The sequence below is a fragment of the Martes martes genome, assembly GCF_963455335.1.
Source record: "Martes martes genome assembly, chromosome: 14".
Taxonomy (NCBI): domain Eukaryota; kingdom Metazoa; phylum Chordata; class Mammalia; order Carnivora; family Mustelidae; genus Martes; species Martes martes.
In genome coordinates, this window is record NC_137902.1 from 62,869,783 (window position 1) to 63,158,140 (window position 288,358).

A 288,358-nucleotide genomic window follows, 5' to 3' on the forward strand; every position below is an offset into this window, starting at 1 on the left:
GGGGCCTAAAAAGTGCTGGTGTCTTTCTAATGCCTGATCCCGTAATACATGATGTCTGTTACCATATCGGGCCCAACTTACCATCTAGTGGAGGGAGGTACTGGTTTACAGCCCAAGAAGAGAATGAAACAGATAAAGAGAATAGAGATGGGAGGCAGAGAGAAAATATAAATTCCCAGGGTTTTCCCACAGACCTCCTGCCCTTGGTTCATTTGTGCCTGAGCACAGGCATGGGTTCTATAGAAAAGCCCATATCAGAGTAAATAAAGAATATCTTTTCCTGAAGCTAGCTTGAGTGGGTGGGTGTTTCTTAACTTGAAATCACATGAATCATTTATAGCTAATAAAGTAGGACATATGTGATCTGTTATCAAACTTTGTAAAGTTTATGATGTGCTCTACATTTTCGTACATGAGTAGACTAGAAATAAAAAGCCAAGGTTTCCCGGAAATGCAAAGATACTATTTCTATATTGAAGTTAAGAAGAGGAATTACCAAAGGCTACACATGGATTAATTACTATCTTCAAAGAATTAGAACTCTATCAAACATCTTACCACAAAATTATGCTGAACAAAATTTAATCTTTCTATGACTGTTCAGAAGAATTTAGAATCTTTTAATGCTCCAGGGATATTACCATTTTATAAATTGCACACAAAAAATTCTCATTATTTCAGCTTTCTGGTAGTTTGGATTCAGAATAAATGGGAATTTACTGTAATACTTTGAATTATTAAGTTCTGGGGAGCTCAAAGTACTTAAAATATACATGAATTATATCACTTATCTTTCTCAATGGTAGAATGAAATTTACAAATGGAAACAGCAATGGTTGGATTCAGGATACAAAGTCATGTTTCTCAATGTTCTAGTGAATAATCCTTCTATTTGGCTATTCTGAACTGATACTAGTTTCCTTTTTCATTTAAAAATATGGTTTTTTTTTTTTTTCAGCTAAAGATCAAATAGGAGTAAGGCCAGCAGCAAAGAATGTGGACTATAATTTTATTTTATTATTAAGTACATAGTGATTTGATTATAGGTTTCAGCTCATAAATTTTCAGATGAACCTGGGTCCTGTAGTTTCCTTTAACAAAAGAGAAAAACTCAAACATAGTGGGAAAAAAATCAAATACATTTACACATAATCCTGGCATTTGTCAGAACTAAAAATATGCTTTAAAATGTATGGGAAATAAATAAAATATTTAATTAAAAAATTTTTTTACTCTAGTATTTAGACTAGAGCTCAGTATCTTATCATTTGACTTTCTATTTATGGATTTTCTGTGACCAAATATATTTAAAATCAAAACTACCCTCTTGCCATTAAACTCCCTCTGAACATGTCTCTCCCTTAAAATGTAATTAGTTTCTTTCTGCTACTAAAAAATTTAATGCTCTCTGAAGCCAAAGCTTATTTCTGTATCACCTGCTGTTTTGGAGTATCTGTACCTTTCCTGCTGCCAGTTAGCATGGATAATCAAAAGTGAACTGTAAGGAGAAATCTTCCATTTAGGAAACACCACTTTGTACTAAGTCTAATCTAAAAGATTAATATAGAGCATGTGGTACATTCAATAGAAAGATGGCATTTAAATATTAATACTAGATAAATACACTCTTGCTGCTATCTTTGATAATTTATAAGTCATACACTTCTGGAAGGAAGTAAATCACTTTTTTCCTTTATGCTGTTGCTCAGTAACATTACACAGCAACATGTCAAACAAGGCGCCATTTTCCTAGTCAGATCTGACAAGGGGAAGTGAAATATTGGGGTCCAATTTCAACCTCATTTCCTTACAGCCTGGATTTGTGTCACATGCCTGATCCTCACTGGTGCTTTCCAAATTAAATGTATATTTCTCAAACCAATATCTTAAGTGGTAATGTTCCAACAGTCCAAATGTCGATTACCAAAACAAACATTTGTTTCTCTAGCAAGTGTTTTCACACAAAAGCATTTGATTCACGTACTGCAGCAAACAAACATTTGCTTTAGGCAGTTAAGGCAGCCAAAAGTTCTTGCAGAAATATTTCACAGGCTGGCTGGCATCCCTCCCTGGAGCAGGGCTCGCTGAGGTCCGAGAATTGCTTGTGAAGCCAGTTGCTGACCAAGAGAATCCTTGCAAGAGATCGAGGCCATGAGGAGGCGCAAGCATCTTCCAAACACATCTATTGAGAAAATGTGCTTCTAATTATGATGTTTCCATTAGAAAATGTCTTCATGTCTTCACAAAGCTTCATTTGTTAATATGAATTCAGCCTTTGATGTAATCACAAAACCAAATTTTTATGAAAGTTCACAAAGGCACTTTTCACATAAAAACATTCATATAGTTCAGGAATCATTATTTATGCAACAGCCCATGAGAGTTCATTGCATAAATAGTCCTATTACTACATTAAAGTCTATTTTCTCTCTGAACTAAGATGTGGATTATATGTGTAAATACGTTTTCTTAAGCACATGTCTACTTTGCTGTCAAGATGCAGCTTTCACATAAAAATCCTCTTGTTTTCTCTATTATTTAAATGCTTTTGGAATGAATCAATATTTCTGAGAAAGTCATTTACTTAAATATAAGTTCTTTAAAGCATGGGGAAATTGATTCTTAACTTCTGCTCCAAAGACAGTGTTTCCTAGCAACCAGGTCAAGATTGATTCTTGGCTAGCTCTAAACCGAGAATAGTTACTCGCTCGCTTACATGCGAACTCAGAGGAGTTCTTCTTAGATAATTGAATGAGTGAATGAATGAATGCACATACACACATGCACATGCACAAAGTGTCACTTAGAAAGTATTTGATAGAACACATGACAATTTGGACCTCTAGCTAAGCAACTTACAAGAAGAGTTTCCTGACTGTTTTCCATGGGTTTGATTCTATTGTGGCCTTGATGGGGTGGGGTAAATATGATGCAGATTATGGTAAGCCACCATAATCATTATAGTAACAATCAATTTAGCATGTATTATTGGCTGGTGCATACAGGTGGAATAACTTGAAACCTGGGCAGAAAATGGCAGATCAAGGTCAAACCCAGGTCTGTCTTATACTAAACCCCTGTAAACTATACTGCCTTTACATGGGAAGCCCAAAGTATTTCTGGTCTTCCAGAAAATTCCAACCTCGCTGTAAAGAAAATATACCCCAAAGAGTTAAGGTGTCACCTAAGAGAGTAGATGTTTAAGGATTTATAATATTAAAGTAACAAAAGCTTGCATTTATTGAGCCCTTAGTGGGTGTCAGAAGCTGTGTTAAGGACCTGATTTCATGAAGGAGATGGAACTCAGGCTTGGCCTTGAAAGGGGTGGGGACAGGTGGAAGCCAGAAGGGAGGGGCCTTCGAGATGGAGCCGCATAAGCAAAGGCATAGGGGAGGTGGTGTTATTTGGTATCTGTCAGGCTTGGGGGTGGCGGGTTGGTGTGTGGGAGTGGCACTGAGTCAGTAGATGGGCCCAGACCATGGAGGGCCTCGAAAACCAGGCTGAGATGCAGAAACTTGACCCAGGAGGGAAACGTGGATTCGTTCTATGCACTTGAACATTGGAGACCTGGTAATTATCCCCTGTAATTACTAGAACAAAGGGAATATGCACTTCTTGTTGAAATAGCTGTTGCCAATATTCTCTCTGATGCCAACAGGATCTTAGAGTTTTCCATCTGCCATATTTTCAAACATTTTAATATTTGCTAATATTTTTCTCTAAAAACGATATCCCTTTTAAAAATTTTTGTACATCTTGGGCTTTTGATATGATTGTGCATCTATTTATAGGTTTACTAGCTATTTGCATTTATTTTTCTGTGAATTCACATTTGAATTTTTTTCTTTCCCCATCCTTATGTGTAGTTTGGGTTCCTTTCCCTTGTTGGTTTATAAAAGCTCTTTATATATTATGGTTTCTGTCTCTTTGTTTATCATATATTTGCAATATTTTCTCAGAGTATAGTTTTTCTTTCCACTTAGATTATAGTGTGTTGTTTTCCATATAGAAGTTTTTACTGTATGTTTAGCTAAAAGTACAAATCTTTTTAAAAATAGATACTGTGCTTCATATGCCTAGAAGGAAATGCCAACATTATAAAAAATTCCAATATTTTCTCCTAGAACTTGCATTTTGTGATATATTTACATTTCTATGCATTTGATACATTTGATCCATCTGGAATATAATTTGATTTAGGTGTGAACTGGAAATTTATTTTTATTTTTGCTACTGATTCGAAATACCTAAGTATCATATGTTAATTTTCTATATGTGGGTCTGTTTCTGATCTTTATTCTATTTCCTTATTCTATGATGAAATGGGACCCTATTGGCTTCATTACTATTGTTTTATTCAAAAAAGTCCTGATATAGCATAGTACAGTGGTTAAGAGCATAAATCCAGTATAACAGACAAGAGCACAAACTCTAGAGCCAGTTGGACACTTTGTTGCTAACTAGTACTGAGACAAGTTGCTTAATCTCCATTCCTCAATTTCCCCATTTTAGAAATGAGAATAATAATAGGATGATTATGAGGATTTCATGGTTTGTTTTTTTTTTTTCTTTTTTTTAGAGAGCATGCACACATATTCGTGAGGTGGGTGGGGGATGGAGGGACTCAGGAAGGGGACGAGAGAGAATTTTAAGCAGGCTCCATGCTCAGTGCAGAGCCCTGGGGCTCGATCTCACAACTCTAAGATCACGACCTGAGCCAAGATCAAGAGGCACTTAACCGACTGAGCCGTCCAGGTGCCTTGGATTTCATGAATTCCTACATATAAAATATGTTGAGCAGTATCTTGCATATAGTTAGCATTTATATAGGTGTTGGCTATTCTTGCTTGTTATAACTTTTCCCCCCAAATTTTCTTGCTGTCCTGTGCATCCTCTGGATGTAATCAGTTCCTAAAAGTGTTGTTGAAGAGATTCTGAAAAGGCAGTTCCCTTCCTGCAGTGAATCCGATGTCAGCTATTAAGATCATTCATTTTTCCACCTGACACATAGTAACCACTCAATAAACGGCAGCTATTATTATAGTTGTGGTTCTTAGCAACAGTGCAAAGTGAATCCATTTTCCTCAGATGTCGTGTTCGCCTCTGCCTGGGATGGAATCTATGTAAAGAAGGGAAAGAAAGGAAGCTCGGGGTGAGGGTCTTGGGCGGAGAGCCCGGAAGGAGAAGCTCGTCTTACATTTCTTTGGGGGACTTTGTAAGTCAGCCTCTGTTGCCCATCAGAGATTTCTTCTCAGTAGCCCCCACCTTTAAAGAGTTTTTGCCAGAATTAGGAAAAGCTGCCCTTCCTCTGTATCTCAGCCTCTGCCTCCCTGGCAGATACGTCAGTTCATCAGAGCTCTGGACGGGGAGAGGGGCTGATGCTCCCAGAAACTGCCCTTGGGGATTAAGACAGGCTGTAACATGAGGTGTTCTGCTCTTTAGCGAAGGCAGGAGTCAGAGACCAAACTGCCTGCAGGTACCAGCAGGCAGAGCAAATCGGTGGTTGTCATGAACTTGGCCCCAGTTTTTGGAAAACCATGTACCCCTTATCGGACGGTTAGGTTAACACCTAATTTTTTTTAGCCATATGCTTAATGGACATTTCTTAAAAGATAATTAGTAGAGTACTGTAAAGGGTAACACTTTAAAATAATTTATATCACTTCAAGAGAGTTTAGATCCCATACCAATTTGATAAACACCAACAACCATAAAAAGAATACACAAACAAGTTCTTTTAAGACAAATTTTACTTCCTTTTCCTTCCTGAATTCTTATTTTAATTACTCTTCCCTCACAAAATTTTATTCAACTATAACATTTGATTTAAAGTGTTTTGTTCATCATGCTTCCGTACTTCTCTGCAACATAAATAAAAATACAAATTAAAAGTTAATTTCCTGTTACCTTAAGGCCCTAGGTGTTAAACTATTTTTCTTCTGGGAAAATTGATGAAGATAACCTAAATATACTTGTAAATTTTTATGAATCATTATTAAACATAAAATTAAAAATTTTATTTAAAATGCCTACCTGTATGAGATAGATGGGGTTTTATTTCTTCCAGTTAGTTCACGTATGCATGGGTGAATATTACCTAGGATAAGGTAGGGTTCCGCACCAAACCTGTTCCTGTGTTTGGAGTTGACAGATACAAATACCGAGAAAACTGGTTTACATAAACGAGAAATGGGACTAGAAACTTTCTTGTTATAGCAACATCAACATCGATATTTCAAACTGTCTGATGGTCATCCGGACAGCGGTAACACCTGAGGCAATGCACCGTAGTAAGACCCGAGAGGGGCCAAAGGGGTGCATTTCTTTTGCATCGCAGGTTGAGTTCCTTGGAAGCAGATGCTGAGACAGAACGTAGGGAGCGGGACCTTTTCTCAGGATCCATACACATGCAAAGAAGAAAGAGGAAACAAGCCTGGATGATAGGAGATTGGTGAAGGCTCCCCAGGAGGCAGCTCTGAAGAGAATTCTGCCCGTCAGAGCTGTCTAGGAGACAAGTACCCCACATGCTCTGTCGCCAGATGTGGGCCGGCCTGGGGAGGCTGTGGCTGCAGTCAGGCCCCCTGCAGCGGAGGTCAGCCCTGGAAGAGCTCCCCAGAGAGAGGAGTAGATTCCTTTTTCTAGGTCCGCCACAAGCAAACATAGCAAACTTGGTGGCTTCAAGTCAAAGAAATGTATTCTCTCATAGTTCTGAAGGCCAGAAGTCCGAAATCAAGCTGTCAGCACAGGTGGGTCCTTCTGGAAGCTCTGGGAAGAATTGTTCCACACCTGTCTTGCAGCTCCCGCTGGCTCCCGGCACCCCTCGGTGCCTTTTGGCTTGTAGACCCATCCCTCTGCTCTCTGCCTCTGTCTTGACATGGCCTCCCCCTCTGTATCTATGTGGCTATTTCCTGCTTTTCAGCTTCTCGTGAGGACGTCTGCCATTGGATGGACGATCTACTGTAATCCAGGAACTCATAATCTACCAAGACCTTTATTCCATATAAGGTAACATTCTGAGGTTTTATTAAACGTATGGACATACGTTTCAGGGGTCATCTTTCAACTCACCATGGGCAGCAAGTGCTTTGTGGAAAGTATAGCTGGACAGCATTATTTCCACGTCTAGTCAGTTTGTGAGGTGGGAGAAGGGTGGTTGTAAAGGGGACCTGAGAGGGAGAGGACAAACGTGAAGGCTCGGAAGGCAAGCAGGTTGCCAAGCGGATCAGCCTCAGAAATGATAACATATGGAAGTTGAGTGTCTGGAAATTGATATTCCTTGGAAAACTTTTGTGTATCCCCAGGGTGACAAGTAACCCAGTTTGAGGATTTAGTTCAAGCTGATTATTCCCTCGAAGGAATACAGGCCTCAGGTGGCCCAATCTCCAATTATTTAAGAGAAAGAAAAAGTCACACTTAAGTGATATCTCCTTCTGTTTAAATGTTGCCAACCAATTCAAAAGAAAGAAACTGTGCAGGCCCGAGAAAAACATTTGTAGGCTGAATATCATCACTGAGGTAGTCTGTGCTCTGTGTTTCTGTCCCTCCTCCTACCACAGCAAGTAAAAGAAATATTAGCACGTCTTCCTTTGATGGCCCCAAATTTATCTATCACCCAGAGAGCTGTATCAGTCAGGGTTCCCCAGAGAAACAAAACCAATGAGATAAATGTGTACTTACATGTGTGTATACGAAGAGATTTATTTTAAGAAATCAGCTTATACAATAGTGGGGGCTAGAAAGTCTGAAATCCATAGGGCAGTCTGGAAAGATTGAAACTCAGGCAGGAGTTCAAGCTGCAGTCTTGGGACAGAACTTTTTCTTCTCCAGGAAACCTCTGTTTTTGCTCTTAAGAACTTCCAGTAGGTTGGACAAGACCCGTCCACAGGACGGAGCATAATCTCCTTCACTTCAGGTCACCTGAGTGTGGGTGTCAACCACATCTACCAAACACTCTTCACACTAGGATTCGTGGTTAGTTAAATAACTGGGTACTAGAGGCTCCCCAAGTCCGCACATAGAAGTAACCATAGCAGGTGCCATTGATTACCATGTGAACTGAAGAGACTGAAAAAGGGAAGGGATCATTCAGGCTATGGCCCCATAGCTCCCCATGATATAGAGGAGTAAGGGGGGACCCAGGAGTGTGAAGTGACTTCTCCAAGAGCACACAGCTGGCTGGGGAAGCGACCACTCAAAGCAGTGTTCTGGCCTACCAGTGCAATACCATTTTTCCATTATCTTACCCTCACACAACTCAATGTCTCAAGACCAAAACTGTGGGATTTAAGAGCGTAGAAGGCCCCTTAAGGGTTCTATGGGCCAAACCTTTCATTTTATAATGAGATCCAGAGGTATGATGCCGTAAGAATTTTGATTCCTAGAGAAGGGCATTTTCCCCGATACTACACAGCCTTCAAACATGGCAAAGTTGACGGCACTCAAAGTAAACTCATCTCATTAATTTTTCTGTTTCAGAACATCGTTTCTAATAGGAGCTAGTTTTCCTACCACTGATTTCTCATGAGTGTGTAATGGTCAACAAAACAAAACAAAAATGGCACCTGTCCAATTCATTGAAAGTTGAATGCCAACCAATATTTTTCCTGAAATTTTTGTGAATATTCACTAGTTATAATTCTAGAACAGCCACACCGAGAATTCAACAGCTCACTTATGGACAAACCTTTCTGCTACATTACTCACTCTCCCAGAAAACTATAGGAATGTCTCCATTAATTAGCTCATAACAAAGAGAATTCCAACTCTGATCAATTTATGTCACATTATAACAATTGCTTTGGCTCAATCAGATATCATAAGTCACACTTCTGAATCAGCTTTGAGGGGAATCAGGATATCCCCCCCAGCGTGTGCCCCCAGTATGCCACTTTGGAATAAGGATTATTTTGAGCTGAAGGCACTTGAGACTTGACAAACACAAGGGGAGGTCTCTGTATTCCACGGCTCTGCCTAAGAACAGAGCATAAAGCTTCCTTCGTGATGACACAGAGATTGGTCTGCTTAAATAACCCTTGTCTGCCATTAGTGTCCCTCATCAATTTACCTTCCCCCCATTTACCTCCCCTAGAAACTGAAACCCCTCTTTCTTAAAACCACAAAATCTCTTCTGCCTAGCTGCCTCTTCCCCACTCCTAATTAAAAAAAAAAAAAGGAAGAAAGAAAAATGAATATAATTTTATATGAAGTTCACTGTCTAGGCAGCAAGGGGTAGAATGAAGTCTATGGGTCCGCACATTCTCTGAAACAACAGCGAAGGAAAAATAATGTACCAAATTCTATTTATTTTCACAGCCAATTCTCTTCCCACAGAATCAAGGTCTGGAATCCTGATATCAAATTTAACAATACCAAATTCTTTATTTTCCAGGATAAAGAGGTTTGGGAAATGGCCAGTGGAATTTTCCAGTTCAGTTAGCCACAGTGGGGTGCGTACTTTGTTACACAATTGCCCTGAAGTTTAGTAATGAGCATCACCATGGAAAATTAATAAAAGCTCAGTATAGCCCAGCCCACTCAAGTAATTGTCAATTAAAGCTACAATCAATACCGAGGTAATAGCTCATGAACAAGGATAGTTGGGTACTTACTTCATTAATGTTGCAAATCGATGTCGACCGTTTGGGAGTAAGTGCAAAGAAATGAGCTCATATACTGGAGGTAATCATATTTGGAGAATTTGCTGGCTAGAACTGGACTTGGGGATCAGAATCAGCAAACAGACAAATGTCAAGGAACGGCCCAATCTGATTAGTAAAGTGTTCTGGTTCCTAGATGGTTCCTCGATGCTGAAATCTTGTGACAGGACCTGAGTCGCTTTTCTGATACCTGGAGCGCTGATTGATTTCCTGTTCACCTTGAGTCCATGATAGGTTATCCGTGTCCTTCTTCTGTTACTAAAATTGACTATAAAAATATATCTTCCATACTCCTTTGTAGCACCAGGCAACCCTCCCTGAGCTAGGTCTGTTTATTCAACGGGTGGACCATTAAGAAGTTTATGTCTCTAGAATAATCTCTTTAGGGTCTGCATCTGTTGGCACAGTGTCTTTGCCCTACCAGCCCCTCCTTCCCTTGCATTACAATAGCACTTAAAACAAATACGTACATAATAGGAAGTTAGAATGTATTCCTAATCCCAAAACAATTATTTTTTTTATTATTTTTTTAAAGATTTTTATTTATTTATTTGACAGACAGAGATCACAAGTATCAGAGAGGCAGAGAGAGAGGAGGAAGCAGGCTCCCCGCTGAGCAGAGAGCCCGATGCGGGGCTCGATCCCAGGACCCTGGGATCATGACCTGAGCCGAAGGCAGAGGCTTTAACCCACTGAGCCCAAGCGCCCCCCAAAACAATTATTAAATTATATGCCTAATGGAAGAAGCCCGATCACATGCAGAGTATCCCAAACTATGTATGGTTGTTGACTTTCCAATCTAAGCTGAACACCGTACAAATCTAGCACAATAATCGTACTGATAAATTCCACAACCCCCTCATTGTCACCCAAAGAATTTATTTTCTTGACCTTATTGCCTGAGAATTTATGGGTGTCTTTCTTGCCTCCTATTCGTCACCAGAATGTGCAGCCCGTGGCGTCGATGGTTCAGATGTGAGCCTCTCACAAAACCCTTGTAACTCTGTGTGAAAAAGAGAGACACGGTGACAGGGTTGGGGCACAGGGGTGGGAGGGGATTTTCATGCCAACCTTGTAGACTGGAGGCTCAACAATGTACCACCTTCCGCAACCCTTGTTGGCTTCTGAGGCATTTCACGAAGCTCCTGTGTTTCAACCACTTCCACTTGGGACTCGTGGCAAAGCAGATACATGGGCCAAGTGGAAATCGTAGGTTAAGACTATGGGAAGCAGCTGCCCTCGGAGCCCTCAATGTAAGAGCATCTCTTTAGTAGAAAAATGGAGAAGAGGGCAAGAACAGGTGGGGAATGAATGCTTATTGGGCTCCTACTCCTAGTGTCAGACACAGAGCTGGGTCCCCCAGGAACACCATCTCATGGAAAGAGCTCGCAGTGAGGAGAGGGGAGACAAGACCTTGTGTGGCCTTGGAGAAGTCATTTAACCTTCACCAAGCCTCCATTTTCCCATCTGCAAGCGATATCAGGATCCAGCAAGATAATATACACTCACAAAGAGACAAAGCCCTTTCCCTCCTCGATAGCATCAGAGCCCAGCACTGGTTATGTCTGCACACACAGATCTGGGTAGGAAATCCAATGACTTTAAACTGTGTTTACAATCATCCCAAAATGACGCCATTTAAAAAAGAGATGTTAATTTCTGTTTTCATTTCACCATGATTTTTTCTTTCCCAAACCAGGCGTTCTCCCCCAGGAAGGAGCTATTGGGAGTCTTGACTTGACGCCACAGCCCGGGAGGCGTCTGCCCTTGCTAATTCCAGGGCAGCTGTAGACGGGGCCCCAAACACACAGCCAGAGCAAACCATTCCTTAACCCGGCACCTCGTATGTCCGCCGTCAGTCGGGGGCACGTTTTTATGGCCCAGGAAGTGGGGAGCCCCCGTGGAGTCGCCAGTAGGCCCTGGATGACTCCACTGCAAGCCGCACACATTCCTGGGAGAGTGTCTTTCAGGAGACGGTTTCTTCACAGAGTTGAAATATGAGGTGTTTACTCTCGCCCCTCATGACCAATCCCTCCTCTCTGGAGGCTTCCCTCCCCCTCGTTTTGGTCTGGGAGGGCAGAACTTGCTGCACAAAGGGTGTGAAGGGGACGGTGCGCCCTGCATTCTGAGCGTCTCGTCTCCAGAGCTGTGTAGGATGTAGGCACACGCCTGCCTGCGCCAAACAGACACTATGGGGGCCCGGCCAGCTTCATCTTCCATTGCTCCCCAACCTCCCCCACCCCCTCCACTGTCCTACACGGTCGTCGCCACCAACTGGCAAATCAGAACTCCTCCCTGGCCCGGGTTCCTTGATGGGATTTTGTTCAGGTGTGCCTCGGTCATGCTCCCTGGGGGTGTTTCAAGAAACAGCTCTCTGAAACTCACGCTGTGTTGTCTTAGGGGCATTGTTATGTACTATCTCACAGACAATCTCTTTATGAAGACTCACAAAAAACATTTCCTTGACTCAGTGCTAGAAAGAGCTGGGCCTGTCCTGAGCCCCCGGCTTCTTGTTAGTGTCCTTAAGTTTGTTTCTGTGAATCTGGCAGCTGAACTCTGCGCTCTCTTCACTGGCTGCTGGAAGTAGTTCTATTCAAAACCACTCGCGCGGGGGTTTAACCATTCCCTTGAACCCTAATTTTATCTCGCTTCCCTTACCTTTGCATTTTCTTCTTCTGATTGCCTCATTTTTTTTTTCATTTTTTGAAAGATGTTTTATTCATTTGTTTGAGAGAGAGAGAGAGAGAGCGTGAGGTGTGGGGAAGGGTTAGAGGGAGAAGCAGACTCCCCGCTGAGCAGGGGGCCTGATGTGGGACTTGATCCCAGGACCCTGGAATATTGACCTGAGCCGAAGGCAGACGCTTAACAACGGAGCCACCCAGGTGCCCCTTTTTTTATGTTTTACTAAAACATTTTACATGTAGTTCTATGCGAATTTCAGAAGCAGTTTTTGAGTTGGATGGAATAGAAATATCTAAAAAGCAGACCTTCAGTTCTGACATCTGTGGAGCACCTGCTGGAGCCAGGTACCGTGCTGGGTCCCGAGGTACGTAGGTAAAAATCCCGGGGAGTCCCAGGCCTGGGTTCGGTGCAGGTCCCCACGCACCCTGGGGCCCGGACGCTGCCACCAGGCAAACCACACTTCTGCGGTACCCTAGGGATGTGGGAGCCAGAACTGCACCAAGGAAGACTCCCTCCTCTGCTTCTGTGTTTACTGGTCCTTGTTTCCTGCCCATAGTTCCTCCAATGTGAGGCTGTTGGTTTTTTCTTTTCTTTCTTTCTTTTTTTTTTTTTTAAGATTTTATTTATTTATTTGACAGAAAGAGAGAAAATACAAGCACGGGCGTGGGAGAGGGCAAAGCTGGCTCACCGCTGAGCAGGAAGCCTGATGCGAGGCTCGATCCCAGGACCCTGGGACCGTGACCTGAGCGGAAGGCAGGTGCTTAAGGACTGAGCCACCCAGGTGCCTGGGAATTGGTTTTCTGGGTCCTGGCTATTTGTATCTGTCTTTTCTCTAGAACACTAAATCTCCAGCATGGTTGGTACCCAACAACGCCAGGCAAGGGAAGGATTCGAAGTCATGTCCATTGACCAGACAAATGGATGCAGGAAGGCAGGTTTCCTGCTTAAACCCGCCAGTTTCGTTTTTTTTTTTTTTTTAAAGATTATTTATTTATTTATTTGACAGACAGAGATCACAAGTAGGCACAGAGGCAAAGGCAGAGAGAAAGACAGAGAGAGGAGGAAGCAGGCTCCCTGCCGAGCAGAGAGCCCAACGTGGGGCTGGAACCCAGGACCCTGGGATCATGACCTGAGCCAAAAGCGGAGGCTTTAACCCACTGAGCCATCCAGGTGTCCCTAAACCCGCCAGTTTTTAAAGTCACCTTAGCATAAGGTCCCACTCACGGGACCTGTAATAAGCTTCCTCATCTGGCATCCTTCTACCCCCACCTGCTGACCTCCTTGGCTCCACTGTCAACCTTCCTCCTTTTTACTGTTCCCAGTGCTTAGAAGGTTTGCCTCCAGGATAGGGCAAGGCCAGGTCCATCTCCTCCTTCAAGTGTCAGCTCGAACGTTACCATTCGAGAGGCTCCCCTCCCCATGAGGGAACCACCACTGACGGCCCCTCCTCCACCCCTGTAGATCGAATGGCCCTGCTTTCTTTTCCTTCCTGCCACTCGTGTTGAGTCCCGGTTCCCACACAGACTACTGCAATAGCCGGCTGATTGCACCAAGCCAAATTTACTGCTTTCGTGCCCTAAGAGATGCTATCACTTTGATGGAATCATAGAAGCTTCTCAGAAGGAAGAGGTCAAGAGTGGAATATTGATAGGATTTGGAGGGTCTAGTGTAAGATGGGTCTTTCAATGGGGAGTCCCGACTGGAGCTGTGCAAAGCGTGTGACATAATAGTCAAGGACTATCCCAGAGAGCTGAGGGCTTTGGAGGGGACCTTGAAGAATATGCAGCCCAGTTGGGTTGTTCAGGGAAGGGGGCCACTACCCTGATCTGTCTTTCTGTTAAATGGGTTTTCAGCAAATTCCTAACATGAACAGTAACACGGTTTGTGGCTTTGTCTTTTGGGGGCTGAAATTTTCCAGAACATTACAGTCATGTGAATGCTGAGTGCCAAATAGTTTAATTGCGTTAGCATGAACAGTAAGTTGTGTGGCTACAAGTTTTCATTCTCATTCATCACTATACGAAATTATTATGTTTATCTATTTACTCTTTTGTTGTCTGTCTTCCCACCACCACTGTACACACAAATACAATTTCATATGAATGTAAGTCTCTATCCTGCTCATTTCTGCACCCGCAGAACCTGCAAGTGGCCACCAACTGTAAAATTTAAAGAAAAATCAGGGTTTAGCACCAGAGGCCACAAGGCTGAGCTCTGGCTTGTCTGTTGCTGGCTGAAGTCTAAACCCTCCCCTTCTGTGCAGCAGAAGTCTCTACATGGCACTGTGGGGGTTGCGTTTGGGCTGAGGGTGCTCCCATGGCCGAAAGGGCTTCATTCATTTATTTATTTGCTTGATCAATAAGCATTTCTGGAATCCCTCCTAGGGGGCTGGCACGGTTCAGGGTGTTGGCACATCAAGCTTTGGACGGCTAACTGCTGTCTGCAAAACGGAGGGGTCTGAGAAGCTCTGTTCCTCTCACCCCCCTGTATGCTGGGAATGACAGTGAGCACTTTTCAGCCAATGAAAGACCTGCTAATGGATGATATTTAAAGACAGGGAAATAGAGAGTAGTAAGCATATATAGAGAGAGTAATATTTAAAATAAAGTGTTTTATATGCACACACACACATACACATTATACATGTAATGTTATAGGAGAAAAGCATAATAAAAACCGAATATTCGGATGTTTGGTATAATCCGACTTTCTAAGTATATGACTGACAATAAATCACACATTCAGCTGTACATGTGGGATAGACCCAAATGTTAACATGTGAGCATGGGTTAACAAATCTGGGTGGTAAAATTATGACTGGTTTTGATTTTATTTGTCATGTTTCTCTGCATTTTTAACAGTGAATGTATGCTTTTTAAAAATGGTATTTGAAAATGTCACTTTGCTGTTTGAGGGCGGGAAGGGTGGGAGAGTTGCCAAACACATGATGCCCAGTTAGATCTGAATTTCAGACAAACGCATTTTTTCTAGTAGAAGGACGAACCCAGTATGACACAGGACAGAGGAGCGCTAAAAGGTGCTCATTGTGCTTGTCTGAGAGTCCCATTTCGCTGGGCGCCCTGTGTTTTCATTTGTTAAATCTGGCAACCCCGGGGGCAGGGGCAGTTCCTCAGTATCATCTTGGGAGCCCGCACCAACTTGGTTCTCTGCTCCTCCCCACTCCCCTTACCCCATGCCCCTCCCCCACACAGCCAGATTCAGATGTGCCTGCTTACCGGCCTGTCAGCATTCAGAATCTGAGGTCTTCTCCTGAGGTTGTCCCAGAGCTGGTGGAAGAAAGCGGTATGGCAGGGGGCACTGAGGTCTGACAGAGCCCACAGGGTGTTTCAGTCACCTCTGTTTGTTCCCTCGGGTAGAATTTACTGCATTCCACATGGTGGGGACACTTTTGGAAGCTGCTGGGCCCTCCCGACCCTGCTGACTGGGCTGTTTTCATAACTTTCCTGCTCACAAGGGCACTGTTGGGGCGACTCTTCGGGAAAGGGCAGACTGGCTGGCAATGACGTTCTGGGGGTCCTCTGAATCCCTGGATCCCCAACAGACCCTGGGGTAGGGACAGAAGAAGTTTGCCCCCTCCTGCCTCCAGAGCACAGCTGTCTTGGCAAAGCCACCCATGAAAGGCCAGGAAGCCGACTGTACTGTCCCATCCTCTGGGAGAGTCTCCCCTCCATGGCCGTGGAAGAAGGCCTTTCTGCCAGCAGACAAATGTGTCCAGAGAGAAGAGCCCTCTCTCTTGGGAATGAAGCATCTCTCTGCGTCCCCGGGCTAGTGGCCATGCCCCAGCCTGGTGCTTCTGGAGAGCTGTGAGGAATCCACCGCACTGCCCTTTTGGGAGACTATTGTCAAAGACCTAAAATAACCCCATGTGGCAATACCTCACAAAATCATACTAGAGATGCAAACAATTAAACATTAGCTGGGATTTGTAAACACAGACTTCAAAGGGGTGATAATTAATGAGGTACAGGGCAAAGAGCAACAGAGAAGAAACAGCAGCCATTTAAACAAGGCCCCCAAACCCCGCAGGCCTCAGTTTCATCCCTGCAAAATGGGTGGGTTGAATAAGGTGAAAGAAAAGTGCCTTCTAATTTTGATGTTCTGGAACATTAATTTGGAGAATTAATTAGGGGGTTAATTTCTGAACCAGGGAAGCAGAAAAATGACTCAAATACACCCAATGTCATTTACGGACCCTTGCATTACAGAGGGAGTGGAGGGATTGATACTCCTCTGATGTTTCCTTGGTGCCAGCCAAGGACCTCTGTTTTATAACAGTGAGGACCTCTGCTTTATAACAGCTCGTGGGAGTCAATATTATTTTCTTCACTTTATATCCAGGGAAATGGAGTCACAAGGAGGTTAAGTGACTTTCTTAAGGTCACACAGCTGGCAAGTGCAAAGCCAGGATTTGAACCAAGTCTCTTCTCCTGAACTCACTGCCTCTCTACCACATTGTGTAGCCTGTCCCTGGTTGTCATGGTACCTGGGCTGGAGCCAAAGTGACCTGTTTCTGAGCTCTTACCAGCACCAGGTGAGGTACAGAGATGGAGGCAGAGGGAGGTCCATCCAGAGGGAGCTACTCCTCTGGCTACTGTGATTAACCATAAAACTCTGTAAGTAAGGAATTACCTACAAGCAATGGACAGTCACCAGGGACAGACACCAGGAAGTGCTTTTAAGGGCCCCATTTTCCAAATGTCTTCTCATACTTACTGTCTGACCCCTGAAATATCTTTAGTAACATCCAAAGCTTTTTATTGCGCAAGGAAAGAATATATTTTAAACACTCTGAGTCTTCCCTCCCCATCCCCTTACTAAGAGAAAAGAAGTAGCCTGAGCATTTCAGCCACTAATCATTTCTCATGAATAGGTTTTGACTGAGCAAGTGGGGAGCTATGTGGGTGGCCCTTTTGTCTGAATGAAGTCCCTGGGAGAGAAAAAGAGAAGGAGGAAAAGGAGGAGTCAGAAATTCTTGATTTCAGAGTAAATATTCAAGCAAACTTGAATGTGATCAATCAGAGGAATTATTTGGCGACTATGGGTCCTGATCTTTGAAGACCGCTAAAGGCTAGTCACAAGAAAAATATTAAATAAAAAGATTAGAAACAACCAATGGCAAAGAATTTGGTTGGGTAGGCATAGAAAACTTCCTTTATTTGTACGAGCAGCTGCCAATTAAATGGTGTCACCCTCTTCACTTGGGGGAGGCAGATCATTTTGAAGTAGATCAAGGGAAGAACACTTTTGGCGGTGAAAATGTGAGACCAGAAGGCCTTCACCATCTTGAACACTTTGAATGGTGTCCTAAGTTGATCTCCCCAGGGACAGACTCTGCAATGAGAGCCATGAGGAAGTGGCTGATTAGGTAAGTGCTTCCAAAGGAAATGAGTGAGTATGGGGCAGGAAGCTAGACAAGGAAAAGAGGGAAACCAAGAAAGGATATGAAGTAGCTTCACCCTGATCCCTAGGAGGAAACTTGGAATATTAATTTCATTTCACCTCCAACCTGAGGCAAGGGGCCTGGTGAAGGGCATGGTAGGACCTTAGGGAAGGGCAGATAGGGGAAGATGCTAGATATAAATTCCCAGATGCTTCTAGGTCTAATCAAAGGCAAGCCACATAGTTACACCCTCAGGGCAGTCATCTGTAGGTCCTCAGGTGCCTTAACCATACCTCTCCCTCTGGACTAGTTTCTGGATTGTGAGTGCATGCCCCCAGTGGACTTAGACCTAAAAACTTCCCTTTTGAAGATCTGATAAACTGAGAGGGGGTCTCAGTTTATTGGATCTTAGTGAAGCTTCCTTACAGGAAAGGAAGTTTAAATGGGAGGAAATTCACCATGAAGACAAGGTAGTATAGGTTTGTAGATGCCACAATTAAATTATCTACCTTGGCACCATGGGTTCACTTTGAGACATTAGCTGAATGTGTGAGTGGGACAGTTATAACCTTGGGAGTCCAAAAGTAGCATACACATACACATGCATAATATTGAGATCCTAAGATCACCCTCAAACATCTCCTATAGTCTCAGCTGCAAGGTAACATTATGGGAGGAGGAGGCAACATTGGGTTGGGAGAGCCACATCTTTTCAAAGATGATAGTCTAACATCATCATTGCAGCGATATGGGATAAAAAGGCAAATTTGTTAGTGGGCTGGTCAGATTTTGCAGTTCGTCTCTGTGGAATATCTCAAAGCTCAACTAACTAAACACTGGTATCTTGGGCAATACAGCCAGGAGGTTCCAACAAAAAGACATACTACTTCCTGCTGCTATGGACACACGGTGCCTCAATATGTTAATTTAAGTTTTAAAAACAGACCTGGTGAAATTCTGGTTTTTAGTCCAACAGGTAAAGAGCTTGGATTCGTTACTTGTGCCTTTGTGACAAGAAAAAAAGCTGAACCCACCGAAAATCAACATCTCTTCTTAGATCCAGCAGAGAATTGGGGTCACAGGGGAAAATGCTCCTCCAAAAACTGGACAGACAGATGAGTGTGTGAAGAGAAGCGTAGCTTCCATGGAGCAGAAACCCTTCACTGCAGCCAGTATTGGTAGGAATATTCTAAACTATAACTAGCAAGTTGCTGAGGATTTGGTGTGGAGAAGCCTGAGAGTCTGAAACTCTGAGAGGGTCCAGTTTGAGGGAGGACTCCCTACTTTTGTGAGTTTTGTCTCCGTGAGTTCTCCCAAGTTCTGAAAGTGAAGATTGAAGAAAAATCCCCTCATGCTTCCGACAGGGGGAGGGGAAAATAACCATTCTGAAATACACCCAGAGCTCACTCTTCCCCTTAACAAGACCTGCCCTCAAGGGAAACTAACTTACAGTGTCTAATCTACTGTGGTTTTACTGAAGCCTAACCACCCTGGGGAAAGGGAAAATACCCAACTCAGGTTTACTAAAAACCTAAAATCTAATTATAGGATGATAGAAAAATTCCCCTCCCCCCACACTTATTACCACATCAATCCAGCTCCTGTACCATAACAGAGGATTATAGCTACTAGAACTGCAGGCCTCAGACCCTATTTAAAATGTCTAGGAAAACCCAAAACAACAAGGGAGACAAAAACAAGGACACTAGGAGGCATTTCAGTTTTTAAAACCACAGCTACAGCAAACAATAAACACTACCTAGCTCTTAGTCAGATAAACATGTAACTTCACACTGAAGGCCTATCTAATTGAGCTCTTTTTATGCAATACATCATGTCTGGTTTTCAGCAAAAAAATGACAAGGTGAGCTAAAAGGCAAAAAAAAAAAAAAAAAAAAAAAAAAGGAAAAACAAAAACAAAAACCTACCCCTCACAGTCAGAAGAAATAAAATAAGCATCAGAACCAGACACAGACATGGCAGAGAATTTAGAATTAAAATAACTATGATTAATATGTTAAGGGCTTTAGTGGAAAAGTGGGCAACATGAAAGGACAGATGGGTAATGTAAACAGAGATATTGAAACTCTAAGAAGCAAAAGGAAATGCTGGATATCAAAAGCTCTGTAAAGTAAAGGAAGAATGTCTTTGGTGGGCTTATCAGCAGATTGGACACAGCCAGGGAAAGAATCAGGGAATTTTAAGACACATCAATAAAAACCACAAAAACTGAAATGCAAAGAGAAAAAAAAAACTATGGAACCAAAGCTCCAAATGGAGCTTTTGCAAAATGTATAACATGCATATAATGGGAATATTAGGAGAAAAGAGGGAGAAAAGGACAGAGAGCTGTTTGAATGGTAATAATGGCTGAGAACTTTCCAAATTAATGGCAGACACCAAACCACAAATCCAGAAAGCTCAGAGAACACTAAGCAGGATAAATACCAGGAAACGCTACACCAAGTATATCACATTTAAACTGCAGAAAATCAAAGATCAAGAGAAAATCTTGAAAGAAGCCAGAAAAGAAAAAGCAACTTACCAACAGAGGAATAAGGATAAGAAGTACATCAGACTTCTCTTCAGAAACCATACAAGTAAGAAAAGATTAGAGTGAAATACTTTAATTGTTGAAAAACAAAAACAAAAACAAAACCACCAGCCCAGAAATTATCAGTGAAATTATTCTTCAAAGGTGAAGGACAAATAAAGACTTCCTCAGACAAAAATTGAGGAAATATGTTGCCTTGCAAGAAATGTTAAAATTCTTCAGATGGAAGGAAAATAATATATGTGAGAAAAATCAGACCTACCTGAAGAAAGCAGCATGAGAAAAGGAGTAAATAACTGTAAAATGAAATATTTCTTCTTCTCTCTTTTTTTAAGATTTTACTTATTTATTTTAGAGAGAGAGAGAGAGAGTGCACAAATGAGAGTGGGAGAGGGAGAAAGAATCTCAAGCAGACTCCCCTCTGAGTGCAGAGTCTGACTTGGGTCTCAATCTCATGACCCTGAGATCAGGACCCTGAAGTCATGACCTGAGCCAAAACCAAGAGCTGGATACTCAACTGACTCTGGCACCCAGCCACCCCTATTTTTTCTAATTCTTAATTGTTCTAACAGATAATAGTTTCTTCAAAATGATAGCAACAGTGTATTGGGCAATTATAGCTTATGGACAACTGAAATAAATGACCATATATTGAAGGGGCCAGGAGAACAGAATTGGGAATATACTGTTTCAAGGTACTTATGCTACCTGTGAAGCAGTATGGTGTTATTTGAAAGTGGACTTGTTTTCCCTGAAAATGTATATTGCTAACTGTAAGGCAACCACTGAAAAAAAAATCATTATAAAGAAGTATAATCAATTTGTCAAGACAGGAGAGAAAAATGGAATCATATAAAATGCTCAATTAAAACCAGAGAAAAGGGTGCCTGGGTGGCTCAGTTGGTTAAGCAACTGCCTTCAGCTCAGGTCATGATCCCAGGGTCCTGGGATCGAGCCCCACGTCGGGCTCCCTGCTCAGCGGGAAGCCTGCTTCTCCCTCTCCCATTCCCCCTGCCTGTGTTCCCTCTCTGACAAATAAATAAAATCTTAAAAAAAAACACAAAAACCCAGAGAAGACAGAAAAAGAGTGGAAGAGAAATAAAGAAAAGAAGGGCAATGAATAAAAAAGAGTTACAAATATGGTAGTTATTACTCTGACTATATCGATGATCAGTTTAAATGTTAGTGGTCTAGGGTGCCTGGGTGCTCAGTTGGGTAAGCAGCTGCCTTCAGCTCAGGTCATGATCCTGGAGTCCCAGGATTGAGTCCCACATCAGGCTCCCTGTTCAGCGGGGAGTCTGCTTCTTCCTCTGACCCTCTCCCCTCTCATGCTCTCTCTCTCATTCTCTCTCTCAAATAAATAAATAAAATCTTAAAAAAATAAATGTTAGTGGTCTAAATACAGCAACTAAAAGACAGATTCTCAGAGAGGATTTAATGACACCCAGAGAAAACAATGCCCAACTAAATGTCGTCAGCAGGTAACCCACAGGTACAGATTAAAAGTTAAGCACTAGAGAAAGATAAGGGTTTGCTAACATAAATCAAAAGAAACCTATGGTAGCTGTATTAATTTCAGATAAAGCCAATGTCAGAACAAGGAAACTTACCAAAGATAAGAGGGGAATTGCATAACGGTAAAGGGGCTAATTCTCTGAAAAGATACAGCAAACCTTAATGTGCCTGCAGTTGTGATGCTGACCACCCAGAGTTAGTGCCAACCTCACGAACACCTCAGTTCTCCAGAAAGCTCCCCTCACTTTAGACTCCTGCAAGGTACAGGTTCCCAGAGTATGCACTCTTCCAATCAAATGACAAATTCGAGGGTTCCCGCTTGCCCCCTAGGTTTGATAACTTGGCAGAATGACACAACACTGAACCGAGTGCTTTACTTTTTATGATGGTTTCATTCTAAAGGACACAAGTCAGGACAAGCCAAATGAAGAGGTGCATTGAGTGAGGTGGGGTCAGGGAGGGTCTCAGACATGAAGTTTCTTTGCCCTTTGGACACATCACCCACCCAATATATCAATGTAAGATTGCCAACTGGGGAAGCTCACCCAAGTGCCAGTGTCCAGAGTTTTTAATTCAGATTTGATTACGTAGGCATGAAAGATCTAATCATTGGTCACATGACTGAACTCAAATCTTTAATTCCCCTCACTTCCTGGAATATCTATACGCGTTGCAGTAATTAAGATAATGTGATAGTGGGACAAGTATTGACAAATGAACTGTTAGAACAGAATAGAGAGGCCATAAATAGACCTACTTCATTTGATTTGCATTTGATTTACACAAATGTCATTTGTGTAAATGTCATTTGATTTACACAAAACATCCTTTTTCAATTCAATGAAGAATAGTCAGCCTTTTTCCATAAATGATTTTGAAACCCTCCTCTGTTAAAAAAAAAAAAAAAGACCCTTAATCATTATTCATACCATGGGTAAAAGTTAATGCAAGGTGGATATAGACTTAAAGCTGAAATTTTCTAAAAGAAAAATATGAGGGCTGTGTGTTCAGGTAATGATCTTAGGATAAAGATTTTTAAAGTAGGACCAAAAAGCACTAATTATAAGAAAGTCAATAAGTTGAAATTGATTAAAATTAAGAACTTCTGTTTATGAAAGGACTTTGTCATAGGTAAGGATTTAAAGCCAGAATATATTAAAAGTTCCTGCAAATAATGTTTGAAAGACAAAAAAATTCACAATTTAAACTTAGCAAAATACTTCAACAGGTGATTCACGGAAGAGGATATCTAAATGACTAATAAGCATATGAAAAAGTACTGAGAGCACTATTCATCAGGAAAATGAAAACTAAAACCACAGTAAAATAGTAGAATGTACCCATTAGTATGACTAAAATTGTACAAACTGGAAATGCCCAGTATTGTTGAGGATGTGGAGCAACTGAAACTTGTATACATTGCTTAGGAGAATATAAATTAATTTAAACATTTTATAAAACAATTTAGTAGTAAGTACTAAATATACACCTGCTCTTTGATTCAGAAATTCCACTCTTAGATATACACCCGAAAGAACTGAGTAAATATGTCCACAAACAATCACATACAAGAATGTAACTCTTTTACTCGTTGTCATAGACCAAACCTAGGAACCACGATCTACTGTCCATCCACAGGGGAATGAATACATCCCGTGTGATATATTCACACATGAAATATCTCAGCAGTAAGAAAAGAACAACTATGGATATATGCAACAACATGGATGAACATAACAAAATATGTGAATGAAAGAAGTAAGACACAAATTAGTATATACCTTTTGATTTCTTGTCTGAAACTCGACAACAGGCAAAACGAATCAATGACAATATGTCAGAACAGTGATCACCTCTGGGAAGAGGGAGATGACTGGCAAAGGACTGCAAGGAAGATTTTAGGTGATAGAAATGTTCAATATCTTGATTTGCATTATGTTTCAAGTGCACAGACATGTAAAAATTCATCAGTCTGTACACTTATGATTTGTTAAGTGTGCTGTCAATTATACCTCAATTTTAACAAAGACGAAGAAAATTAGACCTGAGTATTATAGTTCTAACTAGAGCTTTTCATGACAGTTATAAAGTCAAAGACAGATAATGAATGAAGCATTTAGTAAACTAAGAAACACACCTGGGCTAAAAAACATTACATACTTTTTATCTTCAAAGATCTTCAAAGAATTTTTAATGACATGGAGAAGCACTCAGGATATTACATTGAAAGTCAAAAAGAGGGGTGCCTGGGTGGCATTCCCATTCCCACTGCCCTGTCTAAATTCCAAAGAGTTTGTGAGCATGATACAATGGCTGTTGATGACATTAATTAGGGGGCAGTTTGTTACTCAGCCACACATAACTGGAAAAGAGATGATAGTAATTGTCTTTTTGAACTAATTAATAAACAAAAATTAAAAAAAAACTAAAACCAAACAAAAAAAGTACAGAGTCTCAACTACTTCCCTCAGTATATCTTTCATTAGATCAAGAAGGAAGAAGAAATTGCTCGTCTTACCCCAAATGGTCTTTCATAAAAAACATATCTAATGCCCCTCACCTGAGAGGTATCTGAGAGATACCTAAAGATGAAGATTCTCAGGTAGAAAATGTTTGCTGTGGTGGGGACATGATTCCCTGCTCTTTCTTCCTGGGGCTAGCCAAGGATATGATGAATTTTCCGGTTGGAGGGCTGCTTTAGAAAGCCTATTGGTTGGGAGTTAATTTCACAACACACTGATTGCATTCTGCACTGCCCTGTATGGTCATAGCTCCCTCCAATACAACCACTGTTAATCAGAATATCTGAAAAAGTCAGTTACACTTAATGAAAACTTATTAATCCAGAGTTAAGCCAAAACTCCCTTGGTGGAAATCTTTCTATATATATTATGGGTTTAATTGTTAGGGTAATGGTAGCTGCTACAACAAATAAATCCAAAAATCTATAGTGGTTTGAATTTAATAGAAGCGTCAAGCATTCTTGCTTGTGGAACAGTAACGGAAATGTGTTTAGGTTGTTGGGATATCCAGAGACCCATTTGAACCGAGGCTGTGCCATCATTAATGAGTGGCTTCCAAAGTCACTTTGGCAATTTTCTCCATTTCTCCCAGAGGAAAGCAAGAACACAAAAATGGGGGCTTAGGGCAGACTTTATGGACCAAGACTAACAATGGAACCCATTTCATTTCACTGACTAGTACTCAGTCACACGGCCTCTCCCAAGTGCAAGGAGACTTGGAAGGAAGGAAGGAGCCCAGGAAGAAGAGGCAACAAATTTTCATCAACATTTGGCAGTCTCTGCCATAATAGTCTCTATGTTCAAATGCAGATGAACAAAACTGAGTCTTCTTTAAAGAAAATCCAGCAGATGCCCTGCCTGGGTTCATTCTGAACATTGATGGTCATTGTTCAGGAGCCGCGTGAATCAAGAGTCACATGACTCCATTCCAACTTTGCAAGTATTATCTATACTCAGTGTATTGTTGTCATCCACATATTTTTAAGTAAAAGAAAAATAAAGAGCCTATTTATGTGGCATATAGCAAGAAGCATTCATATACATCATTTTATTTCATCCTCACAGCAATCCTGTGAGATGTGTGTTTTTATTGTCTCTCTCCCACATTTTGCAGATGAGGAAACGAGCCTTGGAAAGTAGAGGGGCTCATCGCGAGTGGTAAAGCTGACCCTCTAATTCAAGTCCTTTTATTTCAGAACCCATGATCCATCAGCATTGGTAGTGAGTTCTGATTAATAGATACAAACTGTCGGGATCTATCTGAAACTCCTTGGGTTTTTCCATTTCCATACAAGACTGCCTAGCTTCCAATTACCAGCAACTGCTTCATTTTGCTTGAGGGCTTTCTCTTGTTGCTGAAGGAGCTTTTACCAAGCTTTTCTTTTACCAGACTTGCCTTAACCAAACGTGAGTTAGGCTCCTCAGGTGTCTCTTTCTGATGAGGTTTCATTCTTGGGCTCTGTCCTTGTCCCATTTAGTCCAGGTTTAGCAAAATCCTGCCGGATCAGTTTAGTAAACTTGCTGTCTGATCAAAAAAATACAAAAACACTAATTCAAAAATATATATGTGCCCCTGTATGTATTGCAGCATTATTTCAGATAGCCAAACTATAAAAGCAGCCTAGGTGTTCATCAATAGATGTATGGGTAAAGAGGTGATATCACACACACACACACACACACACACACACACACACACACACACACACACACACAGAGGAATATTACTCAGCCATGAAAAAGAATGGAATATTGCCATTTGCGACAACATGGATAGATCTAGAGAGTATAATGCTAATCAAGGTAAGTCAGTCAAGACAAATAGCACACGATCTCACTCAAATGTGGAATTTAAGAAACAAAACAGAGCATCTGGGTGGCTCGGTCAGTTAAGCATCCAACTCTTGATTTTGGCTCAGGTCACGGTCTCAGGCTGTGGGATCGAGCCCTGTGTGGGACTCTGTTCTAAGTGGGCAGTCTGCTGGAGATTCTCTCTCTTCCTCTCCTTTTTGCCCACCCCCCCCCGCTTGTGCACGTGCTCTCTCTCTTTCAAATAATAAGTCTTTTTAAAGAAAGAAACAAAACAAAGCAGCAAAGAGAGAGAGAGAAAGAGAGAGAGAGAGAGAGAGAGACAAAGCAAGACACAGACTCCTAACTATAGAGAACAAACTGGGAATTACTAGAGGGGAGGTGGGTGGGTGATGGGGGAAATAGAGGCTGGGGGCTGAAGAGTATATTCATCATGATAAAACCATAATAAAATGGAAAAGCAAGGCAAAACCAAACCAAACCAAAAAACACAAAATTTTCATCCCCTACTCTGGCCTGCTTTATCAAAAATCCTATAAAAGTTGGTTCAACCAGAATTCTCCTTACCCCACGTCCCTTTGTTTGTTTGTTTGTTTGTTTTTTAAATTTTATTTATTTATTTGACACACAGAGAGAGAGAGAGAGAGAACAGGCAGGCGGAGTAACAGGCAGAGGGAGAGGGAGAAGCAGTCTCCCTGCTGAGTAAGGAGCCTGACACGGGGCTCGATCCCAGGACCCGGGGATCATGACCTGAGCCTAAGGCAGTTGCTTAACCAGCTGAGCCACCCAGGCGCCCCCTCCCCATGTCCCTTCTTAGTAATTCTGCATCTGGTAACCCCCACTCTACTTGTTGGCTCTAAACCTCCTCTTGTCTTTGTTGTATTCAGAATTGAGCCTGATCTCCCCCCTCCTGCTAAGTCCCATTGTAGTAGCCCCCTTGAATAAAGTCTGCCTTATCATCTTTAACAAGCATCATGAATAATATTTTTCATAAACAGAGATTTAAACCCAGTTCTCCTTGACTTCATAGCTAATGTTATGGTCTCTAAACTTTTGACAGAAGATTTCTAAAAAACTCAAACTTGAATCTCCAGCAAAACTATAAATAAATATGCTTAGAAGCCAATACACAAATTTTGTACACATTTTATGCACAACGTAATGGTTAAGAGAACAGACTCTGGCACCAGGCTGCTCGGCTCCAAGTCCTGCTCTGCCCCTCCTGAGTGGGGAAAGTCCACTTAACTCACTGTGCCTTTGTTTCTTCATCTGTAAAATGGAGACGGTATCAGCATGTACCTCATGGAGTTGTGAAGATTAAATGAGTTAACATATGTGAGCACCTTGAGCAATGTCTAAGTACATAGCAAGCACTATTAAGTGTTTGCTATTATTATCACAATAATATACCATATTCATTAGGAGGAATACCCCTCCAATGAAAAAGATGAAAAAGATGAGAGAAAAAATAGATAAAATGAAGGGTGGAATTTCCTGCCTGTCTTCCTGAATTGGCTGACATAGCCATCAGCCTTCCCCTCCTCTCCTCTGAACAGCACTAGGTTTGCCTACACCCACCCTGATGGACGATGAACCATGAAGACCCACAGTCTGGCCCTGTTAGGATGCCCTCAGATACTGGGGGCAGCCATCTTGGAAACATGCTCACAGTGAGGACAAGTGTGCATTCCTGGTCACAGAGCCAGGGTGTAGCCACTTCCTTATGGGGGCTAAGCACAAACTCGTACCTCAGAGGGGCTTTCCTGGACCCAGCCTCCTCACCCCCAGGATGCTCTAGCCCATTCCTAGTGATATTTTTTTGCAGCTCCTATCCCTTTCTGAAGTTATCTGACTTCTTCATGTTGTATTCACCATGGTATTTCCAGTGTTTAACACGTGCCCTGTACAGGGGAATTGCTCAACAGATATTTATGGAATAAGTGAGTGATGGAATGAACCCTCTGATGCCCCAAGGACCACAAGAAACCACAAATAGGAGAATGAACCCAAGAACTTCTCTAAGCAACTCCTCCCCTCCCTTCTCCCCGCTGTCCCACGTTCCTGTTTTATAGTGAAGAAACTGAAGCTCAGAAAGGTTAGGAGAAGATCCAAGAATGCACACAGGTCAGAATAGAGGCGTCCTGACTCTTTGACACACAGTGACGATACCATGGTGCTTTGCCTCATTGGGAGGAAATGGAAGAAGGCAGAAATTTTCTTTGTGGGTTCAACAGGTTGAAAGGTTGAGAAACCAACCTCATCCTCTTCTCATTGTGCATTTGAATAAGTCATGTCTACTGCACGTGGTTTTGAAATAGTTTTGACCTTGAAGGAGAGAGAGGAAGGGAGGAAGCATTCTCCTGGGTCACATCAATTCCATTTGGCCTAAGATTTTGATGGGAGACTAGATTCTAGGTCCATTTCAAGGGGCAAGATGGTATGCCCATTGTACCCTTCTGCATGTTTGGGCCACTGAGGCATACGGGCCCCATAAGAAGGTAGAATGGGTGAGAGCCATCTTAGTCTGTCCAACTAAGCCAAGGAGAAGAGAAGGCATGAGTTGAACCTGATCTGTTTTTGTCATCTAGTTCAATTTTATCCATAGGGAGGAAATGCTTACACAAATAGGAGCGACATTCTTTTTAAGCCTGATTTCCTTCTACTTATTTTAACTCTGTTGATGTTGCAGCCAAGTTCCCTGAAGGTTATGTGTGAGGGGACCATCATTATTGGAGGCAAGTGGGGAAGTCTGGGGGATGGTAGACGTTCCCCTCTTCTGGAAACACCTCCTCGTGCAGCTCCAGCCATTGCTTGGGCCCCCACTGAAAGGCCAAGACTTCACCTGCTGTGTTTTTCTTTATCACATCCCCCACTACTCAAACTATGTCTTAAAATCACGGACATCCAAAGAAGAAAAAAATCCATTATCCCACTCCCTAGGTAATCCATGTTCGTATTTTAATAAATGTAAGTAATCTATAAACTTAAAACCTGCCAATAGTAGAGCAAAGTATAAAACAAAAGGTAAAAGCCTCCTCACTCAAGCCTGTGTCTCTGCCCAGAGATAAATTATTTTTTATTGTTTTCAGAAAATTTGTTTATGTCTGTACTGGTGTACAAGTCTGTCAATCTACCTATCATCATCTGTTTATATGTATCTTTTCCTGTAAAATTGTGACAGAAAAGGGATGATGCTGGACGCATGGTCCTATACGTGTTTTTGCCCTGTCTCTGTGAACGAAACTATTTTGTTCTTCACAGATGCAGGAGAACCTGTCGCATGAGGACCCTGTACTTTAGCTTTGGGATTTGCGCTTATGAACAATGCCACAATGAATATGCCTCTACATGGTTTTTGTTTTGTTTTTGTTTTTTGTTTTTTTTTTTGCTTTGTTCTACTTTCATAACCAGTCATGAGTCCCTCTCCCTGCAAGAGGTATTTAAGTAATATAGGAATATATTTCTTATACATATTGATGACCAACTTCTGTAGGTATATTTATACAGGTAAATTCCTAGCAGAGTAGTTGCTGAGTTAAATGATACATACCTATCTTAGTCCACTCAGGCTATTATAAGAGAATACCACGGACTGAGATGCTTATAAATCACAGAAATTTGTTTCTGACAGTCCTGGAAGCTGGGAAGTCCAAAAGTTAAGGTGCCAGCAGATTGTGCATCTGGTAGGAACCCCTTCCTGGCTCACAGAAGGCTGTCTTTGCTCTGTGCCCTCACGTCGCGGGAGCGCTGAGGGAACTCTCTGGGGTCACTTTTATAAGGGCACTGATCCCATTCATGGGGCTCCCGCCTCATGACCAGATCACACCAAAGTCCCCAGCTCTTAATACCATCACATTAAGGGGTTAGGATTGAACGGGAATGTGGGGAAGACACAAACATTCGGTCTATAGTAGTAACTTTAAAAAATCAGACAGAATTTGCCACGTTTCCTTCCACCAGCGGACCAGCAGCTCACCCTCCCCAGGGCTCAGAGACGACCTGAGCTCGCCTCTCCAGTCTTCTCAGGATGGGCCTCCTCACTTTATTCTCTCACAATCTGAGTTCAAAAAGGTCTCTTGTTGCCGTTTCATGTGCATAACTTTACTTATGAGTAATGTTGAGCCTGTTTTCCTATTGACTGACTACTTTTTATTTCAGTTTTTGGTAATTGACTGCTGATACCATTGTTTGTCTTTTCTCTATTTTATTTGCATGAGCTTTTTAAAAATGAAAGAAATGAGCCTTTTTCCTATCACATGAGTTAAATATTTTCCCAGCTTGTCATTTGTCTTTTCTCTGGTTTATGGTATATTTTTGCCCCCCAAATTATAGCGCGTATAGAATCAAACATATCAGTTTTTTCCTGTATGGCTCCTGGGTTTTGAGCCCAACTTAGCAAGGTCTTCCAGAATTCTTATAGTTTCTTTTTCACATTTGAATCTCTGACCCATGTGGAATTGATATTAGTGTAATAAATAAGGTAGAGACCCAGCTTTATTTTTCTTTCCAGTTAGCCCATTGCCCCAATACCATTTATTGACTAATCACCTTCTCCTCGATATTTTTGAAGTGTTACCATTTCAAACGTCACGTTTCCACACAAATTTGGTTTCATTTATGGACCCTTCATTCTTATTCATTGATCTATTTTTGCCTCCTAATGCACAATTTTCGTTATTGCAGCTTTGAAATGATTTTGGCTGATATCAGCCTGGGCTGGTTCTTGTCTTTTGTTTTTAAGAAGTTTCAGGATTAATCTTAAACATCTGTTTCCAACAAAAAAAATTAAAATATCATTTTGTTAAGTTAAAAATTGCTATTTTAATTGAGATTTCATTACATTTTTAAATTAATGTAGAAAGAATTGGTATCTTCCCATCAGAGACAATACTTTGTTTTTCAATGTCTTAAGCCATCTTTGGGTCTGTTGATAGATTATTAAAGTTTTTAATAAAAGCCCTGCAAATTACATGTTAAATTCATGCCTAGGACTCTTGATGGTTGTTGTTTTAAATGAGATCTTTTCTTTTCCCACAATTTCTAATAAGCATTGGTTTTATATATCTACTTTGCTACTCATATATAAATTCTCTTATTGTTTCATGTTGTTTTCCAGTGATTTTCTCAGGTTTTCTGGGCCTGGTATTCTCTTTTAGAATGTACACCATCCCTGAAGCGGTAATATTTGTCAGATCACTTATTTGACTAATATTTGTTGTTCCCGTTGTATGGCAAGTCGTACTACGGTTGTGACACACTAAGTTAGTGCATTTGTACTTCCTTATTCAAGTACTCACCTCAAAAGTCTTGCTTTCCCACCCCAATCACTGATCCCTTTGCTCTTTCTCAATTGCTGGAACACCCCATGTTCTCCTGTTTGTGAGATTTCATGTATCTTATTTCCTTATTCATCACTTCCCAGATCTCTGCTTGAAAGTCACTTCCTCCAAGAAGCCTTCCCTGAACACTCCTTGAAGTTATCATTCCCCTTGCTCTATGACTGTGGTCTTTGACGGTGGTCACTTGTAATACTCAACAAACTTAGAAGTACTGCTTCCATAGCTGTTTTCCTTGCTAGATTTCAAGCTCCAGAAGAAACAGACGAGCGCTGCCTTACCCAGTGCTATAATTGGGAGTTCATCACTATGCCTGGCACAGGGAGCCACCCAATGAGTTTCTGTCGGATTGCAGCCTAAAGCAGCCTGCTGCAAATTTGGTATTTTTGATGTCTTTGGTTCTACTCTTAAGACTCAGAAGAATTTTGCCTTTGATTACATAACATATCTGCCTTATTTGCAGTATAAAAATCACGTTGCTTTTTAATGATGGAATAAATGAGGACCCAGGAGATGGCTACGGTTTTGCCTTGCCTTTGTGAACTGTGAGCGATTTAAACTCTTCATCTTTAACTTAAAAGATTCGTAATGGCTTTGCTTCCCAGGAAAGTGATTTTATGGGTCTTAGTTCGAGCTGGGTGGAGGAACTTGATCATTTGCGCTTTCAGTGGGTTCCTCCTCCTCATCCACGTGAGGCTGGACATAGAAGGCCGGGTTCTGGTAGAAGGTTGTGATGTGTGGCTGGACCACGGCCCGCAGAGCAAATGGCTAAGTACAAACATGCCACAGACGGTGTGTGGCAATAGAGTAAGAACATACAATAAATAAATAAAAGAACCTCCCAAAGATGTACTTCCCAAAGTTTGGGTGGTAGACCCAGAGAAGCTGGAGAACAGCAGTCACCAAGAGGCCAGAGAGAGAGATAAAGATGTTGGATAGAATCCATGCTGGGTCAGCTCAGGGCGGAGGCTGGGCCCTAGGACACGAACCATTCATCCTGTGCTCACAATCAGTGCTCACTCTAGTTGGGCAACTATAGGCCAATTACTTTTTCTGAGCCCCAGTTTCCTCCTCTAGAAAAAGTTTCAGTGGAAAAATGGAATAATGCGCATGAAGAACTCAGTGCCTTGTTTGCACTGCAACAAAGGATCGACAGACATTCGTCTCACAAGGTCACTAAATCAGAGCACGCAAGAAGTCTGTTTTTCCTCCACCGACACTGATATCCCCAGATCTAAGCTGCTTTCTTAAGAAGATGTTAAACCTGGTGAAGACCATTGACCCTTGGTTCCCTTCTAAACTAAAATAACTTCCCAAATTAGTGGAAGCTGTACTTACTTCCTGAATATGCCTTGGTTTAAACACGTGGGTAGAGCGGCCAGGCTTCAGAAATCAGGTGTTATGTAAGAAGTGAGGGAACATGCCCAGAACCTCAGGAATAAAGGAAGTCAGTAGGACATTCTTCTGCTAGACAGCAAAGCATCCTCCCTCTTTGAAGCCTCTGTGAGATAGAAGAGATGATGGGGTGCCTGGGTGGCTCAGTGGGTTAAAGCCTCTGCCTTCAGCTCAGGTCATGGTCTCAGGATCCTGGGATCGAGTCCTGCATCGGGCTCTCTGCTCGGCAGGGAGCCTGCTTCCTCTTCTCTCTCTCTGCCTGCCTCTCTGCCTACTTGTGATCTCTCTTTGTCAAATAAAGAAATAAAAATAAAATCTTACAAAAAAAAAGAGATGATGGTCTAAGATGTGCTCTTAGAGCAGAAGGTCTGGTCTTGAATTACAGCCTTGCCATAATTGCTCTAGATGACCTTTGGCAAGTTGTGTAACCTCTTTGAGCTTTAGTTTCCCTCTTTGTAAAGAAGGTGTAATCACATACCCCGGGAGGATTGTTATGAGATTATATATGTGGGAGCATTTCAGCAGAGTACCTGGGTTACACACACACACACACACACACACACACACACACAGAGGAGGACGAATTGTAAATGAATCCTCCTGGCTCATGGAAACTAGCCCATTACTCGGCAGCCTCCGTTTCTCAGGAGAGAGTCTGGACACCCACACCTGCCCTATTCTCATCCTCCTCCTCTGGGCAGGCCTGTTTGCTATTCCACGGCCCAGCAGTGTCCCACCCACACAGGGATTAGAAGCCTAACTGGAAATCATGCCCATTCTGTTCTTGAAATCTGCAAAGTTTTGCCCCAAAAGAAAAGCAGAAGGGTGTTCTTGTTCAGTCCATGGGCACCAGTCTAGCAATGGCTGGCCAGCCCCAGCTGGGTCCCACGCGAAGGGCAGTGCCCTTGAGGCCTGGGGCTGAGGAGCCCTGAAGGGCCGAGCTAGCTATGGGAGATCTGAGCCCTCGTGAGGAGACGCCAGGCCCTTATCCTTCTATTAGGCGACCAGGAAAAAATTCCCACCTTGCCTTGAAGGTAGGCGGGGTGGGTAGGAAGAGGAGAAGTAGGCAGGAGTCTTGGTCTCGCGGGCGCGCGTGGGGGGGTATCTCTGCGTGAGCGCGGACAGGCCCGGGCTGAGAAGCAGCCGCCCCGGGATCAGGAGCCGAGGCCCCGGAACGGATGGGCCTGGATCAGACCTTGCGTCTTCTACTCACTTCCCCAGGAGCCCTGGGGCAGGCACTTAGCCTTCCTAGTCCCTCATCTACTTGTCTCTCCGGGTTGTTAGGAGGGCACGTGGGCTCGAGGCATCTGAGGCTGTCAGCCAGGGGCTGAGGCCCGGGAGGGACCGGGTCCTCTCCACGTGAACGGTGCCCCTTGGAGGGGGCGGGCCCGCGCTGCCTCACGCCGGCTGCTCTGGACTTCACGGCTCATGGAGGGTTCTCGCATCATGACCCCAACACTGACAGGAGGCCGGGCACGGGTTATTTACGCCCCATTTACAGACGGGCTAACTGAGGCTCCGGGGCCGCAGATCTAAGTATCTTTACTTCACATGCAGCGTTAGGTGCCAGTTTATTTTATGAAGTAGGAATTATTTCAAATATACAGCATATATCATAAGACATCACTAATTCCTTTCCACTCGAATTCAATAAATGTTAACCTTTTGCCATTTTTACTCCAGATTTCAAAAAGAAGTGAATTTTATAGGCTGCTAAAGGACTCCTCCCCTGACAGATTCTCCATCCTCCCTCCCAGAAATAATGTGACATTGACACATTGCTGTTTATGACTTCATATAGTCCTTAAATATATTCACGAGCCGTATTACCCTATTGGCTTATGTTTTTAATTCTTACCATACTGTGTGAACTTTTTTGCAATTTTTTCACTCAGCATCAAGTTTTTGATTCCTTACATTGCTACATAGATACTCAAAATATTCATGGTAACTACCGTATATTAATCCATGCACTTCCTTATCCATTCTCCATTAATGGATTTTTATGCGGTTTGGGGTCTCCGGGTTCCTCTGTGTGTGATGGAAACCCCTGTTGCAATGAGCACCCCCTACTTACTTCTTTTAGTCCAAGATAGATCTCTCCAGATCTATCCAGTAGCGTGCTGGCTGAGTTTACAGTAAACATATCTACAACTTGACTAGATTTTGCCACATTGCTTTCCAAGTTATTTTGTGAGATTTCTTCTTAGGTAACTTTTGGTTTTATTGCTAATCTAAAAGAATTTTTTTTTTTTAAGTATCCTTCCCATTGTTGCTGGTAGATCAAAATATGAACTTGGGTATTTTAGTCTTAAATCTGGCGAATGTGCTATGCTCCCCCATTCATTATAATAATTTATCTGTAAATATTCTTAGATTTTCTGGGTAAGCAATCATATTGTTATGAAGTTTTTCAATTCTATTTCTTCCTTTCTAAAGTTTATACCTGTTATTTCCTTTCCCTGTCAGACCACGGTGCAAAGGACCTACAGTAGTGTGTTAAATAAAAGTAGTGACATGATGGTAAATACTTTCATGTTCTCAATTTTTTTTAAAGATTTTTAAAATTTATTTATTTGTCAGAGTGAGACACAGAGAGAGAGGGAACACAAGCAGGGGGAGTAGGAGAGGGAGAAGCAGGCCTCCCGCTAAGCAGGGAGCCCAATGCAGGGCTCGATTCCAGGATCCTGGGATCATGGCCTGAGCTGAAGACAGACGCTTAAAGATTGAGTCACCCAGGCGCTTGGTATTCTCAATTTTTTTTTTTAAGATTTTATTTATTTATTTGACAGAGAGAGAGATCACAAGTAGGCAGAGAGGCAGGCAGAGAGGGGGGAAGCAGGCTCCCGGCCGAGCAGAGAGCCCAATGTGGGGCTCGATCTCAGGACCCTGAGATCATGACCTGAGACGAAGGCAGAAGCCTGACCCACTGAGCCACCCAGGTGCCCCGGTGTTCTCAATTTTTAAGAGTACTGAAAACAAGTAAAGCAAATCTGTTGATAGAAATCAGGATAGTGGTTGCCTACAGGGTCAGAGTAGGTCAACTGACTGGATAGTGTCATGAGAAAACATTCCGCCAAAATAGAGGTGAACTATATTTTGTTCCTTGCTCACGCGGCTGGACACATTTATCAAAGTTCACTAAACAAAGACACATTTATCAAAGTTCAGTAAACTGTACACTTAAGACCTGGACATTTTGTTGTCATTTGCCCATGTTCTTCAAGATTTTTATGAATTGCAGTATTTATTACCAACATAAAATATGCATTTTGAACTTGCTAGTTTTTTGCATATAGAAATTTAATTTTTACATAGATAGAGAATCATCTTTTACAGTTTCTGAATTTTGAGTCATGGTTAGAATGGCTTTTCCCACTCCTGGATTATAAAATGGTGCTCTCATGTTTTCTTCTTTGAAATCCATCTGTGTATTGTATATTGTTTGAGGTATGTGCCCCCCTGAACTTTCTTCCAGTTGGCTTTTGCCTGTTATTACATTAATAGAATTATTAATATTTCACCAACTTTATATTTCTAAGATAAACTCTGCTTGGTAATGCTATAATACTGTTTTTAATACATTTCAAATATTCATGACATTTTAGTGTATTATGCATGTACATATACATAGAATACATATTTACATATTCTATGTATATATGTGTGTGTGTATATATATATATAAACATAAACTTTTACAATTTTCTGAAATTTTACTTAGGATTGCTGCATCTGGTGTATAAGTAAGACTGATCTATTTTTTTTTTTTTTTTTTCCCTTTCACTGTCCTTTTGAGTTTGGGTAACAAGGTCAAAATAAACCCATAAAAAGGATTGAGTAATTTGTCTCCTTTTCAAGTCTCTGATGAAGTTCTCAAAGCCATCTGGACTTAGTGCTTTTTTGTGGACAACTATCTGACTCCTGATGAAATTTTTCGTTGTCATTGGGGTTCCCCCCTACCACCTTGGGAAATTTTTGTTAATTTCTATTTTGGTAGAAAATCGCTCTTTCTTCTAACTTTTCCAATGTTGAGTCTTAAAGTTAATGCTATTCTCTAATAATTTAAAATGTCTACTTCTTTCTCTTTCCTAATACTCTTTTTTGGTGCCTTGTCTCTTTTTTGCCTCATTAATTGACAAACAACTTTAGGGTGTTATGCAACATTTCTGGCTGACCACTCAAATTTCTGAGTCAGGGTGGCGGGAAAAAGAAGAAGAGATGGATATAGTAAGAAAAACTCGGAAAGAGTCCTCTGGTAACGCAGGGCCAAACATCATGCAAACATCAAACGCTCAGTTACGGCCTTGTTTCACTCAACTATAAAGTAGGAATAAATATAGTATCTACCTCATGAGATGCTTGAGGATCAAATGAATCAATACCAAAACACAAACAAACAGACGAGGAGAACAAAACACATAAAGCAGTGTCCGTCACATACATATGGAGTTGTCACTCTGTGTCCTTAGTTGTCACTGTGTGTAAAAGAGAAATAAAGTGACACACCCAGGTTTGAAGTACGACTGGGACACTGAACATGTTGTGTCGTGGAGTCCTCCACACTTGGTCCCAGGGGACGCCTCTCCTCACTTGAGACCCTCCCTCATGCTGCTGAAGACTCTCCCTGTCTCCAGAGGTGAAGATCGAGTTCCCGTGGAGTGAAGCAGTGTGGCCTCACCAACATGGCAGACTTTCTGGAAGTCGCGGTCCAGCCTTACACAATCAGATTGAAGAGAAAAAGCAGGACTTGATGACCAAATGTCATAACTGGAGACTTCTTTCTTGATGTGTTCTCGATGATTTATTTGCTCATTTACTTGAGTGTTTAAATGCCTGTGATGTGTTAATAGTGAAAAATAGTGTTAAATAGTGTTAAATTTATAGCCACTCTCAACTGATGAATGGAATTTAGCCAAGAGACTCAATGTTGACTGCTTTAGGGATTTTTTTTTTTTAGATTATTTATTTGTTTGTTTGAGAGAGAGAGAGAGAGAGACAGAAATAATGACAAAGAGAGCTAGAGGGAGCACAAGTGGGGAGGAAAAGAAGAAGCAATCTTCCTGCTGAGGGAGCCTGATATGGGGCTCGATCCCAGGACCCCAGGATCATGACCTGAGCCAAAGGCAGACGCTTCACCGACTATGCCACCCAGGCGCCCCTGCTTTAGTGTTTGTATTAAAGTCTGCATGCAGATATTGACCTGGCTATAGCAGGGTCTATAACCACACTTGTACTCTGACCCATTGAACCTTCTGGGGCAGTGCTGTTCAATATAGGAACTATTAGCCACAGGAGGCTATTTGAATTTAAATAAATAAAAATAAAATAGAACTACAGTCAGTTCCTCCATCCCATGAGGCACATTTCAAGGGCTCAGTAGCCACATTGACCAGTAGCTAGAGCATTGGAAAACTCTGAATTATAAAACATTTCCACCATCCAGGAAGTTCCCCGGGACAGCTCTGTTCTGGAGAGAGTTTCGACAATAATTAAAATAGTAGTGGCTGTTGTATGGATGCCTCAGGGAACAGATCACCTTGTCCTTACTCAGTTGGCCAAATGCCTAGGGTTAGGGTTAGCTTGATTAAAAATAGTTTGTTCTTTTAAGCAGGTTAAACAAATACTTTGGAATTTTTTTTTTTATCCCAGGACTTAGCCTGGAGATTCCAAAATTCAGGAATTCTGAATTAGCAAAGCCCAAAATAATGTGATTTATTCTACTCCCTAGGCCAATCTTGAAGGCTCTGCTTTCTTTCACATTAGTCCTGGCCAGAGGTCGCCCCTCACCCCACTCCCTACCTCCTGCCACTATATACTTGTTGATGTAAACGATCACCTACTTCCTGGTCACTATCAGACCTAAAACATTTGTCAACTTTGGCCACTTTCCTAGAATAAATCATTGGACGTTTTCATTGCTTTTGCACTACGAGTGACATCTTTAGCAAAAGCACCCTCCTTCCCAACAGTATTTGCCAGCTAGGCTTGGTAAAAATAGATAACTTATCATGATGTTTCCTGTTGTGTATGATTCAAGTATCAGATCTATAAACGCTGAATGTGTCATAGATGGGAGAACATTTGTTTGATGTTCTCATAGCAGTTCACGTGATACGGTGAAATCCACGTGAACCAGAGCCAAGGCAAGGGGACCTCAGGGCTGGGGTCCTACCTGGGTCTGGAGTGTTTGGATTTACAAAGGGGGTGACAGCCGGCAAGAAGAGGGCAAAGCCCAGGACATGTTGCTGCAATTCTTGCTGGTCCTTTCCCTGATAAGAAAAAGTGTCTAGTGTCTTCTGTCAGAATAGCTGTTTCCTGCCCGCCCCCCCCCCCCCCGCCGGCCCCAGAGTTGTGGTGACATGCCTGCTAGCAGCTTACTCTCTCCTGCCTATTTCTAGTCCATCCTGACCAGATGGTGTGGGTTGTAAAACAAGACCCCCCACCAAAGTCTGTCCAACCTCTCCCCAGGCCTGATCTCTGGGACCCACTAAGAAGGGAGCACACAGAGTACTACTTTGTGAATGCCTCGTTTCAACTCATAGTAAGCTGAGCCAAACCAGGGGGGAGCCTGGAGGCAGAGGATGAAGGGGATGGATGGTCAGGACTCTGTCCATCTTCATCAGGTGTCAGAACATTCTGCTCTCCCAGCTGCTTGGTGCTGGGAGAAGCGCTGGTCATTTCATTGCATTTCATTTGGGGTGGTGGAGTGGAGAGTGTATTAGACTGCTCTCTGTCTGCCTTCCCACGGAAAGCGACACTGAAAGAAATCTGAACAAGTTACCACCCTGCTTCAACCTCTTAGGAAAAAGACCAAAATGTTCAGCTGGTCTACGCATGTGGCCCCTGTAATACTCTCTCACCTTACTTCAACCTCATTCCCTGGACCTTGTAAATCATGCTTCTTTCACACAGGTCTTTCTTTCTTTTTCATTCTTCTCTCTTTCTTTCCTTCCTTTTCTTTTCTTTCTTTCTTTCTCTCTCTCTCTCCTTTTTTTTTTTTTTTGATCCCTGATAAGCCAAACTTGTTTCTGCCACAGGGCCTTTGCACACATGGTGCCTTGTGTTTGGACTCCTCTTCTCCCAATTTCCTCTCACCTGGTCAACTCATATTCATCCTTCACATGTCAGTTGAGTCACTACTTCCTCTTCATTTATCATGTTAGTTACCACCCTCCTCTCCCCTGGAACTAGGTCAAGGTGAAGTTTTGTATTTATATGGGTGACTACTAGATTAACTCTTTCTCATAAAATATATAAGCTCCAGAGACAATATTTATCTTTTCCTCACCATTGTATTGCCAGCTCCTAACAGTATGCCTGGCAGTTGAGGTATGAGCAACTCTTTGCGGACTAAGTAGACAGACAGTGGACTTTTGTTATCTTCCAGGAGAGAACTATGGTGTACAAAGGAAGTCATAGACTTAAGAGCTCTGGGTTCAATTCCTAACTCTGCTGGTTTGTTAGTCAGGTGATCTGGGTGAGTTGATTTGCCCCTCTAAGCTATAGTTTTCTCATCAGTAAAATGGGCACACCTGTGTTCCCGTGGGGTTGTGAACACTAAAGATACTGGATGCCAGCCGGGCACCCAGCAGGCTGTCAACAAACTACAGACACCATCCTCAACATCACCGCCATCATCATCATCACTGCTGTGATACAATTTGGAGACAAGGGGGTGGAACCCTTGTGAGGCCCCGGGACGTCTCAGGAAGAAGTAACAGATTGCTCACACCCAAAAGGAAACAGATAGTAACATTTTTTATTAAATATTACAGTGGATCAAAAAGTACAAAATATCTCTTGCCTGCTATGTGATTGGGAAACTATTGGCACGTAATACAGTATCAAAAGCAGTAATAAGTACAATTTGGAAAACATACAAAATTGAGTGTTTATAGTTTGGCTCAGCATTCTTCTGGTAGTGTTTAAACTAATGCAAAGGTTACTCAATAACCTTTCCATTGGGAAACTATGTAATATCACTGGGCCATGTTGCTATATACAAATAATCACCTTACAGAGCATAGAGGTTACGTAGCTGGAATCACCAAAAGTATACAATATTTACAACACAGGAAAGTTTAAAAAAGTATAAACAGCCAAGAGATTATGCTGCTATTTTTCAGACATATTTCAACCATGGGGAGACAAGCAGAATATCAAATACATCAACAGCCAACACTGGAATTAAGTGCTCAAGATAATCATTGCAATGGTGTGGGTCTCACCAGGGCAAACTTGTTCCCATTTCTCTTTAAAACTGGGACAAGAGTAAAACTGGACCAGATGGGACTTGGCTGACCACCACCAAATGTGACTTTGTGGGACAACAAGTGAAGAGAAAGAAATGGTTCTCTTTGAAGGCACACTACATAAAATATTTTTGTGGGATCACCTTGAAATTTCCATCAGACACACCAACACACTGAAATACAGTACTTGAGAATTCATGCACCAGGTCAGAAAGTTGTAAAGTCAACATTGAGTTTTAATAAACCCTTCTGTATATGCCCTGATAAACAAGTGAACTTAAGAGCTTCTAGCTAGTAAATAAATAAGTCAGTCCTGTGGCAAATATTACAAGTTCCAATCACTTACTAGAAGAATACTAAATTCTGAAACTCAGCTGGGCTGGGGTGTGTTTTGTTGTTGTTGTTGTTTTGTTTTGTTTCTTTTTTGTTTGTTTGTTTTTTAGAGTTGCCAAAAGTTAAACCAGAAGTTGCACGGAGAGGTTTTTTGTTTTTTTTTTTTTTAATATTATTTAGAATCTCCAAATCTCCAGTAAATCACGGACTTAGTGCTATTTTGAATTGCAACATTTCTTGGAAGCCACGCTCAGTAAATAGATTTATGACTCCATTGCCAATTAGATTCCACAGTTTCCTTTACTAAACTACCAATAACAATGGTTTGATTGCACAAAGAAAGGCTTGTGCAATTCCATTCAATAATAAGGCCCCTTGAACTCAAACAATGCAAACAAAGCCCTATTTAAGACTTTTTAAAATGTAGTTCTCAGCCAATGAAGAATTCAATGGTCTTTTTGAAAGATTTCCAAGATCTCTGTTCGGAGTTTTAAAACAAATAACACACTGCTTCTGTTGGGAATGTATACCCCCATTTCTCTTTATTCGTCCTGATGTTTTGCCGAGGGTATGAGCTTCCTCAGACAGAAACAGTGAGTCTCCTCTCGGAAGAGATGAGAAAAACAAAAGCTGGACTATGTTAACATTGTTTGAAAAATGGTGTGATCGAATTCCAACATGATGAAACCAGACTGAAATCACCGTAGCGGGGAAAACAAATGCCCATATTCCAAATGGATAGGTGAGCTCCACCAGGGACAGACGGCCCCATTTCTTGGAGAAACAAACTCCTAGAGACCGTGCACGATCTAGCCCATGTCTGCTGCGGAAACCCTGGAGATTCCGTGTTCTTCCATGTCCTCTGAATCTGCGACCATTCAGTCTAGTGCAACTTTCTTCTAGGTGTCCTGGCTAGCGTTCTGCCAGCTGGAATTGAGATCTCTTTCCCCCTCTATCTTGTGCAATAGCAGGATAATCTGCACTCACACATTTATAATCTATATTCTACTAGTCTATCTATTGTTCTATTAAATATATATATATATGTAAATATATATATATATATATGTGAAATTCCACAGGAAGGTAAATAATTAATTGAAGCAAATGGAACTCTTAACACTAGATCTCTACATTCTTTTGTTTCCACCTTTGGATATTAAGTATGTTACATTGAATATTTGGCTTCATATCATGGAGACATTTCAATACAAATGCACGGCATGCATGGCTTTGTTTAAGAGCCGCAGTGTCCTTGTTTACCAGTTGTGATTATTTTGCAGTCGAGTTACCTACTTAGAAGTTGAAAATTGTCATCAATTTTCATAGAATTAAATATCTCAGAGGTAAAAGACTGGTTAACTATGGTTCTACTGTCTACTGGGAGTTTTGGGGGAGGGGAGGGTTGGCTGGGGAGTTCATCAAAGCAGTCTTATCAGCAGGGATGGGACTCGGAAAGAAAATCCACTCTGTATCGATGGACTTTTAACACGCTTAGAAAAACGCATCCACCTTGATGTTACAGCTCAGCAGCGAATGGAACAATGGGGCGAGAATGACAGTACACGCTCTGCACATCTGACTGCGTGAACAACTTGACCATTTCTTCCAGCGACAAAAGAAATCGTAAGGTGGACCGTATTGCCAGGTGGTTAAAGACATGACACACGCTACCAAGTGGGCACGTATACCCCCGAACCTAACGCCCCATAAACCCCAAGAAGATGACTTGCTTTTGAAATGGGTCATCCAGGATGCCAATTCTCCCCAAAGATGGGGCCTGGGAGGTTCTTCTTGGGAACAACAAGAAACCAATTCGATGAAGGCAACGTGACTACCTACTACTCAAAAGACCACGGCCCAGGGAAGGTATCTGGCGCCCAGGCCTCCAGCCGCTCGTTCTCTTCCGGATCGTCGAGCTCCATCTTCTTCCCAACCCCCTTTCCCACACTGTTTAAAGGGATCAGTGCCAACACCAATGTAAATCATTTTGGCTTCTGTTCTAATTTCTGAAATTCCTAAAATATCTGTGCAGCCCACAAATATGTCCTCTAGACTCTTGTAATTCAGCGACTTGCTGCCAGTGAGGTTTTTGTTTTTATGATTCCTCTGGTATGTAGGACAGTTTCACAGCCTAGATAAGGTAAGTACAATGCTCGATATTTTCACATAACCCAATACTTCAAAGCAAAGCATTTGGCCGGTGAGCAGTGTATAAGCTCTTTCAACTATGCCATTTATGAGGAACAAAATCCTTAAGTTGCGGATCTGCAAAGGAACATTCTTTGCACTATTGTGTGCTCAACTGTTTCTTTTTCGTTTGTTCCACTAGAATCAGTTGCTTCAATTTGTAAACAATAACTTTACCACCCAAAGCTGCTCAAAATGATAAGATGTGGAAAAATTACAAACACACATCAACAACTAGGACAGTCAGTCAGCCTTGAAAACAAAACAAAACAAAACAAAACAAAAACAAAAGACCTGCAAACAAAAGCGATACTGTTTAATTAAAAAAAGAAAAGGAAAAAAAAAAAGGGACAAGAAGTAACTGGGAGAAAATGGAACTACCTGTATATAAATTAGGTGAGCAAACAGTGATACGGGTAGTTTTAAGAAGCAAATATATACAGTCATTTGAACAGTGTTTACTTCTCTGGATTGTTTAATAGTGTCAAAATGAAAGATCTATTGAAGTTCCACTATACATTGCATTGATTGAACCTTGGAGAGTTTTAGGAAAGGAGGGGCGTCCCTTGGCAAACTCTTGCCAGTCTTCCTTGCCCCTTCCTGTGAAATGCCTGCCCCCCCCCAACTTTTTTTTTTTGCCCAGATTGTTCCTGACCATCGGAACTCAAGACGGGGTCTTCTAAATTCTTCCCGGGCACACATACGTCCCTTCACGAGACCCTCGTGCAAAGCGAACCATGTAGGTCCAAGGGCATCTGTGTTGGAAGGGGCTCGAGACTGACCAGCCAAGGCTGGAGTCATCCCAGAAAAATCAGGTATGTTCACCTCCCCTTGGCGGCTCCTTTGGCTGGGACTGATCTCACGCCCGGATTAGAAGAAATCCTGACTTCTAATTCTACAAGCCGTCACCCCCCAGGGTTGGGAGGGAAGCTCTGTGAGCCACACCGCCGCTCAGGGGACCGGGCAGAGCTGGGCTTACAGTTTTGTGCTGGGGTGTACGGACGACAGCTGGGAGGATGGGAAGGCAGCTTGAGGATTTATAGCAGCTAAAGGGTAAATGCTGTTGTGCAAAAGGTCCCCATACGAACTTCCTACGGGTGTGGCCGCGGCCAAGTGTCTGTAAAGCTGCTGAGAATTTGTCGGCGATGTAAAAATCCCCCTTTGCATCACAAGCGAGTGGAAAGCCAGGGGCTGCATGAGCGGAGAAAGCACGGTCTGGTTTTTCAAGTACTGCAGAGAATGGGAGTAGCCGGCCGGGAGCCGGGAGTTGAGGCCCGAGCCGCACAGGCTCCCGGAATACAGACCTGGGAAGATGGGGGAGGAGAGCGGGAGCTTGTGGCCTTCGGACGCGGCCCCCGCGTGGCCGCCGTGCGCCGCCTTGCCGCCCTCGCTCTCCGGCTCCGAGGAGGCCTTCTCCTTCCCGCAGGCCTCCTTGGCCGGGTCCAGGGGAGACACGGCCCGGGCCTTCTTCCCCGCGATCACCAGGTCCAAATCCTCCAGGCTGCGCTTGATGGGCCGCGCGGCCCCAATGTTCTGAGGGCTGGCCTTCCGCTGCAGGACGGGGTGCACCATGCCGTCGATCTTCCTGAAGTTCTCTAGTCTCACGTGGTGAGCTTTTCCCGAGCGGGAAAGCGACTCCGGGTACCTTTTCGGGGCCGACGTGGTCATGGGCGAAACCCGGCAGGCTTTGGGGTGACAGTCCCGACTCTGGCTGTTCATGACCTGGAACTGGGAGACGACTTTGTTCTCCTGGGGCCCCGGGGCCGCGTGCGCCAGGCCCAGGACCTTGCCCGTGGGTTTGTGCAGATTCTTGGGAAGGCTCAGATCCGTGGGCTGATCCTCCGTGGGGGCTTCCGCCGCCGCCGCCGCCTTCTTGTCCGGCAGGTGCAGCGACGCGAGATAATTCCCGTGGAGCTTCTCTTGGTGTTTGTGGGAAGGGAAAGAGCTGTTGTCCGATTCCCTGTACATGTCCCTGCAGGGGTACTTGGATGTCTGCTCGTTGTGAAGATGGTGTTCAGTGTGTCGGTAGAGGCTGTGCAGGTGAGGAGAGGAGTAGAAGTCGGCCAGGAAGCTGGGCATGTGGGAGTGGGGGAGCGCCCTTTTCTCCAAGAGCTTCTCCTTGCCCTCCTGAATGTCTTGCTTCAGGACGTAGGAGTCAGCAAGGGGGCTAAGGTGGTGCTTGGAGAAACTGCAGCGGTGGGGATCCGATCGACCCAGCTTGTCGTGCTTAAAAATGTCACTGATGCTCTTTCTCTCCTCTGATGGCTTGCTTCTGAAACTCTGGACGTGCTGAATCACCGAGGGCCGGCTGACCGCCATGTGGTCGGGACCCTGGCCGTGGTGGGCCTGGGACAGACCCGAACACAGGTCGTCCCTGGCCATCAGTTTCTTTTTGCTGATCAAAGGGGGTGGGGAGCCATAGGGGTAGCTGCTGGAGAGGCTGGCCCCACTCACTTGGGACAGAAGTTTCTTCTTGGCCAGCGGGGACATGATGCCGGGGTTGCCCCTTGAGTAGAGCAGAGGCGTGTAATTAAGTCCGTGGTTCTCATTCATGGGCCCGGTCAGGTCTTTGTCTTTGAACATGTCAAATGACTGGACCACGAGGACCTTCGGGGTCTGCTTGAGGGCGTTGTGGATGTCATCGCTGCCCAGCTGGTCCACCTTCACGGTGCAGTTGGCGATGTAGTCCGCCATCGCCGGCAGCTTGTCATCCTCCAGCTCGCTCTGGTTTGCCAGGGGGGGCTGTGTCGTGGGGAAGCCAGGGAAGGGGACTTCTTGGAGTTCACTGTCGGGGTTCTCTGTAAAACAGCAGGGCTGGGGGTCTTGTTTTGAGTCCACAAGAGCACTGGGGGAGGTGAGGGACTGTTTGCCAGCCCCGGAGCCCAGCACCGGAGCCCTCTCAGGGGCCGCGGGGGCACTCGGGAGTGGAGGAGCGGGCCCCTTCTCTCCCACCTCCTCTGCGGCCTTCTCACTGTTGGCACCTTGATCTGTGTCGCTGTCCTTTTCCGGGTCTGCTCTAGACCCCAGGGGCCTCGCTGCAAAATCCTGGTAGCCTTCCGTTTTCTTCTTCACGTCGGCTGCTGGGAGAGGCTCAGTGACGGTCTTCTGATTTAAAGTCTCTTGTTCCTTCTCTGGCTCTGATGAAACCTGATAAAATATTTCAGAAGGCAGTCAGAAGGAAGCCAAATGCACTGACACTTTTGCTATGAAACAAAATATTACACGCAGCAGTTTTTCTTGAAAACAGGCTTGTCAATCAGCTCAGGGAGTTTCTGTAAAGCTTTATTAACCCCCAATCACAGCTCTAAACAAAGAAATCTAAATTACCTAAACATTAGGGCAGAAATGCATATTTCACTCAAGTCCTTTGTGAGACACCTATCAAAAGAGCGAAGTGTTCTGTACCCATGGCATACCATCTTATCACTCCTTGATTCTAATATATAGTTTAATTCTGAGGTTGTTTTCTTGTCAAATCAGTCAATTATCCAAATGGGTTTTAAATTACATGTTGTGCTTTATGACACTTTGGAGAAAGATTTTTTTTTCTTTTAAGCATCTCTCTTTCAAAAACCAACTAACCCCATGTCAACAACAAGCAACAAACTTACTAGAACCCCTTGCCTTTCTCTGAGAGAGCAAATCCCAACCCAGGGCGTTCAGTACGATGCATAAAATTAGCAACGCATAAGTGTTAATTTCTACTCAGCACCATATGACATGTAGAAAATGCTAAAATACTGGAAAATTATGCAGATGCAACACCAGCCTGTCTACCTGAGGGACAGAAGGACTCCAAGTCCTTCTAGGCTGCAGCAAACTACATTTCTATTAAAGCTAAAAATGAAGTCATCAAAATTCAGGCAGTGAGCACCGCCCCAAATACAGCTTTTCTGCTCACTGGAATACACCGTAGTCAATGAGATGGATGCTCTTTATGTGTCCGTATTGACCGAGGTTGTGGGCACAATTTGACCCATTCGTTGCATTATGTAGCTGTGCAAAGTTTGACCTTAGAAGGTCATTTTAACTTTCCATCTGTGACCCAGCTGGCTGACAGGCCCTTTCAAAACTGTCACTCTGTCCTGACATGTCTTAGGGAACAGTCACAAAATAGTTGAATTGAGCTGGTCTTCTCTCCCAAGCCCCCCACCTCCCCCTCCAATGCATCTTATCCCTTAAATGTTGTTCTTTGTTAAAGAAAAGAAGTGTTGAACACATTAACATCTTTGGGTAAGATTGAGGATTCTGGTGTAGGGGTGCATAGAAATGAACATTTTAAGGAATCATACCCTTTCAGAGATGTTTCTCCTTAAATCCACTCGAAGATGTCCCTGTCTTTTAGGCATGTGTTAGACCCAAGAGCTTTTGCTCATCGTATTTCTTTTCTTCCCTCCCTCCCTCCCTTCCTTCCTCTCACTCTCTCTTTTGTACTAATAGCTGCCTTTTCCACGACAAATATCATTTCTTGTTCCACATTAACAATCATCACTGGTCTCTTGAGCTTATGCATTACATGAAAATACAGAAAAATGAGTACGTCAAGGGATAAAAGGCAAATTGCTTTTAAATGTTAGTTTCTGATGGGGCTGTGGTTTGAAGTGAAGCTACAGAGGATACTCAGTCTCACCGAAGTTTCTGTGACCCAGGCCTATGGTTACAGAGTTTTGTGGCTGTCATTGGAAAACAGGTTAGGGAATCTCTGAAAGCTAGGCAGAAAAAAGCAAAGGACCCCTTTTAGGCATTTTAGGATCTGCCTTGACATGCTACATGGTGCCTTCCCACCAGGCAACTTGCAATCCAATGACCTGAAGACAGTGGGTTTGGCTGGAAGGGCTTTATAAGCCCTCCTATCTCCATTGTGTTCACTGCTGCGTATTGAAAACATCAAAAATTAAAGACAATAAAAACACTAATGGCAATAACAAAATCCAAACCCCCAACACACAGTCAACAAGAAGAAATATACCTGGTCAAACACATGGGTCTATGTTGGAAGCGGGGACCTTACCATAAGGTCAACTTGGAGAGGGTGTAAGATTCCAGGTCGATCAGATGACCTGATCATGATACCCTTTGACCTGCCAGACACTTACAATGCCCCAAGGCACTGGGGCCTATAAGAAACAGGGAGCCTGATGGTTTTCAGGGTTTCTGTGAGCCAGAGGGAGCCGGGCCCTCCTCTTGCTGACAGGCATCTCCCAGGCTGATGGGCTTCAGGGCAATGGGCTGAGGACCCCTCCCCCACCTGACAAAAACAACCATTTCAAACTCCAACCCCACAGTGGAGCCACTCAAAGGTCAGCTGGCCTCTGGCCTCAGTTTGTCCTCTGGTGCTTTGGCAATGCTGTACATATGGTATCTAATAGAACTCACTGATCCAAAACCCTGTAATAAATCAGCAGGCCAACAGGATAAAGGAAGAATGGAATGTGAGCCTTAACTTGGAATTTCCTTGCTTTTGGCCATTTATGTTGCAAGCTTGCAGATGTTTAGAAATCTCTCTGCATCATCTTTTTCCCCCATTTTTTTAATAGCTAAAGCTTAGAATAATTATGAAACAAAAATGAAGGCAACACAAAAGTCTTTTCTTGGTATTCATAATATCTTCTTACTCAGGAGTCAGTTGGGTAGATTAATTTCTAGTTAGGAGGCTGGTGTGTGTGTGTGTGTGTGTGTGTGTGTGTGTTTTGAGCCAGTGTTTAATTAGAGAGTCTCTTATGTGTTCATTATAAACCTGATTTTTAGGGGGTGTTTAATATCAGCACCAAAATTCCCTCTGGGGTTGGATCCTAGAACATGCTGTCTCCAAATGTGGCTGCTAAGTTTTTTTTTTTTTGTTTTTTTTTTTTTTATGGGCAGCAGGATTTTTTATTATTCATGTTGAAACAGAGCCCAGATCAGCCTCCATGCCTGGCTATACACTGACGAGTAATGGCTTCTACCAAAGAGCTGTGGGGGCTGTGGGTAATGGGGCTGGTTTAAAAAGGTTCAGAAACTACCTGTTAACATGAGAGATAATAATGGTTTCAGAGGAACAATTTCAAAATTCTCCTATAAATAATATGTACTTAAGATATTTCTAAGTTGGTCTCAACCCAAGGCTGTTGCACAGAGGTCAGTTATAGGAGGTAAAGGAATCTCTGAAGGCTCCAGGACAGTCCTGCAGAGACACGGCCCCTCGTTTCAACACCCCTCCTTGCTAGAAGCCACAAAACGTGTTTCCGAGTCCCACCAGCTCCTCAGAGAGACTGGCTGTGAAATGGCAAAGAAGCCACATCGTTCACACCAGAGTCCCGTGGCTTCACAGAGATGAAGCTCTGGTTCCTTCTCTCTCAAAGCGGTGTTTGCTTTCAGTTTTCCACAGGATGTTCCCATCTTTCTAGATCCTATTCTTGGCCTATCCCATGTAATATCATGCACTGCCTTCCAGTGCCCCAGTGGACCTACAGATCCACTCTCTGAGGAACTGGGAAGCTAGGGGAGAGGGGGTGCTCTCAGTCTGGGGCCGCAGGGGCGCAGGGACCTGGCTGCGGACTCTGGAAGACCTGGGACAGGACGGGTCTCACAGAGGTATTTCTACGGAGGACGACGACTCACCTCTGACGATTCCTGGGGCTTTGGGGCATTCTCTTTTTCTTTCTTGCTCTTAGGGATTTCATGTTTGATGCGTTTGGTTCCTGATACTTTTGTTTTATTCTCATGTTCCTGGGAACTGTTCTCCTGTTTCCGAGGTTTGATTGGAGGCAGGGGCTTATCTTCCTCTCCTTTAATAAACCTCTCATACGGTAGGATTAATCTGGAAGGATAGCAGAAGAGATGATCAATCATGGGAGGCAATTCCAGGAGCATCGAAGCCGCTGGGTTTTAGTTTCTTTTCGCAATGCAAGCGGATTATTGAATGACTCCATCTCCAGTAACACCAGTGTATTTCTAGAAACTTACTCCACAGCTCTGGGCTCTACTTCCTCGGTCAAAAACCGGTACCTCACAACTTACAAACACTCCTTTGCAAGACATCTTTCTGGTTTTGTGACTCTATATCCCAAAGATACCAACGGAAGCATCCAAAGTTAACATCGTTATCACAGCTCATGGAACCTGGCTAAGGGCCAACAACAACAACACAGCAGTAATAGCCACATTCGCGATGGCTGCCATTCGTTTGTTGTTCTGCCAGCAGTGATTTATGGAGCACCTACTGTGTGCGCCACGTTCACGGCACTGAGGTACAGCAGTGAACAAAATATCCAAAGCCCGTGACTTCATGATGATGATATCCTGGGAGGTACTGGTATGCCCCAGGTTAATGTCCTCGATACACTATGTGGATCACTCCATATAATCTTCACATCTTTGTGGAGCATTATTGTAATTGTTATTACTACTACTATGACCATGACTACCATTATCAACTCCCTTTTTAGAAAAAGATTTTATTTATTTATTTGACAGAGATCACAAGTAGGCAGAGAGAGAGAGAGGGAAGCACGTTCCCCACTGAGCAGAGAGCCCGATGCGGGGCTCGATCCCAGGACCCTGAGACCATGACCTGAGCCAAAGGCAGAGGCTTAACCCACTGAGCCACCCAGGTGCCCATATCACTCCCTTTTGAACAGATGAGGCCCCAGAAAGGCTGAATAATTTGCCCAAGTATCACACCTTTTGTTAGAGATGGAATAGGAACCTTGTTCTGCCTGCCTCTGAAGTTTATATTTTCATCCACGTCAAAGTATAGACCAGACACTGAAGATAAAGAGGCTTATGGGAGGCAAGCACAGTGGGGCTGAGAGAGCTAGCCATCTTCTCCAGAGCTCTGAGGCGGGTAAGGGAGTCCAGTATGAGCTCCTTTTTTGGGGTGCCAAACAAAAGAGGTCCCCGGGGAGGAGAAGGGCGGACAGACCACTCAAGCCACAAAAATCAGAGGGCTGAAAAATTCAAGCACTTCAATTATATAACTTTTAAAACAAAGTACATAAAATTGTTCTAAAAAGAGAAACATCAAACAGCTCTAGTTTTAATCTGTTTTCCCTTTGCGACATAGCTCTTGATCTGAAAGGGAAAAATAGCTGATGTAATTAAAAGGGATGGATTGCATTACAATCTCAGTTTCAACTTCAGTGATTAAAGTTTTTATAATGCATTTGGTATGATTAATGACTCACTGTGGGATTAATACAAGACTCAGCCTTAAAAATATGAACTTTAATACAGCAAACATAATTTGTTTTAAATAAGACAAGTTGACTCAATGAAGAAAATGTACTTGGCTTATAAACAACATAAATCTGTTCAAATATTGGGAACCCTAATTATTTTTAAACTAAGACTTCCAGGCAGAAACTTCTTTGGTTTGGCTATCTGTTAGCGATCCACTGAAAGTGGTTTCTAACCATGAGATCCGCACCTCCGCTCCTTCAACACACATAACTGTCCAGGTTCCCGAGTACAGATGTGGGGGCCTTTGTGATAATATTTCACCGTTTAATAAAATACCAAGTAAATTATGGGAAAACGAAATCCCAATTTACAACGTATTAGAAACAAAATTCATTTACTGAGCATGCTCGGACAAGGTATGTGCAAGGAGGCGTGAATAATAGTTTCGAGCCCTCCATCTGGCAGGGGGCCAGCCATGAAGATCAACACAGCCCATGGGGAATAGTTATCTTCAGATCCCATTACAAACTGAGTTTAAACATGTTACAGCTGCTAAAACTGGGAACTGTTCTCTCTGTGTAGACTTACTAAAATAATATATGGCTTCCCACTGTAATATTACAGTTAATGTTTATATAATAAAAAGCATAACTAAGCAGAAGAAGAGAGAAAAAAGCAATCTTGTTCATACTTGAATTTATCCCGTCTCGTCTGTAAAGTCCCCAACGTTACCCCAGTCCCTTTTATCTGCACAGTTCTGCCGGGGACTTGATGCCCTTTCAACATCGGCAGGTTGGAGATTTCTGTCTGGGAGTGAAAGGCATCGAGTATTTTACATTGGAAAAAAAAATATTTTAAATAGACTTTAATGAAAACATTTTTTTTTTTATTGTTGGGACAGATAGGTTTGTTTTACTTGTGTTTGGTTGCCATGGGAACCTGAGCAGCACGGAAGTCTGGGTATTCCGACGGTGGCTATTTGTCGGGACCACCCTTGCCCTCGACTTCATTCCCTCATTGACACGGCGACACCTTGAGGAGACCTCCTCGCAGGGAAGCACGGCCCCGTTACCTCCGAGTGTGGGGAGAGGGTTCGAGGAGGCAGAGAACTGGGTGGGAGACACCCAGCATGAGCCCCAGAGGACCCCTCCCTCACCTCCAGCTCTGACGGCTGGGGTCCGGCCCAGCAGGCCCTCCAGAGGGGTGGGTGCTAAGGGGATTTGAATTTCCTCACACAGCTTTGCAGATTCAAGAAGCAGGGCAACATTTCCATTTCATCCCCCACCCCACCCCCCAACACTTTTTCTTGCCTTTTCTTTTTCTTTCTTTTTTTTCTTCTTTACTCAACTCAGCAGCTGGCTGGCCGACAGCAGTTAAAAAATACATTTCACTTTGCTGGTCAAAGGCCTAAAGCCAGAAGCAGGAAATGTGGAATTAAATGTTTCTTGTATCTGGAAAGAGGCATGACTAAGGTAAAACTGAATCCAAACACAAGCCTTGCTTGTTCAAGGTTTCCAGAGGGAGAGTCTATGTGAGCAAGTGAGTGAGTGTGTGTGTGTGTGTGTGTGTGTGTAAAGGTCAATTGAGTGGCTCCCCCCTCCCTTCTAAATCACTGAAAGATAATTATAGTGGCCCGGGAAAAAAGGTTCCCAAAATAAAACAAGAAAGGCAGCAGCTAAAAGGAAACAAGTAGAAATATGACCAGCTAAGCCCTGAAGAACAGGGCACGGTCTCGCCCAGCACACAAACAATCACCGTTCATATAGTGATTTCCGTTCGGTGCGATTTTCACTGAATGTTTTTTCAGTTATCCTGTCACGGTACAACACAATTACCCCACAGGATATGATCTTATCATTTGATTATTGGAAGTTTTCACAGCGCAAGAGGACGAAAGCTATTATGGGTTTCTGAACATTTAAACGTTTAACGTACATGTGATACCATTACAAACAGGTTAGCCAATATTAAGGTCAACATTGCCCAATGCAGGAAGCTGAGGCGGTCCGTATTGTATCAAGAATCTAGTATAATGCAACATGCCTGTGCCTTGCGGATGATTATTCCTCAAATATTTGTAGTACAACAAAGATTTAATCAGGTTCCAAACTATACAGATAAAAGCAAAAATGCACCCCAGCCCCCAAGAACTCATTACACAGGAGAAATATTTTCAATGGGCTGCAACTCTAAGAATGTGGGTTGGGTTTTAGGTGGGCGGAAGTAATGGAGAAGAGAAGCAATATATTCATTAGAAAATCCAGAGAGATTTTTACCCCTGATCTACATCTACTCTGGGAATTGAAAGCTAGGCAGATAAATGGGCCTTTATTATTATCCAGATTTCACATTTCAGATTAGCAAAATGCTTATTTACGATGCCATTAATGGCCCTGAAATAGGTAAGCCATCATGTATTAAAAAATAACATCTTTCCATAGGCATAAGATTTGTAGCAGCATGAGATTTTATTTTTCCCTAGGAATAATACAAGAATAACATTTTCCACCCCAAAGCAGAAACAGTAGGGGAGCCTTTTGCTATCACCAAGATTCTTATTAAATTCAGTCACTGTGAAAGCAAGATTTTTTTTCTCCTTCTTTTTTCTTTTTTTCCCCCGTTTTAAAATAGAGACGACTCAAAATCAACCCAAGTTAAAATTAACAAATCAATAGCATTATAACCTTGATTTATTAGCATCTGAGCCACTAAATTATCATCATACAAGAAATTGCTGGTTTGAAAAGATTTCGGCTTTGTTAAATCTCAAGTTAAATAATGGTGCGCCGTCTACTCGGTTTTTAGATCTGCCTCATCTGATATTATGAAAAATTCAATACATTTCTCTACAGCAGAAGTCAGGGGTCAGCAAATCTATTACTGTAATGTAAGTAATCTGGCAACCTGCCAACTCTTTCTCCCTTTTATTATTTTTTTTTTAAACACCAAGGCAGATAATTTTATATTTACAAATTCTAAAATCCTCCGGGGTCTTGCCTCTCTTTCTCAACAAAAACGAGCAGCCTCACGCTCCAGAACTGTATATGGCACATGTCCTCATCATTTGCATTTCATACAAAAGAAGAAAAGACTCTTCATCTTTATTAGGCGGCCTTCTCCCTTCTCTCCCCATAGGCAGAGGGAAAATAATGTCAAATCGCATCTGAACGAGTAACCACTAATAATCTTCTGTATTGATTCATGCTTGCATGGAATGACGGAAGTTTGGAACCCAAACACTGAGCCAACAGCGCTCAGGAAGAGAAATGAGAATCCGTCTGTTGATAGAGCTCTGCAAAACGATATTATGATACTGTCTAAAACTGATTCAATTTGGAGAGTTGGGGAAAGAAGGCAGAAAATTTTTAGGGTAGTAGTTGATCCTCAAACTCACCCGAGTTACTCTGTAGATGCTTTAAAGGCATCAGACCTGTGAAAAAGTCTAGGCCCAAAGACCTGGTGCCCTCGGAATAGAATATCTTAGGGGCAGAGGGAGAAAAAGCTGGTATTCGTGTCAGGGCAAAAAATGCTACTGCTATTCTTACATGTATTGGGTTTTTTTCACAGTCGTAGAAAAGAAATAACATATTGGTTCCACTGGGGCTTCGGACCTGATCTGATCCCAAATGAAGTCATTATACCTCCAAGTTGATTCCAGGGTTGATAAATTCTAAGGCTTGGCCAGACATTTCCCTTCTCAGCCAGAAACTGAAAATATAACTTCACTGTGAAGTGTGGGAAGCAATCTTTCACCAAATATGGAGCCAATAGAAGGTATATTTTTCTTTTTTGAAGGTGATGTATGCACACTGGTTAAGGATCCAAGAAGAAGAGAAAGTTTCTACTCCCACATATGGTTCACCTCTCAGGGTTCCAGACCATGACCAAAATGGTGGAAGATCCTTTGGGTGACAGGCACCAAAACCAAGGTCAAGTACACAAATGTACTATGGCAGTGTACACAGAAGTGGGATGTTTCCTCAGTGGTCACAACACTCATTGAGTACAAAAGAAACTTTGTTCCTGTTCTTTTTAAAAGCCAACCTCCATCTGAGAAAGATGTGGGTTCTGGGTAACGATCTCCTTGGTTTTATGGTGTGAGTTTCTCTAAAGCAGAAAAAATAGTGTGCAGAGTATGAGAAGCAAAATATCAGTAACCAAGAGAGCTGAGAAATAGGTGTCCAGTACCCTCCTTGAACAGCTGAAGAGGTGAACTGAAGGCTTTGAGCATCAAACCACGGAGACAGAGTCCATGCTGACATACAGGCCACAGAGAATGAGCCTACGGCAGGACTCATGTAAGCCAAGAACGTGGTGGGAGAATGCAGCACAGATTCTGTATAAAAGACTTAGCTTAGCCCATGAGCTCACCAAGGGTAAACTGTACCGAGCTCTTTAATAAGGAAGTGGGCATAAATCGCATCATTTATATTCTGTGTGAGATATCCAAAAGGTATGTGGCCCATTATTATCAATAATATATGGACACTTGTGTTCAGAAGAGCTCTTTCTTGGGAAAATTACCTGCCTACCACTACCTATTTGAGAGGCAGTAGAAGATGAATGAGAAACTTTTTTGAAGGCACTAATTCTGAATCTTTGCCCCTGGAAGTGGTGGGAGTGTTGTTTCTTGGGCGTAATGACTGACAGCTTCCTTGATGGTCCTGGAGTGCCTGTAACCCTAAGCAAAGAAAGGAGGGGCGAGAAAAAGGGTACCTGGAGCTTGGCTCCAGCAAGATGGCGGCTTGACTCCTATAAAGGATTGTCAATGTGAGAGAGGTCGCTTGAGGATGGTGGGCCCCTTGAACTGGAGTTACACTGATCTATGGGGATCTTGGTGAAAAGGTGAGGAGGGAGGGTGGGGTGGGCAAATTCTGGTGGTTCTTCTGTATTGATTAGACATTATGACATTAATAGCAGCTGCCACATATGAAGTACCTATTAATACAAGGCATTTTGTATGTCTTACATTCAACCATTACAAAAAAAGTATATACAGGTACGTTATTTTATCCTCATCTCATGGATGAGGAAATTGAGGTTCAGAGTTAAATAGTTCAATAACTAGTAAAAGGCATGCAGCTATTAGGTGCCAGCATTTGAGTTCAAACACAGATCTGCCGGCCTCTTGGAGCTGCCTGCCTTCGTTATCAGCAGGGCAGCGGTGCATTTTCATACCTTGTCTAAATAGCACCACCAACAAGGAGATATTGAACCGATGACCCCTGGCTTCAAGGAACCCTAAGTTCTTAAAGCACTAAAAAAATCAGGGTGAGCATTCTCCTTTTCTCGGAAGCCATTCTGCAAAGAGTCAATCCAGTACAAGGGAAGCAGCCCTATGGCTCAGGCACTGGGCACAGTGTTCCTCTTACAAAACGCCAGGATCACTAGGCCAAGATTCTCTAAAAGGGGCAGCTCTGGTCGGATCAGGTCCAACTTGCTGGTGGATGGTAAGAGAAGCTCAAGCATCTATCCTCCATGAATTCCAGCCTGTAGCACTTAATCTACACACACAGCTGAGGTTCTCATGGCCTCCCCAGCTAGAACAAAACTCCTCAGGGGTTTTGCTTCTATGATGTCTCCTTGCCACTTCTAAGAGGGTCTAGACTGATGTTAGCCCCATTGTCTTTCAACTGAAGACCACAATGAAGAAAGTTGGGATGAATTTAAGGAAGGCTGACTTTGTGCCCCAGGGATTAAAATACATGCACAAAACAGAGAACGCAGACCATCAACAGCACCCAGCCCCCCACGATGCCAGCAGCAACTCTTCTTCTCAATGAGAAAACAATGACTAGCTCCAAATGAAGTTGCATGGATCCATTTCAAGGGCAGATGAACATTATTATTTCAAGAATAATGGACAAATGTAACTACAGTGTTTTCAACTTAATGAGCACCCCACAAATGAAGGCGGGCAGTGCCCATTATGTAAAAACAGGCAAATAACTATTGCATTTAACTCCCATGGAGGTGAGATCCCACAGGTTACAGAGCTTCTGAAATGTTCAACAATTCCCCCAAACATTTATTACTTTGATCAAACTTTGTAATAACTTGTATAAAACCAAAATGTTCCAAGAGGTTTTCAGTGGAAGAGTTAAGGATATATTTTAATGGTAAACAATTACATTCTTCTATCATCTGATCCTTTTTTTCTTTCTTTTTTGGAGAGAGGCTCTCTGAATTTTCAATAGTGCCTTTGTGAAGGCATCTGCTACTCACGTAATTGAAAAGATGTTTGTGCAGTGGCATGCTTGCGAGTACAGTTATTTAATCTTAATGATAAAGCCCCGAGGACAGAAAATCATAAGTAGAAACCTCTTGTTATTTATCAAAAAGAAAAGGGGCTAAGACACCTAATCTATTCTCAAATTTAAATTCATGCTTGATGAAAACTATCAATAAAACATCGGACCTGCAAAGGTTCTTAAATACTATAGCCAGGTTCAAAGGCATGAGTAGAGGGGAGGTAGGGAGAAAACAAAAATGAGACAATAAAGGAGCCTGACAAAGAAAAACTGTTTGGCAAGCCTTTTTTTTTTTTTTTTTTTTTTTTTGGGTCAAACAAAGAACTTGCTGTAGTTTACAGCATGACACACACACTTGATCAGTTTGTGCCCGAGGGTGTTTTTACACTCTAGAGTGTAAACTCTAACTTCTATTAATTACAACTTGCATTCAGAGGCAAATTTAAGAATTTTAAAATAGAGACTTTTTCAAAGGCTGTTGTTTATTTATTTATTTTTTTTAAACAGAAACCAGTTTTTCTACTCCAGGGCCTGGCGAGGGCTTTGTTTTCCTTTTTAAAAGTTTCTAGAACTCTCCAGGCTTTGGAAAGTATCTGAGCATTTTAAGCATGCTGAGTGATAGAGAGGGAGGCTTTTGCTTATGAAGTTATCGGACTGTGCTTTTGGGAGAGATTCTGGACGTCTTTCTCAGCCCGCCTGAGTCTCGGCACCTTGCTCGATTTCCCCAGGGTGCTGGCTGTGGATAAGAGCCAGGAGGCCTTCTGTGGGCTTGGGCAAAAGGTTGATGAGAGGGCGTGCGTGACAGTGGTGGTGAAGTGTTACTTGCTGTCCCCATTGGCCAGAGCCCCTCTCACCAAGCCAGTGGTCAGAAAGGAGCTGAGTCCATAGATGGGCAACCCCACGTGCTCATGGGTGAAGATGGGGCATGGTCCACCCGCTGGACTTTGGGGCAAGACAGCTGATAGAGCCTGAGAATATAAACTGTAATACCTGCCTTGGGTGTATCCAGTTTGGAAATTCGGCCTTCGTATTCACCAGACAGCTTCTTCCACCACCTCATTCCCTACCTCTTGACACACATTTTCTAGAGGAAACTGTCCTTTTTGTTTGGATTTAATGTAATTCATTCAACCCCTAATTTCTGAGTCCCCGATATGTTCATGATGCTGTCCTGGGTGCACTGGGAAGACTTTGGGAAAGCAAGAGTCCACGAGCCTTGCCCTCAAAATTAGTATCTTTATGGTCTTGATTTCTACAGCGGAACAATTTAGGCAATGTACAATGACCTCTGAAGTTAAAACTGAACTCTTTAAGATCCAGTTCAAATTCTAGATCCTCCTGGAAGACTTTGCTTATCCTAGCTGAAAAGTCTTTCTTTGTTTTTGATCGCTGTTGAACTTATTTGTATCAATTACTTACTTCCCTGAGATTTTTTATAGCCTGAAGTATCTAACCCTCCTTCACGTATGTATGGACTATGAATCAGATCATGTGATAAGTTAGGTAAGCCAAGGATCACAGCACCTTCTGATTCTAATGAACAGTAATGGCCCGGGGTGTCATACTAAGAGGAGTTCTGAAGCTGAGCTTGGGCTCACGGAGATCAGTATGGGGTTCCCTTCACAACCTCTGCCGTGAATGTAGTAGCATGGGCCCCTCCTCACTGTCTGCCAGCCCGATTCCAGACCCTGTGGTTTATAGGTTTTCATCATCTCAGAGGGTGCTGTGCACATGGTAGACGTTCAAAAAACACCCAGTGGCTCTCGAGGGCAGCAGCAAAGGAAAAAGGCAGTCACTCAAATGGCAAAACTATCCTACCCCAGAAAAAGAAACCAGCCACTGGGAGAGGGCTTCTTACCAATTTCAAACGTAATCTTGGGCTATGTCGATAGACTGATACCGCCACCTCCCAAGACATATGATATGCCACATCTGGAATTGCTTTGGGTATTCTGAGTGACACAAATTGGAGGCATCTACGTGATGGCAGGCCAAGCTGGTGAAAATCCATAAATCGTGCTCTGAGGCTTGGCTGAATGGAATAGGAGGACTTGAAGTGAGAGAGGAGCCAGGCTCACAGAGGCTCATCACCAAGGAAATGGCATGCGCAGAAACAGTCAACCTCAGAAGGCAAGGTTGGGTCAACGGGAAGCCACAGAAGGTGTCTTGCTCAGCATGTGGCAAAGTGTTTAGATGAAAAGCACGGTCAATGGTGGCTCTTTTTTCTTGCCCCCCAACCACAGGGCATTTGCACGGAGACTGGAATAGCCCAGTGCCAAAGATGGTTCAGTCCTCACAGAACTTGGCAGCCTATAGGCTACCTCCACCCTGAGGTATGTTTATTTTAACTTGTATAAAATATTTTCAGAAATATTGGATCTAGTGTTTGTAAGTCAGGTAACTTCACATAAAAGTTATCAAGAAATCATGGAAGGTATGACAGTACTGAGACTCCATCTGCCTAAGGCAGTGGTGTTGGCTGATCCCACCGGGCCTCTCTGGCCTGGCAGTGTGTGCCAGCTTCCTACCCTCCTACCTGGCCACCTCCCCCATAAACATCTGAGGTTGTGATCCGTGGAGCCACCTTCAGCGATCTGCCGGGAAGGACTACATTTCTAAATTTCCTGTCCGTTGTCGACTGACACTTTCATAAAATTCCTAATTCATGAAAATGAATTAGTAGAAAAAAGAAATTTAAAGCAAGGTACATAAAATATAAGCCCCAATGTTTTATTAGTTTCAATGGACATAAAATTATTCTGGCAAATCACCATGTAAGTATAACAACGCTCATCTGTAACTGTTCTGTTCGCAAGAGCCCAGACAGGTCAGAAAGCCTCACTTGGGGAGCTCTCGTCTAGAGACTGACTAACAGACTTCTCAGATCTCAAATGCTGATAACTTGCCCATGTCTTTCTCAACTGGGTATTGATTAACTTCAAGAGTAACAAAATGAGCAAGAAGACATCATGTCGTGTCCTAGACATAAAGAGCTGTATGTAACTCACCTTACTTGCCCTCTTGACTTTTTCCTCACAACATGATTAGCTGAGTTCCTTAGAACTTGGTATCTTTTTGGTATTTACCTTAATGCACATATTTAACTTACTCAAAATGTGACCCTCCCACGCTCTGCCTTCTACCTTCAGAAAAGAAAGGCAAGGGGTTCAGCTGACCGTCATTTGGGTTCTGCCCAGATGTATCCGGTCTGGGTCTGGCTCACCCCAGGTCACAGCAAAAGAAAGCACCCCAACCCTGTGGCAGGACAGTCTTGCCTGGGGAATGCTCGTGGGAAAAGCGAAAGGTGAAAATTTGAAACTGGGCATTACGTATGTAAGAAGATGAAGCGTCATTGGTCATTTCCCGCATAAACAAATAGTTTGTTTATGACCTTGATTTTCTAAATACTCAGTAAAGCACATCATGAAGGCCTTTTGCCTTCATGCTCCCTTTTCTGTCCTTAATAAAACTTCATGTGCTCCTCAGATGTACACCATGCAATTTGTTTAGGAAAATTCAAACCAATAATCTGGTATTCTGTGTGAAGATTTTTTTTTTGCCTCTTGCACATGCTTGAAAAATATTTTTCTAAAAAAGAAAACAAATCTGCACGTGACAACGAAGTCTTTAAAGTGAATCGCTATTCCAGAAAATCAAGCCAAGAGAATTCCATAGAGATAACCCTTTTCGTTTTTTTATTCCTTTCCTCAGAAAGGTGACTTGGGACACCTTAAATGGAGAGTCAGACCAGAAAGAAAATGTCCTACTTAGAAGGGTCCTGCCCAGCTGGAGGTGGGTATTTTTTCTTTGCGTTATGACCTATAGTAACTTTACTATCAATCCTGAGGAAGAAGTTTCCAGAATAACCACACTTCATGAGCCCTGCTGAATTTGAGGTATCCACGTAGCAACAGTCTCACGATGGGGAAACATTAATGCTTTTTATATTGGTGATCAGCTGTAACATGAGCAATTAAGTACAGTACTAATGGACTATGGCCAGGAGCCTGGTACTAATATTAAAAACTGACAGAGATGAATAGGTTTGGAAGCAAAACCAGGCTGACAAAGACATTTTTATGAAGTGCTTGGGCCTATTTGATTTAAACCAATCAGAGGCACGTTTGGACGAGTCAGGCCTTCCACGACAATGATGCATTCACAGGCATTGTACCGTTTCTGCTATGCCTTAAATAAAAACACCCATTGATTCTTTTCAACAACCCACACTTTCATTATTACACTCATTAATAAACCAAAAGCGCCCAACTAATCTACAAGTAATATTTACTGAGGAACCGGCTACTTTTTTCTTGTTGGAAAATGAAAACATTTACTGGAAACACGAACCGCACCCCATGAAAAATAAATCAGTGGATAATGTACAGTCGATCGCTCATTTCTTCTTCATCTTCTACAGAAGCAAAGCTGGTAGGAGGGAAAAAAGAAAAGGATCACGTCGGCGTATCGGGGTGAAAAGAAGGAGACGAGAAGGCTGCGCGCACAGGACGAACGCAGTCACTCTGATGGGATGGGAAAGGTTGGAAACACGTCCACGGGCATCTCCAGACTAGATGTTTGCCCACAACATCCTGATCTTTTTCAGCTTCTTGAACCTTCTTGAAAACAGTGGCCCTTCCCCAGTCTAGTCCTGTCTGTTTTGTGTTAGCGTAGCCTATAACTAGCGAGAAGGAAAGAAATCTGCCAAGTCCCTTGGCATGGTTTTAGCCAAGAGCTTCAGCCTCTTCTTTGACCAAAGCAGAACTGTTTCTCGTCCCTGGGATGGATCTGAGGTCCTCTGTCCTTCTCTGGTAGAACCATTAAAGAGAAGTAAGACTTAAGACAGCTAGAGCAGCTGCCCCCAGACTCTTCTCCAGACCACAACACACAGGAACATGGCTGATTCCTTTCAGATCCTGATCAGCTCAAAATGAGTGAGACTGGTATAATTGTAAGTGGTTCTCATTTTTAAAAAAGATTTTACTTATTTACTTGGAGAGAGAGAGAGTGAGCGAGAGTGCGCATGAGCTGGGGAGGGGGAAGGTGAGGGAGACTGGGGGCTCCATCCCAGGGTCCTGGGATCATGACCTGAGCTGAAAGCAGAAGTCTCACTAACTGAGCCACGCAGGCGCCCCCTGGAGTCTCATTTTTTTAAAAAGTCAATTATCTGCAAATTTTAGTACTTCACTATTATTAACTACTCACCCCTCGAGACACCCCTTGCATCTGATCACAGCAATGTGGACGAGCGAAAGGATATCCAAGGAAGGTGAAGACCCTTGCTGATCGCCCTGGGACAGCTGTGTTCTAACCTGGGTTTCTGGCTCTGTGCAGGGATTTCCATATTGGGGTCCCACTTGGCGGTTGACTGTTGTCTCAGCCCCAGATTACTCTTCTGTGCCCTGCTTGGTGTTGCTGGGACCGAGATTCTGCAGGTTACATGTCTCTTTTGTCAGCTGTCTTCCTTTTTGGGGTCCTGCAAATGGGGCTCTAGCAGGCCAGGGGAAGGGAGGAAGGGCTCCTTCTTTCTGTTTTGCCTGCTGTGAATTTCAGGGCCAACCCAACAGTAACTTAGCAGCAGCAGTTGGTTCCAGCCTGTAGCTTCTGTCAACAGTCCCAGAAGAGTTTTATGGCATTTGCCCTGAGGTCCAGCATTAGCCAGGGAGCACTGCCTCCTCAAGTCTGAGCCTAGCTTCACAGTGCTCCACCTCTGAGCTTAATAACGACCGGCACTGGATGGGATCCTCTCCCCAGGAGGGATCTGAACCCCAGCTCTGTGACGCATACTCTAAACTTCCGGGTGGCAACACTATAACTCCCTTTCTCCTATTCTCTTAACCCTAGGGAGCCTGTGGTTGTTACCTCCATATTAACATTGTGCTTTACAATGTTTGTTTCAGTAATTCCCTACAGTAGATTCTCTTTGTTGAATACCTGGTGTGGTTTTTCTTTCCCCTACTGGAGCCTGACTGATACACACTGGCCCAACAAATTCTAGATTTAGCAAGAGTGGGTGACATAGCTTTTCAAAAAAATTTAATCCAGTGGGAGACAAAACCTTTTTGAAATACTCCTTTACTCCCAAGAATGAGGAGAGAAGAGACATTTTTAAAGAATCTTAAATGATGTTTCCTAGTAGCTAAATTTGAGCTATCTCGACTAGAATTTTCCAATTTGACGGACTGAAGGCATTTGGGATTCTACTACTCCAGATGAGGTAAATCATGAAACTAAGTACACAGACTTCAAAAGAATATATCCTGGTATTTCATTTAAGATCGAGGCTATTTTTATCCACATAACTGCTTGACTTAATTACACATACATTCACTCTACTATTAGATCCTATCCTTTTCCCATCCCAAACCTAATCTGTTTTTTTGACCATGCGATACTCCGTAATATGTTTGATTAATTTTCATTCTTTAACTGGGTGAGTGAGCTAACAGTTGACATACATACTTTTTTTTGCAAATTTTAACTCTCTGGTCCTTGAAGTTTGATGGTTCAGATGTTGGGAACATTTGCAGATGGAGGTATGGTGGGGAAGGGGGGTTCACTATCAGAATAGAAGTCCTTTGAAAATACAGATGGAGTTTATAATGAAAATGCTCCGATTAAAGCCTTGACTCATAAGTCAACACCAAACTGAATGTGTTCCCTTAAGTGCTGTTTACTTAACACTCACCTGAGATACCAATGCTATTTTGTACTAGGATTTCAGTGGTGCCCCTGTTATGCCCATAGGTTTTTGTATTAAATACTGAGAGAAGTAACTCTCACATTTGAAAAACTGATGTAGTACACTGACAGAAAGGCTAAGCCCTATCACCAATTTTTAAAAATCCTTGTGGGTCGTCACTCAACAAGTAAGGCAATCTCTTGCTACTACTCTGTGGGGATTTTTCATGGGGTACAAAACCCAACCTAGTTTCCTATGACTATACCTACAAAAACTTTCTAAGTTTCACTGAATGGCTATACGAACAGAGGCTCTACGCTAAATGCAACACAGATAAAAATACAACTGAGGTCAACAAAATATGACTAAGAGGAAATCCGCTAGGTAACATTATGTGGAGGATCCAGAGGTGGGTGATCTGGGTCGAAGTCGGCAGGCTAATGGACTTGTAAAGAACAGCCATCACACTTAGCGGTTCTGCTCTACCTTTCAAACTGGCAAGCTAACTGGCCTGTTTGTTCAGCTGGGTCTTGACTTCATTCCACCCATGACCGTTATTAAAACATACAGAGACACAGACACACACACACACACACACACACCCCCTTCTGCGTGGATCTTACAAGCTCTGAATTTGAAACCAGGTTGCTGAGTCAGTCACCATGTCAGCGGGGAAATGAAATGCCAGGGATGAAGAAGATGGCGCAACCCTAACAAATTAAGAATGGACTGGAAGCTGAGAGCAAGGATAATGCGTCAGTTTACTAACAGACCCGCACTGCTGTGGGCAACGATGGTCCTAATGCAAAGAGGGAACATTCCTGTGGAGACGACCTTCATAGCGCATTACCTCTTATTTGCATGATCATCACCTTCTGAGAGAAGCTGCCAAGTGTTAGAAAACTGAACCATGCAAAGCTTGGCAAGAAAGGATTTTCTTGGTCAAAAGCATAGCCGTAGAAGAAAGAAATACCAAGATGGGGAGAGAAACCAATGGATCTTATCTGGGGCCAATTTTCTTATTAAAGCAGTGCTTACTTTTCAATATTAGTACATTCAACATTAAACCATTTCAATGTCAATACGGTTTCATGGCAACCCCATGGTAACAGTGCAGAATTAGGATTTCCAGAAGCGGAAGGTTCTCACAGCAAATGAACCTACGGAGAATGTATTGAGTAATCTAGGCTTGTGGGGAAAAAAATAAAAAGGCATTGTCAAATAGGTGGCCACAGGATAAAATCAAACCAGAAGAACATCTAATTTTAGCCCCAGTAACCCGAGAAAGCCATGTCCCCTAAAAAATCACAAGGCGGTATGCAAGCTAAAATGCCAGAGGATATTTTCTATTTCCAGAAAGGTCCTTCAGACTTCCCCTTATCTTATCCTTCACCAGAAGCTTCTTCCATTGAACGCACTTTTAATTAGGCAAGGACTTTCCAGGAGAGGGGTTCTTACCTTTCGTAATGCCTGCGGGTGCACGTGGCAGCGCTGGTGCTCCCAGGATTACCGCCTAATTCATCATAAATATGTTTCCATTGTCGGCGGGCTGTTATCTGAAAAGATGGCAATGGGAAATTCAATCTTGCATCATAAGAGATTCACAGTGCCAGGATTCAGTACATATGCAACAGGCCGAAGAGGACAGTCTGTTCTGGAAACCCAGACACAGAGAAGTCCAAACGAGCATGTGGGGAGACTCGGGGTTTCACAGGGGGATCTCACTCGTGGTACTTTTCTTTTCAATAAACGTGTAATTCTGCTTTGGGTTCTGTATTATGTCACTCTTAGAGCATTTCCTCCAAGGCATCTCCCTGGCTAGTTTACGTAGTTATCCCCCAACCCCCACCCCAGGGAACAAACTCTTACTCTGATCCTTTAGGTCGTGTTGATAAAGCATCCAAATAAAATAAGATTTCAGTTTAAATGAATCAGAATGAACACTGGTTGCTTAACGGGAATGGATGGCCAAGGGTATACGAAAAGAGAGAGGCTTTTCACCAAACCTGCTTTTGTATCTTCTGATTTTTGACCTGTGTGCTGTGTTGACCACTTCAAACACTAAATAAAATTACTACATAGACTAATTCAATTGATCCAATTGCTTATGGAATTTGCAGTCATCTCCGGCTATATTTTTATGCCAGCCAGCTCCTCTAACCACCAAAACAAAACCCAAATCTGAAACTGTATATGTTGCAACCTGTTTATTTTTATTCCCTTAGGTCAGGAAAACGGGCGATCCATTCAGTACCAGGAAAATGAACAAATTCCAAAGTGAAAATGCAAGCTACGTCTACTGGGGAGCTGGGTGACTAGAACCCGGGCAGCTTACAGTCTACAGAACAGCATACTACGGCCCTGTTTAATCACTTTCTGTAATTTTATTTTTATACATAAATTAAGATTTTACAAAATAACAGATGCATGATCTGGCAAATGATTAATCTGGGGAAACCACGTCATTTACTACATCCGAGTAAGTCTAGTATTTCCTTGCAAGGAGGAGATAGAGCCCATTCTGAGGTCCTTGTGAATGCTTCTAAACAGAGTTACAGGAAAACTCTGTTATTGGAATGTGCGGGGGGGGGGGGCGGGGGGGACAGGGTGTGGCAGAAGTGCCCATGGCAGTGGCAGTGGCAGTGGCTACAATCGCCCCGGGGCTTCTTTTGAAATATACCGGCAGAGCTGCAAGAGGCAGCAAGCCCCGGGGAGGTGGGGAGGGATCTCAACCCGCAAACAGGGGCTCTGTCCCTGTAATCTAAGGAGGAGGGGAGGGGTGGTTAAACACTACAGGGTAAATGGTACCTTTTCCATTTTATATAAAAACCCCTTTATTTCTATAAACCCTTCTCGACCCCGAGACAATGGGAGGTTTGCATTGTTCAATTTCCCAGGAAGCATTCTTGAACCAATGAGTTTCAATAGTTCTCTCTCGACAGAACCACCTCTTGCATCTCCTGGCAGATATGACTAAAAATAGATACCCTCGGGGCACCTGGGTGGCTCAGTGGGCTAAAGCCTCTGCCTTCAGCTCAGGTCATGATCCCAGAGTCCTGGGATCGAGTCCCGCATCGGGCTCTCTGCTCAGTGGAAAGCCTGCTTCCCTTCCTCTCTCTCTGCCTGCCTCTCTGCCTACTTGTGATCTCTGTCTGTCAAATAAATAAATAAAAATCTTTAAAAAAAAAAAAAATAAAAAAAAATAAAAATAAAAATAGATACCCTCCTTCATTTATAGCTTGGTTTAGATGGTAATAAATGGTTTCAAGCCCCTTTCAAAAACACTCAAAATATACATTTCAGTAATTATTTTATATTTAATTACGATCTCCCTCTAATCTTTGAAATAATACACTTTCAGGCGATCTAGTCAGGATCTACGTAAAGGAAGGAGTGAACCTGGATCCCCTCCCACGTGTTTCTGTTATTCCTCAAAGCCCTTAGCACACCAAGGCCCCTTGAAACACACCTCCATAGTTCTCTCCCTCAGATGAGGTGTGTGGGCCCTGGGGAGTCCAGCAGGGCCAGAAAGCAGCCTAGGTCTGTCCCTGCATGCACTTCAGAGGAAACCATCCCTTTTGTCATCCTTCTATCTCTTCTGTGCACTGTTTCATATTTTATGAAGTACTATCACAAGCGTGATACCATTTCATTCTCCCTTCAGCCTGTGAGGTAGATTAGAGGAATCTCATCACAGATGAAGAAGAAAGACACAGAGAGGTTGCCCAACTTGCCCAAGGACACACAGCAGTGGAATGGTCACACTAGGTCTCATACAAATGTCTTATGATCCCAAGAGCAGGCTTCCTTTTCACTACATCGAAACAGCCTCCCCATCAGAATGAGCTGGTGAACAGCCCATGGGTGTAGCAGGGTGTTAATGCAGAATCTAGGGACCTTATGCTTCCCGTGAGTAGAGGGCTGTGGAAATCACAGCTTCTGCTACAAGGTCTCGACTTCGAGCTGTGGGTCTCTTACTAGTGGAGAAATAGCACAGCCACAAGGTCAGCAAAAATCCAAGGGGATGGGTTAGGCATAGTGCTCTGAGATTTTACTTCCACCCAGTAAAACTATGCTCCTTTTACCCTGACCACGTGTGTATCTAGTTAGAACAGAGGTTCGCTATTATGTTCACCACTGAATCACAGATAAGTCTCAGTTATACTGGAATCCATCCATTCACTCAGCCATTCATTCACCAAATATTTCTTGAACATCTCCCACTTGTTGGGTGCTGTGCTAGCATTTGGGATGCAACAATGAAAACTAGATCCAACACCCAACATGACCACATCCTAATGTGTGTGTGTGTTTGTGTGTGTGTGTGTGTGTGTGTGTATGTGTGTGTTGGGGGGGATTACCAAACATAAACAAGGGACTACACAGATAAACAAAATAATACAGGTTGTGAAAAATGTAATGAACAAAAGATCACTGATGATGGGATATTTAATGTATAGAAACAGACCATGCCCCCCTCCTACACCTATCATCTAGACTTGGGGGTAGTACCCTGTTCAACACTTGCCTATCACAGAAATGACAAACTTCTTTAAGAATAAATAATGAATTACCAAAAGGAGGAAAACAATCTTCTTCATGCTAGGACTGAAACTGTGGCAGCAGGGGCCAGCCTCCAGAGCCACTTGGCATTAGTAAGCCATGCACAGCTGGTTAGTGGTCTGTGTTAGCCCCTGCTAGCAAGTTCTGGGTTTAAATACAGTTTTTACCAGTAAGAGTTGATCTGGAGCAAAGACAAGGGCTGGGCCTTCCAGGAAGTGGTCCCTGTTTACCGAGCTTCCACTGGCCGGCCTGGATGAATCAGGCCATTTTGAGATATTTTCTTTCCACAGGAAAGTCATAAAATGTGCTCTTTCCAACTGCTCAATGCTTTTATGTTTTTAAGTACACAGTCCTCCTGGGTATGCATCCCCATTTTTTGTGTCCAGATGTGCTCTTAATTCAAATGCTGTCCACGGGCTTTAAAGTGAGAAATATCTAATCCCCCCGTTGTCCAAACCCACTGTGGGTCCCAGAGCCCTATAAGGAGAAAGGAAAGAATGCGAGAACTCCTCCTGACCAAGCTACCGGGCATTGTGCTCCCACCTGTGTAAATGTGCCTCCTGCACTAATATGCTTTCCCCATGCCAAAGTATGCATTTGCTTCGGGTTTTATTCTGTTGCCCCGAATGTGTGTTATCTCTAAAACCCACTGGGGCAAAACTAGTGTCTGCCTCATAGTGTCTAGCCCCCAGTTCCACTCAGCTGATCCAGCCATGGGGTGACTCTGACTAGCTCTTGGGTTAAGCTGGAGCCTCTCGGTCATGGTCCCATTTCTACCTGACCTTCTATTATTTTAGGTTTTTAAGGATACAAAGAATTTCTGGCTCTTTGTTTCCTGAAGAAAATGGCCAAATTCCTACAAGCAATGATTTTTCTTGAATTGTGCTTCCCTTGTCATCTCCTGCAAGACCCTCACCTAAATGATAGGGATTCCTGACCTCAATCCATCTTCTACTGGCTACCACTGAGGGCACTGGGCCAGGTACAGAGGTGTGGAGGGGGAAGGTAGAGAGGATGGAGGGTTGGGGGTGGAGAGATATCATGAAAAGAAAGAGAAGTTACTACCTTCAAGGGTTCGTAACTTAGCAAGAAGCATAACCTCATATGATCAACCATAAAGCAAGATGAAAACCTGAGCAGATGGCACCCAAGAGAAGCAAACCAGCGTAGGTGTGTGGAGACTTCATCTCACTTTGAAGACACTTGACAGTTACTCCCTTCCCTGGTGTGGGCAAGACCCAAGAAACTGTGAAGAGCATTGCACACCTATTATGTTCAGGAATGTTCATTTCTTCCAAATGTAGTGTTTTCCAAACTGCTCTTTAGGACCCAAGGTGGCCTGAAACTAACCCTCCACACCTCTGCCAAGAAAATGGGTCCAGGGGGTGGGAAAGGAATCTGTCCCATCTATAGCTTATTTGATGAAAATATCCTGCTATTTAAAAAAAAAAAAAAAAAAGGGTAACAATTTTAACCTAAGACATGGCCTTGGAGCCTTGGTTTCTTTACCTTCGAGGTTGCAGGGATGAAATAATGTTGGAATTTTTGTGGCCTGGTTAGGAAACAGCAATCAGAAATCTTGCAGGACAGTGTGTCCATGGCTTAAGAATGTAGCAGATGTGAAGTCAAAAGGAACATTTGCCTGCATGCAACGTTGCCCAGGCTGCTCAGAGAAACAGCCTCTTTCTCGGGACACCTTGAGGGCGGACTGAATTCAAGGAAGATGACTTTTTTTTCCTGGTAGTACTCCAGGAACTGGAGCCTTTCAAAACTACATGACATCATCTTTGGCCTCAAGAGTTCTGAATTAAGCAAGAGGCCTTGTCCATCCAGAGTACTAGGGTTAGATTCAGAGGATGTCTTGAAATGATGTCAAAGCCAGAATCTGGTATCAAAAGCCTAATCCTTCCAGCAAGAAGAATGTGACTTCTTCCCCCAAATGAGAAATAATGGTCCTGTCTCAGCCACGGGGACAGACGGAGCTGCTAAAATGGCATTCTTGGAAGGTACTGCTTGCATGGTCCTCTGTCCCTAGAATATGATTTTCTCAAGACCCATTTCCCTACTCTACCTTCTCTCCAAATACTGCCTCTGGCTCACCATCACATGGTTAGCCAAATGGAAATCACTTTAGCAAACCACCCTCCACACACTGCATCCTGGTAATACCCCAAGCTACTCTTCATGCTTTAATTGCTTCACCAGACACTGAAGTGAAGACCTCTTTCGCTCATCAGCGCAACCATATCCAGCTCTGCTTCCTCAACTGTAGGTGACCCCGCTCTAAAATGTTTGGGAGGAGAAGCTGGATATACGATTGTAAAGGAAGGAGCCTCACTGCCAACCAGTCAAAAGCAGGGATATTGTTTTTTAGGGAATCAAATCCACTCAATACATTTACGATCTCTAAACCTAAGGATGCAGAGACACAAAATTCATTTCCAGCAAAGGCAGAGGAGGCCAAGGGAACTGAATATAGCCATTAGTCAAATGCTTCTAAAAGCTTAAAATAAAACTTCTGCTCCTCTTTTTTTTTTTTTAATTCAATTTGAGGGTTGTGAAGGACTGCAATGAAATAATCCATAATCCGCAATTCAAACCAGAAGGTTTGGAATAGTTTATAACCACAAACAAAAACAAGCCAATTAAGATGGCCTCTTTTTAAAACCAGAAGGAATTCCAGAGAGATGTCTCTATCCAGTCACAAGTTAACAGCAGAAGAGATATATCTACAAATTTTAAACTTGCAACTTTTTATTATTACTGAATGTTTACATCACACAGACCTCTTGACCCATCTCCTAACTCCATGCATTTTTCTCAAGAATCAGATAAAAATCTCAGCTGGGGGGCGCCTGGGTGGCTCAGTGGGTTAAAGCCTCTGCCTTCGGCTCAGGTCATGATCCCAGGGTCCTGGGATCGAGCCCCGCATCGGGCTCTCTGCTCAGCAGGGAGCCTGCTTCCTCCCCTCTCTCTCTCTGCCTGCCTCTCTGCCTACTTGTGATCTATGTCTGTCAAATAAAGAAATAAAATCTTTATTGAAAAAAAAAAAAAAAAAATCTCAGCTGGTAGTTCGTGTGTCAGGTAAGGCTCAGGCCAGGTACAAAGACCCGACTGAAAGATGCTACTAAGGATGGTAGGCTGTTAGGGGCTTTTCCCAAAATATCACTCAAACTAGGGAGAAAGCATTGTAGGCACAAAGAATGGTCATTTATGCACCCCTTCCCTTCCAGTGATGCGATGGAGGCTGTGACAGCTGCACGGAAAGCTCTCAGCAAGTCAGAATCTGAAGAAGTTGGCGATGTCCCCTCGAACTCATTTTGCCTCACTGTGCCTCAGTTTCCTCACTTGTAAAATGAGGGTCTGGATCGAAGCAGGACAAGTATCTTTCTCTGCACCAAGGCCAATTTGCAAAACATAAAAAAGGTTCGGACACTATGCTTTCCCTCATTCAAAATGAAAATGGCTTATCACGGATGGAAAAACCTTCACTGGAAACTTTGTGTTGCTTTGGGGCCAAAGGGATGGTAATATTCTGGCAGGCTTCTTTAGTAATAGTGTGAAGACAACTTTCTAACCTTGGGTGCTTGACTTAGAAGGGGCCACACTGTGCAGCAAGGAGCCATAAGAGCCAGTAGGAGAAGTGGGAACAGTCACCATTACCATTAGCTTTGAATTAGCATCACCCGGAGTGCTTGTAAAAAAAGGATTCTCGGGTTCTTAGGCCGAGGGCCCACTGCAGTTAATGTCTCAGTGTGGAGGTCTAGACAGATCCATATACTTGAAAGGTCCCCCTTTGAAAATCTGAGCCCTAGTTCTCGAGTGGCCTCTGGGAACCACAGGTCTAGAAGATTCCGAGATCTCTTTTGAGCTCTAATGACAAGTCTACATGTGCTTCTGCTATCAGATAATCTCACAGATAAATGTCTTTCAATAATACAATGATGACAACTTAAGTCCTCAGATGGGATCTTATGCATACATCTGCTGGAGCGGCTTCAAAACTGAATCCTCGCTGAACATCTCATTTCATTTATTGGTCAACATATACCAATCGAAAAATGTATTCTGTACCTGGGGGATTCAAAAGCTGCGACATAATGTGGAGCAGCCAACCGCAGTGCCTACAGGGACAGCAAGGTAGTATGAAGCATTAAAAAAAAATAATAATAAAAAGAAAAGGAAGGAGAGAAGAAAGAGAGGGAGCAAGAAGGAAGGGAAAATCCTACCAACCGGCTTCATCTAGTTTATGACCCCGGATGTAGATTTTATAGCTAACAAGGCTAAGTAGATTCACTGTCTCAGAGGAGATGAAAAAATTGGGGGTGAAGAACGGCAGGGACCCAATGAACAACGAGGGAGTTGATGGGTAAATAGAGAAGGAGGGAAGGAGCAGTTCCAGAGGTTGCCAGTCCTCTTTGTGGCTTGGCTGAAGAGGCTTGCTACTCGTATAACCAGATGGGAAGCAGATGCCGATCTGGTGTCCCAGATGCCCCCCCCATCCCAGCCTCTCTCTACTTGACTCCACCTACCCTACAGTGACGGCAGAATGAGAGGCAAAACATAACACTTCGCTTCTTATCGATCTTCTCTGCGTCACTGACCCCACCCCCACCCTGCCCCCAGCCAGCCTACAGAATTCCAGGGGCTACCACCCAAAAGCCTTTCTCACAGGGCTCCGTCCTCTCTGGACTGGCCTTTGAGGTCGCGCATCCCAGCCAACTGGTCACCTGACTTTACGTTACTCCAACTCTCTACGCCCAACATCATTCTACCTCCACATTTTTATTTCTCTGTCTGGCTTTCTCTTCCTGGAAGGCTGTGATCATTCACATCTAAATTCCGAATATTCTCTAAAATCCTGCTCAGAAGGTAGGAGAGCCACAAGTCTTCTTCCCTTGTTTCTAAATGAAATCGTCCTTAACCTGAATGGCGAATGGATCTTTTTCCACCTTGTCTCTTCATTATAATCACCGTCTCTCCTGGACGGCAAGCAACTAGAACCACTAGCCTAGATATCTGTGCATGCTCCAGAGTGTCCCACACAATGCCATGAACACATAAGACTTATTAAATACGTGTTCCAGTGATTTGCTGATTGCGCGGTCATTTGTTATTTTGCTCATTCAGCAAGAGAAAAAATACTATGTGTTCAGAATACTGCGAGTGCCCTGAAATTTATCAGAAGTTTCTTTTGTGTATTCCACACCCACTTGCTGCTGCGTGGAGAAAAACAGATCTTTGGGAGGATACAGAAGATACAAAAGCAGGAAAAACGGATTCTGTGGAATTTGTTGGCACTCTCCCTATCAGTAAACAACAATACATTTCTGGGTTTAAAAAGAGATTTCATAATATTGTGCAGTATCACGTAACTTATCTGCAGTTCATATAAATGTGTATTCCTGTTCTTAACATCCAGCATTAGACTCAAAAATCTAGGCTATGGGGTAGGCTCCTAAATCCACGAGACTAGCTCCGAATAAGTTATCTTTTTCACATGGACAAAAGCTATAATTAACTTAAGATTTTGCAAAACTACGAGCCACCTTGGCAAGAAGTCAATCTCTTTGTCCTATCCACAAAACCAACCAAGTGAAAAATCGTAATATTTATTTTTACAGAGGGTGCTTGGTCAAACAAATATTTAAGTAAATTTGTGTCTACGAAACACACATTTTATAATACTTCATATGAGCATTGTATTGCTTTATAAATGGATATGTAGATCCCAGATCTTAAATAAACATTTTACACACACATTTACTCCCATCTTAGAGTTCTGAGTCAGAATTCATAGCAGGTATCTCTGCAGTAAATACCAGATTATCCGAATCACATCATGCTTGCCATCTTTCCCCATTCCAAATCCCTGACATCAAACCATTATATTCGTTTGTGAAAGAATACGCTATACCTGGCAAGAAACACTGGTGATTATGGTGGGACTAAAAATGAATTTCATTTTCTTGACTCTGTGTCTCTTACTGTCGTTTTACTATGATACAGAGATATTCCAGGTTACTTCATAAAGAAAGAAAAAAATAATTTCTTATTCAATTGCAGAATAAACTGCACAACTTAATCTGATCATTGTGTGGAGGAGAAAATATTTCCAATGACGCCATCTTCCTCTGTCAATTGATTTTATTACAGATTTCATCTCTGCGTGCTATATTAATACAGCTCTTTCTTCCTCTTTCAAGATTTTAATCTTAGTTTGTTGCTCTAACGTTTTATTGGTTCAAAATACATGTTGTAAAATCCGTGGCCATCAAATTTTCCTGTGGGCTAAAAATAACCCGTTCCTGTCAGTTAGAATTAGCTGATAAAGAGTGTCAGAGCCTGTTCTGAATAAGTTTGATAACTTCCTGTTTATGCGGCACTGACCCTTGTCTAATAAAGCTCCTTTGCCCTAGAATAAGAGAAGATTCTGCTGCATTCTATTCCTTAATGGCCAATACTGATTACTCTTGAAAGCCTTTAATACATTTCCCATATTAGACATGAACAGATGTCAGGTATGTTGCCAAGGGAAATTTCTTTTATGCAATCTTGGCTTGTTGTACAATAATAGCCCTTTCTCAACATGGGAAAAAATTACAGACCCAACTAATTTCCCTGACAGGGGAGAGTTACATATGTTTTCCACTTGTAGTTTTTACGACAAGTTTACAATTTTGCCAAACCTGGAACTAATTGGGATCATTTCCAAAAGCGGCCCAATAAACCCCCAAAAAGTGTGGAGCCATTTGAGGAGGCAGTCAGGGACGGTTAGCTTTTTATTTTCTCCGTTTTGGTTAGAGAAGGGGTGGGGGAGTTAGATTGCAAAATTATTTCATTTAAGTTGCTTAAACACTTACTGTTTCATATCCTCCCAGTTTTTGAGCAGCTTGAAACATAGTCCAAAGGTTAACTGTTAGAGGGACAATAAGTATTTAGATAAGCATTGCATTAACATACTTCCGAGAAATGTCAATCAAAACATTTTGTTTTGTTTTGTTTTCAATGAGAAAGAGAAAAAAAAAAAAAACAAACCAAAAAAACAAACCCAAAACACTAGTACCCCAGAGAGCTAAGTTCTTAGGAAACAATTTGCCAAAGGGCAATCAACAACAGGATATATTATTACCACTTAAAATATTTCTTAAGAAACAGTCACAAATAGGAAATGGTTCTACTCTGGGGATAAAGGACAACACAGTTTTAATCCTATTGCCATCAGCACACCCAGGGAAGCTAAGTTAACAGCATCCTTGGGGACAAGTGTGAGATTTCAAAATTAGGGTTGGTCTTGTTCAACCCTTAGAAAGAAGCTACTGATTAAAGGGTACTACATCTCGCTTCCTTCAGATAAGAACTTATCATAATCAAGAAATACCAGCCACTTTTATACACGATTACCTTTTTAACAGAATGTCTGAAGGCAGCACTATATTAAGAACTCATACCATATTTCACTAACACGTGGTGCCTTGTAATGAGTAAGACACACCATTTTACCCTTGAAGTTGCAGTGACATAACAGATCAAAGGGAAGGAAGAACTCATTCACAGAAGACTCAAGTCCTGAGTCCACTTAGTCCCCTAACTTGCCTGTGTGATGTTTTGAATATATACTCTTCTAGGACACATCTCCCTTTGCAGGGTTTGCGTACGTTGATGCTCTTAAACAATTATGCCAAATTGCTGGCAACCTTCTTCATTTGTCCCAAACATCACGGAATGGGACTGCTATGGATTTGACTCTTTTACAAGAGGGGAAAATTGAATTTCAAGTAATGCCTTGGTAAGGGAAATGAAGAATAAAATTAAAAAAAAAAAAAAAAAAAAAAGCTCTTTGACACAACATATTGGAAAAGCCTCGTTGAACCTTGCACTATTTCAAAGCTATCAGGAGCCCGGCCTCGGCCTTGATTTAATCTGAACCAATGCATAATGCAACAAAGCTGTTCACAGTACATTAATTTTACTTCTATTTCAAGCAACCAGTTTTCAGACAAACATTGTAATCATTCGTAGTTATATAAGTTTATAATGGCTGCGAGTGTTCTCTTGCAATCAGTGCCAATTGCTATTAGGTATGTAAATTGTTATGTAAAACATACAGGTTTGACATTCTTCATCAAAATGACACATGGTTTTAATCTAGGAAGATACATTTGGAGAAAATACTATTTCAAGCCAGGGGCTCATTGCTTTGTGTGCTACAAATCCAGAGAGAGGCAAAATATATATTCGGTTGTGAAATCAGGACCGGATCTGGGTTTCTTCTCTCTTTTTTTTCTATGGAATTCTGCTCAGCTGCGAGTTTCCTTTTCTACTTAAAAATGTATTATGATGCTTAAGTGTAATCCAAAATTGGGCTTTCGGTTCAAATCTGGGTATTTTGTGTTTCCTCTGAAGTGAGGTTTTTGTTCTCTCTTAACAAATTTGGGGCTTAGGAAATACATTTTCTCTTTCTGGTTGTTTTGTCCACCTTTCAATGTCCTCCTCTTTAAAGCTGCCTTTTTGCAGGCAACATCTGGGCCTGATAAAGTGACGTCATATTATTATCTCAGAAGAAAGGCGTTACAGACTCTCAAGATTGACAAAACAGAAAATGAGAAACTTTCAACATGTCTATTTCCAGTCATAATCAGTGGATTCAAGCCTATAAATATCTCACTGCAACTGCCCCAGAAGGGAACAGTGTAGCGGAAAGGGGCAGGGAGAAAAATTCCTGGGCTGGATGATTTGTAGATTTAGTATAAACAGAGAGAAAGCATCATCCCCAGATTAGGATTGCGACATAACCTTGAGTCAAAATTTTTTTCCCAATTTAAAGAACAGGGGCAGTTTTGATCTTTCAGAAATGAAAACAAGCATACTTACTCTGTTTAAAACCTAAATAGGGGATCCGTTCTATCGGAGTCTTCCTTTCTTTCATGTATTTATAAAGTGCCACCAAGAAAGCCTGCTCATCTGCTCTGCACTCTTCACCGATGGTAACCTTTGGTTTCTCTTCATTGGAGACTTTTTTACAGTTATTATGGTTATTCTTCGGCTTGGACAAGGCTGACCTGGCCTCACATTTCACCTGGAAAAGGGGAAAAAAATACGCCACGTCAAGTCAAGTACCACCTTGGAGCACTCACAGAGGCACAGCCAGTGACAGCTTTCACTGTGTGGGAGGGGGGAGCCAGTAAATTAACTTTGCCCTGAAGTAGCTTTGTAGAGGCAACACTGAGTATGAATTGTCTCAGATCACCAGGTGGAAACTTTCTGTAAAGGGCCGGGTGGTAAATATTGCAGGCTGCGGGGCCAGATCGTCTCTGTTGCAACTACTCAACTAGCGCAGAAGCAGTCACAGACGTAGAAGTGAATGGGTATGGCTGTGTTCCAATAAAACTTTATTTATAGAAACAGGTGGTGAGGGGCCGTAGTTGGCCAAACTACGCCAGCCTTCGAGTCCTTGCAAGTATGTTGATAGGAAACCAGAAACAGTGTCCCCGTCTGGTGGAACCATTCTTTTGCCTCTTTACACACTTTTATTTTCCCAAGGGGCACCATCTGTTAATGTCATTGAACAAAATCGTGTCTTCTTAATAAATAGTCCCATATTGCGCACTTTGAATCAACATGGAAGAAAGTTTATTTCTTCACAGTAAACGTTTCTTGCCGCTACTATTTCCCGCCACCTGAAAAAAACATGTCAATGCCAGCAGATGTTGGCATCAGGAACACCAGCAAGGTGGGTTCTGTCACTTGAGGGGGATGCCCAGATACATCCTCAGTAGGAAACAAAAGATTCCACTCTTTAATGGCTTTTTGGTCAGCTCTGAGAATGTAATAGGAGATATTAACTTGCCACAAGGGAAAGAGTAGAGGTCAGCTAAAAACCGAAGACGAGTAATGGAAAGCGCCATAATTAAAAAATTAATGGCGGCCAACGTGCCAGATGTGGTTCCTTCCACACTCTAGGCGAATATGGATCTCGGCGAACTGAGTGGCTAACCTAACGTTCCCTGTTCACTGCCATGTTCTACAAGAGGCCTTTGATGGTTGTTAAATATAACGCTAAGTTGCTGAGCTATTTTAATTGTAAAAGGGGGAAGTACAAAGGGTCAGACTTGGAGTTCAAGTGCGCCCATGGGGAATGTGTACATTCCGATATTCTTTATATCTCCGTATCTAACATCGGAGAGAATAGGGCAAGTGCTGGGGAAACGTTATGAATAAAAATGTCCCACATATTCAACATTGTTTTCCATTTCAGATTTTTGACCCCTCTTTCTCTTTCCCTTCAGCATCTCCTTTCCAGGCCTTAAGAATATAAAAGGCTGTGCTTATTTATACAAGGGAACTGTATCCTCCTGCCAGGGTTTTCTTTAACTTATTCTCTCAAGCGAACGTGCGAGGTTAATATCTTTAGGCTGGTTCTGGAAAAAAATAAAACTTCCTGTACAACTCATTCAACTGGGCCTCCAGATAAGATTTTAATTTTTAAGGGGCTGTGCAAATGGGACTAAAACACTTTTCCATGTAGAATTTTAACTTACAATATTTTCAAACTTGAGTACTTTGTCACATTACATTAAGGTGAACATCCTGTGAAACTTTATGTTGTCATCATTTCTCACTGCCAAATTTTAGACTGAGTCTCAAGTTCTGATGAAATCTCTAATTTAATGGCTTTTGAAATCAGAAAATCATTCCAGTTTTAATCTGCATTGCCCTGGCCTTTTGTGAGTGCTTACGATGTAGCCAGGCTCTGTTCTAAGCACTTTTTAAGGTATTATCTCATTTTATGTCCGCGACCCTAGCAAGGCACGTGATTATTCTTGCGTGAGAGATGAGGAAACTGAGGCACAGAGGGGATGAATGACAGCCACAGGGTCATGTCCAAGTTAGTATGCGGTGAGCTTGGGATCTGAATCCAGGTGGTCTCATTCTAGGGCTTGCGGTAATCAACACCATAATTTACTGACACTCATAAAAAAATGGAATCCAGAGTCAAAATACACTTCCAATTAAAAGCATATCTTATCCCTAGGCATTACAAAACCTTAGAAACATGATCTATCAAATGAGGAATACAAGATAAAACTAGGTGGTTTCCAAAGCATAGAAAGCCTCCATGCCTTCTATTGTATATTGAGCAAAGGGAAGGAAACCAGTATCAATTGAGGCCCAGCAATGAGCTGGATACAGTGCTGTGGACTTCCTATAGTCCACCAAATGTTCACAACAATCATCAGGGGGAGGCCTCTAGCTCCATTTTATAGTTGAGGAAAATGAAGCTCGGCGAGGTTATGTATTTTGTAGTTGGCTCATGGGGTCAGAACTCTGCCTTTGGACTCAGGTGGGCCTCACTCCAAATCCTGGTTTTGCACAAACAGGAGCAGATATAAGATTTGCATATAAAACAGCCCGAGTCTTAAACTTGCAGTGATCATGGCCATTATTTATATTATGAGGTCAGAAGCACCACCGTTAAGGAAGTATGAGGCTTCCCTTAAGGTCTAGAAGGCTGCCTAACCTTCTGCTTCAAACTGTGCAGAAGCATCCAGAAATAGAAGGAAAGCATAGACCAGGTGCACAAACCAGGTCCAAAGTCATTCAGACTCCTTGCTTTGTAGAGAAGGCTCCTGGGAAAGCCAGGCTACCACCTACTGAACTCCATCTTGAACCCTGGTGGGTGAGCCAGCAGGTTTCTCCTCTTCGGGGCTGGGGGGGTGGGGACAAGCAGATGCCTTGTAAGAAGTGAGCAGTGGTTTCCTTTCTCCGGCTAGCTCCATACATTTCTTGATTTAACATAAAAGAGCCCTTTAGGCTATTACTGTATTTCTGGATAGGACCTGGCCAACTTCCTTTCTACATATTTTCACATTTACCCCAAATATTCTCTTTTTCCGTTAACATTTTAATCTCCTGCAATTTTAAAAACAGGAGGTGGTCTTCATGTTGATCTTGAGAATGCCCAACCTTTTGATGGTGACAGTTAATTCCTAGATCTGTTTTTCCCAACCTGAACCCCTTCTACTTGTTGAATTCACTAAGAGCTTTGGGGTTTCTAAAGTGATTGAGGAAGTGCTAATTAAAGAATCCACGTTTAATGTTTTCAGTGAACCACCACCTATTTGATATTAACCACATCCCTTCACTGGACTGAGTTATAACTAATCCAGCCTCAATGGGGGCAGCAAGATGTGATGAACCAGCAAGAAAGAAGAAGCTACAGTCTAATTCTGATGTGGTCATTAACTCGCTAGGAGACCCTCATCTTCCCCCCGGTGAAGCAGGAAGGATAATTCCTGGGAGTGGCTCTGAGGACCAAACTGGAGGAAACATAGTGAAAATAAGGAAAGTATCGCATTTGTGAAATATCAAAGGGATATTTGTGATTTAAGGGAAAGAACGTACGGCACACCGTGGTTTCCCTCTTTTTGTTCCTTTTTGAGTATAAAGCGCCTGTAATACACTTCTGGCCTTTCAAAAGTGCCTACAGAATGTGAAAAGTCATTTGCCCTCTATCTGTGGGGCCTTCCCATTAGAGGACTGGACTGAGAAGATTTTTCTTGTACAGATCACCATATGAATGGGCTTGGGTCCACATCAGCTGCCATAAGATGGTCCCAGGGAAACAGCAGGATTTGATTGGACACTTTCAAGACACCTTCAGAGAACTGGTAGCCTCTTTCCCGTGTGACTTTGGAAAGCCACGAAATCCTCCGTCCCTTGAAAAACAGAGTCTGGCAAAGCTGGCTTTTACATTTTCATTGAGAGAGTGCAACCTTTTGATGGCAACAGGCAAATTACTTGAAATGCTCTCCAGCCATGCAGACCACAAACCCAGGAGGTTCTCACTCTAGAGAGCTTTGCTGTGTGGAGCTGGTATGTATCCATGGTTAGAAATAGTCTGTTTGAGACACTTTTGCAAAACACAGTCACACAGGTGTTGGTCATAAAGCCCAACTGTCCCTTGAAATATTGCTTCCAGTTCAGCAAGTGATCAGATGGTCACAGGCTTGTAATCTCTATGACAGTGTTTCACGAGAAAAGACCTCTTTAAGACATAAATGCCTTTCTAGTGGTTGTCCTGGTCCCAGAGATGGCCTGTTCACTTTGTAGAGATTTCCCATCTGTGTGCTGGTGTCCACACATAAGCCCGCCATACTCCATGCCTACTAGTCTCTTTCTTTTAGTTGAAGTGGTCTTGCCAGACCCCTTGGAAGCGACCAAGGCAGAACTGTAATCCAAGACTTTGAGAAGAGCTGGTGCCCAGGGGCTGACTGAGGCTGGTGCCTCATCCGCTCACCACTGAAACCAATGATGGAAGGATGATGAACCTCTTTGTGAAGATTCTGAACGGCAGCGTTGATGGGGGTAGGGGAAGAAGGTCTCCTAGAAAACCCAGGTTTTTACGATCCTGCCTAAGAATCCAGTGAACATGAAATACAGAACAGGCTCCTGTTCTCTTCAGTTTTGTGGGTCCTACTGTGAGTGTTGAGCAGCCTTCCATGGTGAGAAATATTAGAGGTGCTGTCTTTCAGATCAATTTGTATGAGTTTTGTAAAATTCCCAGAGGCATACTTCATTAGTAACTCCAGATGACATGGGAAGGAGCTTCATTCATCCCGTTGGGCTCAGGTACAAACATACTGGGGTAAACACATGATGTCACCTTGGAGGTATGGGGCAGGGGGCCAACCTAAGATATCAGCAGGGCAAGCTCGGTTGAAGGCTAAGATCCTAAAACTTTCTCACTCCATCCTACAGTATCTTGCAAATCACAGCACAGGGAATAAACTGTTCCTGCTGACATCCTTCGAGGCCATGCAAGCTGATAGGTAGTTCCAGGGCTGAGATGTCCAAATTACTAGAAAATGTCATTCTTGGTACCCATGTGCACTCATTTGCAGAAGGTCAAAAGGGCAGGACAAAAATAACTTTAAGGAAAGACAGATCGGTGTGTAGCCAGAAAATACACATTTCTACTGGTTGATCTCTTCTTAACCCTTTGCATTCTTGGAAGCACGAAGCAATCCTATCCAAAAAGTCCTCAGCACTTCCTGATAAAACAATCATCCGCTAAAAATAAGATTTATAAACTGTGGCTGTCTAGGGCTGGCTTCATTACACTGGGAAGAGGAGTGACATATAAGGGAGAGTAACAGTAGATTGCCAACACAGAACCAAATTCTTATTTTCCTACATCAGAATCTTCCAAATTCACCACTAGTGAAAATGTTCCCATTTTTGTTAAGTTTAGTCCTTGGATCTGGAAACATAGGATCAGTTGAAATCTGGTCTTTAATTTGGGTCCTAAAGGGGTTATTGCTACCTTTGGCACAGATTCAACACCTAAGCGCAAACACCCGGTAAACAGAACCATGCAAATCTGACCAACCCCACAAAAGTCAAAAAGATAAGTCTAAAAACATGAAGTGACCCTTCACCCTTCATGGCGCTAAATACCTCAGGGGTGCACTTTCAGGACTCCGAGGAATGCCTGGGCAAAATGGGCCTGGGCTCTGAGAAATAGTTTAGAATTTGGATTTTCATTCTGTGTTAATAGAGATCCTTCAGGAGATACAATTGCATATATGGGTACCTGTATCCATGTAACTGTTTTTCCATACAGGTAAACATCTTCAGTTTTAGTCTACGATAAATTAGAGGTGACTTTGGAAAAACAGAACTAAAAAACGCAATTCTAGCCATTTCTAATTTCATCCTCTGTTAATCTCTGCAACATATTTAGATGAACACGTTCAGAAAGAGGATGGTTCAGCTTGGTCTATTTTTGATACAAGCAGAGTAAACTATGTCATTGTGTCACCATCTATGAAATCTCAGCTTCAGTGACGTGGGCGCTTAATCATCTGTCCTTTACCCAACAGGCCAGACTGGGAGGTGGGAAGTCTTTCTGTTGACTAATCAAAATGCCTACGCTCTCCCCTCCCCCAGCCACCCAGGGGAGGGGAGGTGGCGGGAACAGACCCAGAGAGCTGTGAATACCAAAGCCAGATTCTGAATTGAAAACTGCCACCAAGACACCAGAGCAGAGAGATAAAGAGAAAAAGTGGGGGGGGGGGGGGGGGAGATGCAGCCAAACCGAGAGCAGGAAGCGAACGATCATACCTTGGCCACAGCCTTGCCATCGGAGTTGTTGTTGGAATCTTTAACACCACTGAAGGAATCTCTTCTCTGTGGGCATGGCTTCTTTTTGCGTGGTCTGCCTTTAAGATTTGGCGCTGAAAACAAACGAAGAACAACTCATGTACATTTTCACTGGCATGGGTTCCCTTATGAAGAGAGACCAAGTGTGTTTAATAGAGAGGTGCCCTCTAACCTGTTCGGAGGGCACGCAGGTGTGCAAGCCCACCCTCACGTTATGCTCCCTTCTCTGAAGGCTTGCGTCTTAGTAGACTCTACGGTTCTGTACACACTTCCCAAAGCTAATCTAGCACACTCTAACCTGGCTGATTAGCATACATAAAACGAAGCTCTCGGCTCCCAAGGACAATAATAAGGAAAATGCACTTCCCTATTGTTAGAAAAGAAACATGTTGAGCTGAAGGACAACCCTAAGCCAGGCTCCCAGATGTTTCTTTTTTGTTTTGTATCTTGTTTTCAGAAACCTAGGTGACTTGCCAGCCCATTACGGTCTCCTAGTAATGCAGCGTTCGAAAACTTCTGTCCTCAAAAGTGGAGACATGAGCGTTTTCTGAAACTGTGGTCCATACAAGTGGATAGGATACAAATAAGTAGGGAGAGAGCACAGAAAGCGCATTCATGATAACAATCGGAAAGCTAGTCTTACACGTATTTACAATAATATTGCGACCAGTGTGTCTCAGATCTTAGCAAATCTGGCATCTACATTCAAATCAGCATGCTCTCTTTTCTCTTCCAGTGGAGTTTTTATGACAATCTCGAGGGTTATTTAAAATAACTTGCAAAGATCACACTGGGGTTGGCCTGATTCCATGAAGGGTATACTTTTTTAAAGCCACAGACAAGATGCAAAATCAAAGTTCTAGTTCATCCTTGATGCTGAGCTCGAACCCCTTTAAGATCCACACAGAAAGCAGCAAAAAGAGAGTCGCTGTTTATCTAGTGCTCCGAGTGTCCGGCATCAGCTTTCACACCGAGCTCCATCAGTCACCCAAGCTGAGCAAAATTAAAACAAAGCACTAACCTAGAAGCCCTTGAACAGTTCCAAACAAATGAATTACACCCCAAGCAGTGTTCTTCCAGCCTTTTCGAGACACCCACACTTTTTAATTGCTTTAAGGTAGGATGACGACAGTGCCAATTCCGAACAACTCGGGACGCTTTTAATTGCTGTTCATCTTCCTGACATCACACAGTGAACCAGGCGTTTTGGGACATCTGATACTGTACTCCTCTCACTCACAGAACAAGTCCCGCTCCTTCGATTTTTCTACTGTGGATAACAGCTCTGCTGCTAGGAAAGCTCGGGAAAGCGGAGCTGCATTTCCAGTCGGACAAAAGTTTAAAAAGTGGCTTGTGGGGATCAGGCTCCCCCTCCCAAACCCCCTGTCCTCTCCTCCCCCCAACCCACCCCCCCCACCGGCGGACGAGTGTCCAGAAGTCCATCCCCCAAAGCCAGCCTGGAATTATCACGAGGAAACAAACTCCCAGACAAAAATCAAAGCAAAGAGAAAGTCGCGATTACCCATTCCAGTCGACAAACATCTGTCTGAGGATGTCTGTGCTCCCGAAAGCTACAGCATGTGACCGCTTCCCGGCCACGTCCCTGGAAGTCTCGACTTGACTTGGTGTGGCTGTCAGCTTCCCTCCCAAGGCGAACGCGATTGCGAATGCGAGCTGCCAGGCTCCGCGCTCTGCTTACAACTCCCCTCCCCCCGCAGCTCCATTACTCATGTAAACACACAGCAGTGACTAGCACGGAGTGTGTGGGATGAGCTCTGAGGACTTTGCCGGAGTTGCCAGACGGGCAGGCAGGGAGGGCTCTGCTCTCTCCCCCGCCCTGCGCGGGGCTGGTGATTTCATCGGGCCTGTTTTGTGGATCCTGACCTCCTGCTCCCCTGTCCCAGCCTCCTGCCACCACCTTCCATGAACCGGCCCCAGCCTCAGCCCCGAGCCAGGGCGTGGACTATTTTGGTTTGAGACTCCGTGTGGCACAGAAGTGTTTCCACAACGGACCCAAGTGCTAAGACTTTAATGAGCGTGAGGGAAGGATGTCCTTTCGTGTCCCTTATCAAAATAATAGCTGAGCGGAAAGAGCTGACAGAAAGGGAGCAGAACGTGGGGTAGGTCTGAGACATTTCACGAAAAGAAACAAAACAGGATTGCCTCTGTTCTCAGACTTGTTAACTACGATCTCTCCTTCCTCACATTTTGGCAAAAAACCCACTTAAAAAGCATTTCTTTCCAGAAAGCTTTCAAATCCCAAAGGCCTTTTAGATAGAACTTGTACTGAACAGGCTGTTTTAAATACAGGCAGAGGTTCCGGGAACTGACAATAGGTCATCCTCAAATTGGGTCTATTTTCTCCATTCTTTGAGCTGTTTTCAGAACCCAGAGAAGCACATGCCCTTCTCCAGCAAATTCTGAGAATCATAAATTTAGAACAGGCTAGCACCTAATATTCTGCTCACACACACTTAACTCTAAACGGGATCTGATCAAGAGAAAAAGCCTTTTGTTCCTAATGAGGCAAGTCGCTGACACTGCAGGTAGGCTAGGCAGATCCCACCGATGGCTCAAGCCTCAAACTCACAGACCTCGCTTCTCCTTTCCCTTCTCCCCTCCTGGTCTGGCTTTCTCTTCTGGAAGGTACCACTGTATTCGTGGTATTTTAGCTGTGGTTTAGGGGTTATTTTAGCCTTGGTTGGAGAGTCCTGAAGGGCAGGACCATGTGGATTCATCTGTCACCTGCCCAGCACACACCCAGGAGATGGCATTACATAGTATCAATTTGGTGAATGAAAAAGTGACGGATGGAACTAAAGATGCCCACAGGTACCTCCTTCAAGTCTTCACGAGCCAAACCCACCATCCTGGCCATGTGTGTACCTGTCGTACTAGGCACCTGTAAAACTGTATTCCCTTCACTATTTACACTTGAGCTCTGGGAACATCACCCAGAGACTTGCAAGCTTGCTCCGTGAACTGAGACAGAAAACCCAAGGCCCTTGGTTCCTGATGACCATTAAGCCCCTGTGTCTGGCATCTTGGAAGGACTGTGATCTTGTCCCCCAATGCCCCAGTGCCCCAAAGAGCAGATGTTCAAAGTCCCAGGGAGAATGGAGCATGCAGGACTGTGGGGGGCAGAGGGGGGGGGACCATAATATATTCTGAAACCTCTGGGATCTATAAGACCCCAGGGGAAGCTTTGGAATTGAGGGGCTGGCTATGTGGGGGGAGTAAAAGTTCTGGTTACTCCAGGCTACTTTTTTTTTTTTCTCACAGAGTCAAGAGAACAAATCATTTGCTAGGCGGGCGAGTGAAAACAAATGCTTTATGGTGTGGTGGTGGTCAGGAGTGTGGGGAGCCAGCAGTAAAGCTGTTGAGAGCACAACTGGCTCTAGTCAGTCCCACTACAAAATAAATAAGTAAGTAACTAAGTAAGCAAGTAAATAAATAAATAAATAATAGTGAGAAGCCATAAATGCATGGCGACTTTCACATGTGTATATAATCCACAGCCCAGCTCTGGCCGGGCTTATTCACAGCATTCAGTCAATGCTCTTCACATGAATGTTTTCAATACTACACACAAACAGTAAGAATAGCTGCTCTTTACTGAGCACTTTCTCTGTGCCCGTCAGCCCTTTGCCTATAATAACTTATGTAAAACTTGCAGCAAACCAGCAGGAAGAGGAGATTATTATCCCCATTTTCCAGACCAGGAAACTGAGACACAGAAGAAATTACTTGTCTTAGGTCTTGCAACTGGTTACAGGTAGCAGAAGGAGTCCAACCCAGGCCACTGGATTTTATCCAGAGTCCCTGATTTAAGGAACTTCTAACAGACAGAGGCATTCATTCTGTCTCAGAATGAGATAGCTATATGGTTAACGTAGGCTGGTAGTCACCAGGGAGCTTTCCCCGAACAAAAACACCCAAATGCCACAAAGCACATGGGTGCTAGGGCCCATCTCAGGCAGCCAACAGCTGCCTACAGGCTTGACATGGAGCGAGGTCCCCGCCGACCTGACTCAGCAGTAGGTGAAAGGCTTCCCCGAAGGCCGCACAGGTCTGTAACACCGAGAGAGCCATCCACATTCCCCCTTTGCAGGAGGCCACCGACGCTTCTGCCTAAACAGTGAAAGATCTCTGTGGTTTTTAAAAAATCTTTCCTCTCTGACTGCCCATCTGTTCCTCTTACTCAGCGTCATGAAATTAACAAGTATGCGCCTTTGTGAAGTCACTACTATTTCCACTGGTGTTGATCCCAGGAGCATCGGTGACCACGGGTGCTCCGGGCGGCTTCGACATCTGACCCGCATGTTTTGTTTTTTCCTCTTCTTAACTCCGTCAAATATTAATAAAATAGAACCTTTTTTTTTTTTTAAAGACAACATAGCAAAACAAGGTTTTTGGGTTTGTTTGTTTTCTTAACGCGTCTCGAAGCTCAGAATTTCCAGGCATTCTTTTATATGTTCACTTCACTATGGGTTCTGACAAGTTACGTGTCAGGGCAGCGCCAGGTGTGGGAAACTTTCAGCTCAACCCCAACTCTTGAAATAATAATAATAAAACAAAGGAAATGTAACCAGTTACTGGCAAAGTAAATTGCTTTTGGCTTAAACGTTCCTGTTTTTTTCTACTGTGTTCTTCCTGTCATGACCGTCTCTCTTTTTTTATAACATTTATGCTCTTGGAAATACCACGAAGATAAACTGCTATAAAAGCGGGATTGACTCATCAGTTAACAACTCTTTCTTCTCATTTTGCAGAGAGCATTTTGTTGCCAAAGCAGCTCCATATTCTCTCGAGAAATTCTTTGTGAGCTCCCTCTTAGAGATAGGACTTGCTTGTTGGTGGGGACTGCAATTAGGGGGATGGAAAACCAGGCATCATTTTCCTAAGAGTTTGACCCCCAGGGTCAATATCTAGAGGAAGTTGGCAGAGCGTTAGCTCACTTGATTTGCAAGTTTTGCGTGTGTGCGCATGTGCCTGTGTGTGTGTGTGTGTGTGTGTGTGTGTTTTAAACACTAAACACAAGCCAGAAAACTAAACTCCTCTGACTGATGTATTAGGGACTGACAAACATCGTTCCATGTATAGTATGCATTACTGATAATACTTTGCATTTCTGTAATGCCTTTCCTCTGAGCATCTCAATTCTCTGGTATATTTGCTTTATAGACAATAATCTTAAAATACTCTGGCAAGTTTCAGCATGGAGCATTGCTCTTGCTGGAAAAAAAATTACCCTAATTTAGTTATCATTTACTGTGTTCTATTTTCAATGTTTCCCTTTTGACTATTTAGAAACTTCCTCTTTCACTACAACAAAAATAGGATGAGTGTTTTTAAAGTTATTAATGTATGAGTAAAAGATTTAGAAACCATGCATGGCAGAAGGCTTGATCAAAGCCACTCCTGAAATTTATGGGTGTAATAAAAGAAAGGCATTTCACAGATAATCTCTTACAGAATTTCAGTTTTCAAATACTTGGGAAAAAAGAAAAGAAAAACAGAAGCTCTCAGCCCTCATTTTGGCTTTAACTTAAAGCCAACATTTTTAGTTTAAAAATTCATAAATGATTCCCTGAAACGTTCATTTCAAATCCGCAGCTAGATTCCCTATACTCACTGCTCCACACCTAAGAGAATGATGCCAGGAAGCGGCGGCGGCTGCTGGTGCTACTCAAAGTCTGTTAACTGGTTGAATCTTTCCCTGAATGCGCAGAGCATTCATGACACACAGATTTAACAATTTTCAAGTTTACTTTTATTCTGTTTTCCCATAAACAACCTTCTACACCCAACAGGAATGTCTGGGAAGCAACCATGTTGTCTGAGACACGAGCCCCTGGGGCCGTTGACGTGCCTGACTCCATCTTGTGGGACGTTCCCACCGAACGGATGACGTGACTGCAAGAGGCGAGAGGTAAGACAAACAGCAAACAAAACCCACCGGAAGACTGTTATCATTTTCCACAACTGTTCTGACTGTTCCCTTTTCCAGGGTAATTTTTTTTCTTAAACCAAGGCATGAGAGAGAATAGTTCAGAGGTGTGAACCAAGGCAGGAGCCGCCCTCACCATGCCCTCACTCTCTACTGCCCTGAGCGATGACCGCTGCGTGTGCCCCTGAGGGCCCATCACACTGCCACCCTGGATGTCGTGGCCGCTGCAAGTGTCCACGTCTGCCTTGGCTCCAGCCCTCCCCGGGCGCTGTCTGGACCACTGGGCCCATAACCACGATTTAGCATTTCCACTGAACGACCCTCTCTCAGAACCCAGGGCCGTTTCCACCTCCTGTGAGGGGTGAGCAGTTGTGTTGTTAGAAGGAGGGCAGGGGGCAAAAAAGAAAGGAAGCAGGCTTCCCACGAGGTCCTGCCACTTTGGCTGCTTGTCAGCCTCGCTGAGATCCCCACAAGTCACTAATGAGAGTGGAATGTCTTAGTACGTTTGTCATACCTGGACGGCCTGGGCAGCTGAAGTCCAAAACAGCCTCGGACTTCATTGACTGCTCAACAAACCACGTAAGTCAACACTCTTGTAATCCCTTCCAAAACATGCCCAGTCTTACTCACTCTTTGTTTCATACTTGTGAATGCTGGAGCACTTGTTAATGCCCCTGATCAAAGTTTTAGTAATTTCATAGGCATGTGATTTGCATAGCTATTTCCTGATCCGCCTTCTCTCTGCCCCGGAGGTCTTCATTTCTCAGAAACACTTAAAAACACAGATTATTTGACTTCTCCCCTTCCCCCACCCTATAAATGGAACTCGATTTGCTAGCTCATCTGTATTGCTAATTGGTTTGAAAGCATGTGACTCCACGCGATCTTGCCATTAAAACACAAGCAAACCTCTTTTTCAGTCAGGTTTTACCAGCAGTGACAGGCAGATTTCTATCTTGATTTCCCCTCTGTGTCTCGAGGAGGGAGAGAAATTTAAATGACCAAATGTTATCTATATATTCTTCTGAAACAATGTAGTGAATTCCAAAGGAATGCAGAAATGTTCTAGAAGTGTATAACAGGCTTGTCTACAAGGGCGCTGGCAAAGACGAAGGGGATTAGAGACACTTTCCACTACCACTTAGGGAATAAGGGGAAAATCTGGGAGCTAAATCTGGGTGTAGAGTGAGGCGGGACTCTGGGTTTTCAGGAGACTGACTCTGGAAATAGGGATTGAAATCCATGCCCGACCTGTCAAACCCTCAGCTTCCCTTTGGTTTGCTCTGGCCCTCACAGTATCCGCCAGGGGCCCCATTCTCAGGTAAAGGTCCCCTTCAGGACCCGTGAGAGGCCCCGAGGTGGCGGCCCGCAGCTCTTTCACAAGTGCTCATTTGTCTTTGAGGTGATGAGGTGTCTGCACTACGGCATCAGGAGCCGATGGAAGTTCAAATTTTACAATTCTGTGAAGAAACATCAGGGCCGAGTGTACACCTGAGGACACAGCTCGGTGCACAGAGTACATTCTGATGGCAGTTTGGTCCTGGTGTTACCGCTCTACACAAAGGGTCAGATTTCCCTCGACAGCCGCAAGGTCCTGTCATGAAGCTGCAAACCCGGCAAAACCAAAAATGGTCTCTAAAAATGCCACTGGGTGGCTCAGTGGGTTAAAGCCTCTGCCTTCAGCTCAGGTCATGATCTCAGGGTCCCGGGATCGAGCTCCGCGTCGGGCTCTCTGCTCAGCGGGGAACCTGCTTCTCCCTCTCTCTGTCTCTGCCCGCCTCTCTGCCCACTTGTGATCTCTATCAAATAAATAAATAAAATCTTTAAAAAAATTAAAAACAAAATGCCAAAGGGGCTCAACCTTCTCCCCGGCAGCTCATCTCTCCTGCCATTCTTCTCCCTGGATGCCTGGTACCCAGGGTCCATTTCCAGACCCTGGGGCTCGGGCTCCACTCTTAATGGAGAAGATCATGCTGGACATGGAGGGAAAAGAAAAAAAAAACCCTGCGTGAAAGCTATTAACAATTAGATTAAGTGAATTGTTTCCATGTTTACTGGGTATTTCTTAAGGTTCTGAAATAACTTATGTTTCCATTTTTTGAAAACTATTCAATAAACACAGATTTAGTCTCTCTTAGTATGACTGTCTGGAATAAGAATAGAATATTAATTTAAGATACTTGTTTTTGTGGTTTTTTTAAAATTTAGGTTATTTTAAGGATCCAGTCTGAAAATGTTTTTTAAAGATATTTTGATGTCTCTAATTTATGAAGTTTATAAAGATAGGACCTCTTAAACAGAGAGGGTTTTTGTCTCTCTTTTTCTTTTTTGTTACAATCAAAAATGCTGCTCATTCTAGTCCATGATTGATATGTTCTGTGGTGTTACAATTGAACATGACAGCACAGAAGTGAAAGTTACATTTTTGGGGGCTGACTAGCCTTGCAAGGAGCAGCAAATATCAGAACAGTTTTTAGACTCATATAAACAGAACATTCTTGTTCAGCCATTTCTCCAGGTTTGGAAATGAGATATTCCATTTTCAACATGAGGATAATTGATTTGCTACATCTCTAAAGAAAACATTCCCTACTTGGAAATAAGTAAAAGAGACATTTGTGTGTGTGTGTGTGTGTGTGTGTGTGCGTGAGTGTGTGTGTATTAACATGGAGATATTTAACTTCTCACAGACTTGGACTAATATGAGAGACATTTCAGTTTTTCAAACACATAAGAAAAAGTAAAAGGTCATCCAATAAGTAATAAGTAATAAGCTTCCAATCTCTTTTTTAAGAGATCCCAAAAGGAATTTGTACTTAAAAGGGATTTTTCACACTCTATGCTTTTCTACCTTTCAGAAAGAGTAACTGAAGAAGTTGGATAAGTCCCTTACTTATAAGTAAATAGATGACTATTCTCGTTTGTTTGAGGCTCCCAGACATTTTTCTCTGCTCAGGTAAAGCCCTCCCAGCCCTTTTCCCTTCCGTGAACCACAGCATCAGCTCTGAACTTCACTTGTTTGTGGCTACCTACGAGCCACAATACTGGAAAATGTGTTGAAGCGGAGTGGAGCGAGGGTCCAGAATGAAAAGAGCAAGAGTCTGGGGTTGTGAGGAAGAGGCAGGGCCAGCCAGAGTGCTCAGGTAGGGGGAGGGAGTGTGTGCACATTGTGGAGAAACGTGGACAGATAACCATCAGATGAACAAAAAGAATACACAGAAGAGGTTAGAACTTCCTCCCATTTTTTTTTTCGGTGTAAGATAAAACGTTTCTATGACTGTTAAGAGCTGCTCTGTCTCACGTGGTCACCACTAGCCACGTGGGGCTAATGGGCACTTGAAATATGTCGGGTCCAAAACGGAGATGTACCATAAGCATAAAACACATACAGGATTTCCAGGACAAGATATAAAATGTAAAATATCTCATTAATAACATTTTATATTGATTCCATATTGAAATGATATTTTGAATATACTGGATTAATTAAAATTAATTCTGCCTTTTCTTTTTACCTTTTAAAATGCGGTTGCTAGAAAATGGGAGGTTACATGTGGCTTGCATTATCTTTCTCTTGGGGGATGCTGGTTTAGTCAACAATCCAATGTTATGATTACAGATAGGTCTTTGAAAATGTGTAGACAGAACAAGATTAACATCTGAAGCTAGAATCATCAGCAAAAGTGATGATTCAAAGTTTCACTGAAATTTAGGATTTTATTTACTGTTACATGGAAGGGTAGTCATGCATCGATGTTAGCATCTGAGAATTTTGCCGAAGCTAAGGTGTTTCCTTTGCAAAATTCAGGTCTGGTAATCATTGACTCCAGGTTATTCAATGGCTCCAGTGAAGATATTATTTTATTAACTTCCTTAACTAAGATGTCAAAGTAAATGTTAAGCCTTGACCGGGCACTTGGGGGGAAAGAGTAGAAGAGACAGTGAAAAAGAGGCTAATTATTAATTTTACTAACTATTCTCTCCAGTTACCAACGTGGGTTGGGTATAATGTTAGCCATTTGCAAACTGAGTAAGAGAAAATAGACCTTGAGTGATTTGGGCCGGTTGGAAGATAGAAGCTTCTTCACTGTAAATTGTTGAATAAATTCATGGTCTGGCTGTGTTTTCCTTGCTGGAGATTTCATTTGCAAGTAAGCAGAGAGATCAGATAGAGTCAGTCCTAAAAGCACCCAAGGGCATGGCCTTCTTGGCTTTATCAAGGTGCTTCAAGTCCCCCAGTTCTATAAAAGGAAAAGGGAGATTATTTATTGAAGACAAAGCACTCGGATAAGCCCCGAAGAGTCAATAGAACAAAAAGGGTTGAACTCTAGGGGGCAGAGGAGGAGACACATTCTTTCCCCATTCATTCTTAGCACCAAAAGCCATTTGGGGTGTCAGTCTAAGAAGACAGCAGCTGCTCGGTGGCCACCTGGCCCAATGTCCCAGCCACCCAAATAACTGGTCACAGTAGCTGAAATCCAAGCCTATTCCCTCCACTGCCTCACCTTTTGATTCCGGCGGCAGCAACAACGGGGAAACAGAACCAGACGTTAACAGGCCTCCAAATACAACAGGCCAATCAAACGGCCACACATCCACCTGGATTCTCTTATGGAAACCCTCCCCCACCCCTCCGGTTAGGGCTCCCATTGTAAAAATAAAAGAACAGCAATGGTAGCAATGGAAATAAGCTTAGGAAATATTTTCTTTTCTTAGAAGGCAGGAGTTGCTATAGCACTGAAGGCAGGAACACGCAGAGAGATTAAGAGCAAATCCCTACAACACCAATGAATTGTGCAGTGAATATTACACATTCTACTGTGTAGTACTTATAACATTTTTTAAATGAAATTACTTGGCAGGTTCCACCTACAACCAGGGACACAGTCTGCACACCTCTCGTATGTTTCTGATATCTCCTTTACCAGTATTTGTCTTTGTCCTCCAAACTTTTTTATAGCAACATGGTATGCATATTTCAGCATCCAACATTATTAACTCATGACCAACTGTCAGTTGATGGTTATCTAACACATGGGGTCTCCAAAAAGGGATCCTTATTTGGGCAAAAGCTCTTGTCTGCACCAGTCTGTCTAGATTTCCCCTCAGAAGAACTTTATTTGGATTATTATTCGCTGTTCGTTGGAACTCGGAGGCTGCATGTGTGGCAATCAGAAGGCGGGGAAATAAATCCTTAGCAAGTGAAAACACTTAGCTGATATTAAAACCCTTTCTAGCTTTGTTAGCTTGAAAGTCAACTCTTGGTTGCCCTCTCGTGGTGAATCTATGTGATGTGGTGGGAAGACCATAAAAACCCAGAAACTAACAAGAGTTTAATCAAATACAGGTAAGCACATTCATCCTTGACAGACACAGTCACAAATCACAACCTTATGTTGTTGTATGTGTTTCAGAATTTACATTTAGTGGCCCTCCCATGCGGAGTGGGATTGGAGGGGGAGGAAATGGCAGGGGCAGGGGTGGGAGTGGGGGGGGGGAGGGCTGTAATATGGAAGTTAGAACTTTGTCTTTCTGGACTATGATAACTTCACTATGTTTACTCCCATAACTGTGATATATGTAGCAAACTGATTTTTATGAGATTCAGAAACTTCGAAAAAATCATGCCCACATTTTAAAAGTTCCTTCATAACCAAAAATAGACTGATGTTCCAACTGGTTTGGAATTATAGGAACCAAGGAAAGAAATCTCTGAATAATTCCCTAATATGGAAGAAAATCACTTAAAAAAAATAGGGAACAGCTTATTTGTTTTTGACAATAGGCAACATATGGAAACTTGGAGTTTATAGAGCTAAGTGTAGGTACACAATTCATTCATGGCCTCTAAAAACACAATTTTATAAAAATCTGAACTCCAAATTTAATAATTGGTTACTCCATTTGGTATTTAATTTTAATTTTAAAACACCATTTAAAATTTCTGCTGTACGCCTTTCTACAATTTCCTGCCTGACAGGCCCATCCCCAAAAAGCAAACAAACCTGGTATTAAAACAGACTGAGCAGCTTAAGAAAAAGCTGGGGGCAAAGTACATGAGAACGTAAACTATTTTTCATCATATTACCAGCAAATGCACCATTTCCTTCTTTATGTGCCTTCTCTTTAGATAAAAGCCGCTCCTCTAACCTACATTCACAAACACGCTCTGTATTTTTAATTTGAGTTTAATACGAGTTTAGGGGCAGATTCATCTTAACTTGGCTTTTCCACTCACACGTGGAAGTTCAGTTTTGCAACAATAGTTGTTTGGTTTTGTCTCTGAATTAGCAAAGTTCTTAAAGTAATTTTACTATAAAATTAAACAGCTGTGAGTTCTTTAGCAAACATGATGATTCTTGTTCTTCTTTGTACTATTGTGCAAGCTGAAATACCCTTTCTTTCATGTCTTTTTATTCCAAAATGAATTCCCTAGTTAGCCTTGTTTAGCTTTAAAAAAAAAATAATAAAGAAGGGGGTGGGGATTTGCTGACCTCTGAGATTCATCAGAATTTAAGCATGGGGCGTTTACACAAGGTGCACACTCAAAAGGGCTTTTGTTTCGTTCCTATTATGGAATGGAAAATTATATTCTGCCCTGATATAAAGCTAATCCAGGGGTACAACGGAGTTGTTTGCAAACACTTCCGTGGACCAAGGCATCTTATGCCTATTTTGCAGATGAGGAAACTGAAACATCGATAAATGGTAAGGAGGCAAGAACCCGAGACGTTCATAGAGGCTGGAATTAAATTTAGAATTTGACTCCTAGCCCAGGCCTCTAGCCACGTGAGGGCTCTGACTTTGGAATCAACAGAAGAGCAATTTTAAAACATTCTTTTGACATTATTAACCACAGCCTCAGGCCTCAGGGGAAGTGGGGGTGGGGGGCGGGGCCTGGAAACAATACGGAGCTGCTAGGTGACAGCGTCTTGCAGCAGGACTCATAAAACGGGTTACTGGATCCATACTGCCATATATTCTAGGAATGTTCAGAGGCTTAATGATTCCCTTTGTATCTTAAAAAATGAAAATCGAGACTGGAGGGCTCTTGAAGACGACCCCCTCTTCAAATACAGAGCCAGAGAATGGCTACAAGGCATGCAGCGGGAAAAGCTGTTCTTGGTTTTTCCGAGGAATTTGGAACCAAAGATCACGGCTAGGTGCCGGTGAATCCCGCGATTATGACCGTAGGATTCTTCATCTGAGTAACTTAGAAAAGGCTGGAATGCCAGAGTTGAAGAAGAACCTTAGATCCCACTAGTCCAAACTCTTATTTGACGCATCAGAGAAGGGGGGCCCAGAGAGTTCGCAATTCTGCCTGCGGTCACACAGCTCCGCGGTGGAGCTGCCGGAGACACGGGGGTGTGTGTGGACTGCAATCGGCGGCAGATGGCTTTTCCATGGGCCCTGAACACCTCCTCTTGGGTCTCTGCAGGGCGGGCTCTGTCATCCTAAGACCACATTACTAAAACACACTTTCCAAGGAACTGCAATTAATAAAGTCAAATGGGAGCTGACAAGGACATTCCCACTGTGTTCAAATGCCAAAACATACAACTGCGAAAGCTTGCTTGGAGCGCACGGCCTGTGGGTCCTCCTGGCGAAACTTCTGTGTACCACGGAGCAGCTGCGCAGACCCGAATGGGCGGGGCCGGGAGGCGAGCACGTGGGACGCCGTGGGGCGACCTTCCAGCGCTGGCGTCAGCGCCGGCCACCTGCTTGACGTCGTAGGGCCGTGCTGAAAAACGAAGGGGCCCTCCTTGGATGAGGGGAGGCCTTGGGAATTCAGGACCTCTGGGGGCCAGGAGAACAGGCCACAGCGGACCTTGCTGGGGAGTGGCCTCGCCATCCTCCAACGATAACTGACGCCTTAGAGGTCGCAAGCACCACTCCCGGCTTCACCCCCGTGTCCCCATGCCCACAGACTTCCCTCTGACAATACCCTTCCTTTTTCACCTTTGTCCCTCCTGTTCAGCTCTTACGTTTTTGCCCTGGAGTGGCGCTGGGCATCACACCCCCTCCAAAGCTTCCTTATTCCCGTCACCTCCACCTGGAGGAGGGACACTTTGTCCTCTCCATCACGCATGTTTCTATCCTAGCTCCTATCATCCCATACTGAAATTGTAGGTCTCTCTCCCTCACCAGACTCTGTCTTGGTTAGAGTGAGTGCTCAATAAACATTTACTGAACAAGTGACTCTCTCCATACCATATTTTGAAAGCACTGCCTGGCCATTAGTGAGATTCTAATAAATGTTTATTAAACTGCAGAAACTTCTGATCCCACTGGAGTCCGTAAATACCTCGGCAGAGGGCAAGGGGGCTGGGCTGTCCTTGGCAGCTCACCTTCCTGTAGCTGTCTGTAGCACCTCCCATTGGTCACAATGACAATCAATAAAGAGAAAGAGTATATCCTCATTTTAGTTCCCACTCTGTAACTCTGAGGCCCGGCTCCTGTCAATTACTTAAATGCTTTACGGAAATCTGCCCCGTCTGTGCATCTATAGGTCTGACCTGGTTTGCCAAGACCTTCCCACTCACAGAGATGCTGTCTCTCCTGGAGAACCATCAACAGGGATAAAGTCAGTGACACCGGAGAGAAACTAAGTTCCCTGGGGAAGATAAGATGGCAGACTGCCGGAGAATTACTTTTTAAGGAACCCCATCCCTGCAAAGCTGCCTTAAAAAAAGTGCCTGTAGACAAAAGTCTGGGCAAGTCTATAACATAGAGATTAAATTTAAATTCCAATAAAGATTTTTAACAAAGGGATCAATAAAATAGGAGATTGATCTTCAGTTAAAGGTTCCCAGTAATGGGATAGTCTACAAATTTCATAAATAATGCTTTTATCTTGATTGCAAAATAATCCCCTGCCACAAAAACAAGGCGAATCAAGGTAGGAAATTGTTCAGCGCGAATTAAAATGTCACACTTTACACAGAATAAAGCATTGCAATCACCAGGAAAACACACATTGCAAATGTGTTAACACAAAATTACATACATCACTTAATTATATAAGCGCACAGCTCCGAGTAACCCATTAGCTAAACATGTCGGGCTGTGGTTGAATATATACATGCAATATTTTTAGCACAGAGGGGATGTAACTATGTCAGGCCTGGCACCATAAAGCCTGAGATGGCAAGTGCTATTAAACTGAGATGCAATCATGTTGAAAAGGAAACATGAACAAACAGCAGACAATTGAGAAGAAAATACAGTGAGCTTGTGTTCTACTACATGTGCTTCCAAAACCTTATATAACTACTCATTGTCTATTTCATCTGGCTTGCATCCCGGGTTTGTTCTATGCTATACTAATTTTATAATAATAAACTGCTACACCAGTTTTATGAAATCACGCATGCGGAGAGGTTGCAGATGACATTACATCTGATTATCTTCGCCAGCAAAGGACACTGTTCTGAAATTAAACACAGTCTCATGCAAAATCCGTCCACTGTGTTTAAAATGTCCCCTAGAGCTGGCTTCTGAAAAAGCCATCCAAGCATCTTTGCTTTCGTCTCCAAAACACTGGTGAAGGTGGTAAAATTGTTTTGGATCCCCAAGTTTCACAAGGACGTAAAGAGGGTGTAGACTTTGAAAAACAGGTAGCTGTTCATTGACTTCAGGACCACGCAACCAATATGACCCCAGACAAGTCATCATCTCTCTCTGGGGTTGAGTTTGCCCATTTATCAAAATGGGATTATATCTCTCTCTTGAAAGACTATAAATGGTGGAGAAAGACTACGAATGAGATAAAATGAGACAATATGCCTGGCACATTATTTGGTACCCAGAAGACACTGATAAATGGTGGATGCCGTTATTATTACTATTATGGGCACAGACACAAGGGAAGAGTATATCACTTTAAGCATTTCAAGAGGCCAGTGGTCCTCTGGTGGGAGAATTATGGTCACCCAGGAAACCCCTGAACGTTCAGCACAGAGATAAGTACCTATAGAACCCAGCAAGAATAAGTACAATGAAAGCTAGAGGATCATTTGACAATAACACCTGGTATACCTCCTTGGAGGCTGACTGTTGTCTATTCTGGCAGTGCCTTTCAACAGAGAGGCAATAAGTAGGTTGTTAAAAGGGGAGAACAGGGTGCCTGCTCTCAGGTGGCTCAGTGGTTTAAGCCTCTGCCTTCTGCTCAGGTCATGATCTCAGGGTCCTGGGATTGAGTCCTGTATCTGGCTCTCTGCTCTGCAGGGAGACTCTCCCCGCCGTCTGCCTCTCTGTCTACTTGTGATCTCTCTCTGTCAAAAAAATAAATAAAATATTTTAAAAAAAAGGGGGGGAGAACATGTCTTGGTAATAATTGATTCTATGTTTTAGACCACTTTAAATCTCAACACAAAAAGTGAAGAAACAAAATTGCCACACAGTAAAGTGTTGCCAAAACAGGATCAAAAAACATTAAAATGAAAATAAAAAAGAGACTATGCTAAGTGTCTTCATTCTCTAAATGAATTGTTGAACATTTCTGAGGTCCCCAGGCTCATTGGAATCCCCTCTACCTTAAAGTCACCATACAGAGGACTTTGCACACAGTAGGAGCTCAATAAATAGACAATCAATGGAATGGAATTGCATATAGTAGGCCAAGAAGAAAAGCAACCTTATGTTCATTGCTGACCCAGTACAGAGAGATCTATGGGAAGGTTGAAACCCAGACAGGGCACATAAAGCTTTCCCTCTGGGTTTTTATAAGAACATTTCTACAAATAAAATCACTATAAACAAGGCCATGATGTGGCAAAAGAGAAGAGCAAATTCTATCCATATGAAAGTCAGGGAAGGTCGCTTAGGAGGCAAAAAGAAGAAGAAGCATTTAAGGTCCTGATTTCTTACTGGCCAAACCAAGTCCTGGTTTTGTTTCTCACAACTACTATTTGTTTACTCAATAAATATTTGTTGCGGGGCGCCTGGGTGGCTCAGTGGGCTAAAGCCTCTGCCTTCGGCTCGGGTCATGATCTCAGGGTCCTGGGATCGAGTCCCACATCGGGCTCTCTGCTCAGCAGGGATCCTGCTTCCTCCTCTCTCTCTCTGCCTGCCTCTCTGCCTACTTGTGATCTCTATCTGTCAAATAAATAAATAAAATCTTTAAAAATAAATAAATAAATAAATAAATAAATAAATAAATATTTGTTGCATTTGCCATCGCAAGCCTGATCCTGTGCTAGTGCAGCTGGGGATAAAACAGAGAAGGTAACACAGATCCTGACTTTAACGAGTTCACATGTTCACGGAATCGAATAATAGCAGGCCTGTTTCCTCATTTCTAACATTAGGGGTTTATTAGACAAGACTAGTACATGGACCAAATCTGCCCGGAGCCAGAGTTTATTTAGCTTGTACAGTATTTGTCAATCATTGTCATCAATCTAAAATCATGAGATTATCACATAAAAATCAATATGTCTGGCTTTTCTTAACGAGTTGAGAGATCTGACAAGACTGGGCTCATACTCCCACAGCACAGCAAAAGACTGGAGCCGAACAGCAGCCGCTCCTTTACACAGAGCCTGGGTACCCACTGGTTCCTGATTTCTTACAGGCTTCACCGGCCCCGCTCCCCCTGAGCTCCCTGCTGACGCCAGAGTACCTGAGTTCGTGACCTCTGATCTGGAAGCTCATTTAGATTTTCATTTCAAATAAGGTCTGATGGGAGACAGAGCCAATGGTATAAATCAGTAACCTGCTGGGAACAGGTAGTTCCTCGATTAATCTGTATCCTTTACCCAGGGGTCTCAGTCCAAAGGTTACAAGTTCCTAACGTGGGTTACCAGAAGAGGTGCTGTCGTCCTTCTTCTTAAGGCTTCCCACAACTTCATTATCTCCACATGCATTTGGGGTTGGGTAGAAAACAGTCCTTCCTGAAGGCAGAAAAGCATATCAAGCCTCACTTAGAGGTCTCTCTTGTTTTTTACATATTCCCCCTTTCCGTGTGTCCAAGATGAATAGGACATTTCAGTGGGCCTCCAAGGATGCCAGACCAGATCTCATTACTCTTAAAGATGCATGGCCTGATTCCTGGGGGATCTACTTTGAAATACAGTCATCTCAGCTGCAACTCGAACTGTATTCGCTCTTCATTCATTTTTAGACCCTTTGCGCTCCAAAAATGCTTCTTGATGGTTGCTAGGCAACTATTGTTGAATACATGCAAGAGGCATTAATTGTGTGAACACTTTCAAAAACAGGGGGAAAATTGTTTAAAACCGAGGACACTGCCATACCTAAAATAAAACATTTCCTCCTCAGGCAGCTGTCCTGGCTTCTGTATGTCAGGGGGTAAGATGATTCGCCATAAATTACTCCCCTACTCTCTGTCTCTCCCATCAGCCCTCTTCAGCCCCCCACTCAAAGATGTAAATCGCCTCCTCTTCAAGTCTCATTCCCAGGATAACCGGGACTTGTCTTATTAAATATTCTCTGCTTTCCTGTTGTGTGGTTCCTCACTGACCACATTTTTCCTGACATGTGTATTTCATCCTTGCGTATCCTCAGGGCAGGACAACTTGTGGCTTGTCACTTATTACATCTAGATTTGGAACCCACTAAACTTATCATATAGCGATCGTCTCTTTCTCTGACCCAAATGGAAACAGCAAGAACTCTTCTATTTTCCACATCAAAGACTATGCTTTCCGCTGATGCCAAATGCTCTGTGCTTCTTACCAGTAAATGTAGACTTCATTTTATAGTGTATTTTCCTGCACTTTTTTTTTGACATTCCAATGTCATGATCAAGCTACAAAGACACAGACTTCCATAAATTGAGTCAAACGTCTAAACTAAACAAAGGTAGAACTCATGGCAATGGGAATCTCCTTCTTTTGTTGGATATTAAGGGAAGAAAAATAATTTTCCATCAGAATCCTAGGGGCAAACTCAGCTAATAACATACTCTTTCCACTATATGGTTCACATGGGTAGCTTAGTTTCATCATCTGTAAAATGGAGAAAATGATTCAGGGTTTAGAATGATGGCTGGCACATGGTGAATGGCATATAAGCAGCATCCATAGCAGTATTACTACTACTACTACTACTACTACTACTACTACTATTATTATTATTTCTGGGTCTTAGATTCATCTTCCCACCATTTCTTGCCCATATATTCTCACCTTGGTTAATTCCATCCAAGGATTATGTCTTTCCTATGAAATCAATTTTTTTAAAAGATTTATTTATTTTTGGGGGGGGGCGGGCAGAAAGAGAGCGAGCGAGCATGGGCACATGCACTTGAGCAAGTGGATCAAGGAGAAAAGGGGAGGGAGAGGGAGAGCCTGGAGCCTGAGGAGGGGCTTGATCAGGACCCTGAGAGCATGACCTGAGCTGAAAGCAAATGCTGGGACACTTAACTGACTGAGTCACCCAGGTTCCCCCTGCTATGAAGCCAATTTTGAAAAAAAAATTAGGAATAATAGACTTAAACACAGAAAAAAAAGAGACTCTGATCAGTGATAAAATCACATGAAATAAAAAATATGATACAAAACTTTCGAGTTAACTTCTGGAATCCACCGAGAGAAGAGAGGGCATGGTGTGTCTGGAACCAGCGCTTCTGCACAGTGTGCGTGAGCGTTAGGGGGCCGGAAGTGGAGGAAGAGAATGAAAGCAGACACAAGAACGTCATGGCTCTGGAATATTCTGGACAGATCAGTCCTAGGCGTCTGTGTCCCTACTGCCACCTCAAACCGTCGCACAAGCATATCTCGAGAGCAGATAGAGCTAGCAGATCTCCGTGGACTCGGGTGAGTTGTGGTACACACTGTCGACTCCAACAAGCGTCCCAGGTTCTGCACTGTGCTAAGAGCCTGATGTGCACTACTTCATGGAATCCTGATATGGACTTCCCCTTGAGGTGAGTAATATCACTAACGCCAGTTTATTTTAAAGATTTTATTTATTTGAGTGAGTGAGCAAGAGAGAGAGAGAGAGGGAGAGAGAGCGAGAGGGAAGGAGGGGGGTAGGGGCAGAGGGAGACAGAGAAGCATGTTCCCTGCTGAGCAGGGAGCCCGACCTAGGGCTCGATCCTAGGACTCTGGGATCATGACCTGAGGCGAAGGCAGACGCTTATCCCACTGAGCCACCCAGGCGCCCCTCACTAATGCCCATTTAAGGGTGGGAAAACTAAAGGTTAGAGAGGTAAAGGAATTGCCCTGGAGCACAAGGCTGGTATGTAGGAGTGAGTGCGGACTGAGACCCGGACCCCTGTGCGGTCAGAGCTCCCCTCACTGGCGCCCCGCTCCCCGCCCCGGCCCCCCGGCGTGCGCCCCAGGCCCCGACTGGGGGGCAGGCGGTTCCCTCAGACGGGAGCTCCGGGGGAGACGCTGCTCCGCAGTCGCACGGACAACCAGCGTGCCCTCGACACGCGCTTGCTCGCCCCCTCCTGTAAGCCGGCGCGTCCGTGCTTATGTAACTCCTTCAAACCAAGAAAAAAGCAAGCCCGAGCTCGTTCCTCTCTGTCCGGTCCCACACGCTCTGCTCGGAAAGGAAACTGCTCTCCTTCCCAGCCGAGGTACGGCTACCACCACCAGGAAGAACTTTCCGAGGTGAAGATTTCTGGAGCACCCGTTAGCCTCACGAGGGTCACCGGACAAACACGAGACCCGTTCCTTGCTTCCTAGGGAAGCAGAACCGAGCCTGTTTGTTGGGAGTTCTGGCATATTCCTTCAACAGCCACTGGTCACCTAGGATTATGTGGGCTACGTACCGGGGACACAGGGGTCTCCAAGACTTCCCTTGGCCTTACTCTCACAAAGCTGAAGTTCCAGGAAAGTGGAGGGGTGGGCGCTGCCAGCGAGTGAGAGGAGCAGTGCTGGGAGCATCGCAGGGGGGCTCACGTTCTGGAAGCCCGCGAAGACCTCTTTGAGGAAGTGATGGGAAAGCTGAGGTCGGCAGGACCCAAGACATTTGCCAGTTTGAGGTGACAGTGAGATTTCTCTTCCAGATTTTCTCTTCCAGAAAAGACATATACCAAGACAGAGACATAGTCCAAGGAAAGCAAGTCGGAGGAACTGAGAAAGTCCTAGGTTGCTGCCTGCCCAGAGCACCGGGGGTGAGGGAGGGGAAATAGGGGGGCAGGTTTGCTGTCCTCTGACCAGACCCCATGGGACCCATGCATCCCTGTGCTGAAGATTCTTTATGCGGCAGGTTTTTGAGAGACACGCAAAGAGATTTGAGGAGGTGGGCCTAGGACTCCTGGCTGGATGGCCTGACGGCTGGGCAGGATCAGGAGAGGTGGAGGGAGGAAGAGAGGAAGCACACACTCCATTTTGTGCCTTGCCCCTTCCTTCTGTATCAGGAACACAGGGGGACGCTAACCGGGCGGCCTGCCCTTCCCAGAGCCTTCTGTCCCCACACCCCCATCTCCGTGACAGGGCACCACATTTCTATGTGTCATGCTCGGTGATAAAGGGCCCACAATTACTCCATTCACCCCCCACCAGCCTGCGTTGGGCTCCTTCTGTGGGCTGAGGAGGGCTGTTTTAATATCTGATTCTTAATTTATTCATTTTCAGCTAGCAAACAATTTTTAATTAGCCTGCTCTTCATTAAGGACATGGAGCACGTTATTAACTAGGTGCATCTTTGGGTCTTTAAAAAAGTGAAAAAGGCGTAATCAATCTGTGTGTGATGTTCAGGGGTTTAATTGGTATTAGTCAACATCTTTAGAGCAAATCTCATCAAGTTCCATTTTTAAGCCCTGACTCAACTGACAATCCCACAATGCAGCAGGGAAGAGTGGGATTAATATATTAGTCACTTGTAAAACTTGCCAGTCCCTCAATTACATTAGTTCCAGTAAAATATTCTAGGGAATAATCAAAATTTTAAAAAAGAATAAGTATCTTCCTCTCTGCCTACTGAATCTGAGAAGAAGGATTCACTTCACTCTGTCACAGCACTTAAATGCTATTTAAATCCTTAAAGACAGTACTTAGACACTAAGTGTCTGTTTAATTCCAGGGTGCCCCCACTAGCACAGGAGCACGAACGCCTCAGAGGTTAGCTCTGTGTTGGGCTCTTGATTGTACTAGGCCTGTGTCCTCACCCAGGGCAGCACACAGTTACATAGCTGATTATCAGAGCAAGTTGGTTGGACACACGAATAAATGAACAAACTGTTCACAGCCCAAGTGTCTGCTAACAAGTAATGAGGGAAAGTGGGGATCCAAACAACCATGTGCGCTCCCAGGCAGGTGGAGGAGAAAGCCTCTGGATCACCCCATTGGGCTGTCCCGCCCTGGCCAGTTGTTCTGTATGGTTCCATTTCCTGCAGCAAGGATTGGGTATAATTACGCAGCATGAGAGACTGACGTCGCTTATGGAAAAGCCATTCCGCGTCTGAAAGTGGGGAGGAGGAGGGAAAGGAGTGGCATCACCACCTTATTAGAAACCCAGACCTTAAACAGTTTCTCAGTTATGTCCTCGTTGCCTGTTCTGAGGCACATGTTAGAATTTGCACGACTAGGGTCTCTGGTGTAGCCTCAGGGGACACAGACACCTCTCGAGCATCCACTTAACGAACGCCATTATAGGCTACATCCAAATTTTTTAGAAGTCCTTCCAAGTTGCCAAAGTTAAAAATGCAAATATGCTTTTCCTCAGCTGCTATCCCACTGGCCCTGGGTTAGCCTGCTTGGAATGATCTGCTTGATTATACATAGAAAACTTAAGGGACTTCTGCTAATACAGACACCACAACGTGGTCACAAGTTACACTTAGCTTCTCGACGCGCAGTGACTCGATCAGGAAGATTTGTATTCAGTGTCTTGTTCTAATTACACCTCTGTGGTCATATCTAGCAGCTATTGCAGACATAAACAAACAAACATAGGTCATCTAGTTAATTTCAAGGCCACAGACAGACTGTGGATACGGCGGCAAGACAGCAAGTGCAAATGCCCACACCTGCTATAGGGAAATGTGTATATAACACGTAAAGGCAGAGAGACAAATTCACATCAGCCTTCCCAAAAGCCATTAGTGATGACCCAAAATCATGCCCCCCCCAAACTCTCTGTAAAGATACCTATGTACGTCTGCTCAAAATAATGTCACTACATTCTACAGCCAAGATAAAGACGTTCCTTCCCTGTGAGCTTCGTGGCAGCAAGAAAGAAGGCACAAATGAATCACAAAGATGTATGATAAGAACTGTGTGGAAAACACTGTGATAGATGACACATCTCATTAAATATAATTTTATGTGATCGGTTACTGTATTGCCCTGTTTAATTGATTTATATACACTTTAGGAAGCTTTTTACTGTTCAGAATGTAATTATATACTTTATAATTGAGTACATAGTTGATTAATTACAATGTTTATGGTCATTTCAATTAAAAGCTGGTTATCAGGCCCACGGTCAGAAATCTACCCTCCCCACCTTTAAAACGTTGCTTCTACAAATAATGTTCTATGTAAGTGAATTATATTTAACCTATAAGACTTGCTTACAGCTCTGTTTCTAGTAGGGCATTTATATATAGTCATCAAGGGGATATCTTTTCTTGGGATAATTGTCTACTCCTAAATATCTGTGGTGTAGGGTCATTCTCAGTATGTTGAAAGTTCTTTCCAAACCATTTCAGAACAAGAAAAGAACATTGGTACAGGTGATCATTTGTATTCAGTGGGAACTCAGTCAGTATCTATCCATGAAAACTTTTCTAGATTTTCTTCAATTCAGTGGTTTGGTAGCTTTTGTACTTTTTTAGAGGAACAATGAGAAGTTAATCTCTCTTCTTAAAGAAAAAAAAATCAGAAAACATAATTTTGTCAAATCTCCTTCAAAGGAATTTCTTTTCTAGCTTCTTATCTGTTCAAAGCTGCTTAAGATATGGTAGTCAATATCAATCAGGAAACATTTGACCCAAAGAGATAAAGTCCGGAGGTATGATCGTTTGATGAATGGTCTACCCTTATCAGCCCATAATTGCTATTATAAACTCAACAGAAAGGTTCCCTTCCACTCTTTTTTCTTAAATAAGCCTCAAAGAAAAAGCAGTGGTGGTGTCACCATTAAACCTCACATGCTGAGCATGTGCAGTAGCCACTGGCTGCTATAAAGACAGCAGGTGTTACGTTAGTCAAAATTAAGAGTCTCTGAATCACAGGCTACATTTTATAGCCTGTGATGCATTTTCACACACAGTATTTCATTTAACCCAGACAGCAATCTTTTTGGGTTTGTTGATTATCATGGCCTGTAATTCTCTCTCTGTGTGATTATATATAAAATATAATATATATAATATATAAAATATAAAATATAATATATATTACCTTTATATATTATACATAGTATCATATGTAATAATATATATAGTTATATATATATATATATATACACACACACACACACACACACACACATATATATATATATTCCTTGCTTGCTACTCACATCCCTAGACTCTAGCCTTCATGAGGACCAGGGACTTACATCTGTTTAATTCACTAAGGTTGACTCAGGGTCTAATGCAATGTCTGATATATGATAAGTTATCCCTAAACTTATTTATTGAATTGATGAATGGTGGCCTCAACAGAAAGAAAAAGAGATGGAAGAATGAATCAGGAACCCTGTGTTGAGGGGATCATCTTGTTTATTTTATTTTATTTTAAAAATTTTACTTATTTATTTAAGAGAGAGAGAGAGAGAAAGAGAGAGAGAATGTATGAGCCAGGGGGAGGGGCAGAGGGAGAGAGAGAAGCAGGCTCTCCACTGAGCAGGGAGCCCGATGGGCGCTCGATCCCATGATCCTGAGATCATGACCTGAGCCGAAAGTCTTAACTGACAGGCATCCCTGTCTTGCTCATTTTAAAGCTAAGAAAACTGAGGGTTGAATGGGAAGCTGTTTATGCAGAGGGGACAGGCACATAAATCAACATCTGCCATGTCTTTGTGTGCATATTGCTGAGGAGCTGGCTCTTATCTTTATCTGGGACACAAAATGGGTGAAGCAGCAGAGGGCACACCACCAGCTCAATCTCTGTGTGACCTTGATCATGACTACTATTGCTATTATTTTAAGACTACAAAAGCAGGAGCACAGTGCAAAACATTTCCCATATATTGTCTTGGCCAATCCTCATGAGAACCATGGGAAACAGATATTGTCGTTCTTATATTCGAGATGAGAAAGTTCAGTCAAGTTAACTAAATAAACAGCAACAACAGAACAAACAAGAAAGCAGACCAAGCATTATGCATAATGGGAGTAAATTTCCTCAATACCTATTATCTATTATACAGAGGTGAGCAGACAGCAGTGATGGTGGAATGGTGGCTTCGTTTCTCAGGCCACAGGTAGCTTCTAGCTCAACATCCCATCACTGAAACAGAGAGCAGCGACAGGAGGTGAACCAAGTTTATTCCAGACTCTTCCACTAACACATTTATGCTCCGAGTCCCAATAACACTATTTCCACATCTGTAATAATGGGCTTGTGTTATTTCCCTCCAGCCACTCAAAGGACTCTTGGAGGAACAAGAAGAATCACACTTACCAGCAAAATGCTACTGTGCAATTGGGGAAGGATGTGGGGCACTGGTGTGAAAGATGACCCATAAAACCTTCATAATCTCCAACCAAAGGCTGCATCTCCATGGATTAGTGGCTTTGTGTTCTGTAGGCTATTTTACCAGCAAATCCATCAAATCCAGTAGGCTGTAGAATGAGCTGCTCTGAATGCTAGCCTTCAACGTCTCATCGAGTTCAAACAACACCAGTGTGGCAAACAGTGTGGACATGCTTAAGCCTTCTCTACCCTCCTCCAAGTTAAAGACCATCCAGGAAGCTGTCCTGAGCACCCTGGACATAATTACTAACTTTTTTCAGCTGCATATTGTCTTCATAACACAGCTAGCTCCATATTCTTCTAGTCATAATTTGTTTCATGAATTGGTTCATGTATATTTACTAACTCTCCCAAAGAGGCTGGGTTCCTCAGTGTGCCTAGGGCATAGTTCAAGGCAGAACAGCTATCACTTAAAATAAATATTTGTGGCTTGACTGGCAGATCAGAAATAGACCTCTTGACTTTGTACAAAAGTACCATGCTTCTTAATTTTGTGAGTGAGGCTTCCCTTCCCTTGATTACTGTGACATCTCACTATCTGTCTCTATTTTTAGAGTCACAACTATCTTATCCTTCTTTCTCTGTCCCCTTTTCCTGAACAAGAGTTCACTGTTTCTGACGTGATGCTCTAGCCTCTCCCCACCTCGTAAGCAACTGACCAATCCCGTTGGCACTTCAGTATTTCATTCTTCTGGTATTAGAATACGTCTCGAAATGTGGCAATGGCCTGCCCACATGGGTATAAATATGCCATTTGCTCAAGCTGGGTGTGAGTAGACTGAAGAGGACTCCATGTTACGTATACATGGAACCCTAAAGGCAGCATCCTTATGCCAGGGCTGTCAATTGTATACTGTGAATTGTATACTGTGATGGCTGAAGGAGGCACTGTGGGAGAAGGTCCCTCACTGAAATTTAAGGAGCAAACCTGTGGACAGTCTGAACTGATGAATAGTCTAATAAGTATCTCGTTACTTGCAAACATTCGACTATCTAGTAGCAAAGCATGTCCAAAGGGCAGTGTTACTTTAATGAACAGATAAATGTTACCCATAGCAACAGGCTGAAATTCTCAAAACAAGTCTTCTCTGACTCATCCACCACCATGTTTCTGCTACCATGTATTGGGGAAGGGGTGGGAGATTGCCCCAATGTATCAGAAGTCCAGGCAGAAGAAAGAGATAAACACAGAGGCATGTCTCTGGCTTATTCCCAGTATTTCCTTGATCTAGAGACCTCACCTAAACTCTTAAGAGAATAGATGGTTTTCAATGCTGGCTCAGTGGGTTCTGCTGCTGATTTGGTCAATGAACAAATTTAACCTTGTACTCCAGTGACAGGAGAGTTGTGTGGATTGTTCACATTGAGGGGTTTTTGCCTGTTTGTTTTTAGTTTAAATTTTAAGTCAACTTCCTTGCCAGAAAGTATGCTCCCTATTCCTTTCCATCATTTTAGTCCTTTATAAGACCCAGGGAATTGTTGTCCTAGGAAAATACATTGATTTTAATGTTCCTTTGATGATGGCCCTCAAATCATAGCAAGTCTAGAGCCAAAACCACAGATGAGGGATCATGGTGGCTGAGGCGACACAGGGAAAGCAGGAAGGTTTTCGAAGGCCCTCGGACCCTAGCGGGTTAAAATAAAGCTGGAGTGCCCCTTAGCTGGAGAGTCATATGCTGTCTAGAGCATCTCATCCACAGAATGGGTTTGAGAAACCCCAGAAAGCGGTGTTCGGAGGAGGCTGGAGCTCATCTAGTGCAGTCTGCTGGACTATACCAACCAACTTCATTATATAAGCTCTGCTCATATCACAAAGAACAAATTCCATTTCAGGGGGAAAAAAAAGAGGATTAAAGAGCCTGGGGCAGAGGGAATTTGCTCTGGGGTTTCAGAGCTACCAGAATCGTTAGAGAATGTGAAATTTACAAGAACTGAAAAGAGCTATGTGATATTGGGTTTTATTTCTACTTTTCCCAAAAGGAGAAAATTACAAATCATTAATAACTTCCCTTCCTGACTCCTCTCTCTATGTTGTGTCATCTTCCCAATTACTGTGATTGTGCTGATGGCGCCAGTTCCTTGAAGGCCCAGCTATAAAATATATGGACTAATTGTCGAACAAAACCCGGGAGCTATTAACACCCCAGCGGTGCAGCCCTTCTGGTCGGACTCTATTATATCTACACCACTGGGTTTGTACAGCTCCATCGCGGGCCTTGAAATGCTGAAATAAATTAACTCCTTTATTTAGACATAAACATCACATCACACCCCAGAAGGAGCCAGAATGGACATTTCTGGTTCGCACATTCAGTCCAGGGCAAAGAGAGACACTTCCCTGTAAATATCGCTAACCACAATCTGAATTTTCTAATTTCAGAAACCCCTTCCTCCAACAGAGTAATATTTATAGAAAATGAAATTTGGGTTTTCAGTTATGCCAACTTTCTCTTTCATATTCAAATGCTACATATATTCCAGAACATGTTTACAGAATTTTCCCATATTTCTAAATAAATACACAAAAGAAGTTCTGAAATATACACATTTTAAAGATGACTTTGCACACAGCAGCTTACTCCCAGATGTTTTACATTTTGAATTTCTCAATAAATGAATAACATGCTAGGAAAGCAAACACGGGCTGACAGTATTTAGTCTAAGTTTTTTAAACGGTGTAACATATGTAGCTAAAAACAATTGTCAATAACTATATTTCACTCTGAGCAGTTATTAAAGAATTTGAAATGAGCATTTGCTGGGTTCAGCACTGAGTTCTTACAAATGCAGTTTTTAGGCTGATTTTCATTGTTTTGAGTTTCTCGCAGCCACACGGCAGCAACAGTTCTTGTCTTCTATCTTCTGAGTTATATATATGTGTGTATCTATATTCATGTGACAAGCCCATGATCCCAGTTCACTGCCACAAGTGCTCATTAACAAGCCTCACAGCCCACAGTCAGTGCTGCAAGCTTTGAACCAGTTCCAGAACGAGGGCTACAGCAAATGGCAGCCTGGCCTTTTCACTTCTTCCCGTTTATATATATATATATATATATATATATATATATATATATATATAATGTACACACACATATAAAAAAATGCAGAAAACTCCCAATAACTGCTCCTTTCACACCTTTATATCTCCTTTATAAATTCGTAATATTCACTCATTAAATCTCAAACTTTGCTACATTCTTATGTAATGCTTAATTCTCTTCTCTGGGGTTGGCTTGTGAAATGTCTTTAATTAAAAAAGCTAAAAGCACTCTAAATCTGGATGGCAGACTCATTTCCAGGGCATTCAGGCATGTTGTCTAATTTTAAAACTCTGACAGGATACATGTAAATTTATGCAAGTTTCATAAAAGTCACAATTTCCTCCTTGAATTCAAGCTAAAGAAAATGCCCCCGAGCTCTTTGCAAAGCTGTTTGTTTTACTGGAAAGCTCATTTTGCCCATTGTGTTGGAGGTGATTATTGTAAAGAATATCCAGTGTCAGAATCCCATCAATCCACCAAGAATTAAGGAGTTAAGTTTCCCTCCTATTGATCAAACAGGCTCTTTGATCACTATTTTATGGCTCTTTAAACACAGATGGGGGTGGGGAGGGGGGAAAATATTATCATGCAAATTATTTTGGTTGACAGTAATTAAGAAATTATATGTTAAGAAAATCAGTAATTGTTCACATGAGTCACTAATGTGTTTTCATTCTTTGTCAAACTTTCTGGCACGCCCTTCCTTTCTTGCTTTAAATAAGCAAGGACTGGAAAATATGCACAGTATTTGGAACCCAGGGGAGTGACATATTAATTCAAAGTTTGCTTGGACGTGGAGCTTTGTGGAAACTCAGACGAGTTCCCATCCTTCTTGTTTCTACCACCCTTCACCCAAGACTTATCTCCAGAATGTTGGGGTAGCCCCTGCGGCTGTGGGAGGCGGGGTCTCCTACAGGCTGGGACTCTCCTCCCTTCTTCAGAAGGCCATAACTGGAAGACCCAGGGGTTATGAAATCTATAAGAATAACCACAAAATGGGGGAATGAAAACCAGCTCAGCCATGGGCAATTAACTAGTCCTTGCTAATTCTGTGGCTCCCCAGAAGCAAATCTTCACTCTGAATTAAACCTTTGCCAAAGTTTGTTTTGGAAAGGCCTTAAATCCACGGAAAAGGGACTAACCCGGTGTGATGGAAGGCTCCCTCCCGAACAGGGCTGGGACACCTTCACATGAACTCAGGTTAGCTTACAAATCACCCATCCCTAAAAGAGCACACACTAAAATTACATTTGTTTTTATTGAAAGACAGCCTCAAGTGCTGACATGTAGTGTATGACATGTGATACATAGTAATACTCTTAAACCAGTTCTGACATAATATCTCCGGCGGCCTAATAACCACAAATGATTGCTTTAGTTAAGAACTAGCCAGAAGCAAAATAGATCCGTGTAAAAGTAGCTTGAACCATAAATACCTCAACAATATTTTATGTCACTTTGTAAAAGTTAAAGGAGTCCTATAATAATTAACAACAAAAACGCCATGTTCTTTACTATTGTGTGTTGGTTGTGAAAGGTTATTTCACAGTCCCGAGGCTGCCAGTGCCGTAAATTATGCAGGCACCAAGAAGCATTAAGGAGAAATAATAGCAATTTAAACGAAGGCTGACGTAATTCATGATAAACAGTCATTGGAAAATATTACAATGTTGTCTTTTTTGAGTGGGTTTAATCAGAAGAATGTGACCATATTCTAACATAAACCACTTCTCTTTTCCATTGTGCTAGCACTTGGAATGTTGGCACTCACCCTGGCTGCAAGGTTCTTATTCACAATAATTGCTGAATCCAGGGCTCTAACACCTCCAGGGAACCTAACAATGTAAATTTGGTATTCTGATTGATGGAAGGAGCTTCCAAGACAAAGCTCAAAAGCTCTGGGCTGCATGGTGGTCCAAAAGGGGGACTGAAATTGGAGATGCATGTAGCCAGGATAACTTAAAGAATATATATCAAAAAGATGGCTAAGTAATGGGAACGCTGAAGAATCTCTTTATGGTCACGTCCAATAGAACCTGGAGAGGTGGTCTAAAGCCGGCAGCTGTTATGATAAAAGCAAACCTTTGTCACAAATTGTTCTGGCTGAACTGTAAATACAGCAGAACATTAAGAAGCAAATATGATGAGAAAGACCAAACCTGCCAACTTTCATTAATGCAAAGTATCGCCAGGTCAGTATCACAGACGTGATCACGGGGTATGGCGGCCAAGCAGATGTTTAGATCTGAACACACACAAATAATTGTTAAATTTAATATGGGGTAGGGGGGAGGGGAATTCTGTGCAATAAAAAAACTGACTGGGAGGAGGTTATTTGTTTATTTTTTTAACCAAAAAAAAAATAAATAAATAAATAAAATAAAAGGCAGCAATCTCAGAAACACGCCAACGTGGAGACTGGGCAATATTTACCTCTCTGGAATTCACCCAGCCTTTGGGAGCGTAAAGGGAATAATATTGCTATTACAACTGCAAAGCCTTCCAATGTACAGTTCATTTAAAAGTCTTTAAGCCAACTATTGATTATTCGTGTCAACGGAGGAAGGTAAGGATAAAAGAAAACACTGAAAATCCAATAGCTTATTTTTCCCAGTAGTTTCTATTTCATTCATGATCCATTCTTTCCAAAGGCCATTAAGAGCAGCAGAAGTGATTTCATTTTTTCTTCCTCCCCTTTCCTCTGCCAACCTTCGGGTGGAGGTGCTAATGAGCGGGAATAGACTCAAATGAAGGCAGAGGAGGTCTGCCTGGGAAGTCAGGGACTTGGATGATCGGCGTGGTGGGGCCCCCTGTCCCTTATAATCAGAAATTAATTGCCACCTTCCAAAGATCATTTAAAATATCCATTCTATATCAAAAAAGACTATTTTTGACTCTGGATCGCTTTTTCCAACTGAATCTATTTAAATAGTCCCCGAGGTCAAATATCTAGCCACTCCTTTAAAAATATTCTTTCAAAATATGATAAATGGCTTTCTTTGGCATTTATACTAATCAAAACGTATTTTATCTCCTCTTACCACACAAACCTTACTTTCTCTAAATAGCCCATTGCGAACATTATCAGTGAATTTTGCTCAGTGTACAAATATTTTATGTATTACAATGAGTAGCAGAACGCAAAACTTGCAAATATTTATTTTTAGACATATGGGAAAAAAAGCAATTAGAGCTAAAAATGTGAAGAATGAAGAACTCACTTAGAAGCAATTACATTGGACATGCAAACTGTTCTGCCATCAAACTTTTATTCAGATGCCGTAGAGCATATTAAGAAATATCACTTGCGCGCACACACACACACACACACACACACACACAAGAAAATATTACTTCACAACTGAAAATATCCAATCACTATAAACAACATCTGGGGGTCATTAATAACTTACTCTGCAGCTGAATTAGCCAAATAATAAGTGGCCTGACTCAGAATTCCTAAATTTCTATTTTTGAAGGAAAAACAAAACATCATACCATGACTTATATTTGTTCCCTGGATCTACACACACGAGTCCGCATGGCGATCAATTTGCATACCCAAGCAGGGCACACGTCGTTGATGCCATTTAATCGCTATCTCGCCCGAAGTGGTGTCCTGTTTTTGTTTGGAGGAAGTTTAAAATCGTAATATTGAGTTCACTCTTTGCTCAGAGCCTTGTGTGTAATTAGCATATTTTTCAGACTGGTAAGAATCTGACCATAAGCAGCATCAGAGAAGCTTCCCATTCCAAACTACTACAAAGCCTTTCGTACGCAGCCTCATAACCCATTTCAGGAACAAGAGTACTGTTCAAATATTCCAGCCCTAAGATAAAAGAACTAACAATTTTATTGCCACACAAGCCGCTGTACTGAGACACCCTAAATATTTATACTAATGGGAGTTGAAAATAGTATCGGAGAACAAAGCCAAAATATTTCTTCCACTCATTAATAGCAAGTCTTTGGCAAGACAGATGCCAAAAAGCCAGCACTTTTCTGATTCACTGGGTCCCATCACATGGTCTGTTATTATAGGTTTCACGGGGAGTCAACAGCTTGGTCGATTTATGGGCAAGGGAAAACAGTCTTCCTGACAATTCCTATTTACATTTTTTAAAAATGTCTCTAAAACATCTCTCTGGAAAGGATCAAATTTCCATCATAATGTATGCAATCCTTATCACGTTTCTATGTCTCCAAGATCGGCGGTCTCCCCACTGACGGGATCTGACAATGATAATGTTTTTTATTGTTTAGTGGTACATATGAAAACAATGTGTGTTATGCATGATGTTGTCTTGGATTTGGGGAAATCTAGTACCTTGTCGTTTGGTCTGCATGAGGGTCAGCTAACGTTTCTGTGAAGGGTCAGAGTGGAAATACTTTCAGCCTTGAGGGGCATACTCAACTTTGCACAACAGTGGTTGTGGATGAGATGGAAGAGTGTGAGTGTGGCCTGGCTGTGTTCCAATAAAAACTCTAGAGGACGGTGATGGGCCAGATGTGACCCATGGGCCATACTATGTCCTATTCAGCATACAGTGAGAGAGGACCCAATGCACACCTGAGGAGACACTGCGCTTGACGAGGTGCCCCCGATAGGCACCAACTCACTCTCGGTCTTCCTCACGGTCGCACCTCACCTACAGCAGGGGCTCAGTCTACCTCAGGGAAGGCTGAGGTGACTGACCATGTTTAAACTCACAGGACTCGGGGCTCCGGGGTGGCTCAGTAGGTTAAGAGTCTGCCTTTGGCTCAGGTCATGATCCTGGAGTTCCAGGATCGAGCCCCGCGTCGGGTTCCCTGCTTAGTGAAGAGCCTGTTTGCCTTCTGCCCCTCACCCCACTTGTGCTCTCTCTTGCTTGCTTTCTCTCTCTCTCAAATAAATAAAATAAAATCTTAAAAAAAAAAACAAAAAAAAACCTCACAGGAATCATCACATGGCGACTGCCCAGGGGTGGGAAAACACAGACCATGCAGGTGAGCGTGAAGAATGTACTCAGCTACTATTTCTGTGGGATTTTTTTTTTTTTTTTTTTTTTTTTGTCCCTTGTGTCAAAAATTTTGAGCACAGGCTGGATTCTTGTAATCATTATGTAAGTGAATCAGAGGAGTTAACAGTTTACCAAAAAGAGAAGCACAGCACACCCTATCAGAGCACTAGCTGTAAAGTATAGAGCTGGGTTTGAATCCCAGCTCTGCCCTTGAATACTGTTGGATGACTTCCTCTTCAAGAGCTCTGAACCTCAATTTTTTTAATCCGCATAACAGGGACACCACCCACTTTAAAGTACTGTGAGAATTTAAGGAGTTGATGTATGTATAAAGTGCTTGATACATGTGAAAGTTGGCCCCACTAAACTTTCCACAGAAGTGATTAATCATCTAAAATATACACAATTCATTACATAGATAGCATTTAGGGACACAGACGATATTTAGGCACCTAACACAATGCCTGACACACAGTACGCTTTCAATAAAAGGTGTGAGTTACGGTTATTTTATTTTTTAATTAACCAGAATTCTCAGGAAATGAGCTGTCCTGCTTAGTGAATCAGGGAATAGTTACAAATTGCTATTTGTTTCCCAGACAGAACGCCAAGTATGTGAGAACAGAAAGGATCTGAAAGATCACCTGGTCTAGGGGTTCATAACCTAAGGTTGCAAAAAGTGGACAAATTCCGAAAAATACATGCAGATTTCCTATATTTGTTTGATATGTTAATTTTTGCTAACATAGTTCAAAGTCATGATGATAATGATGATAGTGATGATGTAGTCATGCACATTTGTGTTAGAAGAAAATTCATGGCTTTCTTCACATTCTCGAATGGGGCCAAGATTCTAAAAACATCTAGTCCAACCTTCCATTTCGCATATAGGACTGGAAGCCTGGAATTAACTGAGCCGCTAAAGCTTCCTATTTGGTGAGAGGATCAGATCCTGAACCCTGTTCTCTAGACTGCCAGTCAAGTGCCCTTTCAAGTACATTGTGCTTTTTCTTAATTGCTAGGTAATTAATAGCACTGGAGTGTATGCCTCCAAAATCACAGCTTTGCACCTTTTTTTTTTTTTTTTTTTGTAAGTAGGTTCTGCACTCAGCGGGGACCCCAATGTGGGGCTTGAACTCACAACCCTGGGCTGAGATCAAGAGTTGGACGCTTAACTGACTGAGCCACCCAGGCAACCCAATGGCTCTGCACTTTTACTTAAGGGAAGACTTTTTACCTGAGCTGGTGACTGCCCAGGGAACATACCCCACCTTCTGCTGCGACTTGTCACCACCCTCTAGCACATCAGCACAATCCTGGCTCAGGCATCCCGCCATCACACCTGGATGGAAGCAATTAAGGAAGGAGGAGCTGGCTGGCAGTAATCATTACACTATTGACTTCCATACCTCATTACCCCTGCCACCGACTACAGCTACAGGCATTCCTACAGCACTGAGTCCCAAACTTCAGTGTGCATCAAGTACGATTAAAATATTGGTGATAGGATGTTACAGTCCATCCAAATTCAGGAGGCTGGAGACTAAAAATCAAAATTTTAGTAAGTTCTGCAGGAGACTGAAAATCTTTGCCTGAGCTCATTCTTGCCCAAGCCCCCCAGTGTTCACTGAAGAAATTTTTTCCTGTTTGCTTTAGAGCCACACAGAAACTCTGGATCTTCATTCTGGACCCTGGGTTCTCAGCATCCTCAGACTTAGCTCTAGAAGGTCCAGCTGGAAGGCCTGATTGTGGGTAAGCACAGAGCTGGCTCTAATTAGCCCACAGCTCTGCTATTGCTTAGAAGGGAAATAATTCTGGCAATAAGAGATTCTTGGAATTTATCCGAAAGAAACCATCAAAATGCTGATTTTTTATATATGAAGATGTTCATTACAAAAAAAAAAGATGTTCATTACAGTGTTAATTATACATCTTACATTTAAGCAACAAAACTAAAAACCCTGGAAGAAATGAAAACAAACTTCTACTAGAAAGGGATTATGTAAACTCTGATAAAGTCATTTGATGCAGTAGTATGCAACTGTTAAAATGCTGCTTGTAAAACTGTTTGTAATAATATAGGGAAATGTTCATTTTACAATGACTAAAATTTTATGATATAGCAATCGCATATATAAAATATTCTCAAGTAAATAAAAATGCTTTGGAAAAAGTCTGAAAGGAATTGATAAACCCTGATGAGATTACGGGTGGTATTTAGGCAGGCAATATCAAAGAGTGGATAAGCATACCAGCTTTGAAGCTAGACAGACCTGATCTGGAATCAAGCCTGACCACTTACTGGCTGTGTGACTTTGGGCTGATGTGACCTTTCTTAGCTTCTGCTTCTTGCCCTGCGAAGTGACGGTTAATATGAGATTTCGTACAGGGGCGCTCTAAGGAGTAAGTGAGATCACGTATGGACAGGACTTAGCATAAGGTCTGACATATGGTACACGTTCACAGAAGAGTGGCAATTATTATTATTATTATACTTGTCCTTTCCATAATGGAAATAATTGCATAATGAGAAAAATATTTTGAAAAACATATGGGCTGTTTTTTACTAATTTTTCCCCTCCTTGAAACACAGTAAAAGGGGATGAAGGACTGGGAGCATCTGGTTGGCTGAAAATCACTGTTGACTAGGGTTTGTTGCACAGGATCTCATGGCTGTGAGGCCATGCCCTTCAGGACCGGGCCCCATTTTGGGGGGATGGCCTCAAGAGCACAGATCTGGAAGCTGATGTCCATGTCCCATCATGGTCTTACCACTCCTGCACTCAGGAGGAGTGCTGACTTTCCCCATCAGTTCTTCAACTTCCCAAGGGGGTCATGGACACCAGTCCTTGAGGTTCTACACGGTTGTTTAGGAGAAAGACACTGAAGATGGGCTGATGGCCATTTGAAAAGTAGGAGAACACCTGTCCATGGAAAGGACATTCCTCTCGTGAGTTGTAAATGGCGGGGCTGAGGGTGGGCTGAGCGGTTGCTGGGTTGGGACCAGTGAGGCCACACTCTCTCTGCTCTCTGAAGCTACCTCCTGATCTCAGCTCCAGCAGATGACACTGGTACCAATGGTCAGCAAGAAATGTAATGGGGGCTCCCAATAGCCCTTTTGTTCTGGTCCTGACATACTTCAACTTCCTTTCGTTCGACAACTATGGGATAGAATGCATTCTCAATAGCATGGGACCTGTGATCTGCTCTGTGATAAAGACAGACCTCAAAAGAACCCACTTCCACCAACATCCTTTCTCTTTTGGAAGGTATCTGTGCTGGGGGATGGGACAGTATAGTTTCTGGCACTCTGTGTGATATTTTTCTTAAAATATCTCCTATTTCAAAGACCTAATGTTCATGTCTGGAACTGTGAGGAAGAAAGTGTGACATGTTCAACCCTGTATGTTGTGAACGGGCTTCATCCAAAGATGGAGCTCTCCTCCACGGAGCTCTCCTGGAAGCCAGAAGGCCTCATCCTCATCGACATATGCCATGGAGCAGGCCAGTGATCCACAAATGATCCTCTGGGTGTAAGTGCCACCCACCCAGTAATCTTCCTAATGATGAACATGAAACTGGTTAAGCCTTTTCTTTCCCAACATTTTCTGGTATGATTTCAACCTGAACCATGATCTACATTATGTTCCAGGTCCATATAGCCCACATGTCACTGGAACTTGTCAATGTCCTATATGCTAATGACTCTGCCACTGTTTCTTGGTTTTCACATTGAATTCTGAGATCTGTAGGTTAGAGACTGGAAAGATCAGTGTGGTGACTTCTGGATACCACTTGCCTTAATTTACAGATACTGCTTGTCTTCCTCAGGGAACACCCTTCTAGGTTGTGTAGACCCCAAGCTCTATTAAACATCATAACAAATGAACAATCTTCAACCAAAGACCTTGGCCAGTTGATGAGTAACATTCCTCTGGTTCGAAGGGGTGAGTAGATGTTGAGAAGAAAACCATGTCCTTTGAGCTAGATACTCTTCCTTGAGAATTAAATCAATTGGCAATGAGCTAAACCTTAAAGATTGAGGTCAAGAAACACTTGACACTAAGAAAGGAGAGAAAACGATGATTTGAAACCTTCTGGATTTTAGCAGGATTTTTATATCAGGGTTTCTATATCATTTCCACAAACATACGTTGATACAGAGGTGAGTAAGGCATGATTCTTACCCCCTCTAGGAGCTTAGAGTCTAGGGAAGAGAAATGCAATAGAATCCATTAACTTTAATACCAAGCAGAAGAAAAAAGCAACTTTAGAAATGTACTGAGAAACTCCAGATGACACGGAGTGAAGATGATTCTTTAGAAGCTACAATTTCAACCTAGAAGCAGCCCCTTAAACACCCAGGAAACCAACCAGGCACCTCACTCCTTTACCCCCTGCTGCAAAGTTGATGCATCCCTCCTTTTCCTTCTTATAGGCCCAAGGGGAAATTTCCAATTTAATAAGAGACAAGTCGATTTTTTCGCCCAAGAGGCTTCCCCCGGGTCCTAACCACAATGGGGCCTCTGGGAGAAGGACTCAGGAGCACCTGGTCCCTCAGGGGAAGGTGACATCTTCTAGGAAGAAAAAAATTTTGCTTGTGGAGGCTGTTTTGTTTTGGGGTGTGTGTGTGTGTGTGTGTGTGTGTGTGTGTGTGTTAAATGTCTATGCTGATAGCTAAAAAAGGCAAAGGAAACAACCTCTTTCCTTGAGCTTCAAAGTCTGGAGTATTTTCCACCTCCTCACCTGAAATAACTTCCTTCTTTTTGAATCCCTCAAGGTCCGGTTGAAGATCTACTTCCTCCCAGAGGCCTCCCCTGACATCCCAGCTCTCTTTTACATCTTTTAACTCCAGGGGCACCTACAGTTGGACCTCCTCTAGTCATTCCCTAGTGGACTGCCTTGCAGGGGCCAGTATGTGGCAAAGCTTTCCCACTTAGGAAGCCCGGCAGATATCGTCTCCTCGGAACATCAAAATTTCAGAGTAAGTCCAGAACCTTAGCCCCGTGCTCCTCTCACTTTGGGGTGGAAAAGTATGTCCCTGGGGTCAGGGGACTGGGGTGGGGGGTGCTAACTCCCACTTTGGCAACATACTGGACCTGTGACTCTGCAGAAACTATGTTATCCGGTCACTCATGGCAAGATTCAGAATTGTTAAGAAGATCACAATAATATTTGTAGTGGCCCATTACTCTACGTCTTATCTCAGCCAACTTGAATTTTTGAGTGTCTTGACAGCAGAGACCGATATTGCAACAATGCCTGGAGTTCTGCCTTCAACCGAGTCGGTTTTCAGTGAATGAATGGAAGCACCCACCAGCATTAGAACATATCAGTCTTTTTCTGCCCAAATCCCATCTGTTCTCCAGTCCTTCATGATGGCAACTGGAGAGCCAAAAAGGCCGTTCAGAAAAGAGATTCTAAGGGAGAGAATTTCTAGGCAACTTCCAAAGGGAGCATAAAGCCCAGATGATGGAATCAAGGCCCACGCCAGCCAGCGATGAGAAGATTTCCTGAGCAGGCAGCACAGTCCACTCCTGTGCCAAGAGCCTGGCTGCTTTGCCTCCTTCGAAAAGCTCATTACCCATTACCAAACCATGGCAAGCGAAATTTAATTTTAAAAAGGGAAATGATTAATGTGCTACAGGCATAAAGAAGTGACAGAAGCAGGAAAGCTTGCATACATTTCATTTTTTGAAATTAGACCTATAATTTTTTCATTAAGGGAGGATGCCAAGTTGGGAAAGCCAATGCGTTCTAAGCAGAAAATTAGAGAGAGGTGTACAGTCAGAGTCCTGTGAGCGTCGCAACCCCACACCTTAGGAAAAGCCCATACGAACGTGGGGCAGTTTACCATCTGCTCCTTTCAACCTGTGGCTCGTACAGGACTCTAGACTGATATCTGCTTCTGTGATGAGATGGGAAGCATCACTCTGGGTGTGTGTGGAAGACCACAGGGCAGCAAACGCTCCATCAGGGAGGCTGGTATAATCGGACAAGCGAGGACCATGGTTCGCCTGAAAGTCTCCTGATCCCATCCCAGTTTTCAGACTTTGAATCTTCTCCACCATTCCTTTCCTAACCCCTCCCCCACACACCGATCTCTCTAAATCCTACAGAACCCCTTGCACCTTCAATATCTAGAGAGCTGGTGATCAGTTATCTGTTCCTAGGACACTGGATCTCAGGAAGCCGGAAAGACCTTCCTGAGCCAGGTCGAAGCTGAGAGGCAATCTCGTGTGACTGTTAAGAGCATGGATACTGAGCCAGACTGTCTAGGTTCAAAAACTGGTTTTGCCACTTGATAGCGAGGTCACTTGGCTGGGCTGAATTGTCCTTATCTGGAAAATGGGGGAGAGCAAGGATACTGACACACGGCATGCACATATCCATTCCCTCGTGTAACCGGTATTTATTACACACCTTCCGTGTGGCCAGTCTTGGTCTGGTCCCTGGGTACATGGCTGTGGACATGCTCTGAAAGAGCCTGCATTGTAGCCCAGGTGGGGACAGACCATAAATGTGTAAAGAAACGAATACGAGAGTTAATTTCAGATAGTGATAAGTTCCAGGAAGATAATTATAGGTTGGGTGATGGAGTGGAACAAGACTCGTGCAAAGGAGAAAGTCAGAGAAGACTTCTCTGGGGAGCAGACATTTGAGCTGAGACTGGAATGATGAGAGGGAGCCAGACCCAAGATATCTGGGGAAACACATTCCATGCAGAAGGACAAACAAACAAGTATTTCTGGAATGAGCGGATGTTGAATGATTTTTTAGTAGCAAATGATACCTCATGTCCCTAGGAGTCTGTGTAGGTATGAAATAATTCTGTAAATGTGTTTTGAGGAGCCACTATGGACTTGATGCGTGGTTAAGGTTGTGTTGGGTCGTACAAGAGGTACAAGGAGATTTAGTTAACGAGGAGTACTTAACAGTACTTGCCATCTACCGTCTAAGTGTTTGATCCCCACAGCTCTGTGAGGTATGGTCTATACCCACGACATATGGTCCATGGCCATCCCATATTTTCTCCCCACACACGATATTGTAAGATCATTAGGAGTGTAAATTTTTCTGTCTTGTTCACAACTGTGTGCACAGGGACCAGAACAGCACTTGGCACACAGCAGGTATGTGATAGATGTTGGTGGACCCCAGATAGCCTCTCCTATAGTCCAGGGAACTTTAATCAATTCAATTCCCTTGACACGACAGAATGAAGGGGCTTAGAGGGTATCTTTGGCAACAAGAGGATTTTAAAAATCAAGCGAATACAGGCTTATTCTGAACTTCATTCTACCATTCCTATCCCTAACTAGCATTTTTGCCTGTGATTTTTCAATTCTTTCCTGTAGTATGTGTGTGTGTGTACGTGTGAATTGATAAAAATATCTGTTTCACCCTAGAGAGGAATATGTTGATCTTGCTAATGTAATGGGATCTAACTTTCTTGCTTTTCTAAATGAAATGCTAGGTGAGATATTAGCCAATATAGACACAAATCCTTTCTTCTGGAGTGAACAAGGGTTTATTGTACCCATGAGTCCAAACAGTTTTTAATAGCCCATTGAGTCCCCTCCCCTCAGCTACAGAAAGAGTCCAGAGTTATAGAAAAGAAAAGAAATAGAAGTAGAAAAGAAATTATTTTGGAATTATTTGGAAAAGAAATTTCCAAAAATAGAAAAGAAATTCATGAATCCTAGCCATTCCATATATCCTGACTGAAAATTAGTTTAGAGTAACAACATAAAAATTCTGTTTGTTAACACTCAAGAGAGATAGTACCCTAGCTTCCAACGCCTCTGTCCAAGGAGGTCTGCCCCCCAGCCCTCTTTGGGTCTCCGTGTCCTGGAAGCCAAGGCCATATGTTAATCATCAGGTCCTATCAAGCACATCCCATATACCACTACCAGCAGATTTATCTGGGTTCAGTTGACTGCACTGCATGATGAACTTAAGCATTCCTCTGTCCCTCCTTGGGCAGCACATGCAACAAAGAGAAGGTACCAAGCATGGTTTTGGTTAGACCATTCTCTAGCGATAAACAGAATCCCTAGAAAATGTCCAAGACAAAGCAGTCCTCTAAGAGAGACCTCTGGAGGTTAAGGACTTCTGCATAAACAGCAATATACAGGAAGCCCGACTCCTTTCCCACTCAGCTTCAATTAAAGAGAAACATCTGCCTTGTTATCATCTGGGAGATCGGTGGGCACCGCAGGCAGGCAGGCAGAGAAAGTCTGAATGTGGACAGGGGCCAGGAACAAGGCCATTTGATCATCGAAATCCACTGTGACCATGAAACCTACTTAGGCAAGGAAAAAAAAATGTTTACTCACTTACAAATTCCCATGATCCTTAACAAAACAACTGCCTTTCCTTTCATTTCCAGCAAAACATGTGATGTTTAGAGGGGAAGAGGCAGAGTCCAGCTTGTCCTCTAGGCTTCAAAATAATTTTACACATCCTGAATCTTCCTTCATAAATAGTCAAGGTTTCATCTCCTCTTCTGTTTCCTTCTCTCCCTTGGCTTTTTTCTTCTTTTGTCTATAACATCATTATTTCACTCAACAGGAAAACAGAAAGGGAAAGTTCAGTGCAGAGTCAGAAAAGCTTCTTAAAAACGTAATGTAAAAGTAGAAAACTTTTCTTTTCCATTAAGGTTCTAGGAAGAGTCCCAGAGCCTTAGAGAAATGGTTCCTTTATTATTTACAGAGTGAGATCGGTTTGGATGATTGTAAGCTGTCCAAGGCCTAAGATTGTAATAGAAACGAGTAGAGAATCTTCATTGATCATGAGGACTGTTTTTTTCATCAAGCGAATACAGACTTAGTCTAAGCTTGGTGATGAGCCATTTCTACCCAGTTTGAAAGACGGGATAAGTGAGGGGCCTTATGTCACTTGCCCGGAGGAACATCAAATCAGACACGTGAGCCTTGATTCATATCAGGCGATTTGCAAGCCCAGCACTTGCGCTCCCAGCCCCCACCCCCCGCCCAGACTGTGCTATCCTACCTGGGCTTCAGCAAGACACATGTTTCAGTACTGATGTAGCCACTGTCTCCCTAAGGGTCATCAGAGCTCTTGGTTTCTTGCACGTGGACCAAATGCCAAGACGGCAGCCCATCTCATCTCCGCTCTTTTCAGGTGAATTACCACATCCTTCCTTGAACCCCATACCATTCCTTTGTCAAGGAACATCCCCACCACCACACACACACACCCTGACTCCAAAGAACTCAGAAGCATGACTTTTGTCTCTTCGCAACTCAAAACTCAGACTAAAATAAGCCATATCTTTTATTACTTCTTTAATCAACCATGTCTTCATTCACTTAGTTCAACTCACATTTAAGGACTGATTTTGTCTCATTTATATGTATTGGGTCGATCTTATATCTCTCTGGTAAAAGCTAGTACCTTAAAGTTGTCCATTCATCTACGGTACTGCACACGCCTGTTTGGATTCAGCTGTCAACGCTTCGCACATGTGAAATCAGCCCGTGTGTTATTAAGGTAAACATTGTGCATTACAAACTGGTGGACATTTTATTGTTCTAACAGGGAAAACAGACAAAATGTTTGCATGTGTGTCTGTTTTCTCTGCAGAGCACAGACAATAACACAATATACATGACGGTATCTGTTTTATAAAAGAGGAATCAAATTATAAGAAGCGGTAAAAGCGAGGTGGGGGGTGGTGGAAGAATGCCTCATGTTTGAAGATTCTAACAGGACAGTGGGGGCAGGAATTACGTGTAGGGTAAAGATTCCTACGAGAAAAACTGTCATTCCTGATGTCACTTTCCCCTCATTATTATTATAATCTCATTTCCTAATTGCATGCGCTACACAGCCAGTCTTCACAATGCTTTCATGGGGGAGTCTGTTGCTTTAGGTTTAAGAACAGTCAATTCTCTTGCGCTGAGAAAAGAGCACACGGCCTTTAAGAGCATTGTAACTGACAAGACGGAAGGATTCAGGCAGGATGTCGAGGCTGAGGCTTTTCAATCACCTGTCATTAATATGATTCAATTTATGCTTATGTCATAGGTTTAGACATTGCACAGTGCTGTAAAGCAGGGAAGGGACTTGAATAAAATACAGGGAAGAAAGCAGATGGTACGCTATCAAAACCCTTCAAGCCTAAAATAACCTTTCCCAAGTAAGGAGGATAGTTAATTAAAACCAGGATATATTTACTCTATTCTGAATATCTCAATGTAAATAAAAATCAAAATGACACCACTGTAATGTGGGACTAAATGATGAAATTTCATCTATTCTATTTTTCTTTAATAGTTTCTAATCAAACTTTTCATTAAACAGCTTCATAAAATTCCACAGAGAATTTATTTATAGGGATTCGCTGTAGATTTAAAAGCCTTACTTTTATTATTCAATTAAACTTGTTATTCAGTGGACAACATTGAAACAATGGGGGGGAGCGGGAAGGGGGGAGGTGTCTGAGCCGTTGGGAAAGGTGGTCACACGGAGAAAATGTGGCTCATCCTTGCCCAGGAAAGCCCAGTTCCAGTTCCAGAGGCACTGCCTGGGATTGTCCCAGCCTTGGTCCACAGACTGAAACTCATGTTCCCCAGGTAGAGAGGGCACCAGACCATTTATTAAGGGTAAACAAACCTAGGGGAGGCCAACAGTTGACCCACGGTGAAGGCAGCCGTTCCCAACATGGAGAGTCAGGACATGAATTATAAGTGATCCAAAACTTTTCTATTAGCCTTTCTCCCTGACTTTTTTAAAAACCAGACCCAGTCCTGCCTTTTTCATGAAGCTCTCCCTGACCCCTCCCATGATCACCCCCCCCACCCCGCGCCCCCACCCCCACCAGCCCCACTGCTAAATTCCTCCTGTGCTTGCTTTCTACAACACTCACCGAATACTTAATCATTGACTTTCTTGCAACATTAGTTAACCTTTCAGGTGCGTTAATCCTGTCTTCCCCAATTAGATTTTTAAATCCTCCAAACAAGCAAGAACTGTGTTTTATTTATCTTTTGAACACCCTCTCCCGCCCCCCTTCCATAATCCCATTTAATAGAAGAAAGCAAAAAATATATTAGTTAATAAAATAAACATTATTTAATCATAGGAAAGCAGACACTGTCCTTTTGCGAAGGGCCTTGCAGGTACTTTATGGCAATTTATGAATTTCATGTGTCAAAAGTGTAGCTGCTAAATGCTATAAACTCTTTGCCATCAGGTCCACCATTCATCCACCTGGTGATATGGTTAATAAAATTTGATTTTTACAGCCTAGGCATACTGTTACCTAAATTACATTTGACCAATTACTGAGTCGCCAAAAGTGTGGTACAGAATATATACTGTGTAGAAAATTCATCTGTGGGCCCCCTGGCACCCGCGGTAATCTGACAGAAGTGTTTTGGTCATCTGGCAGTGTTTCATATTAGGAACATTTGTTTAATGCTAGTCACTAATTAAATTTATGTTCTTCTACCAAATGTTAGTTGGTTGGAGAAATCCAACCCCACGTTTTAACAAACCCTTTCACCCATGTTGATTTCAAATACAACCAGTTGGAGGTTTAAAAGGGTGTTCTCCGGAAATTTAGTTGGAGGACCAAGAGTGGAAGGTGGGGGAGGAATGTTGGCGAAGGTGTTCAAATCAGGTCAAAAATAAGATTTGGGGGGGGGGGGGTTCAGTTACTAAAACGAAATACTACATGAAGTGCAAACTATCTGAAGTACAGACTCCACGAAAAGAAAAACTAATATTCTAATTATTAAACTAACCATCTAAAAGCTCTTTAAAGGTACCTTTATTCCAAAAGAAAGTTTCCACTTTAAGAGGCTGGAGAAGAAAAACAGCATTAAAATTAGCTTTACCAGAAGAAAAGTTCAGGAAAACATTCAAAAGTCAGATGCCCATGTTTGTGGAGAACATTTAAAACTAATTTAGTAACTCTTAACAACCATTGTGATCATTGTTAAATTGGAACTTCTTTCTATTACCAATTCCAGACGCAACAGCTTTGAAGCTCAATGACTAATAACTCTTAAATTAGCCAAAAAGGTTAAAACATTTTTCATTATGTTACATTATGATACCCTAACTCTGACTACTCTTAAATGAGGGAAAGCATTCTTTCAGTTTTATTTTGTGTCAGGAATTTACAGACCTCTTGAGTGGCAAGCAGGACAGAGGGTTTGGGAGTAGGGGATATGAGAGAAAAACAAAACAAAACACAAAAATACCCTGAAAACAGAAATTAAACACCCTGAAATTAAAAAGGGATGATTTGTAAATGCAGATCCAGAAAGAGAGGGCATTTTTTGAAAAGGTGTATTGGATACATTCACCTACATGACTACAATAGTTGAGTATTAAAAATATGACACTAAATTCTTCTTGGAAGTAGGAATAAATAACTTGTATAAAGGCTACTGTTCTCTTCTAGACTGACAGTCATCTGGTAAGGCAGAGTTGGGAAAGGCATCCGAAAAAAAGTTTATAAGGAAAAAGATGCCATGTCTGATGAACCGAGGTCCCCTTCCTCTTTCCCCCTCTTCCTTCTTGGATCATCTCTTCATGACACTCTTACTTACAAGCCCTCTGCAGCCCGTAAGGGGCTGCTGGGTCACAAATAATCAGAGTACGGAGGCCACGGTGGATTTCCTAAACCGTGCTGAGGCCTGTGACAATTGAGCAGAAAAATCTGAACCTGAATAATCCACAAACTGGGGAGGCTTGGGAAAACCTTAACCGACAGAATCAAGGACTGTTCCGATATTCTGACTCAAAGTGACCCCATCAATGCTCTCTCTGGGCCATGGGTCTCAGCCTCTTGTCCTCCCAGATCCCCAAGAAAGATTTCAGCATGGGTCAGCCATCACAGTGGTCACACCAGGGTGGCCAATCCCAAAGCAGGGGGTAGGGTGAGGTGGGGGGGGGGGTCTCATGCCTCTGTAAGTACAGGAATTTCCAAGGAATATGTCTAGCTGGGTAAAGCACCCCCAGGGTATTCTGATATCCCTGCCCAGCCTGTTGAGAACCACTGATATGATCCAATCTCTTCAACAAACAGATGAGAAACTGAAGATGTGAGAGATGTGAGCCTGGCTTGCCTCCAGCCATTCACTGCGTCATGCAAAGTCTCCCAAACCTATGATATATCTTCGCCTGTGCGTCTATCTATAGAGACACATGACCGATCAGCTAGGAGAGATGCAGACAAAATTATGTGTGCATATATCCATCTCTGGGAGTATAAAGATATATATATAGATAGATATCTGAATATAGATAGATATATAAATATCTATACATATTTTTATACACTGTGCCCACCAAAGATGGATATATATGTGTATCCATACATGTACATGAAAAAATCAAGGGGCGTAGGGATCTATCATCAATCTTTTTGTTCACCTTATAGTACTGAAGTGGCTACAATGGGTGCATTTTTATAGTTCCTTATCACACTGAAAAGAGAAAGATCAGTTTAAAAAAAAAAAAACAAAACAAAAAAAAACAAGCCAGTATCTGAATAGTTGAAGCCTTTTAAGAAAGAACGAACATGAAAGCTTCCTGTCCTAAAGTCCAATTTCAAGGTCGACCAAGCAACTTCAGACCCTATACTGAACAACAAATTCTAAATAATCTCCCTTGACCCTAGCAAACAGAGGCCGCCCAGGAGGCAATGGTGCTTTATGCCATGACAATTTGGGGGAGGGGAAGGAGCGGGTGAAAATAAGCCTTGCTCCCCATCGCGGCTCTGCACAAGAACCCAAAACAAGGAAACACACACACACACACACAAGTTTCATGTAGGAAAACAAACAAAAGACTCACCAAACTCATCGCATATACTCTCATTTTCAATGAGAGTTGGGTGGTCGAAGGTGTCCCGACAGTACAGGATCTGAGGGTTCTTGCTGACCACGGCGATGCCCCCCAGGGCTAGCGCGAACTGGTCCGTTAGAATGGAAGATGGTTTATCCTGGATGCGCTTTAGCATCGATCGGTACCGGCAGTACTGAGGGTAGCTGAGCACGATCACGTTTGTTTCTTCCTCATCCTCCCCTAGACAAGAGAAAACACTTCCGTTACCCTCTTGCCTCCCACAGAGCCGTCATGACCGTGGCCTAATTGCGGTGGTCACTCTGTTTTGTCATGAAAACGTGTCTTCCGTGAGACCCTGACACCGGTTAGTCTTTCTCCCAGTCTGGGGACACCAGCATTCTCCCAGCCCCATCTCACCACCCCGGTTCCACTAAAGGGACCTCTGGTTACCGGCAGGGAAGAGGAAAGGTGGAGAGAAGAAAGAGTCGGGGCGACCCCCAGAGACAGACGAAGCAAGGTTTGGGTCATCAGCAAGCAGCAGAACCAAAAAACTGTTTTTCCAAGGGTCTGATATATATATTTCAAGCATTAAAGTCATCATCACAGGAAAAATTGGAATTTTGTTGAGCTGCTTTCTACATATTTCCAGTCTGCTCTTTCTTTAGACTGTCTAATCTTTCAGTGCTAGAAGGCCCTGGAAGGGTCATCTGGCCCCAGAGAGGCGACCATAAGTTCAGATAGCAGCATCAACTAATCTGGTGGTGGTTAGGGCTGTCGACAAATATTTCTGGTTCTTTACGGTCTTGTGGAAAGACCATGCATGCCTCCTGTCCCATGGCAGTCAAGTGGCCCTGTGACTTGTTGGGGCCAATAAAATAGGACAGAAGTGAGTGGTGACTTTAGGGGCCAGTGTCTGACTGACAACATTCTCTCTTTCTCTTTGTCCTGCACACCTGTAATGACTCAGAGAGCGGCTGAGCTGCCACTCGGGGTCTTGGAGCAAGAATCACACGGAGCAGAGCCCCTTGTTGGTCGGAAATGGACACAGAACACAAGCACAAAAGAAACCTTCATTGTTTTAAGTGAGGCTGTGATCTGGGGGTTATTCGTTTTTGCAGCATGATCTAACCCTGCTTGATTGATCCATCCACTCCCCTGCCCTCCCCCCTTCCCATGCTCCCTATCTTCTAATGTGCCTCAAACCCATCTGGTAACTTGGCACAACTCCGAGAACCATGCTGAGAGGACTCCCCAAGCGTCCTGTGACAGCTCCATCAGAACCAGCTTAGCTCAGAACGTTTCAGCAACTTTCACGTAGCTCCCTTTTACAATGATCTTACCGCTTATCTACACCTCTCGATATTAAGCACTTATTTATAAAAACCAGATTCGGCCTAGAGGACCCCTTCCTTCATCTTGAGCTTGAGGAATGGCAAAAGCTCCCCTCTGATAGCCTGCCACCTGGATCACGTCAAGCCGAATCTCGGCTCCATGACCTAGTCTGCCATCACTCCCTATAACCACACCATCGGGGCGTTTGTGAGCAATTCCCAGATATGTCACTGGCTTATCCAAAGGGAAAACGCTCAATATTTTGAGTCCTTACCATGCTGCAGGGAATTGCACAAGACAGTTGTTAAGGATACCAACATTATCGTGGCCATCTGGTAACCAGTGGGAGACAAATGAGTAAGGACAGAATAAATGATGGAATATAACCAGGACCCGCGGAAGGTGTGCATGTGACCTTCTCAGATAGGAGGCCAATACCCAGATGTATCTCTAATTATGTTCACTTAGTTCCTCCGGCTGGAGGCTTCTCCAAGAATGGAGATGTTTCGCTGCTTTCAAGAGGACATCTTTTAACAGTTTACGTTTCTTAGACGCCTGCCTGGTCTACGGGCAGCCACTTTGTCAGCTGGCGTATTTAATTACAAGGAAATATATTTATATTGAATGCAAGTCCCCAGATGAAGTTCAGTTTTTAAATGCTGATATATGTCCCAAGACATTTCGGGTTGAGATTTTTACTGCAGACCAAGACACAAGTTGACACTTCGGGTTCAAATCTGTGCTTTCTGGAGAGTTAAAGCACAAAAGGTTTGACTGGAAATATTCACCAAACCTCATCATTAGAGTATCTCAGTCCTATTCGAAGAAGCAGCCCCCGAATGTGTCAATGGTATTATTATCCTCTACTTGTCCAAGACATCGTGGATGAGGGGGAGGGGCGTAACCACGAACCCCCAGGACCCGTACTGGCGGCTCAGCACCTGAGACCATCTCCTGCAAAGAGTAAATACTGGGCACATCTGCACACAGCTCCCAGAAGTCTATCTTGCTTGTGCTATCGGCTTTCTGTACTGGGGGGAGCGCTGCGCTAGTGTCTCCAAGTTCTTGAAATGAGATGGGGGAAGTTCTGCTTTTCAGGTTGAATGACAGCAAAAGAATGGAGGCTTCAGAGTTCATTTTCTGGCAGAAGGTGTCACCTGGATTCTTGGGAGCTTTTCACTTTCTTCTCGTCCCCTCATTCTCCTCCCGTTTTCCTCCGACCATTTTTCATGATGACACCATATCTAACCTCTTCTTAGTTCTCTGTTCTGGATGCAGTCAGCTCCCTGGCTCTTTGGTGCTTAGAAATGACGTGGGATTTTTGTTTGTTGTTGGGCGGGTTTTGGTTTTTGTTTTCTCTTCAACTCCCCCCAGCTCGAAGCGCTTGTGCTTATCCTTCTTTCTTCATGCAGTTCCCAAAACACAGGCCAAGCCAGGAATCCACTTTTATTTGGAAGAAAAACCAGCAAGTTCTCTCTGATCCACGTCTTGGAAATGTGTCCTATGATCGCTCAGAGCGATCCCGGGCCTACCCGCCCTGGGATCACATAGGGTAACTGGGAGAAGGGAGACTCCAGGGGCCCATCCACAACCACTAACTCAGAACCTCTAAAGTTGGGGCCCAGGAATTTACATTTTTAATAAGCTTCTAGGTAACTCACCCACACTAACCTTTGAAACCATTACCTCTGAGTCAGAGTTTAACTTCTTGCACAGACTTAATTTATTGAGTTTGGGTTTTGCTATCTCTCTCTCTCTCTGTATGTATGTGTGTACACACACACACAGATCTTCCTCCACTTTTGATGGTCTTAGGTCCTGACCACCCCTTGACAGTTGAAAATATCCTCAGTTGCAAATGCATTGAATACATCTGACCTACCAAACACTGTAGCTTAGCCTAGCCCACCTTAAATGCACTCAGAACACTTCCGTTGGGCAAAATCATCTAACACAAAGCTTATTTTATAATAAAGTATTGAATATCTCATGTGATTTATTGACTTCTATCCTGAAAGTGAAAAGCAGGATGGTTGCATGGGCTCAAGACGGTTGTGTGTTGGACGTTCATCCTCGTGAGTGCACAGTCGCCTGGGAGCTGCGGCTGGTCGCGGATGCCCAGCACCACAATGTGATCGAGCCACACAAATCGCCAGCTTGGGAAAAGATCCAAATTCACAACTCAACGTACACTTCCTACTGAACGCATGTCACTTTTAGACCATTGTAAAGTCAAAAATTGTTACGTTGAAACATCACAAGTTGAGGTTCCTGAGTATATATATACTTATAATGTGTTTTCAGGTATATGCTTCTAGCTCCCTGCCCCCCTGTATGCAGAACAGAATCTAGGACCAAATTCTCTTCTCCTCGCCACCCTCCCAGGATTGCTGCAGGTAGCACAGAACACAGCAAATGAAAAAAGACTTCATAACCAAAAATAAGAGGGACAGACGGACTGTTGGTTTAGAAATACTACCATAATTTCCGGTACTGATAGGAAAGCAAAAAATTTACACAGGTCTTTCACAAAATACAGCTCTTTTGCTCTTCACAACAACCCTATTCGTAGGATTCCTGCTCCTGAATATCCCCCAGTTCAGAGGTGAGATAACAGGTTCATACACCCAAGTGACTAGTCCGGGCTCTCAAGAAAGCAGAAAGTGACAGATGTGAGACTGTCACCCAGTCTTTTAATTGCAAGTTTGATGGGCTTTTCCTTAGGACAAAAATGTCACAAATACGAATAACAACATTATTATGATCATTAAGGTAATACTTTGATTTCTCTTCCTACGTGGGTGTGGTTGAAAGAAAATCTTTGTTTATTTGACATCTCATTATTATTAGAGACTTAATTAAGGTACAGTACTGGGGATGAGGATGACGGCCTTTGGTCACGGAAAAATATGAAACTTCTGTGTCATCACAAACTGCACAATTCAGCAAGTTATAGGTCAGAATTCCACTCCAGTTAAGTTAGCTTGTTGTGATTTTGGAAAACTGCAATTCACACTGCCATGATTTAACAGTAGGGACACATCTTTTATGCACAGTGGTCCCCCCCTTACCAGAGGTTTTGCTTTCTGCGGTCTGTAGTCAGCAGTGACCTGAAAGCAGACAGCTCTCCTCCCGACACATCACCAGAAAGTCAGTAGTAGCCTAACGTTATATCACAGCACCTAGGTCATTCGTCACACTTCCTCTCACCGCTCAGGCATTTTATCATCTCACGTCACAGGAAGAAAGGTGAGTATAGTACAATAAGGTATTTTGAGAGAGAGAGAGACTACTTTAGTGTTCAGTTTTACTATTAGTTATTGTTATTAATCTCTTACTGTGTCTAATTGATAAATTAGACTTTTTCTTAGGTTGTATGATTAGGAAAAAACAGGGTAGATAGGGTTTGATGTGATCTGTAGTATCAGGCAACCGCTGGGAGTCTCAGCATGTACCTCCCATGGATGGAGGGTACTACGTATATCTCCTTCCTACTTTCTACCCACATAATAGGAAATGAAGCCAACTTTAGGTTGTGCAAGCCCAGAAGCCCTGTGCCTCCTGAACCTCTCCCATACTAAGAGGCTAGAAGCCCAGTTGGGACCTGGTTTAATGTGGCGATGTTTAATAATACCAAAACAAAAATTATGATAATTGTGTTCCTTATGAAAGGAACCCTCCATTTGGACCAGAATTTTGGCATTGTTTAGACAGAGGCAAATTTCCAACCTTACAATTAGACATGCCCAGAGGAATTGCCTTTAATATTTACAGGAGAAAAAAAAAAAAAAAGAAACTCCCCAAAAAGCAGACAAAGCCCATGAGACTCTCAGGACTGCTAAGAAAATTAACAAAGCATTCTGGGTGAGAGTAAAGAGAAGATCCAGAGTAAAGGTGACATCTGGAAGAACCAACAATTCATCTAGGGTAAAGTTTCTCTGAGGTGTCTTCAGAGAAACTTTACCCTAGATGCAGTTAACTAGTGCTTAGTTAACTGGAGAAATATTTTTTTCCTCAAGACAAAGCGTGGTCACCTTCACATGAAAAGTGTGTATAACAGAGAATAAAATTATGAGTTTGGAAGAGCTTTCCAGATCTAAAATTCTATGATCCTATAAACTTTCCCCTAAGCCTTTGCATTAAATTAACTTCTTCCTCATACAGCTACAAAACTATTAAATTGTTCAACAGCTGTCATATTTTATTTTGCCCTAGTACACTAAGAAACAAATAAAGCCAAACAACCCTTTCAAGAATTCTTATTTACATTCCTTAGCTACTTCTTTCCTCCTTATGCATTTCATGTACATATAAACAAACACGCGTATGCAGCTACCCATGAAACAGAAGCTGCCAATAAATGCTGCATAGGACATTTCCCCCTTTCCAGTTCATAATAGGTCTAGCAGATAAATCTAAGAATGAATAAAGAATGAATAAATTGCACATTTGTTTAGCAAAAGACAAACAAAGTGTTCCTGGAACAAAGATTTTCTTTTAACCACACCCACATAGGAAAAAAATCAAAGAATTACCCCAAGGACTCTTACTCTAACACACTTGAGTCAGTGGTAGTTGGTTGGGTTATGTAGGCACTACTCGATTTCTGTCCACAAAAAATGATCAGCAATAAATTGTTGGTCCTAAAGACTGAAATTTTCAACCATATTGTGATATTCTATTAAAATGTCATCCCATTCCTCAATTCCCCCCTCCACCAATTAAAAAAAAAAAGTGAATATGCCTATTTTTAAATGAAATATTCAAAGGGAATAAGAGACCCAAAATTACTAAACCTCATTTCAACTTCAATGAGAAGAATTTTGCCCATTAAAAGTTAATACCTAAAGTACACTGCTTGTAATGCTCAACCAAAATTACTCTAATCCTGTGCTTATATCATAATTACACGTTTTGTTAACCTCTCTCAATGTCAATTTTTCACTTATTTATATATTTTCAAAGTCCAAAACAGAATTCCACAGAGAAACTGTAATTATAACATGAGACTCCACCCAAGCTTTTCAAACAGTAACTGTATACCATTGCTTTAATCCTCAGAGTTGGGCTGGGAATGGGGAAGGGGTGGGGGGGAGAGGGTAAGAGCAGGCATTCATTCTGAATAGCACGTTGCTCAAGTTGTCTTTATACAAAGAGAGATGCATGAAATAGCAAACACAATGAATTAATGGAGCATTGACTTTCAAATATCCATAATGCTATTTTTTTTTTAAATAGATAATGGTGGCCAAATGCACAGGAGACGGAAAACATAAATTCCGGAGGAGGAATCTGCTTTTATCTTTTACACAACATTTAGAAATGTAACTTTCTTTTTCATTCTGGGGTGGTGGGGAGAAGGGAAGGCTTGTTTCGGAAACATCACACTATTATGCTTACTGAAAACCACTATAATCTACTTCTAAAATCAGTAAGCTTAAAAAAAAATCTTAAAAAAAAAAATCTTTGCACCAGGATTTTATAGAGCCTGGTGGAAAAAGTATGCATGTTCCTTCCTGCACCTAATTACCTCAACTGAAAAATCTGCCAAGTATTTTGCCCTTTAGTTCTCTTAATCGTATTAGGGCAAATGCATTTGGATGCCAGTAGAAACAAACATTTAAAGATTTTCACTTAAAAGATTCCAAATATGTATGAAGGCTACGCTTGAGACACAAAGTCCCCAGTCCTTCAAAGACAACATAGCATGTTCTTTTTTTTCCCCAAGCAAATATGAATTTGCTCATGTTATAAAACTTGATGTCTAGTTTTGAGACAATTTAAGTAAAATAATGTCAATATGAGAGGCTCTTACAATGATTTATGCTTCTTTCTGTTACTTTATTACATTAGGCATTCCTTTCTCAAAGCTTTATACTTTTCAACTTGCTCCTAGCAACCAACCAACGGCGAAGCATCAACTTTATGTACCTGGCACCAGTCCAATTCTTACTGCTATTGACAATTATACTGAAGTTTCCATTTAATTGCTGCTCTGTTGTGACACTGAATATTTGTCATAATTAGGCATTTCCTATTTTCTGTCCATTCATTTTTGATTATTACCAAAAAGGAACATTTTTTTTTAAATTCCAGAAAACCTAGGCATGAAAATTCTACAGATAAGAGCAGCTACAGCTGTTACTATCATTACTAACATTGTAACATGCAGCAAGAAAAAAAAAAAAAGAAAAAAGAAAAGAAAAAAATAGAGAGAGAGAATATAATTTCTCGGAAGGTAATTTTCCTTTCAGTCTAAGTGCTCTTATTCATCTTACAGTTACTCAATGATTTCCTGTTCTAATTACAGGACATTATACAGAAAGACATTTGTAAAAGCAAAATGCAGCAGTGCGTATGACTACATAGCTTGGATTGGTTGAAAGTGTTTAAAATTCCAAAGTTGTACATCAACTTTATCAATTCCTGAATGCAAGTCCGAGTCCGTGTGTAACGCGTCCCGCCGTATTTCTACATCTCTCCTAAGGCAGTAAGCTTAGTACCCGAAGTAAGTACACATCAAAGGGGAAAATACATTTGCAGTTAAACTGATGTTGAAGAGTTGGGGTGGGGGAAGATGGGTTGTTGGTGGTTGTTCCCCCCCCCCCATCAAAGCTGTTCAACTGGAGGCATGCCAAGACAAGGAGTGGAAAGTATTAATAATAAAAATAAATTAAATGCCTGATTAAAAGGGAGAGAGCACAAGATTCCATCCGGAATAGAAATGAAAATGCCACAAACTATTTCATAAAAACAGACTGTGACGTAAATTACACATCAGGATTGCACTGTTGTGGTTATTTTGAGAAATGGTTTGTACTGTCAGTCAGCTGCTGCTGCCCTACCCTTGCTGATTTTGTAATTCTCTACCCAGTAAGCAAGTGGGGCAGCCCTGAGATTGCTAAGACAGAAAACAGACCTAGCCATAGAGAGCTGGCAATAAAAAGATAATGTACTTTTAACATAACAGAACAAGAAGATTGGCTTTATTAACTAAAAAAAACGACTTTAAATGGTCCCCAGCTTGCCATTTGTTCTGATAAATGGAAAGACAGATCTTCCCAGGATAGGCCACGAAAACATCACTGGAGAACTTATAAAAAAGAAAATGTGGGAAAATATCTCCATGCATGGTTGTAAACAAAGAATATTTCAAATGCAAAACCCGGGGCTTTTAACTCGCTGTTTCCCAAAGCCAGCCACTTTAAATACATGGACGCACACACACAAAAATACATATTAGAACGTTCATATTGGCTTTTACCCTGACTGTTGCTTCCTCACTCCGAAAAGAAAACAATACCAGGCTGAACTAAAACCAAACACTGCCATCGCTATGAGTAACAAACGAACCCACTGGGAAGCCAGCCAGCTGCACCTCCAAGGTTCTCCCAAGTGGTCACTGAATTCTAAGCCACACTCAGGAGCCACTCTGGATTTCCTTCTGAGAATTCTGCATCTTATTTCCATACGGCTCACGTCAGCTGAAGGCGAGTGTCACACGTGACGGTGGTTATGCAGTAAGTGTCTCTACTCTTGAAACCACGTGGCCAGATTCTCAAGTAGGGAAAGTGATGACCACATTTGGAGTGGGATTCTAAGGGGTCCGACCTACCTAACTCGCCTCCCCTTCACACGCTGTTAGGCTACAGTTAGTCATTCTCTTTCAGCATAAATGAATTTCAGTATCTGAAGAAGAAAATATAAAGGACCCACGAGAACCCCAGGGAACCAGGGCTTAGACAAAACTTTCCCTACTCTAAAAATTGTGCCAAACGTTTTCTCAGTGATGAACGTACACATTTATTTATTCACTAGTGGTCCAGTAAGACTTATACTGGATTTGAACTTCGTTAAACTCAACCTTTTCCGGGGTGATGAGGAACTACAACCGAGATCCAGTCAGCCCTGTGGCGACCATGACAAAGTTGTTGGAAGAGAAGGAAACCTGACCTCATTAGTCCAACTGGTTTTAAAAACTGTAATAACTTCTGCCATCTTTCCCCTTGTAAATCTATACGGATTTTCATTTTCAAGTTGTATCTTACACTTGCCGCCACTGCAAGAACCATAATCCCACGATGCAGCAGCTGTATAAACCCTTTACGTTTGAGAGACCCTCCTGAGCTCCCACAACTCATGAATAACCCTCATTAACGTGTGATACAGGATAGATCAATAGCAACATAATTAACTTCCACACATCACTCTCTCAGCGTGTAAGACCCAAATGCGTGCCTTAGCAAAATGACCAATCGCTATTTGCTATGACTTTCATGGACAAGTAGTCAACACCGATCGGGCTAAACCTCGTAAATTCCAACATGGTTGATAGGGAAACAACAACAACAAAAAATACACAAGTGTGTGGAGAACTAAACACCAAATAGTGTAGGACAGACTAATATTGATTACTTAATGCCTAGCATTTTGAAGACATTTTATACATATGTCATATGTGTATTTTATACACATTTTATATGTACACATGTGTGTGTGTGTGTATAAAAAGGATGGTTCGTCTACTTTCATTAAAACTCCGTGGCCCTTAAAAATAGCAAAATCAAATAACTTTCAGGGCATGCAAAGATTCTGTTACATTGAGTGAGAAAAAAGTAAGGTATGAAACAGTACATTCAAACCTATGTCTTTTGTTTAATAGCGTTACTGAGATATAAGTCACACACCAGACAATTTATTTGTTTGAAGTGTATGAGCTTTTAGTATATTCACAGAGTTGTACATCCACCACTACAACCAAATTTAGAACACCTTCATCCTCCCAAAAAGAACATTCTGAACCCTCTTGCTCCCTCATCTCCCTGCCCCTCACCAGTCGTAGGAACTGCTTAATCTACTTTATGTCTCTATTGATTTGCTTATTCTGAACATTAAATATAAACAGTATCATACAGTATGTGGTTCTTTGTCACTGGCTTCTTTCGCTTGGCATGCTGTTTTCGAGGTTCATCTATATTGTCAAGTGTTATCAGTATTTCATTTATTTTTATTGCTGAATAATATTCCATTGTATTGATATGCCCCATTTTATTTACCTGTTCCATCAGGTGATGAGATATTATTGTTGTTCATACTTTTTGGCTACTATGAATAATATTGCTATGAACATTCATTTAAAGGTTTTCGTGTAGACGTAGGTTTTTATTTCTCTTGTGTATATACTCAGAAAAGAAATTGCCGGGTCATATGATAATTCTATATTTACCTGCTGAGGAATTGCCGGATTGGTTTTCCAAGGGGCTGTGCCATTTTACGTTCTCTCCAGCAGTGTGTGAGGGTTCTGGCATCTCTATATCCTCTCCATCATTTGCTATTATTTGTCTTTTGATAGCCATGCTAGAGGATGTGAAGTGGTATCTCACGTTGTTTTGTTTAATGTTGCAAAAGCATTCTTAGTAGATGAATGCCTCTAGGTTTGAGATTATATGTGATTTTTTTCTCCTTTGTTTGCCTGCATTTTAACCGTGTGATTTTTAAAAGATGGGAACATCTGGCAAAGGGATATAAATTTCAAGGGATCTCAAATAGTCAAAACAATATTGGAAAAGAACAAAGCTGGAGGACTCATACGTCCCTATTTAAAAACATATTACAGGGGCACCTGGGTGGCTCAGTGGGTTAAGCCTCTGCCTTCGGCTCAGGTTATGATCCTGGGGTCCTGGGATCGAGCCCCGCATCGGGCTCTCTGCTCGGCGGGGAGCCTGTTTCTCCCTTTCTATCTGCCTGCCTCTCTGCCTACTTGTGATTTCTCTCTGTCAAATAAAAAAATAAATAATCTTTAAAAACAAACAAACAAACAAACAAACAAAAAACATATTACAAAGCTATAGTAACCAAAACAGTGTGGCACCAGCATAAGGATAAAATGTGATTGAACAGGAAAAAGAATCCAGAAGTAAACTTTCAAACGTATGGTCAACTTATTTTTGACAAGGGAGCCAAGACCATTCAATGGGGAGGGGATAGTCTTTCCAACAAATGATGTGAGGGAAAACTAGATATTCACAGGAAAAGAATGAACTGGACCTTTAGAGCACACTACGTACAAACATGAACTCAAAATGGATCAAAGACTCAGATTTAAGAGCCAAAGCTATAAAGATAGCAGGAAACTGTTATGACTTTGGATTTCACAAAAACACAGGCAAGAAGAATTAAAAAATAGATAAACTGGATATCATCAAAATAAAAAAACTTTGTGCATCAAAGGACGCTGTCAAAAAAGTAAAGAGACAACCCAAAGAATGGGGGAAAGTATTTCCAAATCACATATCCAGAATATATAAAGAGCCCCTACAACAGTAAAAAGACAAACAATCCAATTTAAAATTGGGCAAAGGTCTTGAATAGATATTTCTCCAAGGAAGTTATACAAAGGATACATGAAAAAGTGCTCCACATTATTAATCATCAGGGAAATGCAAATCATAACTACAATGCGATAACCACTTCACACACACCAGGGTGGCTATTATTTAAAAAACAAATACAAAAGCAAAAAACTCCAAGTGTTGGTGAGGATGTGGAGAAGTTAAAACCCTCATTCTTTGCTAATGAGAATGTAAAATGGTGTAGCTGTGGGGCAAAGCAGTCTGGAAGTTCCTTAAAAGTTACATAGAAAATTACTATATGACCCAATCATTCCACTTTTAGGTATATACCCCAAAGAATTGAAAACAAGAACTCAAACTGATACTTGCACATCAATGTTGATAGCAGTATTATTCATAAGAGTCAAAAAGGGGAAACAACCCAACCGTCCACCAATAGATGAATAGCTTAACAAAAGGTGGATACACAAACGAAGGACTCTCGTTCAGCCATAAAGAGGCACGAAGTTCTGACACATGCTACATAATGAAAACATTATGAGAGGTGAAATAAGCCAGACACCAAGGGACCAATATTGTATGATTCTACTCATATGCGGCTTCTAGAATAGGCCAGTTCTTACAGACGGAGTAGACTAGAGGTTGCCAGGAGCTGCTTGTGGGAGGAGGGGACAGGGAATGGGGAGTTGTTGCTTAATGGGTACAGAGCTTCTGTTTGGGGGATGGGAAAGTTCGGGAAACAGTGGTGACGTTTACGCAATATCACAGGAATATTTAATACTACCATACATTAAAAAATAATTAAATGTTCAATGCGATGCATATTTTAAACAATATAAAAGCAAATGTCTCACAGGGGTTGTTGTCTGTTTGAAGGCGCTCTTAGTAGTCCTTGGGAGGAGGACAGGTGTCCGTCCAACCAACAACTAGAATACGAACTCCTGGAGGGCACAGAAGTGGTGCCCTCATTTCTTATGGCCGGCCCAGACCCCCGCATGTGTGCTCGCAAGTGTAGCTGCCTGCAGTCAAGCACCTGACCTTCCGTCCAGGAGCGACAGCAGCTGTGTCCTGGGCTCTCCCAAGGCTCTGGACCAGGAGTACTTCCTAAAGGCTGAAGGAAACTGGAGAAAGTTGTCCAGCAAACAGCACTGCTGTCAGGGACTGCTAGGCCTTTTCAGATGAAGGGTCATGAATGAAGGCAGACGTTTCATTTTGGGAACTTTTTTTTTGAATAATCTCACCACTTGAGGAGTGTGTGGACCACCCTCAGAGTGCTGGACCCACCTCCACATGACCGCACTGACTTCCGGGAGCTCACCTCCTGAGGTGACGAGAGTGGTAGAGACTGCATTGTTTTCTTTCTTATTATCGCAGGGCTTTGGATGCAGCTTAATGAGGAAAAGAGGGCAAAGACCTTTTTGGTAACCGTGGCTCATCTTAAATCAGTGGTCTTCAAAGTGGTAAACCCCAGCCAGAGGGTAGACGAGAACTTTCCTAGGAAAGTAGGAGCCTAGGTAGGTAGGAGCCTACCTATACAGAAGTGGGACAGATCCTCAACATCTCTATCATTCCCTCTCTGTCCATGTGCCCAGGGATGAGACCGCATTCAATATGGCCAGTCTCCTTCTTTAACATCACCCATTCCTGGTCTTAGGACCACTAAAGAGACAATCAAAATACTAGTTCTGAAGAAGCCTCCTTTATTGCTATCTCTAGACACTTTAAACCAGACGCTTCTATTGTTTCCCTTCTTCCACATATTTCCGTTAATGAAGCTTGGCGGTAGCAATGGAGTACTTTGGCCTGTGTTAGGGCGCTCTGAATTCAGAAAAGCCAGAGCAATAAAGGTTAATGATGCTGATCCCTTTAAATCTAGGTGGAATGCTCTGCAGGTCTACCAGATTTTTTTGAAGTAAATTAGATAAAACCTAAGGATAAACATTTCATATGATTTATTCAGAACTGTTATACTTTAATAAATACAGATTTTAAAACTTAAGGTTTTTATCAAATCATATATGTTCATTTTAATTACAGCCAGTTACCATTGATATCATGTTTAACATTTTCTACCTCCTATTAACAAAAAACTCATTCAAACTGATGATGAGAAAATTCAGATGTCCACTGAAAACCAGGTAAAGGTCTACATACAGTGTTTGGGAAATCTAAAGCCAAATATGTAGATAAAATCTAAAAAGTAAAAAGAAAATGTGAAATAACTTTAATAATCTATCCTTTTTTGGCTTTAATTTTTTACTATTAAAAGAAAATTGAATGAATATTTTGCCCCTCCTAGTTTTATTGAACTATTACTGACATATACCATTGTATTAATTTAAGGGACACAACACAATGATGTATGTGTTTACCAAGAGAAGATTTTGTCTTATTTCATAGGACAAGTGTATGTGTTTCTCTAGGGTATATTCTTTTTTTTTTTTTTTAAGATTTTATTTATTTATTTGACAGAGATCACAAGGAGGCAGAGAGGCAGGCAGAGAGAGAGGAGGAAGCAGGCTCCCTGCTGAGCAGAGAGCGCGATGCGGGGCTCGATCTCAGGACCCTGGGATCATGACCTGAGCCGAAGGCAGAGACTTTAACCCACTGAGCCACCCAAGCACCCAAAAAAAAAACCCCCCCGAAACCCAAAACTATTTTATCTAAGCCAGTATACTCACAATATTATTTCAACACATAGGCAATATAAAGAATTACTAGAGTGATAGTTCACATTATTTTTTTTCCATATTAAGTTCCTGAACTCTGGTACATGTTTAACATGCATGGTCTCTCTTTATTTGGACAGGCCACGTTTCAAAGGCTTCAAAACCACTTGTGGCTGGTGGTTATCATACTGGATGGCACAGCGGTAGAGAATCCACCAGAAAAGCAACTGAAAGAGGCCTGTGATGGATAGCCCGGGCCTGAAGAGGCAGCCGGGACGGTTGGGGCTGTTCTAAGTATTTGCCACAGTCCCCATGATGCCTTTCAGTCCTGAACTCTCAGACCCATGATCCCAAGAGGTTCAGAAACACAACTGAAAGAAGAGAACAACCCTGGATGGGAGGCCTCTGGTGGCTGTTACTTCATTGTTCTGATAACCAAACTCCCAAGCAAGGCCAAAAGGTAGTAAGCGGCCCTGCGTCATTATCTCAGCAGAGATCCTTGCTTGCCACTTCTGGTTTTCTGGTGAATGATTAAAAAAAAAAAAAAAAAAAGGTAAAATTAAAAAAAAGAAAGTTTCAACTATAAAACCTGGTAAGAGCCCTCTCCCTGAGTTATATCTATTTTGCTGCTCTAACTATAAGTTCACCTGGTGCCATTTCCACAAACCATCTGCTCTATTTTTTTTATCACAATGCCAGGAGAACATCAGTTGTTCAGAATGGGTATTTTTTTTTCTTTTCCTTTTTTCTAGTGTGTGCAATATGAAAATTAGTTTAACATCTGAAGGAAAGAGATACTTATAAAACGTACTGGAAACTGAAACCACTATTCAATCTCACGCCACTGCAGTCATATAAAAACTCTGGCACCTTCTAATGTGCTCTCACAGTGCACGGTGGAAAACTGTCATTGAAAGCTGATGATATGGATAGGCTCTGTCTTAACTTCCTTTTGTACAGTCTTAGTAGTGAGTAAGCTGATGTAAGACAGGAGGAGGAGGAATCTGGTTTATGTACATTTCCCATAATATCTATCATCTGCTGAAAATCATTTCCACTGTAAAATTCCGGCTTTCCTCAATCTCTAATATCCACACCTACTTCCCTTTTCTCATAAAAGACACAATAAACAAATCGCAGGTGACTAATGTATTAATTCCAGTTTTAACTCTGTGGTTTCATATCACGAGTTAACCAGTGCTACAGATCCCCATTTTAGGTATTTTTTTTTTCAAAAAGAGATTTTATTTATTTATTTATTTATTTGAGAGAGAGAGAGAGAGAGAGAGAAAGAGTATAAGCAAGAGGAGTGAGAGGGACACAGACTCTGTGCTGAGCCCAGGGCCCGACGGAGGGAGGGCTTATTTTCACGACCCTGAGTTTAGGACCTAAGTTGAAATCAAGAATCCGACATTTAACCGACTGAGCCACCCAGGTGCCCCTATTCTAGATATTTCTGTGAGATGGTTTATGTTAAGCAAGGGTTGGGCAAGTACGGGCCAGACCTGGCCCGAAGCCTGTTTTTATAAAGTTTTATTGCAACACAGCCATGCTCCTTCATTGACAATGTGTGTGGCTGCTTTCCCGAGACAGCAGCTGAGTTGCAAAGTTATGGAGCTGTGTTGTGACAGAGACTTCATGGACAGTAAATCTGATCTATTTAGTCCCTGTCTCTGCTGATCCCTATTCTGGAGAACAGATTATTGCTTCCAGAAATCTGTTATTTTGGATCATTAAAATCAGTTTAACTCCAGGGTGCAGTTACTCTGTCATACTTTATGGGTGTATTTGTTCATGCTAGGACCCCCTTTCTAGGCTGTGGGTTCTCTAAAGGGCAGGAGCAGGGTCTCTAGCACATCGGAATACCTAACAAGTGAAGCACATGGAGCACATGGTCGGTTTTCAACAGATGTTAACTTCAATTAATGTTCAATTAATATTTCAAATTAATGTTTTCTGATTATTCACTATCTGGTGTCCTCTACTCCTTGTCTAGCCTCTCGACCTTGTTGTATGACCCCTAAGGGTTGCATTCCTGGGGTTCCTTACACTCTGGCTTTTTCTTAATTCAGCACATGGAAGACACCCACAGGAAAGCAGATGGTGGAAAGAGAGAAGTTGGGGTATTTCTTCCTTGCTTTCTGCCTGTAGCCTTCACTAGGTAGCAGTATTTCCTCCCTTGCTTCTTGCTGTTACCTGACCCTGGGTGCCTCAACCCCCCTTCTTGTTTCTTTATCCTAATCACATCTCTGCGAGGCTTCCCTTTGTTCCTATGTCTCCAGTTGAGCCCTTGGTGTGGAAATCTGGTTCTGCCTCAACCTGGGCCGATACTCCTCCAGGCTTCTTGTTTGGCAAGTCGTAAGTCAGTAGGATGTCCCCACACTCCGAGTTTCAATGAAAACCAAGAGAGGACATTTGTTCTGTGGGCCAGCCATATCAGAACTGCTGAGGGGCTCGTTTAAATAAAGATCCCGGGACACCCTGCCAACATGCGAAATGAAAATATCTGGGCTCGGGTCTCTGGATGGCTGCTTTGTAACAAGTATCCCAGGTGTTCAAGCACCTATTGAAACAGGTGGTGAGATGCGGGTTTGGGGGCAGGATGAAAATAAGAACCAGAAACCCAGTCTGAAGCACTACAGATTGAAAAATCCTCAAGTCAGATGTACAGATAAGGGGGGTACGGGAGGGGTGGATTAAGCAGAAAAAAGGGTCAGGGCTTTCTACCAGAAGACCACAGGGGGCGCTGCGGCTAAAAACGGGAATTAACTCTTTTCTCTTGGTAACACAATTTAGCTCTTTAAAGTAGGCTACACATGTAAAAATCACATATTCCGTAATATTGGTGTCCGTAGTCTATCCACCGTCAGTACCAGTACAGTGGCGAACATGAAGATCAATTGCTTTGAGAGTCTGGGAAGCAGGAGCCCTATAGTTCAATCATCTGTAGGACTCAACAAGGTAGCGTGTATGAAAGACAGAGCAGCAGGGCATGAAGTTTGCCAGCTACTAACCGTGGGATCCGGGGAGTGACAACTTCACAGCGTCAGGATCCTAATCTCTAAAATGGACATAAAAAACAGTGCCTTCCCGGGAGCACACATGAGTTAAACGATGAAAAGTACTGAGGCTAGTGTAGGGCACAGTAAACACTCGATAGATGTTCACGATTAAGACGGCTTTGCAAGTGGTTTCCCAAAGTATTTCACACAACACTAGTTCCCGGGAGAGAAGGGAGCATACAACCAAGTGTTATGTGGGAAAGGGTACCGTAGTATGGAAAACACTTGAGTTTAACAAAAGTGGCACAGACAGGCTTCTTGAAGCCTTTGACACACAAAGGGGCACTTCAATCTGCAAGAGGCAATATGCCGCCTTTCCTAAATTTATTTTACCACAGAATCCTCTCTCGTTTCTCTCCCTTATCTATCTATCTATCCCCCATCTTTTTTTTTTTTTTTTTGGTCATTCATGGCTCACCTGAAAATGTTCGTGCTTTCTGATTGCAGTTTGGGGACTACTCCCCCAAATGTTGATTACAGGAATCCCCAGCTCCCTGCAACTCCCCTTCTGGCATACACCCCCTGCTTAACACTGTAAACTCACAAGTAGGTCATTATGCATAGTATAATCACTCATCTGGATAACATTTCAGAATTTATAAAGCTCCTTCACGCATTTGGATTCACTCGATGTTCCCAGAACCCCCTTTGAAATCTATTATGAATATCCCTATTTTATACAAAAGGATGTAGAAAGCTCAATAAGGTGAATGACCGACTCAGGGTTACCCAGCTAATGATAGGGACAGGTTCTCTGGCACGAAATATCGTGCTATCCCCACTATACCCCAGCTACCTTTGCTGTGGCCCCAAACCTCTGAGAGGGGCTCTGGCAGATTTATGAGAATCTGAAAGACTCCCTAGGCCTCTCCAGCGGGCAGGTGGCCTTGAAAATCCTCGTGATTTTATGAACTAAAGAGAAGCAAACTTCTCGTTTCAGGTTGTGCTATTAAAGTATCCCTTCCAGTCTCATGTTCAAAACAATCCCTAAAGTGAAACTTGATTTTGCCTTATTTGGAAGATAATCTCAGAAAGAGACTGCCATTGTATAAAACATCCTTCATCAGCATACTTCTCCACTGTTAACCCCTCAGGAAGCAAATTTTAGGCTCAGTGAAGCCAGTAGTGTTATTTCTCTGTAGTTCCTTCCTCCTTTGGGTCCCAGGACAAAGACTCGCAAACCAGCCCAGCTTTATCACACATACAGCTCACAGAACTATGCCCTCTGCATCATGAGAAAGGTGACACTTGATGTCAGAATTACCACCCATCCACTGACTGGTCAAACACCGAGTCCTGAGGATTAGGAAGTGGCAGGAGAACCAAAATCAAAGAGCTAGTGCCCCTCCTCTCCGGATGAGAATCCTGGGAGGGGTGGTGGGCACTGGAACAAATTGATAAGTGATTGCACAAGAATCACAGCACAGGTGAGTCCTCAGCAGCCACATAGTGTCAAGAAAGTCTTCAGGAAGGCAAAGCTGGAGCTGAGTTTTGAAGGGTACACAGACACCCCCAAGGCAGATAAAAACACCATCCCTCCCTCAGCCCCTTCTGTGTGTCGGTCATGAACACATCTCTTTCCTTCTCTATGGGAAGTTATTATTATTATTCCCATTTTCCAGATGAGGAGACTGGCACATAAGAAAGAAGGGCTGACTTGCCACAGTCACACTGCTACGGAGGTCTGTGGAATGGAGCTGAGCCCAGAGCCCAGGGCTGTCTGCTGCTGGCGTCTCAAAAGGAAAGAGGCACATCTTTAGTTCCTGGGGCTCTAACAGCTACGGACCGATGGAGATGATGGGATTAAAGGGCCATGGCTGGAGTGCAGGCTCGGCCCTCTAACAGGTGGCACAGAACCTAGGGAGCCCCGTTACAGGGTTCAGGTTAAATCCCGACGGCACCAGGAATACCATTCCAGCATCGCACTCCATTTCCATTCGAGCAAGAGCGGAAGATATGTTCGAGGAGAGCCAGCTCTGAACCCTGGCTTTCATTTTCCGCCTTTCATCACAGGTGACTGAGTGAAACCTTCCATCTGCCCCCGCAGCCTAAGCAAGGTCCACTGTCTCTGGCTCATGGGAGACAATATTCCATGTCCCCATCAAGTCTCTTTAAGGGAGAAAGAGGCCACAGTGGCCAGCATTCAAAGCCAAGATCCCAGGAAGGGTATCATATGTTTGACCAAGCAGATATTCAAGAATAATGCCTTCTGCTTTAGCTGTTAATTCAAAAAGTCGTTATTTAGTTTCTACTCGGAGCCAGACACTGCTCATCAGTGCGTCTTCACTGGTGACCGTGACAGGGCTCACGCCCCAGGAGCTCCCAGTCTTGTGCTCCAGTGCAGAAGCCAGGAGATAAGACCCCAGGTGAAGCAGGGATGGTGGCTCCAAACCGAACTACAGAGCCCAAGGGACAAAGAATTAAAATGCAAAGAACCCCACAAACTCCACACTTTGGAGGTGTTTATGCCCCAGCCGCGGAAGTGATGGTTTTTACTTCATCATGTTCAAGCCTGAAATTTCTAAAGCGATGGTTGGTGAAATAATTTGAACAGAAAGGGGTTTAAAAAATACAATTTGGATTATGACCAGGTTCATGCACAAGAAAAGCGAATACATCACCTATGTCGCCTACAATTTAAAGGCTCCCTTTCTCATATTTATTTTTGGTACCCGGCTTACAAATAACCCACCCCTTCAATGGGGCAAGCTCCGTGCATGGAAGCAGTCAAGATTTCTTTAAATAATGAAGGGTATTATTAATATAGTTTGTCTCAACTGAAATTCAAACCCAATTTGATTTTTTCCTCAGGTGGGATGTGGATGGAGAACATCTAGATAATAGGTGTTATCATTTACAAGGCCAAGACAGAACCAATACTTTGCAGCTAAATGTAATTCAAGAAGCACAATTTAATAGCTCCTTTTAGTGACTCTTTACAAGCAAGATGATTTCAAGTCTCTGAACACCAGCCAAGATGCCAAAGTCTACTTAAATACTAGCAAATATTACATGTTATAAAAATTCCATGTTTGTCTCCTTCTCTGACTTGAGAAAGTCACCTCTCTGTCATCCTACCTTAAGACAAAGCCTGTGTGGCCCCTCAATTCTTAATGGAAGGAGGGAGGGAAGGGCTTGCATGAGGAAACAGTCTGCTCTTGCCTAAAACTAGCACTCATCTTCCACCAATGCTCTTTTTATTGGCTGTTAATCTTCCAGGTCCTTCAAGTCAAGTGGGACATCCTAAAGACCCTTTCCTTGCTCCAGTAACAAATCTCAAAGCTTAGAGGACTTCTAACACCAGTTATTCTAAGGATTTAGTCCGAGGCCCACATGAACGGCATCTTAAAGAGCCTCCATCCGTGGTCTCATGCAGCCAAGAAAGATGCCCTATGATCCATCAGATCCCTCTACCTTCCCCTAGCCTTCAAATCAAGCAGATGATTGAAAGTCATCTCTGTTCTTTTTGTTTAGGGTGCCTATTTCTAGAAAAAGCCACATAATTTGCCAGCTGGGGGCGTGCTTCTTATTATAAGTTTGCTCGTGCTTTGAAATCTAGAACTAGACTCTCATCCTCACCTCCTTATTAGGAGAACCAAAACAGGGGGCTTCCAATGCCGCCATTTTCTTGCTGGCTGAATCTCCTCTCACCTCTCTCTAACAGAGCTGGGCTTCAGAGCTAGGACAATGTTCTTGTGCCCAGGATAGTGGAAGAGATTCTTTCAATATAATTTCCAGCCATGATATCTTGGGTTAAAATGCTCTTCATAAGTGTCAGTGAGTTACTCCTTCACAGGTAACCATGAGGAGACCAGATTTCTTCAGCCAGAAGAAATGAGAGAATTCTTTTCTTTGCTCATGCATTCGTAAATTTTTTTTTTTAAATTTCGGAACTAATACATAAATATAGTCTTGTGGCAAAAGACAAAGTGCAGACTCCCTTGACCTCACGATCCCTGGAACTTAAACGAAAACTTACACCTCCACTTCAATAGAACCTTCTTGAAAACCAGAGAACTGCTCTTCTCGGGACATGAAGGGGGCCTGGAAGAAAAAGGGAGAGGCCTGGCCCAGCAATTCTACTTAAGTCTGAAGTTTCCCACTCTTTCAAAAATCATAATGAAATAATAGCCCTCTTAATTCTTCCAGAGTATAATTCACTTAGCACAGACACACAAAAAGTTCTGCTTATAGGATACACTGTGATGAGTCGGAGCACACAGCAAGAACACTAGCCTGTGTGAACACAAGCAGCTCAGCCCAACTCTGTAGCTGTGATACTGCTTCTTCCAAGCCTGGAGAAGTGAGAAGGATTACATTTTGTTCAAAGTGTCTCATTACATTGACTTAAATAAGATTTCTAGACCTGCAAAAATTAAAAAAAATAAAAATAAAAATGCATTTGTGTCAAAGAAGACTCTATAAAGACAGTTAGTGAAACCCTTCTGACACTCAGGTTGGGGGGACTGAAATCGTCTCTTCTGCTGTGTGCGTTTGACAGTAGGTAATAGAGTTCAGTTACACCCAAGTCAGGTGTTTCTTTCCTGCCGAACCCATCTTCCCATGGCCAACATAAGGCTACGGACAGGTGTTGAAAGATCTGCATTGAGGAGTGTACATCACAGGCTTTGAAGAGACCTTAAACCCGACGAACCAGCTGCATCTCCAGCAAAACTCAAGCACGACTGACGTGGAACCATTTTCTGAGAACATCTCACACACCTGGACAGGTAAGATATAGCTCAGTTTGCAAAATGCCAGGCACAGTTTCTGATGTTTATTCATATTACAGTCATCACAGAGCTTGATGCCAAACAAAAGAAAAAGACAAATACGGATCTTTGGGCTACCTGTCAGAGTGTTAGTTATCCTACACTGTCCCGCTCGAGTCCAGCTGCCTTTTATTGAACACCCACTATTGACAGGCAAGCGCTAAGCCCTTAATGTGTGTTTAATCACTGCAGCAATCCTGAGGGATATGTTTACTGCTTCCATTTTATAGAAGAGGAAATTGAGGCTTAGAGAGATTAAGCAGCTTGGTCAAGGTCACTGTGGCACCCAGGTCTGCTTGATTCCACAGCCCTGGGTCAGAACCACTGCTTGGGGCTTCTGAGAGACACCTATGCCCTGATAAACCTATGACATGGCAGGAGCGGCCACCAGGGCAGCTCCTTGAACAGAGCTGTGAGCTGTGCACAGGGCCAGGGAGATGCCCAGAGGAGGGGACTATCAGCCAGGGATGACATTTGAGATCCAGGCATCGTATAATACATAGGACAGGAGACAGTCCTGGGAGGAAGCTGTGATCCTCCCCTTTCCTGTGAGGGGCCAGCATGGAACCCGCACCCGACACTTTGGAGAAGGCAAGAGGGGACCATTCTGGTTTTGCAGTTATAATCCCCTCCCTGCCTACTACGTGGTCGCAGGTATTTACTGAGTGTGCGACACTTTATGTATTTTAAGAGAGGCCTTTGGAACCAGGAAGCTCGATAAATTTATGAGATCAGTGGCTATTTTTCTAAGAAGGTTATAATACAATCCATTTCATTTGCAACTGCTTTCAGGTGAAACGTTGTTTAAGGGAGACAAATAAACAACAATTCACATTTGCTGGGCTTCTCTCCTCCCCCACCCTCCCAGTTGTTCCACCGGAAATTTTTTTTATTGATTAAAGTACAATTACATTACGGCTTAGAAAAGCCAGCCCCAGAAGAAATCGTTTTAAGAAGAAATCTCCTTGATGTCCTATGAAGAAGGAGTTTCAGAAGGGAGAGATGTACCAGGCACCAGCTTTGTAATCTTGGGCAAACTCCCGCCCTTCTCTGGGCTTCAGGTGCCTTCTCTGTAAAACGATGGGGCTGCTGCCTTCTCAGGAAGGTGGGACAGTGAAAGCAGCACTGCATTAGGACTTCCAAAGGCCCCAGAAAACATTTTCCTCCCTGGCCCCTTCCTCCCTAGGAAAATATTAACATTACATGGTAGGACTGCATTGGTATAAAGACGAATATATAAATATTATATATTAAGACATTATCTTCTACCCCAAAATTGTATTCCCCTCTGGAAACATTTTGGGGGGCAACGAGAAAGGTCCTGTGAGCCCCGGGCGCTGTGCGGCGGGGACTCGGGGATGAAGGTCAAGCCCCTCTGTTGGCTGAGGACCTGGCGCTGGGAAAGCAAGTTTGGAGCAGCCGGGCCTGAGCAGAGTTGCTCGGCAAAACAGGCTCATGTGCAGGAGAAGGATGGAGAGGAGACCTCCTCCTGGTGGCCCCCCGCTGGGGCAGGGCCAGCGCAGAAGCGGCAGGTGGGAAATGACGTCAGAGCTGCGTCGGGGGGCGGGGCGTAAGGCCAGCCCTCTGCCGTCCGCCCTGTACTCTGCCAGATCCTTGCTGAGGTCTCCACGACTCAGCCGGGAGCGCTGGATTCCAAAAGTAAAAACAAAGTAAGGAGATCGGATTTCATGATGTCTAAAGTCTCTCTGTTCCCATTCTAATATTAGACTTTTCACCACAAGTATTTAAATACGGCTCCACAATGCCAAAAGCTGCTTCCTCTCCCAGAGGAAAACTCACTCATGTAGGAACTAAGCAAGGACCTTGAGGAACCCAGGTTACTTGCAAAGATGCATCGCTGCCCCATGCTACCCACGGATGCAGCACCTCCGCCCCACACCACTGAGCAGCCCCTGCACGCTCTGGCCGCTCCGGGGTGCTCCCCCAATGATTTGCGCGGTTCCGTCTTGGGTGGCTGCGTCTCACACCCAGTAACTTGGGATGTTTCTGTCCCGTGGATATGAAGGAATTTTGATAACTCAAAATGAAAATGTGAGGTTGCCACATTTTCCCTGTGGGGAAAGGAGTTCTTTACTCTGTAGTTTGATGTTCATAAATCCGACACTTAGAGAACTGTTGGGCACCGATGCCCCCAAATAGCCTTCGCTCATCAGGGCAGCCAAACACCCCTAGCTGGCTCGGCTGGGGTTTCCTCCCGGCCAGCATCCTGTGTCAGCACCACCACCGTTTGCCTGCTCAGAGTTTAGGCCCTGTTGGAGTATTTTGTGCATTTTCCCTACGGATACACACCAATTCTCTGTTTTGACAACACACACACTAAAAAGCAATTCATCCATTTTGTCCAATGGCATTATCCAAATGCCAATGTTTTGAGCTTTGGCATTGTGTCTCATTAAGGAGAAAAGAAACATGGGTAATTTAGTCTCCATGTGCTTCCAAAATATTTAGGTTTACTTCCCAACCTGGCAATTAAACTAGCAAATCTTTATTCTGTAACAGGGCTGTCCAATACAATAGCTGCCAGCCACAGGTGGCTAAAGTTGAATGAATTAAAATCAAATAAAATTAAAAATGCTTCAGGTCAGTTTTTCGGTCACACTGATCATATTTCAGGCCGTCACCAGCCCCATGTGACTGGGGGTCCCTTATTGGAAGGCACAGATACAGAACAAAGGTCCATCACCACAGAAAGTTCTATTTGGAAAGTGCTGCCGGAAGCTCGACTGGTTGCAAAGGCAAAGAGAACCCTCCTTTCACCTCTGTGTCCCTGATGTCTACTGCAGGCTCTTCCTGACATGCAGTAAAAGCTCTAACAATTGCTTTAGGAACCGAGATTCTTCATCTCTAAACACAGGAAAGAAATGTGGTCACTAAGAAATGTTAAGTTCAATGAAAAAGTAAAAAATACAAGGAAAGGGCTATATTGGGAAAATTGTTTCCATAAACAAAAACTGAAATTCTAGCATTAGGGGCGCCTGGGTGGCTCAGTCGGTTAAGCATCTGCCTTAAGCACCGGCTCAGGTCATGATCCCAGGATCCTGGGATCGAACCCCGTATTGAGCTCCCTGCTCGGTGGGGGGTCTGCTTCTCCCTCTCCCACTACCCCTGCTTGTGTTCCCTCTCTTGCTGTCTCTCTCTCTCTGACAAATAAATAAATAAAAATCTTTAAAAAAAAATTCTAGCGTTAGCACAAAACAACTATTCCTAGACCTTTCCCTCATGGAAGCAAAGAGTGAATGGGACTGTTGCTCAACACTTGTATCCGTGAGCCCCTCATGATATTAACAGAGAGGCAAAATTAACAAAGCCGGTGTAATAATAACACGACAGCAGTAAAAATAACAATGATCTTGGTGATGACGATAAGGAATACAAGGCAGTCCACTTTTATAAAATCCTTCTCCAGCTTATCTCATGTGAATCTTACAACGATTTTGTGAGGTTGAAATTCTTAGACCCATTTTATTGGTGGGGAAAAAAGAGGAATGGAGCCTCACCTCTTGCCTCCTGACTTGGTTGGTAAATCAGGGTGAGAGATACCTGGGCTCAGGCGTTCTGATTCCAGGGTTTTCTGTCTACATAGCTTCTCTCTTTTGCCCAGAAACTACCCACTGGGTATACCCACTGGTAACCCACTGGGTTATTCCTGCTTTCTATCTATGCTGTTCAATGAACTGAGATCCCTTCACAAAAGCAGACCTATACTACCAGCGCCCTAGAACTAGACCAACAAATCGACTGTCCTCCTTAATAATAATTTTTGGCTTCTGCAGTATCGAAGGACTAATCTTCGGTAACCATAGGCTCCAGAAAACATTATTAATTTATCACCCAAGAAACCATTTGTTCTGTGAATTATCAATCTCAAACAGTGGTTCTGAAGCACAGGCATGATATACTGTGCTCTGGGTCGCACAGCTGCTTTGCATTTTGAATTCTTTATTTATAGAACAAGTCAAATTAATAACTCAAAAATGTTGTTTCAGGCAAAGTAATGGACACACAATAAAACTATTCATTTCCTAAAAGGTCACTCCAGGAGATGCATACATTGTTTAAAAGCCGACCAACAATGCCATTATTCCTTGGAAAACTGAAAATGTATAATAAGCAGTTAGAGCACATATCTGCCCCCAAGACCCTAGGCTAATTTAAAGTACAATCACAAGGCAATCAATCATACTCCAAAATTACTTCATTTTCCAAACTGTTTACACTTTTTAAGTTACAAATCCACTTTCTGCTATTTCAACTCACGATTTACAACTACAGATTTAGACCGTTTGGCAAGCAGCCAAGCGCTAGTCATGAGGGAACTAATGATATGAACAGATCAGTGTTTTATAAAGGAGAAAAGCGCATGTAAATTTCCAGTGTGTCTGCAAGTAATCAAGGCACTGCTGACTATAAATGAGACCGTCTCAAATTTATTTTAGGAGAAATATCTTAAAGCTGCACTTTTTATCCAGGCCAAAAAAAGCCTTTAGGAGGAACTCTGAGATTACTCAAATTATTGTAAATAAATGGTTCTATGAACAATATGGAAAGACTAGTGCAATAAGCGACTTCTTTCAACATTCCTGTTCCGTATGCCCTTATCATGATTTCTGGAATGGCAGAGTTAAAGGAGAGAGAGAGGAAAAGACGTGCCTCTCTCCCTTTTCTCTCTCTTTCCCTCGCCCAGTCACTCTCTCTCTCCCTCCCTCCCTCTCGCCTCTAAAATTGCTGTTGTTAACCATAGCAGCAAATCATGTTTGTTTTAGTAGCCAAAAATGCTCTGAATAAAAAAAGAAGACCCCGGGGGATACTGTTTTAAATTAAATATGATCTTTATTGTTTCATTACAATGGCACAGCCAAATAATCACTTTGTGTTATTTGTACGAATAACGTAGGATGCTCATTTTCTTGCGGAAATAATTACTCTAGTCTATCATATTCTGCTCGTCGTCAAAACCTCCCCCTTTGCTGTCACCAAGCATGTGCATTAGACTCGGGAGGCTAAATGTAGCCAAAGTTTCATGTGTTCTTACATGTTAAAGAGTAAAGCCAAGTAAGCATATTCAGATGTGAGGGCGCCTTGAAGAGAGAAGCTTAAAATAGCCTCGCAGTATATACATTGGAAAAGTCCATGCACTGTGATTGGTATTTTAGTTAGAGAATCATTACATGACTAAACTCAATTTTATAATTGGATAAAGCCAGATACAATAAACTGGCACTGCATTGTTAAAGCGTCCTACATCTTAAAACTATCTGTAATCATAAATCAACCTAATTATTTGAAATACTGTCATGAAGTGGAAAAGAAAAGAAATTAAAAGAAACTAGCTGCCTGAATATCTCATTTTATCTTCTAAGGACCAAAGCTTTTTATTGGCCTGAAAGCCCGACCCCACAATAGCTGGTAAACTATACTCTTTAGATAAAACTGTACACACAGAAAATCAATAACAAAGATTAAAAGCTTCTCCCTCCCCCTTTTCACACTAGCATCTGGTGTGTGTGTATGTGTGTGTGTGTGTGTGTGTGTGCCTGTGTATTAATTTAACTGTACTCAGAATAATGATCTTCATGTACCTGGAACACACATAGCCCTGGTTTATTAAAACTTCAATTTATCCTGGTTTTGTCACACTCAAAAAAGCTACTAAGAGTGGAATGAATGTTTCCAGTTCTGAGTAATTTCATAATCAATTCCCTGGAGCCTCTGATATCACCATTGTGACATCATCATCAGGATAAACGCTCATTGGCTGCAACAGTCTTTCAGCTTAACCCTTTCAAAGATGTCCCAGCCTGTCACTGGCTAGTTCTTAAACGTGAATCCCCTATAGTCACCTGTGATTAGGAGAGCACAGGGAGAGTGGAGATGAAGGCTTCCTCCCCATACACACAAACAGATCACACACACCCCACACATACACATACCACATACATGCCACACACACACCCCCACACACAGACAGGACATGGAGCTAGAACATTCTAAAAGGCAGGGAGGTGTGTCTCCTTCACTAGAAAGCTCAGTGCAAATATAAGCCCTCAAAGGGACATTGTGGGACATTCTGGCAGGTAGGGAAGGGAATGGTTAGGGACACTCTTAGAGTTGGGATATCTTTCCCAATCACAATGCAAAAACTAGAGATAGAATTCTGGCTACAGAAACATGTTCTACACACAAGTACAAATCTGCCCAAGATGGGCTATATCTAAATTTGCCCAACTTCTCTTGAAACTTGATAACATGTTTTTCATTTTACATTGGCTTCATTGAGGGCTTTTCAGTGTACATGATATCCTGATTCTACTAAAGATGTTTTTTACAATTGAACCAACACCTAGCAAAAGCCTCTGAATTCTACTTCAACCTTTGACCTCACAAGCTCCACTTCTAGGAGTTTATCCTGAGGAAATAATCAAGGATACAAAGAATGATATAACGTCAAGGATGTTCACGAAAGCACTGTTTATAATAGTCAAAAGCTAGGGAAAAAAAAACCCAAAGTCCAACAATAGGAGAAGAGACAGACAAATTATGGTACTTCCGTATAATGGAATACAGTGGAATCCATTACTAAAAATGATACTGTTGATGAATATCTTTTGTGTATAAAAGACCACATTAAATAAGAGATATGAAACTGAAGATACAGTATAAATTTAAAAAAATGAAAGCTCACATATAGGCAGAGAAAAAAAAGACTAGAATTAGCAACAGTAAATACAACCAGTAGTTATTTCAGAAGGTGGTATTATGGGTGATTAGTTTTTTTTTTCTATTTCTTTATATTACCTTAATATGATAAGCATCTATTACTTTCTTTCTTTTTTTTTTTAAGCAAGCCCCATGCCCTGCATGGAGCTTAACACAGGGCTTGAACTCATGACCCTGAGATGAAGACCAGAGCAGAGATCAAGAGTCAGACATTTAACTGACTGAGCCACCCAGGCACCCCTAGCACACAATACTTTTATTGTAAGAAAAGAAGCACAATTAAAAGAGATGAATAAGGGGCGCCTGGGTGGCTCAGAGGGTTAAAGCCTCTGCCTTCGGCTCAGGTCATGATCCTAGGGTCCTGGGATCGAGCCCCGCATCAGGCTCTCTGCTCCCCAGGCAGCCTGCTTCCTCCTCTCTCTCTGCCTGCCTCTCTGCCTGCTTGTGATCTCTGTCTGTCAAAAAAAAATAAAAATAAAAAAAAAATAAAAAAAAAAGAGATGAATAAAATAAATATGGACACACAGAGAGAAAATGACCCCATACGAATTTTCCAATGTTGGATGGAACTAACCTTTTTGAAATAGTATACCTGACTTAAGTTTTTGTAACATTGATAATATCCACTCAACATATTTACTAAGGGAATTATAATCCAATAAATACATTTGGTTAATAATAGTGATAAAACACAATACTAATATAAGGGGAAAAACCTGGATTTTGATTTGCATACTACTTATATACCCTTTCTTCTTTTTTGCTGCTAGTATTTTCCTGCCGAATATATTTTTAAAACATCTTGCATTAGTGTGGTACATTTGTTAAAACTGATGAACCAATATATTGATACATTATTATTAATCACATCCATAGTTTACATTAGGGTTCGTTCCGTGTATTGTATGAGAGTTTTGCTAAATGCATAATGTCGTGAATCCACCATGACAGTATTATACAGAATATGTTCCCTGATTATCTTTTTTTAACTGAGATTGAAAATTTCCTTCTAATAACACATACTGATTTCATATTATTAGAATAGACACGACATGTCAACAACCCCCAGCACAGCCCAAGCTACAAAGACAGTTACACAGTCTCGGTGAAATTAATCATTTTTGGTGCCAGTTCTAAGGGTGGCTGTGAAAAGAGATAAAACTTTGGGATCAGCTAGTCCTTTTCTCTGAAATGTAAGGAGGAAGAGGGGGAGAGAGGGGGGAGGAGAGGAAGGGGGGAATACAGGAGGAGGAGGGAAAGGAGGGAGAGGGGGAGGAGGGCCCACTTGAATTTTCTTCTTCTCCAGCTCTAAATTCAGAATTACTCTTCAATTACAAGACAGAATGTCAAGATATAATAAACTGAACTGAAAAAGGGAAAAGAAAACATGCTCTTTTTTTTTCTACAAATGAGGTTCAGAGCTTTTGCCCATTAAAGTAAACCAAATATGTTTCTCTCAAAAATTCCAGCCAAAAGGCAGGATGCCAAACACACTTAACAGATAAATCACTGTTCCAGGGTCTCTCTTTTACTCTTTCCCCCCTTTCTTCTTTTGTTTTGTTTTTCTTCTCTTTCTTTTGTTACACACACACACACACATTTAAAAGCAAACCAAAGACTCCTCCCCCCCTTCTCAGCTCAATCTATTTACAGAAAAATAAACCAAAGGAAACAATTACTTTTGTTGAAGAATGCATTGTTTAGGGGAAAGTCACATTAAAATTAGTTCTACCTTCTTCATCAGAGATTAGCATTTCATATCTTGGGATCAAGCCATTGTCCTGCACACTATGTATAACTTATTGTAGCTAATTTATCACTTAGGTCATTGTAAACTAGGAGGGGAGTTTGTAAACAAAAATGAATCACAGGTTTCATTCTTGTATCCTTTTCAAACTGGAAGACCTAACAGTTTCCTGTTCCAACACACAAAATAGTATTGCTTCTATCAACCTCCTGAGCAACTCTTGCCAGCGGTTTCCATTTAATTAAACTGACAGCAAAACAGGGCCTTACGCTAATGGGATCCAGACCATTTTCCCTTCAATGTAAATTCTCAGGCATGAAATTACATCTGAAACAGACACAATAATCCTTCTATATCTTCGACATACATTTAATCTATAATAACAATTCCTTTGTCCATATTACAGTGTGTTTTAGATTCCAGTTAACTTGTTTTAACTGGAATTCTCAACCGTTATCCAATTTGAATTCACCTTCTCATGCTTCCAATGCCCTGGCTATATCTAGCCATAGATTATGGTTAAAGACCAGATGCCAAAGGCTAATGTCCGCAGCAGAAAGGAACAATTATAAAACGAATGAATTATGTTTCTGTTTGTATCCTTGTTCTCCAAGCCAATTTATTTAAGTAAGAGCTTTTTCATCAACTGTTGACTCTAAGTAAATAAAAGCTATCACCATTTATAAGTATGACTGAATTTCATATTCTAAGTCAGGGTTTCAAGTATTTCAATATGGCTAATCGAGGCAGAAGATATTAAGTACAGCTTGTAGACCTGATTATATATATTAAGGTAATTAGTGGGCTGGCTAACTATTTTTCTCTGCTTGGATGTTAGTCATTCTTCTGGTAATGGCATTACAGTATATGCTTTAAACTTGGCTTTTTCCAGTTCTTTAAGTGTAATTATGAAAAACTCTCCTTATTAACTTTATCAGTTAGGTAATTTAGCATGGAAATCAAGAACTTTAGGGCCAAAAAAAAAAAAAAAATCCAAAAGAATAGTCTTATGGGCTATTTCTAAACAAAATTAAAGCACTTAGTAAATTGAAAATGTCAATTTATTCTGATTGTGAGACAACAGAACATGATGATTCTGGAGAGAAAATTGGTTGAGTCAAGTGCCATTAAAGAACTGAGCCTCCAAAAAACCCCCAAAACAAACAAAAAAACCCCACTGAGCCTCTTTCACACTCAGGGCAGGTCTAGAGGTCAGCAAGGGCATATGAGAATATAAATAATTTCAAAATGCTAAACCCTAAGGTCAGGAAGGCTGATTGATAAGCTCATCTCAGTCCTCTTCAATACCCTGATAAAATGGCAGTCCCTCGATACGGTTTGTCTAGTTATCAAGAAAAGGCCTGTTTATTTCAACAAAGGAAGGGAGTTTTGTTGTGGATACTTATTGTTCAGACCACCAACCCCCATACTTAAAAAAAAAGAGATAGTGGTCTGCACACATATGATATTTTAGGTTCAATTCTTGCTCCGTGTCCAAAGGACTATGGTCCCGTTTGATGACCCCACAAAACTGGCAACTCTTGGTAATTAATGAATCCAAAAAAAAAAAAAAAAAAAAAAGAATCTAAGGAGCAATGTCATGAAACAACAACAAAAAACTGGTAGAAAATGAGCATTTTAGGACCCGCTAAAAATCATATCTTCCAACATATGAAATAATGCCATTGTTCTCTTAAAAAATCCAAAGCAAAGCACTTTATTTGGTGGTGGTGGGGGGGGTGCTGTTGCAGAGTAGGGAAGCAACTGTCTTCAGAATACCCTGACAGTCTCTTTGAAAATGAAACATTTCATTTATACAGCAGAAGACAGTTGTGGCAAGATTAGAAATCATTTCAAATCTCCCAGGCAATCAAAATACAGTCTTTTCATGAGGATGGAAGGTCTCTTGTTTTACAGAAAATGCTAAATAAACAATTCTATGGGCAGAAATGTGAAAGCAATTTATTATTGTTCTATTCACTTTGGTTAAAACTTTAGAAACCACATGAAGCCTATAAATAGAAGCTTTTCTTTGTCTTTGGGATGTTGAAAGCAGTTTCTCTTAGGTCCAAGGCGAAGAAGCAGGAAATTATTGCTTTTTCTCCACCAAGGAGTCACACACTGATTCAGACAATGCCTAAAAGATGGATCCTCTAGACATACTATATATGGAAGAACAGCAAACTGACCCACATGGTTTGAAAAATCAAGGGCACTTTGTCACAGCAGACAATGATGTAGGGTTTTCTTTTTACTTCAGACATGGGCAGCTTAATTACTTATGACAATATTGCATATTAGATCATCAGTAAGAACAGAGAACTATACTGGTAATGGTGCCTTCGAAGTAGGATACCTTAGAAGAGTTCCTTTCTAGACTTTGGAAAAGAAACACGAGTTCTGCAGGGATTGTTAAAGGGACGGGAGAACCTAGGTAACAGCTGACCAAATTCAGATCCATAAGCAGTTCAGTTTGGAAATAGTTCTTAACCAGAAAGAAGACATTGTGCAAAATGATTACTTCTGGGTCATTGTCATTTAAACGGAGGCTTGCAGCCTATTAGTAGGATTACAAAACTTAGTAGGTGAGTTGCAACCATCATTTAAAAAAAAATGAAATAGAATGTAACAGAAAAGAAAATGCTAGAGCACATCATTCATAATAGTGTTAAGTAAGGTATGGTGAAACGATAGGTTCCAATACATATATATCTTTATATATACACACATATACATTTACATAATATAAATATTTGTGTGTGTATACTGGCTTACTGTTTTAAATTTATAATGGTGATTAATATTATTGAACATTATTAGATTATGTATATTTATATACTCACAAATGCTAACCTAAATTAAATATCTTTTATGCAATACAATCAAACAATTAATATTTTCAAGAATCTTCCCGGAAAGCTAAACTCTAACAGAGCCTGAGCACAAAAGACCCTTAAGTGTTTAATGACTAAACCGATGAATGAGTAAGTCAGTATAAGAATGTACAAACAGATGGTTATCTGCATGAACACAACAAACATATCCCAACCAGAGGGTTACAGGAACTGCTTCATGGGCGTGGGCTGCTCCTTTTATTATAGTGAGCTATCCTTCCAACAGTTTGTCAAACTAAAGTGCCAGTATCGCTCTTCTGTTGTAAACGACACATATATTAACAAAGATATTAACATTCACCGGCCAGAAAAGTATCTGTGGAAGCTGGGTCTACAGTCTAGCAAAAATAAAATGTGGTGGGACATACTATTTTGTCCTATATAAAAACAAAGCACTTTCTAAAATTCAGAGCACATTAAAAAAAAAAATCCGTGATTGTTTAAGGTAAATAAAATCAGCATCACTGGAAGGTCGAGAGTTAAATGTTTGGGCAGTTTGTTTATACAATACATCATCCAGCTGAAAGAAGAGCCTTGATCCACTGACCAGCTCTGTTTGTCATTCTATAAGAAAACATATGGATGAAAAAAAAGGGACTCTTTCGTGTTCGGACACATGACACCGTGTGAACTATCTCTACCAAGGGCCATTGTGTGGTTTCATACCATTTAATTTTCCCTTTGTTCATGGACAAAGAACTGTGGTGTTGGCTGAAGGTAAGGTGAGGTAGATGTATAACTCACTAATGGCCAAGAGATCTATCAAAAGTTGACTCCGAACTAGGAGCTCTCGAAGATCCAAATATTGACTAGTAAGACAAGCTTTTTCCTGTAAGATACTTGGAGTCAAAGTAGGAAGTTATACCTCAGACAGAAATTCAAGTAGGAATGTGGTCATATCCGAACAAGAAGAATGGCTTGTGTTTATTTGCTGGTTGCTTGTTTTAGTCAACGACTTGAGTAACGATACAGAAGAATTCTCAGACTTGCAGATGCAATTCTCAAACTTGCAGTGGGAAGGTATGATCCAAATACATGAGATCCTAAGATATGATCCAGATATATATTCGGCTCTTAAAGGGCTAAAAATTGGCTGACATCAAATAATGCTAAGTGTAATAAGGGAGAATGCAGTCTTACACCTAGTTTCAAAAAAGGAAAAATATATCGTGTAAGAACAGGACGGTGATGGCCCTTCTTAACATTTCAGATGAAAAAGACCCACTTTTCTTAGCTAAACATCATTTCCATAGGAGTCAAAAGAAAATAGCGCTAGTTAGAAACAATAAAACATTGGTCAGAATTCATGGAAATATAGGTCCAGAATAAATAACCTAATGGTCTTGTTTTACACCACATTGGTTGGACAACATAGTCTGCAGATGCTATTTTTAAATCAGCACTGATTAACCGAAGCACATCAACAGGAGTATAAGGAATTATTCTAGGTTGAAAGCACCAGGGATGTTTAACCTAGAAATCAGAAGATATCAGAGGAACCAGTAAAGTTTAGGAGCTCTTGAAAGCAATATGACAATTGCCCTTAAAATATCTAAAGGACTTTTTGATGGGAAAAGAATGTATACTCTCTTTTGTGGGTTTCTTAAGGAAACCAGTCCCAATGGAAAAATGTGGTGGGACATACTATTTTGTCCAATATAAAAACAAAACACTTTCTAAAATTCAGAGCACATAAAAAAAAAAAATCCATGATTGTATAAGGTAAGTAAAGTCAGCATTCCTGGAAGATCAACGGAAGGATTACTGTGAGATTAGATGGAATTGTTGAGGTTCTTTACAATCCTTAAGGTTTCAGACTAGGGCAGGTTCCCAGCTGGGAACCTGGGGGTGATACAGCTTCTTGGGAAAGTGGTAGTACCCTCTGGGTCCTGGAACTATGAATGATTTTTATTTTTTCTTTTTGCATACCTTTACTTTTTGCAGTAAAAAACATATTACATTTGTAAAAGGAAAAAAAAAATTTAAAGGATAATTTAGAATTAGATTGGATTTTTATCTAGAAAAGTTCCGCTGGTGAGAATTGAAAGTGGTACCTAAATTATGACATTTCAGTGTTTCTCAGAAAAGAATATACCTAGTTTTCATTCAGCCGGAGCATTTACTTTCCTAGACCGCGAAGAACAACCCATGGCCTCAAATCTAATTTCAACAGCAATGACTGAAAAGTTGCTTTTATGTTCCTACTCTCCAAATACCCACATGTTAACATTTTAGTGGGCAATATTCTACCGACATTCTTTTATTTACTAAAGTAGTTAATCTAAGTTGTAAAACTAGAACCCCCAGGGACTCAAAAACAGCCATTTTTTTTTTCAATAAGGAAAAAAAAAATGCAACCTGTTAACATTTTTATTTCTCTGAGTAGGCCTACGTACACAAAAGCTCTTCACTTGGGACAGGGCTCTATCTGGACACTGTGGCAATCGTGTACAAATCCGTCTACCTAACAGAGCAATCCTACTGCCCTTACTTAATTTTCAGAACGGGGGAAGACTTATTATTATATCCCACTCTGTGGCTTCGCGAACTGAATTTTTAAAAATAACTGCCTGTTCCTTTTCCTTCACATAATGTTAAGACCAGTATTCATTTAAAATCCTCCTCCCCCTACAACAACATACAAATGAAGGCAGAGAGTATGTGCTATGATCTTTAAGGAGATGTTCAAAAGAGGTAGAAGTTTGAAATATGTAACTCTGAATATACAATGTTCTTTCAATAAAGGCTGGGCAAGGGTCATAAAACTATAAAAAAAAATACCCTGCCCCTTTGGACTATAACAGCTAATCATTAGCCATCCATTCGTAATGTTTACTTTTAGTGTGTTATTTTCACATTTTTCTTCATGGGGACTAACCATTAGTATCCCCCTAAGACTAACAAAAGTACATTCATTGCCTGCTGGCAAATGATTTCCGGCCCCAGAGCATTTGCTGGTAGAAAAAGTTAAAGTATATCTAGGCTTATATTTCTATTATTGTTGGGCATTAGCAGCAGCATAAATTTTTCTTCCTAAGACCTTCATGCTAGCTGGCTTCACATATGACAGTAAAACAGGCACCCCAAATTCACACATAGTATTTACATGTTTGCCAATCTAATTAGGAAAATACAAAAATTTTAACACAGTAGAGGTCTCAGACATTTTTTACTAAATGGACAAATTTTTAAATTCCTTCTTCAGTCAGCCCCTCTTCCCCTCCACCCCCCGCAAATGATTACCCCAAAGCACCATCACTCCCAAATTAATATTCTTCAGCATTTTAAAAAGGGAGCTTGTTTGCATTTAAACAGGACTATGTAAACAAGGTGTTTGACTGGGATAGATTTTCTTCTCAGAGTATTCAAGAGCCGGAGTGGAGCTATTTAAAGAATGGAGTCTTCAATTCCTTAGGCCAGATGCTAGTATAAATACGAAACTATGTTCACACTGCAGATGAAACTATTTTTAGTTGGTGCATTTTGAAGAGCACTATTCAGTTAAGCATTGTAGGGTGGGCTTTCAGTAAGCTACAAACAGAATCCAGGCAGGTTCTTGCCCCCACGTTAACACACTGAACCAGTGCCCTAGGGAGGGCCTCCCAGACTGGCTGGTGGGCACCATGATGGCCTCGCCAGTTTACAAGGCCGGAGGACTTCCTTGCTGGTATGTAGAGAGCCGATGCCCCCTGCCCCTCTCTTCCATGCTCCCTGCCTCCTCCCCTGCATCCCTGGATCCTCCTACGGGATACCCCCTCCGTGCAGGCACTGTGGGTTAACCCCGGCCACCCTGGAGGGGAGGGCCCTCATTGCTGACAGGGGGCCTGCCATGTGCCTCGGAGCTCTTCACGTGCTGATCTTCACCCCTGACTCTGACTCTCTGGTAAGCGGGACTCTGGATTTGATTCCAGGCTTCAAAATCAAGAAAGGCGCAAATCTATAAGGGATCGGAGGACCACAGACATGTGCAAAAATAAAATTACTCTGTGGCAGATCCCAGCACTGTTTCACACCAGGCACGTCTGTCCCTGTCTGTGAGCTCCGTTGAGCAACTGTCGCCAGTGACATTGGAGTAGGTGTGTTGGCCGCACAGGACATTTCTTCCTCAGTGCCTTGCAGGTGCTAGATACAGTTGTAGGGAGTGCACACAGCAATGCCTAGTCCAGGATGCCCGAAATCTCCTGAAATGGGCTACAGAAATGAAGAGTGTAGCCATCATCGATCAAGCGACTCTCCACACTCCTCAACACCACTCGGCCTGCATTTCCATGGAACTTTCTGTGGGACTAACAGGCTTCACAAAGAACGCTCTTGCTTCTTGCTCAAATACACGATGCTCTGCGGGGCTGGTCCTGTGGGGCAGTGACATTGGCCTGTACCCCTGCTCTTGGGCTGGATCCTTCACTGAGATGCCACACTGATGTCACCAGACTGCATCTCTGGATGTGGCCTAGCTCTGGCCCTCCCACCGACGGGCCGCCATCCTGCACTGTGAGTGAAGCCAGGACGCAGGTGTGGGTCAGCAGGGCTGTCATGTCTCCAGACCGACCGGCAGGGAAAAAGAGAGGGAAACAAAGTCCAGAGCTGGAATGATGAATGCTTTACTCCTACAGTCTGAAACAGGGGATAAACCAGCCAAACTGGGGACGAGGAATTGAGAGGCCCAGGAACTTTCCATTGTTGTCTTTTTTCATTTATACAAAACTCATTCAAAGGAAAGGGATCTGAAGTGAGGGGGAGAGGAACAGGGGGGAATAATTTTATTTTTCTTTAAGTATATATTGTTCATTAAAAGATTCAAGTGGTGTACAAGGACCTAACCTCCTCTTGACAGTCTATATTCCCACTGCCTCTGACAGAAAAGAGTTGCATATTTTTTTATAAAACCCCGCCTCCCAATTAAAAAAAAAAAAAACTGTAGCGCTGAGAACATGAATCTAAATATTTCTCAAGGTTCTACTAACATTAGAAACCACTCTAGCTTCTCTCGTGGTTTATTATGATATCACCAAATCCCTGCTATGTATTTATAGCTTGTAAGTCCTAATTACCAGTCATTTACTCTAAGACTATAAATGTTTTTTGGCGACTTAAATGGACAACTAATATTTTGGTTGACGAATTAAGGTACTGCTCACGGATGGTAAAATTTATTCTAGCCCAAACTTCAGGAGTTCATTTGTCAGGCATTTTATGCTACTCTTCCTTTAATGATTCATTTACTGTTGGTAATATTTGTATTCAGAACTGTGGTGTTTCTAGCCAACGGCACAACGCTCGGCTGAACTACCTTTTTCTTTCACAGCCTAACAGGGTAGAGAGCCGTCAAATTGAGGATGGTCTTGAAGACATGGTTGGAATCAAACTGTCTGGGAAGCACATCCAGACCCATCTCTCGAACCATATGCGATGTTCTGACTTCCGACGTGCCCACACAGTCATTAACAAGGCTCCTGAAACGTGCTGCCCCTGTCTGAAGGACGAGGAGGGTAGTAAGGACAAGGAGCCGCTCCCCAATGGCACTTTCTCAGCCTTTATCAATTATGCAACACAACACAGATGTGAGCCCTCACCTTTGTTCTTCGTGTGTCTGTTCCGAAGGTGTGCTTTCGTGCCCCTGTTCCGAAACTGCCCAGAGTTGAGATTCTTAAGTCTGCAAGCCCAATCCTGGGCTGAGTATTCAACCATGCACAAGAGTCCGGGCATCTCAAAAGTCCGGGCATCTCATCCTTTTTGTTTTTTTTTTTTTAAAGATTTTGTTTATTTATTTGACAGAGAGATCACAAGTAGGCAGAGAGGCAGGCAGAGAGAGGGAAGCAGGCTCCCCACTGAGTGGATGCTGGGGCTCAATCCCAGGACCCTGGGATCACGACCTGAGCCGAAGGCAGAGGCTTAACCCACTGAGCCACCCAGGCGCCCCTGGGCATCTCATCTTTATCCTAACTGTTCCTACAGCATCTCACCTATTGGTGCTCAATTAACACTTTAACAGACACACAGCAAGGGTAGGTGCGTGGAGGGTTATTTTCAGACCTCACATCTGTGTGGCAGTTACACTTCTGAGCCTATAGATTAATTCAGTGTAACTGGTTCCAAGCCTTGCTAGCCTGCTGTTGACATGAGGCTTGCCACAGCCCGAGCAGGTCTCTTTGCTATCAATAAGCTAGGCTGGGCTTTTGCCCAAGAGAAAAGCCTCAAAGGAAATGACTTAAGTGTGGTATACACTAGTGGTACCCAAGTCAATCTTAGGTGGTACACAGATAAACAGGTTTTTTTTTAATTTTAAGAATTATGTATTTATCTCCACTGTTACTTCTAGCAAGTGATACAGGTTTTCCAATTATAGTAGTGAAATAAAATTTTCTATTAAATTGAGTTACATAAAAAAAAAAAAGGCAGTTAACTTAAAGAAAAATATTAAGCAAATCATAAAATAGGGAGTTAGTTGTTCTGACAAAAATTGTGATGTTGGTTTATAAATAACCGAAGTCCAGGATATCTTAATTTAAAGGCTGAGACTTTAATAATGCTACCATTTATCAAATACTTTTTGTGCCAGACATTGTCTTAAGACCCTGAAATACTGAATTTCAGTAATTCAGTAATTCAGTATTTCAGGGTCTTAAGACAATGTAATTCAGTAATAATATGAATGTAATATGTAAATGATGTAAATTCAGTAATAATACTGAAAGTAATAAAACGTAATAAAGTAAATGATGTAAAGTCAGTAATAATACTGAATTTATTAAATCCTACAATATCCTTGAGAGGTAGGAATAATTGTAGGTTTTTTTACTTGAGGATCCAGGGTTCAAGTTCAGGTCTGCAAGACTTCTACCGTTGTATCATGCTGCCTCCAGATATAAGAATTAAAGCCTAGTCATCCATCCATTTACCCAGTGTAGGTTTTGAGCATCTACTGCATGCCACATAGTCTCTTAGATTAAAAGTTGTGCTGGGGGAGAGACGCTCTCCCTCCCGTGGAAGTAGTGTAGTCTTTACTAGACTGTAAAGTCGTGTAAATGGCAGGTAGGATCTTGATCAGAATAAAAAAGAAAAGGTTTCTCATTTTGGGCTTCAACTCATACTCCCAGGAAAGAGACCAACTTTAGAGCCATAAGCAAACAGGCAGAGCTCCCTAAGTAAAAGACAAAAAGTCATTATTTTATAAATATTAAGAATACTGAGCATGAGATTGATTCACGTAATAAACAAATTGCTGTTAGAAGTGGCCACTGGGTCGATTTGACAAAAAGGCTTTCAAAGGAATCCTTAGGCCTAATTTTATGAAAATCTGATATCTAAAAATTAAGCCATAGGAAATACATAGGAAATGTATTTACATTACAAAAGGGCACTCTATTTCATCAAAAGGAGTTCACAGAGGGTTTCCCACCATTGCAAGCCTTTTTACAGCACCCTATAGAGGAAGTAACTAATAAAGATAGAATGTCTACACAGCCGATTCAAATTACCCAGACAGTAGAAAATAAGAATGGCCTCTGGCCTAACCCAGCTGTCAAAATTTATAATTTGAAAATATAGAAGAAAAATATACAAGATGAGAGAGCCACACATGTTTGAGAACCAGAAATCCCCATATCGGAAAGTGGAATCCCACCAATGTTGTGGCTGGACCCACGTCACCCTCATTGTTCTTCCTAGTATGACAATTTTGTGCTCTTTAAAGGGACTCAACCATCAGTGTTGACCCAAGAGTTCAAAAAGCAATTTCAGGACAGCATCCACGAATGTCCTCCGATGTCTTTCCAATTTGGTGGATGTAAATGTTTTCTGGTCAGGGAACCCACAGTGTTTTTCAGATTCTCAAAGTCATCTATGGCACCCCCGCAAGGCTTAAGCACCATCAGGCCAATAGAACTCGACTACCTTTCCTCCATCTCACATGTGTATGGGCTAACAGGAAAGTGTAGCACATCAAATTTGGCAGAAGTGGCTGAGGGGTGTTTTTTGGGGAGAGGGGTAAATGATAATCAGGTATGAAAAAAGCACTTCATATCCTTTTTATCATCACAGGCTCCTTTCAGAATCAGATTAATGCTCTGAATCGTCCCCCAAAGAAAATGTGTATTTACGTACAGAATTCTGGATGAAGATTTGGCGTTGGTGGTGGGGGCGGGTAGGCATCCTCACTAACATGTACCCATTGGTCCTGAATGAAGTACCCGTGACTCGTAAGCCCTCAGCCAAACATTCAGGCACTTGACTTACAGCCTAAGTTATAGGATCTTGGGGGCTGGGAGAAGGCGGAGGAGTATCAGTCCACTGTCTGCCAATCCTTGAACCCGCTATCTGTAGTCTGGATTTATACCATCCGTATCTTTACTTCCAGAACAGATTCAACAGAAGTTTTATTCAGCGAGAAAGCTCTGCCCAGGGTAAATTCTCTGATTCTGTGACATCTACCACTCCCATTGCCTTCAGGAGAAATTGTTTCATATGAATTGATTTGATTAACCACACTAGCCCCATTTGCAGCTATGAATGATGTAACCAGGCAGAAAGTTGACATTTTCACTGAAAAGTTCTATCATTTGCAATCTAAAATTGCCAACTTTTTTCTTCGCTTGTGGGTAATATAAGCAAGGAATATCACACGAAAATATTGCTTTGATGAATCAAGGACAACCAATAAGAGGATAAAGCCTTAATATTTTGAGTTTCAACTGATATCCTTTTATCACCAGAGAATGCATGGTAAGCATAAAAAGTCTTCCTAGTTTTGAAATGAATGGAACTCTATAAATCCAAATAAATCAAGAAAGAGCCTTCAGCTTAATTATCTTCCCTTCAACATCTCAGAATACTTTCTGAGTAGAAGTGCTAAAGCTTTGACAAAATATTAGGAATTTCAACGAGGAATATATAATACACATATTTCTTCTGTTAACAAGACAAGCTTGATAGGAACCCAATGTTTTTTATCAGAGACAATGAAAGGTCAGCATTTAACATCAAACACAGGAATTCTATCTGGAAAGCCAAATTTGAACAAAATCCAAGTTCCTAGTGAGATGAGTAGGCCATTCAGAAAGAAGATCTAAGCCAGAGTTGACCACGAGATTCTTTATTTCTAGTAATATCCTCGTAGAACAGAGAAATCACATGGGATGGGAATCGCCTCACTTATTCAACAATCATAATCCCTGCCCTCTAAGCATTTGCAAGTTTGCTCACATTGCAAGACACGTACCCATGGAAACTTCTGTAACTTCCAGGGCACATCACTTATACCTTCATCTGTGCGCTGACTAACCCCCATGTCACAACCTAGCTATGTCTGTCCGCCCGACCACACTATGAGTTCCTGAGCCTGGGTTTCTTCCACCTTTATCTTCCTTCCACAGCAAATACAATGCCCTAGACTTCTGAAGCACTCAGTGCATACAACAGCGATTGTACTCCAAAATAAAAAGTTTGGCTAACCATCACAGCTATTCAAATCTCTCTAGATCAGCACTGTCCAATATAAACAGAATGTGAGCCACATAATTTAAAATTTTCTAGCAGTCATAAAAAAATGTAAAGGAAAATGTAAAATCAATTGCAATAACATTTTATTTAACCCACCATATCAAAAACATTATTTCAACGTGTAACCAATATAAAAATTATTAATGAAATATATATTCTTTTTTATGGTGAGTTTTGGAAATCTGGTGTGTATTTTACACTTACAGTACATGTAATTTGCATGCTAAACATTCAGCAAGATGATATGTAGCCCGACCAAAGCAATAAAGCTATGTTTCACAAAAAAATCTTAATTGCTTCAGTTTTTAATTTTAAACTGGAATTAATCAAAATTAAAAACTCAGTTTCCCTTTGGCAGTAGCCGTAGTTCAAGTGCGCCATAGCTGTTGGTGGTTAGTGGTTACCATATTCTGCAACACAGTTCTAGCTACTTAAGTAGCCGATAAAAGCAAGTTGCAAAATAGGGTACACAGTAAGATCTTATTTTTAAAGCAAAACAATTTACACACGCACACACATAGATAACTGGAGGAATAACCACTGTTTGTTAGTAATGTGTAAATTCTAAGAGAAGGAGTGGAATTGGAAAGAGGCGAAGAAGGACTTTTACTTGAATGGTTTAAATTTTTACATTATAAAAAAATTAAGGGGTTGTAGTCCCATCTTTTCTTTAAGTAGAGACAAATATAGTTACACTGTGAGAGTGGCAGGGACAGCTGAGATTCCTTTAGATGAGGACTACCAGCAAGGGGGAGGAATGAGAAGCCATGCTACATACGGAATGTGGGATTGAGGCCGTTGGTGTCTGAGCTGGGGAATGAAAAAGTGGGGGTGGGGACAGCTCTTTCAAATATTAGAAACACTGTCAAGGAAAAGGAAAATTTGATTTGCTCTCTGTTGTTCTAAGAATAGAATTAGTAACAATAGTACACCATGAATACAGTAGTTTGTACTATAAACTGTACACATTTCAAACTGAGTTATCCACAGTAATCATTTCTAACACAGAGATGGATCAAAGACGGACCAGAACTGCCTCGTAAGGTAATGAGTTCCCAATTATTGAAAAGAGTAAAAGGTCAGGTTGTCTGGGGGGCTCAGTCATTAAGTGTCTGCCTTCGGCTTATGTCATGGTCCCAGGGTCCTAGTTTTGAGCCCTGCATTGGGCTCCTTGATTGGCGGGAAGCCTGCTTCTCTCTCTCCCACTCCCCCTACTTGTGTTCCTTCTCTCGCCGTCTCTCTGTCAAATAAATAAAATCTTAAAAGAAAGAAAGAAAGAAAGAAAGAAAGAAAATAGTAAAAGGTCAACTAATCAAGATTTCAGCAGAAGACATTTAAGAAGCAGTAAGTACAGGAAAGATGTCATAACTAGAATCTTGTAACTAAATTATCAACTCTGAGATTTTATTATTCTATGAAATTGATCAATATCCCACGGGCATGTATGAGCTATTACAAATGTGTACCCAACATCCAATTTCCTTTTCCTTCAGAGAATGCTGTAGGATTATATACCCTAACCTCCTTGAAGTAAGTCATGACCATGGAATTAATCTGAATGAGTAGTGAAGTGTGAGTAGAAGTGATGTGTGTTCCTTCATGTTACTATCAAGTGTAAACATTTAAACTCTAGTACTCAGCTCTCCACGTCTGTTTCCCTTCCTATAAGCAGCAAGCACCAATGTAGACCCAGCACAGAGGGAAAATTTGTTTTTTAGGGGTCCTGTACACCACAACGAACTGTGCAAAGATAAAAAAAAAAATGAGTCTTTGTTGTGCTGAGCCACTGAGATTCTGGAGATATTTCTTCCTGTAGCATAATGCAGGCTGTCCTGATGTACATTGAAAATTCTTGCCCATGACCTCCTAGAGAAAACACAGAAACCCATGCCCTCATACTATGGTTTGGTTTCTTGCGGAATAATTAGGCACCTCCAGGACAAACAGATTTCCAGGTTGGACCATTCCACAAACACACAAACACCAGACACCTCCCTAATACACACTTAATATACCACAAGAACAGCGAGGTCACAGCCAGAGAAGCATCAGATGAGGTCAGTAATCCCCATGTTTCACATGTGGTAGCTCAACAGACATTTGAATTTCTGGCATCAAATTTTCTAACCGACTAAGAATCGGCTGTTAATTATGATCTAAGGAAGTCAAAGCAGGTGGTTTACATGGTTTACAGGACAATACACAGGTACATTCTGACAAAAAGAATTACATTTTAAAACATCACACCGAAAGCACTTCAAAATAACCCTCGAGGTTTTCTGGACCCCTAGAAAACTGAGGTCATGAGTTATTTAACCTTGAATCAACTTCTATGCCTTATAATACATAACTCAAATGTTTATGAATGAACCTCAGTGAAGTAGGTACTACTCTATCTATATCTTGGTATTCTTTTATGTGGCAATTGTCTACTTTACTTTCTGGGGGAGAAAACAGTACTTTGTAGGATTCACTTTTCTAAAGGAAGGAAGAAAGGAAACAAACAAACAAACGATTCTTGCCTAAATTCTCCCACTGTGTGCTTGGTGATTCCTCATACCTGCTCGAATCTAATCTTCCCCAGTCCCGTGAGACAGGTATTGTATTGTTAACTCTGCTTCACAAATAAGCGGTCAAAGCAGAATTACGATTTTTAAGGTCATACAGCTGATGGAGGAAAAATTTGAGTCCAGGCCTGTCTTATTTTAAAGTCCACACTACAAAGGTTTAGTACAATGGTCAAAAAGAAGGCACCTTAAAATGGTAGCTTCTGTTTGGTCATTCTAAATCTTTGGTTGAAAACATTAAGAAAAGACAGTGTCATCTAAATAAGTGTTCTCAATTAAGAAAAAAAAAAGAGAGAGAGAGAGAGAGAAAAGAAAAAAGAAACCTGTACAGAAGCCTATATTTACACACAAGCATCACGTGATGGGTAATTAGCCAGGTAACTACAGGTTTTTCTCTGCTAGAAAAGTATACGTTTCATCATGCTTTGAAATCTGCCTTATTATCAGCACTGCCGTGAAAACAATGTTTTATTTCTTATTGAGTGAATAGGCCAGGCATGAAGCATTGTTTTTGTAGGGCCTAACAGAATACTTTCTTTGTGAACCGAAGAAGCAGAATGGGTAGTTAGAAGGTGGAGAATATCCTCCATCATGATTAGTAAGTAACCATTTTAAGGGAGGCGAGGATTAAAACAGTGCAATTGCCTAGAATACGAAATACTAGATGTCATGCTAAAACCATCTCTTTAATAACCTGTCACCTTAAAAAAAGACAGATTACAAACAAGCCAATAATAAAAAAGATAAGGCAGAGCAAGTCCAGTCTGGATTTGTTTATTTCCCCGCACATTTCTGTGACTGCTATAATCCTGAAACATGTAAAAGATTCCCTCGAGGAAGACGTGAATTAATAAGTGCCAGTATTAATACGTAAAGTGTCTACACACAACCAACCCCTAAGACAACACCAAAAATCCTCAGGCTAACAGGCTGGCTTCGAGTACGTTCAAAATCTCCCCTAATGAGTTTTCCGGAATAAGTCTATAGAGGACTGGCTACAGATTAAGCCAAACTAGTTAAAAAGGACATACTCCACCCCACCCCCATCTTCCCAGGAATGTTCTCCTACCAGGTACCGATGAGACAGCCCCTCCGCTAGAGGGTGTCATCCTAGGAAGAGCTGGGAAGGAAGTCAAGGCAACCACTGAAGGCATGAGGGGTCCCAGTTCAACTCAGAGCAGAGAACTCCAGAGATTTCCGAGGCTGATCATAAAAGTGGCACGTTTACCCAACGCAGCAGGTATGGCTTTGAAGTCAGAGCGCCTACATGATAGACCGAAGACCGTTGAGGGGAAGATAAGACAAACACATAAGAAAAAGATACTGCATTATATTGCTCCTTACAGAGTAAGGCGCTCGGTGGGTGTAGAGACACTAAGGACGATAAGAGCTCTGTAAGCAGGGAAAATCCTACCGGCTGCCAAGGGCTCCAGGGCGTAACCTGTGTCTTAAAGAAAAGAGAGCATTTTCTGCAGGTAGAGAGAGTCCTGGAAGGTGCAACTCCAGAATGAATGAAGGCATGAGCCCCGCAAAAGGCACTGCAGAATCGAGGGACAGGAGGGTAGGTCGGCGTTGTTCAAGAGAAAGGAGACCAAGCAGTCAGACTAGTTAGACTAAAGCAGGTTTACGTAAAGAATAGGAGATAAGGCAGAGAGATAGGCGGTGGTAACATTCCGTGTGCACTTTGAGCCTGCAGTGCCACCTTGACAGATACATAAGGAAATAGTCACAGTTCTGTGCAGAACACCAAGAATTTCAGCGAGTTTTTGGGACACAGAAGCCACCGAAACATCCAACAATAGAAACGCCTCTGTAATGAAACATGATGAGGGCAGAAAGAAAACCGTGTAGAGAGCATTTGAGGACACTGTCACAAAACATGTGTGCAGAGGTACACCGGGGAGGTAAACATGAGATTTTGCTAGGGAGAAAGTACATGCATGTGCGTTCCGGTCTTTGCACGTATTATATATACATCAGCGCGTGCATCTATCAAAGCACGAACAGCAGTTACTTCTGCATGGGAGGAAAAGAAGCCACATACATTTTCCTGCTTTTTGTCGGCAAGGCCCACATTCTGTAATATGATCGTGGAGCACCTTGGTAAAAAAAAAAACAACACCAGTGAAAGTTATTTCATAAAAAAGAAAAGCCCTGGAGCCTGGGGTCATCACTGGATGCTGGCCTACAACATTTGTACTTTATCCGATAGGCATGAAGTTACAGAAGGCACGAGGAGGGGACAGGGCTATAGGCTGAAAGCCAGTATTTTAAAAGGGTCCAAAGTATAAAAATGTTAGAAATTATTAAAAATTTAGAAAGCAGGTGGGGAGGTCCTAAGGGAGAAAGGCGGAGGTAAGGCTCGGTTCTGGGATTTCAGGGGACTACGAAGAGACCCCACTTTACCCCAGCACGCTCACCACAAATGGCCAACACACACGGGGCAGGGCAATCAGGAAACCCCGAAATGGCAGGACTATTTGCTCAGCCCCTACTGTGCATGAAGCACTTCAGAAAAGCTTTGAAAACCCGCCATTATTCCCATCTGTCCTAAATAAATATATTTATTAAAACGGGGTAAAAGTCCAAACCTCAGCTTTTCTCTGTGGTGACCTGCGCAAGCTATAGACTTAAACCCATAATGCTGGAAGAGAGAAGGGGAGTGAATCTTTGACATTTAGGAAAATTAATGTTTTGCAATAAAACCTCACATCTGAAGTACTCTAAAAGATAAACGAGCTGTTTGGGAGAATCAGCGTCAACACTAAAGAGAATTAAGCCTAAATGCCCAAATCAAATATCTGCTCACAAAACCCTCTGGAAAAGTCACATCAATTCACATGTAGGATGTATGTGCTTTGTGTTCCAAGGTGATGCCATCGTGATAACAGCTATAATAATGGCCTACAGTCAGTAACATGCAGCGGCTCAAGAGAGGAGAGGTGGAGAGCAAACACAAACATTTCAGAGTTCCAATCGTAGGAGGAAAGCATTATGCATCTCCAGCAGGGAGGGGAGCTGTTGAATCAAACCACATTTTTCAAGCACATCTGAGGCACGGAGTCAGTGTTGCATTCCTTCCACCGCAGGTAAATAGAATTATTGCTCCAAGTCCGTCCGTCTATCTATGATACCAGAAAGTCATGAGCGTGCAAGAAGCTAAGGCTGCCCAAAGACGTCTTCCAGTGGAGCCCAGGTATGTCACCAGCAACAAAAGGTGACATACATATATAGAGCAAAGGACTCAGACCGCAGCTGAATTTCTTCCATCTTTGGTTACTTTCCCATCAGCTGGTGACACCACAGGTAGTTCATTGTGAAATTAACATTTCTCATTAATGAAGCTGAAACAAAATTACGGGTTGATGGCTTTCTCCATCATGGCCTTTATTTTTTTTTTACCATAGAAATGACCACAGAGTACCTGACTAAAGACAAAATACCAGAAAAACAGAAAACGAAAACAAACAAAAAAGCCAGAACAGCTAGAGTCCAGGAGGAGGACGATGCATTCAACCAACACACGTGATAACTTAGGGAATACCTGTTGGTCTTTATCTTACTTGATCGGAGCAGGTTAAACAAGCTGGACACCACGCTGGTATTCAACTGTGGACCTTTAATGAGGCAAAAACCAGCCGAGGCAAGTACTCCCTTAAATGCTATAATACACAACTACGGGAAACACAGAGGCTGGAAAAGCTCGGCACTGGTATTGAGGCCCAGAGACTCCCGTCCTATTCACCGACAACGATTTTCACTAGAGAATAGTCTACATTTAATACTACCGTTTAAAGACCAAACAAAACAAAACACCCAGCTAACTGAAATTAGGGAGTAGCGGCTAAATAACATATTTCCTCCTTCTGAGAATTAGAAGTCCAGGTCATATAGCTGGAGAGAAGAAGGGAGTCATACTTTAGTCAGTGTCATGATCTACCTGGAGGCTGCCAAGCCGGAGGGATGGGTATCGTCGTCCCTTTTCCACTGGAAGCCGTTCCTCATTTGGGTCTAGGTTTCTCAGCACAGATGAGCTCATAAAATATAAATGGGTAAGCAGGTGTAAAAAGAACACCCAAAATGGATCCTAAGATGAGTAACTAGGATGGTGAGGGATTTTTAAAACCACATCCTGGGGAAGAATCGAAAAAACTGGGATTGTTTAGGCAAATAAAGAGAGGTTTGAGGACTATTTCAAGCATCAGCTCTACCAACGTCCAGCCTGACAACTCTCTGAAGACCTTGAAAAAAGCATGAGTTTCTTACCTTGCTCATGCATTGTAGTCAAGAGGTGAATACTGGTAACCTGAATACTAAAAATAACACTAAAATTCCAATTTCACGTTCTCCCCCTTACTTCTGCCCTGACATCTCCAATTCTAAAAGAATAAACTCTTCAATTCTACAAAATTCTCTTCTGTTGACTATCCATCTTCAGTCCACTCTCAAGAGAAAACAGCATACGGAATTCTAAAAAGCATTCATTACTCTAGAAAACACTAGAAGATCCACAAGTCAACAGAAATTCCAAATGAGAGGGTCTTAACTTGGAATGAGCCATCATGAGTGATGGCAAGACGAGTATCCAGACAGCAATATCCATGAGCAGCTGCCGACTGGCTCACACATGCGTGGATTTTGCAGACTTACTTTCCAGCAGGAACAGCCGAGATGGCTGAGTGCAGACAAAATACAGGATTGTCATTTTTTCAAGACACTTCTTACACATGCATTCTACCATTATTTCAGGACAATGTTCAACTGTTTGATTACATGGGCAAGCTGAATTTTAACTTTAAAATGAAAATAAATAACCTGCTGATCTGTTCCCAGATCCTTATAAAAGTTGTCCTAAAGCCTTGAATGTCTTGGAGACAGACTCTTGGAAATGTGAACATACAAACTCCTTTGGACTGTCAGTTTACGATGGCATGAAGCAACCTCGTGAAGGAACAGCCATGCTGGCCCTCCGACAGCATACTTCTCCAGTGTTAACTGAGTCACAATGAGCTTCTTTAAAGAATACATGGTTCACACAAAAATACCGTCAGAGGGCCTTGTGAGAAAATTCTTTGGAAAATATATTTACAAATTTTTGATAAGCTCCATAGGTAATTGATTTCTATTTTGAACTCAAGGATTCTATAAAGGCCAGATCCGTTTCAGCGAAGAGACCCTTTTGTAGGGATTCCTCACGGTGTTCACGAATAGAATAATTCAACAACATATCATCTAAGAAACTTCAGAAATTTCTACCTTGAGGGAAGTAGTATAGCTAACGGGGCAAGGGAAGTTTAAATATAAACACCAAATAAGCTCAGAAGACTGTTTGATGTACATACAAAGTTTACACCTAGGAAGGAAGAGAAAGGTAAGAAGGAAGGAAGGAAGGGAGGGAAGGAGGGAGGAAAGGATTGTCCTAATAAGCATGTCTTCAAGCTTAGTGAGTTCATGAGATGTATCAGGTGAAAAATCTTCATTATGATAAACTGTCAGCACCTTAGCATGCTTCTTACTGGAAACATTTAAACTGTTTTCTTCAACGCAGAGTGAGAATCCTACCCACATCCACACCCCAGGAAACAGTTTGACATATCAAATGCAAAAGTGATCTGAAATAACCATTTGAAATACAAGGCCTCCAGAATTTCCAACCAAAGACTATATAGTCAATTTCTAACCAAAAGTACTTGAGAAGTCACTAACACGACTGGCCACTCGTGGCCCAGCATGTTTTGACAAAATTTTCAAGAGGAAAAAAGTTATACAACATAAAATTATACATATCTATATGTAAAGAAACATATAAAACATACATATGATATATTTTATATTTAATGTGTAATATATGTAGAAAATATCATTTTATAGTATGTATATATGTGTGTGTGTCTATACACACTCACACACACACACATATGTATGTATGTATGAAAAGTTCAGAAGGATTTTAATAATAGTCTTCTACTGAGGCAGATAATAATGAGAGTAAACCCTGCCCTCAACACTAGACCATGTGATTAGGGAAGTTCAAAAGGGACAAATAAACTAAAAGATTGCATAGCTCCCTATCCTATAAAATCTCCCTCTGATAATAACACACTCATCATACTAGGACTTCAGTATCATAAATGCTTCCATTGACACTAATTATTCCTCGGTTGATCTTCTCAAACACCAACTGAGATAAAGCAGGGTACACGCTATTACACCTCTTTTACACCCAAGAAACCTAAAGCCGTAAACAGACAGTGACTGTTCCAGGAAGTGACAGATCGCCAGGACAGGTGGAGCCAAGATTCTCCTGACCTCCCACCCACTGCGCTTTCAACACCATCGGGCTGCCTTATTCCCCAAAGTACAATAAAATCCGAGCAGCAGAAGGAACAGGGGGAAGCCACACTTTCTCAATTTGATGGGCCTTTAGAAACAGAAATTGAACCAAGGGAACCCCCACCATTAAATTCAGCTGTACCCACACCCACATCCTCTGGTCTCTTTGCTCAATTTCAGCTCAGACGCTTCTATCTTTTCTTTCTTTTTCTAGAGACACATTTGGAGATGAAACCATTCATAACTGCCCATCCACAGACAGTTTGTGGCAGCATAATTGACAATGAGTCTGCTGCAAAAAAATGAAAATGCTGTTTTAATAACCTTGGCCTAAAATACATTCTATTGTATGCCTCAAAGGGTTTCAATAAAAAGTCAACCTGTAGAGACATATTTTCTTGGCTTAAACAACAATCCAAAGCATATAAATGTAGTCCAACTATAATGACATATTTATAGGCCAATAAAGCTTACACTGCAGCTTTCATACTTCACTTAAAGGAACTCTGTAAGAAGCAGTGTTATATAAAATAATTTGATTTTTTTTCCAAACTATAGCCCAAGGAATAAAAAATGCAAGTTTGCTATGTTTAACTGATAGTGTTTATATTCCTTAGTTGCTAAAAATTTTGTAAAATGAAATAATTCTTCATTTGACGATTTCCAACTGCCATACCAAATATGGGTATCAAGTCCACTTTATTACAAAAGCTAAGTAATTCTAAAGACAAAAATAAATAACTAGAAGCTTGTGTAGTGAATGATTTAATCAACCCGATTCTTCTGGAAAAACAGGTTCCTGTGTTCGTTATGCTTATGAATAATACATTCCTTAACCCTCCTATTTTAACATAGCTCTTTTCTCTCTCTCTCTCTCTCTCTCTCTCTCTCTCTCTTTTTTTCTTTTTCTATAAACTTCAGTATGAAACTGTCTGAGAGAAGGTAAAACATCTCACCGAGTAAAGTCACAATTTGAATTGGTTTCATATTGAACTTTCTTTCTTTGAAAAGGACAAAGAGGAGGGAAGGGGACAGAGTCCCTCTAACACATCTCAGGAGTGTTTTTGAAGATTATTGGTTTTCCCACTATCTAGATGTGTCATTTTAGTCACCAGTCATTTTGAATCTTAAACGAAAACTGCAGAGATTTGTAAAAAGCAAACATGATATCCATAAATATTGTCCTTGAAGGGGAAGGAGATAAAAAAAAAAATAAGAGCTGTGTTTCGAATCAGAGCAGTTATTGGAAGCTGCCATTCGGGGCAGAGTTTCTCTTTGCGGAGTATTAATTTGTTGGCAGACACACATTTGTGAGAACATTCTTGTTTTTTTACTCTTCAGAGAGAGACAGGAAGTGACACAAACTGGGATTAAAGGGAACTTATTCTACCTAAACATTGAGCAAGAGTTCTTTAATTAGCTTTTAGATGGCAAAATCCCTTCTTTAAGAGTCAACCTAATTATTTTGTCGTTATTGATGTTTTAACGTGATGAAATACTTTGGTTAAAAACATAACGTACTGGAGTTTTATTTTAGCCACAAGAAAGGTGAGATCTTTCCATTCTTTGCTTACTTCCACCAGAAAAAAAAGAGGGGGGTCTTAAATAATCTCAGAGTTCATCTTCTTTCTTTGGTAAGAACAATGAGGAGTTGGAAGTGTTCTACAGAAGGAAAAACCTAATAAGTGTGTGAACTTCCATTAACAATGTGGTATTGGAAGTGGTTTCAGTGTGGCCAAGAGAAAGAGAGATAAGAAAACCACTGTGTAGAAAGAAAAGTACAGACAACAAATATTTTGATGTTGCAGACAGAGAAAGGAAGAGGTTGAAGAGAAAGTTGCTGGGACAGGAATGTGTACAGCAAATGACACCCCCTATCTCCCCAATATAAATCCTAACAATGTAGACTTGTAAACCTTAGATCAGGCAGATAATGGAAACTCATTACATTAAGGAAAGTTTTTGTTTCTCTTTCCACATTATTACAACACAGTGTGCATTCCAATTACAAAAGCTATTTGTCTCAAATTCCCCACAGTTCATACCAACTGAGTAGAATTTCAAGGCCCCAAATACTATCCTTAAAGGGGTATTTTACATTAAAAAAACAAAGAAAGAGAAAGCACATGGTATTTCTTGTTCACCAGAGGAGAGCCTCCCCATCATATCTGTTAATTATTTTCCCTTCCTCAGCACTAATTGTAGTGCTGTTTCCCTTATGAGGTCCCCTTACCCCCCAAAAAAAATTAGAATCACCTAGAAAGTCTTTTATCAGTCCACATTCCTTAGCCTTGCCTCAATTCCACTGAATGAAGAATCTGGGGAAGCTGGACTTAGCAATCAGTATTATTTTTAAAAATCCCCCAGTGAGTCTAAAAAACAACTAGATTTAAAAACCACTAAGAACTTTGAATATTCACTATAAATCAATTTCTTCTGATATCAATTATTAAAAAGTATATCATGGACATTTTTTAGAATTCAGTAAGATCAAACCCTCTAAATCTTTTGACAGAATTAAGAGATTGAGTTTCCCTTCAGATTCATTAATAAACTATCAATTTTAAACAGAAAACAACTCTGCTATAAATACTCTTGTTTATATGTGTGACATCAAGCTTAACCATCTACACATCCTTTTGTTCCCCCAGGGGTTTCCTGTTTAGTTTTTTATTAGTAACAGTATATTCCATAACTAAAAAAAAAAAAAAATCAAACAAACAAAAGAAACGTTTTAATGTTAGGGAAAACACAAGACAATAGCAATACAACTTAGGGTATACATTAGGAAAGTAATACAACAGATATATTATTTACCATTATCACACATCAGAAGACTAGTCACTGTGTGTTCATGAAATTAGGGAGTGTAACGGCGTATATAGGAAATTAAGTAAAAAAAAAACAATTTGGGGGCTTTAAAATAAAACCACCCGATTGATAGTTTTCCCTAAGTGTACACATGACCGTCAGGCTGCCACGTCCAGAATATTACCGCCTGACATCTACCAAAAGATGACAGGAAACTGTTAGTCGTTGACTCAAAATGCAAGAAAATATTAATATGATTCCCAACACACAGTGCAGCTCATCACAAATCAGAATCACACGGAAGACAGTTACTGCTGTTATGCAGTTTCTTTATGCCAATTAAGTAGTCTAAGTTTGTTGTAATAGTTAAATCCTAGGCTAAAAAAAAACAGGAAGTTGTCACATTAAGGCATAAAATAGGGCTATGAACATCAGCATTGTGCTAGAATGAAAGAAAAAGATGCCTTGATATGTTAAAAGTGAAGTTCCTCTTTGCCTAAAGAGGAAATAGCTAGTCTAACTCAGAGGTCAACAACTTTGGTCTTGAGCAATGCTAGGAGAATAAGTCAGTGAACGCCACAGGGAGATAGGAACAGAACGGGGAGGGAAAAAAAAAAAAAAAGAAAAGGTCACAAAAAGTCTCTGGAGATGAAAATGTTAAGTTAAAGCAACAGAATTAATTCGGGAGCCCCTCCTAGGCACCAATCATCCCTGTGCTAAACCCTTTATATCTTAAATCTCAGTGACACAGCAAAGTGCCCATCTTTTTCAGGTGAGGAACCTGAGGCCGAGAGGTTAAACAATTTTACATTTGCTCTCCTAAGCCCCATTAAGTAACTCCTCTCCCTTTCTCACTCTGTTTTCCACCCAACGTAAACAAACACATGAAATTCTGACATGGTGTTAATAGATGCCATACTAACTTCTTTGAGCAAATATTTAAACTCTTCATTAATTCAATCTCAGGCGCCCTAATGAAGTCTTGTGCCTTCACACTAACAGGAAGGCCACGTGTTGTATCACGAAGTTCCGGGCACGGGGCTCCACACGGAGAAGGCCCTGCGATCTACGGCTAGCATCCACCCCCTCACACACCCAGGCAATCTGTCCATACATATTCCCAGGACCCTTTGAGGTCAAAGAAATTTTATGTATATATAAAATTATCTATATGACAGGGTTTCCAGAAAAATCTCTGACAAAAAAACAGACAAACAAACAAACAAAAAACTAGGTTACTGTGTACACCCACACATGCGATCTAGAAGTACAAATTATATTTACCAAGGTCAGCCTTCTCCTTGAGAACGTCTTTGAAGTTGAGTCCACTGTTGAGGGTTGACTGCCTGTACTTCAGCAGAGCTTCCTTCTGTCCATTCCTCCCCAAGGCCGTGGTCTTCACGGCGCCAGCACGGAGGCCGCATCTCCACTTGGAGCAATCAGAGTGTACCCACTTGACCAGGTCTTCAAGTTTCACGATTACCTTTTCGGAAACAGCAATGACTTCATCCTACAAGAGGTGGTCAGGGAAGAACAAAACGTTATTAGTGGCTGGGAGGCCAATGGTAAGTTTTCAACAAAGCCCCCTCTGAAATATGCTTTGAGTGGCTTAACTTTAGGCAAGCAGACAATGTGCTTTTTGGTGACAGAGAATCTTCAATAACTGACTTCAAGGGCTTTTCACTGCTAGCTGTCTAGTTGAAAAATAATGTAGAAGATCTATTTGTTATACGATAAGAGAGTGTCCAAAAATTGGGCAGTCATTCTGAGAGCCATTTTTTATGCTAGTTGCCAAAGCCCACTCTGCCCATCTGACCAATCGCTCGGGTGAAAGCTAATTTTTAGGTGCAGTTAATTGCAAAAGTAAAAAGTGAGAACTAGGTGACTAATGGTTAGCCTGTCTCTATATAAATGGTCTAAGTAAATCTGGGATTCTTGGAACTCTGACTCACCCCCAAATTCCTATGTTTATGGTACATTTTCCCTTGGCTTATACACAAATATTGAATTTAACTTTTGTCCTAAAAATTAAATAAAACTGTGATGTAATCCCAAAAGAAATACTTCATAAATGTTATGTGCTTCCCACTGAAAGAAACTTACACATTCTCATGTTTCTTAAAAACTTTGTAAGTTGAGAAATGAACTGATTTTTTCTTTTAATACATATGGGGTAAGAGGAGAGAGGGTGAATGAGGAGAAAGCCTTTGAATCTAAGAAAAGTAGTTGAAACTTAAGTTTCTCGTATGGATCATAAATTTGAATTTTAAGCATCTCTAATTGCTTCCAGGAAACAACCAACTTTTCTGACTCAGAATTAATCCAGCAAGATATTTAATAGATATCCATCCATGGAGTGAAAGAGGGCCTCTCTTACCCGAAGATTCTTTGGAAAAGGCTTAAGAAGATCATTTCACTGGGTTTTAAGTTAAATTATTTGAAGCATTTGACATTTCAACTTGAACCGACTTCTTTCATTTCTTTTACTTCATATTTCTGAAGAAAGCTTAGCTGTGAAAACCCCTAAGCTTACAAAATCTTAGAAATATTTTTGACAAACAACAACAGGAAGATGTCTCTAAGCTATTAAACAAAAGGAATTCACAAGTGATTTTGGCTAATTTTGCTGTTAAACATGACTCTTTCCTCCTCCTCCCCCACCTACACACACACACACACACACACACACCACTGCACACGCTACTCCAAAGCAAACAAAAAAGGGTTTATTAAGATAAGCTTCACACAATGAGAAATCCTGGATTTAGTTTTTAAAAATGTTTTAAGGTAGGATCTAAAATTTCACTTTTCCTCATCCAGTTCCAGGCTGCTTCTGAGAACCAAGTTTGTTAGGCAGCAGCAAAATAAATGCTCTATCAAAAATGAAAAGTAAAACTTTCGTAATGGAGTCCTTTCTCTTATCAGGATTGAATATGAACTTCCACTGAATGGGACCCAAAGTGGAAACTGTTTTTATCCTCTGCTCAAGAAAAAAAAAAAAATCTAGTACTTTATAAACAATGGAGCATATTACAAAGTACCATTTCAACGGATGATTTCACTCAGATTCACTACACCATCCTCTTGAAATAAAAGATCTGTCGTTGTCACGCATTTTATAGCTATTACATGGTGATTATTAAATGTCAGAATGAAAATTCAGGCTGGGTATTGTTTCAAAGCATATGGGAACAGCTTCTGGACAGGGCACACGAGAAATCAAGTTTAGAATATTCCAGAAAATAATTAAGTCTCATGGTATATAAGTCTCAACATTAGCAAAGATGGAATTTGGCAAAATGTTACCAAATATGGTTCCTTAGACTAGACCGGTTTGGAGATGAGTGTTATTTTCAAATAGCTCTAACTATGATCAAATGATTATCATTTCAATTACTAGTTGCTTCAGATCTTTTCCAAGAAATGGCATGACTAGCTCTGGCTGGCTTACAGCACCCGCCAAACAAATAGTTTATTAACCAAGAGAAAATACAATCCTTATGATGTCATTGATGAATAAACCCATCTTTCAAGATTCAGTCTATAGATTTTGTCCTCCCTCTTTTTCTCTCTCTCAGAAGCAGACTTTATGAATATACCCACATACATAAAAACAAATGCAGGAATTCACATAAACACGCATAAGCTATAAACCCAAGTTTGGATGAATTGTGCAACCACCAGTATGTTTTACTGTGGATTCACAGAGAAACTGGCCTTGCAACATTGTCAAATGCCAGGATTTAGAAGGAAATCTGATAAGCGGAGGAGGGGGGAGAGCAAGAAACCAACCCAAAAAACAAAACAGCGAACATATATATAGAAAATGTCTCAGGAAACATTGCTTTGTACACACAATGGCATAAATCACATGTTCGTATTTACTATTCTGAGCGAGCACTGACTACAGTTCCTAATACTCGCCGTTCTTGGGCAAGCCTCTGTCCAAGAAAGAATTTCAATAAGCTCATCTCATGATTACAGTAGCTCTCTGCAAACCGAGCATTAGCGCTGGATAAATATTGCTGATTTACTCTAATACAACACAAAAGGAGCACAAAGAAATACACTTTGTTAGTCTCATAATGTACCTTGGCTTTTCAATTAACCCAGCTCCCAATCAATATTTATGGAGGTTGTGTTGAGACACTACCGAAATCCAGATCCCCTGTCACCACTGTTTTAAATGGCTTGTTTCTGTCATTTGGATTTTGTGTCCACCACTGTATAAAAGCAGCTCAGGCCATCCTGGAATCCTCTCTGTCAGAGGAAAGTATCTAGTCATGAAGTCACAAATTAGCCTCTGTATTGCTGGTCTCCACACGCGTTCTAAAAATTGGGAAACTTCACACAAGGTCTCTAGACTTCCATCTTTACATAAAACTAAATAGTAAAATAAAATAAATAAAATAAGATAAGATAAAATAAAATAAAATGAGAGATATCTGCCAAAAAAAAAAAAAAGTTGAAAGTGGTTGTTTTCTTTAGATAAGATGTGAGATCTGTGATTTCCAGGTACTGTCTTACAGTCAGTCGACATTTCCCTCATCTGCCTGGCCCCAGGGCAGCCAGCCAGCAGTTAAACTTGCACATCCTGATTTAGTCCACCTCCTTCATGTTATTGACGAGGACGGTGAGGTTCAATGACATAGCCTCGTACCAACTTCCAACAGAACTTGGACAAGCCTCCAAGTTTCCTATCTGCCAATATGGCATTCTTCCTGGACTCTGGAGCCTTTCCCTGGGTTCGAATCCCAGGCCTGCAATTTACTCACTGTGGAACACTGGGAAACTTCTTTAACCTCTCTGTGCTTCCATTTTTCTTTAATGTATTTAAAAAAAAAAAAAAAAGGACAAGAAAACGATATACCTCTTGTGGTAATTGTAAGGATTAAATGGGCTAACATAAATGAAGTGGGATGACAGAGTTAGTCACATGTTCATTGTCATGAGTCCTCTGCTCTGTTTTCCAAATGGTGCCATGCAGAGAGGAGTTTAGATGGTACATGGGTAAACTTTTTTTTTTTTTTAATTAGTTACTCATTGCTTATTTATTTTTGTGGTTACCTTCCATTTATGGGAAAGTGGTACTGGTTTTCCATTTATAGGAGATTTAGAAAGTCTCCTCTTTAAATAAATTTAAGTTAAAAAAATAGGTCAATTTGAACAAAACCATTAAGTAAACACAGGACATGTGGGTATGGCAAAAAAAATTTTAAAAAACAATAAAAGACAAGATGCTATGAAAATGACTGAAATTTGGGACAGTGTATTATATTACTGGTTCTCAAAGTGTAGTCCGGGAACCCTGGGGAATCCCCAAGACTAGTTCAGGTGGTCCATCAAAGCAAAACAAAGATCATAATAATACTAAGACATTATTTGCTTTTTTCAGTCTTATTTTCTTTCAAGTGTATAGTGGGGTTTTCCAGACACTATATGACATATGGTACGGCAGGAGAGTAAATGCAGAAGCAGATAGGAGAATCCAGCTGTCTCTATTAAGCTAAGACAGTAAAGAGCTTATAAAAATGGAAAACAATGCTACTGTTTTTACTGTTTTTTTTGTTTTTCAAAATATGGCTAATTTTCACAAAAATGTGGCACTTATATAATGGGTTTATATCACTATTTTTATTTTTTAAATGAACTTCCAGTAAAATTTCCTGTTTTGATGTACAGTTCTATGAGTTTTAACACATGGCAACCACTGATCTGTTCTCGCTATCGAGTTTTTTCCAAATGTCATATAAATTGAATCATACCATCTGAAATCTTTTGAGACTGTTTCTTTCACTCAGCATAATGCCTCTGAGATCCATCCATGATGCTGCATGTACAACTGCTTGTTCCTTTTCACTGCTGAGTAGCATCTCCCATGACATGGATGTGTCACAAGATGGCTTCTCCATTCACCCACTGAGGGCCACTGGCTTCTTTTCAACTTTGGGGACTACAAATAGAGCTGCTGTGAACGCTCTCATCAAGATTCGTCTAGGAACAGACGTTTTCAATTCTCTATAACAAATACTCAGGAGAGAAACTGCTGGGTGAGAGTCTATCTGATTTTGTAGAGACCGTTTTCCAGATTGGCTGTACCATTTTGCATTCCTACCAGCAATGGAGGAGAGAGTTCCAGTCATTTCTCATCCTTGCCCGTACTTGATACGGTCTTTGTTAATTAACTCATCATTGCCACTATAATATATATGGAGTGGCTTCTCTTCATGTTTTACATTTTCATTTCCCTAATGACTAATGATGTTGAACATCTTTTCAGGTGTTACTTTTTCATCCGTATATCCTTTCTGGTGAAGCGCATATTGAAGTCTACGGCTCATTTCTCAAATTGGGCTGTTTATTTTCTTACAATTGAGTTTTGAGAGTTCTTGTATCTACTGATCTACTGTATCTACTGATACAGGTCCTTTGTCAGATATGGGATCTGGAAATACTTTGTCAGAGATGGGATTTGGAAATATTTCCTCCCGTCCTGTGGCTGTCTTCATTCTTCTAACAGTGTCTTCAATAAAACAAAAGTTTTAAATTTTGATCAAGTCCAATTTGATCATTTTTTTACTTCTTTGAATTGTGACTTTGTTCTTGCACCTATGAGTTCTCTGCCTAACCCCAGGTCACAAGGAGTCTCCTACGTTTCCTTCCCAAAGTTGAATAGCTTTACATTTAGAGGCATGATCCATTTTGACTTAATCTCGTATAAGGTTTGAGATTTAGCTTGACATTCACTTTTTCTACATAGGGGTGTCACATTGTTTTTATTTTTAAATGAGTCACCAAGTACTTTAGGCTATTTTTCAGTTTTAATTTATACTGCAGTAAAATATCAGTAGCTATAGCCCACATAAACAAAAGCTCTTCGGCATCCTCAATAATTTGAGTGTAAAGGGTCCTGAGTCCCAAAACTTCAAAAACCATTGTACCTATCACGAAACCAAGACCTTCTCTTATTCTCTTTTTCTTTGACCTCTTAGTGGCTTTTGATAATGAACAACCCTACTTTGACAAAACTCTCCCCCTCATTAAGAACTGTGAAGCGTCTGAGATATTACTCTACCTCCAAACTTACAAGTTGGCCTGCCACAGTTCTACAGACACTGGCAGAGCACACAAGACTCCCGGTCAGAGACAAAGAATGGTTTCTTGCTCATAGCCACAGTGAAAGTATCATGTTTGTGTGGTTTCTTCAATACTCAATTCCCAAAATGAGATCCAAAGAGAGTGAGATGACATGTGCACGTGGAGTGGGGTGCATTATAGGAGTAGGACCCTGAGTGCGGGGAACCCAAATCTTTAATACTGACCCGTAATCACGCCTGCCTTTGTTCTGGAGAAAGACACTTGCTCTGTCTCCCAAAGCTGTTCCTTATATAAGCATCCTTGAAAAGACTGTCCAGAGCTAGTGGTTAGTGGCTCTGCTCACGAGATGTGTTAATACTCAACGGATCCATGAAGAACACCCACCCAATACCTACCACCTCTATCTTCCTTTACTTTGTTCAATTTCTCTTCTTCATTATTCTATCACCCTACCAGGAAAATGTAGGAAACAGAGATCCTTAGATGTAGTCTGGGTCTAGATCTTCTCTGCATGTTACTCTTTGAAGAAATCATTCTCCATGGGAATTCCAATATTCGCCCTCTAATCCTATGACTACATTCTATACTTTGGTTCCAAAAATTCACCTAGACTCCAGTCCCGTGTTGTCAATTTAAAATCTCAGAATCAACTCAAGCCCACTGGAATTGCATGGCCCACTTGGCTTATCATAAGAAAAGATCTTAGCCGACACAAGAGAAATTTAACATCCCCCAACTATGGCTAGCTTTCCCCCAATATCTATTCTTCCCTTCTTCTTTAGTAATAAACTGCTAATTTGATGCATGCAGAATAAAGACACCATTTCCCCTGCTTCCCTTATAACTAGGTGCAGCCATGTGACCAAGTTCTTACCAATATATATATTAGTGATGTGTGCCATTCCCAGGTCATGACCTTAAAAGGAATGGATACGCCTTTGGACCATACACATGAGGACAAATCTCTCAGGAGAGAAAGACAGAAGAGCTGGGTCTCTAGGCAACCTCAGGGAGGAGAGCCACCTTCCCAGCCCTGAACCATCTACCTGTAGGCTGTGATACAAGAGAGATTTTGAACTCCTGACTTATCTAAGTGATTTTAATTCTGGGTCTCTCTGACACAGAGATAAACCTCTATCTTTATAAATATATCATTCTTCAGGAGAGACAAGATGAACACAACCTTCCTTATAACACACTGTGTGGTAAGGAATAACTGATCATTGCTTAAGATAACTATATTCAAGGGCACCTGTGTGGCTCAGTCAGTTAAGGATCCCACTCTTGATTTTGGCTCAAGTCATGACCTCAGGGTCGTGGGATCGAGCCTGCCTCTGTTTGTCTCTCTTCCTCTGCTCCTCCCCTTGCTTGTTCTCTCTCCCTCTCAAATAAATAAATAAAATCTTAAAAAAAAAAAAAAGGATAACAATATTCAGCTATGTTAATAAAGCCCAAATGACTGCGAGCACATAAATGTAATATCAAAAGGGGTGGCAGGGAGAGGATGGAATGAGAACAGGAAAACATGGCATATTCACCTCAATCCTCCCCAAACATCTTAGATTTTTAAAATATTCTCTGTAGCAACTGAAACGTGATAAATGTTGGGAACACAGACACACCAACAGGTGATGTTAGCTAAATAAACAGTGAAACCAAAATAATAGTCCAATTGGTTCCACAAGAGTGGGATATTTTCTTCTCGATAGAAACTAAAAATGAAAAGAAAAAAACTCCTGTTTAATGGCAACATTTAGAAAGACCAGCGCAAGCACATCCGCTCATGCCTTCACACTGGGGTAGGCAGGCGTGCCCATGGTGCACAAGGGGAAGACGGTGGCACCGCTGGGCCTGGCTGGGTTGGTCCCTCTCCCGCTCTCAAGCCCCGCTCAGATAACTGCAATTCTAGGCACCTACTCGTGTGGCCGATCACTCTCCCGGTTAGACGCTTGTGTGCTCCACTAATAGGACACCTACAGAGCGGGTAAAAAGGTTTCACTCTGCAGGCACTTGGTTGCCAGCCAGAAGGTCAACAAAGTCAGGGCACAAAGGTAACGTGGGCCGACAAGGTGAAGTTTTCACGGGCCAGTCATGAAATGAGAAAAATGAAGAGAGCGCAGTGAGCGTTTCCTGAAGCTCCGTTTGCTAGATTTCAAGGATGATCCCTGTACCAGGGTAGGGTCTCAGCAGGAACTAGAATACTTCTGTAATGACGATCCAAGGACGATTTTACTGATGACAAAGGTGTTGGTGGCATGTAGAGGAGCCACAAGAGATGGAGAGAGTACAGGAACTTGGGCTAGGGGCAGGTCAGTTATCATGACTTGAAGGCCAAAGTGTCCAAGCACGGAGCCAGTGGTTGTCCTACAGAATAGAGTAGATCCTCTACCAGTGGTGGTGCCTCTTCCTTAGAAGGATACCAACAGCCTGGAGGAAGCTCACAGGGAATAATAGGGAAAAACTCCCTGCCTTCCCCCTCCTTCCTATCCCCATCCTGGCAGGCCACCTCTATGGCTGAACCCCATGAGAAACCACAGGGCCAGCAGCTCTGTTAAGGGATTCCAACCAGTGTAACCGAGGGCAGAGAGCAGGGAGCAGGGCTGACCTAGTGGGACCCCTACACACTCTTCCCATTTAAGACTTTATCCCTCCTCCTTCATCTGGTGTAATAATATCCATTTATCCTCAGAAATAAGGAGGGCAATAGAAGGTAGCAGTTGTTTTTTAATGTCCCGAGTAGACGAAATAAAATGATATCAACACGAAGTTGGTCTCTGGACTGGGAATTACTATTCTTATTATCTGTGACATAATGGCAAATCTTTATCAGGCACCACGATTTCATGCTGAATTGCATAATTCCACGTTCTACAGTAAACACCTTAGCGGCAGGTAGCCTTGCTTAATCTCTCTGCTTCTCTTGTACTTCCCGAGGAGCCAAGGACTGTGCTGTGCCTAATGCATACAAAAACTGCCTATTTTCATGGTACGCCATCTCTGGATATTCCATGCTGTCAGAAACGAAGGGATACTTAGAGAGCACTGGCTTTGGAGTCCTCCTGCCCCCGGTTCACTAGGTTCAAATGCAGCTCTGCTACGTCTAATGTCCATAGTCATCTTGGGACATGATTTCATTTTACCAAGGTCTCATCTAAAAAATGGGTTGGGGGGTGGGGTGCCTGGCTGGCTCAGTCAGGGGAGTGTGTGACTTTTGATTTCAGGGTTGTGAGTTCCAGTCCCACGGTGGGTGGAGAGATTACTTTAAAAAAAATTAAACTAAAAAAATGGGGGAAAATAAGATTAAACAAACAAACAAACAAACGTGCCTCCGAGGGCAATAAGGATGTTGAAGCTATCAGAGTATAATGGTCAACACAGAGTAAGCACCCAAGAAATAACAGCTATTACTATTACGATGTCACATGGCTTTAACTGAAAATGAGGGAGTGAGGACGAGGGGTATCCATATACCACTAGCAAGTAGCTGTGTATATTCCTAACTTCTCCTAATTCTTTATTAGGGAACAATGATACCCCTGTAGCTACTGCTGGGTACCCCCAAGGGGAAGCTGGGCCAGAAAGCAATTATTAACGTTTGGCCTTCTAAGTCATTCTCCTCAGTCTTTGAGGACAGAGCAGTGGAAAACTTTGAGCTGTTTTACTTTACCTAGACACTAATCCATGAATTTAATAGACCTTCTCTTATCTGATCTCTACAAGGACTCTCTGAGGCAGGTGTTCTCAGGCCCATTTTAGAGATGAGAAAACTGAGGTGGAACCAGAAACCAGATTTGGCAGCACCCTCGTCTTGCTGGCAAATTGGTCTCTATGGTCCTTTCTCCAGCAACGCTCCTTGCTACTCCCATCCTGGGACAAGGGCACTTTCCCCTAACAGTGTCCTGGGAGTTAGGGGGAGAGGGGGTTGGGATTTAAGGTCATTTTGCAACAAAAGGGATTTTAATTTTTGATTGGTATTGGTTTTGTCCCCAAAGTAAGATTACAGGAATTGCCATTCATGTGCCTTTTAAAAATGTGAAGAATTTTCTGTTGTCTGAGTGATGAAGATATCCTCTCAAATATGCGCTAAGGTTTAATTTGACTCCCTGAACATGATGAAATGGATTTGCCATGGAGGCTCATTAGTGTATTGGGTTCCAATTTCCCAAGCCAGCCCCTTCTCTTTCAACCTCCTCCCTCCCTCCCTCCAGACATTTAGGTGAAGCTTGTGGCTCAATGAACTTTGGAAATCCACCCTGGCACAATTAGAGGGAGTAAGCAAACAGAAGACGGCTCTGAGGTGTGATTTGTCAGATGTAATGCGACCATCCTTCATGGTATAGCCGAAGGCATTTGCGTATCAAACAAGTAATTCAAAAATCCTAAATATTTTATGTTCCTAAATACATTTTTAATACAAGCTAATTTAAAACCTGTTAGGCTGCAGCCTGCTCCCCTGACTAGAAGCCCATCTCTAAAGAAAGCCCCAGAAACATTCTCTCATTAATTCCCAGTTTCATATCTTTCCTTTTGGATTGACCATGTATGAGCCTTTTTTCCCCTCCCTTAGATTAAAAACAATTTACACAGAGAACAAGATGAATCCCAGTGTCCTAGATATTTCCTCTCTAAATAGTCAAGTATCTGGTATATACTGAAAAATGTGTTAGTGGTTGAGGCTGCCCACCTTCCCTTTGGCCAAATTAATAAGGTCTTAACGCCACAGTCTTTTTTTTTTTTTTTTTAAACTATTTTCAGGTTGCTCTAATGAAAACTAGCTTGGCACCCATATTCTTAGCTCTGGCCATTAAAACATAAGCAAAAGAACATAAATGAGCCCAATTTTGGTGTTAAAGTTCAGCAGAGAGCATTCTATAAAAGCACAAACAATAGCAATAAAACCCAAACCCAACCACCACCCAACACAGATGATCTAACATGCCAAATGACTCCAAACCGTTCCATTAACATCTCCTGATCTTTTTTTTCAGCTACTTTTACATGCACGTTACCTCCTGGACACAGTTCAGCAGGGCCTATATTCCACCTAAAGGAAGAAGAAAACTCTTTGCCCCTGTTGGTAGAGGAAAACCATGGTGGGTGCTGTCTGAATGATTCAGGGCTACTGGTGATCTGGCGTGGAGTCTTGATAGACTGCTATCATTAACGAAAAGAGCAGTCTTCACAGAGTACCACCAAAAGCCTCATGCCTATTTAGAATGCTTTAATGTAGAAACCAAGTAAACCTTCCTGTTTTGTGTAGCCTCTGTTTAAATATGAACATATGATTTAGACATGCTCCCTCTTGTTAAACAATTTTTTTTTTGCTCTGTTCACTTTGCAGAGTTCACATTATTATCCTTACATGTACAATGGCGGCAGAATAATTTGAAACCCACAGCTTTATTTAATAATGTAATTATCCTATATTGGATTACTTAAAGGGGCTTTGTATTTTTCAGTTCTGGTTTTCCCTACACTGGTGATATGCTCTGCCGTGGTAAATGATTCAGGCTTCCATCAAAAGCTCTAAACTCAGTTTGGAAAAATATTGAGTGTTTTTGAATAAGCCAGGATTAATGCAAGAGCCAATTTGCAACCACAGTTGGTGACCTTTCTACTTCTGTTCAAAGACTGCGGTGGGCAGGCCAGCACAGAGGACAGACCCAGGCAACTCCAACGGCCTAATTCCAACTCTGCTGTCGCTCCAGGGAGGTTGTACAAACCCCAGAGAATAAAGGCCAAGTTTTCTTCAAGGTAAGCTTTCTGAAAGGAAGGCAGAAACTTGCATAGCCTTCCATGCCTTCCAATATCCTGTACACTCCCAAGTGGAGCTTAAAGAATAACTGAATGAACGAATGGGTGGACAGATGGATGGCTAGACGGATGGACGTGTGGATAGGTGCATGCATGTCTGGGGGGGGGTGGGCAGATGGTAAACGGTAGCCCTCAGCTAAATATGATTTATATAATGAGAAATTGTCATAAGTGATTTCATTCATTCAACAAATATTTAATGAGCACCAACTGTAAGTCAGTCAGAAATGAAACATACAAAAATCTCTACCTTCCTGGAGTCTGCCATCATTAGGTGTGGTAGGTAGTGTATGGTGTGTGGTCTGTGTATTAGGAGAGAGAGGAGTGGGGCAGAAGAGCCAGATAATAAGCAAAATTGGAAGCAAAAGGACTAGAAGAGGCAATAATGGAAAACTAAGGGTGAAACTGGGGATGATTTCAAATCCAGTGGTTGGGCAGGTCTCTCCACTAAGACCCTAAGGAACAGGAGCTCACAAGGCCAGGAGGGGAGGGGAGGAGGGGGGAGAACACAGGACATTGCATGCAGAGAAAACGGAGGATACACAAGCACTGGGAGGAACATGGTGCAACACACACACCATGGTGCATGTCTTATAGCTGATGCATGCTTCTACATTTGAATCCAGACTCTTTTTCTCTAAGTTTCAGGTAGGTTTAGCATGGAAGCTACCCTATATATCAACTTCCATTGCTAAAAATTGACTAAAATTTGCTTACTGTCATCTTTTTCTCAAACCTTCAATGCCTGCATATATATGTTTTGAACATTTGGTTGAAAACCAAGTTGCATCTACCCAGAAAGAGAAATAGATAAATTTTCCTATGAAATAGCTGATTTCCTCAGAATTTAAAAGGTGGAAGGGCAGTTGCTCTCTGACACATGCACAAGGTTGGTGGGTAGCTAGGACATGCTCATCACCTGTTAGGCACCCTCATCAGAAACAGAAACTGGGACAACAATCCCTTTCATTTGGATGTTTACGTCTTTACATGGACACATACCAACCTGACTTAATGTCCCTCCTCAACCACTGTGCGTGAAACATACCTATTTTCTTATACATTAAGGAGCCTGTTTAATTACACCAGCTACAGGGGCCTCCTTCCCCTTCTCTCTGCAGACTTATCACACCAGACACAATGCCGTTTCCAGCAAAACTCTGCAAATTCACTGATCAAGACGTTAGGTTTAAGAAGGACCCAATACGGCTTGTTGACATACTCTAAGACTAACAAATCTTTAAAAGATTAAAGCAATCTGCTGTCTACCATGTATGACTTCTATAATTAAATGCCCAGAAGAGCGAGAAGAATGTTTGGAAGGAACCACCCAGGGAGAATACATAACAACAAAAGGAGAGAGAGAGGGGGAAAAAAAAAAGAGCTGGATAGGGTAAGAAGAATATCATTCAACCCTCATCAGACTAGCCTTAGGCTACAGTGACTGGTTCCATTGCTGACAGCTAATTTGGCTCCCAACAATGCCCACCTCTCCATAGTCATGACCTTGGGTAATCCTCTCCCCTTGAGTGTGGGTAACACAGTAGCCAACAAACAGAATTAGGCAAATGGATGTTGTTTCTGAGATTAGGTTACAAAAGGGCTGTGGCTTCTGTCTCACTTGTGCACTGTGAGGGAAGTCAGGCGCCATGTTGGGAACTGGCCCATGGAGAAGACCACCAGCCATGGCAAGGGACTGAGGGAGGCCCCGGTCACCTGCCAGCAAGGAATGAGACCCTCATCCCAACAGCGCTCAAGGACCCGTGTCCTGCCAACAAGCAAGTGAGCCACTTAGAAGCAGATTCGACCCCAGTGAGCTCTGAGATGACCGTAGCTCAGGTGGGCACCGTGATTACAAATTTGAGAATCCCTGAACCAGAGGCACCCCACTAAGCCTTACCCGGACTCTTGCCCCACAGAAACACTGAATAATAAGTGTTGTCCAAAGACACAAAAATTTGGGTAACTTGTTATACAACAATAGATTACTAATACACTCATCTTTACTATGGGATACACGCATGCATTTTTGTGTGATAATGAAATAAAGTCTATGAAAGAAAGTGCTAAAGACCAGTTTTGAATCTGCTTGAAAATTAGACTAATTTCTGCTGGGAAGTGGAAAAATGCTTCCTGCCACTGCCTAAATCCTAGAGCAACTACCTGTACAAGAGGCCTCTTCTTTTTGGGGGGACCCACAGAAATTTCCAAGAACACTATTAAACAATACGAGCATATCTTCCTGGATGGAAGGGGAAGAGTAAAAGATAATCTTGCCAAGTAAGGCTAACTTTATGTTTTCTTTCCTCCAAGCAACTAAAGGGTAAGGGGCCGATACTACTCATCTCTTTGCCACCCCCCACAGTACCCTGGATATACTAATAAATATTGGTTGAATTGAATTGAATAAAAATCTGCAGCCAAAAGGCCTCTGCTTAAAAATAGAAATGTTTTTCAAGAGCAGTATTGTATTACGACCTTAGCTACCAGAGAAGAAGCCCAAGCCTTGTCTCTCTTTTTCTCCTCCCACCTTTTCCAGATTCATCTTTGGAAGGCCCTTGGCACAGCTGCCCAGTCAGAATTGTGTTGCCTATAAGCACAGTCTGCAGGCCCCGCAGGCACACAATCCTTCAGCCCTCACGGCCAAGATCAAGATGTGGCTTCTCTTTGCTTAAAAAGAGAAACAAACAAAAATCAAACAAAAAGGGCAGAAAATAGCCTTTAAAAATTCAGGTAAAATAAATAAATAAATAATAAAGGCAACTGAGGTATCTCAATAGTCCCAGAATGTTTTCACTCCACTGCTTCGAGGGGTCATTTAAGGAATTCAGGGGGTCAGGAGTGATGTGAACACCTGCTTGGCTGCCTATTGAATTACTGATCTATAACATCAAAAATGTGGAGTGAGAAAGAGGACCTGTAAGCGGAAAGGGAAAAAAAAAAAACAACACAACAACAACAGAGCCTGCTGATAATTTTTAAAGACACTACCATTTAGGTGATTCATATAATTTGCATTAAGAAAAACATCTTCAGCCTTTTTACTAGATCCTTCTTTTTGCCTGCCCCGATAGTTGGGGATGCATATTTTACAACCCAATGCATTGTTGCTGAACACACATTCAGCTCCCAGGAGCACAAAACACAATTAGACTATTATGGAGAATATTCACAAGAAACAGAATGGAACAGATTATTTCACTTAAGACACACAGAATTCAATTATTTTCTGTATTTATAACCCATGTACACCCGATTTTGGAATAATTTGGTGAGGAGACAGAGCACTATAGCAGTGTTTTCATCTGAATTCAGGAATCTGATATACACTGTGGGATTAACCCAAAGCAAAAGGATTTAATGGCCCAGCAGGCAGTCTCTATTTGGAAGATCCTTCCTCTGAGATCCCCCAGCCATGTTGGCTGGGACCCCTTCCATTCCCTTTGCATCCCTTTGCTGATGCTTTTTTTTTTTGCTTTTTAAAAGAAGCTGCCCTTGCACATCTTAAAGATGTGTGTGAAAGACACTGCCGACCATCACCACCACTGCTATGAGAGGAGGGCAGAGAGGAGGTGTTGGGGGGCGGGGCATGTTTTAAATTTGGGGGGGTAAAAATAGGAAATAGGAGAGGCTTTTTTTTAATGGAGGGAAAGTGAGAGTATCTGAAATAAATCCACTGTTGTGCACATTCATCAGACCAGTTTCCTAGAGGTTGCCTCTCAAGGGGGGCAGAACCCAAGAAGCAGCAGGTTCGGACTTTCCTGGGCGTACCAAGATGGAACACCTGGAATGCAGAGTTGGTCTCTTGACACCATCACTTCCCCGTCTCATCCCGTTTGGTTGTGGCTGATGGGAGAGACGCCCTCCACCCTCAAGGTCCTTAAAGACCTAAATGGTACAGAACAGAACAGGGACCTGACCGGAAGCCCCAAACATGGACCAAAAACGCTGCGCCTCAACAGAAAAGTCTAGGACAGAAGGGAAGTCAGGAAGTTTCACTCTGTTCGAATGGATAGTTTTTTAGTTACCATTTTTCAAACAATAGTTAGTAGTCCAACGGCTCAAGCAATACATTACTTATTAATGAGCTATTAACAGTCTAGCACCATGACAGACTTCCTTGAGACAATAAAGTTACGATTTGGCCCCTGACCAGGGCAGGATCAATAGCGAGCATCTGCTAAAGGCCTAGGAGAAGCCAGGCCATGGTTTGGTGTTCTGTGCGCATATAGATTTCATTTGATATTCACAGCCTGCAAGAGGAACCCATTTTACAGATAAAGCAACTGAGATCCCGGAAGAGATTAAGTAAGTAGACCAAGATGACATCCAGCTACGAACTGGCAAAGTAAGGATGCCTATTTGGTTTTCTCAAGCTTCTAGACTAAGAGTTTCTATTCCGACCAGAAAGACAAAATGCACATGTGAAATTATTCATCAGCCCTGGCCTTCAGATTCAAGTCAAGCCTGATCTGCTAAACCCCCTGAAGTCTGGCCTCAGTCTACCTTATTTTCCACTAAATCCTGGCCCTTTTGCCCAGTGCAGACCATATCCAATATTGCTATGCCCTTCCTTCCTATCTGTGTCCTTCCTATGGCTTCTTCTGTCATGGGTTTGCCCCTCTGTCCAAGTAATTCCCCAAAAAAGCTCCATCCAAGAGAGCCCTCGTTATTTCCAAGGGCCTGCTCCCAAGCTTCCCGATTCCAGAATACCTTCAGCTTGACTACAGGCCATGCTCCCACTCGCACAAGCTTCTCTCCACAGCTCGAGTCCTGCACCCGCCAGCCTGACTGTGCGGGACAGCACCCTGCATTCCTAGTACAGATGCCCCTTCCGTCCCTGCAGACCTCTGGAACTCTGGCCAGAGAGAAGGGTGAGGGCTTTGTCTACCTGGCTTTCGCCTTCTCATTTCTCTGCTGCCCCTTCAGGAACAATAGGTTCCTTTTGCTTTCAGAGAAAATGGGCCAAATGCAAGAATGGTTTCAAAACTGAATCATCCAGAGCTTTGCTCTAGAGACTGCAAGGTGGCAGCCGGGTTTGGGGGAGAGGCTGGGGGGAAACATCCAGACTGAAGATATGTTTTGTTTGGCCCACAGCGTCTTTTGAAACTTGGACCAAAGTGCCAACTACACTCACACAAAAATCTAGATTTTTGACACGTCTCTTGAGAAACGGAAAGACCTGGCGCTGTGAAATGACATTCCTGCCCAGCAATGATCAGCAGGATGTGAGTAGCAACACTCGAGTGAGTCACACACCCCCAGGCCCCTCAAGCATCATATTTTCTTCCAGACCTGGCTCATTCTCCTTGGTCTCACCTGCCGGGCCCCGTGGGCATTTACACATGTGCATCTGCTCTGGGTCCCTTTCTCCCCTACACAGTGGAAGACATCATAGAGGAGGTGGCGTTTGAGTAAGCCCTTGAAAGAGGGATCCAGCTGTTGCGAGGTTTCACTTCACAGAGAAATGCCTTGGTGAGTTCTAGAACCCTTTGCTCACACTGCCTGGGTTTCCTTCTCTTGTCACCAGGATGGTGTAATGTTTTTGCCATCAGTGTTTTGGAATCAAGACAGCTCAAGTTCCCATTCAGTCTCTGTCATTTACCTGGTGAAGGAACTTAGAAACCTCGACAAGTGGCCTAACTTCTCAGGTTGCCCTCCTGCAAAATGGGGACGACACTAGAACCTACCTCATAGTATTACTGTCATAAGGAGTAAATAAAAGGTCACGCAAATGAACCCTAAGCATCTAGTTTTACTACTGCCTTTATTGATATCATCTTAGTCCAGGGCCAGATAGTAAGTATGTCTGGCTCACAGAGTACCACACAGTTTCCGTCACACTACTCAACTCTGCCGCTACAGTGTGAAAGCTGCCAGAGACCATTTGTCAACAACTGGGTGCGGCTGTGTGCCAATAAAACTTTATTTACAAAACAGGCAGCTGGCCAGAGTTGACCAGTGGGCTTTAGTTTACCAACCTCATGTTTTCAATACTCCCACAGCTGGCCAATGTAAATCAGCTCTGAGGATGCTGTCTAGGTGTCTCAGTGACATCGAGAACAACAGGTACTCCCAGTGGGCAGAAGTAGGCACCTCTAACCTGTTTACTGGATTCACTGAGATGAGGCTCAGCCCAGAAATCATCTTGTAGGGACAGTGCTCCCACCTCCACATCTTGGCAAGAAACCTCTTCCCAACCTTCATCAGAATCTCGCTGGACCTGGGTTCAAATGTTGCTTCTTTCAAACAAGATCAGGCACTCCTGTCAGAGGTCCTGAATTTTTACTCCATCACACTGAGCACGCCACACAACAACCCATTACTTGTGACAGTTGGATGAAGTACACACTCCCCACCTGACAGGCAGCTCCACGAAGACAGGATCTGTCTGGTTCCCCACCTCTGTCTCTCCAGCACCCCAGGCTGGCCTGCACCCAGAAGGTGCTCAAGGAGGGCTGAGAACGAGTCTTCTCTCCTGTGAATGAGAGGCACCGCGTGCCTGCCTTGGGGGGGTGCAGGATTTAAGGAGCCCTTTTAAACATTTTATTCCTCAAGTGCACAGTATTATGACTGAGTCAACCGCCAATGGGACTTCACATTCCTAGAGAGCATTCAAGCACCACATGCTGACCAAATAAATAAAGGACGGAAGAAATAATATTCGTTGAAGACTCAATTACAGGATAAGTCAGTCTATAGTCAAAGTCCCATGGTTAGTCCCTCATATTTTAAAGTGATAGGGAGATATGAAGGTCACCAATCCTGGCAGAATCAAGGAAAACCTGGATTTTAATCCTGGCTCTGAGTCTTAACTCTACGTGACCTTGGGCAAGTTACTTAACCACCTTCCTTCCATCTATGAAGTATAAAAATGTCACAATACAACCAACCTAAGAGAATTTCTTTGAGAATTAAATGAACATTTAATTTATGTATTAATATATATGCAATGCCTGACACATAATGGCTACTCCATAAACAAAATGTTGTAACTTCATAGGAAACACTGTGGGTAAAACTCTGGCCAATGGTTTGGGCAAAGAGAAAGCCAGAGGCATTTTCTCTGGGTTGTGCATACATAGAGAAGAGAAAACTTTAGAAAAGCGAAGTGTGAAAGTGGTTCTAAGACCAAAATGTATGGGGATGGTTTTCCACCATTTTGGATCAATCAACCAAGTTGCTTTTTCCTTCTTACTGTGAAAGAATGAGTGAGCTCTATGGGAACAGAAATTTTTATCTGTGCATTAGTCATTGTGTTTGCTCTTAATGTCCCCACTGGAGAGAAATGACACATAGTAGGCATGCAATAAACATTTCAGAATGAAAGAAACCATCTGCGAATATCAGAGAGTGGAAGAAACGCCAATTTCGTTTGCCACCAAGAGTGCCATCTCAGCAAAGCTTTTCTTAAGCCAATATAAATAATACCATCAAAGGGCCATCCTAGCTTCAGCAAAGAATATGGAAATGAAGTAAGGTCCACAGGGGACTGTGAACACCAAACCTGGTTTCTTTGTAATCACTGACCCTTGGGTGAGTATCTTGGCACTAACGTCCACACTCTAATTAGTGATTTCATACCAGTCATGTCCCACAGAGGCACCATCTACTGGTCTAAGACAAGGAGCTGGGATGATCTACCCGGAACACACCCATGGGAAACGCTTGCTTACTTTTCTCAGAGTAGAACCTTGAGAGTAGCCCTTCTTCCTCAAAGCAGCAGACCACTGTGCTTGAGGGCACTGGCTGCTAGGCCCAAGATTTTTCTGGCCTTTCTGTGTCCATTAAGTAGGGGCTGGACTTGTTCTCCCAAATGTCCTATAAGTCTATTCAAATGTCCATAGCAAATTAGACATGAGCCTTTTTCTTAGCTAACCATGGGAAGTCTTCCTGATCCTCTTGATCAACAAAGCCAAGGGATGTCCAGCCAGTCACGGCTGAAGCCCAACATGTCCGTGCAGTTGGCTCCGCCAACATCCAGTCAGGAGGAGGTCTCTGAGAGTCTGAGAATGTTCTGGGCGACCTTCTCTGCCTCTGAACCCTTCGCCCCACGTCAAGAGGCCCTCATTCTGCAACGCAAATTTCCAACCAGAATGTTGCCAAAGTTGGGTAGTCACAGAAGAAAAACAACTAAACCTGAGCCTGTCGTGGAGGAAAAGTCAGAGAACAAGGCAATGAGTAAGAACATTTTTATTCTCTGGTATAATATCTGGGTAGTTTGTTTTTTTCCATTGGTACCCTGAGCTGAGCTCAACCCAGAGGATGGCAAGCAAAGTTTGGACTAAAGGGAAAACAAGTATACTTTCACAGTGCTTTCCAACCCCATGGTCCACAGGAGGCCTGGGGCAGGCCCAGCGACAGGTAACTGGTGATGACTTGGCCTGTTACCTCTGTAGTATGCAAGGCTTCCCTTGTAGGAGTCAGAACAAAACAAAAAGCCCCACATGCATATCCGTATAGACACACACACTCTAATATGTATATATTTATACGTATTTTTAAAACATATTCCTCCCTTCAGAAAAATACACAGAATTAGCAAGTTTAAATTATTTGCACTTAGTTCTTTGTCTCCAGTTATACTGTGTTCTTTTGTGCTGGTAAAACAACATGGGCTTTAATTAGCAAATATCTGTAAATAATTTACTTGCTTTTCAAATACAACAGAACAATGGGGTCAATTTTCACATACATTTACCCAGCATGCATTCTGGGTCTTAAGCCAGACTCTCCCATTGTTCAATAACTATATCAAGCTGTCCCACTCTTGCTGCCTTCTCGGTGGAGGTAAGGGAGGATAGGGGGCCAGAAGCCCAGGTTCTGGTAGCAACATCCCATTTTGCAAGCCCCCAGAAGGCAAGCATATAGCATTGTCCATCCCCGGTTAAAAAAATTCTTCTTGATTACTGACTCTGGAACCTTCTGCCAGGAATGTGGAAGTGTGCCAAGGGCAAAGGGCATTTAATGCTCTGCTGCCTCACTGCCCCCGACCCTCGACAGTGTGAGCCCCAAAACACAAGGCGCTATGTCTGAGGTCTATGAATCACTGAGCCCTGCCTAGGCTCTCCAGGGTTAAGGCTGGGCCCTTCACAAAAGTGCAAAGAAAGATGTTAAATCAAATGAGAATGACTGCTCCAGGACTGGAGGCACTATTATTTTGAATAAGATTGAAAAGGCCAGAAAAAGCAATTCAAAAACATTTCAATTATGTATTTCCCAGAACTACATCTTTGAGCAACTAATGCAAATGTTACCACCACAATAAAACTTCTTCCCACATAAAAGCATATAAAACAGGTTGAACAGCATATACTTTATATATCATATGCATATTTTTGACTATTAATAAAAAATTCAAAATCTATGTATGCCTTACTCTCCTAAGCAATACAGTAATTATGATTAAGGGACAGGCAGCAGAAAAAGAGCCAATTTATCTTACTCGTGCTCAGGAATACTATTGTGTAACTAAGCAACTAAAGACAAAATATGGTCTAATTAATTCACTCCTATGCTTATTTAAAAGACACAATTAGAACATTTTTATTTTCCAGCCTGCACAGTAGCTCAACATGCTTGAGGGTGTGGAAAGCAAAGCCTATTATTCTCAAAGACAAGAGTTTAATGTTTAGTGCCACCGATCAGGCTTGGAAGTCAGCTCTGGGGAGGAGGGGGTGTGTTCGGAGTCACAAGAAAGGAAAGGTATGGTAAGGGGGGAGAGGGTTCTGGGGCCACTGGACTGCCTAGTAACACGTGGCCTCTCCCCGCTCTTTTCCTCGCTGTGGCACAGGGGTGGAGAAAGGGCCGTGAACTTGATGGTCATGCGTGCAAGGACATGCGCCCCTGTGCGTCTATTTATACAGCCACAGAGATGCTCCAGAAAATTCACATAATTAAAGCACACGTCCTCGTCTGTGTGATAAATGTCAAATACCCATCTTTGACGCCGCTAACAGTGCATCTGATTTTAAAAGCGGAATTAATTCACGCAAGTGTGTGCTGGAGATTGATGCCATTAGCATGATTCGAAAGCACCCTTTCTGTAATAATCATCATCTGCATGTTTAAAATGTGTTGCCGATCCGGACGTTCACCGTCCAGGACGTGAGTCGCGTTTTCGGAAGGCTGAGGCCTGGGTTCTAATGTCCGGCAAGCCGGCGCACACCACGGCATGGCTGGAAAAAGTCATCTGTGCCTGTGCGAGGCCACAGGAGCAGAGTTTTCAAGAAATGCAGGAAATCCGTGACCGCATTTCTGAGAGGTGAATGAATCTTTAAGCCAACAGCCGATAAGTTTGTTTTAAATTTCTTTAAAAGCCAAACCAATGGGTAATCACTAGCTACAATATTATTCTGAGTGGAAGATGGCAAATATCCAGCTACCCTGGCTATAAAAAATGACAAGCAAATGCATTTGATCTGAGCAATTATATTCTGGATATTGGTTAAAACGAGACTTTGATAAATGGGCTTGAGTCGTGTATCACTAGCATCCACCACGAACAATGGTATGCTTTATTAATAATTAATAACGAAGTATTTACATGTATGGACTGGTGTACTTCATAAAAATAACATTTCCTTAGTATGTGCCTGACACTCTAAATGTCATGGGACGATTTAATTGCTTACAATTTTGACTCACTATCAAACACTGGCCTAGTTAAGACCACCAGTCTGGAAAGCACGCCAGCTCACGGGAGCTGCCAACCACACTCAGGTGAGGAGTGACCGGTCCCCTGGCGTCCATTGTGTGGTCAGACTGCCACCGCACAGCCCCGACTTTTTAATGGGCTGAGGGCTGAAGATGGGAAAAGTACTCAAACACCAAGATGCTGGCTCTAGCCTCATCATCAGTCCCAAATAAGCACCGATCTCTTTGGTGAGTACTCTGAAAGAAAATCTTCTACACTTTTTCACATCTTATGTGCAAAAAACGATGATGGATTTTAGACGAGAAAGAACACATGTGACGGGGGTGTGCTGCCGCTGGCCCGCATGGGAATGACCCATCATGGGTCCTCTGACAGGAAGAAACCAGGCTGACCTTTAAGAAAGCAGGCTGTGGGAAAGAACATTTTAGATGGCTGAGGTCATATAGTCATTCAATAAATACTTAGTGACTGGCACTGAATACTGTAGGGGGGACCCAGAGGTGAAGAAGTCACAACCTGCAGCTCCTGAGAACAGCGCTAGGGTGGGAAAGGGGGGATGTGGACAGAGGGAGTGACAGGCAAAGGAAAAGGACGCAGATAACCCTCACAGACCGCGCATGTGCAAAGTACAAGGGAGGGCAAGCCAAGCACAGCCAGTAAGAGCCCTGAAGGCAGGGATTCCCGCCTACCTTGCCCAGGGCTGTATCCCCAGGGCCTAGAACAGGCTCTGGCACAAAGTAGGTGCTCTATAAATATGCTCTGAGTGATCAAGACTCCAAAGATTAAAAACAATACTTTCGAGTTTCCAGAAAGATCAGGAAAGGCTATATATAGTGACTTTAGTTAATCTACACTTTAACTAAGGAGCACAGAGAAAGTCTGACAGCTTTTCTGTGACCATTGTCTATCCTCGGGAGTAAACAGTAAACTCTTTGAGGGCTGAGGCCATTCTCCTTCATATCTGTATCCTGTTGTCCAGCACACAGTAGGTCTTCAATCAACGTCTCTGAGCTGAATAAGTTCTTTTTCCAAAATCATGCAGATCGCGAGTCTTCCTTTGAACACACATTGCATTTATTGTCAGCACAATCCACTAACGTGTTATATAACGTCTTATGTTGTTTTTACATTTTTAAAAATGTGTTGATCTCATCTTTCAATGAAGATTGATAAGCTTCTTGAGAAACAGGGTCACACCATGAACTGTTTTTCATCTATCTCTGTACCTAGCCGAGCTCCAAGTACATGGTTAGCACTCAACAAGTAGTTTTTGATTAACTCAAGAGAGATGACGCCAACATTTGCTAGAGTTAGGATCTGAACCTACAAAATCTAACTCATTTAAGAATCTACTGATTCTTAAATTTTAATATCATTAGAATCAATGCTGAAACAGAGATTTGTTTGCACAGATATTTTTGACATATGACTGTTAAATTATTTCTTGATTTTACTGGGTCTTGCTCCTACCCAAGTAAGAAAGAAAAAAGTATACAATCCCGCTCCCTATTTCAAATCAACTCCATAGGCCAGGAGTCAGCAAACATTTTTGTAAAGGACCAAACAGTAAATTATTTCCCAGTTTCTACCGTGCGGGTCATATGGTCGCTGTCACAGCTACTCGGCTACTATAACTTGAAAGCAGTTATAAACAATACGTAAACAAACAAGTCTGACTATGTTCCAATAAAACTTTACAAAAACAGACAGTGGTCCAGATTCAGCCCTCAGGCCGTAGTTCACTGATGCTTATCACAGTCCTCTGAATTCTCACCAGACGGTTCACGAGTTCTCACCCTAGTTCGGAAGGGCCAGCCAGTCAGAGAAAAGTTACTCCTTTTCCTAGTTGAAGGTCGTGACTAAAACTACTAAGAACTGCAGGGACTGCGTCCCTTGTTTGCTGAGCTCTCCTGTAGGAAGTGCTTACGCCAGTTGGCAGGCCCTTTCCATTACTGTTTCTAATTCGCTTGACAAAGTAGAGATCATTAGATCCATTTTACAGATGGAGAAACTGAGACTCAGAAAAGCTAAAGAAATGGTCCAAGGCCAGTGAGGTCACTTCAAGAGGTCTTGGAAATTTTTAAAAAGTCAGCTCATGGATACAGACCAGAGATGGAGCAGCTATCCACAGCTGGAACAGGGTCGGTCCAGCACCTCCTAGATTTTAAGACACGTCTGACTAACACGAGATGTGATACAAGCAGGCAATCTTTTAAACAAATCCTACCGATTCAGAGGACAGCATAGTTCCATACTGAAATGTGAATCTTTAAAGAACTTCTTATTTTGATGACATGGCAAAACTCATCCTATGGATGAAAGCCAACCTGATTTGGGGAGACCTGTATTGGGTATTTGTCTTAGCAAACTAACCTAGATGCTGTCCTCTCACAGAGAAAATCTTTCTTTAGGAAAATGGGTGGTGGGGGCACCTGGGTGGCTCAGTGGATTAAGCCTCTGCCTTTGATCCCAGGGTCCTGGGATCAAGACCCACGTGTGGCTCGCTGCTCAGTGGAGAGTCTGCTTCTCCCTCTCCCTCTGCCCCTCCTCCTGGCTGTGCTCTGTCTCGCAAATAAATAAGTAAAATCTTAAAAAAAAAAAAGAAAGAAAGAAAGAAAGAAAGTAGTGGTAGTGGTCTCAAACTTCAACGAGAACAGCAGTACAAATATTAATGATAATAACAATGAGTCAGCCACTACTGGAGAGTATACTATGTGCCAATCTCAGTTGTAAGCACTTTACATGTATTGACTCATTTAATCCTTAAGGCAATCCTAGGGAGTAGGTACTATATCTCCATTTCATAGATGAGAAAAGTGAGGCAATGTTTAAAATGTAGGCTCCTGGACCCAATTCCAGAGATTCCAATCGAGTTAGTTTCAACAGGGGCTCTGGAATATGAGTTTCTGACCATTTTTAACCGGATAGTAACCACTTGTAGAAATCTTGACTACTAGCTAGAATCTGCTTGATCTTGACTTCCTGACATCATTAGCTTACTCATCCACACTCACCGTTGCAGGTGACCAGGAAAGCTTCTTGTAGAATCCAGCCCACAGTCAGGCTGAAATCCAAGCTTTCACATCTACCTCTTTTAAAAGGGTGTATTGCCAATAGATGAAGCGCTTGGCAATTTGAAAATGAACGTAATCAGAAGTTACCCAGTAACAGAACCAATTACCCGCCTACTTTGCCATTTTCCTCCTCTGAAGAGGTAGTGGCTGAATGTGGCAATTGTGGGTAATTACTAAAGACACTTAACTCCTGTATATGGCTCTACTATTCACTTTCATGGTAATTTAAGACAGTATCATGATTAGGCCTGGGAACCTCCATACAGGCATATTAGTTTCTCTGCTTATTGTTTATAAATTAATAACATCTATAATAAAAGCCACTGCATTCATCACTCTTTTCTATTTATTTAAGGACTGTACCATTTTTGAAGTACTTCTGCCCATATGATGCCTCTTGATATTCACAACAATCCACAGTCTGCCTCACTATTGTCCCCATTTTGCTGCTGAAGAAACTGAGGCTCAGAGTGTTTATGCTGGTTCAAGGTCGAACAAATACTAAGTTGCGGAATCAAGATGCGACTCTGGACTGCTTTTTCTTCACACCGGTTGTCAGCACGGGAAGTACGTGAAGTCAGCAGTAAGTCATTATCTGAGTTATTATAAATAATAATAAATTATTAATGATTATTAATAATGGTATTAAAACACAACTGCTCTCATTAGATACCATGAGCTCAAATCAGCTGAACTTTATAGAATAAGAATGGTTCTGCTACCTAAAATCCAGTGACCTTTGGCAAAATGGATGGACTAGTCATGATTCTAAAATGAACAAGGACTTGCCCATATTAGCGCATACTTCTAGAATATAATATGTTGCATTAAAACTCTGGTGTCAAGGGTAGGATTCAGTGGGGGGGGGGGGAACAATCCTAAAGCTTAGGAAGGCCTGCGTTCTAGCCTGGTGACCTTTGACAAACCCCATAACTTCTCTAAGCCTGTCTCCATCCGTAAAATGGCATACAAAGTCCTGCCTTATCCAGCCTCATACAATTATTGCAAGGATCAATAAAATATTCCCCAAAAAGGCCCTCTGCAGATGATAGCAAACCACACAGGGACGCTATTTCTAATCTCGCACAATGATAATTTTCCTGCTTTTAGAACTGACGTCTTTACATTTCAAGAAATCATAAATAGACAGAATGGTTCTCTTAAACCAAAAAAGCATACTGAGTCTTGGCTGTCCTTTCGAAATGGATGCTGATGTCAGCTCAATCAAGAAATTATTAACCTCCATTTGGTTACTTAAAATAAACTGTACTGGCTGATTAAATGTGCTGAACATTTTCTCCAAGTAACAGTGCACATCACCAAGAAACCTTTCTCTTTCAGTTACACTTTGCAAATGGCAAATGCATCATTCAAAACTATTTAAAATCAATAACAAAAATCATTTCACTGTATATAAACAAGTTAATGGAGTAAGTGAAAACAAAGCAAATTTCTTAATGAGAGGACCCTGTTGCCCCCTCTAGGTGCCTGCAGTAAATGCTGGTTTCCGTAGGCTCTCCTCCAGAGGAGACTGCTGCTGCCATTCAGCTAATGAATGACTAACTTAGGCCAGGGGGGAAATGACATCACCAGGGTGGAAAACCGATCTGGATTGGGAAACTTTCTACCTGCTTTACATTTGTCATAATTATTTTGCACAATGCAGCCTGCATTTGCATAATTTTGAGGCGTGTCATTATCTCAATTGAAAATTGTTTTAATATGGCTGAATAATTCACAATGACATCAGCCAAAGTCCTAATGAAATATACAAGTATAATCATACAGCTAATTACCAGCCGTGTTAGCATTAAGAAACAAATCATGCATAATATTAGACGATGTATATGCAGCTGAGGATTATAAATAGAGCCATCTCCCTCCGCAAACCCCCTAGAGTTTACTTTTAAATGGCAAGATTAATTTTCTTAGGTATGGCTCATATAGCAGTGACGAAATGTACAGATCATTACAACGGCTCGCTTTCATTTGCCCTTAATGAACAATTTTTTAAAATCGTTTATTTACAAATACTGTGTATCTATGCATTATCAGCAGTTCTAACAGATGTAACCTTGGGCTAAAATGGTTTTTAGTCTTAAATGAGAATTCACTATTTAATTACACCGACAGAAATTAAAACTGGACCAAGTGGGGTCAACTCGGGGTCTTTAAAAATATTTCAATTTCAATTTAAAAAAAAGAAAGAGAAGGAGAGTGACCACAAAATATCTCATAAAACACTGAATAATTTCCTTCTGGGTTTAGTCAGAAGTCTATTAGGCACCAGCTCTTTTCTGGATATTTAATCCTTCCCTTTTCCAGATCACAGGCCATGTTGAAGTAATAAATTTGAAAAGCAAATAATAAGAAATCAGGAGGGGGAGGGGAAGAAGACAGCTGCGCAGGAAAGTTGGGTCGGGGGAAGGGACCGAGCTAGACCCTGGGAGGGGGAAAGAGCTCAACCTGTTGGTAGGGTGCAGGATTTTTCACAGTATTTCCAAACAACGCCTTTGTAAAATTGCAGGCAGACGTCGGGAAGTATGAACGTTTAAAACCCAAAGCGGGCGGGAGAGGGCGGGGGAGGGGGGAACGTTCGGGGAGGAGGGCGGGGCTTATTTCCGAAGAGGCAGATCTGAGGGCGAAGGTTTTGACGAACTCCAGTAATTAACCGGCATAGACCACTGATGGGTAATTCGATCCTGGGAGAGGGAGTGAACTGGCGATGCCAAAAGTACAATCAACTCCATCAGACCAAGGAATTCTGGAAGGACTGGCAGGCAGCTCCACGTTCCGGGATGAGTTAAACGGGGAACCATTCATTTAACAAAAAGATCCTTACATCTACCTCGAAAGCTCGAGGGCCTGGCACAGAGCTACCTGCCCTCAAAAGTCTCAGTCTGATCACCCTGCTCTCGCTCGGGCAACACAAAGCCTTGCCAGGCGGCTGCGCGCCCTCCCTCCCCACCGCACCGAGGGCACAGCCTCCCCAAAATAGTTCCCCCGGTGGGTATCACGGCGCTGAGGTCGGTCAGCTGACAAGGGGAGCCCGCAGAACTGCGGTCACACATGAAATGACAGAGCCGAAGGGAGGCGGCCGCCCCGGCGCCCGGTGACAGCAGCTCACCTCGGGCGTCCTCCCGGGAGCGCGGCTCGCGCCCCCGCGGCCGTCCAGAAACGTGCCGGCGAAGCTCTGTCCCTCCCCACCCTCCCCGGGAGCGCCGTCTGGGCACCGAGGCCGCCGGACCCGCGGGGCGGGTGGGCGAGCACACACCCCTTTGCCTTCCCCCCCGGTCCCGGTCCCACACATCCCCAAAGATTGCGCTGGAAGACGTCCACTTTGCGTGGAGTAATTGAAAACTAGAACATCAAATGGCTTGTCCGAGGGGGAGGGGGTAGGGGCGAGAGATAGTTGTTAATGCTTAACGTGTTTGTGCCGGTTACACGACCGCTTTGAAATCCGCCCGGGCAGATCTGCAAGTTATTTGAATGTATTATTCCAGTACCTGTCATTTATCACTTTATTCAACACGTCTTTGCCAACTCAATAGCTTTTGATCTCACTCTGCCTCCATTTCGTAATTTCCGCCCTCTTAAACATATCAAATACTTACTTAAAAAAAAAAAAAGTGAACAATATCGAAACCCACCGAAAGAAATCTACCCAGCCCCGACTGAGCCAGACGCGAAGGTAAAATTTTCAAAAGGCAAAAAAATATAAAAAGCATGTGATGTTCAAGCGGCAGTAGCAAGAGAGCGAACGATCTCTCTCTCTCTCTCTCACACACACACACACACACATCCTTGAACAAAACCCTTCTCGAACAAGTTATTTGATCTTGACTAAAATCAGCAGTTGGATCCTCTTTGTAAAGCTGACAGCCAAACTCTGACAATGGCAAAATACTCGAGCCCCAGCTAGTGGCGCTACCCCTTTAAAAAAGGAGTCGATCCTGCTCGCCTGCAGAAGTGAATACAGTATTTTCAAGCTTGCCCTGTAATAAGCATTACTGGGGGGTGGGGGGGTAATAAAGAAAGAAGAGAGGGAGATATAAGTTTACCACCTCGCCATGGTCGCTATTTCTGCCCTGGGGAGTGTCTTCTGGGAGGAAATAAAGTTTAGAGCTGGATAAAAGTTGCCGGCTGGTCCTCTCTTCCCACAACAGCTGGAGCTCCGCTATGCAAATCGGATCCTTTGGCGTACATCTTACAAAGAAAAAGTCGCCAAGGGACAAAATTCTTGGTTTGCCTTCAAGGTGGAATTGAAAAGCCTTGTAGAAAATGTAAGGTCCGTGCAAGCCACACGGTGAGCCGACCCACTGCAGGGGGAAAAAAAGCACCAAATAAATAACGTAGCCATCAGAGCACAAACATCTATTCCCAGACACATTTACACACAGACATCCACACTCTTAATACAGAGGAGCCAACAGATATAAGCTGGGTGGAAAAATAATAGAGCCCACAAATTTTCTGCCTCCCTTAAAAAAAAAAACAAAAACAAAAACAAAACAACAACAACAACAAAAAACTCCGGGCACCCCCACCGCCACCTCTCCCTACTTCTCCATCCGAGGCGGTAAAATTACATTATGTATGTATGATCAGTGCAGGGATTTTTTTAAACAATAAAAATGATTTGGGGGGATGCAGAGGGTAAAAGTTTGGTGAAAAGTTTGTGGGGGGTGTGGGTGGGTGCAGAGGTGTGGGTGAGTTGGGGGGCTGGGGGGTGCCGGGGGGTGCCGGGATCGGAGGAGCGGAGGAGAGCGAAATACCTGGAGTGAGTTGGGCTCCATCTCGACGTTCTGAATTGATTGAACTCAACATTCTCTCCAAACTTGTTGGCTTGAATGGATTGCATCAGGTCCTGGCAGGGAAAAACATTCTCTGCCTTCAGCTGGCGTAATGTCTCAATATAAAACTGAGCTCTTGCCTCCCCTTCGGCACCAAAATGATTGAAAATATGTCCTAATATTTCTCTGACGACTCAATTTTCAGCTCCTGTCAAAACTGTGTAGGTTTCCTTCCAAATGTGGGATGATCAAATTCATAATCGGAAGAAAGGTTCCGTCCGATCTCGGCGGGAAGCGGATGGATCAAGACAAAAAACATATAGAAAGGTTTGTAAAAATAAAATCCACCCTAAAACTGTGTGAAGATGAGATCTCCCTCCTCCCAATCTCCCTTGTCTGGGGGTGTCGTCTAATGAGATTTTTGGAGGAGACGAGAGCTAGCAAGCTCCGCTGTGCATCTGACAGGACCTGCTTGTATATGTCTAATATAAAGAACATTTCCTGCAGAGATTCCGGGGCGCTGCTCCTCTTTCTAATGCTCCTTAGCAGATTTGCTGTTATTAGACATGTAGATTTGTTTGATAGTTAAATTACGCTTCCTCACTGCCATGTTTTCGAGAACTAATCTGTTAAATTATCTTTTGATGCCTATTTACATGGAAGGGAAAAGTGGGTTATCGATTATATAAACATATAAATATTAATGCATTTGTTCGCTTCGCAAAAAAATACTCAGCCAAAAAAAAAAAAAAAACCAGAAAGACAAGTGAGCAGTGCACACACATCTCAGGATTTTGCAAACAATATTGAACGGACAGCGGCTGCATTTAGGGACTGGAACAATAAACGATGCATGATAAATCAATAAATGCGAGCAGCGAGTCTGCTCGGAATATGAATTCAGGCTCCCGGTTCTGCGTGTGCATTCTTTAATTTTGAAGTATATACACTAGTACGTGTTTACAATGCTGATGGACGCCAAGGGCGCTCTCAAATGATAATGTGTTTATATAACCCAGCGCTACAGGAATAATATACCGACTCCTACCCCACCCCCATCCCCTCCCCCGCCAAAAAAGGGAGGGGAGCTTCCTCAATAATAGTTTGAAACTGAAAAAATCCATTTGCAAACTAGTTAAATACAACCAGAAATTAAGCTGTTGAAAACCGGGGGCATGAACCGTAAGACAATAAAGGTTTTAAATGTGTATATTTATTGTTCTGGAGCCCTGGAGCATTGCGAGGTTTGCATGCACGGCTATTATGCAAACACAGAGAAACTTAAGAGCGACAGAACAAGGAACAGGCAGAGACTGCAAAGCCCTCGCTCGCTCCGACCCAGCTGCCCGTCCTCCGCCAGGCTAGATTGCATTTTCGCAGTGTTGATGTAAAATGGTGTACTCGCTTCCCCCACGCTCCCCACCCCCTTCCCCCTTCTCCTCCCACTCCTTCCAGCACCTCCCGCTCCCCCCACCCCCGATTTTATTATATTGGCACCAATCTTTCTAAAGTGGGTCTGGCATGCTAAAAAAGTAAACATGTACTATATGGGGAATAAGGTCTGTATAGTATGACAGTTGAAACTTGATCTGTGATAAAATTACAGGATGTTGAAATTACTAGTAAGCTATTTTTAACGCTTTCGCAACGTTTCACCTCTAGTCACAGCATCTAGTTGAAACAGGATTACTTTAATGAAAATTATATTCACATGGCTGAAGTTAATACACCCGGCAGAGCACAAATGCCTCATATTCAGTGACTTGAGGTGGAAAGACCCTCTGTGTGTATTTTTATGCCTTCTCATAACGTCTGCGTCCGCTGCAGAAAGAATTAGGGCACTTAACATTATCTAAACCACATTTTTGATTCAGAACATGGGGAAGTAATAAAAGGCAAGATCTATCTCCTTTCTATACACACAGAGATAAACGAAAGAAAATGGCAGATCCTCCAATTACAATAAGTAATAAAAGCCCATGCCAAAGAGCCAGTATTCTTAAAGATGAAAACTATTTTAATAATTTAAAGTAATATCACAACTCTGCACAATGAAGGACAATGTAACAATTCACAGTCTCCCATCTTTGCATTAGCCAAATTATGACTTGCACATCACTCTTTAATTATCTTCCTTGAAATTTCATCTGATCTTTCTATTTTATAAACATGGGTTACAAAGAGAAATTACAGCTCTCTCATGCTTTCTCTCTCTCTTTTTAACTTTATGATGCATACTGCAGACGTTTGATTAGAATAACCCATTTTGTTCATTTTTTTACATATGAATGGACTTGACTGAAGGGCATTTTACGTATTTTTTTTAATACAGGAGAGATGCCTAAGGCTTCAGTTAGTCTCTGTCCTGTTAGCGTAAATATATACATCCAGTTCAAGACATCCTATATTTAAAAACTTGAGTTGCAGTATTTTGACAAGATCATATTTGAGATCGACTCTGAGTCAGTTTCCTGTATGACCAATGCAGCAGCACTTATGCAGGAAACCTCAACAGAATGCCTGAGGGTATCCCTGGATTGTATATTAAATCTCTCTCTTAAAAAATACACAGCTCTTTAGAGCATCTAAGCAACTTCTGTTGGTTTTGGTGCTGTAAGTCTTTAAGTGCCTGTGAGGGACTTCATCTAATTAGAAACCCTGTTTCTATGTCTCTTCAAGGTAGGCGCTGAACTAGGCTGCTTGCTGCATAATCTCTCTTCTCGTAAACTCCCGATAAGGTTTTTCAGATGTTAACAATTGCAGGGATCTGGGTCTGAACATTTTTGAATATCTGCAGTCTTGTAATCAGATGAATGCTAAATTTCAAAACTGGATCAGAGGGGTATCTTTCCTCTTTTTACAGCACCAGCACAACCAACCCTCACGAACATAATAAAATCTAATAAATCAAACCTCTGGTCCAATCCTGTAAATGGCTTTTAAAACTACAGATCACAATGGTGTGTGTTTACAAAACAAAAACAAAACAAAAAAATATTCTCTATTTTACCTCTTTAATATGATGCTTGATAGGCACCTGTAAATTATCTGTGTAGCAAATATCCATACAAAGAAAGTTTCAATTAAGATAAGGAGATTGTATTGAAACAGTTCTTTGAAGTAATGTAGTTAATAGCCTGTTTGATTTCTGCTTGTGAGAGAGTAATAACTGGATTCAAGGCTCCATCAATCACAGAGGAGATGTAAGACTTGAGACACCGACACCCAGGGGAATAGAGGCAAACTCCCGCAGTGCAGGGTCCTTGGGCTAATGTAAAGTAAATACTCATAAACAGATTGAATGTTGTAAGAAGACAATCCATTCAGGACAGTTATAATCATGAAAGCAACTGCTTTATTTATCTATAAAAAAGCTTGTAGCTGGAACTCACTGTGTATAAAAGAGGAGTGGGAAAGAAAGCAGTATATGTTTATATGACCCACTATTTTCTGGGCTCTTTCTTACACTGAAACACAGGACCCTATACCCACACATCTATATTCCTGCTGCTTTGCTAGCCCAAAATCCAACTCTCTGTTTTATTTGGTTTATTTAAAAGGTAAAAAATAAAAAATCATTCTCACCCCCTCAAGGGGTGGGGGAAGCAGCAAACACATTTTTTCAGAGCCTGTGAATCGTTTCATAAAGGATCAGGAGGATTAAGTTAGTTGCAAAAACCAGCAGTGACATAATTAGGCAGCTTGGGCTATAATAAACAGGATCATAAAAAAAAAAAAAGTACAGTTTGAAGAAAGAAGGCAACCATTTCGAAAATTCAAACCTCTCTGCGCACCTCTGGGCCTTCCCCCTCCCCCAAATTGCAAAAGACAACTGAAGCATTTTTGACCTTGGCTACAATAATACTTCATGTTTTAGCACTTTAGTCAGCATTTTATCTACTAATTGCTACACACTACCGCATGTGGCTCGAATCTGCCACTGCAGCTTTCTTTCACTGGTGAGCGAATTGCTTGATAAAGACTGGGAATTCAACCTGGCTGTTTCCTTTCTTGCTCCCCCTCGTCTCCCCCCCCCCCTCCCTTTTCCTTTCCTCTTCCAGCAAGAAGCCGCTAATTTTTGCAGAAAATACCGCATGAATCAGAACAGGGACGGTGAATGGTTCCCTAATCTCCTTCCACCGGCTAAACTCGGGCCACTTTGGCAATCCCGAGGCAGAGGAGATGGGGGGGGGGCGGTGGCAGGGAGGAACGAGTGGGGGCGAACCCCGGGGAGGGTGGATCCTGGCCTGTTGGTGGACCTGATGCTAGGTGATTCTGCACATTGGTCCGTTTGCTAGTTCATCGCTGGAGGGAAGTCCGTGGGACTCCGTGCTGCCCACCTGGGGACCTTGAGTTAGGGGCTCTCCCGTCTTGCTTGGTTAGGAAGTGGGGTTCGAGGGGGTAGCCCCGGAGTCTGCAGACTGATTCGTGGATCGAAAAACCAGCACTGTCTGAGGGTCAGGCACCGCCTAGTCCCCTCCCCCTTCCTAGCCTGGCGCCGTCGTCAGCGGTGGGGGTGGGTGGCGTTATTAATAATGCGGCCTCCAGCAGAGCAGGCTCGCCAGGTCTTAGTGCAACAAGTCTATTGGTTTGAAGGAAGATAAACCGGGTTATACGGGTCATTGCTTTCCAGGAGACCTCTAGTGGTCAAAGGTTGAGCTACATCTTAAATATGGGGCTCGTATTTGTCGCCTGTCTCCTGGACTGTAGGTGGGCATGGGTCTCCAACTCAGGTCAAGCAGTAAGGTCTGTAGCCGGGTACACATTTCTCATGGACTTGAGACCAAAACCAGGAGGGAAGGGAGGCACTCAGAGAAGATCTTGCACGGAGGGATCATGGGATGCCCTTTGTGGACAGGGAGGCCCCAAGTTCCTCTGCCCTCAGTACAGATGGAGACTTCTTATCTTAATCTTGATTTTCCTCCGGGGCCTGAGATTAATTAGGTATTCTCAGGGAAGCTGGATTAAATTTATCCAAACCATTTCCAGTTATAGTAGCGATGCTGAATCTATTTTTCTAAATTTGTTTGTGAATGATAGCCAAGTCTCTCTCCCTCACCCTGATCTCAGATACACCCAAACCCCCTTAATTTTTAACAATTCATTGCCTTCAAATGCCTTGATATTTATGGGTTATTTGGTTTAGAAATAAATAAGCTTCATTTCTTCTTTTTTTAAATCGCACGTACTTCAGTGGTGTACATATGACATTTGACTAGATCATGACCTTGTTCCTCTACTGGGATGACACACCGTTTCATCTCAGGTGGTGGATGGGTGGTGGTAAGTTCCAGGCTCCTTATTCTTCCCCTTCGTTCGTGATCCACATTTGTGATCCACAATTCTTTACGAATTTGATCAAATTGCCCCTCAGCCTGATATTGCTGGGGACAGCTATCTTAGGTCATTCTAAAACCAGAGATCCTGGCCATCTGAGGTTTGTTAAAACATCTTCCCATACCTGATTTTCAAAAAAGAAGACAAGAAAATGTACAGACAACGGAGTCTTGGCTCTACTGGGGGACTCATATACCGCCTACTAAAGATTTCTCTGTGCGGTTTCAAATGGACGTTAATGATGCCTTGTATTTGGTGATTTATAACTTAAAATTACTTGACAGGCATTAAGCAACTCATTATTTAGAAGCAGAGTGGGTATGGTAGGTAAATCACTGGACCGAAAGTCAAGGGGACCATTCTTCACTGATTTCCTATGTCTCCCTGTCCACAGCTATAATTATCTGCCAGACTCAAACCCTAATTCTGGCTTTGTCAGGATTTCTCAGATAACTGTGGCAGAATTATCCAGACTGGTCATCTGTGGAGTGGCAGCCCCCTGTGCTAGGCCATCCACCAAACCCACGGAAGCGCCAGCAAGTCCCTTGGCTGCCTCCACCTACATTTTGCCATGCCACAGACTGATAATTTTATGACTTGTTATTACAGGTTGAAATATGTAAATGTAGTAATTCACTCAGGGTGTAAAGAGATCTGAGTACTTCAGAGGAAAAATAATACCAAGAAGAATAGTGAGATTGTTTCTGTTCTTGTCTTCAGTAAGCTTTGGCCCAACGAAATTGGTCAACCTTTTCACGGAGAAGGTAGGGGACCAGACAAACCTTACCCAGGGCTTTCACAATTCCATTCTCGAGGTGTGCTGGAACCAACTATTACTTACTCACCAGAGCTGATTGTTACATTTTCAAGAATTTTTCAAGTTGGCTATTAAAAATCTCTATTATTAAACATTAAATTATAAGAACTCACAATTAAGTATTGTATTAAAAACAAAGGTAATACATACTCAAAACTCATCACTTTCTAATTATTTTACTACATTTTACTATTATCTATATATTCTTGAAGTTATTTTTAGCTTTTGTATTTTTATAGTTGCAATACTATAAGATGGTGTGTTACTGAGTGTTCTCTTCACAATCTGTGTCTGTTGGCATATTGATGGCTTGCAATTGGCTGTGGTTGGGAGTATAGAGACCATGGAACTCAGCAAACATAACAAATCAGGGCTTGATTTTTTTTTTTTTTTTTTTTTTTTTTAGGATTGTTTAGACTTAGGAAAATGTTGGAGTAAAATGTTAACATTGCCGATTATGATGGTTATATTTATATATCAATCTGGGTCCTGGAGAGCCCAGATATTTGGTCAAATTTTATTCTAGATGTGTCTGTGAGAATTTTTTGGATGATATTAACACTTGAATCAGGGGACTGGGTAGAGCAGATTGCCCCCCTTCCCCCACCCCCCATATGGGTGGGCCTCATCCAATCAGTTGAAGGCCTGAATAAAACAAAAAGTCTGAGTGAGAGGGAACTCTTGCCTGAGTACTTGAGATGGGACATAGGTCTTCTCCAGCCTTTGAACTCAGACTAAAACATTGGCCCTTCATGAATCTGAGCCTGCTGACTTTTGGACTGGAATTTACACCATTGGCTCTCCTGCTTCTTCATCCTTGGACTCAGACTGGACTGCCCATCAGCTCTCCTGGGGCTCTAGCTTACCAGCTGCAGATTTTGAGACTTCTAAGCCTCCTTAAACCATGTAAGCCAATATATATATATACACATCCTATTGGTTCTGTTTCTTTAGATAACCCTGACTAATATATAAATTAACTTGAAAGTGTGTCAAGTCTGTACCAATTATACTGCGAATAGTACAAAAAAGTGGAGGAAATACTTGAAAGTTTTAACCTGATTCAGCAAAGAAGTTGCTCAGGTCATTTATGAAAGATTAAAGTCCTGAGATACATCGTTGTTTTTTCACTTTCATCTTTCTCCTTAGTATAAATGAAAAGATCAACTGACATTCACATTGAAACTATATTCACTTGGTTTTTGTTTGTTTGTTTTGTTTTTGTGGAACTATACTCATTTGTTAATGCAATCATAGGTTAGCTAGGAACACAGGAGTTCAGCAAATAGTAAACAAAAACAGTATATGAGAATAGATTGGTTATATGGAATTTACAGTGAAAAATATTATATATTTTATTATTGCTTGTACATTTATGCTACATTTCCTGTATATTAGCAAAATGTATAATGAACTTAGACACCCACATATTTGTATATATCCAAATCTAGATATATACATATGTATATATCTAGATCTAGATATAAACAGACACACACACATATTTTTTTTTTCTTTTTTAAAGAAGGGAAGCTAGTTAAATATTTAGAAGCACATCTCTGTCTAAACGGTAGCCTTGAGCCCGACATGCAACCCAAACTTCTAGAGCAAGGACTGGCAAATTATAGCCTACCACCTGTTTTGGACATGAGCAAAGAATGTGTTTTACATATTTAATTGGTTGAAAAAAATCACTAGGAGAATAATAGTTTGTGACATATAAAAATTATGTGAAATTCAAATTTCAGTGTCCATAAATACATTTTACTGGAACTCAACCATGCTTATTCATTTCTGTATTGTCTACGGCTTCTATCACTCTCCAACAGCAGAGGTGGGGAGTTGTGACAAGGACCGTATGGCTCTCAAAATCTAAAATATTTACTATTGTACCCTTCATAGCAGAATTTCGTACAAGTGCCCTGTTCAAGAATATGTAGGTATGTTCATTAGCTGGAAGTAGTAGACACCACCAAATGACCTCTTGAAGTCTTTCCTTGCCATTGGACCTAGAAATACTTCCTCCAGTAAACAGAGAAAATGGAGTACCCAGAATGGTGAGGGATTCAAATCATGGACTCAAGGGCAGAGCCAACGCCATTGCAAAAGTAAAACTGAAGCATGAGATTTCGCACTCCTTGGCTTGTGTTCCAACCACAGGATGACAGTACCTTTCTTCCCTACTGCCGGTCCTAAAGCACTGTATAATTTTGTTGGGCGCTGTTAAATATTTATTGAGTTTCCTCGTCCAATGTGGTTCGGTTACAGTGTGTCTATGTGTGTGATGGGACCCTTCAGGATTAAAGGTGCTATATAAATAGAGGATTATTTTACGACTTGTTATTGCAGGTTGAAATATGTAAATGTGGTAATTCACTAATGCTATATCAGTGCATATATCTGGGAAACAAGAATGCATTATCCTTCCATTTGAGTCTAACATCATTTACATCCTTTAAAAAAAAATGCCCAATCAATTTTTTTTTAAATAAGGGAACGCAGTGGAGGAAAAAAAAAATTCCTTTAATGCAATACTTCAGCTGAAAGTTTAATGACACAAAAGGCAGGCAATTCAAAGTTACAGTTCCCACAGCAACTGTAACTCTGCTATATAGCACATTTAGGCATAGATTTCACAGCATGTACTGCAATACAAAATACTCCACACTGGGCATGCAAGGGGGCAGAGTTATGGTTGCTATGGGTACCATGACTTTGAATTTCCAGATTTTTTGAGAGTTTAAATTCTCAACCAGAACATCACATTAATAGTTCATTTTTTTTTGCATTGAAAATAATAAAGGTTGTATCACTGTTTCCACTGCCAAACCTATCTCCAGCTCAGTCCACCACTTAGTATAAATACCTACCCAAACATATTCACCCTGCTTGCTAAAATTAAACACATGACCTCAGCCCAGGGAGTATTTTAGTTTGCAAATTTATATGTGATGACTTTCATTGGATTAACTCAATCTGCTCCCCCCTCCTTTCCCAAAATCACCAATAAATTCAGGTTAACTCTTTCAACATTCTGGTGTATTTTATCTGTTATTCATGGGCTGAGAGGATATGATAATCAGATTCATTGTGTATGAATGTGTGATGTATATATTTATAATTTATGCTCTGTCTACTTCCAAAAAGAACTGGAGGCAGCTAGCTAACTGCATGTAATCATTTATTCATTTATTCCTTGGACAGACCATGCAATTTTATGCCTTTATGCTAGTGGTCTCAGGACCCTTTTCACCTTTAAAAATTGTTGAGGACCTCAAAAACCTTTTGTTTATGGTGATTTTGTGTATAGATAGATAGGTAGTAGAAATAGATAGATATACACACACATTGATATTTAACATACTAGAAATTATAACTGAAATATTAGAAAAAATTTTAAATATTCATTAACTCATTTTAAAATAAAAATAAACTCATTACATGTCGGCATAACATGTTTTTTATATAAATAATAACTGTGTTTTCCAAAACAAAGAAATTTAGTGAAAAGAGAAGCATTGTTTTACATTTTACAAATCTCTTTAATGGAAGACAGCTGGATTCTCATAGCTGCTTCTACATTCAATCGTTTGAATAACTCAAGTCATGTAGCTTCTGGAAAATGCCACTATACATTTGAGAGAGAATATGAATGGAAAAAAAGCAAATAAGTATTTATAAGCATTATTTTAACCCTGTGGACCACATAAAGTGGTGTCAGGAATTCCCATAGGTCCCCTGACTATACTTATGAGAACCAGTACTCTCTGCATTTGCTTTTGCCATTCTTCCAAGCATATGCCTCTTTCTTGTCTGTAGGAAAACTCCTATTCATGCTTCAAGGCCCTAGGAAAAATTGTTCCCTTAGCTATATTCTTTTTTTTTTTTTTTTAATTTGACATATAATGTATTATTTGCTTCAGGGGTACAGGCCTGTGAATCATCAGTCTTACACAATTCACAACACTCACCACAGCACATACCCTCCCCAATATCCATAACCCAGCCACCCTCTCCCTCCACCCCCCACCCCCAGCAACCCTCAGTTTGTTTCCTGAGATTAAGAGTCTCTTATGGTTTGTCTCCCTCCCTGGTCCCATCTTGGGTGGGGGATTGTGGGGGGTAGGGAGGGAAAAAGTGAAACAAGATGGGATCTTAGCTATATTCTCATATCATTTTATACATGTGCCAATCTTAGCATCTATTATGTGTCCTTATGTATGTTTAAATGTCTAGAGTGCTGTTGTTGTTAGACTACGAGTTCCTTAAAAGGAACTATGTCTTATGCATTTTCTCTTCATTTTCTAGAATGGACCTGGTATCCCATATATATGAGGTAAGAGTTCAACTCAACAAACAAGTAATAAAATCATTCCCATTCACTGAGCCCATGATATATATTAGAAACTGTGTCCAAATTTAACCCTCATAAAAATGCTCTGAAGTTGGTACTATTATTACCAATATTTTTTTAGTGAGGGAGCTAAGTGAGGCTTACCCAAAGTTGAACAGCCATGGGTCTCCATGCCAAGAAATATGGAGAACAGTAAAAAGCAAGAAACAAAGTCTCTGCCTTAAAGCCATTTACAATCTACTTTGGGAGACAAGACATAATGCACAAATGAAAGGCAGATAACACTACACAAGTTAGCTAAAAACAGACCTCAGAGACTATAATTAAAGAAAGGCCCACTTACTAGAAATGGCTACTTACTTACCCAATGAGTTATTAAGATTCAAACTTTCCAGGGACATACTTCTATCAGAAAACCCTTGTTTTGGAATGCATACCAGATAAATGTGTATTTGTTTATAAATTATACATTTGCCTTTACACTAATCCGTTACAAATGTAATAATAGATACTAATATAGTCAAAGATATAAATTATAAAGAGTTGAAATATATATAAAAGACATCCTAAACTTTTGTTCAGCATGCCCACGGAGTAGGCACCTCACTTTGGGGCCAGTTCTTCTAGACAAGCAGCAGTCAACTTTGGCTGCCTGCCAGGCTCATCTGGAGAGTTTTTAAGATATGATGCTGGTGTCATGCCCCCAGGTCAATTAAATCAGAATCTCTGAGGGTAGGTACACAAGTCATAAGAATTTTTTACACCTCTCCACCAAGCAGGAAATTCTAATGTGCAATAATAGGTGAGAATCCCAGACTGTGATACCAGGGAGGAAAATCAGGGACTGTATCTTGGGGAAAACATCACAGAGAAGACGGTTTTAAAAGCAGCTTTAAAATTTTTACTTGGAAGTATTGAAAAGTCCTGTTTGTGAAGTCAGGTAAGATTCCCTTGAAAATGTCTCTTGTCTAAGTTAGTACCTGTGTTTTTATTTTTAATTAATTTATTTTTTTAAAGATTTTATTTATTTATTGGACAGACAGAGATCACAAGTAGGCAGAGAGGCAGGCAGAGAGAGAGGAGGAAACAGGCTCCCCGCTGAGCAGAGAGCCCGATGCGGGGCTCAATCCCAGGATCCTGAGATCAAGACCTGAGCCAAAGGCAGAGGCTTTAACCCACTGAGCCACCCAGGCGCCCCTGTGTTTTTATTTTTGGAAGCAGTGCCCGTTTGGAGTGTACCTGGCTTCTCATGGTCTGGAATTGGGGAGCCCTGAATTGTATCTTGTGCCTGGCTGATAATTTCTGCTGACCCCTTGGGCTATTTTTCAAAAATAGTAATTTTAGGGGTGATGATTTTCTGTTGTCGTAAAGTACCTTGTCTCGGGAAGTCTGTTCTTTGAGTCAATATATATGCCTAAATGGAATAAGGGGAATCATGATCCCCTCAGTGAAATCCTGAAATGTTTGTTCTAGAAGGCATTTTAGAACTGTACCCTTGTTTTACCTGTGAGGGAAACTGAGACCCAGAGATTCAAAGTGGTGTTGGATGACTTCTGCAAGGCAAAGCTCTGGGAAGAGAGGTTTGGCATATTAGACAAATGGTTCTCAAATATATTCCGCCTTCATAAAATGCCTCAAGCCATTCTGGGACAGGATATACGGGCAAATGGGGTAAAGTAATTGTGGCTCCTCATGTTTAGCTGATCTGTCAATGATGGGGCTGGGTTTACACATTTTTAAACAAATTACTTAGACTATTCCTCAACTCAAAGGTTAGAAGCCTCCCTGAGCGATCTGCAACCCCATTCTTGGGTCTGTTGTGACCAGGGTGGTCTAGAACCTTCAGTGTGAATAAAAAGGTTGAACCAGATGAAGTCTGAGGTTTCTTTCGATTCTCCCTGAATTTTCCGGGACTGCTTTCTAGGTAGTGTCACCCACACATGAGGACAATATTAGAACACAAAATTGGGTTCTAAACATCCCCGTTTTTGCTGCATAATAAGGAGAAGAAAGGTATTCTGGTATAATTTACATTTTGAGATTCAGACCTGAATTCCGAAGAATTCTGAAGCAAGTGTAGGCAAACTTCATCCCCATCCCACCTGCTCGACAAGGGTCATTACAGGTAAAAGACTTCAGAGCTGCTAGATCCAGGGGGACAGCCATGCTTGGACCAAGAAAATTTCATGTTGTAGACTTGTCAAGGCTTTTTTTTTTTTTTTTTTCATTTGGTTTAAATTGGGGTTCATGAAGTGAAAAACAGTGCACGAAACCATGTTTGTTTTTCATTCTTTAAGTCTTATGAAAATATTGGAAAGGTTCAAGTGTAGGAGCAGGCACAACACTTCATGTTCCTTTATGTCTTTGTTTATGCCATTACTCGTCTTAGATATCCTTCTCCTTGTCTTCTTCATCACATCTATCTGAAGAAGTCTAACGCACTCCCTGAAAAACATGCAAAAAATGTCCTAAATGCCTGCACATACTTGGTAAGTGCTAGTATTATCCACATTTTAGACAAAGGCACTGGGTCTGTTGCGCACCACCACAGAGAGGAGAAGAAACTTGCCTCAGATCACACAGCTAGAATGAGATAATGTCTGGATTCAAACTCAGGTCACCGGTCCAGTGTTTGTGCTCTTCATGCATATTTTACCATCTTTTTGATGACACTGTCAGGGATGTCACAGAGGAAAAAAGTCAAATATTATGAATGCGTTAAGCTTTTTTCTTCATTACTTTTGATTAAAAAAAAAAACTTAAATTAGGAAAAAATGAAATTAGATTTACAACCTATCAACCTGGCAAAGATTTTAAAGAGTAGCCAGTGTTGGGTTGGAAGTATGAGAATGGAATTTGCGCCAAGGAGGGGAGGGCCAATTAGTATAGTCCTTCTGAAAGACAATTTGGCAGGAAATAATACATCCTTTAAATACAGCATACCCTCAAACTCAGAAAATCTCTGTCTCTGAATGTTAAAGAAAATTTTGGACAAGGTCACAAAAAGGAATATATAATTTACACCAGAACATTGTTTAAAATAACACAAATCTGGAAGAAATATGAATAATGGAAATAGAGGATTGGCTATAAAAATCATGTCACAACCCCAGTAAGGAAAAGTACACGCACATTAAGAATGTAATAGAAACATGTTTATTGACATGGGAAGATATTAAAATACTGTTGTAAAAAGGAAATGTTTTTGGGGTGCCTGGGTTGCTCAGTGGGTTAAACTTCTGTCTTCAGCTCAGGTCATGGTCTCAGTGTCCTGGGATGGAGCCCCAAATCAGGCTCTCTGCTTATCAGGGAGCCTGCTTACCACCGCCCCCCCCCCCCCGCCTGCCTCTCTGCCTACTTGTGATCTGTCTCTCTCTGTCAAATAAATAAATAAAATCTTAAAAAAAAAAAAAGAAAAGGAAATGCTTTTAACTTAAAGCTTGACAAGTTTATGTCAATAATAGAATCGAGGCGATTATGTTTCTTTGTACTTTTTGGTAGTTTGAGAATTTGTACAATGTAATATATATCTCATACATGTGTGAGAAACCGCTCAGCCTTCCTTGTTTTAGCCACTGGCAAACTTGTGCAAATGTGCAGAACAGGCAGTGACTGTAACCGGAGATGGTTCAAAGTGAAATTAATAGCTAATATTTATTGAGCACTCATTATGTGCTAGGAGCTCCACTAAATACTTTGAATGAATTATTTCTTTTAATCTTTACAACTCTTATGATAGAAGCACTCTCAGCAGTCCTTTTTAGCAGTTGAAGCATAGAGGGATTAAATAACTTGCTCAAAGTCACTAAGGAGGAAGCTTCGAAGGGGATGTGAATAATCTGTAGGATTCAGAAACAAAAAAAATAAAGTTGACCCTTTGGTGTTAAGGCACCATCTCCTGGGGAATGGGAATTAGCTAGTTAACCCCCAAAAGAGGATAAGTTTACCTGGTTAAAAATTAAGCCATCCATTATTAGAAATTGAGATTAAGGGGATCTAGCATAGGTAAATAACTATATTGTGTGATTTTTGATGGCCAGTTAACTTTTCTACCAAATAGAAAGTGCTTTCCTGGTGGGCTTTTTTCCCTTAAATTGGATATGATACAAAGGGTATCTGATATGAGGAGGAGCCTAGAGTAGATCAATTTAATTCATTTTGGTAATTTGGGAATTTTGATTGGTTGGCTAGACACCCATCCCTCTCTGTCCCAGTTCCTCTCTATGAACATTTAATGTTCTCTCCTATAGCCCGAAGAGTCTCCTCCTTTGATATCTGTCTGTTTCTCCCAACTACTAGATGGGAAATACAGAAGTACTAAATGCTGAAGGAACTTTAGAACTTCTAAACAGAAGGGCCCTAAGGGTGGGAGTATGGTTGAAAGGAGAACTCTCCCAAGCTGTGTTTACATAGCACTTAGCACGAGAATGAGAAAACATTCATTGTGTCCATCAGAGAATGGGCCACAGATAAGTGACTTAGTCCTAAGGACAAGTAATGACTCAGTGACCAGTTGCAAAAAAAAAAAAAAAAAATGTGCCTAGCACCCTTGGGTCTCTGTCTAATCTCAGGGTGCCTTCAGACACAGAAAAATTGCTTTCACTCTTGCCATTGATGATCCTTAATATTCTATCTCAAATAGTGAGAACTAGAGTCTTGAAAAGACAGGAAAACCTTCATGACTGGCGTGAAGTTTTGTTCAAGACGGTTATGATCCTTGGAATGCCTCTACTCATCTTTCCCTTCCTCATCATTCATTGAAACCCAACTCAAGGACCCCTCTTCTATGAAGAATTCTCTAATGCTATCAACTGACAATTATTTCAGTGTTCCTGGAACTCCATAGGTAGCGTGTATTTCTTTTCTTGGCGGTGACTCTTCGAATAAGTTACATAGTTACACTGTTCTTCTCTCCAAGGACAGGAACTCTACTAAATAACAACAGTGGGAAAACAACAGCAATGACTAGGGTGGTGCAAACCTACTTATTTCAGTAGAGAGAAACCTAGTGATTTAAAGTTAGACCTAATCTGCCAGACTAAGCCTTCAATGCATAAAGCTTCAAATGTTTGAAAAGTCAAGTGTGAAAAGTGTTGAACTTATTCTGTGCAAGGATTGAATTGGCTTCTAGGTCAAGCGTGAGCTGTAGGAGATATGGGCTATAGACTTGGTTAGGTCATCACTAAGAGATATTCTCAGTTACTTCCTGGATACTCAGTTCTGTCATCTGCCAATGGGACAAATGACACAAAATGGCTCATACCTAACTGAACTATTGTGAGAGCAAAGTAAGGTAAGAGAAGTGAAAGGCCTTTATCCAAGGCATTACTGGGCATTTTTTTAAAAGCATAAGCCAAATCCTATGTCATAGAGGAGATTGCTGTTATAAGGGTGTGGTTAATACCTAGAATTCGTGTATGATCAATGAGGCCAAAGACCTGGAAATGACACCGACTAAGGAAAAGCCTGAGTGACTGAAGTGGGCATAGGGAGAGGAGGATAGCTCATATCCATTCAAGGGGGAAAATTAATATGCTGAAAAATAGTACTCTGGCAAGTTTTCTTAAAGTAACTGCCTGAGGTTTGATTTTTGAAACAAGCTTTTCAGGAAGAAAAATGGGTCAAATAAGTTTGAGTGAGGACTTATACTCACAGCCTTTAGAATGCAGGTATGACTCATTAAGAGGGACATAGGCAGGAAGCTTCAATTTTTTTCAAGGGCAGTAACCTGACCAAAGCTGAAACTCAACCCATTGCATTAAGATCTGACAGAAGAAAGAATATGTTCATGAACTGCTTGGGATTTCTGAAATAAGAACCAAAAAAGGAAAATTTGAATGATATTTATCCAGCGTTATAAAAGGGGAGGCTTTGATTTTGGCAGCCATTTCGGGAATATCAGTCCTTGGAAAGCTGGATTTTATTATGAAGAAAAGGGTTAATCAGGACACTTTTTCTGGCCATCCTTCCTCAATGCCATTCTAACAGGAAACAGTTCCATGATTGATTAGTAATGTCTGTCATGGTGTAGGTTGGGATGGGGAAGTTATGACACATTTGTCATACATTTTCAATCCTGAAATAGTTATGCAATGAATGATATGTGGTTAGTATAAAAGTTAGATGCAATTGTGTGTACTAAATTATAAAAGGATTTCACTACAGATCAGCTACCCCTAGAGACTTTGTGTCTCTATTCTTTGTGTGTTGTGAATCTCTGTTGTATAGCAGGGTGGAGAGATAGTCTGCTCCCAGTAATTTGTAACAGTCTAGGTCCTGATGCTTCTTAGTGCTATTCCCAGCACAGAGATGATATTTTTATTGCAATGGTTCATAATTCAGAATTCACGTATCCAAATCTCCAAATTCTGCACTGGGGTAACAGAGGCAGAAAAAGGAAAAAAAAAAAAAAAATCCAGTGCTTGCCAAGTGGCCGAGGATAAAATTGGTAGTGGAAAATTTGGATTTGCAAGCTATTAAGAATTTTTTACAAACAATGGAGCATTTAAATAAAATGAAGCTGAAGTCTTGCTAAACACTTGGCATTTTCTACTTTGTGTTCTTGTTAATGTTCTTTCTTACAGAAGGAATTTTTATCTATCTATTTTATTATTTTTATGCAGATAATTTCCATTTGTTCTACTAAGGAGACAAGAAAATTTTTAAGTTTTACTTGAGTTGAGTGACTTCAGTGTTCAAGAGAGGAGTCAGATTTATCAGTGACCAATTAAGTGGGATTTAAAGATGCATGCACTTCTTAATAGAAAAATAATAGGTCCTGGGTCGGGTGGAGTTAAAAGATAGGACAGAAGTATATGGAGGAGGAAATGAGAAACACTACAAAGACAAAAACAGATCTCTTCTTTGAGTAATATCTCTCCTTGTTGACCCTTCATTATTTCTGGTCTTTTCCCACAGCCAGCCAATAAGAAGGCAGCTCCCTGGGGAGGGGTTTTCATTAACTTGCAACTAGAGTAAGTCCTTCCCAAGAGTTCTGGTCACACACCTCCTCCTTCAGATTAGTCTTTTCTCCTACTTCAGATGTTGGCATTTCTTTCTGATCTTTGGTGTCTCATTTTGCCACCTGTATTTCCCCCCTGGTTACTATTTATTTATAGTGACTCATTTTTAAAACTTTTTATGACTAAAAGAAAAATCAGTGTCATTTGCAATGAGTAGAATGTAGGAAAAAAAATAAATACAGAGGAAACAAAAATGTTGAAAAAGTTAAAAAAAAAAACCCTCAACAATGAAAAGTAATTACTGATAAAATTATTGAGAGATTTACAAGTTTCTATTAATTTCTTCCTAAATTCCTTATTGAGAAGAATGTATCTATTTAGTAATATTAGTAATGGAGGGATAGTCAACTCACTGGTGCTTCTTTCCATCTAAAATCATGTAATTGTCTACAGTTTCTAGGGGGCCATGACAGTGTGGTCTTTAATCAGACCACACTGAGTTCCAGCTCTTACTGGCCTCCCAGTAAAAGTAGGATGATGATACACCTACTTTATAGGGTTCCTGTGAGGCCAGAAGGTAATTGTATTGGAAAACATATAGAGTATATTTAGGCAATTTCAGTGTTATTTCTTTCTACCAAGATGATATTTGTAGAATATCTTCAGTTTTGGACTATTTTGTTCCGGGTGGAGAACATTTAAAAAAAAAAACAAAAAAACAAAACACAGAATCACAGAATTTGAGAAATAGAAGGGACTATTCAGGAAAAAAAAAAAGAAAGAAAGAAACAAAATTTATGGGTTGTTTTTATTTTCCACTCAAAATAAAAATAGCTTTATTGAGTTCCATGGGAAAAATGTACTGGCTTACAACATATACTACCTACTTCATCGACTAGAAGAAAGTCAATGAGCAAATTCTTTGGTTGATAGTCATTCAAAGTTAATACCTGGGCATATTTGAGAAGCAGCAATGAGGTAGCATTCTAATCCTTTAGCTTTACATTCAAAGTGAGGCCAGTAGGTTGGATATCTCGGCCTCAGAGTTTCTTGTTTAGCAGCCCTTCCCCTCATTAATTATGAGGAAACAGACTCAGAGCAGCAAGTGTCCCCAGGATCTTAAAAAGTAAATAAGTCATATATAGTGACAACACAGAATTTTATCCACTGCAGACTCTCATCAAATGCTTATTAGAGAACAAATACCATTTGGCAGTATTGCATAGAATTCCATAATAATAGAATGTTCAATATGGAAGGAATTTCAGAGATCCCCCAATTCAGGGGGTCAGCATTAAGGAGTGATATGGGTCATAGGGCACAGGTAGAACCAGAGAGATCAAACTAGAAAGCGAACAATGTGAGACTTTAGACCCAGTGATGCCAGATCTGAATTCCAAAGAGAAGATGGGGGATTTGGATTTTTGGATTGTTAACTGAAGATGTCTTTATTTCTTGGCAACTAAGCAACTAAACTTCCCTACCTCTTCTCCCAGCCCCCACCCTCACCTCTGCCACACACACATACATACACACACACACCACACACACACACACACACACACACACACACACGAAACAAAAACTTCCATGTAGGTCAAATAGAAGGGTCCATGGTTTCCATCCACTGTGAGTGTTGCCATTTCAGAACCTCTGATTTGGTCCAAGTGTTTCTCTCCAAATGAGGAGTTGGAAGTGACTTAGCCAAGGGCAGATCAGATGTCTCTCTTAAAACCTCCCATAATAAGCTGATAGATCATTCATTTTAAGAAAGTATGATGGAGTAAAACTGTAATCTGATAATCCAGAGAGCAATGATTCTGAGCCCAACTCTGTTTAATTGTCTGTAACCTATATTATCCAAGCTGCCGAGCACATGAGGTTAAGAAAGTAGGCCACTACTACAGAGGTGGTACGGGTGGGTATGAAAATTAAGTGGAAGTGTTCATTGGTGCAAGACAGTCCCAGAGGGGAGCTCCTATTCCAAAACCGTGGAACAGCAGTTAAAGTAACATGGAAATATGTTTACCCATGTCTTAGGGAAAAAGTTGAGCGAGATAATGAGTATCATTTGCAATTCCATGGAAAGGAAACCCATACCTATTTTGCATTAGTCTTCAAGGATGGATAAATGGATGGATGATTTATTTATTAATGTGACAAATAATGACTGACCTCTTGCTCGGAACTAGTCATGGTTCAGGCACTGGGGACACGGCATGAACAAGGAAAAAAAAAAAAAAGAATCTCTGCCTTAATGTGACTTATATCCTAATGGGTTGAATGAGCTGCTTAGGCAATTCTCGACTGGCTAAATAATGGATCAGTTCTTCCATCCTTTTTAGTCATGTCGACAAGAACAAGAAAGTGGATGATGGCATTGGGAACAAAAAGTTGGCTGTCTTGCTCTTAGGCCGGTATTCTACTGCCAAGGCGATGATATGCTCGCTGATCTGGATTATGGCATAGACTTTTATATTTTGAATCAAAGCTCTAAAAATACCAGGAGGCAAAAGACATTATTAACGGGACAAGGCAGGGGGACTGATATCAATTTACTTCTTTGTTGCCCATGCCTCACTTAAAAAAATATCTGAAACCTAGTACAAACAGGGTGTGCACCTAAATTAAGCCCGTGGTCAGCTTTGCTGGGGAGAGACGACACATTTCTGTAAGTGATTCGTCTTCAGTCCTGTTGGCTCTGGCAGATTTATAGGGGTTATATTTTTACACACAAATTGTCCTTGAACAACTTCTCCACTACCTGGAACACTGCTCCCTCCTCCCTGCCTCTTGTCAGATGTGCCCATCTGCTGTCTCCCTCCCAGATTTTTTCTTTAATAACAAAGTAATTGTTGACATTGTAAGGAAAATCCAATTCTTGGTTGAAGTTTACGTTCCACAGGGTCTCTCTTTGGGGAGAAAATCAGCAGCGGATAGAGTTGCACATTCCTTATGTTGGGGCCAGCTCCCTCTCAAGCCTGCATTACCGTGAAACAACTGCACTGCCCTTTCCAGCTGGGTCTCTTTTCTCTCTTGGGAAGGATCGAGAAAGACTAATCTTTCTTGTCCTTCCTTCTAAGTGCCAGGGCTGCTGCAGGGAGCAGTGTTGCCAGAGGGTCAAGGAGAAGATGGTAGATGAGCCTGATAGGCCCTGAGTTAAGCTGCTCTGCCCACTGCCCAGTGGCTAGGTGATTTTGTGACCTTACAACGGGTCCTTTCTTAAACTTATCAGTATCTTGACAATGAGGGGAACTTGGAAGTCATGATCGTGAGTATCAGACTTCCTGTGGCACCCATGGATGATGACACCCAGCCGGGCCGAGTGGACTTAATGAAGATCTGATCTACTGTGGCTTTTTCTTTCTAGAAACATGCCAGCTGACGACGTGAAGGCTGACCCTTTGAGCATATTTCATTGCAGCAAAGTGCCTACTAAGTTGGTCTCAGTAGGTGAGAGGCCGTCTGAATCAAGAGACAAATTAGAAAAATGGTTAGGAAAAAGGGCTTTAGAATTATATAATCCTTGGTTTGTATCCCTGCTTTATCATTTTTTAGCTTTAGGACACTGAATAAGTTACTTAAACTCCCCAAACCAGACTTTCCTGCTGGTACAAAAAAAAGAAAAAAAAAAAGAACAGCTTCTACAATATATCTGGGAGTTGTCATGTTGTCCTAAGGGTTAAATGAGATGATGTGTTCCCCAATGGGCCCTCAATAAAAGGTAATTTTTATTCTTGCTATGAAGTATAAATTATAGAATATTTTCAGCAAATGTATTTTTAATTAAGAAATATCAGTGAACAGAATCTTCATGAGTAGGCCCTTGTGGGACTTGCCATAACAAAGCAGTAAAAATATTTCCGAATTGCTGTATTACTTATTTATAGGAAGACGTCACTTTGAAAATATTTCTTAAAGTTCTGAGCAAAATGCTTTGAAGATTAACTCAAGAGTAGGGTCAATACTCCCCTTGAATCCTTGTTTACACACTCAGTCCTTATTTTGTAACTGGTGCAAAGGCACGTTTAGTTTAGCTCCCTCCATGGAGTGAGAGATTCTGAATTTGCAGTGTCTTAATTCCTGAGACTTTACTCTTATTCAAGCCCTTAATTCCGGAGAGATCCCGCATCTTTCAAACATGAAGTAATGTAGGCTTACATCCAAGATGTTTGACCTAGAAGATGTCCTGTCAATGACAAGATTTCGAGGCATAGGTCTTTGGTGGTGATCTTCAATAAGATAGTGATAAAGATACTGATGATAATACGTCCACTATCTGTGGAAATGATTTCATTTGTGCCTTACAACAATCCTGTGCAGCAGAAAAAATGTATATATAATATATCCCACAGTTTACAGTTGAGGACACTGAAGATTAGAGAGTAAGTCACTTGCCTTGTGACACCTGCTTCAGTGCCTTACAAATTTTCTGTAGCTATTTAGCTGCAGAACTGTTTCAGAATTTGAAATGTTTTCTGGAAGGAAAAAAAAAGGAATCAGAAAATAGCCTACCAACCTCTCTCTCCTGTCTTGTCCTGACATTCAGTGATCCCAAATCTGAGACAAGCTTCTTGGACGATGCCCGTGGTGGCACAGGCAGATGGTCATGAAAGAGTAAAGCTCCTTGGTTCCATATTTCTACATGGCCCTGAAGTTTAGCAAGAATTGGAAATGAGAGGTGCCCGCCTAATGCGGACAGAGCTGCCGTGGCGAGTGAAACCCTGACCCCAAGGATGAATTAGCATGGCGCCTCAGACTGATGGGCTGTGTTCCCTGCTCACCTCTGGCTGAAATTCTGTCTCTTGACTATCAGATGTACCCGGGGATGGGTAGAGTCTATAAAAGAGCGAGAGAGCGGATGTTGGTAATGCTGGTTCGCACAGAGGAAGCAGGGAATGAAACCTGTGTTTCTAATGTGAGGAATGAGCGAAGTGGCCCGTGGGACATGGGGGCCAGTTTTATAAAGCCCTTTTCTGCAGTCCCCAAGACAGATTATAATCCTTTGGATATAATGATATTGAACATTCTTCTCTGTCTTACTGGTTTTGAGCACAGACACACACTAGCAGGAACCTAGTTAGAGAGATACGGGAACATAGTCATTGACAACTGTTGAGTGCTGGGGCACCTGGGTGGCTCCGTCATTAAGGGTCTGCCTTCAGCTCATGTCATGATCCCAAGGTCCTGGAATCGAGTCCTGCTCAGCGGGAAGCCTGCTTCTCCCTCTCCCACTCTCCCTGCTTGTGTTCTCTCTCTGTGTCTCTCTCTGTCAAATAAATAAAATCTTTAAAAAAAATCGTTGAGTGCTTTCTGCTGACAGAACACCTCTCCACATGCATACGTGCTCCCTTTATGCGGTAAGGCAACCTCTCTCTGTTCCTTTATCAATCTTGGATGAATAAACAAAATTGTGCACATAGTTGGTATTTTTATCCATATTTTACAAATGAGGGAACAGAGTGATTAGGGGACATGCCTGAGGTCATGCAACTGGAATAAGGTGATCTGGCTGAATCTTGTGACCCTTCCATTACACCAGTGTGCGTTCTCACTGACACCTTATCAGTGCACCACTACATGCTCTTGGTGACACCCTTGTCACTGCAGAAACAGAACTTTATGTTACAAAGAGATTTAGGCCATGTCAATTCCACAGTCGTCTTTGTCTATAAAGAAAAAGGGGAGGAGTTTAGAGTCAAACACCTACACAGACATATGATCTTTGCCTCCAAAAACACTTGAATTTCATCTTCTTGTTATCTGCTCTCCCGAGATTGTACAATTTATGATGTATAAAGGTTTAGAGATGTACGCAAAGTGCCCAGGAAAACACAAACGTATTCAAGGAATGGCAAGGCGAGGTGGTCGTCATAGAGAAAGATCTCTGTATTGGTTAGGGGTGTAACAGCTTCTGGAACAAATTCTAAAATATTAGAGGTTTAATACCATAAACGTTTCTTGGTCATTTAATGGACTCATCCAGATAGTGCCCATTATTAATGGTAGGTGGTTGCTCCATGCAGTCATTTTGATATCCAGATAAATGGAGGCTCTGCCATTCTGAACACGTGGCTTCTCAACACAGGTCATGTTGGGCTTCAAAAGAAGCAGGCAAAAGAGAGAGGAGAATGGGGGAATGGCATGGGGGAACTTTTACGGGCCAAGCCTGGAATACAGTATTTACTTCCCACCTACAATTGTTTGAACTCAGTTGCATGACCGTATCTGCTGCAAAGCATGCTGGGAAATGTAGTTGTGTTTGCAAGAAGAGGAAACATTGGTGACCAGCCAACCATCTCTGCCACAAGATCCAAAGGCAGGATGGTCACTACAGGGAAGTGACAACCTATTCAGGTTGAAAAATTCCCATGTGGCTGCCCTTTAGATGGAGTTCTTAGAAGATCACAATTCTTGGGGTACCTGGGTGGCTCAGTTGTTGAGTGTCTGCTTTCGGATCAGGTCATGATCCTGAGGTCCTGGGACTGAGCCCCATGTCCAGCTCCTTGTTCAGCGGGGAGCCTTCTCCTCCCTCTCTCTCTGCTCCCCCTGCTTGTGTTCTTTCACTCCCTCTGTCAAATAAATAAACAAAATCTCTAAAAAAAAAAAATCACAATTCTGAACAATAGCTTTGACAAGGAAGAGTGGGGAAAGACAAGGAAGGAAAGAAAGAATGTCCAAATGATGTCCATCCTTTAGTACCCATATCTTGAAGTGTCTCCTGGTCAGCTCAGCCAAAAGGGATTGTTTCCTCTTCTGGATTCCCACACCTCCATTTCCTCACCTTCGATGCACTCAACAGCTTTTGAAAATCAAGCTCACTCCCTTTTTCTTCACTCCATAACCTTTGAAGTAGAGAGTGATTTCTGGAGTTACACACTTCAGTTCCACATCACTCCTCCTTCATTTACTTTGTGACCATGGATGGGCAGGCCATCCAGCTTTATCTTAGTCTCTTTATGTACACAGTACAGCCTGCTTCCTATGGGGTGTTGTGGATATTAATTGAGGTAATATGTGTGAAGGGCTTATAACAGTGACTGGTATCTAGTAAGCATTCAATCGTTATCAATTACTAGTATTTCTTTTTTCTTTTTTTTTTAAAGATTCTATTTATTTATTTGACAAAGATCACAAGTAGGCAGAGAGGCAGGAGGGGAGCAGACTCCCTGCTGAGCAGAGAGCCCAATGCAGGGCTTGATCCCAGGATCCCAGGACCCTGGGATCATGACCTGAGCTGAAGGCAGAGGCTTTAACCCACTGAGCCACCCAGGCGCCCTCAATTACTAGTATTTCGATGCTGTTTCCAAGTTCCTGTAATCTCTCTTCCATTGATTTCCATGGGCCTCTCTTGGATCTTTTCATTCTTCTTCTTCTCAGTCTCTTTTGAAGGATCTCATTCCACTGCTGACAACTGAATTGGGAGTTCCAAGAATGTGCTTTCCTCAGTCTTCACCTCTTTCTTCCTTCACACTCCTTGGAGACCTCATTCACTCCTATGCCTCCATCCACAGTCTGCATGCAGATGACTCTAGAACTGTATCTTGGCACAGTTACCATCTTTCTAATCCAAGTTAGTGTAGTGTAACTAGGGGTCAAACCAACATTTCTATTCAGGAACGGCACAGCCAGAAATATCTCAACATGTTTGAAAATGAAACCCATAACCCTTCTCTTCACTGTTTGCTCTTCTATCTATACTTCTGAAATGGAGGAATGGCGTCATCCTCTGCTCTACTCCTCAGACTAGAAACATGGGAGTCCCTCTAGACTCCAGTCTTTCTCTCATTCTCAATATTCAAAATGTCACTGTAGAGGACGGTATTATTACTTTCTCTCTCCTCAAATAGTTACTACCCCCTTAACTGCTCTTATCTTTATGGGATTTCTTCCTCTACAGGACCTCGCTTTCCATGGCAAGAATGCATTCCAACTATTGGCATCAGGCTTTGCCGTGTGAGCTGCTTTGGCCAATGAAATGTGAGCAGAAGTGTCTCATTCTCTGAGCAGAAGCTTTAGGGACCATTGCTTTTTGCCCTCTGCCATGAGAATGCAATGTCCCCAAAAGGTGAGGATCCCTGAGCTTATGTCTGAGAATAAAGAAGACTCATGGGATGGAGCGGCAGTTGTCCTGCAGTGGGCGTGCGGCATGAGTGGGAAATAAACCTTTATCATCCTAATCTGCTGATCAGATGTCATCTGCAATTACCAGGAAGTATGGGAGTTTGGGAAATAGAATATTGCTAGTATACTTTGGTTCTGTTGTCTGCATGGGGCATGGAAGAGACGAACTTGAAAATGAACTGGCAGGTCAACAGGTAAAGTTAAAAGGGCATATATAAGCTCCAAATCTCAGGACTTATGGAAAATGGAAGCATGTGTCATCTACACCGATAAAACTCAGACTGAGAAGGACTTTGAGTGCCACAGCTGGGTTAAAACTTGGTCTCTTATGACATGGATGGAACTAGAGGGTATTTTGCTTAGCGAAATAAGTCAATCAGAGAGAGACGATTATCATATGATCTCCCTGATATGAGGAAGTTGAGAGGCAACGTGGAGGGCCTGGGGGGTGGGGAGGAAAAGAATATATGAAACAAGATAGGATCAGGAGGGAGACAAACCATAAGAGACTCTTAATCTCACAAAACAAACTGAGGGTTGCTGGGGGAGGGGGGTAGGGAGAGGGTGGTTGGGTTATGGACATTGGGGAAGGTATGTGCTATGGTGAGTGCTGTGAAGTGTGTAAACCTGGCGATTCACAGACCTGTACCCCCGGGGCTAATAATACATTATATGTTAATAAAAAAATAAAAAATTAAAAAAAAACTTGGTCTCTTCTAATAATACAAATGTTTCTAGAGCCATTAAATGATTATGCTTATAATGATTCTTATGGGACAATTGTTTTTGACCAAACATATCCCTTCCCTTTCAGTCCTTTAGCAAAGATTATTTGAAAATCGTACTCTGCTCTTAGAGATTTTTGATAATCAGATTTAGTCACAAATGATAGGGACCCTAACATGACTTATTAATTTATTCAACAAATATTTATTAAGCACCTACTGTGAGTAGGTAATCAAGATGTGTCAATGAACAAAACACGGGAAAATTTCTGTCATAATAAAGTTAGCAATCCAGTGTAGGTGACAGACAATAAAGTTTAGTAAAAGGAAAGTAGACTCTGGGAATTGTAGGCAGGGAGGACAGGTGGTTACACCGGAGCTGACGGAAGAGGAGATGGCACTCCAAGATATTCTTCCAAAGACTTAAAAAGTGAGAGTAGGAAGGCAGGTAATAATATGATGAAGATGTTGAGATGTTGGGTCATTGAGGCTTTTTGTTTATTTTATCGATTTAAAAAATGGAAGATAATAAAACCTATTAGAACTCCAGGAACAATTTACAGAGAAGTAGAAATGGGAGAAGCAAGAGGAGGGGGAACTGGAGGAGCTTGCCACGTGCTTTACTCTGTGTCCCTGGGCCAGCTGTTTCAATTCCGGGTCGTGGTCTCCCTGCTTCTAGAATATGGATGTTGAACCAGATCAGCGGTTTTCAAACCATATTCAAGAGCTTTGTAGGCTTTTAATTTGAATTTTGTTTTAAAATTGATTTCTATTCAATTTTAAGAATTATAGTAACAAAAACCATAGTCTCCTAAATCCTGCATGCTACAGCCTATCAATCTTATGTGGCCATGATTCCTTGTTTTTGTGAAGGCCTTGGAATACAGTGTTCTCTGACATTTGAGATTTATTTGTTTAAAAAAATTTTTTTTTTTAATATAGGCTCCATGCCCAGCATGGAGCCCAACATGGGACTTGAACTCATGACCTTGAGATCAAGACCTGAGCCATCCAGGCACCCCAAGATTTGACATTTTTATTTATTTATTTATTTATTTATTTGACAGAGGGAGAGAGATCACAGGTAGGCAGAGCAGCAGGCAGAGAGAGAGGGAGAAGCAGGCTCCCTGCTGAGCAGAGAACCCAGAACCCTGGGATCATGACCTGAGCTGAAGGCAGAGGCTTTAACCCACTGAGCCACACAGGTGCTCCCATTTGACATTTTTTAAATCAAGTTTTCTGTTTATACTTTTAAAAATGTGAAACTGCCACTTTTTTACACTGCTTATTTGTGCGAGAGATGATGCTTTCAAAAGCAACACACTAGATGCTGAGGCAGATGTAAGACTGTTAATTGTCATTCGTAAATCCACATACCAATATTTTATACTTACCAAATCAGTCTTATCATTATGATTTGACGGTTATGCAAAAGGTGAAATGTTAAAATCAGGACTTTTCCTTGCCTGCTTTTAAAATAAATTTATGGTGAATACCGTTAACATCTAATTTATCCGTTGGGGGTTCTATATATGATTTCATTGACAAAATATTTAAAGTCTGAAAGCTACAGGATGGGATAATCTCTAAAATTCCTTTAAGCTCCATCAAATCTACAATTCTGTTGACCAAACAACATAACCTGGATTTATAGGATAATTGCTAGCTTCCCACTTCACTTTGTAGTTGGAGCAAGCTTTTGAGCGAGAAGAAGGGAGAAATGGCTGAGTGTGGAGGAGGGAAAATTCAGCTGAATTTACTGAAACCAGCTCAGCTCTTCCGGAGAATATGCTAAGGAACCAAGGGGCGGGCTTTCTATCACTGTTTCCCATGGTGGAGTAGGACGTGGATTCCCCTTGGTGGGCCATAGCTCTCTCTCGTAAATGACTCTAATTCTGTGGGTCACATGGAAATAAAACACCATCCAGGAGTTGTTGTGAACTGTACCAAACTGAATTCTGTTATCTAACTCAACCCCTAATTTTCAGTCTGTCAGTGTGTAAGTATATGCTTTTTGCTTCCTCTGGATTTGCATAAACTCCAGTAATCTTTTTTTTTTTCCCCTTGGTTGATAATAGTGTTTGTGTTAAAATCACACCTTCTTTTGATTTCTTGCATGCATATAGGCTTTTCTCCTGTTTGTGGACATAAGTGCTTTTATCTCACTCTGCAATCAGTCACAACCCAGGGTGGAGGCAGGGAATGTTTGGTACAATATTTCCTATATAAACAGTTTCACTGTAAAAGGAACAATATGGCTCTAATTTTGATGTATGATCAGTTTAGAAATATGCAAACACATTTGAATATACATCCTGTACATGACAACAGCAATGTGAAATTGGATACACAAAAGGGGTTTTTTGGCTTTTTTTTTTGCTATAGTGATTTCCCCAGCCCTCCCCCAACCAGATAATATCAGCTTTATTTCCAAGCTTTTAAGTGAAAATGCTGCTTTGATAGCTTTCCCAAATTGATAAAAAATATATGTAGTCAAATGGAATTTTTTTTAATGGTCAAGTTATCCCCTGGCACCCACACTCTATCTTAGTCTGAATACAAATAAAAGCGGCTTAAATTGAAGAGGGTTTAAATTTTTCCAATGGAACTGCGAAGTAAAATTGGAAGTGTCGGGGGTAGACATACAGCTCAGGGGTATTTCAGATGCATTTGTTCTGTGTGACAAAAAAATCACTTGGATGATTATGTCCTATTCGACTGTGCAAGGTGGGAAGGGAACATTTGTCCCTCTGGTTTGGTCACGAGCTACCGAGGTGTGGTTTAGCATTGGTCGGGCAGCCTGGTGGTGGCCCTGCCTCAGCTTTTCTAGCTCTTTCCCACAGTACAGCTTTGGGATTGAACAACAGAAACACAGTGATTGTAGTTGTAATCTGGCTCCTTACATTTTCAATAGCGAATAAAGATCCTTTTCCTAAAAGGTAGAAGTATCACCCATCATGCTAAGACCTTAATATCACTGCTATTTCTTGCAAATTTACTCAACACCAGAATTTACTGAGACCAGCTAAGCCCACTTGTGAGGTGGATACTATTATTCATATTCCTGTTTTTCTGAAGCAGAACCCGAGGTTTAAAGAGACTGTGTAACTTAGCTAAAATAACATTCAGGAGGGGGTCTACTGGGGATTAAAGCCCAGTGTAGTGGACTCAGGATTTCACTTCTATGCCAGACTGTCTCTTCAGCTCTAAGGCACAAAACGTTTAATTTTACTATGGTTTTTTTGGCTTTGTCCATAAATATGCACAGTTTTTCTCATGTGAAATGAGAGTGAGTGTACATAAACGCACACACTGGAATATATTAAAATGGGAATATTGGAATATTTGGAATATCTTTTAATCGTCTTACGAGTTTCTGATAATTGCTTTACAGTCTTCTTTACTATAATTTTATTGTTTCTAATGGGTAGGTAGTCCATCTTAAAAAATATATATACTGTGTGATTTCAAATTATGTGTTAAGCATTATGTTTTTATATACACTAGGCATTTTGTCCAGCCCCCCTCCAAAAAAAAAAAACCCATTAGAAATATGGATCATTATCTCCATTTTACAGGCATGGAAGCTGGGAGTCACAGGATTTACAGGATTTACGGAACGGACCCAAGACAGCACATCTGGTCAATATCTGGGAAGATATGCAGGAGAGACTTGACTCCATAACCTATTTCTCGAGTTATTGCTCTGAAACATAGATTCCCAACTCAAACACAACAGGTGGGACGAGAGGCGGAGTTACAGCCAGGATGCTGGGAATTACACATAAGCCTATATCCTGTTGTGTCCGTGCAGCTGTCTATCCGGAAACTGCCTTCAGCAAATCAGCAAACCAAAATGTCCGATACTCAGGGCATGGGGAGGTATCATATCCTCTGTGGGCCATAAATGTACCATGTTGATGGCAGATGAGCATAACACCCAGCACGGTCTCTTCCCGGTGAGAGCTTATCCCATGGACTACAGTGATAGGAGGTGTGCTCCGATGGGGTGTTTTGGTGGTCGGGATAGATTTGGGCAGATTTCTCCAGGCCCAACCACCTGTCAAACAGTATGAGTTTGCAGGGTCTTGCGTCTCCTTGGGCTCTGGGGACAGAAGGACAGAAAGCATCTCAAGCGTTCAATTTCAAGGCTTCCTCAGGGGAGCGTGTGAACAAGTGAGGCGTCCCCCCACCACCCAACACAGTTCGGAAACTCTTTGCCTGCAAATGCTGAGTCCTAGCTATTTTTTTCTCCTTCCTGCCTTTTCCTGGTGTTTTCCTCTGTATCTTCATCCGTGCGGGCGGTTACAACAAGCGTATCATAGATTGGGGGGCTTAAGTAACAAACTTATTTTTCTGAAGATTCAGTGCCTGGTGAGGGCCTGATTCCCAGTTCACAGACCGTTGCATTCTCTCTGTGCCCTCACAGAGTGGAGGGCAGAGACTCAGAGCCAGCCCTTGTGACTATAGGGGCACTAATCCCATTCATAAGGGCTCCACCCTCAATATGTAATTATCTCCCAAAGTCCTCACCTCCTAGTACCACCCCATTAGAGCATAGGATTTGGACATAAGGATTTGAGGTAGGGGTGGGGGACACAAACATTCAGTCCGTAACAGTAGGGTTTCCCAAAATGTGTTGTGGGGATGCCTGGTGGTGTACCTGAGACCATTTTTAGGGGCACCTGGATAAACATTTCATTTTAATGGCTATGTCCTTCTTTTAATGTATATTAGAAACACACATAGAGCAGCTCATTAAACAGTGACATTCACTGAATTCAATTGCATAGGATGAGGCTGACCTAAAGGAAAAAAGGGAATCATCTGAACAAAATATTAAATAAATAATAATACAGGCAGTATTAGGATGTGCAGAAACCCTGAAGGTGGTTTACGAGTGATAGTGGTTTGGGTAACACTGCTTCCAAGTGCTATTTCCTGGCCTTCCCTCTCTTTCTACACGGGCACCTCAGCGCCAGGCCTTTGTAATCTTTCCAGCTGCAATGCTGCCTCTCTCATCTTTTGAATCCACCCCCCACCGTGGCCCCAGTGCATGGCCAGGGACCCAGCACAGAGCAGGAAGTTCTGCGGGGACCTGGGGTTCTGTGCTTGTGAGATGGCAGGCCAGCTGACCTGCGGCCTGCTTCCTGCACTGTGCCTCCCAGCACCGAGTTCTGGGATCCAGGGCCCCCGAAATCTGATCTTCTCCTATGAGTAGGAAACAAGGGACAGAAATAGAACAAGAAATCTTGAACACAGATAAAAGGCTTTTTGATATTTGCATGAAATATGCTTCTTAAAGAGGAACTATTTTTACAGCATTATCTATAAGAGATTATAGGCAAAAATTAATTTTCTAAGTCTTTCTAGTTAAAACAGTCTGTGCACAGAAGGAATTTAAATTCCTCTTTTAATAAAAAAATATGCATTGTCCTGCAGGCAAAGGGCTAGGTGGTTGTTGTTATTGTGTGTGTGTGTGTGTGTGTGTGTGTGTGTGTTTAATGTGATTATTTTGTGATTTCTGAGGCCAAGAGTAATTTGTGAAACGCTATAAAGACTGCTGGGCTTACCTCACTGCATTCCTGGCTGTGTCTACACTTCCTCATAAAGGACTATTTGGGATGGGGGTGGAAGGCAGAAATATTACAATACAGCAATTGAATAAAGTATTGTAAATCCATAGAATCTAGCAAGGATAGGAGCTAAAGCTTTCTAGGTGAAGGAATTAAGAGACAGGCAAGGCAGGTCTAAGTGCCTGAGCTAAATGAATAGAAAGCCAATAATTGAGTTTAGGACTAACTGAGAGTTGAACCAAAGACATTTGAAGTGTTAATTTATTAAATAACCCTTTGCTTTTATGGCTTACAATAAAAAATATTTGTGGTCAGGAAAGTTAGGAGACAGGAAACTGAAGTCTTCTAAACCCATTTCTACACTTGGAATGAAACCAAACGGCTGTCCAATCATAAACCTTATGCGTTTGTTTGCAAGAGAGTGGAGAGGGAGAAAGACAGGGTAGCAGTATTTGATTTCTATTTAAAGGGCCTCTTTTCGCCCTGGATTGCAGTCCTAACAGGGTGTCTTCATGCAGCTTCGAGGAGACTGCTGTGCCCCTACCTCCGTCCCGCCTTGATCCCTGGCACCCACCCTCTGAGACGACGTGCATGCATTGGCTCAGTTTCCCGCTTTGGTGAAAATTCACAGGGAAGTAGGGAATGGTTTAATGATCAAAGCTGAACTTGATCTGTATCAAAAGGATCCTTTCCATCCTGGAGATCTGAGCCACTTGAAAATAGTTTAGATCCAAGAGAGAGACTACCCAACTGTCCACACAGGCCAGCTTGAAAGGAGACTGGGGCAGATCACCAAACATGACTTGCCTTTAACAGGACAGAACAGTGTGTTTGAGGGCGAGCCACGGGCCTTAGGCTCCTTTTCAACAGGGGCTGCATCCTGGTCTAGTCTCAGTGAAGAATCTGATGGGGAAGACTCCCCAGAAGCCAGGACAAAACTATGAATTTCTTAAATGCTTGGATATTGCTGAGATCTTTAGTTGATGGATGAAGTAAAATGACTTGTCTTGGTGTGTACCCACGCAGGAATGAGACTCTGAGTCTTCCTTGATAGCAGAGTGTGAGTGACTTGGCCTCTCTAAACCTCCGTTTCCCTGCCCTTAAAATGGCGTTAATGACAGTTTGCATTTCTTGTTTGTTTATAAACAAACATCTAAGTTCTCCATTCCCAGTCCAGGGCTGAGTGTGGTATAATTTTGCCTCCTCTACAGGCTTTTTTTCACAGCATGGAGAGAGAATGTGTGTAGGTTTGGTATAATCTGCTCAGTCTTTACCCGGTGACATTCTGGGATGAGGTTGGCCCCAGGGGGGTGGGGGGATATAGGAACTTAAATTTGCAAATTGCCTACTATGTATCAGGCATTTTACATACATCATCTCATCTAATTCCTGCAAAAAACAGAAGAAAATTTAGGAGATAGAGATTATTGTACATTCTCAATTGGGATCATTGAGCCTCTTAGTAGCCTCTGTGATGTGACCGAGGGGAAGCCAGGGGCATAATAGGATCTAGACCAGGTTGTCTAATCTCCTGAGCATAGGCTTTTTTGGTAGCGGTGGGTTGGTGGGGGCAAGGAAGACAAAAGAGGGAGACAAGAAGTGATTACCCTGGGAGGTCAGGCACTGTTCAAGTGGCCTGAGATTTCCTCCCGATAAACTACTGAGAAAGGTACACTGTGAATCAGATCTCCTGACATACAAGGAACATTCCAGTTCTGTGTTCGGGTCCCAGGGGAGATGCCCTGGAGATTACGGGGACTGTGTATACATATGGTGGCTATTTACTGAGCATGATTATACACCTGGTTTAGTTGCTCCATGAGCTCAGCTCTCATTTAATTCTCATAGTAGCCCAACGAGGTAGGCATCATAGCAAATTGAGGGCTATGGACATCATTTGGCTCGAAGTCCCAAGATTCAAGGTGGTGTTTTTAGTTATTTCGATCTGTTAACCTTCACACTGCATAAGGACAGAGCCTGTGGTAGAAACAAGATAGCATAGCGCTCAGGAGGCCTAGGTCACAAGTTTGACCTTTAAGGCCAGCTGGATTTGCAAACTCCTTATAATGGTCATTGGTGTTTGCTCCCTTTTGCTGGAACATGGCACATCAGCCATGGACCAGGGGGTATTTGGGAAACAGAGATTCGGACAGGACTTGGTGACGATTGACAGTGCTGTGTAGTCATCGGGCTTTGGAATCAGTCATTCCCAGCTTGCATCCTGGCACTGCCTTTATCTAAGCATGCAGGGAGAGCGAGCTCCCGAATGGCTCTAGGCCAGTTTCCATGATGATAAATGGTAATCATAAAAATACTCACCTCCTGGGGTTGTTTTGAAGATTAAATGAGAACACGTTTGTAAAGAAGTAACAAGATAGAGGCAGGACCCAACCCATGGGCAAGTGTTGCAAAACACTTGCAAGGTGTTTTGAAATGTTCGGAGTAGTTGTCAACTTTTAAAAGTTAAGAGATATCACTGAACTGTCCTCCTGTCTGTCTATCTGTCTATCTGTCTTCGTCTTTTTCTTCCCCAAATATGAAATCAATGATGCAGATTTTTCTCTGCAAGGACTTTTGTTCCCATAATGTAGTAATCAGATCAAGATAAACTGCAGCTACTACCCAGAAAGCACACGAATGTTCCAATTTGCCTCAGTCCCCCCCACTCCCTACTGCCTGCTTTATCTGTCTTCTGTAGACTTTACAGGGTAGGGTCTGTCATATGGTAGCAGCACCGTGCTTGGCCTAGAGTAACATGCAGAAAGTAGCAGAGTCAGGATTTGAGCCCTGCCAGCCTGATCCCGGAGACCGCGGGATTCATCTCTCTATTCTCTGGCCTGGTTACTCAAAGTGTGGTCCACAGACGGGCAGTCCTGGGGTCACCTCGAGCTCGTTAGACAGGCAGCATCTCGGGTCCCGACTTGGGCTGCTGAATCAGAAGCTGCCTTTCAACAGGCTCCCTAGGGGATTCGTATGCCCATTAGCATTTGCAAAATACTGTTCTGTTGCTCTTAGTAGTATTATTTTTTTAAGATATCTATCTATCTATCTATCTATCTATCTATTTATTTATTTATTTATGGAGATAGTGATAGCAGGGGGAGGGTCAAAAGGAGAGAGAGAGAAGGAGAGAGAATTTTAAGCAGACTTCACGCCGAGAGTGGAGCCTGACTCAGGGCTCGATCTCATGACCTGAGCGGAAATCACGAGTCAGGCACTTAACTGACTGAGCCACCCAGGTGTCCCCGCTCTTATTAGCTGGATGTTTGGACTCTCAGCTTTATGTAGATGGTCAGTATAGCAAATGGGAGACTGGCCTGGGACTTGCGAATGGAATTCAAGTATACGGGCTTTATGACTTGATCAAGTCTACTCCGGGCCTCCTCATCTCTCTCTGTCAGACGAGAGGCCCAAGCAATATTTACACTTTATCTTCTACAAAAAACACTTACGAGTGGTGTGGTCTCCAAGCAAGCGCTTGCAACGCAACGCTGGGTGCTGAGGCTCTGAAGTCCGACGAGGCAGAGGCAACCCAGGCTTTTCCTCTGGGGCCTCTTGGTTCAGAATACCAGAGAGACAAAGAAATTAACAATTATTGCACTTATGACAAATGTGTGCCGAGGTCGTATCCCATGCTAATCCTCTGTGATCCCCAAACAACGTCTAAGAGGCACTAAATGGTCCCCAGCATCCTGACCCAGGTCAAGGAGCCCCCATGTGTGTCTGAGCAGTTTTCCAGCACAAAACATGCTCAGTGAAAAAATGGACCTGCCGCCTTTCTAGCCTAGCCACTGGGTGCGGCCCCAGGGGAAAACGTATGTTGAACCAACACGATGAAGAATGCAGATCTCACTGACCTTTATTTATTAACATTTATCCTGGGGCGGGGTGGTGATGGGGGGAGAGTGCTTTTTAATTTCATTTTAAAAAAAGGAGAATAAAATAAGGCCTCTAAGCTACCACTGAATTATAGATAGTGCTAATTTGGTTCAATTATTTTGCTCATTATGGGCAGAAACACAAGTTGCCATTACAGGCCCAAGACTGAGAAATCAAGTCCCAGATTACTCGTGTGAAAATACAAGTGGGATTTAAAAATGTATCAAATAACTAGCTGTCACACCTGATTAATACCACCCGATCTAAGAGAAGTGGCCATTCTATCTTCTAAAATGTCATTAAAATATCAAAAATAAAGAGTTCACATAATTAAAGAAACATTATTTTGCTCACACAGCCTGAAAAAATGTGATTAGGCAGCACTTCTGAAATGGTGATATTCAATCAGGTAGGCGTTTGTGTACCCGCTCGGAGCAGATATTGTGGGTTATGTAAAATGTTGCCTCGTTATGGGCTGCGGGAGGACAGGCGCCAGGGAAAGAGAGAGATGGAGGTGAGGGCACATGGTTCATTCGTTGTGAAGTCAGAAGGGTGGAGTTTTTTTTGTTTGTTTATTTCAAAGCCAAAATAGCCCTGTTTTATCAAATAAGCTATCTGGGTTACAGTTCCTGTCAGTAAAGTGACAGGATCCACGTTGACGCTTGGGTTCCGAATAAGACTGATTTAGTTATTCTGTCACTAAACACAAGCTAAATTTCCATTCAACAAAAACAAGAATAATTGGTTTGGTTTTAGAAAGACAAGCAATCATTTTTCATTAGCGCATGTGGGAATGAAGCATGCTATTGGTTGCTAATGTATGCTCACAATGATGCCAGGGGATGGGCATGAAAACTCTACTTAGCATTCATTTTTTTGTGAAATAATTTTCTTAAAGTGGGAGCTCTGCCTATAACTGAGTCTCTTCACCCACATATCTCTGTTGGCTCAAATCATTTGGCAAAAATAAGATTTTATTTGTTGTGTCTTGTTCAAGGTAGGCACTTGGTAAGTGTTGGTTGAATTGATTTACAGCAATAGGAGTATAAATTGGTGGAAGGAAACACTGTTACATGCTGGTCTTGGAAATAGAAGATGCCAAGAATACTGGTGCTTTGTAACTGAAGGCCTGGTTGGACTACGCAGCCAGCTGTGTCTAAGTAATGCAGTTCTGGAGAGAAGGCACCGGAGACTTAGTCTGTGACTTTTCCAGCTTGGCCAGATAAACCAGCTCTTCTTGGTGCTTAAGTGAGATATTTTATGAGGAATATTCTTTCAAGCAGAGTGTCTACCCCATGCCAAAGCCAAGGTTGAAAAATAAAAATCCAACTGATTGACCATGGTTGCCCTGTTTTGAAGAGTGGTTTTAGGTGTCTGGGAATCCCAGACAGGATCACAGACAGTGGCCAAGCACTGACTGGTGGTTTTCTGGCCCCAAATAAGAAATAACTCAGCCCAGCCCCAGCCCCAGAGTGCAGGTCAGTCGTTGACTCTGCCTGCAGGGAGCTGTAATTCCATCAGGACAAAGCTTGGCCGTTGGAGACCCAGTCTGCTAGAGCAGTGTTCTCCAATGAGGGGTGTAGAAAGGAAATAGTAGGACTCTGTATTAAATTTTGGTCTCATCTTTCTTGCTTTCTATTGGTTGGTTTTGATGTATATACATTATGTGACACATATTTGAAATTAGAATAAAGCTAAAATACTTAAGCAAGTAAATATACATTCACAAGGGATGCTGGTTCAAGAGTCTTTGTAATAATGGGGTAAAACAATCAAGATAGGTTAGAGAGGGGGCACCTGGGTGGCTCCGTGGGTTAATTCTCTGCTTTCGGCGCAGGTCATAATCCCAGAGTCCCGGGATCGAGACCCGCATCAGGCTCCCTGCTCAGTGGGGAGCTTGCTTCCCTCTCTATCTCTACCTGCCTCTCTGCCTACTTGTGATCTCTCTCTCTGTCAAATAAATAAATAAATAAAAATTAAAAAAAAAATAGGTTAGAGTTATTGTACTTGATGAAGGTCTGTGAGAGCGGGGATAGCGTCACTTTTATTTATCTCTGTATATTCAGTTTCTAGTACAGCATACAGGATGCATTTTTTACGCTATAACCTCCGAGAGAACGGGCTTTCTTGTTTTTTCTTAATGTCATATCCCAGGCACCTAGCACAGTCTTTGGAATTCAGGATGGTCCCCCCCCCAAATTTCTTTTTAAATTAATGCTTGCTAGATAAACCAATTGTTCCAACAGAAGTTATTTTGTTTGTTTGTTTTCTTGTTTTTTTTTGTTTTTGTTTTGTTTTGTTTTAAATCAAATTTTCCTTACACAGTTGAGGATCTCTACCCTGGGAGGACTTTCGAAGTAATTTGGACATTTTGAATGAATCTATTTGCCCAAAACTTTGAAACACAAGGTAGGATATGCTCTGACTTTTACGCATGACCTGCATGCTGTCAGGATTCCCTTTCTCTTTAAATTGTAAATCAGACTTATTTTAAGTGATCCTGATCGATCAATGCCCAGATTTAAATTATGGCACTCATTTTCTTCTCAACATTAAGATTCTTCACTTTGCAGAAGGATTGCCATTAAATCCCTTTAAATAAAGAATATTTCTATACAATAAAGTATGACTAATAAAAAGTAGTGAGTACCCACATTTTTGGAAATACTCTTCTGTAATGTGTGAGGCGGACCTTCAGAGTTGTTTAACGTACTAATATGTCTTAATTGGAGAGAAGAACAGAATGACTCACAGAGGTCATACCCTCACGGTAGGGTGTAGAGATCGTGTGTTTGTGTATATGTGTGCGTGTGCGTGTGTGTGCTTTCCCTTTTCTACATTGCGCTGGTTTTCCATCATACGACTGAGAACAGCAAAGTATAGAGTTACAAAATCCTGAATTTGAATCTTAGCTGTGCTGTTTATTAGCTATCATTTGCCTATAGTGATGTTCCGGAGTCTTAATTTACAATAATTATTTCCAGTAATAATAGGCACACGGATTCCTTCATGGGCATATGGATTAAGACACTTTTGGTTTGTGAATTATAGGAAACCTAATTCCAATAGACTTACGTAGATAAAAGGAGTTGATACGCTCGTGCAAGTGACAAGTTCAGGTCATAGGGGTGGCTTTCAACCCGCGTTCGTCTCGGGCTTATTCAACATCATCACAACGATGCCTCCCCTTTCTCGGCTCTGCCTTTCTCTTCGTTGGTGTCATTTGGAGGCTAAGGTGGGGCACGATGGCTATAGCAGTTCTGGCATCGTTTCTGGGAAAAAGAATGTACATTTATCTTAACAGCCCAACTGCATTTCTTGCCTCTCACTGGCTTGTTTGGTCACGTGCTCATCTCTGAAACAATCGCTGTGGCTAGGACAATGTGCTATGCTATTTGGCGTTGGCCTTAGTCACCAGCCCACTCACTGTGTGTGCTGTTAACACCGCTCACTCCACCAAAGTCACTTGGTTCTGGAGTAGGAGATGGATTGTTCTGCAGAGAAAATTTGGAGTAAGTTTATAAGATGAAAGAAGAGTGAATTCTAGAAGGAGGCAGAAATACCAGCTGTCTACCTCCGCCAGTTTGTGGTGAGATTAAATTTAGGTCATGTGTGTGAAATGCAGAGCATGTAGATAATCAGTAAACCACCAAAAATAGACAATCAGATTAAGTCAATCTCAAGAAATGAGACTCAGAAGCAACGTAGGTGGGACAAGTTTAAGATTAAGCACACAACGAGCCTCACTCCCTTGGAATAAATTGGTTGAATTCACTAACAATTTCTTTAGCAGCCGAGCTGTGCCAAGTGTTGTATATAGGTCTATGGGTGTTGAAATGTAAAAAAGAGTTGGTCTTGTCCCTGGATTATTTTATCGTCTAACAAGGGATACATACAGGTGTGCACATCCTTGCAAGCAATGTGTGGTAGTGTTTGACGAATATGTGCCCAGGGGCCAGTGGGAACCCAAGAGGGAAGGGCTACTAGCACAGGCTTGCAGGTAGGTGAAGTGATGAGGGGAGGCATTAAGCAGGGGAGACTTTTCTCCTGAGGAAAAGTTCTTGATCAGAGTTTTGAACAACTAAAAAGAGCTATCCAGGTGAGGAAATGAGGTGAGGAGAAAGCTTTTTAGGAACAGTAAAACGGCATAGGTAGAGACGGTAGATCTAGAAAATGCACAGTATGACTCTTGAGAGGGCAGGAATGGTTGCTGGGGGCCATTTGTTACATTTGGTGTGGGGAGCTGGAGGCTGAGAGGGCAGGACATTATACTTGAAAACATGCTTCTAGGGGCCTGATCGTCAAGGGCCTCATATTCTATGTAATGGACCCTGGGCATTAGCCTCAGCTTATGGAAGGCCACAAAATGGCTTATAAGCAGGCGAGCAATACAGTCCAACTAGAGTTTTAGACCATTCAAGCTGGAGTTGGTAAATGGAGAGGGGTGGGCCCAGATGGATTTTAGGAAACCCAGTCTAAGAGAGAGATGTGGGAAGGCTTGGGCTGGAGCACTGGTAGCAGACGTGGAGGAGGAAAGACAGAGGGCAAGAAGGCAGGAGTTAAGGCAGCAGCAGTCAGTGATTGGTCAGACGTATGAAATTAGGGATAGAGAGGACTCAAGTGCATGGCAAATATTGGGGTACGTATGCACCTGTTCCCTATGATAAAAGGTAAAAAGAAAAGAAAACTGAAACTGGACAAACAAGTCCATCAAAAAAAGAAATGGTTGAGTGCATAACAGCTCTTCCATATGGTAGGCTAAAATTACTCGGCAGAAGTCAAAAATAATAGTTTGGTAAAATATTTAATGGTTGGTATATATTCTCATGATATAGAAAGAGGGAAAAAACAGGCTAGGAAATAGAATAGCATTATGACTTCAGTACATATAGTTAAAGAAACATCTGTATTATATAATTCCAGTTGAATTACAGCATAATGTTATTTTTACCCCTGAAATGAGAGAGCATTTCTGCATTTTCCCTTTTAAAAACAATGAACTTGTAACACTTCTTAAAATTAGAAGAAAATATATGGTACATTATACAAGAAAACCAAAATAGCTGTTTTCGATAGACATCGACCTTCCAGGATAAAGCATTCTAGTGAAGATGGTAACTGGGTTTTGGGCTTACGTCTAGAATGTGGGGAAGGAGTGTCCACGTGGGCCTCATGCATTAGTGGGTGAGAATAGTTCTTCACATCACAGGTTTTGAGGAGGAGCTCTGGGGAAGACTAACACTTGAAATGTCTACCTCACTGAAGCCTGAAGTCCACTAATTGCAATTGGGCAAGCCAGAGGTTCCCCCAGACCCAAAGGCCCTAAATTCAGAATGTGAAGCGAACCTTTGCTCTGTTGTTTTATCAGCAGTGGGATCATGCAAATCCCTTATCTTCCCCCAACCTAATTTTTTCTCATTTCGAGAATGGGGTGAATACGTCATGCTCTGCCTGACTCACAAGGTGAGTTTGACAGGTCTCAAGAGATGATGTGAACAGTCCTCCTTTCAGTCAAGTGTTACCCATCTCTGAGCTATTATTCACTTTTGTCTTGTAATAGTTTATAGCTCAGTGCCACTGCCTCTCTCCAAGATGGCTTCCCACTCCATGGTGGGAAACTCGTAGGCTCATTCAGGGTCAGTACGTTGACAAATAAACCTCAAATAAACCTATGCATGTGCTCACCCACATTCTTCCCTCACTCCCTATACCAACAATGATAGTGTGTCACGTATCCCTACTGACAAACATGGAGAAGTGTGTTCGCTTTTTCTTCTTTCCCCCAATAATATCAGCTAGGTTAAACTTTGTATTTGGTTTAATGGGCCAGAGAGTGTAAAATTCAAAATGTCACGTGATACTGAACAAAAGTCAGGAGGGGAGTGATACCTGTAGATGAGCTCCGGGTGAACGGCATTCTTGAAGTGTATTAATGCATGTGTGGTGGTGTTTCATCTGAAAAAGCATGCCCACAAAGCACGACTGAAGTTAGGCAATGCTGGGAGAGCAGTTTGGGAGGAGTAGCTGCCCAGGGCTTCTCTGGCTACCTACAAAACAGCCACCATCTCTACTGAGGTGAGCTGCCTTTCTCTTTCTCTTCAGGATTTTCCTGAGGAAGTGAGATTTCATGGGGATGGAAGAACACGGATTGCAGTGGGAAGGGCGTTCCCTAGAGTTGAATCTGCACAACCACCCACAATGGCCCTGGAAAGGAAGGCTGTGTCAGCAGCGAGAAAAGTGGCTGCTCTTGGCCTTCATGAAATATTAGTTTAGCCTCTGGACTAAGTAAATTTGCTGTTACAGCTTTGGCTGCTTTACACAGATGTGTGAACGTGATGTTTGTACTGCACGGCTCACCTTCGGGGGTTTACATGGACATCATAGCTCTAACAAATGGCATTGGCAATGTAGCCTTAGTGGTAGACTGGAAATAGAACAACTTCTAAGTATTTAGAAGAGTTAACTTATTTGATGCAGAAACCACAAATTAAAAAAGAAGACTCATATCTTTAGTGGACTCTCACTTGAATGTGGTATTATTAAGATCCTCTGGAATGGTTTCAAATCTCTCGATGCATTTTAGGCTTCGAGATTTTGTTTCATTGTACCATTTTCTATCTCTCCTGAGCTCAAATCTGTTTCTCTCCAAGTTCTTTCCATCTTAGTAACTGTCCTGTTGCCTACTCAGTGACTCAGAACCTTAGAGTCATTCTTGTCTCCTCTACTTTCCTTCATACTCTGCTTCCAGCCCTCAGCACTCACTCTCCATCCCAAGTCTGACCACTTTTTCTTACCTCCACTGGTTCTATCATCTCTTTCTTAGAACATTGGGTTGATCGCCAAAGAGTTTTCTCCATTCTGTTCTGTCTCTCTTTTTAAAGACTATTTGTGTATTTAGGTATGTATTTATGTATTTGGAGAGCAAGTAGGGGGAGGAGCAGAATGGATGAGAAAAAGTTTCTCTTTATAAAAGCATTTCTGCTAATAAATAAGGAAACAATGATAGAATAAGAAAACCACCATTTGAAAACTATCTAGTGAAAAAAACATACCTAGCTAACGGTAGTGGCTGCTAAGATTAGGCAGAAAAAGAGATAACCTGACATCATGTGTGGATGTATGTTCCACAACCTACAAAGTTTTCCTATCAAAATATTAAATCCAGGGACACCTGGGTGGCTCAGTGGGTTAAGCCTCTGCCTTCAGCTCCGGTCATGGTCTCAGGGTCCTGGGATCGAGCCCCGCATCGGGCTCTCTGCTCAGCAGGGAGTCTGCTTCCCCCTCTCTCTCTGCCTGCCTCTCTGCCCACTTGTGATCTCTCTCTCTGTCAAATAAATAAATAAAATCTTAAAAAAAAATTAAATCCAAATCTGGCCTAGCTTCTACATCTAATTGTCAATGTATAGGAAATGCAAGGAGGAGGGGTATATTTAATAAGTGAGACAATGGGAATGCACTTAGCAAAATCCAGAATGTGGGACCTGCTACGGGACAAATAAGTTGGCCTTGTCAAAAAAGAAATACCAAGGGGAGTAAAGCAAAGAAGGGACCAACTTGTACCTGTTTTCCCAGGACTTACTTGAAAAGTCCAGCATTCTGGAAATCCACCGAAGGGTTTCCACACAAACCTGAAGGGTTGGTCATCCTTACCAGTGGTGGAGGGGGCGGAGGTGGGAGGAGGATCCCACAGATTAATAAAAGAGGCCTAAGACACAGACAGTTGGACTTTATTTAGGTCTTACTTAAAAATTGTGGTTGTGTGGGTGGTAGGGACATGATTAAATATTTGATGATATTCAGGTATTATTTTATTTAGTTATATTTTAGGTCCGATTATGATACACTGGTCATGTTTTTAAACAAAGAATCATTTTTTAGAGATATATGCTAACATATAAAATGACATGATGCCTAGGATCTCTTTTGAAATCATACTATGGGCTTAGATGGAATTAGGCCATCTGAACTGACAATTGTAGCAGGGTGGTAAGAATATGGGGATGTGTATACTATTTTTCTCCAGTTTGGTAAATGTTTGAAATTTTTTATAATAAGTCAACTTGCAAACAAGCAAACCCCAAATTCCCTCCAGTGTCTTCCGTTTATGTTGAGAAGACAGCTCAACTTTAGAATGGCCTCCAGAACTCTGAGAGGTCTGGCTGCTACAGTCCTGTTCCTCGTGCACTCCACTCGCCCCACACTGGCCCTCTTACTGCTGTTCAGGTAAAGACCTGTTCTCCCAGAAGGCTTTGGGGTTTCCTCCGCCCTTTGAGGCTCCTCCCCAGACCTCACCATCTCTAGGTTTCTGCTCAAATCCTCCTTTGTCCCTGACCAATAGATAGACTATTGTCTTTCCCTAAACCTCATTACATCAAACATGTTTTGTTTGTTTGTTTTTGTTCTGTTTCTTGACTTTAAGAGGCTTTGGCATCTCAGGACCTTTAGGACTTTGGGGGAGACTGCCTCTCCCGGGGCTGGCTAATTCTTAGGGAGAGCAAACCACTTGCCTTGGGGTAGGAGCCTGACTTTGATATGTAAACCAACCAATCCTGAGGCTTACTCCCCCCACCGCCATGCCATCTCCTTTACCAAGCTCCGATAGTCACAGATAGCTGTCCCTTTGCAATAAATCACTCAGGGCCCGGTAGTGGAGACCACCCTGTAGCCCAGAGCCCACAGCTCATCCTATTCCTTTCCTTTAAAACCACAACAGGGGCTTTTGCCCCCACTTCCCCTTCACTCCCTGTGCCTTCTGACTGATCCTGGTGCTTCCCTGTGTGGCCTTGCCTGACCAGGTGGGTCCCCTCCTAGTGGGAACTGTGAGTAACTATTTTTTCAATGACAACTGTCTCCTAATCCGTTTGCCTCACCATACCTAAATAAAACCAAAATCCCAAGTACATTTTGAAACACCAACACTTGTCCTCTATTTCCTTTTCTCTAGAGTACTTATTACTACCCTCAGGGTGTTGTTCCTATATTTATCAGTCACATATGTATGTATGTCCTAGAGAGTAGGAATCTAGTCTGTCCCGTTAATCCTCTGATGGCCCAGAACCTAGAATGGTACCTGTTACATAGTATTTGCTAGGTAAATATTTGGGAAATAGATTAGTGAGAGAATAAGCCCCATTTGCTGTTTGGGTATAGAAGGTTTGGGAAGGGCAACTGCGCATTGCAGGGAGTGAAGGCACTTCCACCTTAGCGGTTATTCACGGAAGTTTTCCACCTTCCAGATGTCAGGACAGAGAAGGTATGATGCACCTGATGCAGACCATAGGTCGTGGCCTTGGGAGACAGCAAACTCTGGTTTCCCGTTCTGAATTCCGGTTTCAGTTCTTACCAGCAATATCACTTTGAAGAAGTTACAGCCTCTTACAATCTCATTTCTTCATGTTTAAAGTGGAAAAATATTTGAGAGTGAATGAGTTACTGCAAGGAACATTCTTAACATTGTGCCTGGCACAGGGTAGGTACTCAACAGACAGTAGTTTTTATTCCTAGGATGTTATCTTGACTATTTTTTTTTATCTTGGGTCCATAAGGAAAGTAGGAAAACTAATGAGGGAGAAGGCAAGCCTAGCATCTTTTTTATTGGTCAAAGTACAATTGGAATATGATAGTCCTAAATCCATTTGTTAACATGGATCCAGGGCAGGACCTTCAGGATGGCAGGCATGCTGGAAACCACATGGTATGAAAGATGTTTGACACATCAGGAGTGCTTAGCCCCCCAAAATAAGACCTGAAGGAGATATTACAGTTGACTTCAAGTAGATGACACGTGGCTATCTACTAGATGAGACAGCAGACATATTCCAGGGGTTCCTCAAAAGGGAAGCCAGGACTTGTAGCTTACCTCAGTTGTCCTGATGCAGAGGAGGCTGCCTCCAGCTGACTGCCACTTTCTGAGACAGAGTTTTGTCTACCTGAACCTCTCCTGCACCCCCCGAGCCTAGTCATAATAGCCACTGAATAAGTATTTGTCTCATAAAGGAGAGAAACAGATGTTGGTCAGCCACTCAAAGATTCTAAGGTCTTTTGCAGCCCAACTTGGCATTTCTGTGTTTCCACTCCGACCCAGCCAGCTTTACAGAATGTTCAACTCTATCTCCTGGTTAATTACCTGCTTTAACTCATTATATTCCACTGGTTAAAGAATTCAATAAATGTGGGCTTCTCTTAGATAAACGTCATTAACAATGTCCTCCTATGTATTATCTTAAAACTGCAAACACAGAAACCTTTGAAATTATCTAGTGATATTTGGGATTTATGAGACTTGTCTCATGTAAGTAATTCTATTATCAAGGAGCAAATGGAAATATAAGACTGTCAGAATTGCCAGGGATTTAAATGGTCATTTGGTTTAACCTCATATGATACTTAATTGCCTTCAACAGTATCCCTGCCAAGTAGGCACTCAGTATGTGTTTGGATATCTTCAGTGATAAGAAATGCAGTTCCCTGGAAAAGAGATACAGGATAGGGTTTGTTTGAGACCATGGACTTTGGAGTAAGGAAGACCCAGGGTTCAAAGACCAGTGCCACTACTTGCAAGCTCTGCCTTTTTTGGAAGTTATATCACTTCCATGGGCCTTAGTTTCCTCATCTGTGAAATGGGGAAATAATGTTGCTTATATCATAGAGTGATTGCAGACTTTAAATAATATAAAGTGGTTGTGACTTTGCTTAGCACATGGCCCCTACTCAATACATAATAGTTCGTTCGTTTGTTTGTTTTGTTTTTTATTTATTATGTTATGTTAGTCAGTATACACCGTACATCATTTTTTTAAAAGATTTTATTTATTTATTTATTTATTTATTTATTTGTCAGGGAGAGAGAGAAAGCACGCACAAGCAGGCAGAGGCAGAGAGATAAGCAGGCTCCTTTCTGAGCAAGGAGCCTGATGTGAGACTCGATCCCAGGACCCTGGGATCATGACCTGAGCCAAAGGCAGGGGCTTAACCGACTGAGCCACGCAGGTGTCCCACGTCATTATTTTTTTGATGTAGTGTTCCATGATTCATTGCTTGCGTAGAGAGAACTACTTACCAGATTGACTATTGGAAAGTATTCTACTCTATAGTTGAAGATGGACCAATGGTGGCTTTCTTGAGACCAAAGCTCAGAAAGATTATAAGACCTTCTCCAATAGGAAAAAAAGACCGGAGGACTTGGTGATGTCTGCCATGGTGTAAGAATTGGGAAATGAGGAGTGGGGGGCCCCAGAATTCAGTGAATAAAAACATTGGTGCAGTTCATTTGCTAGTTCTGCCCATTTTTCCCTTGGAATCCTGTAGAATATTGCTGTTTTTCTCTCATGTCTCTGATTCTTCTCATCTCATGAGCCCTGCACCCAATCCTTACGTAACACTTTTCCTGTTCTGTGGCTGCCTGGCTGTCCTCAACATTAGTAATGTCCCTCTTACTTGAAGAGTAGGAACAAGAGCTGAGTAGCTGTCAAAAAGTCCTTGCTTTTTAACCAATTCATCACAGTCAACAATGACTTATTGAAAACACAATATGAATTAGGAGAGGCAAGTCTCACATTTTGATGCTAACAGAGTGACAATGGCACTTCGAATAAGGAAACAGAAAGCTCCAAAATGAGACTCAAGCAGTAGTAACACTGAACCTTAGGGTCTTGAGTTGGGGGGCGGGCAACAGATCTACTTTCCTTAATAGCCCCCGAGGGCTTCATTATGTGATATCAGAGTACAGTAACTGGTGTGCCTATAGTTGCTTAACTCATCAGGAAAACAATACGTTATAATCATTGTCCTCTGTTTAAGAACTCTGGGAAGTTTATAATACTTTTTACAAAGGTCACCAACAATTAATTAAAAGAAGGATATATTAATCCTGAAAAGAAGACTGAAGATTTTATTATGTGAAACACCCCATTCTTTGATGATACTGTATAATTAGAAATGCTGTCAACCCCAACTACATGTAGGTGGCATGTAGCATTTAAGAGCAGAAACTATTCCATGCTATAGAGAGATTATAAATTAAATAGATTAAAAAAATAAATACTGGGAAGGAATGAGGGGTTCATTAGGAGGGATGGTAGATATCCATTTTATTTTGTTTCAACAGGCATTTACTAAACACTTTTCATGTGTCAGACACTGTACAGAGCCCCAGGGGCGATATAGGAATGTGGTCACTTGTGTGGAGTCACTTGTGTGGTCACTTGTGTGGAGTTCATAGTCTAGCAGGAGAGACCAGGATGTTGTCAATCACTCCAGCACAAATGGAGGAAAATACTTCTGCCCAGCAGAGGAGAAAAGGTGTATCAGGGAAGGCTAAGAGGAGGCATTATACTTGGGTAAGGTATTGAAGGGTAATTAGGAATTTGCTATTTTCCAGATATGCAAAAGGAAAGGCATCCGGAGAAGTCACTTTTCCTGTTATTTAGAATCCCCCTCAGTCATATCATCATACAAGAAATGATGAGCCTAAAATGAGTTTTGCTGGGAAAAATTGGATTTCGAGAATGCTTGTAGGAAGGAAGGAAATATTGCAGCTAAGTCAGAATCAAGAGGTTGGAGAAGACCTGAAAACATTTAAATGAAAGGAAAGGCTAGAGGAGCCATTGAATTTACATGCTGAAAGAAAATATGTGCTTAGACCAAGCCAGGAGATCCACATGTTAAGTGGGTTGCTAGCCCTGGCTGCTATGAAATGATCTTTATGATATACTGTAAGTCATGACCCCCTAACTACTCGCTCAGGAGTTTAAAAAGGGGCTGAATGAGCTTGTTATCGAAGTTCCTTCTAGATCCCAAATGCCCAATGTCCTATAAGGTGAGGGAGATTGGACAGAGACAGCTCCTGGAATGTGGTGGAAATTCAAAGGAATGAATTCATGGCCTTTCCTGTAAGAGCTGGAGGCCAGTCGTGGGGTCCCATGAAAGGCACTGCAATGGCATGGGCAGGTGTCTCAATTTGCAAGTGGTTGGTATTTTATAAATGGGATTTTATAAATGGAAATCTCTTTGACTTGGAACTCAAAGAGACGTGATTGTTAATGAGATGATGACCCTAAAGATAAGGCCAAAAAAGAGTGTCGAGGACTGACTGACCTGGGGATGTCAAGAAGAGCTCCACTGTTGGTAGGAGTGTCCACATTAGGGAATGTTGTAGGACTCAGGGAAGCGGCTTAACCTGCAGTATAGCGTTTAGGTTTCTACACTGAGATTATGACCGTGATCTATGTCCTTGGGGCGTTGGGTTGATTAACCTCATCTATTATGACCAAGGGCTCCATACACATTCAAACAAGATGAGCCATACAGCCATCTTCTATTGCAGAAAATTTATGGGACTTAGAGAGGAAGCCAGGACAGACTATCATGCACCCACTGGAGAGCCTTTAATGCCACCCATGAGCCTTCCTAATGCATTCGATTACATTTTATATTCTTCTTAATTTCTGCAACACCTTGGTAAAAACTTCATTTGACTAGTCCGTGGGGATCAGTGGTAATGTGTCACGGGGAGAGTCCCAGGAAACTAGTAACAATTTATAGATTTACAGTTCAGCAGCAGCCCTCAGCATCCCACCCTCTGAAGCTTCCTCAGTTGTCAGAGGCAACAGTTTTATTGGGAACAGTTACCCAGACACCTGAACAGAAAGAAGCAATAGCACAGAAAGCTAACTCAGTGCAAGAAAAGGGGTGCCTTGAAGAAACATCTCATCCTATCACGCTCACAGAAGCTTGGAGGGCATAGAAACTAAATCATGGTGCAAATACCAAGGTCGAAGTGAGTAGCAGTTACCCTTGACCACCATGTTCTTCTGTAAGTATCTGTCATGGATTTATGAAGATAGAATTTGATAACCCATGTCAAACTCTTTGATGAATGATATTGTCTTAACTGGAGCTAATGCGGTGGGTTTTGTTTTGTTTTGTTTTGTTTTGGTTAGGGGTGTTATACCAAAAAAAAAAAAAGAGAGAGAGAGAGAGAGAGAGAGAACTACTCACATTGTCATCACTTTTTAACAATAATATGAAATTAAGCATTGAAAATTGAAAATGTCATTCTCATCCCATTCTGCCTACCAAAGGTAACTACTTGACATTTTGCTGTGCATTTTCTCTGAGTCATTTTGCTGTCTTTCTATCTAACTACCACCTATCTGTTATATGTACATAAGTATATAAACATAGATCCATATACATATCCATATATACACATCTATTAGTGTGGAACTATGGGTATATTAAGGATATGTTTACATATTGGTAAATATAAATGTATAACATTTGAAAAATAGCTGTATAACGTTCTATAGCATGTGTTATAATTTCAACGAGTGCCCTCCTAGTGGACTTTACATATTTTTTCCCTTCAATTTTGTTGTAAACAATGCTGTGACAAAATCCAAATATATGCTAGGTGCACTTTCATTTCCATAGCCTCAATTCCTAGAAATGAGATTACAGGGTCAGAGGCTATACATACTAAAAATTTTACTTTCCAGAAAAAGTTGGGTCAATTAATAGTCCCAGCATTGGTATATGAGAGTGTCTATGTCTGTTACCTCTGGCACCACTTAAAATGTAACGCTCAAATTTTTCCAAATCGAAGGCTGAAAACCACTACCTCATTAGTGATTTAGTTTGTAATTCCCTGACAGCTCGAAGCTTGAACATTCTTCTGTGTTTCCTGTACATTTGTATTTTTTTCTTAATTGCCTATTGAAATTTTTCGCTTATATTTCCATTGAGTTATTTATACTTTAAGTTAATTGTCAGGAACTCATGATATATTCCACATTAACCCTTTGTTAACTTTTTCTTCCCAAGACAAGGGACTGTCGAAGAAATGCTTAAGTAGCAAAACCCTTTTATTCTATGGGCTCTCATGCCAAAGCCCAGTAAATACAACTGATAAAAGTGGGACTTCAGAATATGGTCTTTAAATACCATTGCTCATTAAAAATACAGCAGGGTTCTTTGGGAAAATGGCTAATTCCAGACCAGAGGCAGGACAGGTACAAGAAGCACCTAGAACATCTTAGCATACCAGAACATCTTAGCATACATCAAAGACTATGCTGAGTCACACGGCAAGGACCCAGAAGCCAATCTAAGTTAGCCCCACTGGACAAAGGTGTGAAAACATGAGGCTCAGAAGGACATTAACTGCAATGAAGTAAAACACATCAAATTGTTTGGACCCATGGATTTATACTGATACTTATAAAAACCTTTGATTGGTGATAAGAAACAACTAATTTTGGAAACTGATAATAAAGAAATCGAACATTGTCCTGTTTTTCCTATCCCTCAGAGTAACCAGAAAGCTGATGAGAAGTTTTCGTCATAAAAGTATTCAGCTGATAAATTAAGTTATCCAAATTAGAATATCAGTAACTGAATAAGGGATCTAATGTAATGATTTTGATGAATTCTCTTAGTGATTCACAAATTATTTCATGAACCCCTAATGAAATAAGGGATCTAGGTGATGACCGTACAAGGCTGCTGACTTCACAAAAAGCTAAACATCAACCAGATATGAAAAGCCTCCTGACAGACCTCTGAAATACTTTTGCCGAAAAGTCAGAAGCAACTCCCAGCAAATGTCTGGCTGTAACTAGCACATTACAGGAAATACACAGGACAGAGGACATGGTTACTCCAGCAAATTTCAACAGAGAGTGGAGGGGAGAGAGAGAGAGAGAGGAAGGAAATGTTTTAGAGCCAAAGAGACTTCAGAGACGTATCAACTAATCTCCATGTTTGGACCTTATTTTGATTCTTATTTGCATACATACACTTAAAAAAATATGAGACAGTTGGGGGAATGGTTAACACTGACTGTAAATTTAATGAAATTAAAAAATTAATGTTAACGTTTTAGGTAAGAAAAGAAGTCATTATTATTTTTTTTAATGTTATCTGTGTCCTGGAGACGCATGCTGACAACGCTTACAGATGAAAGGATATACTTCCTCGGGCTGCTTCTGAAAAACCTGGGTGTTAGGGGTGACAGCGAGTGTGGAAGATTGCCCATGAGTTGAGAGTTGTGGAAATAGGTAGGAGGTCTATGGGGGTTCACTGTACCACCCACCTACTTTTCTGTGTGCTTTTACGGTTCTGCCATTAAAACATGGCTGTCTTGCTACACTGGAGTTTGGGTGGGTGAGGTCCACTGGCTCAGTCCCCACCCTCTCGTGCACTGAGACATAGACATCCTCTGGGGCACCACTAGAACAAAGCTCCCTGAGAGCGGGGATCATTACTACTTTTCATTCCTGAAGAATCCTGAGTTTAGAACAGTGCCTGGCACGTAGATGGTCCTCAGTATTTTGTGGAATCAGTGCATGTTTCTCAGCACGAGTGGTATTAGGCTAGTTCCATCAGAATCACTGGAGGAACATCCTACATCTCAGAGGCTTGGACAGGAGCCCCTGAGAGTCTGTGCAGCATGGGCCCTGCACTATGGGTGCAAACAAGTAAGCTCTTGCCTCATTCACAAAACTAGAAATGGCAGAAATGGGTTTTGCTTGGCAAGCCAAGGACATGGACCGCCTCGTGCCTCCCGTGTGGCAAGGCGGACCCAGATGGGGGTCTCTAAACCGGAGGGTCTCCCCATGGGACATGCAGCAGGACAACCTGAAAGTGGGTTGAAAATACGGTTTCCTGGGTCCCTCTTGCAGGCCCCGGGCCCAGGGAAGCCACTGCAACCCAAAACTTCACAGCCAATTTAAGGGCTGTGAGCCGTTCCCCAAATGATTTCCTTGGCCCTGTCCTGGCCTCAGCCCTCAGAGCGGTGGTCTGATCGTGTCCCATAGCGCCTCCAGGAGGCGGAGCACCTTCCCACAGGCACCTGGGCAAGTTCACGGTCGGCAAGTTCACGGTGGGCACGTTGATGGGGATGCAGGCCCGTCGTGGTCCCCGTCCTTGCTCCTCCGCTCAGCTGCCAGGATTTGTTTTCTGAGGTTGAAGCACTTTGCTTTTATGGGGCCCTCCCTCCATAGTCTCAGTAGGCAGCCCTCCTGCCTTAGAGCGGAATTGTCCCGCTTCTTTGTTTTTAACTAGCATTTTTAACTAGTTTCTGGAGGTGGGGATTCCTGCTGCTGCACTTAGTCCCTGGGCTAGCGCTTCCAATTGATATTCTGCCTGCAAGTTACCTCAGAGATAAGACTCCTTCATGGCTGCGGAGTCTGGCTGCTTCCTCCCCGGGCCTGGACTGACTTTTGCTTTCCTATTATATAACTTTATTGATTAATCAAAACTATTGCTCACAGCTGCTGGTTAATGCATGATGGCTCTGGAGTGTTCCTGAATACAATTATTTATTGCTTTATTGATGTGCTACTTAAAACTCTGTTAAGTACCATAGGGTGTTTAATTATGTGAAAGGGAAGTGCCAAGGCAGCTGCTGAAAGCTGGAGTTAAAGAGGCCCAGCACCTGAGTTCCCGACCATGTGCCATAAAACAGCCTCAAAACACATGCACGCACCACGGACAAGCCCCGCTCCCGAGGGTAACGTGCCTGCCCACAGAATGGACTCGGGGAACTGCCATGCCACTTTGTGGCCTGCTATTAGCCATGGCACAAGCAATGAAAGCTCCATGTTTCAAATGAAAAGGGGACTTCCGGGAGGAGTTTTCTTGCATTTTCTATTTATTGCTAATGATCGACGTGGAGCCCACCCTGAGGGGCGCAACTAGAGGAGGAGCTGATGGGACTGAAATGTGGCTTCTGTGGGGAGGGCCTGGTGCACGTGGCCCACAGGCTGCCGGGAATCGGCTCCTTTCTGCTGGATCGTGGGCTCCGGCCATTCCAAATGGCAGCCATATTGCCTCAGGAGAAACTTTTGAAAGAAACAGGAGAGGGGACTATTGGCGTATTCACCACAGTTTGCTTCTCATGCTGTCCCGCCAACGAGGATGAATGTCCTGGTATGGTGCCCATGAGTTCAACACCTCAGAGGCCCTGGTGAAATGGGCTTCTTGCCTGTGTCTGAGTCAACGCCTTGCTACAAAGTCTGAGCCCTGACCTGACAGAGAAGGAGAAAGTGCCATTCATTGAATTCTTCAGGTTGGAGGTTTTCTAGTTATGCTCTGAGCAATCCTGGGATTCCTTGTTTCAAAGGTGGGCAGACTTATTTGCCATGGGCTAAGCTGAAGCAGCAGGATCTTTGGGCAAAATGCCTGGATTGGGGGCCTCATGGGCAGCCTCCCTGGAGATCCAGCGTCCCATCCATACCTTCAACGACCCCAACACTCTGTCCATCCCTTTCCACTTGTAGGTCACCTCTGCCCTAGGAATCTCTCCTGTCTTGGGATGATTCCTCTCCACAGTTTTGATTTGGGGTGGAGAAAATGCCTTTTCTTCCAGTCTTCTATAAAATCAGGAACATAGCATAAATTAGTATCTCAGGAAATCATCTTGTCATGGAGACATGTAGAGATGCCAACAAAAATAATTTGTAAGATGGGTCATATTGTAGTGCAAAGAGCTCTCAGCCTGGAATAAGAAAGAGTTGGAATCCTGTTTCTTCCAGGTTTTAGCCATATGACCCTGGGACAGTCACCTAATTTTTCTGAATCGTGCTTCCGTATTAATAAAATGGGCAAAACAATAGCTACATCACAAGCTTGTTGTGGATATTAGTTGAGATAATAGATGAGAAAAGCCCAGCTCTATCCCTGATAATGGTGAAAGAGAAAATACTAATGCTCATTTTTTCCCTGATAATAGTATAATAATTGTTCTTTTCGATAAGAGGAAATAGAGATAATGTTTTGAGTTGTACTGTATTTCTTTCTAGAGTTTTATTCTATGCTGAATTTTATGGAGATTGTATACTCATAAAATAAGGTTAAGTGTCAGGATTATAAACTTGCATATGAAATAGGGTGTTTTCTGAAGGCATAGTTTTACAAATACAAATTTATCAAAAGTTTAAAAAATGTGTATGAAATTGGGATCATATATTGTATGCAATTGTATATTGGACTTCTTTATACAATTATGTCATGAACAGGCTCATTTTAGGAAGCTTTGTTTTGTTTTGGAACGTAAACTCTGTTCTCAAGAATTCCTAGGAACTGAGTTTGCTCAAGTACATTGAAAAAAGAAGTTGTTTATAATACTTAAAAGCCCCATATTTGTCCCATGTAATAGGGAATGCCTAAATAAAAGTGGGTACTTTTCCATCACTAGAATTCAAGGCTCCAGAGATAGCCAAGCACTCTGGATAAGGAGTGTATTGGTCCTACAACCAGGGAGTCAGGATTTGGACCTCAAAGCTTCCATTCATTAGGTTTAATGGTACCTTGGAGAAGTTCTTCAACCTTTCGGAGCTTCAGTTACACATCTGTAAAAGGAGAAACTCAGAGCCACTACCCCAGAAGGATGTGGTGAGGAATACAGGGGACAAGCTAGGTGGGGCACTGAGTCAGTGCCCTACCACGAAGTAAGTGCTCAGCAAATGAATAGTAAGTGAGCAATTATTAGTTGATTCTTAGATTCCCCTTATATTAAAGTGAGCTCATTGAGATGCTATGAAGGAAACTGGACTAATTATTTAAATTTATTTGTGTTAACCTGGCTGAATTCTTGCACAAACCTTAGCAATGACTTAGAACAAGGGCGTTTGGAGAGCTGTGGCCATGACTTTTTTTCTCGTGGAGTGTACTCTTGATTCAAATGCTCATTCCAGGGCAATGCTTTGTTGTAAAATGCTTTTTTCTCTCAGGATGTTGAAAGTTAAAAAACATATATTATCAACTAGATTTTCTTTATTTGGTGTTTATCTATTATAGTTTTATTTTGAATGTTATCAATTCTACAATGTTGTGGAAAGCCAGTGTTTCCCCTGCCCTGGCCACCATGCCTGCTCTCTCTCAAATCAACCTCTCTTTGGCATCAGGCTGAGCTGGGCCATGGTTTTGCACAACCAAGGCAAATAACTTCTCTAAGTCTCCATTTTATCAACGGGGAAAAGAGATAATAAAAGGAGATTCATCTGTGTATCCTTTACCATACCCGACACATAATGACGGCTCAGACATTCTGTTGGGATCATCCTCAGGCAAAGTTTTAAACTTCTGTCTTCGGGTTTTGTGTGCATGAGGCGTACCTTACCTGCCCGTCTCAGACAAGCCCACTCAGATCGCCTGCCCCGTGACTTCATTGGTTCAGTGGCTGCTGGTATAAATTCTACTCTTGGCTCATTTGGAATCTTTATTAACACTCTATCCTGACATAGACTTATAAAATCCACTTGGGCATGCCCCTGCTGAACACCACTCTTATGCCCACACGGACTACCTCACCAAGCACTGAGGAGAGGAGTCAAACCCCATTTCCTCAAGGTACCTGTATGGATTTCGTCTAGGTCCCTGGATCATTTTATGGTCTATGGGACATAATCTAAGCACAAATCAGAACCAGTGTGGGGCGGGCGCCTAGGTGGCTCAGTGGGTTAAAGCCTCTGGCTTCGGCTCGGGTCGTGATCCCAGGGTCCTGGGATCGAGTCCCACATCGGGCTCTCTGCTCAGCCGCGAGCCTGGTTCCCTTCCTCTCTCTCTGCCTGCCTCTCTGCCTACCTGTGATCTCTGTCTGTCAAATTAAAATAAAAATCTTAAAAAAAAAAAAAAAAGAACCAGTGTGGGGGGAGGGGGCATTTGGAGAAATGGAGAAGCACTCCCTTAAATTGGAAGAATGATATTTAAGTCCAGAATCCTTTCCTGTTCGGAAATGAGATGACACGTATATATAAGGTTTGTGTAACCTGTATATATAACGTATATATAAGGTCAGTGTGACTTATCCCTGTCATGATATCCACTTAGGGCCTCAGTCTCTGGGGAATGAGCAGCAGACAACTTTTGTCTCCACTTTTAAGATGGGGAAGTTTGCGCCAGAAGGCTAGATGACTTGCTTAAAGATAGATGGGTTGTTGGTGGCCCAAGTGGGATTTGAAGTCAGAGAACTGATTCTTGAGTCCTTAGAGTAGCATTGAGTACTTAGTATTGCGTCCGTTACTGTACCAATCCTTGTATTTCTTACCTTTCTAGCCTCGTATCATTTGATACTATGAAATAGGCGCCTTACAAATGGAGTAACCAAGACTAGAAGAAGAGTAGTGTGCTCATGCTCTCACAGCTTGAAAGGGACAGAAGTGGGGTTTAAACTCTGGCCTGTCTGATACCAAGCCTGAGCTCATATTACATGGCTTCCTTAGAAAAAAAATATTCAATATTGAATAGGGCATAAGGTGTTTATGTGAAGCATTAAAAAAATCATTAACTGATGTTTTATTCTGTCCTTCCTTTATTTGACAAATACTGATTAAGTCCCTACGATGTGTTAGCTGTTCTATTAAACACAACAAAGAACGACTGTTGAACTTCTTGGAAGTTAGTGCTGATACTTAGAGTCCACCAAAGGGGCCTTTGAGGGCCCTGCCCATAGTCTCTCATCCTGGTGACTTGTGTAATAATTGTCATCTCCTGCATTTCCTTGCTTGAGAACTTCCTTTGGTCACCAAAACCTGCTTTGTCGGCCTGCGTGGCCAACTGTTCTGTGCCCCCGAGGGAGTGCCTCTCAGGAACAACTTCCTCTGAAGACTGACGGCAGCTGGTATATAAATACCCCGGCTCCCCTCTCTGTGGTGGGATAACACTGATGTGTGTATTCTACACTGGCTCTCAGAGTTTGTGCCCGTTGTCCACGGTGGTAGTTGGCTTGTCAATACATCTCGTATTGGCTGCCTTCCCTATCCAGTCTCATTTTCCTATTCCTTGACTGGTTTTTCTTTTGCCTCCCAAATCAATGTCTTCACTCAAATCCTTGTCTCAAGGGCTACTTTTCAGGCAACCCGAGTTAAGACAGAGCTCCTAAGGATTCTTTTGTTCTGTCATGAATAGGTATTTTTAATCTTACGAAGATAAGCAGCCATATTTAAATTGTCTTAGGAGTTGATTCTTGGTCTAGTAGTGGTTTAACTTATTTTTACTTCAGCCTCCCCATGTCTTATGTGGGCTATTGAGAGCTGTCACCTACTTTATCCTAGACACTTAGTAGATATCAAAGAAATACTGTACCAAATTTCTCCTGAGAGAAAACTGTTCTTACCGTGCAGGGATTTACTTTGTGAGGCCTGCAGGGCCAAGGGATACTTAGCGAACAAGGTACTTAAATATGGTATTATTCTCCTTTTTCTGAATCCTACTATTTCAAAGGAAGTGCTTATTCCCCTTGTGGAGAAGATAGTACATCTGGGACTCAAGCAGGTTTTTGTGTTTGGGTTTATCCAACAATCTGAATGGGTGAACCTGGGAGCCATTCTTACTGCCTTAAAGAGCATTTTTATTTTGCTGCTTGACAAAAGTTTATTGAACCTCTACAGAATGTGAACCCCCGACGAAGCAACATGGAAACCACATCAACACACGAATGGATAAAATGCATAGTTCCAGGTAGGGTAATGGGTCTGGGAAGGGCAATTGAAATATCCCTCTTCAGGGTTTATTTGGGTGGTAATACATTGCATCTTAAAGAATAATCAGAAAATCAAATAGACTTTGGTAAGTTTGTCTGATTTTAAAAATATAATCTCAGAGGGGGAAATGGCCTGTCTACAGAGACAAATGGTTACCAGTCTCAAAATAGTTTTTGCTTTATTTTTACTCAGCCAACAAACATTCTTTTTTGGAGTTTTAACCTAATTTCCCAGAGTTGCCTGGTCTATCTTTCTCCTCTAATTTTATAATGTCCTACTCCAGTCTTTAAGGTCTCAGTTGGTTAATGTTTAATGCTCTCCATGACCAGTGTTTGATATTTGCACTTTATAGGGCTAACCAAATTTGTAGAGCCAATTAAAAGTGTGCAGGTCTTTGGCAAGCCACGTTTAGATATGTGTTGCTCAGAAACCGTCTCCTTGTTCAATACTGCATGCCCCAAATAGTTTCAATTAACTCTTTTCCTTTCCGGCAAGATCTGCAGCTCTCCGCATTGCTTTTGGGGAGCTATGACTTCCTAGATTTACAGATGTCCCAGCCTCATACGCTTCTGCTTCCAGAAAGCATGTCGCAGCAGAGAGCTTCATTTCTGTGTGAAGTGAGAGTGTCAGCAACAGGTAACCTATTAAACCAGATTGACCAAAGACCACAAAAAAGTACGCTGGAGAGGGAGCAGGGGAAGTTGGGGGTGGAGGATGTGTGTGAGGGAAGGAGGGCTAAGAACCGAAGAGTTGCTATTTTCGTTTAAAAAAAAAAAAAAGAAGCTATACTTCTTCTTAAAAAACACAGAGGTGTGGGACTCACGGATGGCTCAGTCAGTTAAGCGCCTGACTGTTGATCCTGGCCGAGGTCATGATCTCAGGCTCGTGAGATGGAGCCCTGCATCGGGCTCCGAGCTCAGTGGGGAGTCTGCTTGACATTGTCCCTCTCCCTCTGCTCCTCCCCCAGCTCGCTCTCTCTTTCTGTAAAATAAACAGATATTTAAAAAAAATAAAAAAAAAATACAGGTGGAATAACACACAGATTAGGTAAAGAGCCATTGCTGTAATTACCTAAAGAAATATATTATTTTTCTTACCCGTGGGTTTAACTTCATTTTTTTTTTGTTTTGTTTTGTTGTTGAACAAAGTGAAAGGACAATGTGGTATCACACAACAGACAGGGTTGGGGGAACCAGAGCTTGGGTTTCACGTCTAGTAAAAGGGCCAGATTCACTGTAGGACGTTGGTCACGCCCTGTCTTTAACCTCCCTGGGCATCACCTACGGAAGAAAAGAGTCCTGTGATCTCTGGAATGTCTTCTAGTTTAGGCATATAGAGATTCAATCCTATCTTTAGCCCCAGTCATAAAATTCTAGGGGAGTGGAAGGTGGGACTTACACCAACCTTCTTAAAGGACATAAATCTCAAAAATAATTGTCAAATAGACTACAATTTAACTTGAATTTTCCTCAAAAAGTATCTTGCTTGTGGCTGGTTGTTAGCCATTTTTTCCCTGCCATCTTTCCAAGGCAATACTCTCTTTCAGCTTTGTTGAGAGACCCCAGTTTTGACACAGTGCGAGAAGATGTGAAGTAGCTTCTGGGATTTAACCAGCAGATGAAAATGAGGAATCCTCAAACTGTAGGGTCATTGATGGACTTGGGGACTCAGATTTCCTGGGGGTCAGATTTCCTGTCTCCTCAAGATTCCAGAGAGAGTCGGGCCAGGTCCAAAGTGATAGCTGCTTTCCTGGCACATGGGTAGTGACTGAATCCTAATGTGTTTAACATTTGGACTTATTTTTAATCTACTGTATTAGGAGCACAAATTAAATCAAGAACAAAATGTTACCAATGTTGTTTTTTTGTTCCTGCATATGCATATATCCTTAACACTGTTTTGCATTCCCTTGTGCTAGGAAGCTCCCCATCTGACATTGACTTATTTCATAACACTCGGGGTTTTTTTTGTTTTTTTTTTGTTTTGTTTTGTTTTAAGAGCAAATATACGTGGAGGAAAAAGAGAAACAAGGAGCTGCATTTTGACTCCATGCAGCCCCCCAACTTCAAGAAATCACTGCAGTACAGATTTTAACAATTAACATTCCTGTAGTGCAAGTCGTTCTGGATGGAGCTAATAAATGTTTTCAAACACTCCCCAGCTCAAATACACGTTCAGCTTATTTTCTGTCATTTGATGGCATGGGTGGGTTGAGACATTCCTCCAAGCCCTTTTTTTCCCCCTTCTAGTCAAAGAAAGAGATCTTATCTCCCTACCCACCCTAACTCACCCCCTTCCTCTGCCCTCCCGGCTCCGGCTCCGTGCCTACTTTACTGAAACCTGACTTAACAGGTCAGCAGGCTGGTAGCATTAATTTTACTCTGTGAGGAACACCAAGCATTTTGGCGAGGAAACATGAGAACCCTGTTATAATATTACCGTTTTTCTAAATTAAATATTAGGAAAAATTAAACCAAATTGTGACGCATAGTGCAATGGAAAATATTTCTCCTCCAAACACTTCCCTGTGATAAATGCCTGTGTAAGGAAAGCACCATAAATATGCACTACATTAAAAACCTAGATTATTCAGGTTTTAAGACTTATAGCTAAAAGTGGTTTAATGTTTCATGCCTAATAATAGATTACTCCTATCACATTTCTAACCTTTATTTCTCCTAGCTTTGAAGTCCAGCCATATAAAGGTTGTTTGTAGAACCACACGAAAGTTAAAGCAAATATTACTTAGAATGATTCATACCAGCAAGAATTTGCAATGAAGGCAGAGGCCTGTGTGTGTGTGTGTGTGTGTATGTGTGTGTGTCTGAATCAAAGGAAATGAAATGTTTGTAATATTTTTTGGTTGATAAATTTATTAAAACATTTTAGAGGCTTGTAGTAGAGGCACAGCTGACATAAACAGACTGACTGGAAACAGATTATATTCTGCTCTGTGGGGGAGGCAGAATTTAGAGGGGGAAAAATTCCCTGGATTTCAAAAATTGCCACCAGGTCACAGCAATACTTAATTAACTGAATACATTAACGGAAGGCTATAACATAGATGCTAAAAAGCGGGGGGCGGTGGGGGGGAAGAGCATGAAGTTCATTTAATCCTCTGTTCTTTGCTTACAGATTAGCCTTTCAGAATGAGCAACCTGCTTTTTTTTTTTTTTTTTTTTTAAAGGATCCATTTACCTTCCAGAGCTTTTCATAGCAAAACATTTTGCATGGTTGCAAAAGAAATTAATTTGTTGCCAGTTGCTCCATACTGGCAGGAATTCTGAATAAAGAATGTAAGCAATCTATCTTTGTTTGCAAGATATAATTAATCTGGCAGTTAAAATTCTTTGGAAACATTCTGATGACTTATGTGGAAAAGTAGCGCAGCATTTTCAAAGAAAACTCAGAACTGTATGCAGGGGCAGATAAAAGATATATGAAGTGTTTGTTCTAAGCGATACTATTCATTTAAAGATCATAATGTAACCCCACCCTAGCAATTATTGTGAAAAACAAGACAAATCTCTGTCTATAGCTTTCTGACACAGTCTTGATTTGAGAAACAAAATAAGCACATTACTGTTATAGTCTAATAGACTGCAAGCTGTTTTATTAGTCAGCTGAATCCTGTTTTGCATAAAAAAGAACTCTGTTTGCTATCAAGAACACATTTACATTAATATGACTTTGACAAAGTAAAATAAAATCGCATTAAGATGATGTAAGTAGATAAGACAATGAAATCTCTGTGAGAGAGTTTTGGCATACACTAATTACAGTCAAGTCCCTGCAGGAAAAGAACATATTTTTACACCAACTATCCATGTGTTTGAAAATGTAGAGAGCCCAAAATGCAATCCTTGGTTTAGGTATTTCCTGAATACATTGTGTTTCTGAGGTAGTTTTTTTTTTTTTTTTTTTTTTTTTTAAAGGAGCCTGCCTGATAAATAACACTTTCATTTACTATAATAAAAGCAAGTTTCTTTCTGAATACTAGCCTGTAATCATCCTGATTATTTTAAGGGACTTTCCAATATAGGGCAGCTGAAAACAAGGTTTTAGATTACATGGTAATTTAGGAATGCATGAAAAGCTAAGCAGTTACCATAATAGGGTTCTGGATAAACTTCATGGTTTTTAGAGCAAAACATAACAACATATGTTTTGTGATTTGTTTCAATGATTTTTCTGTATTTTTTTTGTTCAGGTTCTATCAAAATATTTGGAGGCCTCATCTGTGTACAGCGTTTTTATAACCTTATTTTGAAAACTTTGATGTCTCTCTCTTTATTCAGTCATTAAAAGAAAGGCAGTGATGGATGATGATAATGCTGTGGATTTTATGACTAATCAGTTCTTGGCAATGGCCATATTTCTTCCACAGTGAAACTTTAATATTCTTTTGGCCTTGTATAGACTTAAAAAATTGGGGGTGGGGCGGGGGACTCTGGTACGCCGGCTACTTAATTAAGTATTGCCGGTTACTGCTCAGAAGTTAGCACTCAGATACGACACCTGACAAAGAGAAGCGATCAGGAAGGAGGCTTTCTCCTTCTTCCTGGCAGCTCACAAAATTTGGGTGCCGTGTAATTGCGTTTTCCCCTATATTTTAAAGACAAAAGTATGGAGGAAAACCAGAGACTGTAGAAAATATGAGAGGGAAGCAAGTCTCCTAGGCGTGAGATGGCCAGCCATTTGCATTTCCTCTTCTCCGACGGTCTTTGTGATGATGCAATTTTTAGGAGGAGCCTGACTTTCTGCCTGGAGCCTTTGATGTATTGTTCTTGAAGTTGCAACAACAAACACCAGGTGTCTCCACTTAGCTGAGCTAAAGTTTCTGAAAAGGAAGGCCCCTTTGCCAGGAAAAGTTGAAGCAGCCTTCCCTTTCCCTAGTGCTCTTGGCTACTGCCTAGATAAGTCCAGAAGGACTGGCAGGTCCCAGTGAGTTCCCAGGGAGTTCATTCACTGATGAGTGTTCAGGTTAGACTCATATGAGCTGTTGACGCAAGTCAGATCTATAAGGGGACCTGATTTTTATGTGGAAGTCACGAAGACTGTTGCCCTTGGAAACATTGGTAAGCTGGGGAAGGTATCTAGTGAACCAGGTAGCAGTGACTGGAGTTACATCCTTGGGCTGCTCTGACAAGGACTCGCCATCTTGGAAAGCAAGAGGCCAGTAGCCTGGTGGATGGGAGCCTTCTTCTTGTGAGAAAGCCAACTCAATGGGGTATCTTCTGTTTGGGGACAATTAGACTGAAGACCCAGCAGCTGATGTGTGGGCTTCTTCTCCACCGGTGGCCAATACCTCAAATTCCAAGTAGCTATTTTCATTAAAATTATTCATTTCTTCAACAAAAAGCATTTGTTGCCAGGTACCATTCTAGTGAATAAACTAGACAAAATTCTTTCATTTGATGTTAAGGGTGACAACTGAGGCCAGTGTTTGCCAAAACACTATGTTTGTTTTGGCATTCCAAGTAAGGTGATAGAAATTCTCTGCTGAGAAAAGATTTCTTATTTCCTTATGCTCTGAAACTGCTGGGTGAGCAGGGATCTAGATGTAGAACTTCTTAGAACTTCTTAGTAGACTTAATGTGCTGGTTTGTATTGCCCCTTTCCAAGAGATAGCCTATTTTCCTGAGGTAGGCAAAAACTTAGATTTGGCATGTGGAAGGAGGCAAAAGCAAAAACAAACAAATAAAAACAAAAACCAATAACAACAAAAAGCAAGCCCCCAAACCAAACCAAACCAAACAAAAAAAAAGCCCACCATGCTTGGAGGCCACCTGTTCAAGGAAGGTGATGTTTGCCCCAGAGAATATGATTGTGGAAGTAGTACTGATCTCAGTATACGGGAAAGCTCTGTTCCCCAGGGGTTCTGAGTAGCCCTCAAACAACCACGTGGAAGATGGGAAAGCTAAGAGATATGGGTTCTAATCTCAGCTCTGCCTCTAACTAGCTGTGCAATGTTGGGTAATTTGCTTACCCTTTTTGATCTTAATTCCTCATTCCTAATAATCAGCATTGAATATGTATTAAGTCACTTAATCATCAAAACAGCTTTAGAGGGTAGATCAAGTTATTACCTCTATTTTATAGATAAGGAATCTGAATAACAGATTAAGAAACTTATGCAAGGTCACACAGCTAGAAAGTGATGGTGCCAAGAATATTCAAGGGCAATTTTGGGCCAAATGGTTTCTTCTTCAAGATCTAATATTCTATGGTTTTAGGTGAGTGGGCTTTGCTATGTTTTGTATCTATTGTGATAGGGCCGTCAAACCTCTAAGCAGAAATCATTCGTCAGTCAGCAGATTTATTGAGGCATGTACTCTGCACCAGAATTAGCCAAGATCCTAGGGAATCCACGGCGAGCAAGATAAAGTCCTTGGCCCTCAGGACCTTATAGTCTAGTGGGGATGTGGGAGGGGACTGGTAAACAGGCAGTCCCTATGTGTAACAAAAATAGTCATTATCACTAACATTTTTATAGTGAATCATAGTATTAAAATATTATGGCAGACTCTTCATAAAAGCCAAAAGTAGAAACAACCCAAGTGCCCATCGATTGATGAATGAAATAAACAAAATATGGTCTATTCACACAATGGAATATTATTCAGCCATAAAGAAGGAATGAAGTATTGGTAACGATACAACATGACAGAACTCCCAAATCATCACGTAAAGTGAAAGAAGCCAGACACAAATGCCACATATTATATGACTCCATTTACATGAAATGTCTAGAAGAGGCAAACCCATAGAGACAGAAAGCAGATTAGTACTTGCCAGGGCCTAAAGGAAGGGGACATTAGGGAATGACTATTTAATGGGTACAGGATTGTTATATTTTTTGGGCGGTGTTGAAATATTCTGTGATGGTTGTACATCATTGTAAGTACTAAATGCTCCTAATGATAAATTTTATGCTAAGGGTGTCTTACTACCATTTAAAAAATAATAATAGATAAGGCCAGGATTATTATTCCCATTTCAAATTAATAAATCCCTATTCACCACTTGTATTGTGGAAAATGGCTCACTAGTGTTGTGGCTATAAAGGTGAATAAGATATAATCCCTCTCCTAACATTTTATAATCTACTTACTGGAATAAGAGAATATCAACAATGAATTGCAGTAAAGCATGATTAAATCATCTTTATAATGGCAGAAGAGGCACAAATGAGGAATATTGAGGTTAAAGGAAAAATTCATCACAAAGGCACGCCAAAAACACAAGTGCCAACCACAAAACCCAAGTGGGCTTTCTGTGCCATGATGGTGATGTAAAGCAGGGATTGGTGCACAGCCACGCGGCAGTCATTGGCCATGAGAGCCAGGAGGTAACAGTCAGTGGAACTAAAGGAGGTGAGGAGGAAGACGGAGCAGTGTAGTGTGTGTGGATAAAGCTGCCCCATTCTCCAACAACATGGCTATTACCCGAGGCACGGTAACAGATGCGGGGCCGATGTCATGGAAAAGTAGTGACTTGGGACCACAAAAAAAGAAACAATTCATTTTCTACTGAGGTTGTTGGACAATCCTCAAGGAGGAAATGGTGCTTCTTGTGTCTTGAAGTTTGAATAGAAATTCAAGTGGTGGAGAAGAGGAAAGCAACAGAGAGGATAAATCACTTGCTGAAGGTCGTGCGGCAGTGATGGAGCAGATATTGTCTGACAGGCGCCCCATCCTGACTGAATACACCTTCAATCCTCCTTATTTGTGGATTCCAGGCTTGTGAATTATTTGTAACTCCCAACCAATACTTGGGGCAGTTTTGCAGATTTTTGTGGACCCGTGAAGAGTGGTGAATTGAGTCACTGGGCAGGTATGTTCCCAGCAGAGGGCAGACGAGGCAACATCTGCCTTGTTTCCTCTCTCAGGGTGTAAACACGTGTCCTTTTCACAGTGAGTGTAGTGTCGTGTTTTCACATTTTTGTGCTTTTTGCTGGTGATTTCACTATTTAAAGTGGCCCCTGAACACGGTGCTGAAGTGCTGTCTGGTGCCCCCAAGTGGAAACCAGCTGCAGTGTGCTTTGTAGAGAAAATGGGTTAGATAAGCTTTGTTCCCGCTTGAATTATACAGCTGTGGGCTGCGAGTTTTATGTTAACGAACCAACAATGTATGTCTAATAAGGTGTCTTTAAACAGAAACACATACAAAAGTAGGTTGTATGTGGATAAATTGATGAAAATGCTGGGACCAGAGGCTCACAGGAACCTAACCTTGTATTTCCCCTAGGAGCGATGCATTGTTCAGTGTTCATGAATTCAGTGTTGTGGCAACCTTATTGAACCCGAGTAAATATAAATACTGAGAACAGATTGGACTTCTCATTATTCCTTACTCCCAGGTTGAATTTGGGCCATTCTTTCTCTACTCATCACTCATCATCAACTCCCACCTCCTGGCTAAAACACACACACACACACACACACACACACACACACACACACACACTGCTTCTCCCTCCACCTCATCAGCCATGTCCTCACTTGAGTGAGTGTCTTTCTTTCTTTGGGATTAAGAAAATCTGATCACTGCTCACTTTACATCGTTTGAGATAAGAAGTTTACCAAGCCATTTGAATTTACCAGATGTCCCTGGGGGAAGAGGATAATACACTTACAGACACACAGTCTGTGATGACTCGGTGGCTGAATGGTTGGCTTGGCCTTTGGCCTCCTGGAGTCAAGTGACTTGGAGGGGGTTTTGTTTTCTCACCAACAACCAGCCAGAGTCATGTGGGCTTGCACAGAAGAGCAAAACAGGGCCACAGAGCTCCACTCTGCCTCTCTTCATTCCCCAGGGTCACATTCCCTGCAAGAAGTCTCCTTAATGAGTTGATAGGTCCCAATTTAGCTCCCTGAAGTTCCTGGACAACGCTGGAGTCTTGGCAGCCTCTCGCGGGTGGCCTTCGTTCAAGGACCGTGGCCATCTCCAGTTAGATGTCCAGACTTCCAGGACAGAAGCAGAGCGAGGGCGGGCACTGGACTCCTGAAGTGAATTTGCTTGGCTCAGAACTTGCTTTTTGCAAAACTTGTGACTTAAGTCTTCAGTGAGGAAAGGAAGGGAGGGGAAGAGTGGACATTTAGAAGCAAGGCAAGGAAGGCAGATCCCTGGAATGCATTTCCGGATCTGGGCTTTCCTCATTCCTGCTTGACCTCTGACCCAGTAGGAATGAGGTGACGTCCGGGAAAGCATGCAGGCTTGTGAGGAAGCAGGCTGAGTTTCCTTTGGGAAGAGAGGGCCCAGTCTGCGGGGTTCCCTAATTGCTCCCTTGCTGTTCACAGACCTCTCTACCTGTCACCTCTCTGTGGCCACATGTCACAGGGCCTTCAGGGCCATCTTATTCCAGGAAGCCTCTGAGCCTGGGGCAGGTAGGAGGCTGTATTAGCCTGCCAGGGCTGCTTAACAAAGTACCAAAGATGGGGCTTAGAGAGTGGAAATTTATTGTCCTACAGTTCTGGAGGCCAAAAGTCCAGGAGCAAGGTGTTGGCTGATTTGGACCCTTTTGAGAGCCATGAGGGAGAATCTGTTCCAGGCCCCTGACCCAGCTTCTGGTGGCTTGCTGGCCGCCTCTGGCATTTCATGGCTTACAGTTATATCCCCCTGAACTGGATGTTCACATGGTGTTTTCCCTCTGTCTCTGGTTCCAAATTTCTCCCTTTTTTTTTTCTTTTAATAAAAAAAATTATAAGGCCCATTTTACTCCATTATTAACTAATTACATCTGCAATGACCCTATTTCCAAGTAGGGTCATATTCTGATTTACTAGGGGTCCAGACTTCAACATATGGATTTTGGAGGACTCAGTGCAATCCAGAACAGAGGCTGTGGTAAGAGTGAAGAACGGTGGTGAGATTTTGGCAAGGTGGGTGCTGACGGAGATGAGCCAGACCATAGTGCTTGGTGTGGATGGGGAAGGAATGGGACTTCGACTTATACACGTGCTGTGGAGCCAGGCTGTAAACTGCTATAAAAGCCAAGATAGTGAAGTCAGACTTGGTGTAAAAGGCAGGTGGGAGCCCCTGTAGACTCTTGAGCTGCATTGGAATAGGGTAAAAATGGCATTTTAGGCCACTGGCTCAGGCAGGTGTATGGAGGATGAATTGCAGGGTCTGTCAGCAGAGTGTGTGGGGGGGTCATGGCCGGGGTGGGGGGGGATGGGGAGGAGGAGGGGAGAAGAAGGAGGGGGAGGGGAGGGGAGGAGAATAAAGGGCGGGGCTAGTTGCTCTCTGGGCTACCTTGGGAGTAGAATGGAAAGGCTGTAGACTGTGAGAGTTTTTAAAGGGAAAAGAAGATGGTAGGATTTGATTCATTAACTGGGTTCAGAAGATGGGAGCAGTAATGATAGGAACCAGGATCTAAGATTGAGAAGGGGAAGTCGGCATGAATGCTCATCGATGGGCGTGCTCAGGAGAAAATCATAGTTTGGAATGTTCCATGTTTGAAATGATGTGCAGCGTCTAAGAGGACATTTGCTCTGTTCAGAGGTCAGCAAACAGTTTTTGTAAAGGGCCTGGTAGGAAATATTTTAGACTCTATGGGCCGGATGGGCTCTGTTGTAACTATTCAGCCGCTAGTCCATCTGGAAAGCAGGCGTAGCCGTATGTAAATGAATGGGCGTGGCTGTGCTTCAATAAGACTTTATTTACAAGAACAAGCAGTGGGCTGGATTAGGTTTAAGGGCAGTGGTTTGGTGACTTCTGCTCTAGATGACTGGAGCCGTGATACAACCACACTTTAGAAGGAGGGAGAACACACAGGTCCTTGAAAGCTGGTTTTGAGATCTCTTTTGGAGTGATGAGTAGTTCACATTCAGTGGAAGTCTATAGTATCAACGGAAACTTACTTTTTCATGCATATAGCATTTTATTGGGAATCCACTAGGTGCCAAGGATGTTTGCATGTTATCACTGTCACTCTCCACTGACAACTTTGTGAGCTGGCCAACTCTTATTCCCATCCTACAGTTGAGGAAACTGAGGCAGCCCTGAGTAAGGCAGCATGGAGTTGTTCACTTTTTCCTGACGAGGAGGTTTAACCCGTCTCTGGGTGGAGCTCTTTCACTCAGGCAGGAAGCTGGCCTGGGCTTGACGGTTTGCCCGAGGCAGTATCAAATTTAACACCTGCCTACATGTTGTCAAAATTTTAACTTTGCCCCACAATTAGCAGTCTTCTGGATAACCGCACTCTGTGTTCTTGCTAGAGAGTAAGGCCTTGAAGCTGTATCACATCTACAACCTGTTCAGAGCCTGGAAGAGAGAAAAGTTAAAGAAGAATAATTTAAGGCTCATGTAATTTGCCCTTTTCTCTAGATTACCTACATTTCCCCCTTTGGTCGAGTTGACTACTGGGTCCCTCACAGAATATTTCTCGTATAATTTAAGACATCATCTTGGTCTCTTTGCTGGAGTTGCTACAGAAAGGTTGTGTGGATTTTGATGTAGTTGAGAATTGTCATTGAAAATACCATTTATTACATTCCCCCAAAGATTGCTCCCTGTGAGAAAATTATCTCAGAATTTAACATAAGGAAATTTCTTCTTTTCTGAGAAAATATGATTCTGTTTCTCACTAAAGAGAACCACACAACTAATTGTGTTTTCTGTTTTGATTGGACTTCCAGGAAGCTCAGAGCCATATTTAAAGCACAAAGATAACAACTATTGTCACCAACTGTTTTCAAGACTGAATCTCCCTTTTGGGTCCTATTTTTTTTTTTTTTTTTTTTTTTTTAAGATTTTATTTATTTATTTGACAGACAGAGATCACAAGTAGGCAGAGAGGCAGGCAGAGAGAGAGGACGAAGCAGGCTCCCTGCTGAGCAGAGAGCCCGATGCGGGACTCGATCCCAGGACCCTGGAATCATGACCTGAGCCGAAGGCAGAGGCTTTAACCCACTGAGCCACCCAGGCGCCCTTGGGTCCTATTTTATTAATTTTCTTTTTCCTACTATAAGCT

The 288,358-nt window shown here is 42.0% G+C and overlaps 1 protein-coding gene across 2 annotated transcripts; it reads right to left on the bottom strand.

The window, feature by feature from the left end:
- Positions 1–43,950: 43,950 nt before the first annotated feature.
- ARID5B (AT-rich interaction domain 5B) lies at positions 43,951–218,626 on the bottom strand. 2 transcript variants are annotated; one of them, XM_080823419.1, is made up of 10 exons: positions 218,106–218,626; positions 217,395–217,649; positions 187,972–188,197; positions 131,922–132,152; positions 84,431–84,543; positions 78,179–78,383; positions 76,168–76,220; positions 66,200–66,297; positions 50,249–50,447; positions 43,951–46,795 (listed from the first exon to the last, which is right to left on the bottom strand). In XM_080823419.1, the coding sequence occupies exons 1-10, from the start codon at positions 218,124–218,126 to the stop codon at positions 44,624–44,626; spliced, it is 3,573 nt and encodes a 1,190-aa protein (XP_080679545.1). In that variant the 5' UTR covers positions 218,127–218,626; the 3' UTR covers positions 43,951–44,623. The 2 variants fall into 2 exon arrangements, with proteins under 2 accessions (XP_080679545.1, XP_080679546.1); XM_080823420.1 differs by lacking the exons at positions 131,922–132,152; positions 187,972–188,197; positions 217,395–217,649; positions 218,106–218,626 and adding an exon at positions 85,992–86,459.
- Positions 218,627–288,358: the final 69,732 nt, after the last annotated feature.

What these genes read in the sequence shown, in the direction of transcription:
- ARID5B (XM_080823419.1), bottom strand. Translation starts at nt 218,126, where the DNA reads ATGGAGCCCAACTCACTCCAG. An exon ending in TGGAGCCCAACTCACTCCAG is followed by an intron (nt 217,650 to 218,105) that starts GTATTTCGCTCT and finishes TTCCCCCTGCAG; the next exon opens with TGGGTCGGCTCACCGTGTGG. An exon ending in ACCCGCAGGCATTACGAAAG is followed by an intron (nt 50,448 to 66,199) that starts GTAAGAACCCCT and finishes CTATCCTTCCAG; the next exon opens with ATTAATCCTACCGTATGAGA.